General features: G+C 44.4%; 3 protein-coding genes across 3 annotated transcripts; all 3 read right to left on the reverse strand.

The window, feature by feature from the left end:
- Positions 1 to 30,229: 30,229 nt before the first annotated feature.
- Positions 30,230 to 48,369, reverse strand: LOC148522879 (glutathione S-transferase P 1-like). Its single transcript, XM_088473473.1, has 7 exons — positions 48,289 to 48,369; positions 43,046 to 43,081; positions 40,464 to 40,570; positions 31,870 to 31,957; positions 31,517 to 31,620; positions 31,322 to 31,429; positions 30,230 to 30,599 (listed from the first exon to the last, which is right to left on the reverse strand). Coding segments are annotated over exons 1-7 (633 nt in total). The 5' UTR covers positions 48,290 to 48,369; the 3' UTR covers positions 30,230 to 30,410.
- A 56,833-nt stretch (positions 48,370 to 105,202) lies between these two features.
- Positions 105,203 to 135,729, reverse strand: LOC148522880 (glutathione S-transferase P 1-like). Its single transcript, XM_088473547.1, has 7 exons — positions 135,652 to 135,729; positions 120,711 to 120,746; positions 118,404 to 118,513; positions 107,134 to 107,221; positions 106,782 to 106,885; positions 106,588 to 106,695; positions 105,203 to 105,566 (listed from the first exon to the last, which is right to left on the reverse strand). Coding segments are annotated over exons 1-7 (636 nt in total). The 5' UTR covers positions 135,653 to 135,729; the 3' UTR covers positions 105,203 to 105,377.
- A 12,213-nt stretch (positions 135,730 to 147,942) lies between these two features.
- LOC148522881 (glutathione S-transferase P 1-like) lies at positions 147,943 to 220,109 on the reverse strand. The gene is made up of 8 exons (XM_088473537.1): positions 219,967 to 220,109; positions 217,419 to 217,562; positions 210,114 to 210,166; positions 168,809 to 168,915; positions 168,173 to 168,260; positions 167,090 to 167,193; positions 166,904 to 167,011; positions 147,943 to 148,832 (listed from the first exon to the last, which is right to left on the reverse strand). Exons 1-8 carry the CDS (start codon positions 220,107 to 220,109, stop codon positions 148,644 to 148,646), a joined length of 936 nt encoding a protein of 311 aa, XP_088329663.1. The 3' UTR covers positions 147,943 to 148,643.
- Between the last annotated feature and the right edge of the window lie 28,207 nt (positions 220,110 to 248,316).

The raw sequence follows: 248,316 nt of genomic DNA on the forward strand, positions 1-248,316 counted from the left end.
GCATATTGCCCCCCCCCCCTGTTCCACCACTCCCATGGGAGGTGGTTACACCCCCTCGCCTTTTGGGGGCATTTGGCATGCAGCACATAATGCCTGCCTCGCACTATATGTGCATTGCGGTGCATCCCGGTTGGTCCCCTTAATTCTCTGCCACCGGGCCCCTGCACACACCCCTGATACAATTCCCCCCCTCCCTTATCCTGCACCCCCCACCAGCACCACCAGCCACCATCCACCCCCCTCTGGTCCATTATGTCCCCCACGCCACACCCAGGGGCCCTGATCCCCCCTTTGCCAGGGGTTCGCGGCTTGCTAGCAGGCACAGAGGCTGCCTCTGCCGCATGCCCCCGCAGCCACATATTCCAAATCTTTCCACATGATACAAACCCCACTCCCCCGCCTGCCCCATCATCCCCTTCCCTCGTACCCCTGCCGCCCGCAGCATCCCCATCCCCCCCTCCTGTGGCAGGTGTTGCTGTTTCGTTGGTCTCACCGGTTATTGTCTCGAGCCCCCAGGTCACAGTTTCGGAGCGTTCCAGGCTCATTGTCATTCCCTGCGGTTGAAGGGTACGGTGATTGACGTTGACTCAAGTTGTGGGCGCACCACGCAACGAGGGACTGTTGGCAAACACACAGGAGGATGTGGCTGGTCCTTCAGCGTCAGGATCCGGTGAGCATGGTATTACTCCATCTCACACAGCGCGCGTCACACATACACTGTTTCTATCAATTCTTCCAACTCATCCAAAGGTCCGCGGCAACTAAGGTGCCAGGTGCAGCGCTAGGTATGGTTTACTGCGCGATTACGGCTATCCTTAAGGGCTTAAGATCTAAAGTTAGAGAGGATCAGGAAGGGTAAAATTGTGGATATGTTGGCAATTTATGCCGATGCTAATAGGGTTTTGATCAGGCTAGGTCAGCTGGGTTAGTTGCGGCTGTTTAATTTGTTCCCAAATTAAATGGCAGGTAGGTACGTATTGCGGAGCACTACCTTGAGTCCAGGCCAGGCAGTGGTTCAATTAGGTATCAAGGACTTCGAGGTTTGACTTGCAGTCGATCATCTGCCTACGCCGCCTGTGGATTCCCCGGCTGGTCTGAAGCAGCCCTTTCGGACCCGCCCTGGACCTGCGGGCATCGGTCACGGGTAGTGATATGCGTGTAATAACATGCAGTGTCATATGAGGCAGGCTGTGGATACAGGCATATCTGCATGCTCTGCGGGAACGGTCACCCAGCCAAGGCATGCAGGCAGCACGGAGGTGTTCAGTGAAGTGCCGTTGCTAAGTAATTTGTTTTTTTTTTGAGGAGCTGGTTGGGTCGTTATCCCCTTTGGGGGGAAGCAGCCTTTTTTGTGGCAAGGTTTTGGCGTAGGTTTGCATTTACCTTCTACACGGGCGATATCCGGGGTTCTAGGAGGGTTCTGAAATTGGCGAGTGACCATCCAGAGGCCTTTAAGTGTGAAGTGGAGGCGGAAGACAAGTTGGGGCACATGTGCGGCCCCCTTTTGCCCCCCCCCCCTTTTGAGAAGGTCTAGTTGGACACCTACGCATTATATCCATCGGATTGTCGTGTCATTTACCAATCTGTCATACATGCCCTGGAGATAGTACAAGGTTTCAGGGGGATGGATTGACTAGATAAGGCGGATATCAAATTCGCTTTCCGGCTGCTGCCCATTTGCCCCAAGTCCGTTAGATATGTGGGATTTCAAATAGCAGGGCTCTATTACCGGGACAGATGTCTGCCGATGAGCTGTTTCAATTCAGGTACTTTTTTGGCCTGCTTTTAGTTACTTTTTGTAGTGGTGTATCAAAGCAGGTATGGGACATATTGGTGTGTCCCACTACCTGGATGATTTTCTGTTAGTGGGGCAAATAGATGTCTGAGTTTGCGAAGATTTACTTTTTTCCTTCCAGGCCTTGTTCATCGTTATGAGTGCCCTGGAGGTTCGTGACAAGACATAGGGTCTAGTTATGTGCATATCCTACTTGGGTATAGAAATCGATATCTTGTTTGAGTCATGCCGCTTGCCTATGGAGAAGGCGTGGCATTTGGGAGGGAGTGGCTAGCAGCATTAGTTTCGGCAAAGAGGGTTTTTGCTATTACAGTTGCAATCGCTTGGGGGTCGCCTAGGTTTCACGTTTAGAGCATACATAAGGGTTGGTTTTGTAGTAGATGGTTTGGGAGAGCCACAATTGGGGTTAGGAAGCCTCTTCGCCTCGTTCTGCATCTCTTTGGAGCTGAGTTAGGTTCTGCGCGTTTGGCGGGTTTTTTATGCCCGAATTCAATGGCGTACAGATATGGCCTTCGGCACCTGTAGCCAATTCCAACTTCAACTGTTACAGATTTGTACGGTCCCTTGAGTTTTGGTCCAATTTGTAAGGGCGTGGTGCACGGAGCCAGGGCCGGATACTTGTCGGGTTCAGGGCCTAACCAAGATCATCCTTCTTTTAGGTATTTTCCCAATTGGAGGGGCGGTTGAGCTGTGGGATAGCAAGATTTGCAATAGGTGAATCCTGTTTTGGTGATACCTTAGGAGTGGTATAGGCCGGCACTAATCAGGGATGGAATTAGATCCGGCCCCAGGGTTATTGAGCCATTTGGCATTGCTATGTTGGTAAGCAATATTTAAGTTTAGGGCTAGGCAGGTTTCGGGCATCGCAAACGAGATAGTGGATGCCTTGCAGCATTTGCAGTGTGTCAGGTTTCGTTCACTCACGCGCACCTCCCGCTAGTACATGGTTTAACCTTCTCCTTCCTTGCCTGGCGGACCATAGCACCGGCACCAACGGTCTCACACTGAAGTCAGTGGCACATATTACCTTAAAGAACTGCACGGCGGTTTTGTACGATTGGCAGGGTTCTTAGCTTCCAAGAGCTGGTAAGGTAGAACGGTTTGAGGATTTTATGGCAGAGTTTTGTTTGGAGCTGCCATGAAGGGGGTCATTCCAGGACGGCTTGTTTTCAGCATTATCAGATATCTCTAATTTTTCCAAGTCACGTGTTTGGTTGGATCAAGCCAAATAATTCGTACTAACCAAGGCGTTAACAGGGTGGGCAAATGAGCATCATAATGCAGGCATTACGTGGAGCCCCATCAACTCTGCTTTATTACAGGATTTGATTGGGAGAGTAAATGGGGTTGCTTAGGGCAAGTATTAACTGCCCCCCCCCTTTTTAGTTTAGCCTTTTCCTTAGCTTACATTAGGGCCGTTATAAATGGCAAACTAGTTGCTGCTAATAAGATTTCTGCGTTATCAGATTTAATGTTAAATAATGTACTTATTATGCCGGTCTTGATCTTATGCTAACTACAAAGGTTTAAGTCAGATTAACTGGCCAGGGGGGCGAGGGATTTCTATTTAGGCGCATGCAGATCCCGTGATTTATACAGGTGCTCATGCAAGGGGCTTTAATAATGTTTGCCCTCCAGGTGGCGGGCAGTGGTTTATACATGCTAATCTACCCCTTTTGTCCAGGTAGCAGTTTAGGAGGGTGTTTCACAATTGTCTTATTTGCTTTAGGTTACTTACAGAGCTTGGTGGAACTCGTTAATTTAGGATAAGGGTAGCAGCTGGCACAGCGGTTGCAGGTGTTTTCAGTCGACTTATTAAAAACAGAAGTTGTATTTAAAGGGGAATCAGTTGCATAGGTAGCTGCGCTCCTTGCGAGTTTGTTGGGGAACCCAAGGGCCTTATGCCTACTGCCGCTATGGAGTTTGAAGGGCTTTTCAGATTTGCCCTCAAAGAGGTTTGCTGTTTTTCACCTTCAGATGGGTCACCCAACTATTTGTTTCCCTTCCCTTGGTGGATTGTTGTTATATGCCAAATTCTGTCTATATAAATGCCAATGTCTTTCTATATAAATGCCAATTTCTGTCTAGGTGAACTTTTGGACAGGGTTGTCCGGGAGTGCTATCGGGTGTGGTTTAAGGGGTATTCCTATATTTACTGGTCTAGCCAGCACCCCTTGGCGTTACAGGCCTAATAATTACGGTGAGCAAGTAATTTACGTTGGTTGGGATTCGTTAAATGCGCTGAAAGCGCCTGAGAGATGCCCTATGGGCGGCAGAGGAGTAGTTGGGGCCCCTGACTGGGTGGTCGTTTACTGGGGAGGCAATGATTTAGGCACGTGAATGGGTATTGAGCTGATATTGGCCATTGCACATTTGTCAGTAGCATTGGCTGGACGTGTCATACAACACCCGATTTTTTCGTTATGGGCAGAGAGTTTTTGGGAGCCCAATGGGTTACACCTCACGGGCGCGTGGATAGAGCTGTTCATTAGCGACCTCTGCAGTTTCCTTTATTTTCAGGAGGGTCACAGTTTGGTGGCGGGCCTGGTTCTGCGAACCGGGCTTTGGCGGGAAGCAGTGCTCCTCGGTGGCCTATTATTAGCGCAGGAGTGCCTGTGGTAGCATCTTTCCTTTGAGAGCGGCAAGTTTGGTCACCGCCTAAAGGGGGGACCTGGTCTCCGTTTCAAGGGAGGGGCAAAGGCTGTGCCAATTAAGGGAGGATGGTACTGCCCCAGGTCAGGCTGCGCAGGGCGGGAATCCGCCCCTATTATTTACTATTTAGTATCCATCGGGCTGTGGCCTCGGAGCACTGCTTTCTTCTTGCCACCTATTCTAGAATTTCAATTTGATCAATAAATTCTGGCTGTGTCCTCTTTTAATTCCATATACATGTGTCAGTGTGTTTATTTCTAGGTTTAGAATTAAGTTAAGTTAACAAAAGGGAATAATAAAACAAATGGGTGACTTATTTGCAGTGCAGTGACCCCCCTGGTATTTGTTAAATTTTTTGTATCATTGTTAGCAGTGTAAATTTATATTATAATAAAAGGAAAATATAAAAACATTATTTAGAAATAGACTGGGCTTCTTTGTGGGATTTTAACAGAAAATGAACAATAAATATATATAGGCATCTCAATCTCTCCATGTGGATATAGATACTCATCACTTATTTGTGAAACATTGCAATTCTTTTGCACCTTCATCATCCTTTATAATATGCAGATGATAGAGAAATTACAACCTAATACTTGCCAAACTTGTCTTTCTATGGGTGGTTTTAACATTCTTTCTTTCTCCTGGGACAATAACATCTGCTAGTAATTCTCTGTGTTTACTCTTGACTCTAGCTAACTCATTGTGAGCTTAGCATAAATACAAATTTACACGAGCTCAAATAACAAAAAAATATGGTAGTTACTCAAATCAGCTAATTGCATAACACAGGTGCTTGTAAAGGGCGGGGTTTACTCTGAACACAGAAAAAAAAGAGATTTGCCCCCCAGCACACTGCAGCAAAAACAATACTTAAATCCTACATGATAATAGCGATTCAGAGGTATTAGTTACATACATTTGCAAATATATGAATACGCGCCAGACCAATCGTCAAGGCTCCTCTATACTGGCGTCCCTAACATTAAGGGGTTCATGTCCGAGAAGCAAGGCACACCAAAAAAATTCCAGCCAATGGCCAGCCCCAGGGCATCACACGAAAAAAGGAAAAAGGTGATAGTGAAGTGTAAAGAAAAGATGTGTAAGGATAAATCAATAAGTGTTAAAATGGCATAAATAATATACAAATAAACAAACACCTTTCAGCATCTATGGCTATTATTTACTATTGTGTACCAAGTGGTGCGACGCCCGACGGACCGACAGATCGAGCAGCAGGTACACATTACATGCTCCAGTGCCCAACAGCTCCATATGTTGGGCCCCAGCTCCATTAACCTGTCTGGTGTTGGCAGCTGGGTCTTTCCTTTGGCCCTACATGCAGGCCAATGGAACAACCCCGATGGACGACTTGCGGGAGTGCCCATGGTCGTCAATAGTGGTACACGTTTGCTGATGTGGATGATATGTTGGCTTGATCCGCAGTATTGGACGACATCTCGTCTAATGTGTACCCAGTATTATACAGGAGAGATCACAGATATCTTCTTTAAAAGGCTAACAAAGGTGGCACCAAAATGTTGGCTCCTCAGTAACCTCCTCAGGAGCTGGGCGGCGCACTATGATGTTAGTGTGCATGGCCCAGCTCCTAATCACAGAGGAGCTGGTAGTGTGGGGAAGTCTCTGGGGGCAGCCAGGCATCTACGGGAGTGCTGGGATGCTCCCAGAGTTCTGAAAATGGTTGTGTGCAGTAAGGTCATGCCCCCCCTCCTAGAACCACACCCCCTTTTTGTATAGGGGTGCTGGGTGTCGCCTACCCCAGTGACAGAATCTCTTGGCATTGTAGGGTAACGCCATTTTGAGATCATCTTCTTATGATTCCTCCCCAGCAGCCTCCATTATCTTCCTTTGTTTTATGGTTAAAACACATAGCCATATATTTTAGTAACCCTCATAGGTACCTATGGGGTCTGCTTTTGCTATATAAACTGGTGGAAAAATACATACAGCCAGGAGACGCTTAATATTTGCTGATAGACCTTGAAACTGGTGTTTTAAGGGGATAGCTCGCAAACATTTTATGATAAATACTGTGTGACCAACTAGCTGAAGTACCAGGTGTTGACATCTACAAGTTATTAAGTTAGGCATTGCAGACCAATTGACACCCCTCTGTGAAGTTTTCATCCAAATCCATCCAGTGGAAGGCCTGGAACACGCTCCCCAGGTCAAAGTTCTGCCCAGCGTACACCAATGGGAGGTCCGATAGGGACCCTAACCCCACTTAAAACCTGGCCAGGATCCAACTGGACCACCTGGCGTTGGTTTCATCCCAATCGGTGCATGGGTACCCGAATGCATAATCGGACAAAGAAACCGACCAATGAATTTTATATATAAGATGACGCCAATATGAATGTATTCAAGCATCTGTGTAACTATAACAATGCAATGCTATATACAAGCGCCTTGTGTATCCAACATGTAATGTCAAGGGGGTAAACCGGACGGATAAGCAGGTACTGTTATATATGCCAATTCTGTGCTCTTCAACTTCTGCCCATGGGAAATAGCTTCCCTGCCCCATCCTTAGATTCACAGCCCCCACAGTCTCAAAATATATCCAGAATCTCACTCTGTATACTGAATACTGTACCTCTTTACCCAGGAGTGTGTTTTACTACCAACCCACCTTGGATAACCTCCTCACTGAGGACAACACTTTCCTTTCAAGGCGAAAAACTGTAACTTGAGAGAGTGGAGGGGAGCTGCTGCTACTGCTGATGAGCCAGGAGACCTCTATCAGTTATTGCAACAAAGGGGGAAATTTACTAACAGGAAGTTTTTGCTACACTACAGGATTTACTAAATGTAACATTGCCGGCAATACACACTGATGAACCATTTTTTTAACTAATAAAAAATACAAACTGAGAGATTTATAAAAAAAAACCCTGCTGAACAAAAGAACCTCAATCGTTAGAACCTCAAGATGGCTTCAACTACTGCCAGTACTTCTCTTGTTAAATATAGATACATAAATATTAGCTGAAAATAAAAAAATAAAAAAACAAGAGCTCCAATTATCTTGGGAATTCTTATGGCCCCCATGCATAAAAAAAACAAACACATTTCCTTTCACATTATTTAAGTACATAATGTGCCCCCTTCATTTTTAAATATCTTTTTGGTATTCATATCTCCCCCCCCCCCCCCACACACACACATTTTTTGTAGTGCAGAGGATACCTACAGTATATACTATTCCTTTTATTCTACCTTGATGCAATATAATCCATTATAGTTGTCACCCCTGTTACTGTTATGGAAAGGGCTGCCATCAGAAAATGTGGGGCCCAGGACTGAAAAAACAGACAAGGCCCAATCCCCTCCCTTTTTCTATCTTCTTTGTTCACATATTGATTTGGAGAAAGTAGGTATAAATAATGTTTGTATAAGAACATTAAATATTTCATCCGGTGATCCATCTGATGTTGAAATACCTTGTGATGCTGCCTGATATACTGTACAACTACCTCTAGTAAGGGAAAACCCATAGAGAAGGGATTCCTTTTCCCTTGCATTTTACCTATCTTGAGTGGCTTGTGGGGTCTAAGAAATGCTTGTCTTCAGCACAAGACTATTGTCAGCTATACTATACAACTGTATATGTTTCTATTGTTATGTTTTTTTTCATCTATAATATCTATCGGGATGAGCGCCCAAAAGTGAATACTCATTATTATAATCTTATAGTGTATCCTCAATCTAGTGCACATAGGCTCCTCCATAAATTTTTAATCACCTCAAAGCACCCCCCCCTGTCCCCATCAACGCGGAGTCAATTCGGGGCCGGCAACAGAAATCTTGGGGCCTTGTACACCCCCCTCCTCCCACATAGGTACAGAACGGTCAACATGAGACTTTTCTTACCTACATCGCGGTTTATCAGCAATAGGGAGCCTCTGAAGAGATTGATGTTACCTGTGCACATGGTAACTTCAGTTAGTATTCACTATTCATGTAGGTGATCACAAGGTCCGGAAGACATCTGTTTGCATAGGAATATAACCAATGTTATCATCATACAACAGAGATAATATCGATTTTTATAAAACTGGGGGCCTATTCATCAACACTAAAATAACGTTTTTAAGGACCTTTTCCTTAATTACTGTTTTTGTAGTATTCATGAAGACACTTAACACAGGCGATATCACTCCTGGTTAAGTCCCCCTGCGTTAATTTCCACACTCCCCATACATTTGTCTGGGTATATGGAAATTAGGCTATTCATCAAATTATGAAAATTATGTATTTTCGGATTTTGATGGAGTTACTTACGACACTCTCAGGTGGCGCATTGCAGGTTACACTTACCTGCTTTCAGCTGGACAGGTCCCCGGGCGTCTTCCTCCGGCGCTTTGGTCCCTCCTCTGGCTCCGGAGGCTGCTGGTTTTATGGATGTAACAGTGCATGTGCAGCACAGATTCCAGCTGCGGTAAGTTAGTGTAGAGAGGGAAAACTATATATTTCCCGAAAAGCTGTCATCGCAAAAATGACAGCTTTTTGAAATAGATAGTTATGGAGAGTAGGAATGATGAATTCCTCCGGTAATTAGGTAGAACTCCATGCAAGTTCTAAACGTAATTACCTCCAGAGAAATTTAAGTTATGATGAATAGGCCCCCTGGTGTCTTAATGAAGATTATTGTGCTCTAGCCTTTTGCTGCTAATCTTAAAACTCTCCATGGCCCCAGCTCCCACCCTGTGGGCCTGATTCAGACCCGGCCGCAAGCGCTGAGCGCTCACAACTGTGTCGATGGTCGAGTGGAGAGATTCTGGCTCTGTTAGAGCTGAAATCTCTCTGGGGCTTGCGGCCACGAGACCCTACCACAAGGGTCTCGTCGCAAGCCCAATGGCCGCGATGGTCTTGACCATCGCGACCATCAACCTGGCCGCTCGCTATAGCTGTGGGTGGTCACCCACAACTATGCGAGCGGCCAGGGGGCCGCACATAAAAAAGAAAAAAAATGCTCTGATTCAGAGCGAGCGCTCTGTCAGAGCGTCCGGTTCTGAATCAGGGCCTGTGTCTCTCCATGGATTCCCTTAGCTCCTACCCTGTGTCTTTACATTGCCTCCCTCAGCTCCCCCCACCCCGATGGTTCTCCAAAGCCTCTCCCTGTGTAGCTCCATGGTCTCAGCTACCCCCACCCCCTGTGTGTCTCCATAGTCCCAGCTCCTCTTCCCCTGTGTGTCTCCATGGTCCCAGCTCCTCTCCCCCTGTGTGTCTCCATGGTCCCAGCTCCCTTCCCCCTGTGTGTCTCCATGGTCCCAGCTCCTCTCCCCCTGTGTGTCTCCATGGTCCCAGCTCCTCTCCCCCTGTGTGTCTCCATAGTCCCAGCTCCCTTCCCCCTGTGTGTCTCCATGGTCCCAGCTCCTCTCCCCCTGTGTGTCTCCATGGTCCCAGCTCCTCTCCCCCAGTGTGTCTCCATGGTCCCAGCTCCTCTCCCCCAGTGTGTCTCCATGGTCCCAGCTCCTCTCCGCCCATGTGTCTCCATGGTCCCAGATCCTCTCCTCCTGTTTGTCTCCATGGTCTTCAGCTTACATCTGTAGTCCACCCACCCCCCTCTCTGTGTGTCTCCATGATTTTAAGCTCCCATATTTTGTCTCCCTCCCTGTGTGTCGCCATGGTCTGCAGCTCTCATATTTTGTCTACCACCTCACGGCTTCCCTCGGCTCCTTCCCCTTCTCTCCAGCAGCCACTTACCTCTCCTTTCCTGGCCTGGTCTCTGTTGAGCTCCTCATCGCGGCAGCTCCTCTGTTCTTCTGTGGCAGCGCGTGTACGTCATGACATCACGCGCGCTGACTCAACAATGAAACAATAAAAAATGTAATGCGCTGAGACATGTCCCGGCTACCCTGCCGCAAGTTGATGACATCCTGCACCTGCTGATCACTAAGTTCAGCATCGCAGGCAAAGGGGGGAAACAAACCAGCAGGGCCCAAAAAGAAGCATCTATTCCTCTGCCTCCCGCAGCTGTGTCATGTACAATCAGAGGGCAGCTGCAGGCGGACCCGAAACACCACAAATGTACCAGCCCGGGGGACAGAGGGCACCCTGCCCCCCGGCTCAGTCCACCCCTGTCATAAAACTGTATTACACAGGGGTAGTAGGACTTCTAGAATACCAGCAAACTGTGGGTTGTATACAACTGAAGGGGAGCCCACGAGCCAGAGGCGGGAGGGATCTGGGGCACTATTCTGGACAATATAAATATCAGCCCTGCTCTCCTTTTGGAGTGTTTGAAAAAGCAGGAGGTCTACTTGAAGCATTACTTCAAAGAGAGGGAAGATCTATGGGGACTGGGGTTCAAGGGACAGTGAAAGACCCCCTCCCCATTATTTGCCCCATCACTTTGGACAGCTCAGCACCTCCTTCTGATACTGCCTACCACCTGTCAAGCTAAGTGGTCTGGGTTCCTTTCAGTCAGCCCTGCTGCTAGGCATCAGACAGCTCAGCCTATAATTCAACAAGCTGTCTATCAGTGAGGATTGTCTGGTCCCATCAGCTCCATCTGCCTCTAAAAGCCGCAGGGGCCCCTCATCCAGCTGGATGCCTGTCACCATACCCTCCTGAGATCAGCACTGACAGAGGGGTTCAGAGAAGTAGGATGGAACACTGAACACTGGGGGCGATTCATACCCGGACACAATGCAGCGAACGTACGCTATGGCCGATTGTTGCCCCCTCTGCATATGCATCAATGTGCGCATGCGCGAGCCAGTCTTTGCGATCAGGAAGCGATCGTCCGGAGTACACAGACGGCCGCTACATTGAGTGACAGAATGTGCATTTTGTGAGTGGTGACAGGGGAAGGTGCTTGTAAACGGGGGAGTGGTGCTGCATAATTAAAGTGGAGCATCATTGTACACCTCACCTGCATCTTTTTTTTACTGCAGCACTCGCAGTCTACCTCAAGCACTGCGTATGGTACTGATGGTTTAATATACTTCCTGCAGATGACGTGTGCTGCGAAGGTAAAGGGGGAGGCATTAGACCAGCTTGTTATCGCTTTGCCACCACACGCTAAGACATTGAGGGCGTCCTTAAGTGAGGCCGTGCGAACACGGAATTTGCAAATCCGCCCCCTGACGGCTGCGAGAGAGCGCAGCATAGCGAGTGGGTCTGAATGAGCTCCACTGCTCACTGAGGGATGCTGTTGGGAAGGTACAGTGCATCCGGAAAGTATTCACAACGCGTCACTTTTTCCACATTTTGTTATGTTACAGCCTTATTACAAAATGGAATAAATTAATTTTTCTCCTCAAAATTCTACTCACAATATCCCATAATGACAACATGTAAAAAGTTTTTTGGAGATTTTTGCAAATTTAATAAAGATAAAAAAATAAGAAATCACATGTACGTATTCACAGCCTTTGCTATGAAGCTCAAAATTGAGCTCAGGTGCATCCTGTTTCCACTTATCATTCTTGAGATGTTCCTACAGCTTAATTGGAGTCTACCTGTGGTAAATTCAGTTGATTGGACATGATATTGAAAGCAATACACCTGTCTATATAAGGTCCCACACTTGACAGTGCATGTCAGAGCACAAACCAAGCAAGAAGTCCAAGGAATTGTCTGTAGACCTCCGAGACAGGATTGTCTCGAGGCACAAATCTGGGGAAGGGTACAGAAAAATATCTGCTCCTTTGAAGGTCCCAATGAGCACAGTGGCCTCCATCATCCGTAAATCAAAAAAGTTCGGAATCACCAGGACTCTTCCTAGAGTTGGCTGGCCGTCTAAACTGAGTGATCGGGGGAGAAAGGCACTAGTCAGGGAGGGGACCAAGAACCCAATGGTCACTCTGTCAGGGCTACAGCATTCCTCTGTGGAGAGAGGAGAACCTTCCAGAAGGACAACCATCTCTGCAGCAATCCACCAATCAGGCCTGTAGTGGCCAGACGGAAGCCACGTTTTAGTAAAAACCAATGGCAGCCCGCCTGGAGTTTGCCAAAATGCTCCTGACAAAATTCTCTGGTCTGATGAGACAAAGATTGAACTCTTTGGCATGAATGCCAGGCGTTATGTTTTGAGGAAACTAGGCACCGCTCATCACCAGGCCAATACCATCCCTACAGTGAAGCATGGTGGTGGCAGCATCATGCTGTGGGGATGTTTTTCAGTGGCAGGAACTGGAAGATTAGTCAGGATAGAGGGAAAGATGAATGCAGCAATGACTTTAATCCGATTGAACATCTCTGGAGAGATCTGAAAATACCTGTGCACCGACGCTTCCCATCCAACCTAATGGAATTGAGAGGTGGTGCAATGAGGAATGGGCGAAACTGCCCAAAGATAGGTGTGCCAAGCTTGTGGCATCATATTCAAAAATACTTGAGGCTGTAATTGCTGCCAAAGGTGCAACAACAAAGTTTTGAACAACGGTTGTGAATACTTATGTACACGTGATTTCTTAGTTTTTTTTTTTAATTACATTAGCAAAAATCTCTAAAAAAAACTTTTTACATGTTGTCATTATGGGGTATTGTGTGTAGAATTTTGAAGAGAAAAATTAATTTATTCCATTTTGGAATAAGGCTGTAACATAACAAAATGTGAAAAAAGTGATGCGCTGTGAATACTTTCTGGATGCACTGTATACTGAGCCGGCCAACCAGTATTGGAGAAAGCCTAGGTGACTCAGTAATCATTAATATACCTCACATTCACAGCAGTGAACAATAAATAATAGGGTGGCAGTTGCTCAATCTTACAAGTGTAATTGCCAGGACTCAAAAAAAAAAAAAAAAAAAAAAGTCTTCAGGATATATTCACACAGCTATCACAAGTGTATGAAGCATCACACTTTTCTACACAATACTTCTCTGCAGAGGCATAATATAATAGTTATAGGAGACCATGTATAGTTACGGTCCTGCTAGAAATTCTAATACAGAGAACTGACAGCATTTCTGCAGGATGAACTAGCACAGGAGTAAGCTCCGAACTCTTCAGGTTCTCAGAATAAAGAGACAAGGCAAAGTAGAAGCACACTGCACTTTAGTGATGAAACATACCCTCCAGCTGGAATTAAACTGGCAAGAATATATTCAGAGTTAATGCTCGTCAGTGAGACGAATCCTAGGATATAAATTAATTATTTTGGCAGCATGCCCAGACAAGGAGACATTTTTGTAATATAAGATATGGGCTGTAACCACAGATAAGTAGAGGCAGCAATAGTTTTTATGAGACGTCTCAAAATACTAAATTTGCAACTGTAACAAATAAGCAAAACCTAAGGGAAACATTGTCAATGAAGTGCACCACCGCATTGGCCACAATGTTGCAATTCTAAAAGACTCATATGAGAGACTGTAAAAAAAAAAAAAAAAAGGCAGTGTTGGCATTTAGAGTATAAGGGATACAGCTGATTCAGCTTAGATCACTAGTCTGCTAATGTGCACACATCGCAGTTGCTAATATCAGCGGTGATATGCAAATGTTTGTATTCACATTGCGATCGCAGCCTTACATAAGGTCGCCCACTTCCCCTTACTCGCATCTGTATACTTTAGCAAAATAGCGAAACCATCGGTACAATCGAGTAGCATCGGACCCATACACACACTTGCACAAGCCCTGACCTCACTCAGAAAGTGAGACCTTAGGCTACGTATGCTGTAGCAGTAGATAATATATGCATGTCCCTGCAATGCCGTTGAAATGCTCTGGCACGCCTGCGTTCGCCCGACCACCGCCCTGTCACCACCAACAAATGGCACTTCCTGTCAATCACTCTGCGATGGGTTTGCGTAGCCACTGCAATCGCAGTCCCGATTGCAATAGCTAGTTCACACACTTCGATGCATATGCATGCCCAGAACGCAACAATCGCCCTATTGCGTGCGTATTAACAACTGCGATCCAAGCTGAAGTAGGTCAATATTTACTAAAGTGCGGGTTTTTCAGAAGTGGAGATGTTGCCCATAGCAACCAGATCTTCTAGAAGGTGCTAGATGAATGTTAAGTAGAATCTGATTGGTTGCTATTGGCAACATGTCTACTTCTAAAAACACGCACTTTAGTAAATATACCCATACAGATCTAAATAGTGTTTTCTTCAGGGTCCCTAGGCTCCACAAAGAGACCTTGGGGTGTAGGAACTGAACCCAGGCACCATCCAGTTAAAGCTTTCAGCTCCCAGGATGCACTTGGTCCACTCTCAATATATACCCCGCCCCCGAGCCAGAGGCACCTCAGTTTCGTTGGTGCCCGGCCACAGTCGGTCAACATTATGTAGGGGGCTGCTTAAGTTTTTTATTTTTATGATTTATTTAAGTTTTACCAACTTAGAGCGTGCAGCAGCAGACTGTTCGTGGGAAGTCTGCACTGCCACGATGCCAGTACTGATCTGGGGATCTCGTCGGGCATTCCGGTGTCAGCACTAGCCAAGGCCCCCGCAGAGCACCCAGACTGCAGCCGTACATAAGGGGACAGGTAAGGCAGGTCACCACTCGCCGGTCTCAGGGGACAGACCGGAGGTCGCTGGGTGTGGACGCAGGCTCTAGCCACCACGATCCACTAGACCACCAGGGGACATTAGGTTCGGGAATCAGCATCGCAGGAGTTAATAATCAGCCAGGGGAGACAGCTTCCCCGTTTTAATGGCTTCTCCCGTCAGCTCAGGGCACCATTCCACTGAGGTCTGGCTTCCCTGAGCTGTTCTCCTTCTCAGCCACACCCCCTCTGAGGTCTCCATTTTCTTCATTGGTGCAGTCGCAGCTCACTCAGGATAGTGCAAGGTCCGGTCCCCCTACATACCTCTCCCCGGAGTAAGCGTATGTAGTGCTATAGCCTACCACTGAGTCTGTGTAATTGAGTATAGTGCCAAATATGCAGCAGTATCTATGCATTGTGTGTGACTTGTGCTAGCGCGCTAGCGCTGCCTGCCTGTATCTATTTTTACTGTCAGCATATATCTGTACCCCTTTTTTCACTCTACCCTAACATACAGGTGTAGTCAGGATGTTTCTTGTACCTCATATCTATAAGACTTCATATTTATTAGGTTGGTCACATACAGTTGTGCTCTGCACATATCTGGCTGTGTGTTCCTGCAGCTTGCAACAAGCATCAGACAGGGTCACTATATTGCATTTCTACAGGTATCTTACATACTCAGTGGTTGCATTATACCCAGTACCAGTTTGTGTATCACATTGCCCTGTAGTTATGGCTGGCAGAGGCAAGGATGATGAGCAAACTTCTGCCATAACATACAGGTGTATTCAAGGGTTTTCCTGTACCTCACATATATAGAACTAAGGCCCTCATTCAGAGCCGCTCGTAAGCGGCCGCTCGCTCGTTCTGATCGATGTTCGCACGTCTGCGCATGCGTACGGATTTTAATACGCATGCGCGAGCCAGTCAGTGCGGCCGAAAATCGTTTGTTCGCTATATAGCGAATGCCTGCTATTTTGAGTGACAGAGGGGGGCGTATGTGGGTGGTAACAGGGGAAGGTGCTTGAAAATGGGGGTGTGGAATTAGATCGCAGGCGTGCTTAAAGGTCAAAACAGGCGTTTTAAGGGAGTGCATAATTAATACAGCAGCGTCATTGACCACGTCACTTGGTTTTTCTTTACTCCGAACTGCTCGCAAAATAGCGGTTGAAAAAACCAGCCACAAGAATAGCGAGCAGTTCATACGCTGTTCGATGTGCTCGATTAATCTAATAAATAGCGGACATGACGTAGGATGCGAGCGGCCAGGGGGCGTATTTCTCAAAATTACAACCGCAAGTTTTGCGCGCTCGTTCAGACTTAGAGGCGTGAACAGACCGCAATTAGCGATCGGTTCATTTGAATAGCCACCCCTTGTTTTAGAACGAACGACCGCAAATAGCGAGCGGCTCTGAATCAGGCCCTAAGTATTTGTGAGGTCTGTCACATACAGTTGGTTGTTGCACTATGCCATATTTGGGCTGTGTGCTCCTGCAGCTTACACAAGCATAAGACAGGACCAGTATATTGCATTCCTACTAGTATCCTACATACACGGTAGTTGCATTATACCGGTACAATATTGTGTGCCATATTACTCTGCAGCTATGTCTAGCAAAGGCAAGAGTAACAACAGGCATCTGAACTCATACTGATATCATGCAGATTATGTGCTACAGGCTTAAGCCAGTATTGCGGACCACCTGGCGGGTCCAGCTGTCATTCCCCTTATGGGGTTATCACAGCAGACCAAAGTTCACCCTTTGGTGTTGCCACAACATGTTCAGGCGATACATGTAAATCCTGTGCCCCCACCATGGGTAGACGTATTCTATAACTCTGTACAGAGTCTAATGGCCACATCTAATGCCTTTCAAATCATGTTGCAAGGTGAGAAGCCCTTACCCAGTAAGCCCTCCTAGTGTACTGTGTGGTCGTCACTGTCCATGCATCTCTCAGATTCTGAATAAGCATCTGAGGAGGCAGTAGTTGCTGCTCTCTCTTACCCTAACTCCCCTCTGGAGGAGGATGAGAGTAAGTCAAATATAATATTCCTGTCTTGGTACGAGCTGTCAGATCCATATTATAAATAGAAGAGGACGAGCCAGCCCCTAAATCCAAGCACCATCTGTTTAAATAACAGAAAGTGGCTTCAGCCAGAATTCCCTCTTTCGGATCATCTAGCTGAATGTATGGCTGAAGCCTGGCAATCGCCTGGTAAGAGGTTTCATACAGACCTCATGTTACTCTTTCCTGTGGCTCATTGTGCAAAATGGGAAAAAACCCCTGCGGTGGATTCACGTGTTACCCATTTAAAGCGCTACGTTGCCTATTTCTACAGTTACTTCCTTGAAGGTTCCTACGGATAGGAAAGTAGAAGCTTGCCTGAAAACGATATACTCTCTTTCAGGGGCCATTGCCCGTCCAACCATGGGTGGCTAAAGCTAAGAGAGCTGGGCTGACGCACTTGAAGACTCTTTTCCCTCAGAGGCTTCTAGGGATCAGATGTATTTTGTTGCTCACATTCCTATTTTGGAGCAGAGATGCCAGTCTCCTAACCTCCAAAGTTTTGGACGCGACTATGTCTGCCCACTGTACCCCGTGGCTACTCTCATGGAAGGCTGATGCGAATTCCAAGAAAGGATTAGAATGGTTACCCTACAATGAGGAAATCTTGTTTACTACAGACCTTGACTAGATTGTAACTACTTCTATTAAGCCTCGAAAAGCCTAAAAGTCAGTCCTTTCCTAGGCAGTCGGTTTCCACTAGGGGTGCAAAACCCAGGAACAAACAGACCTGGAACACCAGACGCCCTGCTTCAAGACCCAAGGATAAACCCTCAGCCTGACCAGATGGGACTCCGTCTGGGATTTCCCAGAGTGGGAGGCCGACTTCTTCAGTTCGTCCAGTGCTGGTGTCAAACAACCACGGATGCTTGGGTAAGAGGACTGGTCTCTCACGGGTACGCCCTCTAATTTCTCAGACGGCCTCCCCACCAGTTTTTCTATACAGGCCCTCCTTCAGACCTGAACAAGGCCTTACAAATCCAGAAAGCCATACAGTCCTTGCTGCAAGCAGGGGAAACTGAGCCAGTTCCACTATCTCAGCGAGGGACTGGTTATTATTCTACTCAGAAGCCGAATGGGTCTCACTGGCCTATCCTCAACCTCAAATCCTTGAACAAACTCCTCAGGGTACCCAGGTTCAGGATGGAAACCCTACTAGCTATGGAGCCTGGGGACTTCATGGTATCTCTGGATATTCAGGACGCTTACCTACAGGTACCTATAGCACCCTCACATCAGCGATATCTCCGGTTTGCTATACTACAGCAACACTTCCAATTTCAGGCTCTGCCCTTTGGACTATCCACAGCTCCACGGGTGTTTACCAAATTATGGCTGTCATGGCGACTCACCTACGTATTCAGGGTGGCCGACTGTTACCATATCTGAACGGCCTCCTGCTCCTAGCAGGATTCCCAGAAGTGATTCACCACCATCTGCATGGCTTTCCTGCACAAGCACGGATGGTTAATCAACGGGAAAAAGTCCTCAATTAATCCCTCACAGAGAATGATCCATCTGGGAGCCCTGCTGGATTCTCAGGATCACAGAATCTTGCTGACATCAGATAAGATCTCCACACTTCAACTATGAGTGCGCAGATGTCTCCACTAAATCGCTGAGTATCGATCCACTCAGCAACGCAGGTTCTGGGATCCATGGTGTCCACCTTAGACATGTTGGAATATGCTCAATTACATTCCAGGTTTTTGCAAAGGCTGATCCTCTCCAGGTGAAACGGGTTACCCCATCTGATCAAAACTCAGATGATGGAGCTCTCTCCAGAGGTGCGTCTGTCTCTATCTTTCTTAGCTACAGACATCTCATCTAACCAAGGGTCGCCTCTTTTGGATCCCAGACTGGGTAATCTTAACAATGGATGCCAGTCTCCGGGGCTGGGGCACAGTGACTGGTCCGCACTCCTTTCAGGACCGTTGGACATCGGTCGTATCAACCCTGTCAATCAATATATTGGAACTTCGAGTTGTCTACAGGGCCCTCAACCTGGCCCAGCACATACTTCACGGAAAACCTGTACAGGTTCAGTCCGATAATGCCACAGAAGTGGCTTACATCAACCATCAAGGAGGTACTCGAAGTCAGGTAGCAATGACAGAAGTGTCCTGCATTCTGATATGGGCCAGGGTCACATCCCGGCCATTTTGGCAGTATTCATTCCGGGAGTTCTCAATTTGGAAGCAGACTTCCTCAGCCATGATGATTTGCATCCCGGGGAATGGTCGCTTCACCAAAGGGTGTTTCAACTCCTAGTTACAGATTGTTCCTCCCAGAGGTGGACCTCATGGCCTACTGACACAATTTCAAACTGTTTGTGTACGGGTCCAGAACAAGAGATGATGCATTGTCAGTGAAGTGGACCTTGCCGTTTGCGTACCTCTTCTGTCCAGTCTCCCTTCTTCCTCAAGTTCTTTGGAAGTTCAAACAAGACAGAGGCACTGTCCTGCTGGTGGTTCCAGCTTGGCCCAGACATTATTGGTGCTCAGATCTTTGGAGTTTCTCCATCGATACACTGTTCTGGCTACCTCAACAACTGGACCTGTTGTCTCAGGGTCCTTGCCTTAACCCGGATTTGGGTCATCTGTCTTTGACGGCGTGGCTCTTGAGACATCCTTCCTCTAGCGCTGTAGTCAAAACTATGCTTAGAGCGCGTAAGCCAGCCTCTGCTCGGATATACCACAGAGTATGGCATACATATGGTGTCGTACTAGAGATTACGACCCTCAGGTGTTTCGGATTTCCAGAGTCCTAACATTCCTTCAAGCTGGATTGGACCGCAGCCTTACACATGAAGGGATGGCCTGCCAACAAACAAAAATTGGCTAGATGACTTTGTATGACTGTCTCAGAAGCTTACACGCAGGCAGACCTGCATGCTACAACGTCTGTTAATGCTCATTCTACTCGGTCTGTGGGTCCCTCGTGGCCAGCTCGCCTTGGAGCCTTGGCTGTTCTGTTGTGTAAGGCGGCCAGGTGGCCTCTGTCCAGACCTTTCAAAGGTTCTATGCCTTTGATACCTTCGCCTCTCAGGATGCTTCCTTCGGGCGCCAGATTCTCCTCTCAGCGCAGGAGTGTCCCCACCCTTAAAAGGACTGCTATGGGACATCCCCAAGGTCTCCCTGTAAACCTATGGACCCTGAAGAAGAAAATGAGAGTTATGGTAAGAACTTACCTTTGTTAACGCTCTTTCTTCAAAGTCCATAGGGTCCACAGGGCACCCACCCTGATGCACTTGGCTTCATGTGGGCTATATTGCTGGTCATTGGTTTTCCATCTCCTTCTGTGTGAAAATGTGATTCTTGAGTGCACCAGTCTTCCTTCTCTCTTATCCTCCTCCGGCCTTCGGCTTATTACGAACTGAGGTGCCTCTGGCTTGGGGGCGGGGTATAGGGAGAGTGCACCCAGTGCATCCTGGGAGCTGAAAACTTTAACTGCGTGGTGCCCGGATTCAGTTCCATCACCTACATCTCAAGGTCTCCCTGTGGATCCTATGGACTTCGAAGAAAGAGAGTTAACAAAGGTAAGTTCTTACCATAACTCTAATTTTTCCTTCACTAATATATGAATACACGTTTGCCATAGAATAGCTATTTACGTTAGCAGAGGTGATAAGAGTTATCTACACTACCTGACCAGCCTTATCTATGTAAAAGGCCTTAAATTAGCATTTGTAAAAATTAGCATAATCTTAAAACGTTTTAGAAGGAGGAAAGGTTAGATTCAGGAAGTAAATTTTTAACGCAAATCTAAAATTTCATCAAAACAGAAATCTGTAATAGAGCGTTAAAGTAGTTATAGGTGTTAATATTTTGATTATCCCATTACGTCACTTTTGTTCTCCTCTAAAAAGATTCCAGGATTAAGAATAAATCAATCATTTTATACTTACCAAGTGTCCCATTTGTGCATGACTAAACCAACTTAAATATTAATTTACCTCAGAGGATTGACACAACCTTCACCTGGGAACACTAGCACAGAGGCTTGGGTGGAGGGACCAAATAAATACATAATTTTAGCACCCAAAGGAGGGTTACATGCTGTTTACAATTAAACAGTAAACCATACACACAATGACCATACAGACTAAGCCTCTTGGCTTCCCGATGAAGTGTGCATTTATGGCCAGGTGCCTGACCATGTCTTACATTGCCTGTCAATCAGGAACAATGTCTGATGGATGCAGCTACTGTGGGTCAAAGCCACCAGCGATGGGTTCAAAACACTACCTTTAGTAAATTTCTCCCAAAGTGTTAAACTTGTTGGCGGTAGCCATTCCTTCACCTTCACAGGAATAAGACTCCTGACCTGAGGAAAGCATGTCATGTTGATGTAGTTGGAGACGGGACTGACTGGAGATAACAGTTCCTGCTGGATGCATTCCAGTGAATGATACTGAGAAATTGCAGATCTTTGGAATGTATAAAGCAGTATGACTGCCAATTATCTCTGCTGGTGTTCCCTGTGGTGCAACCACTGAGCTAGACTACTGCACATTGGAAAGATCCAGAGCACCTCCACAGCTTTTAGTCACCACAAAATTCATGCCATTTAATATGGTCCCGTGGAAAAATGTGGATATTTGCCAGTATAGGATGTTCTACCTCATCCTATACTGGCAAATATACAAATGTTTCCATGTATGGTTTATTGTTGCAATATTGACTTATTTATTTATTAACGGTTTCTTATATAGTGCAGTGTATCCCGTTGCACTTTAGTGACGGACATACATAAAGGTAAGAGGGCCCTGCTCGCAACTCTGCATCAAATTTACATTGTTCTAATGTAACTAATTGTATAATGAACTATTGTTGGCTACAATCGGTGGTCAGTGATATGGAACCCATGTGTGCACGGTGCTGCAATAGAGCCTGAAGGGCAGAGTTATAGTCCATAGGCTCAGTTAGCACTCTGTGAGGGACACCTAATTGTGGATGGCATGGAGTGAATGGTAGAGTGGTGGCTTCACATAAATGAATGTTAGATGTCTTGAATTCTCTGGCTCTGAAATTTGTGCATGGCGGCTATCCCAATGCCATGAATGATTAACATCCAGGGTTAATACAGCCCTGTGATGACAGACCAACCTGTCACTATTGTAGGGAGCTAAGGTGGGACAACACATGTTGCTGGTTTATTATTATTTATTACCAGTTATTTATATAGCACACACATATTATGCAGCACCTTACAGGGAATATTTGGCCATTCACATCAGTCCCTGTCCCAGATGCGCTTACAATCTATAGTCCCTACCACATGCTCACAGACACTAGGGTTAATTTTGTTGGGAGCCAATTAAACTACCAGTATATGTTTGGAGTGTGGAAGGAAACCGGATTCAGCCAAAGCAGTGTAGCTAGGTTGTAAAATGGTTTACAATCTAGTGCAAGTAGTAGCTTTTTTCGTCGGGAGGATTGCCACCTAGCAACAGCTGGTGGGTGGATGAGCAAGCCTCTCGAATACCGCTGGAACACAGTAAAGTGAAAAGATCTCACTTACTTAGCTTGTCCCTACACAGGAGGGCGGGGTTGAGCGACTGCTCTCTGACCTAATGGTCTTGTGACCGCTTCAGCCCGCCCTCAGATTTTTCAAAAGCGCAGACATGGGAGGAAGCTAGGTAAGGATGACCATTGGTGGGGTGTCCATCAATAGGCCCATCAGTTTTACCTCGTTGGCACATGCCATTGTAGGGTGGCAAACCAACGATGGTTCGCCACCCTACAATGGCCACAGCTGCTGGGAGATTCCGGGCCACAGGCTAATCATAAATGCGGACTGGGCTAAGCTCCGTCCTGTAAAAAAACAAAATAAAATCGGCTCCCAGTAATCCATCGATGGCAGAGAACCATTATTGATGTTTTGAAAACATCAATGGTCGATGGCCATATCTAAAGCTGGGTCTGTTTCTCTGACAGAATACTTACAGCAGCCCCAATTGCCTTGCCATAATGTGACAGGACAGCCACTAAACAGTGCTTACAGAGATTATTTATCTTTTAAACTGCTATTTAAAGTCAGGTCAGTGTAATGTTTGGTTATTTTTGGAGTCTAAGGCAGTGGTTCCCAAACTTTTTTGAATCACGGCGCCCTATAGTATCAGCATTGCTTTCATGGCACCTCTAAGTTTAAGTTTGCTATTGAGAGGTTCAGAAAAAAATGTAGTAGAGTAGTAAAGTGAAGTAAATTGTGCTTACCTGTCATCCTTAGGTTCAGTTATGTGGTGGTGGTGGACAGGTTTGCGCTTCTGTTTGTCCACATATTTACATTAAATTGTCCTTAAATAATTTGATTTGGTGCTGGACCACCAACTTGAAGCACCCCTGCAAGTGTCCCGAGGCACCCCAGGGTGCCACGGTGCACAGTTTGGGAACCACTGGTCTAAGGTAAAGTCACTGTCAAAATTAAACCTCTCTCCTCTGTAGAAGAAGAGAAGAAAAATGAAGTAGCCTATTCCTGCTAGCAGTGATTCTTTCTCATTTATTAAACTGTTAATTAGGATGAAAAAGTATATTTTTCTGTCAGGTGGAATAAATGTATTTTTTTCTGCCTCAGAATCTGAAGTACAAATCACTGCCAGATAACACCTCTCCCTCCAGAGTCTACTCAGGGATGCCTGTTAAGTTGGAAACGTAGCAGCCCCTGACAATGCCCAAAGGTGGCAAAGCATGAGGTGCAAAAGTGAATTTGGAGGTAAATTCACACAGGGATGCCTGTTCAGGCACAAATGGATCCTTCCCTGAAATTGCCCGGAGGTGGCAAAGCACCAGTGTCCGCACAAGACATTTCTCCTTCCTATAGCTGGCACAGTACCTCTGCCTGAAGCTGGCACCATTAGGACACCCATTTAAGACAAAGGGGTCCCAACCCAATGTCCAACTATTAAACTCTCTTCAGTATGTATGTCCACCATGTCCCTCTTCTGTGGACCATGAGTCAGAAGAGGTGACTAGGTCCTCAGCCTCTTCAAAGAGGCAAGTATATGGACATACAGATGGCCAGCATTACACATGCAGCAAGGGTGTATCTAAGGGTCAGATCGCCCCTGGCAAAATAAGGGACTGGCGCCCCCCCCCTCACAGCCCGGTCCCCTCACGCAGCTTTTACTACTTTTAATATTAAAAACACACATTGGCTTCCACAGGAAAAAAATACAGCCAGCCCCGCTTCTAAGACCCCACTCCCCAGCCAGCCCATGGTAAGCTTATTATTCTGAACAAGACCAACCAGATATTGTAAAGGAGAGCAGGTGGGAGAAATTCCCAGAAAGTTTTTTTTATAAATTATTACAGGTTGAGTCTCCCATATCCAAATATTCCGAAATACGGAATAAATTTGGCATGACTAAAATAATGAAACCTTTGATTTTTAATGGTTCAATGTACACAAACTTTGTCTAAGGTACAAATTATTAAAAATATTTTATAAAATCACCTTCAGGCTGTGTGTATAAGGTGTATATGAAATATAAATGAATTTCTTTTCTGTACACAAACTTTGCTGGAGCCACAACATTATTTCAAATATTGTATAAAATTACCTACAGACTCTGTGTATAAGATGTATAAAACACATAAATGCATTCTGTGTGTATATTGTAGTCCCATTCCCAAGATATTTCATTATGATATGCAAATATTCCAAAATACAGAATATTCCGTTATCCAAAATACCCCTGTTCCCAAGCATTTTGGATATGGGAGACTCAACCTGTATTTATATTATTAACCAACATAATTATATATAAAATATACCAGTAGGTGGGAGAAATTCCCAGACATTTTTTTTTATTTTTTATAAATTACTATTAGTAGGTGGGAGAAGTTCCCAGAAAGTTTTTTTATAATTTATTATTTATATTATTACTATTATTATTTACCTCAAGAAAAGAGAGCAAAACTTGAGGACGCATTATGAAGATAATTATCTATTTAAATGATAAATGTCCTTACAATCAGCAGTTAGTAAACAGTTCTCATATTAATCAACCAGCATCAGAGCCGTAACTAGACAGTTTGGTGCCCTGTGCCAGTGAGAGCATTGGCGCACCCCCCCCTCCCAATTTTTATTTTATTTTATATTTACAGTCAATTTAGACCACCTCACAGCTTATAATATTGTTTTCACCATTATTGGCCAAAAGCTGCAGTGAGCTGGTTGGTTACTAAGCGACAGAGCAGCTGCACAGACACCGCAGTTTAAAGCACATCTATGAATCATTGCCACACAGCAGTGGCAGCAATGAAAGGTAGTGCAAGATGGAATTGTCCTTGGGCCCTCTCACCCACCCAGTGGGGTATGGCCAGCAGAGTCACAGTGCTTGTATACACAGAGGAGTATGGCTAGCAGAGTCACAGTACTTGTATACACAATGGGCTACAGCCCAAGGAGTCACAGTGCTTGTATACACAGTGGGGTATAACCAGCAGAGTCACAGTACTTGTATACACAAGAGGGCTACAGCCCAAGGAGTCACAGTGCTTGTATACACAGAGGGCTACTGCCCAAGGAGTCATGGTGATTTTATTTTTCTACAGAGGATTACTGCCCAAGGAGTCACAGTGCTTGTATACAGAGGGCTACGACCCAAGGAGTCACATTGCTTATATACAGTGGGGTATGGCCAGCAGAGTCACAGTACTTGTTTACACAGTAAGCTACAGCCCAAGGAGTCACACTGCTTGTATACACAAGAGGGCTACGGCCCAAGGAGTCACAGTACTTGTATACACAAGAGGGCTACGGCCCAAGGAGTCACAGTGCTTGTATACACAGTGGGGTATGGCCAGCAGAGTCACAGTACTTGTTTACACAGTAGGCTACTGCCCAAGGAGTCACACTGCTTGTATACACAGAGGTCTACGGCCCAAGGAGTCACAGTGCTTGTATACACAAGAGGGCTACGGCCCAAGGAGTCACAGTGCTTGTATACACAGTGGGGTATGGCCAGCAGTCACAGTACTTGTTTACACAGCAGGCTACTGCCCAAGGAGTCACACTGCATGTATAGAATTTGGGGTACAGCACCAAAAAATAAGTAATTTTTTTAATTTATTTTTACTTTTTAAACATTTAACTTTCTTTAACTTATTCAGCTGAGTATAGTGCAGCAAACATCAGCATGCAGTGTTCTCCCTATACACAGTCACTTTACCAGCACAGCCACTTTCAGCAGAGTCCATTATATATATGATTAATATGACCCAGTCACCAAGGTCTAACAGATATTCTACCCTAAAATCTGTTCTGAATCCATCCCACAGGAAATATCCCTTCTTTTTCTCTGGTATTTCTTCCAGAAAAGTGGTCAGAATTAAGTTTTAATGAAAGTTCAAAGTCAGAATATACATTGAAAGGACTTCGACAAAGCTATTAGAAAAATGAGGGCCTTACACCTGAATCTTTTCCATGTTCCCGCACACTGCAAACAATCGCAAAACCTATTGAGATTTGCATGTCTTATGGTGCATACACACAACGATTTTTTTAACAATTATCGTTAATGACACCATTTATCATTCAAAATTCTGAGTTATAACGATGAATGATTATCGTTCATGCGCGTTCCAGTTTGTAGTTAATTCTGGCTGACCAACTGAACGATTTTCAAAAAATCGTTCATTACACTTTACAAAATCGTTCAGAAAATCGTTGTGTGTGTATGCAGCTTTACAGTTAGGAGAATTCACTCAGAACCAGGCAGTGAGAGGCAAATGGTCCACAATGGAGCAGTAGGCTTATATCAATCAGCTCAAGTTAAGGCCAGCTATGTAAAGGTTCGCACACTCTAAACGACAGTGGAACTGCACAATTACAACATTGTAATTGTGCAATTGTTCTTCATCTTATGCAGTGGTTAATGTGTCATTCAGTGCAGACACCCTCTCATCCCCGAACATGCCCAACCTGACGTTATCGGCAGGTTGGCCTGCATGTTCAGGCGATGATAGATGTCAAAAACTACCAGCAAGAGCACACATCGCTGTCGTTTGACATATTATTGATGATTTATGAGCGATTGATAATGTCATAATCGCTCATTTTAATAGTCTAGTGTGTATCATCTGATTTTGGGCAATGCTGCCTTTAATTAATATTTCAAACCTCCAGGGGTTCCTTGAATAGATTGCAACTCTTTTCTAAAGCGCAGGCTCCCAACTTTGTGTCCAAAGTGTGGAAACAGATCATTCAAGGGATCTTTCCCATGGTCAGACCTTATTCTCCCATATGTTTTCCTACCACCTGCTTTTTACTGCACAAAATGAGAGCAGACCGGGTATCCTATTTAATACAGGTTTATCCTCTCTGGCCATCCAGGGTATTGCTTCCTCTAATCACTTAGTTGATCAAAGGGCCCAAAATTCCTCTGGAACTCTCCAAAGACTGCTTCCAAGGTACTTCAGATTTCTGGGACAGGTTGCCACCTTGTATGGGCTACTAACTCTAGATTGCCATCTTCTACAGTAACTTATTGCCTCACTAAGGCCATTCAAGGAACAGATATTCTACCATGATTAGAGATTTTAATGTATGGCATAGTACTGCTAATACAGCTTCTCGCCTTCCTGGACTTGTGGCTGCCAAATATGATGAAGGCCTTGCATCAGTCACCATCTGCTATTATGGTTCAGTTCTTGCCTTTTTATCACCAAGGCTAACTGAAGAAAGTTTACCATTGCTTACTCAGAGGCGTTTTCCTACCCAGTGCTTTTAATCCACAGTATTCTAGTACTTGGAATATTAAATCTGTTCTAACCCTATAAACTGCCCTGGACACAAGTTGTTATTTTATTGAGAATTTGTATTACAGATTTGCTCTCAGTCTCCCATACCCAAATATTCCAAAATTAAAAAAAAAAAAAAAATTTAGCATGACAGATAGTGAAACCTTTGCTTTTTGACAATTCAAAGTAAACTTTATTTAAGGTACAAAATAAAATATATTTTAAGATACACAAAGCCTGAAGGTTATCTAAAACACAATTTAGATTTGGGTCCCTTTCCCAAGATATTTGATAATGGTATGCAAATACTCCAAAACTACAGAAATATTCTGAAATCCAAAATACCCCTGGTCATAAGCATTTTGGATATGGGAGACTCAACCTTAGGGGCCAGGCTAACCTTAATTTATATTACTGTTCCAAAACACCCTCCTTTGAAAATCAATGAGTTTGATAAAATCAAAAGATGGGACAAATCCAATTTTTAGTAATTGAAACTTACTGCTCCACTAAAAAGGTGAAGCTTTGAGGTTATCACTTGCAGTTTACCCCTTACACGGACACTCCATCTGGGGTACTGCACCCTCTAATGCAGTAAAAAAAAGTTATGTTCCTACATTCCATAATGCACGCCACTCTTTGGTACATTTGCCAAGCATTAATGGAGACCAAATGATCTTCCAAGCAGCCACCAGGTATGTGTTAGTCTGCCCACCATCTATTGCTAGGTGGCAATCCTGTTCCCTAGATCAAAGAAAGTTTGCAGATCAGTTTCCTGTAAACTTCTTTGCAGGTCTGTGACTTTGTAGTCCCATGATTTTAGCAATACCTGGTCCTTCTTGTGCCAAATTGGACGTTCTTTGGGGGTAAACGCCTTTGAAGTTGTGCTCTATTTATAAAGAGATTATTAATGAGTATTTTAAATTGAGCACCACTTCAATACAGAAACTTGTCAGTTAGAGCAGAGGTTCTCAACCCTGACCTTCAAGTACTACTAAACAGGTCATGTTTTGTGAATGTCTTTAACCATGCCCAGACTGTCATCTGTTGCTGGGTCAGTAATTATCCCACTTGCTTCCACAGACGGGTCATGTTTTGAGGATCTTAGTGGTACTTGAGGGTAGAAGCTGAGAACTCCTGATTTAGGTATATCTTTACTGAAGTGTAGGTTTTTAGAAGTGGAGTTGTTGCCCCTAGCAATAAAGCAGATTCTACTAAACATTTATCCAACAACTTCTAGATAACAGCTAGAATCCAATTGGTTGCTAGGGGCAACAGCTCCACTTCTAAAAACCTGCACTTTAGTAAATAAACCTTTTAGGAGTTAATGGTGCTTCTAAGTAGTGAGTTATAGGGCGGGATGTACTAAGCCCCGTTCCCAGAGTTTTATTGCATTTTCCGTATGCATCATCACCTGACCGCTGGGTCTCCGATGCGGAGGGTAACGCCAGCTTTTGCTGGCATTACCCTATAGAAGGTTATGGACTTCTACTGCATTGCGCTGCTATGAGGGATCGGAGACCTCCCATCATGCCCCACGGCTACCGCATCACTCTGCTCATGCACAGATGGACTCCCGGGTTATAAACCAGGAAGTCCGCGGCACAGCGCACATCACAAAAAAGACTGCTTATCGGAAGAGCTGTCCTTTGCGCTACCGATCGCATATGTTAGTACATCCCGCCCTAAGTGATTTATCTTATTTAGAAATTTTTAACTAAGACTTCTGCATTTTATTTAAAATCATACTGGTTATTCTACAGTTTACGGCAGTGTGTTCAGGGAATGTTTTTACTCACCCTAAGGTACATAAGATGTGTGCTCAGTTACTATACTTGGGCTATACTAGCACTTCCAGTGTTCACCTCTTTGCACATATAGTTATAACAAGATAGGCCTGACTAATACACAGCTGCACTCAGGTCGATTAGCTTGCATCCAACTTTGCACTACCTTCTGTTAAAGGCTGACGAAAACAGAAACCAGCCCATGCATAATAACTACTTCCACCATAAGTGACTATGGACTTCCCAGGTTTACTATTTACTAAGCAGTGTTAGGAGAGAGTGAAAAGTGATAAGGAAGTGATTGGCTGGCACCTAATCAGCTCCCAACTGTCATTTTTCAAACACAGCCTGTGAGATGGCAGTTGGGAGCTGATTGGCTGGTACCTTATCACTTTTCACTGTCTCCTAACACTGCTTAGTAAATAGACCCCTATATCATGACTCCCACTGTCCTTAGTCTCCAACAGCAGTCAGATTGTACAGATCTGTCCCTCAGTAAAATGCATGGCATTTACCACAAATTTCATAACCAATTCCTATTTCGATGTATCTAGGTTTCGGTTTATATTGTGCAAAATACTCAGTCATTAACCACAACATTGTGATAGAGCACTGCGGTATGCTTTGACTTCATCAAGCATGAGGCCCTTAGATGCAGTTCTCCAGCAGCAAACATCCCTGGAAATGGTAACAAAAATATTATAAATATGCTTGCAACATGACTTCAAACTTTATTAAATCATATCCAGTAACGACTCCATCTGTAGTAACATCAATACACAGAATTCACATTGTGTTTAAAGGGACGGTTATAGATTACAATGGCTGCCCACACATCTAGATACTAGGCATCACAGAATCTGCTCATTTCTACACTTTGCCTTCTTCTACTGCTTGCCATTGCCATTGATTGGTCTTCTCTTGTGGGCATCACTGGAGAGAAAGGCTGCAAGTTTAGGACGGCTGCTGACGCGGGTGACATAGGCAGAGAGCAATGGAAAGCCCGAAAGACAGTCTGGAACCAGTACAAGATGGTTGCGCAGATTATCCACCAAGTTATAGTCTGCAAAGGAAATCTGAAAAGATAGTATGTTATAACACAGTAAGTTGTGAATAATACCCATAGCAATTAATCGCCTACTTGTATCTTCATAAGGATTATATTTTCTTTTGCAAGACATCTTGTGTCCTTTGCTCAGGACAGACAAATAAAGTGTAAAACTGAGCTGACAGGGCAAAAATTACTTAAGTGTTTCAGTCACAATATAAAAACTGGTTTAATGCATTGGCACAAAAACATTATTCAAATTACATATAAAATGTGTAGACAACAGGGAAAAATAAAGTCTTCAGGAACCACCATCTTAAGTTTTGTGCAATTTAGTATATGGAACATGTAAGCAACCTGGCTTGCTGAATGGCCAGCAGAGGGGGCTGTAGAGAGTGGGAAGTACATAGAACAGGTGAGGTCTACTGGCTATAGACACTAATTGCAGATGCATGTTGTCACCCTCTTAGTGGCCAACTGCTTGAATTACATACAATGGTCTATTTCCTGGAGAAAAGCTCAGGCATACAGCATAATCACTGTACAGTATTCTGCCTAGCTAAAACACTTAACCATGTACATTTCGGTAAATACATCAGGTAATATCTAAAATATAGATTTATTCACCAGTTGTCAAATAAAAAGGAGCAGCATGGACACCGAATCCTGTACTGTGAGCAGCCTACTGCAGTTAATAGGTTTATTTTGTCATCTGCTATACAACTATACACTGTCCCAACCAGTTCTCACCTCATCGCCTACGGTAAAGCCTTTCCCACCATTGTTTTTACAAAGGATTTTTTCAAAGTGACCAAGATCGTTAGGCAGAGCCTTAATGTAATCCTCTTTTCCAGCTTCCTAAAGAGGGCAACAAGAATAAAATCGGGAGTAAGTAGTGTGGAGGACCATCAATGACCCAGGTATTACCAACATGGCCATACTCACATAGTTCTGATATATCAGACGGAGGTATTTCACCCTGAGATCTTCCACCCCGTCGTTTACCATGTCTATGAGTGTCGCCTCATCTGAATTTTTGCCATAGAGACCTACAAGACAATAAAATTGGTGGGCACAAGCACAGTAATGTAAAGAGATCTAGGGGTATCCAACCTTCGAGAGAGATAAAGTGGAGAAGTCACAAATAGCATCCAATTAGCGTCTAAATTATTATGTTGACTACTAGATCAATAGCTAGAAGCCGCTTGTTATGGGTAACTTCTCCACTTTATAAGTCTCAAAGGTTTGAAACATCATCCCCAGTGTGCATCAAGTAGCCCATTTAGAAAGGCACATACCATGATTCCTGCCAAGATACCGCAAGATTGCGTTTGACTGGTACAGCGTGAAATCACCATTTTTGAATCCTGGAAGTTGACCAAACACCTGGTAAGAATAAAAAAAAAAAAAAATGATAGCATGAAAACCAAACTATCAGAGGTCATAAGAAATCTAAAAAAAAAAAAAAAAAGTCAAACATTTAGGGCTCCATTTATCAGCGTACGTTGTTACCAGCGGCATATTTTGTTTAGTATTGCAGTGATACTAACAAATATATTACCAGTATTCAGCATTACTTTCCTCTCCAGCAGCATCTTCTGCCCTGTTGCTGGCAGAGGTGGGTTGCCGTATCATGCGCATGACACTTTCACCCAGGGAGTGCACAGCAAAACCTAGCTTGCGTCACTGAAGCCGGAAAGGCTGCTCCCGGGTCCCTATTGCCGGCAATGGGGACTATCGCTTTCACCAGCTATAGATGGTGTAAGCGATACAGGGGCCCATTTATCAAGGAGTTTTATCTTACACAATGAGAGTTGAAACTCGTTGCATATGAGAATGGTACTCCAGCCAATCAATCAGTTTGAAATATGGCAGTTGGGATTAGATTAGCTGGAAACCATCCATCATACTCAAGTTTCATTACTCGTTGTGTATGATAAAACTCATTACTAAATGAAGCCCACAGTGACAATGGCAGTAATATTAGATTACCGCTGTTTGTTAAATATTGAAAGGAGGACATAACCCTTTTATACTCTGCTACAAAAACCCGGGATATTGTCGGGTCTACCCGTGTCACAACTTAGTGTAAAAATGGTCCCTGAAAAATAACCCTGGTCAACTGACCTAGGAATCCAACCCAGGTAGTTATAAGGGATGGATCTGGGTAATGGTGCAGTGTAAATGGCGCAACCCAGGTTATCCAACCTGGGTCATGCCTAAAATTAGCTGAATGGTGGTTGTGGAGCAGTCACCTCCCACTTTATTACTTCAAGTTTAGCAGGGCAGACTTGGGTTCAGTGTGAACAGGGCTGACCTGGGAGTAACCCAGATCGAAGGTGCAGTGCAAACGGGGTTTGACCTGGGTTGGAATGACTTCCAAAATCCCAGGTCAGACCCAGGTTTTTTGGTGGAAAAGAGGTGCTAAAGGGGTTATGCATAGCTGACTATTAGGGCCCTCAGTTTCCCTGTGGAACATTTTTGAAGACCTCAAACAAGGGATTACCACACTCCAACTTCGTGTTGGTGGTGAACACACATTTCTGAGAACATACATCCATACATAATAGACTGTACTTGATAAATGCCATCTAAAAGCTGTCTGGTTGCTAGGGGCTACACAGGCAGGTGTAGGAAACCTAAGGCTAACATTTATCTACTCTTAGACAAAACCTTTGTTAAGGGTCACATACATGGGGCAGTACCCCATTTTGCAGAGGATTATGTATAAATCTCTGCAATGTATGGGGCTCACAAATTGCCTATCGTGACCAAAAAAAAATTTAATTGGAATCTGTAAATAAAGTTATCCAGCATGCTGGATTTCACCGACCAATCGGGGCTACAGATTGCTAGTGTAATGTAAAAGTAAGCCGATTTGCCGACTGTTACTAGTAAAATGATGAGACTCACAATTGGCAGATCTGTTTTTAGCTGAAAATGATCTGCAAATCACTGGGAAGTATCTGAAAAGTATGGGTGCATATTGGTGGATTGGAGAATCGTGAAGTCAGGGAGAAAAGAAAAAAAATAGTTTTTGTATTACCAATTACACACATGGCCAGCTACAGAAAAGAATCATAAAATTAGGTAGTTTTCTAGTCTTAGCGATATTTGTTGCCCAAGTTAACAGTTTTGACGTTTTCAACCCACAATCCAATTTCCAACCATGACCACTGAAAACGATAGTGTTTATAATTAAACACAAACTACAACAGACCATTTGGGATGAGTTTTGCATGTTGTATTCGAGATGGTATAAATATATGGGGCAGGATGCACGATTCATCGTATTCAGGGTGCGATGTATCCCACCACTCTTCACATGTCGGTGTTAATTACAGTGGTATGCATGAAGAAAATCACTAAATACAGCTCTCTCAGTAAGAGCGGTCCTTTGCGAGTGAGGGACTTCTGGGTCTATAATCCAGAAGTCCTCCTGAGAATGCGCAGAATGATGTGCCGCAGCGGTTGCGGTTGCTGGGAGGGATCAGATTGGATCCCTTCCAGGGCGGAAGTAGTGCATAAAAGCCCATAGGCTTCTATCGGACAACTCCAACTGAAGATGGCATTGCCCACCGCATCCAAGCCCCAACATGTAGCACATTACGAGGCTTGGTGCATATGAGAAATGCAGTCAAACCCCCGCATTTTCAGGGGCTTGACCGCATTTGCGACTTTGCTGCATCCTGCCCATGTGTTCTCTTTAGATAAAGATGTGGCGATAGGTCAATTAGGAAATGGAAAATAACTTTGAATAATCAACATAGCATTAGCCATATGTTTATACTTTCCCACAGTGCAAAAGACTATGTGGCTGTGCTAATATGTTAAAGGATTAAGGTTTATCGTTAAATACTGAAAAGGAAATGCTAGTTAACATGTAATTAAACTGATAAATTGTTTTATTCTGCGGTAACAGTCTGGATTGCATAAAGGGGCCCATATACCTGCTATCACAAAAGCAGGATTCACAGATCCGGTGATTTCTTTCCCCCAATCTACATCCATACATTAAAGACAGAGCTGCCAATCTTGAAAGGCTCATTTTACTAGTAACAGTCTGCAAATTAGATGAACGTTACAATACACCATACATGCCTACCCTCCCTGTTTTCTGGTAACCCCCACCCGCACCCCTGGAAGGGTAGGCACCTCTCCCGCATTCTGCCCACTTCCTAGTGAAGTGGGCAGAATTTCTGCAGCAATTGTGGGTCCCTGTGTAGGGGACGGGGCTTAATGATGCAATTCAGTGAATTGCATCATTTAGCCCCACCCCCTATTTAAATTTAAGCCAATCGCAACAATCTGCCACAAAGGGGCGGAGCTTAATTATGCAAACTGTCAGGCTCCACCCCCGTCACAGCCCACCTGTTTCTCCTACCAAGGCTTCTCCCTGGGAGGAGAAGCCAAAAGGTAGGCAACTATGCAATACACTAGCAATCTACCACCCTGATTGGCCTTAAACACAACATGGACAACCTCATTTACAGATTCTGATCACTTTGGTCGGAATAGTCAATTGGTTTACCCCATAAATGACCCCATTTATGCAGATTGGGGAAAAATGGCTATTGTCCAAGTCTATCACAAATGTACGGGAGTCTTTAGTTTATTCAGTGGAACCAATATATCTGTAATCGGCTCCACTGAAATATAAACTTGTAAACGTTTTCCGAATTGATCTGGCTATAGTTCAAACATAAGAATGGACTCTAAAGTAAGATATCTGCCATCGCATGCTTGTAAAATTTAAATTGATGAATGGGGATTGTAATATATAGCATAATTGAAATATATGTGACCTGAGTTACTGCATTTGTGGTTGTTGGAACATATTGATACTAAAATATACATGAAAAATTAATAGCATAGAATGGAGAGCTGGCTAGGGAAAAAAAAAAAAGAAAAAAAAAAAAAAGAAGGACTGTCCCACACTGCAAAAAAACTCAAAAAGAAAAAAAAAAATTATATATATATATATATATATAATATAGAAACAAATGTAATATATATATATATATATATATATAATATAGCAGTGGTTCTCAAGCTGTCCCCAGGACCCCACACAGTTCACCCAACAGGTGTATTCATTACTCACTGATACATTTTGAAAGATCCACAGGTGGAGCAGAGTAATTCTGTAAGACCTGGAAAACATGCACGTTTGGAGTCCAGAGGACAGAGTTTGAGAACCAGTGATATCTGTTTTTCTGGCACAAGACTTTATAAAGCATGATATTTAAACATGCTTCCATTCCCAGTACATGCCAACACACCCCCACATTAATTGGCATCTACTCAATTTAAGCGATATACACCGATCAGTCATACCATTAAAATAATCTGCCTAATATTATGCATGTCCCCTCATGCCACCAATACAGCGCTGACCAGTCGAGGTATGGACTTCACAAGACCTCTAATGGGGTCCTGTGGTATCTGGCACCAAGACATTAGCAGTATTTCCTTTAAGTTACGAGTTAGAGCCTCCATGACTGACTTACCAGCTCATCCCACAAATGCTCAGACTGAGATCTGAGGAATTTAGAGGCCAAGTCAACACCTTGCAATCTTTGTTATGTTCTTCAAACCATTCCTAAACAATTTTTGCAGTGTGGCAGGGAGCATTATCCTGCTGAAAGAGGTCTGCAACAAGGTTTAGGTAGGTGGTCCATGTCAAAGTAACATCCACATGAATGGCATGACCTGAAGCTAGGTACACACTAGGAATGACGGATCGGCTGTCCAGCTGCTCCGCTGTCCTATCTGACTATTGGTCTAAGTGCATACATACTTGCCAATTGTCAGCCTGATGTGTTGCTCCTGAGGTCACAACTGGGTGGGCATATACACGTGCCTGCCTAGTTGTGATGTCAGTCACCAGCGGCCTCTGCAGCGAGTGTACAGGCAGTTGGCTGACCACCCTTATACAAGCAGGTTGGGTACAGGATACCGGTGGTCAAAATTCTAATGCCGGCATTCCATCAGGGTTAGGATACAGACACCCGTCAGTAAGTATCCCAACCCCTCTCCTACCTAGACCTAACTGCCCCCCCCCCCACACAGCCTAAACCTATCCTCCCCCCCACAACCTAACCCTTATCCTCCCCTTAGTGCCCAACTCTCCCCCCAACCCCACTTACCTTCAAGATTCCGGGGCCGGGATTCTGACAGGTGTTGAGATTGCGGCGCTGGTATTCTAAATGCCAGCATCCCATTTACCAGGATTATGACCACATCCTATACACAGCACTATGTGCAGATATGTCAGCTATCTGCTGTGCTACACAGCCAATGCGATCTAAACAGTGTTCAGACATATCGCAGGTACACACCTGCTTACGCGCCTGCGATATATCGACCAGTGTGTACCCAGCATTAGGTTTCCTAGAGAATCACAATGTCTCAGCCAGCTTGCCTTCTCAGGTAAGCAAAGCACCCCGCCGTCCACAGGATGTAAAAGAAAATGCGATTCATCAGACCAGGCCAACTTCTTCCATTGCTCCATGGTCCTGTTTAGACTAACATGCCCATTGTAAGTGCTTTGGGCAGTGCTCAGCATGGGTACTCTGACCAGTCTGCGGCTATGCAGCAACAATGCAGAGCAAGCTGCAATGCACTGAGTGGGATGCATGACAATGCATCCTACCACCCTTTGTATACATGGCGGCGTTCGCAACGCTAGTATGCATTAAGGACGCCGCAAAGGACAGCTCTCTCGGCAAGAGCTGTCCTTTGCTAATGAGGGACTTTTGGGTCTATGACCCAGAAGCCCCTCTTACGTCCTTCTGTGCATGTGCAGAAGGATGCACGCACCGTGGAGGTGCTGGGAGGGATCAGATTTGATCCCTCACAGCATTCCCGATAGAAGCCCATAGGCTTCTATAGGGCAACACCATCAGGTGATAGCGTTATCCACTGCAACCAAGCCCCAGAGTGCATCGCATTCCGTGGATTGGTGCATATGGATTGTGGGCAGCACAGATTGTGTAATGGTTAGCATTACTGCCTCACAGCACTGAGGTCATGGGTTCGATTCCCACTACGGCCCTAACTGTGTGGAGAATGTATATTATCCCTTTGCTTGCGTGGATTTTCTCCGGGTACTCCGGCTTCCTCCCAAACTCCAAAAATATACTTGTAGGTTAATTGGGTCCCCACAAAATTGACTATAGTGTGTAAGTTTGTGAGCATGTGGTAGGGAATATAGAGTGTAAGCTCCACTGGGGCAGGGACAGATGTGAATGGTAAGATATTCTCTGTGAAGTGCTACGGAATATGTGTGTGCTATATAAATAACTGGTAATAAATAAATATGAGAAATGCAGTCAAACACACATTTTCTGGGTCTGACGGCATTTCTTCCTTTGCTGCATCCCGCCCTGTGTGTTTTGACACTTTTCCATCATAGCCAGCATTAACTTTCAGCAATCTGTGCTACAGCAGCTCTTCTGTGAGCTAGGACCAGACATCTAGCTTTCACTGGACCCACGTGCATCAATGAGCCTTGGGCATCCATGACCCTGTTGCCAGATCACCCGTTGTCCTTCCTTGAGCCACTTTTGGTAGGTACTAGCTACTGCACATCAGAAACACCCCACAAGACCTGCCATTTTGGAGATGCTCTTAGCCAGTCATCTAGCCACCACAATTTCCTTGTTAAAGTCACTCTGAACCTTACACTGGCCAATTTTTCCTGCTTCCAACACATCAACTTCAAGAGCTGCCTGTTCACTTGCTGCCCAATATACCCCACTCCTTGACAGATGCCATAGTAACAAGACAGGTTAACTTCTTGTGTCAGCTGTTTTAATGGTATGGCTGATCAGTGTATATATGCAGTTATATCTTTAAGTTGTTACTTGTGGCCCCATATGATTACAAGTGTTTGAACAGTTTAATATTCCCTTTCTTCAATGGCAGGCCTGGACAACCTGCAGCTCTTCAGCTGATGTGAAACTACAAGTCCCAGCATGGTCTACCAGCTGATTGGTGGGAGGGTATGCTAGAACTTGCAGTTTTGCAACAATAGGAGAGCCACAGGCTAACCAGGCCTGTTTTATGGGGTATAAGAGTAGACAGCAAGTTTGGGTCTCATTACTGACCCCACAGCACAAGGCTCTGTGCATCACCAGGGCTCATGAACACCACCACTGGATGAAAGATGACTGCTAATGTGTAGCATTGCCTGAAGAATTGAAGTTACAACTGTTTTGGGCAGATGGACGATTGCACATGTGGAAAAACCCCACCATGCAATGGACCCCACATACCAACAAGGTACAGTCCAGGGCAGCAGTCGCTCTGTTATATAGTGTGCAGTGTTTTCAGCTGGCATACGTTAGGACATCCGATACATCTGCAGACATTACTGACCAGCAGATGCTACACAACCATCCTTGTGGATCATTTGTCCGAACATTTTATGCATTCACTCAGACGAAAGCAGGCTTTTTTAGCATAACAATTCATGTACACAGGTCCATAGCCACCTGATTACAGCTGGAGAAGCATTCCCCTGAGTTTGGCATAATGATATAGCCCCCTTGTTTGCCAGATTTGAACACAATAGAGCACGTGGGTTGCAGTTCAAGGTGCCATCAATGGCAGGGTTCCACTACACCAGAATTAAGGAATTGCGGGCCATTAGTCAGGAGGTATGGTGTACACTATCTACAATGTACTTTAGTTAACTGAAAAGAAGACCTAAGCATTACTAGATAGACACCACAGATTTCCTGGCACAAGTCTATTATATGTAAAAATTTTAATATGGATTCTTAAAATATACACTCTAAAAATTACATCTTGCGTGCAATCTGTAGATTTTAACATAACTGTCCTTCTGGTACTGTATCTAAACAGATATTGCAAATCAGTTATCAATTGTTCTAATTTTAGTTACTAGCTGGGATACCAGACGTTGCCCTGGTTGAAGAATGGACCCCGACTTGCCCTCACCTATACCCTGGATAACTATGCAAATTAGGAGTAAAGGGAGGTGTATTCTCATAGTTTGGAATGGGGTATATCAGGAGTTGCAGAACACAAATACAGCAAGTATAGCTTCCAAGACCACTTAATTTTCAGAAAATCACTGCAGAACAGAGGGGGTGATTCAGCTGCGGGCGGATATGCTATCGCAGCTGCTAACATGTTAGTCCAAGGACGTAGCATCGGACAACCTGCAATCCCTTCGGCCAGCTGAGTGACCATGGGGTCATGCAAGCCAGCTGCAGCAGACTGCCAGCTCCTCAGCCAGAAACTGCAGCAGACTGTCATGCTATTGGATGGCTGCCATCTTGGGGGGGAAGAGAATGTCCACAGTGACACTATGGCTGCAGTCATCCTGCCCTGCGGTTTGTAATCTCTGTATGCTAAACTTTGCCAGGAACAAAGATTGTGGATTGATTATGCAGTCTGCCAGTCTGAATGTATAGAGCACTGAGCTGCTCATAAGCCTGCCAGGTACGGTCACATTGTGTGCATGAAGCAAGCCCCAGAACATGTGTAATTTAACAGTCTCATTTTTATGAGATTTTGAGAGTGTGGCCCTGATGAAGTTCAAACATAGGCAAAATCCTTATCCTGGTCAAACTACACCACCATGCCAAATTCGGTGGAGCAAGGTACAAAACTCAGACAGACAGACTTTGCTTATTATAGAGATGAACTATTATATGATTAGTCATTAAATGGTTAAAATTGCATATTTGCTACAAGGTTATCATTTTAATACAGTAACTAAAGCCCCATGATTTCACAGCATCCTAACCCATGTCTAAAGGGGAAAGAGTAAAAAAAAAAAAAAAAAAAAAGTCTAGTAGTCACTGCTACATATGCCAGTGGTCATTATGCGACTGTACTTTGTTCCTTGTAACCTTACCGCTTCTTTTTTCATGTCCCCTCCCATCCAGGTATCAAATGACACCACCTCCTCCTTCCAGTCTACGCCCTGGTCAGCCATAAGCATCCGCATGGCTTCACAACGACCTGGAAAAGAGCAATAACCATAAAGTAGTATAATGGGTTTGGCCATGACTGGATATGTGGAGTTAAATTTCGAATTTTAAATTGAACCTATGGTAGAACTTTCATTTGCACCCTCTGCACTTCTCATCCATGTCCACATTCCAGCATGTCATGTAAAACAGCCATATTCTTTCAACCACTACTTATGACAGTGAACAGAGCATAACAAATGTAAGAGGATAAATCCCGGGAGGTGGAGACATTTACATGCTGGGTGCAGAAAGCACAGGTCTGACACCACCTGGTAACTGGGAAAATGTGGCAAAACATCCAAAAATGCAGTTTTTGGGGGGTTTTACCGCATTTCCCATATGTACAATTTTACAAAGCACCAGAACGCTTCGTCCCAATAGAGGCCTATGGGTTTATCGGGACACTCCTTTGGGAGGGATCCGATCGGATCCATCACCCCCCCGTGTCCTTCTGCGCATGCATAGAAGGATGCCAGAGGGACTTCTCTGTGTTATACCCGGAAGTCCCTGTCTGGAGCCATTGCAAAGGACAGCCAATATCGGGAGAGCTGTCCTTTGTAATATTCTAGGTACATACTGCGGTGCGGTAATGAACACTTCATACATCCCGCCCTAATGGTGCGTACACCATTCAGTCAGCGATAACTATCGCCGATTGATCGTCCTGCACCTTCCTGGTGTGCTGGATGATAGTCATCGTTCATCCAGCACACCAATGAAGAGCCAGCTACCCACGATCAACGATTGCGGGTCCCTATGTAACCTGGTCGATATCAACCAGGTTGGCCTGCATGCATGGGTGATGGTCAATCTAGTTATCATCCATACATGCCCGCGCATCGCTGGTCGTGGGGCACCAAGAAATTAAAGATAACGATATGGTCGATATTGTGCATTTTTATCGTACAGTGTGTACGCACCATAAGTCAGCACTGCAGATCAGTAAAGTGCACATGTGAAGTCATGCTATACCCCATTCTTCTGGCTATTTAATGAGTGGGCCCAACAGCGTAGAGTGCCTGATACTGTAAAAGGTGGCAGCAACACCCGTTAGCTATAGGCATGAATTAATAGACTGGGACAAGCAAATTTGGAACAGAAGATGAATTTAGAAATAGGTCCATATCCCCAGTCTAGTATATACACCATGTAGACAAAAGTGATTGGACACCCTGCAGAAATGAAATACATACCATTCCACAGAAGTTCCAAATGGCCACTAATGAGGTGGTTTTGACAACACTTGGTAGGGAGGCCCATGCACTTGCAGTTCTACAGAAAAATGTTTTTATCAGGAAAATGCCACCCGTCTTGTTTCCAGGTCAACGCTGGACTGGTATACAGAAAATTTGGTAAGCCGGATGGACTGGCCAGCTCAGAGTCCAGATCTTAACCCCATTGAGAACCTCTGAGACAATTTGGAGTGATGGGTGAGATCTAGGCAGACTACTTGCAGTGTCACTTGGTTACTGTACTTAAAGGTGAAATGACAAAGTCCAGGAACTTTTGGACAATTTGCCAAGAAGGGTGTCTGCAGTAATCACTGCAAGTGGTAGATCTACAAAGTACTGACTTCAATAAAATGTCATTGATCTATTTGCGGTCAGTGTCCAATCACTTTGTCTACATAGTGTATACAGGAATCTGCATCATCAGGGACATAGCAATGCTACATCTCTATAAAAGGTGGGTACATTACATGATCCATTGCACAATAAATTATTCCAAGGCAGATCGGAATAATACATTGTACAGAAAGCATATTGTGTATGCCTAATCACGCTTGCCCGTGGGTCATTAATCGCATCCTCTCATCTGCTGTGCTACATGGAACTACACATCGCACCATCCACTGCATTGTGTGGTGTGTACAGAGGGTGCAATTTATCATGTTATCGCTGGGTACACACATCATTTAGTGTGTACCCAGCTTAAAAGATTAGCCACCTTTAAAGATGACCTAGAGACAAGCTACCGCCCTCCTCTTGTTGTCCCCCCGACTACCATTTTATAGGAAATGAAATGCTTAAGATTCTACTTCCAAAACCTGCAGATACATAACCATAGAGTCATTACCAGCAGCTTTTCATTGCTTTGTAGCTATCAGGGCATGGCTCCGCAGAGTAGGGTCACATGTTTGTCCTTGAGGTGGGCTTGGCATAGCATCACATTTCCTCACCTGTATATAGGTACAGGCAGCATTTCCATTATACACAATCACCCATCATTTTCAAAGTTCCAGACATTTGATACTTAGACAAGCACAGAACAGGAACACATGCACTTATGCTCCTTAACGGTTTTGTATGGTTTTAACAGCACAGGGGATATTGAATTGCTAACATGTTCCCAATCGATGGACCAGACTTAAGAGCCAACTTTTAAAGTCATGGGGGGGTATGCTCTCACCACATTAACATTAAAGTGAGACAAGCAAGTAACATAGGTGGACCTTTGTACTTACCATTGACATCGAAATAGAGGATTGTGTAGTCATGCACTGAAAAAGAACAAAGTGTAAGCAATAGAATTCACTTAATAAGAGATCCTGGTGCTACACATGTATATATCAAGATATATCATAGGGGTTTGCAAGTTAGTGCTGGGGTCATTAATGCATCTGTTTAGCTCTATCAATATACATTCAACTTGGCTTTATTCTCATTTTCATGAGAATATATGCAGCCATACTTGAGAAAATACAAAGAAGCTGTTGCATAACACAATATTCATGAGTGTGGGAAGTATAGTGTGCAGCCAGAAAGTTTAAATGCTGACATTTTACATTTGGAGACCATTTGCTTATTAACAATGAAGTTGCAAAACAATAAAAAAAAAAAAAAACAGAGACTGATAGTTTAGAGCTGTCACCTAGAGGTTAAATGTTGTAATGCAGGACCTGTACATGGACAACGGCAGACATTTTCTCATTTACCTCAAGGCTATTGTAATGATCATTCTCCTGTCCTTTTAAACTGTGCACTCCCTTTTATATGTCCTTGAGAGACTGTTAATACATTACTATATTATTCTGTCATTTCTGTGCACAGCAGAAAAAAAAAAAAAGAAGGTTAACCCTCTACTATATCCATACGGTGAGCCAATACTACCGCCTTGTGCAAACCAAAAAGGCGCCAGTTCTGAAACTGCTAAATAACGTGTGAACAAAATTGTGTGAAACCAAGCAGTTGATTTTGAAAACCCTTGATATCTGCAGTGAAAAAAAAAAAAAAAGTAGTGTCAAAGCAGGCTTGTATTGCATTAGATACTATGGTTAATATTGCCCTTTTAAAAAAAAAGCAGGCAAAAAGCACGTTTTTTTTTTTGTTTTGTTTGTTTTTTTAAAATCCACACTTTTGTAAATACACCCCTAAAACTATAAAATATTGGCCTTAGGGGGGTATCCAATTAGCGGCGAATAGGGAGTGTCCCCTTAGGCTGGTATCCAATTATCCCCAAACATTGTTCGGGCGCTAATGGATTCCCCGGGACTAGCCACGAAGTCCCCCCCCCCCCCCAAAAAAAAAAAAAAAAAACACGAAAAGTGGTCTTTTTGTCCTGAAATGGTGACATCATCATGGATCCCATGTGTTTTCACCCAAAATATCCTATTCAGCCACTCAAAAGGGCCTTTAAAATAAATCTTATGGAAAATACATTTTGGCCCAGGACATTACGTCAGAGGTTCAGGAACAGAGTACCTGCTAAAAAAATAGCACTGCACTTAGAGACAAAACTGCTGACCAGCTGTCGTGCCAACACTCAATGTGTGGGATGACCTTACAACTGAGCGGGCATTTAAATTTGCCCACAAAGTTGTGAGGTCAGTGGTGTCTGCAGTCAATGTACAGGTGGGTCGCCCGTACATAGCCAGGCGTACAGATAACAGGATCTTGGTACTCACCGCTAAATCTGATTCCACAGGTGACACTGGAGCCAAGACTGTGGGGTATAGAGTGGAGCTGGCACTTTAAGAAATGTAACTGGCTCCTACCCCTCTTTGCTTTTGGCTCAGTTTCTATAACTAAGTGAAGGGCAGACGTTGAGGGAAAAAAAACAAACAAAAAAAAACCTCTAGATAAGGAGGAAGACCAGAACAAACAGGAACAGCAAGACAACAAACTGCAATTACAGGCAGTCACACCGCAACATGAAGCAGAGTGTAGCGCAGGGTAGACATCCAGTGTCCCCTCAGGAATCAGATTTAACAGCGTGTACCAAAATCATGTTCTTTCATCCACAGGGGACACTGGAGTCAAGACTGGGGAGGTTCCAAAGCTACACCCTACAGGAGTGCTGCGACACCTGCAAACCCAAGCAGCCAAACAGAATCAGATGCCACAAAAGGTGTCAAACCTGTAGAAACGAACAAAGGTGCGAGTCCCCAATCAAGTGGCCGTGCGTCAGCTGGGAAACAGAATCCCCTGCCCCCCTCCCGGAAGCTAACCAGGATGAGCCAACAGAGCGCGTAGAAATATATACTGGTGGAGGCCGGGACGCAGCCTAATAGGCCTGACGTATTGACAGACATATCCAACGCATCAGAATGTTTGAAAGGAGGCCACCAGTGCTTAACCGCATCGTAAAGAATGAACAAGGAATCCGACTTGCACAATGGAGCAGTCCGATACAGATTTGCAAGACACGAACCACAGCCAAGGAATGGGAGGAGGGCTGGTCCCCCACCAAAACTTAAAACTACAACTTAAAACTACAATAGGAGCTTTCAGGTGAACAAAATGAGGTTGAAGACTGAACCACCTGCAAAAACATCTGTACGTCAGAAGCAAGGTCTACTTGTGTCGGAAGAAAATGGACAGGGCAGAGACCTGGACCTTCAAAGATCCCAAGCAAAGAAGGGCATCCAAGCCTGACTGAAGAAACACAAGAGATGGTACAGGGCCGTATTCAATTAGCAGCGAAAAGCAGCTTTCGGCAAAAAAGTTTCGCCGATGTCGTCATTTCACTAGTGGCGAATTTTCGCCGGTGCAAAACCACAATGCAATGTACCCGGTGGAAAAGTTTCGCCTATGAATAGCTGTCGGAAAAAAGTGCAGAATTGCGGATTTGGGGTGCAAAAGCCACCCTGCACCCTTAGGACAGGTCCCAAAGTAAGGTAAACTAAAAAAAAAAAAAGGCCACCCCAAAAAAAAGACTTTGGAAAAGGGAGCAAAAAAGTACAAAGTTGGGGTACAAACTTAAAAACTATCAAAATAGACTTTGGGGGGTCTGCAAGTATGGGGGGGTGTATTTTTGATTGCAGGTGCTTGCTGAAGGTGTGTTTTTAACGCTTTTTAAGACCTCACTTTTGCAATTTTTAACCATGCTTGCACCCATTTTCTTGTACCCCAAGTTTGCTGGGCATAATTTCCACCCAAAAAAAAATCTGCTAAATGCTATTCTTCACCACTTGTGCAAAGACTAAATTAGCAGCTGATGAAAGCATTAAGTACCCCAAATAGCTTCAGCAGGGCTATTCAGGGGTATCTACCATGATCCCCAATGTTAGTGCTTCTTTTGGAGAGTGTCAGGCTGATTTTGTCAGCACTTTGCCAGTTTGAGTTTCATCGAGACACGTTTTCGCATCCTTTGGAATTGAATACAGGGATAAGCACGATACTTTTCCGCATTCAAAACCAGCGATGACGGCGAAAAGTCCGGGACTTTTCGCACCTAATTGAATAAGGACCTATGTATGAAAACTCTGCCTTTCACACCATGCCACATAAGCCTTGCTGAAGGAGGCCCAGCCGGAGGCAGTGGACAAGGATAGTCTGCGAGGAGTATATGCAGGTCTGAGTACCAGGCCCTGCGCAGCCAGTTCGGGGCACCAGAATGACAGTGACCCTTTCCAAAATCTCTCATTCCGTCTATATGCAGAACTTCTGCAGCAGAAGCACTTGTTTGATAGCGTCTCCCTAAAGTCTGCACCTTGAATGGATTGGGACAGGGAATATTTTGTGCTTATGTCAGATGCTGTATGTTAGAGGTATATGCAGCTTCCCTTCAGGTTCACAGTGCACAAAGCTTCGTTCTTTGCTCTCAACTGAATGTCCAGAAAATAAATGTCAAAGCTTCGATGCAGCTTATATACGAGCTGCCAGATTTGTACCTAGAGCTAAGACTTGGGAACACTGGAAGCAATGTGTAAATTAACACAAATGCTTGTCAGCAAGCAACTAACATTAAAAGCCATTTAATAAGCTGAAAATCACTTACCGAATGAGTTATTAATACTGATTTTTACAAAACCATTAGGGGCCTTTTGATACAAGTGCAAATAGTATACTAAATCCATAGTCACAAATGCATTAACCCTTTATCAGTTTACTAATATTTCCTCTTCAGTTACTAAGAGAAGATGCATCTTTGTACACTAAAACAAGATGGGTACAGACAGGGCCATAACTAGGGTAGTGTGACCAGTGCCATGGCACAGTTCCCTGCAGGGGAGGGGGCACTGTTTGGGCCTATCCATTTTCTGTTTATCATTTTTATCCCCAGCACTTCCTGGCCTCACCCATCTCTTCCCTGGCCCTTCCCCAGGAGGCCATGGTCCTTTTTCAGGTGCACTATCTTATGCACCTATTTAAAAAAATGAGGTGGGGGGCACCAATGCTCTTTCTGGTACAGAGCACCAAGAAGTCTAGCTACGGCTCAGGGTACACAATCCTGACAGTCAGAATAAGGATTTCAGTTCGTATTTTAACCCAAACCTTAACCAAACCCACCCCACCCACAGCCTAACCCTAACCATCACAATCCTGACTACATCCTCTCTGCAACAGGGCAGCCTGATTGCCTGGTCTATACCATGCTGAAGGCACATACATATACTAACAAATATTACCCACACAGGCTATTGTAATCTGATGTGGCAGAGCCATCTATACTTATTTCATGCCACAGTAATCTATCATCACTTTATAAAGGAGATACCATGCAATTGCAGCCAGTGGTTCCCAAACTCAGTCCTCACAGCACCCCGACAGGCCAGATTTTAAAGAATAAACATGCTTTAGCACAGGTAACTTAATTAGCACCTCAGTCAGTTTCATGATACCATCTGTGCACAAGCATGGACATCCTTAAAAATCTGGACTGTTAAGAATAAAGTTTGGGAACTGCTTTGCTATTGAATTTTAAGGACCAAAAGCAGAAACTAACCTGCCCTATTGCCTCACAAGGGACCATACCATACTTTACCAGGAAGCATTATATGGAAATATCCTGCAGTACAGTCACTCATTTTAAAATATAATACAATTAAAAACAAGTTTTCAGATCTTACCAGCATATTTAGGAGTAACATGTGTACTAAGTTTAATGTTCTGCAAACTCATTAAGTTACTGAAATGAGCATAAATATCAGACAAATATATGGCCAGAATTATCATGCATTAGCCTTCCTAAAGGATTCGGGGGTCATTTAAGACACTTCCTATAGAAACTATTAGAAGTTTGTCAAACAATAAATGTGACCAGAGGGTGCAACACAGGAGTAACTGGAAGACAATCTACAGATTAGCACATTGATGGTCTGCAGCAGATCAGAAAGATCACTGACACCGAGCAGTCTCTAGCACAACATAGATATATACAATCTATAGGAAACCACTAGACAAACACACATCGTGCAGAAGAGAAAGAACACATTACAAGCAAGCAGCGAGATCCTGACTATGGCATGAAACAGTTATGGCTTACTTTTGCTGGTGTGGTGGTGACAGACGCGGCAGCACAGTCAGATCAGATGCTACAGACTGGACTGGGGGCCGAGTCCAGGGCCAAACCTTCTCTCTTTATAGGCAGTGTGGCGTGATAGGATTAGCCCTTAGACGCCACTCCCACGGACTGTGCACATTCACAGGGGGATAAGGGGGCGTGAGATGTCATGTGACAGCTGCTATGTTATTTCCTCAGGCTGACTGACTTGTACTGTAATGGCTGAAGTGTAGCATGGACACTGTCAGACAATGCTGCCTTTTATACTAATTATTAAACAAAAACTCATCATCACAAGATCACACAGTGAATAGACAATATTCTCTAGTGACCCATTCAGGACTATAGTCAGTGGTGGGCCCTCTAGAGTTGCAATCTGGGCTTCTATGCAAAACAGAAAGCTGGTGCAGAACTGTAAGGTTTAGGTTACTTACAGACTGGCGTTGAAATTTGCATGTAAGAGATGTTTTTTAACAAAACAGTAAGAACATGTAAATGTACATGAATATAGAAATTGAGCCAAATAAATCTGTACTAGTCTGCAATGTCATTTGTGTTGCTCCACAATGGTTAGTTTGTTTTTTAAATGCTTTTTGTAATATGTCGGCACAATTGAAAATTTGCATTCACCTCAATGGGAGGGCATTGCAAATAAATCTCTGCACATTTTGAATCACCACCGCCAAGAGCCGTAACTAGACTTTTTGGTGCCCTGTGCCAGAAAGAGCAATGGCGCTCCCTCATTTTTCAAAGGGACATAATGCACCCAAAAAAGGGCCATTGCCGCGTGGGGAAGGGCCAGGGAAGAGATAGGGGAGGCCAGGAGATGCTGGGGATGAAATAAGAGGAAGCTACAAGTGAGAATGATAATAAACAGAAATTTGACAGGCCCAAACAGCGCCCCCTGACCTGTGGTGCCCTGTGCCATGGCCCCGGCCACACTACCCTAGCTACGGCCCTGCCACCGCCTGCAGTGCAACATGGTTTTACCTTTTTGTTTTTGCTCTAAGGCTTTTGCGATGTGTGCCCAGTGCCGATGTCTTTTGCGGGGGGGCCCGGCAGGGTGCCGGCATCGGCAAGTGCATACACACTCGCCGATGCCAGGAGCGACAGCGGGGGCCATGCTGCATTTTGTATGCACCCGCTCCATGTCTGCATCGTATCACCATACTTTTTTGTCGAAGTGTGTTGCTCCTGCATGAAAAGGACAGGGAACTTGGCTGTCCTCGAGCCGGGTCCCGTCCTACGCGGTTGCCCTGCTGCTTTTTTAAACCCATCAGCCACTGCTGCCACAATCAGTCAGAAGCTGCCGTCATATGCGCAGAAAATAGATCAAAACAGTGCAGACGAATAATAGGGAAAAAAACCCTAATAACTCACTGAAATAAAAGCAAAGACCGCAGAAAAAAACAAATACTGCATCACTACACAAAACAAGTGAGAGTATATGAATCGCTACTTATAACGAATAATGGCCCTCATTCAGAGCCGCTCGTTAGCGGCAGTACGCTCGTTCCGAGCGATGTTTGCACATCTGCGCATGCGTACGCTTTTTAGTACGCATGCGCGAACCAGTCAGTGCGGCCGAAAATCCTTTGTACGCTATATAGCGAGTGCCTGCTATTTTGAGTGACAGAATGAGGCGTATGTGGGTGGTAACAGGGGAAGGTGCTTGAAAATGGGGAGTGGAGATCCGAACGCAGGCGTGCTTAAAGGTCAAAACGGGCGTTTTATGGGTGTGTATATTTAAAACAGCAGCGTCATTGACCACGTTACTGGGTTATTTTATAGCCAGAACTGCACGCAAATTTGTGGTAGCAAACACCAACCACAAGAATAGCGAGCAGTTCATACGCTGGTCGATGTACTCGATTAATCTAATAAATAGCGGACATGACGTAGGATGCGTGCGGCCAGGGGGCGTTTTTAACAAATAAACGAGCGTATGTTTTGCTCGTTCGTTCAGACTTAGAGGTGTGAACACACTGCAATGTGCGTACGGATCATTTAAATAGCCACCCCTTGATTTTAAACGAACGACCGCAAATAGCGTGCGGCTCTGAATGAGGGCCAATGTTTGCAAGCAAAACAAATGCTTAAAAACTAGGGATGATAACTCTGAGAACCGAACCCACCCGAATTTCGGGGATCCGGGGCCTCCCTGCCTGCCCGGATCCCTCTCCTGAGGCAAAACCTCGTCATCTACTGTCGATCTCGAGCGGCCATTTTTAAAAATCCCTCTGCCTTCAATGTCTGTCACAGCTCTCAGCCAATCAGCGTTAAGCCCATTGAATGCAGGGAAAAAACAACTAAAAGAAGATGGCGCTGGTTCCAGTTGCCGGCACCCCCCACTACCGACACACCTGCTGCCAGCACCCCAGCTGCCGACACACCAGCTGTCGGCACCACCACTGCTGACACCGCCGGCAGCCCCACTGCTGACACCACTGGCTCCCCCATGCTGCCAATACCGCCGGCACCATGCATTGAGAACACCCCTGCACTGTCGACACAGTCAGCAAACCTGCACTGAGGACACCGCTGGCCCACCCGCTTTGCCGAAACCACCAGTACCCTGCGCTGAGGACACTGCCATCACTCCCACACTGCCATTCCATGTACTGAGGACACCGTCAGCAACCCCCGCAGTGCCAACACAGTCAGCAAACCTGCACTGAGGACACCGCTGGCACCCCCGCTCTGCCAACACCACTGGAACCCTGCACTGAGGACACTGCCAGCACTCCCACACTGCAATTCCATGTACTGAGGACACTGTCAGCAACACCTGCACTGCCGACACAGCCAGCAAACCTGCACTGAAGACACCGCTGTCACCCCCCACTGCCGACACCGCCAGTACCCTTCACTGAGGACACTGCCAGCACCGCCATTCCATGTACTGAGGACACCGTCAGCAACCCCCGCACTGCCGACACAGCCAGCAAACCTGCACTGAAGACACCGCTGGCACTGTCGACATCACCCGCACTGCCGACACAGCCAGAAAACCTGCACTGAAGACACCGCTGGCACCGCCGCTCTGCTGACACCCCCGGTACCCTGCACTGAGGACACTGCCAGCACCGCAGCACTGCCATTCCATGTACTGAGGACACCGCCAGCAACCCTGCTCTGCCGACACTGCTGGCACAGTAAGTGCACTATTGGTGTATCCAACCCACACTGTATAACACACTGTATCCGTGTTGGAAATTGGAAGCTGAACTGCCACATGTTAGCGCCGCCCACTGTGTCACTTAGCTTAGTCAGCCAGCTAGCTGGATGCAACCTTTTGGCCCTAACTAGATGAAAAAAATAATATTGTGAGGTGGTCAAAATTGACTGCAAACGAGTGGAAATAAATGTCATTGAGGTTAATAATACTGTAGGAACAAAAACAGGCCCATTTTATGTGATTTTAGCTGTTTTTATGATATTTTAAGAAAAAATCCAGATCCAAAACCAAAACACCAAGGAAATAAAATCCAAAGCCAGATTTAGATCCATAACCAGGGGAGATCCAGATCCAAAAGCAAAACACGAGGGTCGGCGCACATCTCTATTAAAATGCGAGGAAATATATGTGATGTATGCCTAGTTTAAACCAGCCGCGTGTGCTGCAGATGCAGCCATACAGATCTCAAGACAAGTCCGTCTCATTATGTTGGCGAAAATGCGCTGTCTTTGGTTGGTCTTTTTCTACTTTAAATTATGCAGAGTTTGCCTGGAAAACATGCTCTGTTTGGGTTACTGAGGACCGACTTTGAGAACCACTGATCTAGTATGTATCGGGCTTAGTAGGTATTACCACCGGCCGCAACGCCGGCGGTTCGAATTCCGACAGCGGAAGCCCGGCAGAGGTGAAGATCCCGACTGCTAATTAGGTAAGTATAGCTAACCTAATTCCTTACCCTAAACCTTACCTAACCCTCTTTTAGGGGTGCCTAACCCTAACCTCCCCCCCAAGTCCCTAACCCTAGCCCCCCTTCCCCGCAGCTTAAACCTAAGTCTCCCGGGGGGTGCTTAACCCTAATCTCCCCCCGATGGTGCCTAACCCTAACCCCCTTTTCCCCTAGTCTAAATCTAACCCTCCCGGGGGGTGCCTAAACCCTAAGTTCCCCCGGGAGCCCTAAAACCCAACCCGCGCCGCTGTCCGCGCCCGACTTACCTTCGTTCGGTGTTCGGGCGACGGGCTCCCGGCGCAGGTCTAATGACAGGTGTCGGGATTTCGACGCCTGTCATTAGTACCTTGCCGGGATTAGGCAGTCAGTATTTAGACCATCGGCTTCCTGACTACATCCCTGTGTACTAGCCTGAACTGTACGTTAGCCTCTAAATATCAGGATCTACCTATTTCATTGGGCACCACATTTATTTCTTAGTCCACAAACAAATTTAAAGAAAAAAGTGGTTTTATTCTTGATCTTGTTTTACAGATTGGATTAGAAGTCTCTGACCAGAAGATATGTGATCAGACCCCATTTAGTTCTCCGTCTCAAAACCGCAAAACAAAACCTCTACGATGGAGTTAACTGGGTATAATCCTATGAGGGGGCTTATGCCCCATGTTTTGGAGGCATATCTGAATATCTAAAATAGGTATGTAACCAGGGGCTCCGAGAGGGGGGTACGAATTAATTACCTGGGCCTGGGTTTCTTTTCAATATAAAATTTTCATTAATTTTCACCACAAAAAAAAAAATATAACAATACACGCAATAAAATAAAATAAACAATAGAATAATATAAACTGGATAGGGACAGGGAAAAAATTGGCCCTAGAGCCCGGGTACTTCAACATATATAAACAAAATTATCAATGAAATACTGTAAACATACCAAATAATCTACAAATAAACAATACAAATCATATATCAAACATCATACAGACATAAAATAAAACTCCCATCATTTAGAATCTGATACGGGGCAAAATAAGGCTAGTAATGCCTCGAATGCGCCAGGACTCTGCTCGATATTCATTCCAGCTAGACCATGTCATTAATGGATTATTGGCTGAGGTAGAGTATGGGACTCCCGCTATCTCAAAATCACAATGAGCTTGTATTTTATCCTCTATTGTATCCAATTTTGGGATTACATCTGAACGCCAGTGATATGCAATACGAGACTTAGTGGCAATTAAAATATGCCCTATCACATATTTATCCCCAGAAGACATATCACCATGATATACATGGAATAGTGCTAAAAGAGGATCTGGAGGTATAGCAATCCCAGTCACTTTAGAGATTAACCCAAATACCTGACGCCACAATGTATTCAATTTTGGACATGCCCAAAAAACATGATAAATATCCCCAATATAGCCGCATTTGCGCCAACATTGGTTAGGAAGCGAGGGCCAAATCTTATGGAGCCTGTCGGGCATTAAATACATCCTATGAATAAGTTTATAAAACATTTCCACATGGGAAATACATTTAGATATACGGTAGCATGATTTAAAAATGGAGCCCCATTCATCTTCCATAAGTGATCTAGGAAGACCCGATTCCCATTTCAGGGGAGCTGGAAAAGTTAACGGTTGGAAGCACCTATCTACAAACTATACCACCAAGAAATACTCTTCTTATATCCCCCTGAGGTAAGTCTCTCAAAAATATACTTTGGAGTAGCTTGTAATGGCTGAGAGCTCGAATGGAAACTATTCAACCAGTGGCGTAACTGTAAATATCTATAAAAATCTCTTGATGAAACAGAAAACAATTCTTGAATACTGGAGAAGGGGAGAATTACACCATTAGATATTACCTCATTCAGTGAGATGGCCCCCTGAGCCACCCATTTATCAAATTTCAAATCAGGGATCAAAATTACAGTTTTATGCCATGCAGACACAGTGGCACTTACTGCCATTGAGGAAGAAAGCAACTGGCCACAGTAAATCTGATAAGGAAAAAGGATGAGACATGTCCCGCTCCAAAATTACCCATGACTTAGGGACATCTACCGCAAACCAATCCCCAAGTTGACATAGAATACACGACCACTGGTATAATTCTAGATTTGGAAATGCAAGACCCCCTTCCAACTTAGGTAGGGACATAATACGTCTAGACAATCTGGGTCTTTTTGACTTCCAAACATATTTTGTAAAAACCCCATAAAATGTAGATAACAATGACAAGGGGCGTAGCTTGGGAATGGTGCACAACAAATACATTAACTTGGGTAACAGTACCATTTTTAAAGCAGCAATACGGCCTAACCATGAAACCTCTTGTAACATCCAATCAGCTGTTAAGAGTGAACATTTAGTCAAGAGGGGAAGATAGTTACAAGCCACAATATCAACCCCCCTTTGGGCTTGGGTTTCTTTGAGGGGCCCTGGCTTGGGCCTGGGGCCAGCTCCCCCACTTTCCTTCTTACCTGTTAGTGGCAGCAGCCTCTCTGCCTAGCCCAGAACACACTGCATTATGTGCAGGGTCAAACAATCGCACTGATGGACCCCCTGGATCTGCCCCTGGCTGAGGGACGTACGGTTCCCCCTGTGCAGCGCACGGCACCGTACATACTATTTTGTCATATTTTTTGTAGGTGCGTGGCCAAACTTCCACAATAAAGCTGGCCACACACTAGATCAACTTGCATCCAACCATCTAACTTGTTGATTGGTTGGAATGAAAATCTGGTAACGTATGGGAGTAACTGATGATCAGCAATTTGCTCCTAAATGCCAGAAAACAGATGAAAATGGTCGTCAGACAAGTTTGTTAAATGTTTGATCTAAACAATTTGTTCAAACAACAGTTTTTGTCCATTTTCCGGCGTTTGGGAGCAAATTGCTGATTGTCTTTTGCTTTCATACCTTACCAGATTTTCATTCCAACCAATCAACTAGTTGGATGGTTGGATGAAAGTTGGTCTAGTGTGTGGCCAGCTTTAGGCTACAGTACCAGGCCCCGGCCCCACGTGACGACTGCAATTGATTCTATCACTCCTGTTTATATACGACCCCGCATACCACAGCGCCAAGCTCCTTGGTGTGACAGCAATGTTAGGGGCATATTTATTAACATTTGCGACCAACCCCTGAATATTAAGAATCCTTATCGCCACAATAAGGATTCTTTTTTCGCCGCAATGTACCGATTTGAATCATCGGGACACAGGCTCCAATATGGCAATCAGGAAAAGGAAAACTTATTGCAAGATCACTCTCCAGCAGAACTAGCAGCACTTAATGCATACAGATACAATGTGATACTGCTGTAGATGAAGAAGCCTGACAGGCTCGTGTGCCTGATAGACCTACTTCCCTAGCGTGTATTCCAGCCTGAATATTGGTTTCTGTGTTTAACTGTTAATGCAGTACCAAGATCTCTGTATCATTGCAGACCATTTATCAACTGCAGTTTATGCATAATTTTATGTATTTTAGTTATGTACTAACAGCCTAATGTAGGAGATTTCACAAAAATCTTCCGCAAATGGCTAATTAGCGCTGCAGACAATAGTCCCCATTATTATCAATGGGGACTAGTATCTGAGCCCTATGTACTAAACTCTGAAAAACAAAGCATTTGGTTCATGCCATCCTCAGATGGCGCATATAGCTTCATGTCTATTGAGACATTCTCACAGAAGAGGGATCTTATGTTCCCTCTCCTGCAGCTTCAGAGACTGACACTGTGTGCATACACTATAGACTCTGGGCATGCTCTAGTGCTCAGAGGGCCTGATTCAGAGCCGGATGCTCTGAACGAGCGCCCGCTCTGAATCAGGGCGTTTTTTTTTTGTTGCGGCCTCCATAGCGAGCGGCCAAGAAGTTGGTCTCGATGGTCAAGACCATCGAGCTTGCGACGAGACCCTTGTGGTTGCACTTGTGATGTCAGTGGGGCCGGCTCCAGACTGTAGGCGTTCCCATGGGAACGCCTCCGTCTGGGCAGCCACGCCCCCGCCACGCCCACCAAAGGGGCGTGCTGTCACTCAACATCGACAGCACGCCCCCTTTAATACGAGACCCGGAGCGATGGTTTGCGCACTGGGCCACCATATCGCTCGCGAGCAGGTCTGAATCAGGCCCAGAGTCTATAACTCCGGCCCTGGCCGCACACAGCTCAGTACGCTGCCGGACGCCAGGCGGAGAGAAGGGGGCCCGTGTCGGAGACTGCACACGTGTCCCCTCCTCTCTAGAATCGCCCCTGGCTTACATAAACATGGTGCTTTATAAACATGTAGAGGTTTCTTTAAACACGAATGCCACTCTCCTTATATGTACACCTTAGGATTCAGGGTTATAAATGATGCTCACATAAGGCTTACTTGTAATGAGTAAGAACATTCCTCCATTTAAATGATCAATATAGTATAGAGCTCATACACAAATGGAAACATCTCTCATGGTGTAGATTCCTTTATAAAATGCTTTAATATCACAATATATGAATATAAAAAACAGAAATGGCATCCGTACCAGAAAGATGAAAATATATATCAGCATGGAACAGCACAAAAGATGAAAACCCGGGTATTTTCTATACTTGCAACTGCTCTCAATCCACTGGTAGTGGATAAACCAAAGTCCGTCCACTCACTTAACCGACATGTTTTGATACCAGGGTGTCTTCTTCAATATAATTCCAGAGCATTGGAGCAAGTTCGGGAGTCTGTGGGGGCAGCAGAAGAACCAAGCACTGCCCTGGACATATATGTATATATTGGTCTTTTTATGCACTGGATAGTGTATTATTATATGGTATTATTAATTAACCATATTGATGGTCTATAGCAGTGCACATCTAACAGTGTATGTTTTCCAGATTTCCTTGGTGCGCAGATCTATTAAATATTGACTGACACATATTAAAAGATCCACAGGTGGTGCTAATTATTTCATTTATAATACTGAGAAGAATATGCAGCACTAGTAATATTCTATTATATTACTATTTCTATTGTGGTCATGGTGAGGGTGAGTCAACCGGAAACCCCCCTGTGTTTGCCTATGTGAGAGCCCTGACTTCTATGGCTAGACAAGTCTGGTCAGCATAACAGTTGGCCACTAACTTTATGAGACAAATGTAATAGGGTCCGAGTTTTTTGTGAGGGACAAACTCGGACCTTCTCACACATTTAAAGGTGCGAGTTTTTCCCACAACTCAGTAAATGTAATAGCCTGTGAACTTGTGAGTTCGAGGCTATTACATTGGGCGAGTCCGTACGAGTTGTTTCATATGTAAACTCTCACCTTGTAATGCGACTTTCATTGCAAGGTGCGAGTTATACAGAAGCCTTCACAGATCAGTAGGATCATTGAAGGCTCCTGTGTTAAAAAAAAAATTAGTAAACTGTTAAAACAAAACAAAAAATAGCAACATGGGGTCCCTGAGGTTGTTGCCCTGAGGGTCTTCTAAGAGAGGACCCTCAGGGCAACAACTACCATGGATAGTGTTACTGATGGTAAAGTAGTAGAGAGTCTCAGAGTAGGTCAGGGGCTAGAAGGGTAATCTGAAGTACAGTGAAAGGAAAGTCCACTTGAACCTGCAATAAGCAGGAGAGATCTATTCAATGGGCTTGATAGTAGTCAGGATCACTGTAGGTTGAAGACTTGGCACTTGAAGCACTAGGAAAGTCTATATGACACCCTGGAGACTTCAGATTACTATGCAGGCTGGAATCAAGGACAAGGCACAGGCTTGGACTGCACTTGGGGCCTGATTCACCATGGATCGCAATTGCAACCTCGTGCGCAGATCGGTCGATGGTGCGTACTGCACCATCACAGAGTGAGTGACGGGACATCAGCTTTTGGGGGTGGTGACATGGGAGTAGTTGGAGAAACGCAGGTTTGCCAGTCTGTTTGAATGCCGTTACTTAGGCGTGCATGAATTAGCTACTGTGCTAGCATACGCAGCTTGCCTACACACTGCGTACAACAAGAGTTGTAATTTCTGAAACGGTCAGGGCTGCTGTAATTGTGCATTAGGGGCCGATGTTACTCGATGGTACCAATGTATACGCAGGTCTGCGAGGTCTTACGGATGTCATATAACGGTAGTAGGCGTCTCTATGCTGGCTTTGCAAACATTAGCATATTTTTCGCAGCATTTCTGTGTGCGAAATCGCAGCTGCGATCGCAATAGCGATCCGTAATGAATCAAGCCATTGAAACGGATAGGACCCGAAGGTTGCAGACATAGAACTGGAATGAATCCGGAGACTTCAGCCGGACTGGGACCGGAGGTAATAGCAGCTTAGCTGGAGTGGAACCTGAGGGTAGAACTGGAATGGGACCGGAGAGAACAGCAGCTTAGCCAGAGTGGAACCAAAAGTTTGAACCAGAATGGGAACAAAGAGAAAAGCATCTGAGCCAGAGTGGTACCAGAGGCTTGAGTCGGATTAGGACTGGAGAGAACAGCAGCTGAGCCGGACTGGGACCCGTGCTTGAACACGGGCTGGTAAGGTGCAGGCTGGAAGCAGGACAATGCTGCAGAGTGAATGGAGCAAACTCAGATGAGGCAGCTTGTAGGAGTCAAGTAGACGCCAGCGCAGGTTCACGCAGTGGATCAGAGGTACTACTTGCTCCAGGGGCTGGCTGGCAACTTTTAGCCTGGGGGCCAAATGCATGCAGGTGGCCCTGGCAGAGGTGTAGCGTGTAGCCAGGGTGCCTGGAGCACAGGCCCCCCACCCCTCAAGTGTTCCAGGGAGTAGGCGGGTCCATATGGAATTAATGTAAAGTAAAAATAAAGATATGGGGCTGCCCCCTGTAGTGGTGCCCATATGCAGTGCCCCCTGTGCCCGAGGAGAGGAACTCCCTTATTCAGGCCACCAGTAGTGATCCTTCTATGCAGTGCCCCTTATACAGTGCCCCCAGTAGTGGTTCCCCCTGTGCAGTACCCCTTGTGCCCCCAGTAGTAAGCTTCTTATATAGTGTCCCCAGTAGTGGTCCCCCCTGTGCAGTGACCCTTGTGCCCCCAGTAGTGGTACCCACTATGCAGTGCCCCCAGTAGTAGTCCCTCCCTTGTAGTTCCCCCAGTAGTAGTCCCCCCCCCTTGTAGTGCCCCCAGTAGTAGCCCCCCTTTGTAGTGCCCCCAGTAGTGCTCTCCCCCTTGTAGTGCCCCCAGTAGTAGTCTCCCCCCCTTGTAGTTCCCCCAGTAGCAGCCCCCCCTTGTAGTGCCCCCAGTAGTAGTCTCCCCCCCTTGTAGTTCCCCCAGTAGCAGCCCCCCCTTGTAGTGCCCCCAGTAGTGTTCTCCCCTTTGTAGTGTCCCCAGTAGTAGTCCTCCGCCCTTGTTTGTAGTGCCCCCAGTAGTGCTCCCCCCCTCCCACAGTACACACACACACGTGATAAATAATAAAAAAAAACACCTGAATCCCCGCTCCTGCCGCCGCCATCCGCTCTTCTGTCTGTCCTCCCGGGCCGGGCTGCTCTGCATTATGGGAGAAACGTCATATGACGTCATGACGTCTCTCCCATTACCCACTGCAGGAGCTGGAAGATGGAGCGTCTCCTGCAGTGGGCGCAGCAGCAGTCAGTGAGAGTCTGACAGACTCACATTGGCTGCCACTCAAAACAAACACACAGCTGCCGGAGCCGGCGGCTGTGTGTTTGTAACTGTGTAGCGCTGACCGAACTCCGTACGGTCAGCGATACACGCGCAGTGCAGCTGTGTCACACAGACACAGACTGCCCGCGGCCCGCATGGCGCTGCAGCCCGAGGGCACATGGCACCCTGCCCCCCGACCCAGCCCGCCACTGATTTGCTCAATAGTGAGTGAGATCACAGAGAGGTTCCAACAATGTGCTAATGGCAGGTGCAGGCTTAAATAGGGTGCTCTTCTCAGGGATAAGAGGAGGCGGTCATGTAAGTGCAGCAAATAGGTAGAAACTGGATATTAGCGACCTATCTTAATAAAGCCTTGCCGGACAGGGTAAGCATGACTAAGTCCCGGTATTGTGACAGTTTATCTTTTAAGGTTCACCCGACTCATGTACAAATATTAATGGTAGTCTGTAAGAGATGGATCTACTACGCATGCGTTTGAGCCGCACTGCGCATGTGCCGCGATGGTCTTGCAACACTGTTCGCAGTGTGGATTAAGACGCAGTGTGATTGACAGACAGTGACCCCGTTTAAGGGAGGTAATTAGGGGGTGGAGACAAAAACTTGTGTTGCGACCATTTCGGTGGTGTGTCACAGCCAGCGACTGCGTCTTCAGATGTAATATCACAGCTGGGTGTCACTGGCCCCAGTGGCTTAGTTGCAACAGACATTCTGAGCAACCGTAGGGCTGCTCAGTGGACTGATGGTATGACAGATGTTCGTCTGATGCTTCTTTTGACAGCGCCATCGGATCACAGTAGCCTGCAGTGGGCATCTTTTTACTAAGTTAAGATGCCTCTTGCAGCTTTGCATATCAGGTTTCTATCCGTTTCAAGTACATGCCTTTACCGTCCACCTCTGAATCAGCACCTATATCGGATGAATGCATCTTGCAAGCTTCTGTGGGGTGGTTTTAAAATTGTCAGGAAAGCGCCAATTGATAAATCTCCCCCCTAAGAGTACAATTTACCATTTTCATAAACCAGTCCAGCTCACACAACAACTCTACAGGACCCTCCATGAGTAACACAGCACAGGAAGAATCTGAGAACTCCCCTACCTAACTACTTTAAATAAGTCACATTGCAGAAGGGGACTAACCTATGTGCCTGGTGCCTTGTGAAGTGAACAGGAAAACATGTTGAAGACTTACTGTTATGAATGTCATGAAACTAAAGCTGGGTACACACTGACAGATATGTTGTCGACCAGTATGTACCCGCGATATGTCTGTGAATGATGTCGTTCACAGACATATCGCATTGGCTGTGCTGCACAGCCTATGGACAGATATGTCCGCCCGTAGACACACACACCGGCAGCCGTGGGAAATAGGGTGGGACACGCCCCCGACAACCCCCGGCCACCGGGACCCCTGGGCAGAAATAGATGATGGCCATTCAGTGTGTGTGAACGACCATCATCTGCAGATATATCTGCAGATCACTCAATCTGCAGATATATATGTATAGGGAATGGTACTGAAATACCGGCGGCTGCCTAACCCTAATCTACCCCCCCAAACCTAACTGTAACCCCGCTAGACTCCCTAATCCTAAACCCCCCACCGCGGCTAACGCTAAGGGTGCCCCAGACTTACCTTCGCTCGTGCTGGCGTCCCGGCGTCGGTATTAAGATAGATGTCGGTATTTTGACGCTTATCTTAAATCCCTTGCCGGTATTTTGATGTCGGGATTGCGGCCGCCGGTCTCATAACTACATCCCCTGTATAGTGTGTACACAGCATAAGTTTCATGAATTATATATTTTGAATTCTTCATTGGGTTCCCTGTGAAGAGTCTGCACTTTTCATGCTGATGCCAGAATCTTGCTAAAGGTAAACAAACATGGACTTGGATCCAGTAGTCTAATGGTAGTTGTAAGACCGGTTTAGCAGCTCAAAGTGGAACTGAAGGGATTTTATGAAATGAACACAATCCATGCAGAGTAAAAGTGTAAAGAACCTGGGAATTTGATATGCCCATTACTTACCTTGCTTTTAGAGAGACAAAACATAGTGGGAGCTACTGTGATTCTTGTCCAGAAATTGTGGGCAGTCTTTTCTTTAGCAGCACTATACCATATCTCATATAAAAGAGCAAAATCAGAACATAAATGAGCTCTGCTCATGATGTCAAGGGGTAAATTTACTAACATAAGAGTTTTTAGAAGTGGAGATGTTGCCCATAGCAACCAATCAGATTCTAGCTATTATCTTGTAGAAGGTGGTAGTTAAATGTTAAGTACTGTAAAATCTGATTGGTTGCTATGGGCAACATCTCCACTTCTAAAACCTCTCACTTTAGTAAATATACCCCCAAGTTTGTGTTGGGCTCTAAAAGTCAGAACAGTCATGGTGTGAAATTCCTGTCAGACTTTCCAGCATGTATCAATGCAAATCAGATGAACAATCTAATCTATCATTCACATCTTTTATTATGCTCCAGCTGTAAAGTCGCATACAAATCTGAAGTCGACATACGCATTTTAGAGCAGCGACGAGCGATTCCGGGTCATGCAGATCTCAATTGCTTTTATCTGATGGGTAGTACAGTACAGTAACTGAACATTCGTATATAAGAGAAGCATCCTGTGGGCCTGTGAGTTGTGACTTGGATTGTGCACGCCATTTTCACGTGCATCTTCTGAACCTCGCAAAGGGTAGGTATAAGCAGGGCCATAACTAGTGCTTGCCGTACATGCTACAATTATCGGGGCAATTCGCCCGATATCCACGGATCGCCCTGATAATTGCAGCGTGTGTGCGGGCAACCGATGGTTAAATATCGCTCGGTCGGGCATGCTGGATTGTCCAGCATGCCCGTCTGGTGCGATATATGTGAGTTAAAATGTCGGCCGCATCAGGCAGTGTATGCCCAGCCGCGCCCAACAAACAGACATTTCCTGTGTTCCTACCCATGGAAGGAACAGGGAAATGGCTCCTCCCCCGGGGGCGGAGCGCATATGTCGGGGGTTAATACACTGTGAGAAATCTGCGGGCTGGCAGGCTGCCAGATAAATTGTCTGTCGGTCTGACAGGCATTTTATCTGGACGTGTATGCCCAGCTTAGGTCATGCTTGCCATACTTGATTGTCAGGGAGACTCCCTGGAATAATAGCAATCTCCCTGTCTCCCTGAAGAGTTTAGCAATCTCCCTTATTCCACCTTACCCCGATTATGTAGATGTTATATACATGGGGAAAAAAATGCATTTTCATATAGGGTTTCTCGTGGCCACTTATATGGAACCACTTGTAAAACACAATACAAGTAGATCGTAGTCACTGTTTAGGGGCTCATTTACATATGGTTGTAACTTGTAAGTCAATCGTATGGCACTCCTCTCAGCTGTAGCAGTACACGCAGGGCTGGCCTGAGCCTAATATAGATTTTGGCGCCCCCTGGTGAAATTAACCCTCATATTTCAGTGTGTGAAATATCGGGAGTACATGTAATGATGTAACAATTACAAAAGGGAATCTGATCAAAAGACCTACATATGGTTATAATTAGGGGTGAGCGGGTTCGGATTTCTGAAATCCGAACCCCCCCGAGCCCCCCCGATCCGAGGCAGATCCGAGACAGGCTCGACTTTTCCCGCCTGACTCGGATCTGAAATCGAGGCAAAACGTCATCATCCCACCTTCCGAGTCTCGCGGGTTTTGGATCCTATATAAGGTACCCGCGTCGGCGCCATTTTCTCACTCGGCTGTGGACAGTGAAGAGGGAGGGTGGGAGTTAGGGCTGGCTGGGCTGTGTAGTGTAGTGTAGTGTAGTGTAGTGCAGAGTAGTGTTGTGCTGTGCTGTGCTGCGCTGTGCTGCTGTTGTCCACTACTTCAAAGTCCATAGGGGCTGGCTGTGTTGTGCTGTGCTGCTGTTGTTAATAGGGGCTGTGTCCACTACTTCAAAGTCCATAGGGGCTGGCTGGACTGTGTTGTGCAGTCAGTTCTCCATAGGGGCTGTGTCCACTCCAAAGTCCTATGCAGTGTCCCAGTCCTAAAGGGGTGCTGTAGTGTTGTCCAGGGGGTGCTCTGTCCATCAGGGGTGCTCCCCCCAACTGCTAAAAAAATAATATTTTTTCTGTGTTTGTGAATTGCGTGCGCAGTAGCCGCACGTGCATCAACAAAGTAGTGCCAAGCGTGCGCCTGTGTCATAAGTAAAGGGCCGGCTGGCTTGACCGTTAAAGGGTGCTGTAACCCCCAAAGTACACTCCAAACCCAAAAAAAAATATTTTCTGTGTTTGTGAATTGTGTGCGCAGTAGCCGCACGTGCATCAACAAAGTAGTGCCAAGCGTGCGCCTGTGTCATAAGTAAAGGGCTGGCTGGCTTGACCGTTAAAGGGTGCTGTAACCCCCAAAGTACACTCCAGTCCAACCCCAAAAAAAATTATTTTCTGTGTTTGTGAATTGTGTGCGCAGTAGCCGCACGTGCATCAACAAAGTAGTGCCAAGCGTGCGCCTGTGTCATAAGTAAAGGGCCGGCTGGCTTGAACATTAAAGGGTGCTGTAACCCCCAAAGTACACTCCAGTCCAAACCAAAAAAAAAATATTTTCTGTGTTTGTGAATTGTGTGCGCAGTAGCCGCACGTGCATCAACAAAGTAGTGCCAAGCGTGCGCCTGTGTCATAAGTAAAGGGCCGGCTGGCTTGACCGTTAAAGGGTGCTGTAACCCCCAAAGTACACTCCAAACCCCAAAAAACATATTTTCTGTGTTTGTGAATTGTGTGCGCAGTAGCCGCACGTGCATCAACAAAGTAGTGCCAAGCGTGCGCCTGTGTCATAAGTAAAGGGCTGGCTGGCTTGACCGTTAAAGGGTGCTGTAACCCCCAAAGTACACTCCAGTCCAACCCCAAAAAAAAATTATTTTCTGTGTTTGTGAATTGTGTGCGCAGTAGCCGCACGTGCATCAACAAAGTAGTGCCAAGCGTGCGCCTGTGTCATAAGTAAAGGGCCGGCTGGCTTGAACATTAAAGGGTGCTGTAACCCCCAAAGTACACTCCAGTCCAAACCAAAAAAAAAATATTTTCTGTGTTTGTGAATTGTGTGCGCAGTAGCCGCACGTGCATCAACAAAGTAGTGCCAAGCGTGCGCCTGTGTCATAAGTAAAGGGCCGGCTGGCTTGACCGTTAAAGGGTGCTGTAGCCCCCAAAGTACACTCCAAACCAAAAAAAAAATATTTTCTGTGTTTGTGAATTGTGTGCGCAGTAGCCGTACGTGCATCAACAAAGTAGTGCCAAGCGTGTGCCTGTGTCATAAGTAAAGGGCCGACTAGCTTGACCGTTAAAGGGTGCTGTAACCCCCAAAGTACACTCCAAACCCAAAAAAAATATTTTCTGTGTTTGTGAATTGTGTGCGCAGTAGCCGCACGTGCATCAACAAAGTAGTGCTAAGCGTGCGCCTGTGTCATAAGTAAAGGGCCGGCTGGCTTGACCGTTAAAGGGTGCTCTAACCCCCAAAGTACACTCCAGTCCAAACCAAAAAAAAAATTATTTTCTGTGTTTGTGAATTGTGTGCGCAGTAGCCGCACGTGCATCAACAAAGGAGCAGCGCCAAGCGTGCGCCTGTGTCCCATAAGTAAAGAGCCGACTGGCTCATTTCTTAAAGGCTGGTGTAACCCACAAAGTGCACTACTCTCCAGCAAAAATAAAAAAATATTTTCTGTGTTTAGCCGCGCGTATATATCAAATCGATATAACATAAATGGAGGACCAAACTTTCTCCGATAAAAATAAAATAGAGAAAGATCAAGAACCACTTCCTCCTAGTGCTGAAGCTGCTGCCACTAGTCATGACATAGACGATAACATGCCATCAACGTCGTCTGCCAAGGCCGATGCCCAATGTCATAATAGAGGGCACATACAATCCCAAATGACAAAGTTCAGGAAAATGACCTTGAAAAAAACATTTAAATCAGCTGAAGAGAAACGTAAACTTGCCAATATGCCATTTACGACACGGAGTGGCAAGGAACGGCTAAGGTCGATCCCTAGTATGTTCATGACTAGTGGTTCAGCTTCACATGACGATGGAAGCCCTCCTCCCACTAAAAAAATCAAAAGAGTTAAGCTGGCAAAAGCACAGCGAAGAACTGTGCTTTCTAAGAAGATATCACAAATCCCCAAGGAGAGTCCAAGTGTGGTGGTGGTTGCGATGCCTGACCTTCCCAGCACTGGACGGGAAGAGGTGGCTCTTTCCACCATTTGCACGCCCCCTGCAAGTGCTGAAAGGAGCACCCACAGTCCACTTGCTGATATGCAAATTGAAGATGTCACTGTTGAAGTACAACAGGATGAGGATACTGGTGTAGCTGGCGCTGAGGAGGAAGTTGGTGAGAAGGATTCTGATGGTGATGTGGTTTGTTTAAATCAGGCTCCGGGGGAGACAGTTGTTGTCCGTGGGATGAAAAAGCCCATCACGGTCATGCCTGGGCAGAAGACCAAACATTCCACCTCTTTGGTCTGGCAATATTTCTATCCAAATCCGGACAACAACTGTCTTGCCATATGTACCTTATGTAAAGGTGGAATAAGTAGGGGTAGGGACGTTAACCACCTAGGAACATCCTCCCTTATACGGCACCTGCAGCGCGTTCATAATAAGTTACTGTCAAGTTCAGAAACTTTGGCTAAGACCGTAAGCAGTCCAGGGACACCTAAATCCCGTTGTCCTGTTGTATCCAAGCGCCTGCAAACCACACCGTCAACTCCCTCCTCGTCAATTTCCTCCTTAGTCAGGATCGGAAGTAGTCCTGCAGGCCATGTCACTGGCATGACTGACTCTCCTATCGGGGATTCCTCCGGAGGATCCTGCATTGCTACGCCCCCTGCTGCCGCTGCTGCTGTTGCTGCTGCTGGGAGTCGTTCATCATCCCAGAGAGGAAGTAGGAACACCACTACTTTTACTAAACAATTGACCCTCCAACAGTCCTTAGCGAGGAGGATGAAGTACGACAGCAGTCATCCTGAAGCAAAACGTATAACTGAGGCCTTGACTGCTATGTTGGTGTTAGACGTGCGTCCGGTATCCGCCATTAGTGCAGTGGGATTTAGACAATTGATGGAGGTAGTGTGTCCCCGGTTCCAAATCCCGTCTAGATACCACTTCACTAGGCAGGCGATACCGAGACTGTACAGAAACGTCAGAAAAAGTGTCCTCAGTGTCCTGAAAAATGCCATTGTACCCAATGTCCACTTAACCACGGACATGTGGACAAGTGGAACAGGGCAGACTAAGGACTATATGACTGTGACAGCCCACTGGGTAGATGTATCACCTTACGCAGCAACAGCAGCGTCACCAGTCGCAGCATCTCAGAAACGCCAGCTCGTTCCAAGGCAGGCTACGCTGTGTATCACCGGTTTCAGTAAGAGGCACACCGCCGACAACCTCTTAGAGAAACTGAGGGAAATCATCGCCCAGTGGCTTACCCCACTTAGACTCTCCTGGGGATTTGTGATATCTGACAACGCTACCAATATTTTGCGGGCATTACATCTGGACAAATTCCAGCACGTCCCATGTTTTGCTCACACAATAAACTTGGTGGTGCAGAATTTTCTGAAAAGCGACAGGGGCGTGCAGGAGACGCTTTGGGTGGCCCGAAAAATTTCTGGCCACTTTCGCCATTCAGCGACTGCGTGCCGAAGACTGGAGCGCCAGCAAACACCCTTGAACCTGCCCCGACATCACCTGAAGCAAGAGGTTGTGACGCGGTGGAACTCAACCCTCTATATGCTTCAGAGGATGGAGGAGCAGCAAAAGGCCATTCAAGCCTATACATCCACCTATGACATAGGCAAAGGAGGGGGTATGCACCTGACTCAAGCGCAGTGGAGAATGATTTCCGTGTTGTGCAAGGTTCTCCAGCCCTTCGAACTTGCCACACGTGAAGTCAGTTCAGACACTGCCAGCTTGAGTCAGGTCATTCCCCTCATCAGGCTTTTGCAGAAGCAGCTGGAGAATGTGAAGGAGGAGCTAAGACGGAGCGATTCCGCTCGGCATGTGGGACTTGTGGATGAAGCCCTTCATTCGCTTTGCCAGGATTCCAGGGTGGTCAATCTGTTGAAATCAGACCACTACATTTTGGCCACCGTGCTCGATCCTAGGTTTAAAGCCTATGTGGTGTCTCTCTTTCCGGCCGACACAAGCCTGCAGAGGTGCAAAGACCTGCTGGTGAACACACTGTCAGCTGAAGCGGAACGTGACACGTCAACAGCTCCTTCTTCATTTTCTCCCGCAACTGGGGCTGCCAGGAAAAAACTTAGGTATCCTAAGCAACCCGCTGGCGGTGATGCAGGGCAGGCAGGACCAAGTTTGGACATCTGGTCCGGACTGAAGGACCTGGCAACAATTTCTGACATGTCTACTGTCACTGCATATGATACTGTCACCATTGACAGAATGGTGGAGGATTACATCGGTGACAGCATCCAAGTAGGCATGTCAGACAGTCCATACCTGTACTGGCAGGAAAAAGAGGCAATTTGGAGGCCCCTGTACAAACTGGCTCTATTTTACCTGAGTTGCCCCCCCTCCAGTGTGTACTCCGAAAGAGTGTTTAGTGCAGCCGGGAACCTTGTCAGCGAAAGGCGTAGGAGGTTGCTTCCACAGAATGTAGAGAAGATGATGTTCATCAAAATGAATTATCAGCTCTTCCAGGGAGACCAGCCTCCAGAACGTACAGAGGGACCTGTGGTGGTGGATTCAAGTGGGGACGAGTTAATACTTTGTGAGGATGAGGATGTACACACTGAAGAGGGTGAGGAATCGGTGGATGAGGAGGATGAGGATGACATCTTGCCTCCGTAGAGCCAGTTTGTGCAGGGACAGATTAATTGTCAGCTTGTTTTGTGGGGGCCCAAACGAACCAATCATTTCAGCCACAGTTGTGTGGCAGACCCTGGCACTGAAATGATTGGTTTGTTAAAGTGTGCATGTCCTGTTTATACAACATAAGGGTGGGTGGGAGGGCCCAAGGACAATTCCATCTTGCACCTCTTTTTTTTCTTTGCATTATGTACAGTTTGGGGCCTAGTTTTTCAAACTGCCATCCTGTCTGCCACTGCAGTATCACGCCTAGATGGGTCACGTGTTTGTGCCGCCCACTCGTGTCGCTTAGCATAGTCATCCAGCTACCTCGGTGCAACCTTTTGGACATAAAAACACTATTGTGAGGTGTGAGGTGTTCAGAATAGACTGGAAATGAGTGGAAATTAAGGTTATTGAGGTTAATAATAGCATAGGAGCAGAAAAACCTACAAATTCTGTGATTTTAGCTGTTTTTATGCTTTTTTTAAAAAAAATACAGATCCAAAACACAAAACCCAGAACCCAAAACACGGAAGGGTGGTTTTGGCAAAACCAATCCAGATCCAAAACACGAAGAAAGATCCAGATCCAAAACCAAAACACAAAACACGAAAAGTGGCCGGTGCACACCCCTAGTTATAATTTATTACTATACTCAGTGGTGTTACTAGGGTTGGTGTAACCGAGGGCAGTAACTCATGGTGTCACCCCACATGGACCTTCTTCTGCATCAGACCATACATAATCCTTAGTAATACGGAGATGGTGACAGCAGTGGGTGACAGGGAGAGAATGACACCAGGTAGAGGGTGACAGCACTGCGTGGCAGGGAGAGGGTAACATCAGGAGAGGGTGACAGCAGTGGATGATAGGGAGAGGGTGACAGAGAAAGTGTGACGACAGGTAGAAGTGACAGGGAAAGAATGACATCAATGGGTGACAGGGAGAGGATGACAGCAGGGAGAGGGTGACAGCACTGGGTGGCAGGGAGAGGGTGACACTATGAGAGGGTGACAGCAGTGGGTGATAGGGAGAGGGTGACAGCACGTGGTGACAGGGAGATGGTGACAGCAGTGGGTGAAAGGTTGAGGATAACACCATGTAGAGGGTGACAGCACTGCGTGGCAGGGAGAGGGTGACATCAGGAGAGGGTGACAGCAGTGGGTGATAGGGAGAGGGTGACAGCACTGGGTGATAGGTAGAGGGTGACAGAGAAAGGGTGATGACAGGTAGAAGTGACAGGGAAAGAATGACAGCAGGGAGAGGGTGACAGCACTGCGTGGCAGGGAGAGGGTAACGCCAGGAGAGGGTGACAGCAGTGGATGATAGGGAGAGGGTGACACTAGGAGATGGTGACAGCAGTGGGTGACAGGGTGAGGATAACAGCAGGGAGACGGTGACAGCACTGCATGGCAGGGAAAGGGTAACGCCAGGAGAGGGTGACAGCACTGGGTGGCAGGGAGAGGGTGACACTAGGAGATGGTGGCAGCAGTGGGTGACAGGGTGAGGATAACACCAGGTAGAGGGTGACAGCACTGCATGGCAGGGAGAGGGTAACATCAGGAGAGGGTGACAGCAGTGGGTGATAGGGAGAGGGTGACAGCAGAGGGTGATAGGTAGAGGGTGACAGAGAAAGGGTGACATCAGGTAGAAGTGACAGGGAAAGAATGACAGCAATGGGTGACAGGGAGAGGGTGACGTCAGGAGAGGGTGACAGCAGTGTGTAATAGGGAGAGGGTGACAGCACTGAATGGCAGGGAGAGGGTGACACTAGGAGAGGGTGACAGCAGTGGGTGATAGGGAGAGGGTGACAGTAGAGGGTGACAGGGAGAGGGTGATGTCAGAAGAGGGTGACAGCAGTGGGTGATAGGGAGAGCACTGGGTGGCAGGGAGAGGGTGAATTCTGGAGAGGGTGGCAGCAGTGGGTGATAGGGAGAGCACTGGGTGGCAGGGAGAGGGTGAATTCTGGAGAGGGTGGCAGCAGTGGGTGATAGGGAGAGCACTGGGTGGCAGGAAGAGGGTGAATTCTAGAGAGGGTGGCAGCATCGGGTGATAGGGAGAGAGTGACAGCACTGGGTGGCAGGGAGAGGGTGACAGCCAGTGGATGACTATTACTGTATTTCAATGTTCTTACCTGGGCCCAGAACTTCAGTACAGGACATGGATAGTTGCTCCTCATTGGACGTAACGCCCGAGATGGTCACGAGATGGTGACATCAGATCCCCGGCGCCCAAGCCCAGCCTTTCAGAGAGAGGAGGAAAGTGGGGGATCATAAGGTGGAAAGGGGAGAAGCTGAGGAGAGGAGAAAAGAGAGCGGCCCCTCTTCCCCCTCTAGCCGTGCCTGTACTGTCAATAACAGTGTTCAGGCCTGCAGCACTGGGGGCGGGCACTGCAGCGGGCCAGCGGCATACAGTATAATAAGTCAGTGTGACTTATTGTAATGCCAACTGCTGCGGGGGCTCAGTAGATGACGCCCTTCCAGCTTGGCCCCATCGCGGCTGCGTATCTGTCGTAATGGGCCGGCCGGCCGGCCCTAAGTACACGTCTACTTTACCACCACGCTCATAGGTGTTGCTTTCACAATATCAATTAAATGCTTTTTCAAAAGTGTCAGACTGGGGCAGGAAGGGCCCACCAGGGAATGCAGTGGACGGGGCCCAAGCTTAAGGGGTGTGGCCAAACACAACAGAGGTATTTGGACTTCCATTAGAGACATACTTGCCTAACCTCCCAATTCGGCTGGGAGCCTCCTGAAAATCGGGTGCTGGTCCCTGCCCCCAGAAAGGCAGGCAAGTCAACCGGCAGCTGCCGTCCCCTCTGGACTTCCCCGTGGTTGCAATAGATACCCCCGCAGCGAGGGTGGCCGATGACGGGATTTCACGCTGAATCGCGTCATCATGACCCTGCCCCCTGCTTGACAATGCCGGTATGCCGGTAATCTCAGCATTGTGTAGCAGGGGTAGGGCCAAAATTACACTACCGCGTGGCCATACCCCTGCTTCACCCACAAATGCCAGGTAATATGTCCGGCCAAGCCCCCTATGCTGGTCATGCCCCCTGCTATGCCGACCTGGCTGCTCTCTCCCCATGATTAGAGAGCACGTAGAAAGAACAGGGCACTTTATAAAAGAGGTGACAGGTGTGTGTCAGGACCAACCACTTAGATTGGCAGGAGGTAGGGCTGGAGTGGGACTAAAAATAGATCCTGGCATTTAAATCACATAGGTCCACCTCGGTGTCAGCATCTGGCCAGAGGCGAAGACTCTTGACTCCTCCATCTTCTTAGTCTATGCTCTTACAAATAGAAATAATAACATCATTAATAATTAACAATATACAAGTGTACATCATTCTCTGTATTAAAATACGCACAACAGAGCTCATCCTGCAGGGGATTCAAACATGTGCCATAGTCAGACATTTGGTATTTGGTTGGTTCTGTTAGGTAAAGCTGGCACATCACTGGTGTAGGTCACACACAAAGAAAACGGAAGGCATTTTCCCAATTGATCAAGCCATAGCTTAGCAGTCGTAGAGAAATAGATAGAATTCACTGTAGAAATTTTTTACGACAGGGGTGCCCAACCCAGAGGAGGACACATCTGTGCACACAGTGTAAGAGGTGTGCCTGCTGCCGTGCAGATGTACTTCAGTATCCTACCTTTTCGTCGCACCCTCTCATCTTCAGGCCATATGGGAAACAGACAGTCCTGGAAAATCAAATGAAACAACGCGGTGACCTATGAGGAAGAAGATGCGATGAGGGCCGTCTTCGCTCTATGCCGGACAATACGCCATATCTATTCAAAGACCACACAAAAACGAATTGGAGTTTTAAGTGAAGATCATCACTGGCACTTTTGCCCTCAGATCACGAGTTTTCACCTATAGGTACTCGCGCACTAGGTAAAGACTCGACCTTGCACTGGAATGCAAGACCAACTTAGCGCCCAAAAGGAAGGAAGATAGACAGAGACAAACGGATAGCAATAGTCAGACAAACACAAAGATGCTCACCGGTGAGGCTCCGTCCTGCTCGATCCCGCACACAGGTCCCTGTAGGGAAGAGAACAATACACCGTGCAGGGCTCTAACCTAGTCAAGAAGTGTGTCACCTTTTTATGTACTGCCCCCTACAACACCAGGGCCTAGTGCCAAACTCTTTACCAACAGGCCTAAATGTACCCCTGGGCCTTGTGCCCGACACCTGGTGGTCTAGGGAGGTTATATATAAGTGGCAGTGGCCCAAGGCCGCCTACCCGACCCGTTGGAAGAGGCTGCAGTGGGGTGCTTCGTTAAGCTCTTTTTCACTCCACCACTGCAGTCCTCTCCGTTCCTCAGCTGATGCTCCACCTCCCGCTGACAGCCGCCGCCCTCAAGGCTTAGCTGCCGTCTTCTTATTTGAGCCCGCCGTCTTCTGGCCTCTTCCGCGGCAACTGGAGCTCTTCTGCATCGGTCCTTCTTCTTGCCGTGCCGCCGACTAACTGAACTCTCCTGCCCAGCAGCATCCAATATATGATGCCGCCGGTGGGCAGAGCTATGATGCGGCGAGCCCCGATTGGCTCGCCGCGGCCAATTTCTATTGGCTGCCAATCCGCGAGCCGTGACTGCCGAACCGGCGCTGGAAGCCAACAAGCAGCTCCAGCGCCGGACTCACGCTGCGACCCATACTCCCCTTCCTCAGGTACCCACCGTGTGCGCTCTTCCGGCGCTGCTGGAAGGGGCCGGGCGGCCCCTTCACCAGATACCCGCCGCCTCTGTATTGTCAGCGCTAGGGACAAACTCACTGTCCCAACGCCGGCTACGGATGTGTCCTGCAGAGGACACATCCTCCCTGACCCGTCACATCGTGTCGTTGCTGGGATCAGCCACATGATTCCAGCACGACTTTCCACAACAGTGTCAGCATGGAGGTGGAGCTGAGGACAGCGTTGGGAGGGAGAAGGTGCTGAGGACAGCTTGCATCCTGACTGCCCGCCTCTGTTGCGGTCGTTAGGCTGTGGGCTAACACCCACAGCTCTAACGACCGCTCCGGTGATGGTTGCGATGGTCATAGACCATCGCGACCATTGGGGCTTACGACGAGACCCTAGGGTAGGGTCTCCCTTGTCGTAAGCCCCGGAGAGCTTCTGGCTCTGTCTGAGCCGGAACCTCTCCACTGACATCACTAGTGATATCAGTGGGCCCTCCCCCAAACGGTAGGCGTTCCCATGGGAACGCCTCCGTTTGGGCTGCCACCCCCCTGGCCCGCCTTCCAAACGGGGCGAGCTGTCAATCAACATCGACAGCTCGCCCCCTTTGGATCGAGACCCGCTCCGACCGGCGCTGTCGGTCGTAGCGGGTCTCACGCATGCGCACGACGGCGCCGTCGTGCGCATGCTCTGTGGGGGGCCATCGACCCGGTCCGAGCGCATCGGCGCTAACGACCTGGTCTGAATGACCCCCAGAGTGTACGCACACTGATGCTGATGCGATAGATATTGGCTTGTTGAGAATCACCGGTGATGCAGAGACGCTGACAGTGGGTGTCTGAGTGTCTGCACATTCTGGCTACTACACCAGGGGCAGGCTGAAACTAGCATTTGGACATTATTTCAGAGCGAATGCAGTAACATCCACCTGAATCAGGCCTACCATGTGTGAGGTGAATCTGTGGTTCTAAGACAGGACTTGGTTCATGTACACACATAACCCCCTCCCTCCTTTTACTGTTTTACAATGCACGTACACATTGTTCTTTATATAACTGCTGTTGCTGTCGCTCAGTATGATGTGTTTCGGTATCCAGTAAAAATGAGATTGTAAAGATAAAGCAATTCCAGCTCTCATTAACACACTGCTCATACTTACCTACTTTTTCATTCCCTCTCCAGGAGAAGCCCGGGGAGGGGATGCAGCCGACTATTTCAGGGGACGGGGCTGGGCTCTAATGTCATTAGCCCCACCCCTGTCATGTCAGTGGGGAGGGGCAAAAATGTAGCATTTTTGATTCATTTAGCCCAGCCCCCTCCCACAGACCCATGATTCCAATTTTTATTTCCCCCATTCTACCCACTTCATTAGGAAGTGAACAGGATGTGGGAGATCCAGCCACTTCTCTGGGGGCGCGGGGGGCGCGGGGGGAGGGGGGGGAGAAATTCGGGAGCCTCCCACAGCTTCCGAGAGAGTAGGTAAGTATGCCACTGCTCTATGGGCCTGATTCAGCAGTGATCGCAACTGCGATCACACATGCAATCTAAGTTCTCATGAGCAGGGCCCTTTTCCCTCATGTGCCTTTCCTTTTATATATATATATATATATATATAATTATATATATATATATAAATATATATTGACACACAGTTAAGTTAGGGGGTCCCTCTCCTGGGTAGAGGACTCCTTCCTTACACACACAGCAGCAGGGAAGCAGCACACCAGTCTGGATGCAAGTACAAGCTGGTTGGCGCCAGTCTTTATTGTACAATGTCAGAAACATAAAGAAAACATAAATATAAATCCTAGCCCTGTCGGGGCACTAACTTCACAGGTAGTTCCCTCACTACCAGAACCTGGCAGGGCCTAATACCCTCGCCAGCAACAAAGCACAGCACAACACTCACAGTTAGGTTTCCAAGTGTCTCTGAGCAAACTCCCTGTCTGCTCTCCCAGGTGAGACAATCAGCCCTCAACACACTAGGCTTATATTGGCCACTCTCAGGTGGAAAACTAACAAGCCTGATACCAGGCTGCGAGAACCAAAACCTGGAGTGGCCGTGGGTGGAGCCCTCCCTCTCCTCTCACCCACAACCCCCAGGTCCCAAACCGGCTTTTCAAAAAGCCGAAAATCAAGCCTGCTACACGCAGACTTTCTCCTGGGGATTTTAAACACATAGGACAGGAATCTGGGATAAATGTCCCTGCCACAGACCACTTTACCAGTGATCCTATCACAATATATATATATATATATATATATATATAAAACAATTCAATAGCTGGCACTCCTATGCTGTAAAAAGGGGTATATTGTTCCGGTGCCCTCCTTATATCACCCTGGAACGGGGGATACACATCAATACAAACGCAAGCAGGCGGCACTCACGGCGACTTAAACAGACACCAACACCGTAATTTGAAGAATTAACGTTTCAATGCCTACTGCATTTTCGTCAGGATTCAAATAAGCAATAAAAAACATCTCACCTAAATACATCAGATCACCAGTGAACGGACGCCTCAGATCCCGCCGGACGCGAGTCTCTGCTGACGTCATTACGTGACATCCCACCACCAAAATTAAAATAGTACGGAAGCCTAGAGGATACATAATTATACAAAAATCAAAAGGCAAACAGCAATAAGCAAACTGTGCCTAGCCATATTATAATTCTATTAGCAACGAACAACTAAAAAAAGAAACATATATTGTAAGTCCCAAGAACAACTAACAATAATGAATATTAGAAAAAAATATAATAATGCTAAGTGCATCTGGTCATTATTGTTTAAGCACAAGAAATGCAAACAACACTGTATGGCTTGTCATATATGTGAACAATTGTCACTATAATGTAAAGACACAAAGGTTCAATGTAATTAACCACATTATTAATGAAACAAAATCTGGTGATCTATAGTCAAAGATACAAGACAATTTACACATATTCTAAATGTTTAAAAAAAAAAATGTACATGTTAAAAAAAATTTTTGGGTACAAAAAATCCTTTAATGCAAAAAATTTTTTTGTGTATATGAAGATTGATTTACAGGAAAGATTGTAGACCTAACTGTTCATTTAAGCCTTTAGGGCAGGGTTTCCCAACCTCGGTCCTCAAGGCACACTAACAGTCCAGGTTTTAGTGATATCCATGCTTAAGCACAGATGGTTAAATCAAAAGAACTGAGGTACTAATTAAGACACTTGTGCTCAATTATGGCTATCCTTAAAACCTGGACCGTTAGTGTGCCTTGAGGACCGTGGTTGGGAACCCCTGCTTTAGGGGCTAACGTCTCCAATATGTAGATCCAGCGTGATTCCAACTGTAGTAATCGTCTAGACCTGTCACCTCCTCTGATTTGCAGAGGTACATGATCAATAATGCGATACTTTAAGGTATGTTAATGTTTGGCCATGTTTGGCCTCCAAAATGTGTCTCGCTACAGGTTGTTCAGCATGTCCCTTTTCTAAGGCACCCCTTATAGCGCTCCTATGGAGGGCCATGCGCTCTTTGAACATGCGGTCTGTCTTGCCTATATAGCATTTACTGCAAGGACAGACTATCATGTAAACCACGAATTTTGTGGAGCATGTCAAAAAATGTTTGATATATAGTTTTTTACCTGTCTGGGGATGATGAAAGCTATCCCCACTGATCATGTATCTGCAGGTCATACACCTAGCGCATTTGAAGCAACCAGGCTTTAATGGTCTCAAACGCTGCTTCGATTTATCCTTGTTAAACGACGTTATATCTGATTTAACCAAATGTCTTTGAGGTTCTTGCCCCGTGTATGACAATGTAAAATCGATTGGTTACTTAATGTGGGTAATTCCCCATCTTATGTCACTATTGGCCAATGTCGTTTGCCTTGTTTTTTAATTACATTACTCCCTGTAGAGAACTTGGTAACCCAAGGAATACGTCCCTATTTTTTATCCTTGGTTTGAGAGGATAACCAAGTTGTTCTGGGGAACTGTAATACCTTATGCTTCTGTTGAACTAAATCATCATATTTGTATCCCCCTCTGTACAAAGTTGGAGATCAGTATATCGATCTGTTCGCTGCTATAACTGGATCACTATTAATTCTGCAACATCTGATGAATTGGGAATATGGTAAACTGTTAATCAAACTGGGTGGATGAAAGCTCTATTTATGAAGAAAATTATTGCGGTCGGTGGGTTTGGAATAGTTGTTAGTCTAGTTCCCACTAATTCAATTGATACATCGAAAAAATGAACCAAATGGTCATTAATCTCAAAAGTAAACTTGACCGGATGGTTGGTATTATTGTGGGATTCCAATAGATTAATAATTGCTTAGGGCCCGACCACAAGACAAAGAGATCATCTATATACCGTTTAAAGAAACAAATATATTGTGCTATTTCGTTGTTAGAAAAAAATACATCATTTTCAATCATAAACATAAAACTGTTGGCTAATGAGGGTGCTACAGCAGAACCCATAACACACCCCGTTAGCTGAAGATAAAATTCACCATTGAAATAAAAGTAATTGTTTTTCAATGTTAATTCCAAAAGAGCCCTAAACAGATTGATGTCAGGGCCAACATACGCTGAGTTATTAGTCAAAAGTAAGTGTACTGCTGCAAGACCTGCCTGATGAGGGATGCAGATATAAAGGCTCTTGACATTGATTGTGCACAAGAGAACATTATCAGATAAAGCTGGTAGACCATCCAAAAGTTTCAACAATATGGTAGTATCTTTCAAGTAAGTATGCGCCTTTTGTACACACTGTTGTAAAAAATGGTCTAAAAACATGGATAACGGTTGATAAATCGAAACCCGGGCAGAGATAATCGGTCTGCCTGGTAGTATGACTAGAGCCTTGTGCACTTTTGGCACTGTGTATAGAAGAGGAATTTTCGTGAATTCTGTGATAAGTGCCATTTTAATTTCAGACGTGATTAATCGCTTAGCCACAGCTCCTAGCAATATCAGATCCAGTTCTTTTTTCAATGATGTGGCCGGGTCTCCTTGTAATTTTTTGTTTAAATCAGATAGTTGGTTATCAATATCGTAGATGTAATCCTTTGTATCTTGTATAGTAATGGAACCCCCCTTATCTGAGGGGCGTATTACTATGTCTGTATATTGACTCAAGTTCTTTAAGGCTGTTTTCTCACCTTGCGATAAATTTGAATATTTAATTGGGTTATCTTTTATTCCCAATTGTACCGTGTCTTTTAATATTCTTGAAAAGGTTTGTATTGAATGGTTGGTTGAAGGAGGGTCAAACCTAGAAGGAGTTTGTATGGCTCGTAATTTCTCTGGCATTTGGTGTTTGTTAGGTAACGTGCAAGGGTTTTTATCAAAAAATTATTTTAATCTCAATGATCTATTCAGTTTATAAGGTTCTATGTGCCATTCAAACGGGTCAAAATGAGTTGTTGGAATGAATGACAGGCCACGGTTCAGGATTTTGAGTTCGTCTGGGGACAGTGATCTTTGAGAGAGATTAAAAACCTGTGTAAATAAAATATTTGATGCAGCTTGTTCAGTGTAACTGAATGTTTCTCCTTGTTGCAGTTTCACACTGCTAAAAACTTCTTGTAATTCTTCCATGTTAATAGTTGCAATTCCTGGGTATCGTTAACCCTTAGGCTCCACGAAATTCTCAACCACTGCAGGTGCATCTAGGAATTTCCCTTTAGGAGTTTCCACAAGGGCCCTAACTTCAGGCCAAAGAGAAGGCATATGCGCAGATCGGAGCAGAACCAAAGGCAGAGGCTGCAGACCACCGATCCAGAAGAGAATTTAGTACACATTGCTTAAATAAATACAAACAGAAAACTCAGCACTCACCATTGTTAAATCACTCACAATAATATATAAATAATGGGGTTTTGGTTCATGGATTGATCAATGTATTTAAGCCTGCAGCCCACATCATGGGACCCCATTTCTCTGCAGGTCCTACACTATTTGTCATACTTATGGAAACCTGGTAGCTGCTATCACAGAGTTTAAACTGAAAACATGTCAACTGGTTTAAAGCTTACCTGCCACTTATGGCTTTTAAAGGCAAGACAGTCACCACATAGCTTCTATCATACTACCAAAAAGGCAGCTGACACAGGTTATTATAAATGAGCTTGCACAGGGGTGTATGAGAAAGCTGTGATCACAAAAAGGCTAATTAAAAATTAACCAAATAAACAAAGTCAGAAATCCACTGCAATTGCCACTCCCAGGACTGGGGTGAAAGTGGCTTTATGACCACATTGCTTAAATAAATAAAAACAGCTGCCTTTTTGGTAGTATGATAGAAGCTATGTTTGGTGACTGTCTTGCCTTTAAAAGCCATAAGTTAGTTGGTAGGTAAGCTTTAAACCAGTTAACATGTTTTCAGTTTAAACTCTATGATAGGAGCTACCAGGTTTCCATAAGTATGACAGATAGTGTAGGACCTGCAGAGAAATGGGGTCCCGTGAGGTGGGCTGCAGGCTTAAATGTATTGATCAATCCATGAACCAAAACCTCATTATTTATGTATTATTGTGAGTGGTTTAACAATGGTGAGTGCTGAATTTTCTGTTTTTATATATACAGTATATATATATACCATCATCTGCTCCCCAATGCCAACAATGGCACCACACCTCTGGGTTCAGCTAGCACTGCTTTTGTGAGTATTTGACTGCATGTGCAGCAGTGGTTATATTACAGCTTGTGTCCTATATTGTGCAATGTCATAGTATTGCCCTAAAACCCGAGGGGCCTGGGGAAGCTAAGATGTGATGGCTCCCACCAATAAAATTGCCCCCCCTTCCACACACCTGCCTCCACCATGGCCACCACTACAGCCCTTACTGGCAGCGTCGCAGCATAGTACTTCATGTTCACGACACTGGCAGCAGTGACCACCTGCCCACACATCTGGCACTGGTATACCCCTTACCGGCAGACGTGATATAATACATGTAGTAAGAGCCAGGCCCATGTCTAATCCATCCTGTAGAAAATGAAGACTCTGTTTTTCTCCTTGTTGAATGTTGGATATCATGTACATCATCCCCCCTCCCTACTCCTTACTTTGTCAGAGACTCCCCTTGCATTTTAGCAATGACCATCTAATCTCCAAACCTTTCCAAAGAGAAGACATCCAGTTTTGGAAGAAGAATATGCAATTGGTGCAGAAAATCTGTCTGAGGTGGCCTTGCCTGCCATGTAACATGCAGAAAGGGAAATCAAATTGTTCTCTGCCCATGATTTGTCTGCCAACTCTTTTGACATCATGGTCATGCTTCTCAAGCCATCTTGGCTTTTTATGAAAGTAACTGTAAGTAACTATGTTTGGATCATAAGAGGTTTGTGTCTTAAAAAAAGGGTGAAAGTGCTGGATCATATGCCTTCATCTCCATAATGTTTATATACGGCAGCCTTTCTCTGAATCATGTGCCATGCTTCACTAATGCAAACGGATGAGATCTTCAACTTATCTAAATGGACTCTGTGGTGAGTATAATCCACACCACTATCTTTCAACCATAAATCCTGCCAACAGCTGAAGAATTCTCTGGTGACCTGTGCCTGTCGTGATCTAGAGAAATTGAACTTAAAAGCACCAATCCAGTTGGAATTCCAGCATATACCACCTTGCCCACAGGAGAATGCTTATAGCCAATGTGAACATTCCCAGGAGACTTAGGGGCTCATTTATCAACGAGTTTTATCATACGCAATGAGTTTTAAAACTGATGAATAAAAAAATTGTGTGTGAACACCGTGTCAAAGAAAAAAACAGCGCTGTATCTATTTAATTTGTTTTCAGAGACAAGCTCCCAGCTTCGTAACCTCTATAGTAATCTTTAAAAAACAAATATCTATTTCAAGATAAGGCTTCACAATGCATTAAAAATAGAATCCAAATAGATAGTTCTTCCATATAAAACAATATTTTAATGTACACACTTCACAGATAAAAAGTCAAAAAATAATGTCTCTCCCACAACTCTTTGTAAAAAAGAAAAAATCACAATGTCCTATCAAGCAGAAAAAAACACTTTCTATATCTTTCCACGATGTATGCAAAAAATATGAGGTGGGCTTACCGGACCTGCAGGGACCTCACGGACATGGCACAAAAATTACTCCTTCCCGAAGGTATGTAGGGACAAAGGAAATCCTATGAATCCTGCGTATAAAACCAGGATGGTATTTCCTAATGCGATAGATGAATCCCAAGCTCGGATCTCACCCGAGTCCGTCACCGCTCCCTTAGACACCTTCTCGTGGGTCCTCGTGACTCTCACTCACGGCTGTACGCGGCTCTCACCTGCAGATGTTGGTTAATGTGCACTCGATATAGTGCGGCTCCTGAATGTTCCGGCTGACAGATCTCACCTGCCCGCTTCCACCTCTCTGTTTAAGCATACAAGATGATATACGTGGAATGTACATAAAAGATATGCGCTCTGTTCCAAGTCAGTTTTAAAACTAGTTCTGTATGATAATGGTGCTCCAGCCAATCAGCTCCCAACTGTCATCTGTTTGAAAAATGACAGATGGGACGTGGCCTGGAAGGCAACTGGTGTGGACGTGCCGGAGCAGAGATCCTGCTTGGCGTCCGTTTACCCCATTTTTTGGACTGCTCTAGGCTCCCTGCTGTTGCCTACCTTCCCCGCCTGCCCTACTCACTTTGGGAGACTTGGCTGCAGAGCCAGATGCCATCTCCTACAGCCTTGCGAGTTGCCTGTCTGCCCGGAAGAGATCGGAGCCTAGAGTTCCGCTACCATCGGGAGAGGTCCGTTGCGCTGAGAGCCAAAGTGATCTCCCCCCCGTTCTCTGATCACCACAGGAAACACTGCCTCTGCCCCCATCTGTGTTTGGATGTCAGGACCCCGGAGATCGCGGCTGTTCCTCTATGTGAGACCCTCTGACACTGCTGGCTGCTCCCGGTGTGTTCCTGCCAGCATCTGGGGTGCAGGCTGTGTAGGACGGGCTGCGCTGTTGTCTACTACCTGAGACTTGATAAGCCGCCTTCTGGGACTAACTGAGCGCAGCGCCACACTGATAGACTCTGGGCACTAGAGTGTGCCCAGAGTCTATAGCGCATGCTCAGGTCATCGGGAAAATGGCCATGGGGGCCATTTTCCTTGTATGGCGCATGTGCAAAATGACGGGAAAATGCAGACATATCTCTCCTTCGGCTGTGCAGCACAGCGATATGTCTGTGACCGACGCGGTTCATAGACATATCGCGTTTACACACTGGCCGACAGCCAGCAGATATATTCGCTGATCAATTGATTGCCCAATATATTGGCCTGTGTGTACCTAGTCATAAACAATTTTCCGAGATTCAAACCAAATGGATTATACCACAGTTGGATTTTTGGAAGTCCCTACAATATTAGGCTTTTTTAAAATTCATCTAACAGGATGTGCGTAGCTTCACGAGAACTAAAACCTTTTGAGTAGCTATGTGTTTCCCCCATCCCCCAACACACACAGTATCTACTCTTTACAAATTATTGCTAAATCGCTTATTCACTTCCATCTTGGCATACGCCTCAGCTTGGGAGAAGGACCTGGGCCTATCTTTATCAAAGAAGGAATGGGACAACATTATTCTGAAGACACACTCTAGTTCTATCTGCATACAGGTAAAAAACACACAATACAAGGTCCTGATGCGTTGGTACACACAACCCTCTCTCCTCCATGCTATATTTCCCTCTGTATCTAATAAATGCTGGCACTGTCATTCAGCTGTAGGTACCCTATTCCATACTTGGTGTGATTGTACTCATTTAGCTGATTTCTGGAAAGATGTCATCACCATGTCCCAGAAAAATTGTAAACTCTGCAGTACCCGTAGACCCTGCCTTCTGGTCATATCATGATACCGGTACTAAATACAAAAAGTCCCTACTACACCATCTTCGCAATGCTGCCCGTTCGGCTATTCCAGCTCTGTGGAGATCCTCTGTTCTGCCTACACGTAGGGATTGGCTCTCTAAGCTTGATTATTTCATGGTTATGGAGGATATTTTATTATTTTCCTCGGACAGATCCTCTGAGTTCGTTAGTATGTGGTTTTCCTGGATATACTACAAGTCCTCAGATGCTTACAAAACCTATATGTCGGTTCCCGTTTTATTCATGTGATATAACATATGCCAGCATTTATATTACATACCTAGGAGGTTCCCATCCCCATTCTTCCCCCCTTCCTCTTCTCCTTACTTCTTTGTCATCTCTATTGCTCTTCTTTTTATACTATACTTACTATATAATTGTCAATATTGATTATATGTCTAATACAATTGCTTGGTTTTCACCCTGATTAATAAGAATTGCTCCTTTTTTATTATAAATGGTATCTGTGGGTGTATCATACACTCTAATTGTATGTAAGTTTTTTACGCTTTGACTTTTTCAGTGAAAACAGATTATAGAAAAAAAAGAAAAATGACAGTTGGGAGCTGATTGGCTTGAGCTTGAGCACCATTTACAAAATGCAACGAGTTTCAAAACTCTAACAATAAGAAAGAAGAAGTCTATCTGGCAGTGCACTATGGACCAAGTATATAACATATAGCTTTTAATAATATTTATTAAAATAAAATGTATAACTGTATGAGACAAAAAGGAGCTCCAAATGAAATATTAAAAAACTTTATGCATAATGATATCTATATAAATATAGAAAATAAGTGTGTGAAAATTAAAAACTAATCCGCTGTGTTCCGGTTATAGAAATACTGAGATATTACCAGTGTTTTCCTTATCTTATAATATTTAGTAAATGATCATTCATATCTCCCTGATTATGTACTCCTGAATGTTATGAGTTACGGTGGCGTTGTGTATAGTTGTCTTGTATTAGAAATTAATAATTTTCCACAGTCCAAATGTATCTGTTTTTTTCTACAATTTTGTTTCTATTTCTCAGAATATATGTCACCTTTTTATCAATTATTGACAGCTAGGATATGTTTTCTAGCTGAACTGTTTTCATAAATAGACTGTGGCTAATTGTTATATACCATGTCCAGGATTATTATGCTCATAAGATGTATACTGGTTTACACATAGCCGTTTATTGATATAGATATTCATCAGCATGAAACTTACAGTCTTCATTAATTAAAGTGAGCCTACGGGTATACGCTGTTGACATGTCTTAACTTTATAAAGCAATAACCATTCACTTTCATCACAGATAAGTTTACTTTGCAATTTATATCGATTTAATACGATGGAAGGAAGTTTGTTAGCTCACTAACCTATAATGCCAGTATGTCACACGCCCTGATCATTGTTATATATCCAATGAAGGCAGTCAGCTTCCTATTATTACAAACTATTCAATTCTGCCGCTTTTGAAAAGGCTAGTTATCATAGTAGTGTCAGTGTAATATATTACGGCTATCAGCTCTATTATTTTTGCTGTTCCGCTATGGTCAAATTTAATCATCACAGTTTAAGTACATAATCGTGTGCTTCATGTTATTTATGCATAGCCATAGCCCCCGGCGATCTCAGTCAGCATGAGGTTGTTCATTTACCTACGTGATAGGGATATTTATATAATCCTTTTATCCTAGTGGCTATCACAGTGGCTACTGGCTTTGATTTTAAGTGTGGTATATCGCGGTTGTCAGCTCCGTGATCTTCACAGTTTAGTAGACAGCTGTCAGCTTCATATTGTTCATACACATCTAGCGTTTTCATTCATCTCAGTCAGCATGGTGTAAATATTTTAGATACAAAATGGGAACATGTATGTAATCCTCACGACATAGTGGCCGCTGACCCAGATTTTCAGTGTGGTGTATTGCGGCTAGTCAGCTCCGCTTGCTAGGTTACAATCAGATTTAATCACCACTATCTAATAAAATTAAGCCGTCGGTTTCATATTCATTATGTTAACTGCATCATATCTCACCTCCACATAGGATCATGGTGTACATACTCGTTGTGTATGATAAAACTCGTTGTGAGACAGTCCTGTAACAAAATCAGTTACCGACCCTGAAGCTGGTACTTTAGATGCTGTATGTTGAGGAGCGTTATTATTACAGAGATGGTCCAAATTTGCTCCTTTATTGCCTTAACTTCCCTATCTTGGACGACATACTCTTTCTTACTTTCCAGTCACAATGTTATCCAGATAAAGCCATACTGCAACTCCCTATTCGATGACAACCACTAGCATCTCGGTGAAAGTTCTTAGAGATATGGACAGGACACATGGGAGAAAGCTGATTTAAAGTGATGACCCAGTCAGAAGAATCTGGGGAACTGAAGTTCAACTGTGATAGAAACGTAGTGATCAAGATCCTATAGATAATGTAGTATAATTTTTTTTTTAAAGGCTTTATTGGAGAAGTGAGAATATTATATATTATTTTATGATTTTTTTTTTAAATAATGTATACTGTTCTATGCTATTTTATATGTAAAAGTTATTTTTTTATGTCTTTTTTTGTTTAAAAAAAGTGCTATATTTTAGAGGATTTTTATGTCCATCGTATTGTTTCTTATTTGACCCTTGTGACTGGTATGAAGAAGTTATCACCCCAGTTGGTCCTTATTGTACTATCATTACTTCTCTAAATTTCCTCTTGTTAGATCCCTTAGTGATACAGCTCAGAACTAGTGAGTAAAGCTGGGTGCACACTATACAATATATATTGGCCGATCTTGCAATCCGCGATGGATCGCAACAACCATCATATAGTGTGTACCCCCAAATCCACTGCACATCAGATGGGACGATGTAATGGATGACGCAGTGTAGTTACATTAAGCATGTTACAATATACAGGTTGAGTCTCCCATATCCAAAATGCTTGGAACCACTGGTATTTTGGATAACGGAATATTCCGTATTTTGGAATATTTGCATATCATAATGAAATATCTTGGGAATGGGACCCCAATATACACACAGAATGCATTCATGTGTTATATACACCTTATACACACAGCCTGCAGGTAATTTTATATAATAATTTCAATAATTTTGTTGCTCAAACAAAGTTTGTGTATATGCATAAAATTCATTTATGTTTCATATACACCCTATACACACAGCCTGAAGGTAATTTTATACAATATTTTTAATAATTTGTGCCTTAGACAAAGTTTGTGTACATTAAACCATCAAAAATCCAAGGTTTCGTTATCTCAGTCATGCCAAAAAAAATCCGTATTTCGGAATATTCCATATTTCTGAATATTTGGATATGGGAGACTCAACCTGTATCACATCATCATAGATTGTGCAGTGTGTACAGTGATGTAATACATTGTTACATCACATCACTGCGCCTCTGGTTCAGCACATTGCTGAGGTGTGTACCCAGCTTAAAAGGGTCTATTTCACCTATATGTATATGACACCCTTTCCTATACAGCTCACTAGTGAGTACAAGGGTCCATTTCACCCATAACGATTTATTCCAGATTGTTAGAACTAGAGCCCATATTCAGATAGGGCTTGCCAGGTTCTAACTCCATTGTATGTTTTTTATATTAGTTCTCACCATCCATATAGGCATATATATTAAACAAATTTTGCAGTAAATCTCCATAAAATGGATATCGTCATCCCCTGGATTTGTTAAAGGTGTACAGCAGAAGATATCAGAGGTATCTGCAGTTATCTTTCCGATCGCAATAGCAGTCCCCATAGGTTTCTTTGGGGCAGGGGCATAAATAGAAGTTTTGGCGCCCAGGTCAAGTTGAAAAACTGTACCCACCCATTTATATGACCTGGGCCTATTGCCCAGGGTCACTTCCAGCCTCAGGAGCACGAGCCTAATGCCCGCCTATTATTGCCACAGGCCTAAGGTCTGATTACCCCCAAGGGCCTAGTGCCTGACAACCTGGAGTTCTAGGGAGAGGTTAATGATGGGAAGGCCACATAGAGGGCTTACCAGTCTGGTGGGAGAGGCTGCAGTGGGTGCTTCATTAGCTCTTTTACTTCCCCACCACTGCAGCACTCTCGGGTCCACAGCCACATTCTTTTGCCAGTCCATCCTGGCCAGAGGTGACATCACTGGAGCTTTTCTCTCTTGAGTCTGGCGTCTTCTAGCTCTTCTCACGGCGTCCTTCTCCTTTACCCGCCACTGCCGAACTAGTTCTTCCGCCCTGCGGGAGTCTGACGATTGGCTTGTCATGGCATCTTTCTATTGGAAGCCGTACACGAACCTTGATTGGCTTGCGGCCGGTGCCAAATTCAAACTGCAGCCGCTTTTCAATGGCCGCCGGTCCACGAGCTGCACCCAAGTCATGGCCAGCACCAAATTTCACCCACCGCTGCTCCTCAAACAGCGCTCGGAACAGACACACTGTCCCTGTGCCGGCCACTGATGTGTCCCACTGGGTACACATCTCACTGGAATTCAGGACTTCCATCACTGGAATCAAACACTTGATCCCAGTGCTGGCTGCTACAGTGTGACACTGCTGATCCCAGCCGGCACCCGGCAGGCTGTTTCAGCAGGGCGCCGGCAGGTAGGGCACGGCGCATTTTCCCATTTTAAAATTGAGCAGGGAGCGGCACCCTGCTAAAACAGCCTAGCGCAGTGGTCGGGGAACAGGGGTAAATTGCCCCATTTGGGGTAAAACTGAAATTCCTGGGGGTAATGGACAGACAGCCGGGCATGCATATGAATCATTGCATGCCCGGCTGTCCATCCATTACTCCCAGGAATGGAGGTCACTGGCGCCAGGTGCAGCGGCGCACCCGCTACATCCGGCGTCTGTGACCTCCAGCCCGGCGCCGCAGGGAGGCTCTAAGCCGGACGCCTGCTGTGATGTTATTACCAGCAGGTGCCCGGCTCCTTCCCTGCAGCGCCGCGTTAGCCAGAGGCTGGAGTTCTCTTCTGAACTCCAGCTTCTGGATCTTTTCATGTGTACTATGGGAGAGACGTCATAGTTCCGAGGAGCAGCCGGGCAGACAGGACGGCGCGGATGCAGGAGCGGGGATTAAGGTAAGTGGGTTTTTTTGTTTTTGTACAAGCGGCACTACAGGGGCATAACTATGGGGGCACTGCTACAGGGGCACCGCTACAGGGGCATAACTATGGGGGCACTACTCCAGGGGCATAACTATGGGGGCACTACTACAGGGGCACCGCTACAGGGGCATAACTATGGGGGCACTACTCCAGGGGCATAACTATGGGGGCACTACTACAGGGGCATTATATGGGGGCACTACTATAGTATTTCCTTCCTTTCAAATCAAGGGGGTAACGTCGGCGTATCTAAATATATTTTGGGGTATAAGGTAAAAAAGTTCCCTGACCCCTGGCCTAGCGGGAAGACTAATTACAACAAAAGCAACATAAACTAAGAAAAACAGCAGGACCCACATACATACAAACATCTAATAGCAGGAATATACAGTTAATGTTGTAACATAAGGTCCTACAATGTAACATCTCACATTATAAGTGACCACATATCCATACACATACATCAGTGGGAATATGGAATATATAATAACTAATCGGAGGCATAAATAAGGTGTCACAAGTGAGCGTTTTGCTTAATTTTATTGTATATTCACTTATTTTTAACATTTATTCACTTTATCTTTTATATATTTCACTATATATTTTTTTTAAAGTTGTTTACTCATTTTTATAATGAACAATAAAAGTTACATTTGAATTAGTCAAAAAGGTTCATATTCCTCTCTACTTAAACTGTAAATTCTATATGAAGGATCTATTCATTTACTCAAGTCCTGACGGTATTTACATCACTTTATTACCAAATCCAGCATGCCATTGTCTTGTACAGATGTCAATAAAAGAACTCTTCTTATGTTTTAACCCTGCCACTGAGAATATTCTCCCCACTGGGCTGAGCCTATTTTGTCACTTTTTTGCCTGATAACATTCCAGCACCTAAATCAGTAATTTGTTATGCAGTAACCACATACATTATACCTTGTTATTTTCAGAAGATTGTGCAATAAAAAAACAAAGCAAAGAAAATCTATCAAAAATGGACAAAACAAGTGTTTTTATTGAAAGTGCAAGAATGTGAAGTAAAAGCAAATGTGTGTGCTTTTTTATTCTAAGTACCACTAACAAGTGCTTTGTGGTTCTTGCTTTGGCATCCAACCACTTTTTGAAATCTGCAACAAGCAGTATTCTACACATAGGTTTCCATAATAAAATCTGTATGTGACAATGATAATGTATTTTTTTATTTTGCTCGTTTGCACTATCGTGAATGACATGCACAAAGTGTGTATGGATAATATGGGTTGCCCCACAAAGCAAATCAATGGAGGATACCCCTGGATTAAGTGTGTTTATGGCCAGGTGCCTGACCATGTCTTACACAGCCTGTCAATCAGGAACAGTGTCTGATGGATGCAGTTAGGTCAAGGCCACCAGCAATGGGTTCAAATCACTACCTCTAGTAAATTTCTCCCCAGGTGTTAAACTAGCTGGCAGTCCATTCCTCCACCTTCACAAGATTAAGGGCCATATTCAATGAGGCTGCAAAAAGACGTTTTCTGCGTTTTCGCTGATATCAATTTCGCCAATTCCACTTATCCCCGTGTTCAATTTGTCCGACTTTTTGTCAGTGCAAAAAGTCAATGGCCCATATTCAATTAGGAGTGAAAATTCCGTTGCCAGACTTTTTGCTGACATCGGAGGTCTTGGGTATGAAAAAGCATCGCGCACGCCCACGGTTATCCCCGTATTCAATTCCAAATTGGCAAAAACGGGACCCAACGAAAACAAAATCGTCAAACAGTCCTGTCATTTTTGGGGAAATCAGCCTGTCACCCCCCAAAAGTTGCTTTGACATGGGGTATCGCTATGGGTACCCCCGAATAGCCCTGCTAAAGGTATGTGGGGTCTTTAAACGGTCTCAATAGGTGCTGTTTCACATTTTTAGAAGGTGGTGAAGAATTTTTTAAGAAGGTGGTGAAGAATAGCATTTAGGAAGTTTTTTTTCCAAAATAAGCAGTCCCATCAAATTTGGGGTACTTGAAAATGGGTGCAAGTATATTTTAAAGTTGCTAATATGAAATTTAAAAAAATTTGTAAAATCCACCTGCAGCAACTACTTGCAATAAAAAAAAAACTGGGGCATACTTGGGGACCCCCTCTGAGTGTATTTCGCTAGTTTTAAAGTTTGTCCCCCAACTTTGTTTTTTTCCGCCCCCAAATCGAAATTACTTTTCTGGGGTGCCAAAGGTACTTTTCTAAACAAAAAAATTGACACAGATTACCTTTGGGGTACTGTCCAAGGGGTGCAGGGTGGTATGTAGAAGTTTGTACCCCAAAATCCCAATTCTGCACTTTTTCTCGCCACCTATTCATAGGTGATACTTTTTCGCCAGGTCTGATGCATTAACTTTTCGCACCGTCGAAAAGTTGGACAAATTGAATACGGTGATAAGTGGAATCCGCGAAAATTACGTCATTGGCGAAAAGAGCTTATCGCAGCCTAATTGAATATGGCACCATGCATCAGACCCGGCGAAAAAGACCCGCAGTAGCCTATGGGTTACACCGTGCATAATTAGCCGGTGTAGCCCATAGGAACCCTCCCCGCCAATGTCGGCTGTGCAATGTCAGCATGACTGCACATGCGCAGCAGCCCCGGCAGCTCTTCGGGGACATCGCAGGGATGGGTCCTTTCAGAGCCCTGTGCCTGTATGTCCCGCGTGATACATCCGGGCACTATTATTGCATATTGCAATGCGATTATGGGCGGTAATGTTATGTCCAGATCACATTGCAATAGCGATCACTAATATATGGGGCCTTAGTCACCACAAAACTCTTGCTGTTTAATATGTGTGTCAGTATGCTGTACTTTTATTACATGGTGTTTGCAGTGTACTTATTTTTTATTGGATCTGGTGCAGAGCTGAACACCTGTTTGCAGAGCGTATCTTTTATACAGTACATAGTGTTGTATGCACTTACAACCAAAGCAACATACAGATGGTGCGCCACACACCACGCCATGAGTCGTGCCACACAGAAAGTTTCGGAATGTAGAGTAGCGTAGTCCTGGAAAAAAGTCATAATGTGTAATACAACTTTTTGTCCACCAGGTGTCACTTTTCCTAAACTACACAGTGCATGCGTCTGATTTCCAATGCATGTTCTGTATCACCGCCCCATGATTGGCTGACAGAAGCGGCGATTTGGTACACTATACAGTATTACAGCGTTTTCCACATGGAATCAGGAATGTCTAATAAAGCTGTAGAAGAATGTCTAATAAAGTTTGAAATCATTAAACTCTGTATTACACACTGACTGTGTGGCTGAAATTGCACACTTGCGCCAATGTAAGTACTGTCGGCACTGTCCCAGACTTAGACATTGTAGTGATTTAATTACTTTAGGAACTACTGTAGTAATGGGATGAGGCGTGTGGCCTAGGGGGCTAATGCCTAGTCTCACTGCTTCTCCCATCTTCTTGTACCGTGGGTTCGAGACCTTGAAAATATAGATTTTTTTTTTCAGTATTGAATACATTATCCACAACTTCCCACCACCTGGCATTTCTATGCTACTTTATGCCACTGTGTGCTCAAGAAAGGGGTGTATGGCGCTCCAATTCAGTACCCACGTAGCACAAAGCTAGTCATGCTACAGTATGGCATTTAGAGTCTATTTCTACTGCGCATGCCTAGTGTGTCAGGAGTTAAACACAGCGAAAGTGGGATGTCTGTATTAAAGTACATACTGACTGTTTGTTGAAAGCGCAAAATTGTGTCAATGTCGGCACTGTCCCAGACTTGGACACTGTAGTGATTTCTCATGACCAGTAACTGGTAGTGGGCTTTGTTTGAGAGAGAGGTCTCTGCATTACAAACTGACTGTGCATTTAAAGCGCAAACTTGTGTCAATGTCTGCATGGTTGGCGCTGTGGTGGATGTCAGCCAGCTCTGAGGGGTTACAAATTGGATCTCTGGTGCATGCCCAGTGGAGGGGTTGCAATGGGATTTCTGGCGCATGCCCAGTGGTTTGGGAGTCACACACAGTGCATCAGGTCCCTTCCCCCAAAGCAAACAAGAGACTTTCATTACCATAATAAAGGACACTGTTAGCCATTTACTGTAAGGAGTCAGTTCTGCCCTTGTATCCTGAAAAGGCTACAAATGGTGACCATTTCCAAGGATCCCCCATCTGCTAGGACAACTAGTGTGCCACTATGAATGTGTCTATACTGTATATTAAAAACTGACTGTGTGGTTGAATTTGCACACCTGTGCCACTCTCTGCACTGTCCCAGACTTGGACACTATAGTGATTTCATGACATCAGAAACTGGTAGTGAGTGGGCTCTGTTTGAGAGAGAGCTCTCTGTATTACAAACTGACTGTGCGTTTAAAGTGCAAACTTGGGATGTCTGTATTACAGTACATACTGACTGTGCATTTAAAGCGCAAACTTGCATCAATGTCAGCGCTGTCCCAGGCTAGGACACTATAGTGATTTCTCATGACCAGTAACTGGCTCTGTGGTGGCTGTCAGGCAGCTCTGAGGGGTTACAAATTTGTTCATGCCCAGTGGAGCCGCTCCATAGCTGTGGCGTAAGGAGGCTTATACAGTAGTAATGCGCATGCCCAGTGGGTCGGGAGTCACATACAGTGCATCAGGTCCCTTCCCCCAAAGCAAGCAAGAGCCTCTCATTACCATAATAAAGGACGCTCTGTTAATCCATTTACTGTAAGCAGTCAACTCAAGGTCTGCCCTTACCTGTATGTCGCTGCATTTTGTACAATACAAACAATACAATGTCTAGTGCATTGTGGTTTCATATAAAATACAGCTGGGTGGCATAGAGTAGCATACAGTAGAAATGGCAGATGGTGGGAAGTTGAGGAGAGTCTACTGTCCTGGAGTAAACTTACTTAATAACATTGAACTTCAATTGCTCTATATTTATTCAATGCTGTTTGTGCATTGATACCTGTATGTGTTGGTATAAATGACAGAATTCACACAACACCAAGTGATTTCTGTGTAATCGTGTTGTGAAGATTTAATCAAAAATAAAAATAGTAAAAAACTGACAAATTGTAGCCTTCCAGGCTTCGATCCCGGGATGCCCACACAGCTTTGCGTTCTAACCACAACACCACAGACACCTGCCATAACGCGTGACGCACCTGTGTGTAATGAATGAGCATCGTGCGTCGTACTGTACATGTTTGTTTAAGATGGCGACGAGAAAAGAGAGGAAGTTTTCTCTAGGCGAGCTCTTTCTCTTGGTGAAGTGGAGAGCCCAAGCATTCTCCACAAATCAAAAGACAGAGCTCGCTTATAGGAGAGCGAGAAGGGCCATTTATGAGAAATATGGGCGCCGCCGGACCATCAGGGCCCTCCAAAGGCGGTGGTCCGACTTGCTGCACAGGGATGCGCCTCGGCTCCGTCGCATCAGGAGATCCAATTTGTAACCCCTCAGAGCTGGCTGACAGCCACCACAGCGCCAACCGTGCAGACATTGACGCAAGTTTGTGCTTTAAACACACAGTCAGTTTGTAATGCAGAGACCTCTCTCTCAAACAGAGCCCACTACCAGTTACTGATCATGAGAAATCACTATAGTGTCCTAGTTTGGGACAGCGCCGACATTGACGCAAGTTTGCGCTGTAAAGTATGTACTATAATACAGACATCACACTTTCACTGCGTTTAACTCCTGACTCACTGGACATGCACAGTGCTGTGATCTTCCATACGCCATGGCATACTGTAGCGCTACATGGCGTACTATATGGCTTGACTCCACTGGGCATGCGCCAGAAATCCCATTGCAACCCCTCCACTGGGCATGCGCCAGAGATCCCAATTGTAACCCCTCAGAGCTGGCTGACAGCCACCACAGCGCCAAACGTGCAGACTTTGACGCAAGTTTGCACTTTAAATGCACAGTCAGTTTGTAATACAGAGAGCTCTCTCTCAAACAGAGCCCAGTACCAGTTGCTGAAGTCATGAGAAATCACTATAGTATTATAGTCTGGGACAGCGCAGAGAGTGGAACAAGTGAGCAAATTGAACCGCACAGTTAGTATGTAATATAGACAACTGGCATGCGCAGTGCAATGATCTTCCATACACCATGGCATAGCGCTACATGAGAACCCATTGCAGCCACCACAGCGCAGACATTGACGCAAGTTTGTGCTTTTAAATGCACAATCAGTTTGTAATACAGAGACCTCTCTCTCAAACAGAGCCCACTACCAGTTACTCAAGTCATGAAATCACTATAGTGTACAAGTCTGTATTACATGCCGTAGCGTATCCTTTGTTGAAGAATACCATGGTATGCCACAAGTCCAGCCATCGCGTAACGTTCCATGGTGCGACACAGAGCCCTGAATGGCACGCCATGAACAACAAACTAGCTGGGCACATCTGTACCTAGGTTATATTGATGGGTATTTTCCTGGCGACAAAGTTCAGAGACATTATACAGACCTGGACAGAGCTGAAGATTAACTGTTTGGAAACAGTCTTTGCCCTTAGTATAATGTAAGTGCGCACTGGTGGGGCTAATAGCAAGCCATGCATATACATCTGGCAGTCACAGCTAAAGATAGGTAGAACAGGCAAATATACTTTTTTCCATACAGGTTTTAATTATGCAATATTTACTTCCAACTCCGCATCAGATTTATACTGTTCTAATGTAACTAATTGTGTAATAAACTGGCAGTCTCTGATATGGAACCCATGTGCGCAAGGTGCTGTAATAGAGACTGAAGGGGCTAAAGCAGGGATGGGGAACAACAGGCCATGGGGCTATATAAGGCCCGTGGAATCATTTGGTCTGGCCCTCAGCTTTTTTCTGCTAGCCTCATCTGGCTAGCAGGGTGCCTGGAATGGCACACTGCAGCCAGAATCTATGAAGCAGGGCCGCCTGGAGCGTCCTTGGGACGCTTCAGACTGTTACACCGTTGCCCTTACAGCTCCCTGGAGCATCCTCAGGATGCTCCGGGCATTGCTGTAATCACCTGCGATTGTGGCCCTGCCCTTGTGCGACGTCACACGGAGGGGGTGTGGCCTGCAACAGGCCCGCAAATAATGTTATATATATAAAAATGGCCCTCGGCAGAAAAAAGGTTCTCCACCCCTGGGCTAAAGTCTATAGGCTCTGTTAGCCCTCTAGAACTGTGATAGGAGAGATACTTAACTTGTGGATGGCATGGAGACCGAGTGAATGGTAAAGTGGAGGCTTCACATAGTGATAACTTTATGTTAGATGTCTTGGATTCTCTGGTTATGAATTTGGGGCATGGCTGCTATTCCAATGTCATGAAGGATTAACATCAGCGCACCAGGGATAATACAGCCCTGTGACAACTGGTCAACGTGTCACTATTGCAGCGAGGGAATGTGGGGCAACACATGCTGCTGGTTTCAACCAAAGCAGTGTACCTAGGTTGTAAAATGGTTTACAATGCTTTTGTTTTGCAGAAAAGTTACTTTGTAGGCCCATGATTAGCAATATATGGGTCTTTTTGGCCAAATTGGCTGTTCTTTTGGGTAAACTCCATTGAAGTTGTGCTCTATATAAAAGACAAATTCATTATTAATGTGTATTTTAAATTGAGCACCACTTCAATACAGAAACTTGTCATTTAGAACAGGGGTTCTCAACCCTGACCCTCAAGTACTCCCAAACAGGTCATGTTTTGTGGATGTCTTTAATCATGTACAGGTGAAGTCATTTATGCTGGGTCAGTAATTATCCTACCTGCTTCCACAGACAGAGCTCGTCAAAACATGATCCACTAGTGCAGGGCTCGACAAATTTTTGTAAAATCTAGGAGCCATCTTAAAAGTTTAGGAGCCAGACCATCGTCCATTACCAAAATATATGTAAGCTTGTATAGACCACCACACATGCCCTTTCAGTGCCCCTCAACCTCCCCACATGCCATCAAATTACCACACATGCCTCTTTAATGGTCATCAGATTCTGCAACATGCCCATAACAGCCCCTGTAATAGTGCCCCCAAAAGTAATGCTTCCTGTATTAGTGCCCCCAATAGTAATGTCCCCAATAGTAATGCCCCAGTAAAATTTCCCCCAATAGTAATGCCCCCTGTAAAAGTGCACCCAGTAGTAAGGCCCCTGTAATAGAACCCCCAGTAGTAGTGCCCCTGTAAAATTGCCCCTAGTAGTAAGCCCACTGTAAAAGTGCCCCCAGAAGTAAGCCCCCTGTAAAAGTGACCCCAGTAGCAAGCCCCCTGTAAAATTGCCCCCAGTAGCAAGCCCCCTGTAAAATTGCCCCTTGTAAAAGTGCCCCCAGTAGTAAGCCCCCTGTAAAAGTGCCCCCAATAGTAAGCCCCCTGTAAAAGTGACCCCAGTAGCAATCTCCCTGAAAAATTGCCCCTTGTAAAAGTGCCCCCAGTAGTAAGCCCCCTGTAAAAGGGCCCCCAGTAGTAAGTCCCCTGTAAAAGTGCCCCCAGTAGTAAGCCCCCTGTAAAATTGCCCCTTGTAAAAGTGCCCCCAGCAGTAAGCCCTTTGTAAATGTGCCCCCAGTAATAAGCCCCTTGTAAAATGGCCCCCAGTAGTAAGCCCCCTGTAATAGTGCCCCCAGTAGTAAGTCCCCTGTAATAGTGCCGCGCGAACACACAAAAAACCCCAAAAAACAGAATACTTAGCCTAAGCCCGGATCCTGCGTCCGCTGCTCCTCGTAACTATGGGAGAGATGCCATGACGTCTCTTCGATAGTGCCCGTGGGAGGAGCCAGACGCCGTAGCTCAGAAGTGGGCTCCGGCTGCCGCTGCGGGGAGTCGGGCGCCCGCTGGTAAAATCTCAGCACATGGAGCCTCCCTGCAGCGGCCGAGTGTGGCGGCGGGGGAGACCCTTGGAAAACTTTGTCGCCAGGACTAAAATCTTAGTCGCCATGGCGACCGGGATTTGTCGAGCCCTGCATTAGTGGTACTTGAGGGTAGTAGCTCAGAACTCCTGATTTAGGGATATATTTACTAAAGTGCGGGTTTTTAGAAGTGGTGTTGTTGCCCCATAGCAACCAATCAGATTCTAGAAGAAATTAGCTAGAATCTGATTGGTTGCTATGGGCAACATCTTTAGTATATATACCTCTTGGGGCTCTATTTATTAACATTATTTTTACTAAAATAAAGTGAAAAAGGGTGTTTTCACACCCTTTTCACATTATTTTAGTATCACCTGTAGTTACTATAGGGCAATTGGAGTAGAATTAGTAAAATTCTACTCCAACCCCTAATTATCACTTATTTTTAGTAAAGCAGATCGCATTTCCCATAATTGTAATGGGAAATGTGATCCGACCACAGTTACTAAAAATAAATTGTAAAAAAATACCGGGGGAGGCCCTGTGATAATAACGCCACCTGGAGGTGGCGTTATCCAGGGTCTCCCCCGGTTACCGGGCTCCCACTCTGCTCTAACGGGGAGAGCAGAGCCGGGAGCCGGTAGCAGTAATCAGCTATGTGGTCAAAGCAGACCGCAAGCTGATTGCTGTAAAAAAAAGGAAAAAAAAATAAAACATTTTTTTTTTTACTTACCTGACTCCAGGGACCGGTGATCGGGCCTCCGGTGATGGCTCCTCTCCGGTCAGCTGGTCTCCCATAGTACACTGGGGCCCGGTCATCAGGTGATCGGGCCCCAGTGCAGTATGGGAGATCACCTGATCGGGAAGCCCGGAGAAGATCACCGGAGGCCAGGAGGTGCAGGTAAGTGTAATGAAGGGAGGAGGGGTCGTGGGGGGGGAGGGGGGGTCCGCGAGCACGGGGGGAGGGGCTTAGCATCGGTGGGGGGGTAGTAGCGGTGGTCGGCCGGCGCATGCGCGGGCTCTTAGTATTTTTTCCGAAAATACTGCGACTAGAGTGCGGATGGGATCCGCAGGGACAGAGCTTTATCGCAAGCTCTGTCCCTGCAAGGGATTTATAGTAAATCTCTGTGATATTGCCTGAATTCGCAATGCGAATTCACTCGGTAATATCACACTACAATCCGCATTCAATATGCGGATTGTAGTAAATAGAGCCCTTAGAGTTAATGGTGCTTCTAAGTAGTCAGCCCAAGTGGTTTATCTTATTTGCAAATTTATAACCAAGGCTTCTGCATTTTATTTAAAATCATGTTTGCTATTCTACAGTTTATGGCAGTGTGCTCAGGGAATTTGTTTTTCCTCACCCTGTGGTACATAAGGCGCGTGATGACTTACTAGCACTTCCAGTGTGCCCCTCTTTGCACATGGAGTAGTTAGCACAAGATAGGCCTGACTAATACAGAGCTGCACTCATGTTGATTAACTTACATCCAACTTTTCATGATACACTGTCTTCTGTTAAAGGCAAACAAAAACGTCAACCAGGGGTTGTGGCCTGGACGCTGCTGGGAGCGGCCGTGTCCCTTGGGAGCTCCTGCTACAGGACTTGCCCTCCGGTGTGTGGCTTGCCTGGGCTCACTCTGCCCGTGTCTGAGCAGCTCCTGCAGTCAACGCAGCCCGTGGGTACCATATGCAGGTGTCCCCAACCCTCTGGATACCCGCTTTACGCTTCGGCCTGCTCCGGCACTTGGAGCCGGGGCCTTGATTTGGCCGCGTGACCCGCCGCATCATCCGCCGTGGCTAGTCCCGCCGTAATCGCAGTCCTCCTGCCTCCGCTCTGCTGTCCCCATCCTGCAACTGGGTCTGGGGGACTCCTCCAGGACACAGTTGGTGAGTCCCCATTACATGCCCAACGTAGTCGGGCTCCAGGCAGTAGCCATTTTGGAGTGAGCAGGGCTGCAGCTGTGCTGTGGCTCACTATTCCCTGTGAGCCAGAGTGCTCCTGAAATCCCCAAGGCTGCATTCCCTTCTGCCTTCACCATATAAAGGTTTTGGGGACTATACTTGTTTGTCCCCCTTTTGTTGCTCCTGGATGGTGGATTTATAAGTACAGTGACTGCTGCTCCCTCCATTGTGCTAACCTGGTCACCTGCTATATGTGTGCTCCCGGATAATGAGATGTGAATAACGTCCTCTCGGCTACCCATGCGACATTTTCTATTTTTTTGATGAACCCTCTTTAGCTGCTATCTGCTTTTTTTGACCTTCGTTCTACTGATCTCTGAATGTCAGACTGGCTGTTGTGGCTGACCATGGCTCTTAAAAAACAGCAGAAGCTTTCTTATTTGACTCAATCAATTCACTTTCAGCCACGTGGATCTGCAGCCGCTAACAAATCTTCTCCTACGAGTTCAGCCGACCTTCGCAAATCATCTTCTGCTCCGTCTCCCTCACTTAGCTCGCCTCTTCAGGTTACCCAGCCAGGTTCGATGGATGATGATACTCCTCTGACAGCTCAAATGATGCAACAAATGCTCCAATCCTTTTGGGTGGATCTCATGGCTGATATACAGTCTGCATTACAAGATGTTAAGCGGGAGTTAACTGATTTAGGGGACAGGACTGATCATCTTGAAACAAAAATGGAGGAGCTTGTGACCTCTCATAACGCTCTCCTTACTGCTCATGATTCCACTGTGGCAGAGGTTTCTGCACTGAGAGAGTTGGCGGACTTGGAAGATCGATCCTGCTGCAATAATATTAAAATCCGGGGAATCCCGGAATCAGTGTCAAATTCAGATCTCCAAGACTTTGCTTTGTCTTTATTTCGGAAGCTCATACCATCTTCAGCTGAGCCTGACCTACTCATAGATCGGATCCATTGTCTTCCCAAACCCCGTAACCTGCCTCCTTCTGCGTCTAGAGATACTTTAATGCGTATCCACTTTTATCACGTCAAAAGGCTATCCTCCAAGCAGCTAGGGCTGACTCAGATTCTGGAATCCTTGGAAACCTACAATTGTTCCCTGATTTCTCGGCAGCCACCATTGTCAAGTGCAGCACCTTCTATCCTCTCACCTCAACTCTTCGTGCTAACGTTATTTCATACCGCTGGGGATTCCTGGTCAAACTTCTTATACGACGAGATGGCTCGACTGTTGTGGTGTCCTCTTTAGAAGCGGGACTGAAATTACTAGAGGAATGGAACATTCCATCCCCTTCGTCCTCCTCCAAGTCCAAGCTTACGAATGCCCGAGTGGTCGTTGGTTGGGTAAGACTGTGCAGTATTTGGATATTTGCATTTTTGCTCTGACCCCCCCTCTTTGGACTGAGGGTTTCTGAAAGAGGTCTTCCAAAGCTTCTGATGTTTGTTATATTGTGAGTCTCACAAACAATGTATATGTCCTCCTATTATTGGGTTCTTATATGTTAACTTGAGTTATATTGCTTTTTATAATAATGTCGTATGGGTTGGCCTGCCTCCGGCCTGCCCCAATGTTCTTAGTTTTGCCACATTTAATTCCTTGTGGAAAATGCTTCTGCCTGCTTTTTCCCTGGTGTCCTTCCCCCTTCCTTGTTGTTGTTGTTGTTTGTTTTTTTATTTTTTCCCTTTTTTTCTTTTTGTGATATATTTTTTTGTCTGGAGTTTATTTTTGCTCTGTGGGTTTTGGCTAGTGAATTATATGCCTCATCCTATAAGTTTTATTTATGGTTAATCTTTTTTCATTGAATGTAAAAGGGTCAAACTCCCCTAATAAATGACATTTGGCTTTAAGTACTTTTTATGCCCATAAGGCTGATGTGGTTGCTTTACAAGAAACACATTTCTCTGCCCTCAATCCCCCTATGTTAAAAGATTCTAGATACCCTGTTTGCTACACAGCTAATGGGCCATTTAAAAGAAATTGAGTTGCTATTTTATTTCACGCTAACTCCCACTTCACAATCTCTAACAAAATTGCTGACAAAAATGGGAGGTATCTCATACTAGTGGGAACTCTTCACAATACCCAGGTCACCTTGGTTTCCCTATATGCTCCAAATTCCAGGCATGTCTCTTTTTTGCGAGAGGTCTTTATTGAGATTCAAAGAGTTCAGAAAGGTTCCCTTATGATATGTGAAGATTTTAATATTGCCCCTGATCCTCGTATTGATAGATCTGGTGCTTCTGGATTTGGTGTACGCCCTGGGGATTTGTGTCCGTCAACGGCCTTTAAAAAATTGCTTGCTGAATTAGATATATATGATGTATTGCGGACCGAAAGCCCTGAGGTACGAGATTATACTTTCTTTTCTAATGTTCTTAACACATACTCGCGTATAGACCTTATTCTAGCTGATAAGTGGACCCTCCATTTACTCACACTATAAAAATTCTACCCATTACTTGGTCAGATCATGCCCCCTTATTATGGGTATGGAACCTATCTGCATCTGGCTCCCCAATTTGGCAATGGAGGTTATCTGATCACCTCCTTCAGTCCCCTGAAGTAGTCCAGGCGCTTTTAGCCTCCCTTTCTCAATATACAGACACTAATTCTCCTGAGGACACTTCTGTTTTTACCTACTGGTGTGCCTTAAAAGCTGTGATGCAGGGTATGGTCATTCAACAGGGAGCTTGTTTAAAGAAACAATATCTATGTTTATAGAAAGATTTAGAATCCCAACTTGTTACATTGGAATCTCAAAATCATCGCCATCCCACTAGGGAATTAAAAAAAGCAGCTCGTATTGGTTAGATCAAAGCTGCAGAAACTCTTTATGGATCGTATGCAGGCAGCCCTTACTAAAAGTAGGCATAAATTCTATACAGCAGGTAATAAAGCGGGTAGAATGTTAGCTCGCAGGTTACGTGGCCAATGGGCACGGAATAGAATCCATGCTTGATTGATGGCCAGAACAAGAGACATTTAATCCCCAACATATTTCCAACCTTTATGCACAATATTATGCTGCTCTTTATGATTTACCGTCTGACATTGTAACCCCACAACCCACTAGCTATACTATTTCCTCTTTCTATTCTAGTTTGAAAGTGCCATCTCTGTCTAGGGAAGATTTATCCTCACTAAATGCCCCTTGGACTCTTGAGGAAGTTGAGAATGTTATTAAAAATCTCCCTAAGGGCAAAGCTCCAGGCCGCGATGGTTTTATTAACACCTTTTATACTTCTTTTTCTGCTGTTCTAGCTCCTATCCTAGTAAACCTTTTTAACAAAGCTACTAAACTACACTGTCTCCTTGTTGAACTTTTGGAATCCCAAATAGTTACTACCCCTAAACCGAGTAAAGATCTTTCAGATGTTAAGAACTATAGAGCAATAGCATTATTAACCACTTAACTGACGAATTTTTTCCAAAAACCGCTCCAAAATTGTCGGTTTCTTTTATGATTGAATTAGGTCACGAACATAATTTTAAACTTATCCATCACTATTTTATTTGAAAAAAATATTTTTTTAAAAACACAGTATACCATAAAAATAGCAATTTTTATATTATACTGTAGTGATGGCCATTGATGGCTGTACCATCGATGGTTCAACCATCGTTAGAAGCCATCAATTGTTTTGCGATTGGTCGAGGAGATCTGTACACCACAACTGCCGATGTTTCCTAAACATCGACTGAGGGTTGTCATCGATGGTGCAACATTGATGGCCACCAGCAATGGCAAACCACTTGGTTTCAGTAAGACCATCGATGGTTTGCAGACCATCGATGGTCAGTTGCCATCCCTAATCAGAGGCTCTGCGATATCCATCGATTATATAAATATATATATATATATATATATAATGTTCGATCGATATATATTATATATATATATACATATACACACACACACATATATATATATATATATATACACACACACATATATATATATATATATATATATATATATATATTATAATTGTTCTATTATTTATTGCCCGATCACTGTGGCCAGCAGTGATCGGGCACATGGGGACGGGGAGGCGGAGCTTAGGCCGAGGGAACATGGCAGCAGCCGCGGCTTCCAGAGCCGCTGCTGCTCTTCCTACACAGTGATCACCTAGTGATCATTGTAGAGCCGGAGCCGCAGCGGGAGCGTCTCCCGCTGGCGGCCCGGATACAGAGCAGCGGCGGCGCTGCGCTCCTACACAGTGATCACCTAGTGATCACTGTAGAGCCGGAGCCGCAGCGTCTCCCGCTGGCGGCCCAGATACAGAGCAGCGGCGGCGGCTACCAGAGCAGGGCTGAAGCTCCCCGAACTTTCTTTGTATCAATCAGCTTGCATACTGGCACATTTTCACAACTGGTTCCTGCCCCCTGGGGTCAAGCCCTGGGTCGATCTAGAACGTACTACAATGGCGGGATTCCCTCTAACAGATTTGCTTCAGCTTCCAAAACGGGTCTGCCCCCTCTCTCAGTTTTGCCCACTAGCTATTGTGGATGCTCTAAAGGCATGGGATACTACTGTTATATGTAATGCGGATTGGGGTCTACCTTCTAGAAATGTATCTGTTAAAGCGTTGAGTTTCTTAATCCCCCATCTGTCTCTTACCATATGGATCTCCCATGGGGTATCTACTCTAAATGATGTCCTTCTCAGTGATTCTCTGCCTTTTTCCCAACTCCAAACAACATTTGGAGTCCCCACTACTCCTACCTCCAAATAGCCCATTGGCTTCATGACATGCATAAATTACCCAGAGCATTGTCCCTACCTCCTCCTTTGCTCTTGAGTAAACTATCTTCACAAACCTCTAGGGGGGATATTTCTTATTGGTATGTTTTCATACAGTCTACACTTAACAAGTCTACAACGCAACTCCAATGGGAATCTGATTTGCAGCATACTTTTACCCCACTGCAATGGGAAAGTATGTATACTAACTCATTTCATATGTCTAGGTATACCAATCATATAGAGATGCATTTTAAACCACTCCATAGACTATCTCACTCCAATTAAATTGCACAAAATGTGGTCTTCCTGTTCAAAATTCTGTTGGAGACAATGTTCGCAGGAGGGTACCCTTTTTCATGTTTTCTGAGATTGCCCAATCCTTCGTGGTTTTTGGATTTAGGTACTTGATTTATTGTCTAAAGTTCTTGGTATGATTGTTAATCCGAATCCGGTTCTAGCATTGTTTAACTGGTGTCCCCATTCTATTCCTAAAAGTGAACGTTATTTGACAGGTCAAATTTTTCTGGCTGCTAGAGCTACATTGGCCCAATTGTGGAAATCTCCAAATCCCCCCATTATATCTCGAGTATTTTCAAAAGTTCTGTATAATTTTGAAATGGAGACTTCTGATGCTCCCTACTCTACTTCACCTAATTCTCCTTTGATGAAATGGATGTCTTGGCATCTTTACATTACTGAGGGAGCTGGTGCTCGTCAACAGATCCAAATATCTAATCCCCCTACTCCGGAATTCCAAGCCTTGCCACAGCAAGATACCTGATTCGGATTTTAGTTTGTTTTGTATCTGTTGGTAAGATATTACCCACATGCTGTATATGTGTTTCACTGTTTCTCCGGATGTTTCTATGTGACATTGTTACTTCCCCCTTTTTTTTGTTCTCTTCTTTTTTTTCTATATATACAAAAAGTTGTATTTGAATAATTTGAATATTTTGTATTTGAAACATTTTCTTAATAAACATTATTGATGTTAAAAAAAATAACAGCAACCAGCCCATACAGAATGACCACTGTCCTTAGTTTCCAACAGCAGTCAGACTTTACAGATCTGTCCCTTAGTACAATTTATGGTATTTACCACAAAATTTCGTCATCAATTCCTATTTTGTTGGGTCTAGATTTATGTTTATGTTGTGCAAAAAAAAAAAATAAAGTTAGGAATATTAATTAAACATAACAATTGTAATAAGGCACTGAGGTATGCTTTGACTGGTTCAAGCATGAGGCCCTTAGATGCACTTTTCCAGCAGCTCACATTCCTTGGAAATGGTTAAAAAAAAAGTTTGCAACTTGATGATTTACAAAACTTTATTAACCATGTCCAGTAACAACTCCATCTTTAGTACCAACATCGATACACAGAATTCACATTGTGTTTAAAGGGACGGTTATAGATTACAATGGCTACCTCACGCAGCTAGATACCAGGCATTGCAGAATCTGCTCATTTCTACACTTTGCTTTCTTCTATCAGTTACTGCTTGCCATTGCCATTGATTGGTCTTTTCTTGTGGGCATCACTGGAGAGATAAGCTGCAAGTTTAGGACGGCTGCTGACGCGGGTGACATAGGCAGAGAGCAATGGAAAGCCCGAAAGACAGTCTGGAGCCAGTACAAGATGGTTGCGCAGAACATCCACCAAGTTATAGTCTGCAAAGGAAATCTGAAAAGATAGTATGTTATAACACAGTAAGTTGCGAATCATACCCATAGCAATTGATGGCCTACTTACATCTCCATAATGATTATAACTTATTTTGTAAGGACATCTTACGTGCTTCGCTCAGGACAGTTGAGTCACATTATAAAAACTGGTTTAATGCATTGGCACAAAAACATTTTATACAAATTACATATAAAATGTGTAGACAACAGGGACAAATAAAGTCTTCAGGAACCACAATCTTACGTTTTGTGCAATTTAGTATATGGAACATGTAAGGGACCTGGCTTTTGGCTAGTGCGAACATAAAGTAACAATAAGAGATGCAGGATGGCCAGCAGAGGGGGCTGTAGAGAGTGGGAAGTACATAGAACAGGTGAGGTCTACTGGCTATAGACACTGTGAGCCAATTGCAGATGCATGTTGTCACCAGGGCCGTTGAGAGCATGTCCGTACCCGGGTAATGAAGGGGGCATGGCCTAATCGCGGGAGGCGTGGCCATGCCCCCTAGAAAAAAAATTAAATAGTCAGTTTTTCAGCGTCGCGTAGCGGAGCTGCGTGCCGGGGAGGGGGGTGCTGTAAGCCCCCCAGCCCGGTGCTAAGCAGGGGGGGGTCGCTCCCCCCCACAACCATAGGAGACTGCTCTGGCTGCTGCAGCAGCTGCGAGCAGTCTCACACAGCAGCCCAGCACAAGTTGTGTGCTGAGCTGCTGTGGAGGAGGGGGGTGCGACGCCGGATCCGGGCCCCCGCTGGGTCCCTCTGGCGAGACTGGGCCAACTGTACCCACTCCCCCGCCCCTCTCGGTGCCCATGGTTGTCACCCTCTTACTGACCAACTGCTTGAATTCCATACAATGGTCTGTTCCCTGGAGAAAACCTAAGATATATAGATTTATTCACCAGTGCCAAATAATAAAGAGCAGCATGGACACTGAATCCTGTACTGTGAGAAGCCTACTGCAGTTAATAGGTTTATTTTGTCTTCTGCTATACAACTATACACTGTCCCAAACAGTTCTCACCTCATCGCCTACGGTAAAGCCTTTCCCACCATTGTTTTTACAAAGTATTCTTTCAAAATGACCGAGATAGTTAGGCAGAGCCTTAATGTAATCCTCTTTTCCAGCTTCCTAAAGAGGGCAGAGACAGTAAATCAGGAGTAAGTAGTGTGTAGGACCATCCATGACCCAGGTATTACCACCATTGTCATACTCACATAGTTATCATAAATCATATCAATGTATTTCGTCCTGAGATCTTCCACTCCATCGTTTACCATGTCTATGAGTGTTGCCTTGTCTGAATTTTTGCCATAGAGACCTACAAGGCAATAAAATTGGTGGGCACAAGTGCAGCAATGTAAAGAGATCTGGGGGGTATCAAACCTTTGAGAGATTAAGTAGAGAAGTCACCTATAGCATCCAAATAGTTTCTAAATCATTTTGTAGATCTATAATAGCTAGAAGCTGATTGGTTGTTATGTTTAACTTCTACACTTTATAACTCTCAAAAGATTTGATACACACTGGGGGAGATATACCAAGTAACCCATGGAGAAAGACACATACCATGATTCCTGCCTAGATACCGCAATATAGCGTTTGACTGGTACAGCGTGAAATCACCATTTTTGAATCCTGGAAGTTGACCAAACACCTGGGAAGAAAAAAAAAATTATAATTAGCAAAGAAAACCAAACTATCAGAGGTAATAAAAAGAAATTAAAAAAAGAGTCACTGTACATTTAGCGCTCTATTTATCAACATACCTTATTACCATTACCAGCGGCATATTTTGTTTAGTAATGCAGCGATACTAACGAAAATGCCACCGGTATTCAGCATTACTTACCTCTCCAGCGAGGTCAAGTGACGATCTCCCTCAGCAGCATCTTCTGCTCTGTTGCTGGCAGCCTGTCGCTGGCAGCGGTGGGTTGCGGTGTCATGCGTATGACACTGTCACCTGGCGAGTGCACAGCTAAGCCTAGATTGCTTTACTGAAGCTGGAAAGGCTGCTGCCGGGCCAGCATTGCAGGCAATCGGGACCATAAGTCTCTCGCCATCTATAGACGGCGTAAGCAATTCAGTGACATACAGCAGTAATCTTAGCTTACCACCGTTTGTAAAATATTGAAAGGAGGACATTACCCCTTCAGCGAGTGCTAAAGGGGTTATGTATAGTTGATAAATGGAGCCCTTAGGTTTCCCCGTGGAACATTTTTGAAGACATCAAACAAGTGACCACCACCAAGATAAAATAGCCAGTTGGAGTGTGGTACACACGTTAGACAGAGAACATACATACATAATAGACTATACTTGATAAATGCCATCAAGAAACTGACTGACTGCTAGGAGCCACACAGACAGCTGTGGGAAACCTTAGGCTGGCATCTCTCTAGTCTTATGGCGACAGAACCTTTATTAAGGGGCACATACATCCACTGGGGCAGTGCCCTGTTTTGCAGATGATTATAACGAAAACTTAACGCCGGAGAAGTGTTTGCACTATTCGCCAGTTTTATCACATTTTTGCGTCTTTTAGCAATGCACTCTCCAGTGTTTCGCCCTATCCAATTACAAAAGACACGAAAATGCATATATGTGATAATAGCGCATGGCAAAACTAGCGAAAAATACAGCACATTTTGGGGAATCAGTCTGTACCCCATAAAAAGCCTAACTGACATAGGAAACTGACATAGGAAATCCACATACAAGAGTATTAATGGCCGTAATAAAAGTATTTTGGGTTCTTAAATTGTGTGAATTGGTTATTATAATGATATTTGCACAAGTGTGGAAAAATTATAAAAAGCAATATTTTTTTTTTTTTTATTATTTCTGTACTTAAATTGCGATGACTCCAAGAATCGGTTTGCACGCTACGCAATTAGGTGCGAAAATAGAAAATCACACATGTGAAAACTTATTGCGAAATCGTGGCTTAATATTTAAGTTAATATTGTTTTGGCGTTTTCAATAGTCACTGATTAGAAATTGGATTGTGGGTTGAAAGTGATCGTGTTAGATAGATCATTTGGGGTTTAGTTTTGCATGTTGTATTTAAGATAGTATAGATATATGCTGTTCTCTTTAGATAAAGATCTGGCTATAGGTTGATTAGTCTATGGAAAATGGTTTGGGAAAAAAAATAGCGTAAGCCAGATGTTTAGACTTTCCACAGTGCAATAGGCTATCTGGCTGTGCTAATATATGTTATTAAGGATTCATGTTTATAGAGAACTAGCATTTCCTTTTCAGTATTTAACATGTAATTGTGATAGGTTGATAAAATTTGCAAATAGTTTTATTCTGTGGTACTAGGTCTGGATTGCATAAAGGGGCCCATACATCAGCAATCACAAGAACAATTCACAGGTCCTATGTTTTTTTTTTCCCCAATCCACCAATCTGCGCTCACAGATAAAGATAGTGATTTGCAGAAGTTTTTTAGGAAAGAGAGCTGCCAATCTTGAAAGGCCCATCATTTTACTAGTAACAGTCAGCAAATCGGCTGATTATTACCGTACACTAGCAATCTACAGCCCCGATTGGTCTGTGAAATCCAACATAGGGCCGTATTCAATTTGGAGCGAAAAGCTGTTTTCTGCGAAACTTTTCCACCGATGACGTCATTTTCGCCGATTCCATTTATCCCCGTATGCAATTTGCCGGACTTTGCCAGTGCGAAAAGTTTGCACATTGTAACCAACGGAAAAATTTCGCCAATGGATACCTGGCGGAAAATAGTGCAGAATCTGGGTTTTGGGGTGCAAAATTGCGGCAACCCCTAAACCTTTTTACACCCCCTTGACGCTAATTGTTTAAAAAAACGCCAAAACAAAAAACACAAAGGACACCCCAAAAAAGCACTTTGAAAAAAAGTGGGGATACAAATTAAAAAACTAGCAAAATAGCTTTTGGGGGTGTCTGGAAGTATGGGGGAGGTGTTTTTTGGATTGCAGGTGTTTGCTGAAGGTGCGTTCTTGGCGCTATTTAATGCTTGACTTTAGCAACTTTAAAATATGCTTGAACCCATTTTCATGTACCCCAAAGTTGATGGGACTACTTATTTTCCCCCCAAAAAGTTTAAAAATGCTATTCTTCACCACTTGCTCAAAGACACTAGATAGCACATATTGAGACCATTTAAAAACCCCAAATACCTTTAACAGGGCTAATCGTGGGTACCCATAATGAACCCCCACGTCAGAGCATCTTTAGGGGGGCGTCAGGCTGATTTCCCAAAAAATGACAGGACTTTTCCTGATTTCCATTTTGCCAGGTCCCGTTTTCGCACATTTGCAATTGAATATGGAGATACGCGGGGACGCGCGCAATACTTTTTCGGTAGCAAAACCTCCAATGACCGCGAAAAGTCCGTCCTCGGACTTTTCGCACCAAATTGAATATGGGCCATAATGTTTAAGGAATTAATCTTGTTATAGCAGAGGTTCCCAAACTTGGTGCTCTAACAGTCCAGGTTTTAAGGATATCCATGCTTGACCACAGGTGACTTAATTAGTACCGCAGTCAAATTGATTTAATCACCTGTGCTCAACCATGGATATCTCTAAAACCTAAACTGTTGGGGTGAGTTGAGGACTGTATTTGGGAACCTCTGGGCTATTGTTCAAATATAAAGAAAATTGACTCTAAATTAAGATATCTGCCATCGCATGCTTGTAAGATTGATGAAATTTAGGTCTATGGGGATTGCAGTATAGCATGATAAAAATATATGTGACCTGTGTATTACTGCATTTTTTGTTATTGGAACATATGGATACTAAAATATACATGAAAATATTAAATAGCATAGAATAAAGAGCTGGTTAAGCAAAAAAAAAAAAAAGTGGCCTACATATTTCCCACCCCAATTGGGCTCTTCTATTCTGCAAAAACACCAGATATATATATCAAAAACATATGTAATTATAATGTTTAAATATCATGCTTTATAAACTCCTGTGCCATAAAAACAGACGCTTCCATTCCAAGTACATGCCACCGCACCCCCACATTAAATGGTATCTTCCGCAATTTAAGTTCTATACACCGATAAGTCATGACATTAAAAGCAACTTGCCTAATATTGTGTAGGTCCCCTCGTGCTACTAATACAGCTCTGACTCGTCAAGGCACGGACTCCACAAGAATGAAATATCACATGCAAAAGATGTGACGCTACTGTAGCTGGAATCCTGTCCGGATGTTTAATCAGCTATATAACTTATTAGACTGGAGCAATATAAAAAAGACTGCTACACTTCCGCAGCCGTATTCAGGAAGCAGGTTGCTTTTACTCCCAAAAGAAATATATAACCAGAAGCAGAAAATAGAATAACAGTGCTGGAGGGGAATAGTTATCTCTAGGTACATTCAGGGCTTCTGACTCCTAACAATGGAGGGTGCAGGGGGTGCGGTTGCTATGGGGGCCCACCAGCCCAGCGAACGCACCCCCTGCACCCTCCAGTTGCCAGGCGCCTGCTGATGTGTTACCAGCGGGCACACGGCTCCTTCTCTCCACTCCCCGGGGCCAGCACTCCTGAGCTCAGGCGTCCGCAGTGCACTACGGGAGTGACGTCATGACGTCACTCCCATAGTTCCAAGGAGCGGGCGCCGGGGAAAGACAGTATCAGGCACTGGAGCGAGGTTTAAGGTAAGTATTTTTTTGTGTGTGTATGTGTGTGCGCAGGGGGGGGCTTACTACAGGGAGTACTACAGGGGTGGTGTGTGCGGGGGGCCTTACTACTGGGGGCACTACAGGGACCCTTACTACTGGGGGCACTACAAGGGCATTACTACTGGGGGCACTGCAGGGAGCATTACTACTGGGGGCACTACAAGGGCATTACTACTGGGGGCACTGCAGGGAGCATTACTACTGGGGGCACTGCAGGGAGCATTACTATTGGGGGCACTACAAGGGCATTACTACTGGGGGCACTACATGGAGCATTACTACTGGGGGCACTACAAGGGCATTACAACTGGGGGCACTACAAGGGCCCTTACTACTGGGGGCACTGCAGGGGGAATCATCCCTTTAAATATAAATATATGTATCTTCCCATTGGATGTTATCAATTTTTTGTAAAATACTCAAGGTATCTTTCAGAAATCTCTTTTGTTTTTCTACAAGACTTTGTAAGAAAAAGTCCAGATATCTTGACAGGTTAGATGTTAGCAAACTGATTCCTGAAATTATGGGTCTTCCAGGTGGATTGTTTCTGTTTTTGTGAATTTTCGGTAAGTGGTACATGGTGGGGATTCTTGGATGTTCCTCATGAATTATTCCCATTTGTAAACCCTCTTCCAACTGTTGGATCAGTATTCTCTGGAATTCTTGAATTGGATCTTTAGTGTTTATATATAAATCAAATTTGTTGATGTTTGAATGGGGTGCAAATTTTAGACCTTTTTCCAATACGTCAATTTCTGTTTTTGGCAAATTCTTACTGCTCAAATTGAATATGGTTTCTTTGTTCTTAATGGTTTCTATATCTTGTGTGGGTTTCTGTGTTGATTTTTTCTGCCTTTTTCCTCCTCTTGTTCCTCTGTTTCATTTATGATGCTTCGTTTTTTTCTTCACTGATGATTTGTAGTGACCTGGTGGTCTTTCGTGTTTCCAAACCATTTCTAAAAAATCTTGTTAGTCTTCTTCCTCACTTTCTGATTCTTCTTGAGAATTCCTTTTTTGCTGTTTTTTTCGGGGTTCTGATTTATCATCTCTTTTCTCTATTCTATTTAATAGTGTCTGGTAATTCTGATTGGTTTCCTCTTCTGCTTTTCTTGTACCTTGTTGAAATGATTGTCTAATTAATTTATATGGATTGTTTTCTTGGTATGAAAAATTCCACCAGTTGTACGGTTTATAGTCTCTTTTTGTTCCTAATGTTTGTGGATGTTTCCGATTCTGAAAATTATTTTTTCTTTTATAGTTTGTCTTTTTTCGTTAATTTTGGTGTCAAACTCTATTTTTTCATTTTGATCGCTTATAAATTTTTTCTGCTTTTGTCTAATACTGTCTTCTTCCAATTTTGCTATTTTCTTATTTGTCATGTCCATTAAATTTTGGTAGTCTTCCATGTGTTCCAAAGGATTAAATTTCTTCTTCAATTTCTCTATTGACTCATTGATTGTTCTTAATGACATTATTCTGTCTTCAATGATTATTGCGATAAGATCTCTTGAGTACTTGTCTAGAGCTTCATTCCACTTTTTGTTAAAATTTATTCCAATTGGTTCAAATGTCGGGTTCTTTATTATTCTAAGTCCTCTAGGGATTAGACCTTGTTCTAAATATTTGGTTAGGGTAGTGATCTCCCACCATTGTCTAGTTTCCTGGTTGTAAAATTTTTCAAGCTTTAGGAATTGACTACAAAGTCGTTCTCCCTCTACCTCTGGTTCAGAGATAGGTATTGATGTTGAGAATATATCTGCCACATTTTCCCTTAATGGTAAGGCACAATATAAACATATTTCGTTAATCAACTCAAAGGGGAATCATATATATATAACCAGTAGTTGAGATGACCACCCTTAAACGATCTTTCTTACTCAGGTAAAGGTCATCATTTCCTTCCTTGGAACGAATATTCCTGTCTCCACAGTGTGCACACAAGCATTGAGGGCCTGATTCAGAGCCGGACGCTCTGACCAGAGCGCTCGCTCTGAATCAGTGCCCTCCTCCCTAAAAATGTAGCGGCCTCTTGGACGCTCGCATAGCTGTGGGTTGAATGGGTATGGGGCGGAGCCTAATGATGTGACCCACATCACTCAGAAGCGCTGCCTGCCTGTCTGATCTCTGATCCTACAACAGGTCCCTCGCTCTCTATCTCACTTTGTCACTCATGACTTCTGTTTCTGGGGGGTATTCAATTAGCCGTGGCCTCTCTCCCCTTCCCTCACGCCCCCTCTGTCTCTCTCTCTCTTCCTCCATCTTGCTCTCCCTTCCCCCTCCCCCTCCCTCCCTCTTTCCCTCCTCTTTCTCTGTCTCTTCCTTTCTATCCCCCTCCCTCCTCCCCCAATTCTCTCTCTCTCACTCCCCACTCAAAATACTGTGTTTGCCCCTGGCAGTATACTAGATCATGGGGGCCATTTTATACGTTATGGCATTTGCAATACGATCTGGGCATGACATTCCCGCCCATGATTGCACAGCAAGATGCAATCATACCAGTAGAATGTATCAACAGGCACACGCACGATCAGGGGCTCCATCCCTGCAATGTGCCCGGAGTTCTGCCGGAGCCTCTGCACATGTGCAGTACTGCTGACTACACATGTGCAGCCACCATTGCCAGGGACGGTTCAGAGGAAACCCTTTCCAGGCTAATTATGCGATGTGTAGCACATAGGCTACAGCGGCTAATGCCATCTTGAAATGGCGTTAGCCAATCTCCAGAATGCATCGCATTCCGGAAGTTAGTAAATTTGGTAGCATCACATCCCCCATAGAAACCTATAGGAGATGCGGCTGCCAGCGGGAATGGAGGGATCACAGCAGGTATCAGAGATATCTGCTGTGGTCCCTATGTCATACTTCTTCGGGAAACTTAATATTTGCGGATAACCCCCCAAAATGGGTGTTTTCGGGGATTAATCTGCAAATATATAATGAGAAATGGGCCCCTATGTCCACTGTGCTGCCGGGAGTCTGTTCCTAGCAGTGTTGTGGACAGTAGTATGCTGCGAGTGGAGTTTCTGGAGACAAGGTGAAGGGCCATAGTAGTCACTGCGTGGAACCATGGCAATTATATTGATGGGGCCCCCACAATTTAGTTGCCAAGGGGTCCCCACAACTGACCGTAGATAGTAACATTTTATTACAAGCTCAACACACTCACACATACTTACCTTCTCCCCTGTGATCAGTCCCCTTCTCCAGTAGAAATCCCAGGGTTTCCCTAAAAAGAAATACAATTAATACCCACCTACCTCCTGGCGCAGGTTGGTCCTCTTCTCCAGTAGAGTCCCGGCCTTGTTGAGCTGATCATGAGCCTGCCAGGCACTATGACAGTGTGTGTATGAAGCCAACCCCTCAGCCCCAGAACCTGTGTAATTTAAGAGTGTCTCAGTTTTATAAGCTTGTGTGACAGTGTGTAGCCTTGACGAATTTCATACCTAGGCAAAAACCTGATCCTGGTCAAACTACATGTAGCTATAGGTTTAATAAGTTAATTTCTACATGACTCAAGCAGCAAATGTACCATGTAGTATTTGTTTATATTTATATTTAGAGAATGGGCAACTGTTAGGTCAAAAAGGACATTAAAAGACCTAGGTTCAATGAGCTCATTTGAAACAATTGGCAATAGAAGTACCTTATGTAGGGCCCCATTTACTAATGAGTTTTATCACCAAAACAAGTGATACATTTCACTGTGTATGATAAATGTTGCTCCAGCCAATCAGCTCCCAACTGTCAAATGACAGTTGGGAGCTGATTGCCTGGAGCACCATTTATCATACACAGTGAAATGTATCACTTGTTTTGGTGATAAAACTCATTAGTAAATGGGGCCATAGTGTGAGCAAACCACATGCCAAGAATGGTCAGTGTGAGATAGACACAGAAGAGTGTGGTCAGCGAGAGAGAGAGTATATGAGGGAGAGGGAAGTTGTCTGAAAGGAGATGGAAGGAAGATAATCCATCATAAGGAATAATGGGGGATTCCTGTGTGGTACCCCCATAGTTATGGGGTTACCCATTTATCTAGTTAGGGGATATAGTTACCCTGCTAGTCCCTGTCAGTTTTTATATTTACAAGTTCATACAGCACCAGTGGCCCCATAGGATTATACAGTGAACTTTTGCTGACCCTACTCCCTCGGACCATACTGAGCATGTGCAAAAAGGGAGGTAGAAAGTGCCCTTTGATCAGCGACCCATTTTTGGAGGGAAAATCTTGCCCCATTGATTGGTAGCCTGGGTGTCCAGGCAGAGATCCCTGTAGGCGGCCTGTTGCTAGGTCCCCCCTGTGAACTCATAGATGCCGGACTGACAGGGAGGAGAGTATGTAAGAGCTTATAAATACCCTCCCCAGGGCTGTCAGTGCTGAGTCAGGGAGGATTTGTCTGTGGAGTGCCCAGAGTCTGGTCATACAATAGGGGAGAGTAATCCCCTATGTTACCCTGGATTACAAATATTGCACCTGGTGTGCTGTCTGTAAGGAGTTGCTGTGAAGTGCCCTTGGATCTGTAAAAATAGGGGTGCAGTATCCCCTATGTTTGCCCTGGATTACAATTACCAGACTTCACATTAACCCGGAAGGCTACCTATTCAACCTGCCCGGAGGTGCTCTGATGCTGGAGGCGAGTCCCTGGAGGAAGCTTGCCTCGGGACTTGAATAGAGGACCCTGCTTTGGAAGAAGCCCCCTGAATACGGGACTGCCTTCCTAAGTGCCTGTTACCGGAGGCGCCGCATGTGGAAGTCTGCGCATGCTGGGAGAGAAAAGGAGCTGCCTGGGAAGGAGGTCTCATCGCTCCATCGTCGCGGATGAAGCCCCAGCTTAGGAAAAGGTCCCGCCAGTGATGAAAACCCTGCTGGCACCCGCACGGCCAGAAGAAAAGACAGCCCCGGAGGAAGAGTGCTTCAGGACCCCTCCTGCTGCTGTGTTTGTTTGTCTACTGGACAGAGCCCCTGTGGAAAGAGATTTTGCACCTGTTGCCCCTTGTAAAATACCTGCCGGAGGTCTGCAGCTGGGAGCTCCGGTGCGGTGCCTAGCATCCCGGAGTTTCCCTGGACATCGTGCGGGGCTGAACAGCCACAGCTAGGGGTAAGAACACCAGACCTCCCTCTGCTTAGCTCTTGTCTCCTCTTTTCCCCTGAGTGCAGCTTTTGCCTTTTATAGTATCACCCAGCCGGGACACCCCCTCACCCTCTTCCCTTAGTGCCGTCTAGTGGTTCCATTAATCTTTCCCTGAGCACAGGTTATCTAATAGGGTTTTCCCCTTTGTAGTTGTGAGCTGCCTCCAAGCAGCTGTAGAAAGGGGCTCCCAGTTAGTTAGGGGTTCTGTCACTTTATTAGGAGAGAGTTGAGATAACTCAGTAGCTTATTTGTGAACATAGGGGGGAAGTAAGAGATAGGTCGCTCCCTCTCTCTCTGTACAAATCTGTGGCTGATTTGGGGTGCTGTTATTCTTCCTGTGAACCTCCAGTTCATACTGGGAGGGGACCTGACTTGTTTTACTGCATCTGCTCATGTTTGATGCAGTTCTGGGTGATGTACAATATGTCCTATGTTTATCTTTAAACTAAATGTAATGCCATTGATATGTATTTTCCTCTGTTTACTGTTGGCCATTGGTGTTAATTAAATGATTAATAGTGGCCCGCCGGGGCACTTCGTCTGTTATATTGTTCTGTAATGCAATGTACAGTATAGAGATGTAATGTATTTTTCATCTATGCAGTATTCTCTGAAAATATTGTATCCATGTGCTTAAATGCTTTTTCTGCCTAATGTAGTATTGAAATGTAATTTGCTGGTAAACTCTTAACCCTGTGTGTCCTCAGTTGGCAAAAACTTCCTTGATAAGTGAATTGTGTATGTTTGTGCATAACCCTGCTTGGAGCTAATTATTCTGCATAAACTGTTAGCCGTTACAGCTGGAGAACTACAAGTACCAGCCTAACCTGCATGTGCAATATTGTGCTTGGGCCATTTACTCTGCATAGACTGTTAGCCATTACAGCTGGAGAACTACAAGTACCAGCCTTACCTGCATGTGCATTACTGTGTTCGGGCATTTACTTTGCATAAACTGTTAGCCGTTACAGCTGGAGAACTAAAAGTACCAGCCTAACCTACATGTGCATTACTGTGTTTGGGCCATTTACTCTGCATAAACTGTTAGCCATTACAGCTGGAGAACTACAAGTACCAGCCTAACCTGCATGTGCATTAGTGATAAGTACAGGTGTTCCAAAGTAGCCTTAGATCACCGGTAGAGGACAGGTAAGTGTTGAGTAATCAGCTTGTTATTGAATTCTGCAAGATTTAATTCTGTCTTTTGTATACATTTCCTATTAATTGTAATTCATTTATTTGCAATAATAAAATTGCGTTGCACCTTCCTTTCTGACTGGTCACTGTGTCTGCAAAAGGGGAATACAGGCTTGCCTCTCTGTCACGGTGTGTCCTATCTTAGCTACGGGGAAATCGGCCACCGAAGCATTCCGAACACACCTGAACCTGGTGCTAGTGGTGCAGCACTGTACAAACTTTCAGAGCACAACACCTGTAAGGCAGTGGAATGACATGCACCTGTGCTTAGACGTCTGCAAATGTGACCATCCATTATCGATATGAAGCAAAACTCCCATGAATGAAGATATGAAGGACATAATTGACCATATATAAGCTGAGTATTGCTGCACCAATAGACTGTATTCCTACCTTTGCTATGTTCTTTGATAATAAACAGCTGTTTGTTTATATAACCTTATGAATCTGGTTATGCTTTCCTTTAGTCAATTACGTGATAATTCTTCACCGATAACTGTTTGTTATAAACATCCCACTGGGAACACTACACCACCCTGCTAAATTCGGTGGAGCTAGGTATAAAACTCTGGCCGTGCATAAAAGACAAACAGACAGACTTTCTCACTTATTATATCCATTATCTATTAATCTATGATCAATTATGGTTAAAATTGCATATTTGCTTCAAGGTAGTCATTTTAATATAGCAACTAAAGCCCCATGCTTTCACAGCATCCAAACCCATGTATAAAGGAGAAAGTTAGAAATAGTCTGTAAAAGTCACTGATACATATGCCAGTAGTCATTATGTGACTGTACTTTGTTCCATGTAACCTTACCGATTTTTTTTTCAGGTCTCCTTCCATCCAGGTAGTATCATATGCCACCACCTCCTCCTTCCAGTATATGCCCTGGTCAGCCATAAGCATCCGCATGGCTTCACAACGACCTGGAAAAGAGCAATACCCATAAAGTAGTACAATGGGTTTGGCCATGACTGGATATGTGAAATTAAATTTGGAATTTGAAATTGAACCTATAGTATAACTCTCTCATTTGCACCCTCTGCACCTTTCATCCAGGAAAATGTCCACATTCCAGCATGTCATGTAAAACAGCCCTATTCATCCAACCACCACTTATGACAGTGAACAGAGCATAACAAATGGAGGATAAATCCTGGGAGGTGGAGGGGGATGTAGTCTGGGACCCGACGGTCTAAATGCCGACCGCCGGCTTCCAGACTGCTTTATCCCGACTAGGGACGAATGACAGGCGTCTAAATGTAGACACCTGTAATTTGCCCGACGTCGGGAGACCGGCGCCCGGCATCCCGATCGAGCGGACGCCGGGCGCCGCAGCGTACAGACGCGGGGGGAGGGTTAGGTTTAGGACTCCCGGGGGGGACTTAGGGTTAGGCACCCCCCCGGGAGGTTAGGGTTAGGCTAGGGGGAGGGAGGGTTAGCATTAGGCACTTAGAGGGGGGGTTAGGGTTAGGCACCCCTAAGGAGGGTTAGGTTAGTAAATACTTACCTTTAGGACGATCGGGATTTCCTCCTTTGTCGGGCAGCCGCTGTCGGGAATTGAATACATATCACACCCGGTGGAGGCATTTACATGCTGGGTGCAGAAAGCACAGGTCTGACACCACCTGAAGTCAGCACTGCAGTCCAGTAAGGTGCACATGTGAAGTGACGCTATACCCCATTCTTCTGAGTTATATAATGAGTGGGCCCAACAGCATAGAGTACCTGGTACTTTAGAAGGGAAGCAGTCGGGCAGCCGATGGTCGCAATGTCGACCGCTGGCTTCCCGACTGTCTAATCCTAGCAAGGTACAAATGACAGGTGTCGAAATCTTGATGCCTGTAATTAGACCTATGACGGGAGCCCGACACCCGGCTTAACCGATCGACGGTAAGCTGGGCGCAGACAGCCGCGCGGGGGGGGGTTAGGGGCTCCTGGGGGGGACTTAGGGTTAGGCTAGGGGAAGGGGAGGTTAGGGTTACGCACCCCCGGGGGGAGGTTAGGGTTAGGCACCCCCCCGGGAGATTTAGGGTTAGGCTGTAGGGAAGGGGGGGTTAGGGTAAGGCACTTAGAGGGGGTTAGGGTTAGGCACTTGGGGGGAGGTTAGGGTTAGGCAGGGGGTAGAATAGGGTTAGTTTATACTTACCTAAAGACGTTCGGGATCTTCACCCCTGCCGGGCTTCCACTGCCGGGTAAATCATACTGATTCCCTTTAGAAGGAGGCAGCAAAGCTCTGTTAACTATAGGTAAGAATTAAAAAATTGGGACCAGCAAATTTGGAACGAAGATGGTCGAAGATGAATTTAGAAATAGTGCAGATCACATAGTGTGTACACCCAATTGGGCATGCATGGGGGTCATTCATCGCATTTTCTCATCTGCAGTGCAGTACAGGGGATGGGATGATGCATGCTGTATGGAACTACACATAATGTAGTGTGTACTCAATTTAAGAGATTTGCCACCTTTAAATATGAACTATAGAAATGCCACTGCCCACCTCTCTTTGTCCCCCTGACCACCATTTCGTAGGAATACTGAAATACTTTCGATCAGGGGTGGGCAATAAGTGGCTCTCCAGCTGTTGAACACCACATCCCAGCATGCCTTGCAACAGTTTTAGCATGGCCAAATAGCAAAACTGGCAGGGCATGCTGGGATGTGTAGTTCTAAAACAGCTGGGGGGCCGCTTATTGCCCACCCCTACTTTAGATTCTACTATGAAAACCTGCAGATACATAACCATAGAGTCTCTTTACCAGCAGCTTTTCATTGCTTTGTAGCTATCAGGGCATGGCTCCGCAGAGTAGGGTCACATGATGAGATGGGCTTGGCATAGCAGCACAACATTTCCTCACCTGTATATAGGTATGAAAACCAGCTGCAGGTACAGGTATGGTCAGACCCTCTGCATTTCCATTAAACATGATCACCCATTATTGAAAGCTCGCAACATTAGATCCTTAAACGGCCCATACACTGTGCAATATTTTGCACAATGTGCACGATGTCCAATCTATGGACCAGACATAGCAGCCAACGTTTAAAACATTATGGGGGAACAGGGGATGCTCTTATCACATTAACATTAAAGTAATATGGGTGGACCTTTGTACTTACCTCTGACATCAAAATAGATGATTGTGTAGTCATGCACTGAAAAAGGAGGAACAAAAAGTGTGAGCTGGAGAAAGCAAAACAATTCATCAAACTATGTCATAGGGGTTGAAAACCTTAGTGCTGGGGTCATTAATGCATTTGTTTCCTTTTACCAATACACATTATTTAATTTGGCTTTATTCTCATTTTCATATCCATATATGTATAGCACCAGCAATATACATGGAGAGAAAATAAAAAAGCTGTTGCATAACACGTGAATGTGGGAAGTATATTGTGTAGCCAGGAAGTTTAATGCTGACATTATACTTGTGGAGGCCATTTGGATATAAACACTGAAATTGCACAAAAAAAAAATAGATTTTACTAGACTGAGGGGTAAATTTACTAAGATTCGATTTGTTCCCGAATTGTCCTGTTTTTCAACTCGGATAGTATCGATCAAAAACAGAAGTTTTTTCAGTTAAAAAAAAAAAGCTCCCGGGTTTTGACAGGATTGTTTTGATTGAGGGTGTATTTGGTCGATCCTGTCCGTTTTGAAGTCCCGATTTCACCGCCCGAATCTGTCTCCCGAACAAGCAGGCTGCACATATCAGTGAAATATGTGCAGACTGCTTGTTTTAAAAAAAAATATATATATTTTAACGGTTACATTCTAAAAGAAAAATTACATAGGGTCCCTCCCCCCCAAAAAGGCTAACCAGCCCCGGACTTGTCAGCCTGTCCTGGTACCTAAAATTACGGGGAACAAATTGAGTAGGGTTCCATCGTAATTTAGGTATCAGCACCAGGCTGCAGGGCAAGTCCTGGTTTTAAATATATTGGAAAAAAGTTGCGTAGTGGTCCACCTATATTTAAAACCAGCATCAGACCCAAAACGACTGGGGTGTAAACTGGGGTTTATGGGGTCCCTGAGATACCCGGCTAGGTCTGAGCGACTTGGGGTGAGAATGCTTTGGCCCTGGAGACCCGGTAATAGGGACTCCGGGCTGTGGCATTACACCCCAGTCGTTTTGGGTCCGGTGCTGGTTTTAAATATAGGGGGATCCCTACGCATTCCCCCCCCCTATATTTAAAACCAGGACTGGCCCTGCAGCCTGGTGCTGGTTCTTAAATTACGGTGGAACCCTACTCATTTTGTTCCCTGTAATTTTAGGAACCAGGACTGGCTGGCAAGTCTGGGGCTGGTTATGGCTTTTGGGGGAGGGGGGGACCGTACGTCATTTTTTTAACAAAACTTAACCCTTACAACACACTTTCCATTCATAAACCTACACAAATCACACTGATTTGTGTATGTTGGATTGCAACTCGCAGCTCTGGAGGTGGTGCATTTAAACTTCTATTGAGTCCCCTATTTGAGTGCAAAATGGCCGAATTTAGAAAAATTAATAATGGTAAATTCCCGATTAGGCAGAAATGAATGAGAAGTACTTCCGAATTGAGCAGATGGTGATATCATTTCTATTGCAAAAACTGCCAAATTTGCGGCACAAAATCACCCCATTTCAACCCCCAAAAAATGAACAAATCACCCGACTTTAATGATAGTAAATTCCAGATAAGCAAAAAAGTGATATTATCACCCGAGAATGCAAATCGGGACCAATTTGATTCTTAGTAAATTTAGCCTTTTTCTCATTTACCTCAAGACTATTGTATTAATCATTCTCCTGTATTTTATAAATACTGGTTGTCAGGGAGACTCCCTGAAATAACAGCAATCTCCCTGAAAAGTCAAGCAATCTCCCTGATTGCACCTTACCCCATAAAGTAGCTGTTAAATAAAACAAAAAACAGATATATGTGGAAAGCCATGCTGGGATCAAGTGGCTGATCCCAGTGCCGGCACAACTGCAGGTGTAAGTAGAGTTGTGTCCCCTGCGGGACACATCGGCGGCCGGCGCTGGGACACTTTCTGCTCCCAGCACCAGGTGAGCGGAGGTGTCAGGAAGCCGGTGCTCGGACAGAGTATCTGTTCCCTGAGCCAGTCAAGCAGCGGGCCCGTCGGGTGTTTGGCTCTGGCCCTGAGCCAATTACAGCTCGCAGTCCAGCAGCCAATAGTAGACGTCCGCGACGAGCCCCGTCCACCTCACGGCATCTTATATTAGACGCCGCTGAGCGGGAGAGCTCAGTTCGGCGGCGTAGAGGGAGGAGAGAAGACCTCCCAAAGAAAGGAAGAGGAACGCTGCTGCAAAAGCTCCGGCCACTGCAGAAGAGGCCAGAAGATGCCACGATCAAGAGAAGATCGGCGGCTCCGGCTGGAGGAAGAAAAGAAATGGTTGTGCCGCTGGCCATCGCCAGATGAATGAGGCTGACTGGAGAGGACTGCATGGGTGGAATGAAAAAGAGCTAATGAATCTCCCCCCCGCAGCCTCTTCCACCATACAGGTAGGCCCTCTGTGAGACCTATCATTAACCCCTCCCTAGACCACTAAGCCTGTAGGGGTAAAGTCAGGTCTTAGGCCTGTGCCATTGTTAGGCGAGCATTAAGCCCATGCCCATAATATAGTGTTCTGGGCATTAGGCCCAGGGCAATGTGTGCCATTGTTAGGTGGGCACTAGGCCCGTGGCCATCAGCCAAGCCCAATTGATAAAAATAGGCCCCTCCGGAGCCCCACAGTTAGGCAGGCCCAAGAGCTTGAGCCCATTGTGGGTGGCTCTGGGGATTAGGCCCAGACCACTGGTATAAGGTAGGCACTGAGCCCTTGAGAGTGACTGGGCAGTAGGCCCAGGTCACAATTTTAGTGACTGGGCAGTAGGCCCAGGTCACTAAACTTATTATTGGATAGGTGGGCCACAGGTGTGTCGTCAGCTCTGCGGCTCCCACCCTCTGGCTGTATATCTTGTTTGGAGGAGTGGCTCAGTTCCCTGCACCTGTAGGAAACTGGTACCACGTGGAGAGCTGTCAGACTCCCACTAAAATAATGCGTGTTTCCCAGTCAGCTAGAAAAGGAGCTGGCCAGCTCTAATAGGCAGTGTTAAAGGGGCAGCACTGAGGTTATTGGTCTGTGGTCATCTTGGAAATGTATATCTGTCCTTAATGTGTATATCGGATTGTTGTGCCGTGCAGAGTATATCGATTTAGCCCTATTACCAATTGTTGGATTTTGTAGATTGTGTTACACCACACAGATTGTTAGGCTGGTGAGTTAGAGCCATTATTAATGTAGATAGGTGTATTAGTGTGACACACCGTTAGAGCAGGGTAGGGCCCTGCACGGCATTATTGTTGTCTTCCTACAGGGACATGTGAGGGATTGAGCGGGATGAAGTTACAAGAGTGCCACTGGTGAGAACCTCTGTGTCTGTCTGTTTTTCTTTCCATCTACCTTCCTTCAGGGCGAACAGTGGACCTTGCACTCTGGTGCAAGGTCGAGTCTGGTGCAAGGTCGAGTCTTCACCTGGTGTGTGAGTACCTATAGGTGAAACTCGGGATCTGAGGCCAAAAGTGCCAGTGATAATCTTCACTTAAAACCTGAATCCCTGTTTCATATGGTCCTTGGTCCGGCAGGACGTATTGGTCGGCATTGAGGAAGGACAGCTCTCACATCTCCTTCCTCCTAGGTCATCCTGTCCATGTCCAGCTTGGCATTCAGGACCGTCTGTTCACCATATGTCCTGAAGGTGAGAGGGTGCGACACCAGGTAGGTCACGAGTGCACTTTTTTGATGACCGTCAGGTAACCAGGCCGCCGAGGCAAAACGCGCGTCCTTTCCTTCCGGGTTTGCCCCTGACAGCAACCCACCTGACACGCCACCACAGCCTAATACTAAGAATCCCACTAACCAGAGGTATCTTTTCTTCTCTTTACCCTCCTAAACGCTCTCTCATTCCAGCGCGACTGCCGCTCTCCCCTGCAATGCCACGAGGTAACAGGGGACAGAAACAGTCCTAAGCAGAGACAGCAGAAGCGTTCGATCTGTTGTTTCCCTGGGGTTAAGTGGGGACCGCTCTCTCATCCCTGGTTCGATTCTTTAGACCAGGGAAAGCAGAAGTGGTGTCACACGACTCCTTCCCCGGCCTTTTTCTATAATTTTCTACATAACAGACATCAGTGATCACATTTCCAGATGATTTATGCTATTATAGAACTTATGACCACTAAGATTGATGGCAATGAGAGAATATATCACTGTGACTATTAAGTTTGATGACAATGATAGAACATGCCACTGTTATACATCGATTACAGTTTGAATTTTTTACAGGATGTTACCATCTCGGATGATATAATTATCAGCAGCATAACCAGCTAGATCATTGCTATGTCATGTATCTTTTATTGTTTAATTTTTCTTCAGTGTGCACATTTTCATAATCGGGTGTAATTTTATATCAGCACCTAATCTCTGATATACATCTAAAACCATATGTTGCTCTGTTTACTTTATGTGCATATGAATGATTTGTCTTATAGTCATTGATTTACTTTACCTCTCTAAATATTATTTTATCTTATATAATACTTTGTGGAGATTCCTAGGCTGTATATAACTAATGCTATTTTCTAACATATCCATTACAGAGATTTACATGTGATATTGTATATAATATTAGTTGTCTGATTTCGGTGGCTGTCAAACCCTCCTTTGTTGTTTTTCCCTTTTTCCTTATTTATTTATTTATTAATTAAGGATTATTTTGATTTATTTGGGAACTCTATTATCATTGATATTTTCGCCGTATTCGTATTGGTTTACTCACTAATTGTGTGATTCTATTTTTGTTTCGATTTTACAAGAGTGTCCTCTTACTTTATGTATGGATCACATTAAAAGTTAAGTTTTAATTTAATAATTTTTCATTTTCATAAATAGTTAAGAGTGCCCCAGAAAGACTTGTTTGTCCTTTTGCCTCTCGACAGAAATATTTGTTTCAGGTCACGAGTGCAGACCTACATGGCAGCAGGCACAGCACAGTACTCCTCTTTCCCTTCATTGGTTATAAGGCACTGAGGGCCTGATTCAGAGCCGCTCGTAATCGGCCGCTCGTTCGCTCTGAGCGATGTTCGCACAACTGCGCATGCGTATGGGTCGTAATGCGCATACCAGTCATTGCAGTCGTGCGCTCGTAAAACAGCGAGGGGCTGCTAATTTGATTGACAGAATGTACCGTTTGTGGGTGGTAACGGGAAGGTGCTTGAAAACGGGGGAGTGGACATCCGAACGCAGGCATACCTAACGGGCAAAACGGCGTTTAATGGGAGTGCATAATTAGTAAAGGAGCGTCATCGACCACATCACTTGGTTGTCTTTTAGCCTGAACTGCTCGCATTGATAGCGGGAAGTAAATCCTACCACAAGCACTGCGAGCAGTTCAGACGCCTTTCGATGTACCCAATTAATCTAATAAATACCGGAGATGACGTATGATGCAAACGGTAAAGGGGCGTCTTTACAAAATAGCGTCAACACACCGCAAAGAGCGAGCACTCAATTTAAATAGCCGACCCATTTTTAAGAACGAGCGTCCGCAAATAGCGTCCGGGTCTGAATCAGGCCCTGAGATCCCTATGGCGGGAATGGGTATGAAGTTCCGGCGACTGAATAGCCGCCGGTTCATATCCCGACACTGGCAGCCCAAAGGGAGAAGATCCCGACAGGGCAGGTAAGTACCCTATCCCTACCCCTCTCCCCCCCTAACCCTCCCTTAGTGGTGCCTTACCCTAACCTCCCCCCTAGTGCCTAACCCCAAGCCCCCCCTTACCACACCCTAAACCTAACCCTCCCGGGGGGGTGCCTAACCCCCTCCGGGGGTGCCTAACCCTCTCTCCTAGGGGTGCCTAATCCTAACCTCCACCCCCAAATCCTAACCCCACTACGCTACCTAAAGCTAACCTTCCTCGTTTGGTCTAGCGTCCTTCGGTGTTGGGATTCAGATAGGAGTCAATATTTCGACACCTATCTTAAATCCCTTCTCGGAATTCGAATGTCGGTATTGAGATCAGCAGCCTTGCGGCCGCCGGTCTCATAACTACATCCCCCCCTATGGCTACATGCTTTTTCTGAAACTTATCAGTGTGTTTTCCTCAACAAGTAGATCTTATTAACTGCTTTGGGACTCATTTACATTTTGATGTAATGACATGGCTATCACTTTACCGCCACGCTCATAGTTGTTGCTGTCACACTCTCCCTGAAATGCTTTTTCAAAACTAGGCAAGTATGCTTTTATATGTCCTTGAGAGACTGTTAATACATTACTATATTATTCTGTAATTTCTGTGCACAGCAGAGAACAGGTTAGCCCTCTACTATATACACACACGGTGACCCCATACTACCTCCTTGTACAAACCAAAAAGGCGCCAGTTTGGAAACTGCCAAATAACTCTAAAACATGTGAGGGGTATATTTACTCAGGAGTGGGTTTTGATAACCCTTGATTTCTGCAGATTTTGCCTGCCAGATTTAAAAGAGTAAATACAAAATCAGGCTTGTTTTGCATTAGATATTATAGGATGTGTCTCCCATATCCAAAATGCTTGGGGATAGAAGTATTTTGGACATCAGATTTTTCTGCGTTTTGGAATATTTGCATACCATAATGAGATATCTTGGGAATGGGACCCAATCTAAACACAGAATGCATTTATGTTTCATATACACTTGATCATTTTCCTACCCTCCAACATAACAGCACTTCCCACCATTTCTTCATCAATTGATGGCACAACTATCTCCTCTAGCCCCAAAGTGTGCCGTCTTGGAGTTATCCTGGTCTCCTCCCTCTCCTTCAAACCACATATCCAGAATTTCTCGAAGTCCTGTCATTTCCAAGATTAGACCCTTTCTCAGCCAGGATGCCACTAAAACCCTCATCCACTCACTGGTCATCTCCAGATTGGACTACTGTGACCTCATCCGATCTGGCCTTCCCAACGCCCTTCTCTCTCCTCTCCAGTTTGTCCTCAATGCTGCTGCTCAGCTCATCTTCCTCTCTAAACGCTCTACATCTGCCTCCCCTCTCCTACAAGCCCACCACTGGCTCCCCTTCCCTTTCAGAACCCAATTCAAGATTCTCACACTCACTTAGAAAGCCTTCACCCATTCCTCTGCCATTTACATCTCTGGCCTCATCTCCCCACTCTCCTGTCCGCCCTCTTTGTTCAACAAATGCACGCCACCTCTCATGCCAATTGATTACTTTCTCCCACTCCCGCCTCCAAGATTTTGCCCGCGATGCTCCCCACCGTTGGAACTCTCTCCCTCTTCCCATCAGACTCTCCACCTCTCTACAATCCTTCAAATGGGCTCTCAAGACCCACTACTTCATCACAGCCTTCCAGCTCTCATCTTAACTTGCTGCTACATGCTCCTTCCTACCTGTCTACCCCATCTGTGTCACACTTGTTTGTCTGCCCCTTCCCTTTAGAATGTAAGCAGGGCCCTCTACCCTCTTCTGCTTCTCCTTACTTTACTTTCATCTACTTCTTACTCCCCACTAGGGCACCTAACACTTGGTTGCTTTGCTCTGTTGCTTATCTAGGTGTTATGGTAGCTAATGTAGCAGTGTATATTTTCCTTGTCCTGTAAGTCACTGGTCAACCTGTTTGTTTATGTACTTTGTAAGGCGCTGCGGAACACTTGTGGCGCCATATAAATATACAACAACACACAGCCTGTAGATAATTTTATACAATACTTTTAATAATTTTGTGCATCAAACAATGTTTGTGTGCATACACAGAATGCATTTATATTACATATACACACAGCCTGAAGGTAATTTTAAAAACTATTTTTCATAATTTTGTGCAGTAAAAGTTTGTGTACATTGACCCATCAGAAACCTAAGGTGTCACTATCTCAGTCGTACTAAAATAAAAATGTATGTATTTCGGAATATTCTGTATATCGGAATAATTGGATATGGGAGACCTGTATTGCCCTTTTAAAGATGGCAGGCAAAATCTGCAAAAATCATGGTTTTTTTTTTGTTTTGTTTTTGTTGTTTTTTTTAAAACCCACAGTTTTGTAAATACACCACTAAAGCTATAAAATATTGGCCTTAATGTACAATAAAATCTATACACAAAATAGATAACAAGCCTTTTTCATATAAAACTAATAAAAATAAGCAGTCCATTAAAAAAATGGTATACGTCTTATTGAGACAAGATTAAATCCAGACACATGGGTATTTTTCCTATTCAATGGATTTTCAAAAACCCATGACTTATGCAGATTTTGCCTGCCATATTTAATAGGGCAATAGTAAATGCAACATCAGGCTTGTTTTGCATTAAATCTGGCTGCGTCACTCTGCAAAAACAGAGGGTTTCGAAAATCCACAGCTTAGTAAACATACCCTAAAATCATCTATAAAAAGGTAGCCGATGAGGTCAAGTACTTTGTTGAACATTTACAGATTTACAGATAGTTATAACAGCAAAGGATTAGCGCATACTTGCCTACCCTCCCGATTTGGTCGGGAGCCTCCCGAAAATCGGGTGCCGCTCCCTACCTCCCGGGAAGGCAGGCAAGTCTCCCAGCAGCTGCCGACCCCTCCTGCCCCCCACCGCAATGACAGGAAAATCCTCGGCAGCGGGGGGCCTGTGACGCGATTCATGTCGAATCGCGTAATTTTTGGCCAAAATGACGCGATCGCGTGGCTCCGCCCCCGCTCCACCCACAAACTCTTCTAGTCTGGCCGGCCCCGCCCCCGTTTGCTGGCCACGCCCCCCAGTCAAGCCGATCTGGCTGCTCGCTCCCGGAAGGGGCAGCCAGATAGTCGGCAAGCATGGATTAGCGCTGCTCATATATCAGTTTAACTTCCTTTACTCACTTATGCTGGGTACACACTAAAGACGAAACGGCTGACCAGCCATCGTGCCAACCAAGTGGCCTATTTGGTAAGCCACTCTATATGTCTGGGATGACATCACAACTTAGCAGGCATTTATATTTGCCTACCCAGTTGTGATGTCAGAGGTCCCTGCAACAAGTGTACGGGCAGGCGGTGGGTTGCCCGTACACAGACAGACGTATGGATATATCTGCAAGATATATAGGCTGTGCTGCAGGGCCAACCTGATATGTCAGAACGACATTGTTCAGACATAGGGTGTACACACCTGCTGGTCTGCGAGTGTGCACATCTGAATAGGGTTACAAAACTGACTGCATAAAGATAGTAGGCAAGCTCCTCCTTATGCAGTTTGGTTCCCAAACTCCACCATCACAGTCCAGGTTTTAAGAATATCTATGCTTGAGCCTAGATGGTTAAATCAATTGACTGAGGTGCTAATTAACTTGCCTGTGTTCAACCATGCATATCCTTAAAACATGGACTGTAATGGCAGAGTTTGGGAACCCCTGGTATAACCCAAAATGCACAATTGACATCAACTGCTTAATAATTCATACTTGCCGACATTCAGCTCCCTCCTTCCAGGGAGGGAGCTGAATGTCTGTATACAGCAGGGGGCGTGGCTGGGTAATGGTGTATTGGCATTGCGAAGCAGGGGGTGGGGCTGCAATGACGTGATTCAGCGGAAATCGTGTCACCGGGTTGCAGGGGGGTGACGGCGGCGGGCAGATGTGCCTACTTTTCCGGGAGGCTGGGAGCGCCACACTGTATTTGGGAGACACCTGGCCATGCCGGGAGAGTAGGCATGCATGTAATAATTTAATGTATTCTTTGGTTCTGACTTGTATGTTAGTCATACTCGGTGGGCAAGGAGGGCCCAGGATTACCCTTATGTGTTGATTTGACAAATGGAGGCGCTTATGGACCCACTCAGGTTTAAACAGACTAATACATGTACAAGTGAGGGTGCATGAGGTACTACTTTCACTTGTTAGTAAAGCAGAACATGTGTGTTTACAGAGATCCGAACCCACCCGAACTTTGGGGATCCGAGTCAGATACGAGTCAGCTCGGGTTTTCCCGCCTGACTCTGAAAACGAGGCAAAATGTCATAATCCCACTGTAGGATTCTCGCGGGTTTTGGATTCTATAAAAAGTTCTGCGATCGCCGCCATTTTTTATTCCGGCTGTGGAGATTGAAGAGGGAGCTGGGAGCTGTGCTGTTCTGCTGTGCATAGGGGCTGGTTATTGTTGTGTCAGGGGCTGGCTGATTATTATGTCCATATGTGCATAGGGGCTGGCTAGGCTACTGTTGTGTAAGGGGCTGGCTGCTTATGTCCATAGGGGGCAGGGCTGGCTGTTGTCTATATACTGGGGCTGGCTTGCTGTTGTCCTGTCCACTCCATAGGGGCTGGCTGTTGTCCATATTATCCAATACATATATAATTATATATTGGGACTGGCTTGAGTTGTCCTGTCCACTCCATAGGGGCAGGCTGTTGTCCATAATATCCATATATAGTTATATACTGGGGCTGTCTGGCTGTTGTCCTGTCCACTCCATAGGGGCTGGCTGTTGTCTATAGGGGCTGGCTGTGCTGCTGTGTTGTCCAGGGGGTGCTCTGTCCATCAGTGCTATTAACTCCCAGTGTGAAAAAAATAAAGTATAAAGTATTTTAATTTTATTTCTGTGTGTGTGCGCCTGTTAGCCACACTTATAAGCAACGTAGGTGCGCAGGGGTGCTGTGCTGCCTGTGTCTCATTTTTCAAGGGGCTGCTGCCTCGTTCAGGGGTGCTCTTCACCCCCAGTGTGAAAAAAATTAAATCAGTTTTTTGTGTGTGCATGTTAGCCTGCCACACCACCAGTGTTCAAATAATAACAATTTTTTTGTGTGTGGTTGGTTGTGTGAGTTAGCCGCAACTTAGCTGCACTGTAATTGCTTGGTGACACTGCTGTAAGACCGCAGTGAGTATAGAGGACAGTCACATGACAGGAGAGCAGGATCCACATGCCAGTGTTGCAGCTGCCGGCAGCAGTCATGATGACGATGCAAGGCCATCAACGTCATGTATGAAGGCCGATGTAGCAGGGCTTAAGTCAGGCCAAAAAGTCAGGGTAAAAAAAAGAATCAACCTTTACCAAGTCAAAGAAGAAAAAAATTGGCAATATGCCATTCACTATATGAAGTGACAAGGAAAGGATATTTATGACTGGTGTTTCTAGTGATGTTTAAGCCCCCCCCCCCCCCCCCCATTGTAGAAGAGGTACAAAAAAATAAAAAAATGTAAGGCGAGTAAGACACCGGAACCAACTCTGTGCTCCAAAAAATCACAAATCCCCGAGGAGAGTCTAAGCGTGTCCGCGGTTGCCATGTGTGAGCCTGACCTTTCTAATACTGTACTTGAAGAGGATCCTCCTTTTACCATTTGCGTGCCTTCTGCAAATGTGGGGATGAGCAGCACAAGTCAACATGCTGACCTAGAAATCGAGGATGCTTCTGTGGAATTGCACGAGGAGGATATTTATGTAGTTGGCGATAACAACAAGGATGATGAGGATGTTGATGGCGAGGATGTTTGTGAAAAAACTGTAAATCAGGCAACAGTTGTTGCCCATGGTGGGAAAAATCCCATTGTTGCCATGCCTAGGCAAAGGACCAAAATATCCACTTCCATTGTGTGGAATTATTTCCACCCAAATCCGGACAACCTTTGCCAAGCCATTTGTAACCATTGCCAAGTAACAGTGAGTAGAGGTAAGGACCTTAACCATCTTGGAACCTCCTCCCTGTTATGTCACTTACAGCACATTCATCAAATTGGAGAGGGTATTTCAAATTCTAAGACTTTGGGGACAAAAAACCTAACAACAATCAGTAAAGTGTCACTTAGCTGCTCCCTTCTATCTGGATCCAAGCGCCTGCATATCCCACATAAGAGTGGGTAGAAGGGACAATTCCATCTTGTACCTCTTTTCTTTACATTTTGCAAAATTTGGGGCATTGCCGTCTGACATTATTATAGTTTATTAAACTGCCATCCTGTCTGCCACTGCTGTGTGGCAATGTTTCATAGATGTCTGATATTTTTTTAAACTGCCGTGCGTTTGTGCCACTGTTCTGTTGCTTACTTTAGCCGGCCAGCTCACTGCAGCCTTTGGCCTATATTGGTGAAAAATAGTGAAATCAATATTGTGAGCTGTGAGGTGGTTAAAAATGCATGGAAATGCCTGAAAATTATTGTTATTAAGGTTAATAATACTGTAGGAACAAAAATAGGCTCAAGTTATGTGGTTTTAGCTGTTTATATAATTTTTTGGAAAAAACACAGATCCAAAAACAAAACACCAAGGAAAAAGATCCAAAACCAAATCCAGATCCAAAACCAAAACACAGGGGTCGGCGCACATCTCTAGTTATTTATAGTTAAGGCTGTATACAATACCAGAGTTCAGTATCCCAAATCTTAACCCTTACCCAAATCCACCCCTCCCGCAGCCTAACCCTTCACCTAGTGCCTAACCCTAACTGTCGGAATCTTTCGAATTTGTGATTGTTAGGATGCTACTGTCAGTATTGTGGCCGACGCCATCCTGAGTAACGCCATCCTGACTACATCCCCTCTGCAACAGGGCAGCCTGATTTCCTGCTCTATAACATGCTGAAGCCACATACGTATACTAACAAGTGTTACCCACACAGGATATTGCAAACTGATTCGGCAAAGCAATCTGTACTTTGTTCCATACCACAGTAATTTAATCAGCACTTTATAAATAAGAGATAACATGCTTTTGCAGTGGCTCTCAAACTCTGACCTCACAGCACCCTACCCTGGGTACACACTGACTAGACGATAGGTTGCCCGATCCGTGGGATTGGGCTGACATATCATCCACATTAACAAGTGTGTACCCACTATGAGCGACCATATGGGCTCCCATGGGGTCGTTCATCGCATCGACAGATCAAGCCTACAGGCTGCTCAATCTGCCAATTCGATGAACGACCCCATGCTTGTGCATGCAGCTGGTGAACTACATATCGTGCGGTCGTTCACCTCATCGGGTGCTGTCAAAAAAACGCAGGATGTCATTCATCGCATTATGTGTCGGCCAGGTACACACTTCATGTAGTGTGTACCTGGCAAAACAGTCCAGATTTTAAAGGATAACCATGCTTAATGCTGGGCATACACTATACAATTTTCTGTCAGATATCTGTCCAATCTGGCTGGTTGGAATGAAAATCTGGTAATGTTTTCCAGTGTTTAAGACCATGGGGGGTATTCAATTAGGCTGCAAAAAGCCGTTATTTTCGCCTGTTTCAATTATACCCGTATTCAATTTCAAAGACTTTTCACCGATGCAAAAAGTCTTTGTTAAAAAATGGGGATAAGTTTTCACCATGTAATACATGGTGAAAGAAAGTGCAGAACTGAGGTTTAGGGGTGCAGGCTTTAAAAACAAAAAAATAGCCTGCAGCCCTGGCAGTGTCCTATAAAAGTAATCTGTGTAAAAAAAAAAAAAAAATCCTCTGGACACCCCAAAAAATGTACATTTTGTTGGTGAAAAAAAAAATATTTGGGAACAAAGTTTTAAACTAGCGAAATTGATTTGGGGGGGGGGTTCCCAAGTATGCAGCAGGTGTTCTCTAGAATGCGGGTGGTAGCGGCAGGTGCATTTTTGAAGAATTTTTAAAAATAACTTTAGGGACTAAAAAATGTGCTTGCACCCATTTTCATGTACCCCAAATTTGATGGGACAAGTTATTTTTTCCCAAAAAAAACCTAAGTGCTATTCTTCACCCCTTCTTCTAAAGACGCATTTATGCACCTGCCGCGGCTATTAAAAATCCTGACTACCTTCAGCAGCCCAAATTTGGGGTACCCATAGTGATCCCCCATGTTAGGACATCTTTAGGGGGGGGGTGACAGGAGGATTTCCCAAAAATGGAATGGACTTTGATACTTACCTTTCCACCTGATCCCGTTTTCGCCGGATCCTAATTGAATACTGGGATAAGCGGGCACGCGCCCAATGCGTTATCCCAGTAAAAAAACAGCAATGTGGGCGAAAAGTCCGACCTCTGACTTTTTGCCCCATATTGAATATGGCCCTAAATGATCGACTGTCATTTCCTCCCATACATTACCAGGATTTTATTCCAACCAGCCAGATTGGACAGATAATTGTATAGTGTATGCCCAGCATAAGCACAGGTAACTTAATTAGTACCTCAGTCTGTTTGATGATACCATCTGTGCACAAGCATGGACATACTTAAAATCTGGACTGTCATGGTGCCTTAAGAACCAAGTTTGGGAGCCACTGTGCTAGATTATAACCTGCCCTATTGCACTTTACCAGGAAGCATTATAAAAAAAACAAAAAACTTCAGATCATATCTTGCCAGCATATTTAGGAGTAACATGTACAAAGATTAATGTTCTGCAAATTTATTAAGTTACTGAAATGTGCAGAAATATCCCTCAGACCAAATTATGGCCAGTATAGGGTCCTTTTAAGCTGGCCACACACACTAGACCAACTTTCATCCAACCATCCAACTAGTTGATTGGTTGGAATGAAAATCTGGTAAGGAATAGAAGTAAATGATGATCAGTAATTTGCTCCTAAATGCCAGAAAACAGAAGAAAATGGTCGTTCAGACAAGTTTGTTAAATGTTTTATCTAAACAATGTTCAAACAAGTTTTTGTCCATTTTCCGGCATTTGGGAGCAAATTGTTGATTGTCATTTGCTTTCATCCCTTACCAGATTTTCATTCCAACCAATCAACTAGTTGGATGTAAGTTGGTCTAGTGTATGGCCAGCTTAAGGCAACACTCGCCACAGAAACTATTAGGTTTTCAAACTATTACAACCATAAACAATAAAAGTGTCCAGGCGTTGCAAAACAATCTACTGTACAGAGTAGCACATTGATGTGCTGCACCAGACAGGTAAAAGATCACTGACACTGAGCAGTCTCTTGCACAATATACTGTAGATATATACAATCTATAGGAAACCACTACACAAACTCACATCATGTAGCTACGAAAGAACACATGACTAGCAAGCAACAAGAATCCCTGCCTGTCATAGGGGAAAATGGGCATCTTACTTTTGCTGGTGTGGTGGTGACACGGAGTAAGATCAGATGCAGACTGGAGTGGGAGCAGACCTGGGCCAAGGTACCTTCTCTCTTTATAGGCAGTATAGTGTGATAGGATTAGCTATGAGATGCCACTCCCACGGACCGTGGGCGTGCACATCCACAAGGGGATCAAGGGGAGGGCAGTGCAACATGGTTTTACTTTTTTGTTTTTGCTCTTACTTTAAACTCTGAATAAGACGTACAGTAACTCTGAACAAGACCCTTAGGGGTCCATTTATCAATAATCTCATATGTAATGCATTCCTGGTGCAATATTAGCAGTAGCACCCATCATGATAGCATTGCATGATCGCATTGCATTGTAGTATGTGATCATCGTTCCGGCATGAATAATAGAGCACCCACAGGCACAGGGTCTCCTAAAGGAGCCCGTCCCTGCAATGTGCTCGGAGTGGAGAGACCATCTCTTCACTCCTGTGCTGGACTCCTATGCATGCATGGTCATCATACTCTGAACTTTATTCATTCAACTTATTTAAATGTATGTGATATCTTAAAATGTTGCAATAGTCATTATCTATTTTTTTGATGTTGTTAGTGAAGCATAGTTTATGTTGGCATACTGGGCTGTTGTTTACATAGTCAAACACAAGGCAATTTAACACCTTAGGTCCGCTGGACATGTCTCAGATGTAGCCTGTGATAAGGCCCCCATACATCAGCAATTGATTGCAGCAATCGTGCAATTTGCAATCGATTGTGTCTAAAAATTTCCCTTTTTCAATCGATTGCAGATTGCAGAATTGTCACAATCGATTCAAAAATGGAAATATTTTTATACACAATCGATTGCAAATTGCACGATTGCTGCAATCAATTGCTGATGTATGGGGGCCTTTAATCAGCAACAGTATATCTTAAGGTGACCATACATAAGAGACAGGATTTTGAGATCCGGCGATGCGATGGGAAGTGCCGACGTTTCCGGGTGGAAACGCCGACCTCCCACCATCGATGTTCTGCGATCCGTTGCCGGATCACAGACATTTTCCATGTTAAATGTCAGCGATTTGACGATCGTGATCATTTTTTGATCGCAATAGTCAAATCGGGAAAATCCAACATGTTGGATTTCTGCGATCCCGGGATCGCGGCAATCCATCGCTGATGGATGGACCCCATTACTAGTCACATCTAAGAGAGCTGAGCTCGACTGAGATGGGCATCCCATGCACGAAGTATCCAAAATGAACAGTTAAAAAACAGTTGAACAAACATTGAACAACATCAAAAAGCAGGTAATTTCTAAATGCAAACTATAAGTATTTGTATTTTAAGGATTTTCTCTTTTTATACTAAATCATCATGTACCAAATATTATTCGTTCTTATCTCACTCCATGGCATGTTCTCTAAGGCTATTGCATCCTTTACTCTCCCTGCAGCTCACCCCTCTGTACACATTGCAGCCTCAATAATCTGCTCCCCTCTTGTGAACACACATGAGCTATTTACTTATCTTTCTAAATTGACCATAACATCCACAACCTGTCGCCATAAAAAACTTTTATACAAAACCCAGAACTATATTTATATCTCTTTCCTTCTACTTCTATTAGCTGGTGAAATATCACCAAATCCAGGCCCTACACACATGCCCTACTCACAACGGAATATAAATCCAGCAAACCTCAGACACATCACATGCCTCCCATCACCAAAACACTGAAATGTGCCTTATGGAATGCACGCTATGGGGCTGATTCAGACCCGCTCGCGAGCGCAGGACGCTCGCAAGCGGGTCTATGGTGCCCGCATGCGCACAATGGAGGGAGCTCCGTCGTGCGCATGCGCGAGACCCAGCGAGCGACAAGGAAGCCATCGCTCGGGGTCTCGCACCAAAGGGGGCGTGCTGTCGATGGTGAGTGACAGCACGCCCCCTTTGGTGGGCATGCCAGGGGCGTGGCTGCCAGATGGAGGCTTTCCCATGGGAACGCCTACCGTCTGGGTCCGGCCCCACTGACATCAGTAGTGATGTCAGTGGGAGTGATTTTGGCTCTGAGAGCCAAAATCACTCCAGGGCTTGCGGCAGCGAGACCCTACCGCAGGGTCTCGACGCAAGCCCGATGGTCGCGATGGTCTTGACCATCGCGACCATCATCATGGACGTTCGCTATAGCTGTGGGTGGTAACCCACAGCTATGCGAGCGTCCAAGAGGCCGCTCCATTTTTAGGTAGGAGGGCACTGATTCAGAGCGAGCGCTCTGGTCAGAGCGTCCGGCTCTGAATCAGGCCCTCTGTCTGCAACAAACGAACATCCGTCCATGACCTCTTTATTTCAAATAACTTCAATCTTCTGGCATTAACAGAAACATGGCTCACACAAACAGACACTTCCTCCCCTGCAGCGCTCTCACATGGTGGTCTACACTTCACACACACCTCCAGGCCTGGTAATAGTAAAAGAGGTGGAGTAGGAATACTACTGTCCCAATCTTTTACATACACAGTTATTCCACAGGTACCACCCCTTACATTTACATCATTTGAAGTACATTCTATTAGGACTTTCACTCCTTTCTCTCTACGCATTGCTGCTATCTATCGTCCACCTGAACCATCCAATCAATTTCTGGAACATTTTTCTGCCTGGCTCCCTCACTTCCTATCCACTGACATCTCCACCATTATTATGGGTGATTTCAATATCCCCATTGACAGTCCACAATCCCCTCATGCCTCCAAACTTCTCTCCTTAACATCCTCTCTTGGCCTCTCCCAATGGACTGACTCCTCTACTCATCAAGATGGCCACTGCCTTGATCTTGTATTTTCCTGACTATGGCCCTCATTCAGAGCCGTACGCTCTGAGCAGAGCGCACGCTCTGAATGAGGGCCGGCCTCCATGAAAATGGAGCGTCCTCCTGGACGCTCGTATAGCTGTGGGTCACCACCCACAGGCTATACGAGCGTGCATTTTGATGGCCGCGATGGTCTTGACCATCGCGACCATCGAAACTGCGAGCCGGAGCCTGCGGTTGAGGTTTTCAACCGCAAGCTCTGGAGTGATTTTGGCTCTATCAGAGCCAAAATCACTCCCACTGACATCACTAGTGATGTCAGTGGGCCGGCTTCTGACGGGAGGCGTTCCCGTGGGAACGCCCCCATCAAGGAGGCACGCCCCTGGCACGCCTACCAAAGGGGGCGTGCTGTCAATCAACATCGACAGCACGCCCCCTTTGATCAGACACAACGAGCGAAGGACTTTCCTTTGCTCGTCGCATCTGGCGCATGCGCACGACAGAACTCCCTCCGTCGTGCGCATGCTCAGTCCAGAACATCGACCCACTTGCGAGCGGACAGCCGCTCGCGACTGGGTCTGAATCAGGCCCTATGTTCAGTCTCTGATTTCACTAATTCTCCTTTCCCTCTCTAAGATCATAACCTGCACACTCTCCTCCATTACGTCAACCTCAATGCCAAGCAAATCAACCAAACCTCCTCAAACCCGCAGAGATATTTCCCTCTCTCAGATTATAACCTTATCACCTGCACACTCTCCTCCATTACGTCAACCTCAATGCCAAGCAAATCAACCAAACCTCCTCAAACCCGCAGAGATATTAATGCTATTAATTTTGAACAACTATCCACCTCTCTGCAACAATCACTCTTACCTATTTCTAATTTCACTTCTCCTTAGACTGCTGTATAACATTTGAACCAGACCCTAGAACTAGCCCTTGATGAAGTAGCTCCAGCTGCCCATCACATTCTGCGTAGACTTAGACATCAACCGTGGCATTCCAAATTTCACAAGACACCTACAAAAACTCTCGTAAAGTAGAACGTCAGTGGTGAAAGTCTCATACTCCAAGTGACTTCCTCACATATAAGACGATCTACCACTCTTATCGTAATGCACTGGATAATGCCAAACAGACATATCTCCAATCTATTATCTCTGCCCAAGCCTCTAAAACCAAGTGACTTTTTAATACATTTAAATCACTTCTTACCCCGCCGTCACCCAACCCACCTGCTACTATCAGTGCACAAGATCTTGCTTCCTATTTCAAGAACAAGATTGATAATATCCTAAATGAAATGCACTTCCTCAGCCAGTGGCACGTTCTCGTCATTTGACCCCACTAATGAAGATGAAGCATCTACACTCTTCTCATCCTCCTACTCTACCACCTCTCCTCTTGATCCTATACCCTCACAAATCAGTAAAGCTCTGTCTCCTGTGCTCATTCCACACTTAACTAAAATCTGTAATCTCTCTTTCTCTACTGGTATCTTTCCATCACTGTTCAAGCATGCAGTGATCACTCCCATTTTGAAAAAACTAAATTCTGACCCTAGCTCTCTCTCAAATTATCGTCCTGTCTCCCAGCTACCTTGCCCCTCCAAGCTACTGGAAAGACTTGCCGACACTCGCCTCACACACTTTCTTAACACCCACAACTTATTGGACCCAGTCAGCTTCAGTCAGGCTTTCATTCCCAACACTGCACTGAGACAGCACTGACTAAGGTAGTAAGTGATCTGGTCACTGCCAGGGCTAAATGCCATTATTCACTTCTAATTCTTCTAGATCTCTCTGCTGCCTTTGCCACTGTTGACCACTCTCTTCTCATACAAACACTACAATCCCTAGGTCTTCAAGACACAGCCCTTTCTTGATTCTCATCCTACCTATCTAATCGATCTTCCACTGTCCGCTTTTCTGATTCTACCTCCACTTCGCTACCTCTATCAGTTGGAGTACCACAAGGCTCAGTATTAGGTCCTCTGCTTTTCTCAATATATACCACCTCTCTTGGCAAACTAATCAGCTCTTTTGGTTTTCAGTATCATCGGTATGCAGACGATACTCAAATTTACCTATCCTCCCCAGATTTGTAACCATCTGTGCTGGTCCGTGTCACTGAATGTCTCTTTGCCATTTCATCTTGGATGTCATCTCGCCACCTCAAACTTAATATATCCAAAACAGAATTAATTATATTTCCACCGGCCAATAGTAGTTACCAACCTGATATCTCTATTACTGTTGACAACTCGACAATCAACCCCACAAGCTCGCTGCCTAGGTGTCATCCTTGACTCTGAACTGTCTTTTGTTCCCCACATTCAATCTGTCTCTAAATCCTGTTACATACATCTAAAAAACATAGCCAAAATTCGACCATATCTTACGCAAGACACGGCAAAAACTCTAATACACGCAGTCATTATTTCCTGCATTGACTATTGCAATAGTCTCCTTATTGGTCTTCCCAAAAACAGGCTCTCCCTACTACAATCCATTTTGAATGCAGCTGCGAGGTTGATCTTTCTCACCAAATATTCAGTGTCTGCTGATCCACTCTGTCAGTCCCTTCATTGGCTGCCGGTCTTCTACCGTATTCAATTTAAAATACTTAGACTCACACATAAAGCTATTAATCAAACCACACCAACACACATCTCTTCACTTATCTCAAAATATCTTCCAACCCGACATCTCCGCTCTGCACAAGATCTGTGTCTCTCATCCCCGTGCATTACTTGTTCCCATGCATGGTTATAGGACTTTTTTCGGGCTGCGCCCACCCTGTGGAATGCCCTCCCACGCACAATAAGACTTTCCACTAGTTTCCAAACATTCAAGCGTTCCCTGAAAACTCACCTCTTCAGACAAGCTTATCAGATTCCAGTACCACCCACCTAACCTTTTAAAGCTTCCCTATCTAACTCCCTTCTTATAGTAAACACCTATCACATCTTCTCTTTCTTCAATTTAACATCCTCCTAACCCTAGGCCAACTTTCCAGTGTGATTGGATTATACAGCCTACCAAGAACATCTGCAATTGGGCCGGACCAATTTGCAATATGTAGCACCTATCCTTGTGTATCAAAACCTATTTCCCTATAGATTGTAAGCTTGCGAGCAGGGCCCTCTTAACCTTATGTATGTCTTTTATGTATGTATGTATGTATGTCTTTTACAACCCAGTATAATGTTAATTCAAATTGTAAAGCGCAATGGAATTTGCTGCGCTATATAAGAAACTGTTAATAAATAATAATAAATAATGGTCTACAGACCGCGCATTCGGGGCGACCATTGCTGGGGGTGGGGAGACAGTTAGAAGCTGATTGGTTGCTTTGTTCAATTTCTCCACTTTATCTCTCTCCAAGGCATGGTACATCTCCCCCACTGTGAAAAGGCATAAGCGTGGCATTTGTGATATTAAAATATTTTTACATGTCATGTAAACCACAGTACATTCTCAATTACAACTAGGCTGGAAGGCTCAGAACGTGCTCCCTGGTTTAAAGTTCTGCCCAGCGTATACCAACAGGAGGTCCGATGGGACCCTACCCCTCTAAAACTTGGCCAGGATCCAACTGGACCACCTCGTCTTGGTTTCATCCCAATCGGTGCAGGGGTGTCCGAATGAATAACCGAACATCCAAACAGACCTATGAATTTTATATATGACATAGATAGATAGATAGATAGATAGATAGATAGATAGATATGTATGTATATATACATTTATCTCATGGCTTTGATGGCTATCTGCCACTTATTTGGATTTTCTTGTGCTTCCGATTTTTGAGCCTTGAAAATATAATGAACTTCCACATGCTCCACAAGCACAGGTTGAAGTTTACTTTCCACAGAGGTCTTTATTTTCCAATTCAGTTTAGCTGGACATTTTGCTTCAAGCTTTGTAATTTGAGACCATTTCACTTCCTCACAGATAAATTCAGCTGTATTACAATTTTTATCCTGGTTGCATGATGGCATTACTTCATATACATGAGAATTACTCTTCACAAGACTGTTACCATTAACTGCCTGTAAGGCTCTGTTTTCCACTGCAAAAATGCATGACTTGGGCACATTCACATCACTGTGATCATATAGCGACATCAGAGACTCATCTTTGGAAGCCATCAACATATCTGTAGACTTCTGTACATCCTGTACCTTTGCTTCACAGGTCATGCAATCACCATCTGTACAAGTCAGTTCTTTATTATCAACTTCGGACACAGTTTTGCAATCTGGACCTGTGCCCCTTTTGGAGGACTTCATACCCTCAGCTATCATTGTAAGCTGAAAGTCACTGCAAAGAATCTCATCTACTTTTACAATACTGTTCGTTAGGGAATTTCCCAACTTTGATACTTCTGTCTTTTCTTGTACACTGGTACTGTTAATGAGGACATATCTATGGTCCCACTGCTCATCACACAAGACATTATGTACTGGTAGCATATAACTCTGCGTGCCAGCCTTTTCAGGGTCAACCTGTAACGATTGCTGCTTGTGTTTATGTACTTCTGCCACACTGGGTTCAGCAAAGACATCGGACATCATTTTAGGTCCAGAATCCAATTTCAGAATGTTATTTAACTTATTCTGGAACGTTTTCTGAGACGCAGACAGCTGCTCTTCCAGATGGGCAGTTTTTGCCATGGCGCTTTCCAACTTGCTCTCGGATTGCAGTAGATTGCGCTCCATGACTTCAAATTCAGCAACTCTCAACTTTCGTACAATTATTTCAGACTCTGCCATGTTTATTTCACATTGCAATTCCATTTCTTTGGTATTCCTCTCCACTTGGAATCTTTGCAACTGTTCCTGTGTACTTAGCAGACACTTCTCAAGGTTCTCATTCTGTTCTTGCAACTTCCAAGCCCTGCATTGGCAAGGTTAAGCTCTCTCTCCAAATATTCACTTTGCTTGGCGGCTTTATGCAGACTTTCCTCCAGAAATACATTTCTTTCCGTCAGACATTCTGAAACTGCTCTAGCTACAGCTAAATTGGAGTGGAGAGCTTGTACTTGCTCCTTACAGCTAACTTTAAGACAGTCCATCTCCGTCTCTTTTCCTTCATGGTCAGTTTCCCACTGAGCGCGAGTCTGCAGCATCTGGAGATATTTCTCTTTCACTTCACAAAACTTTTCAGCCAGAGAATTTTTCTCCAATTCACAATCTTTAAGCTTTACTTGAGTGGACACAATTAAAGAGTCTCTCTCTATTAACACCAGAGTTAGATCCACAACTTTCACTTGTGTGCGCTCTGCATTACTCTGATATCTCTGGACACCTTCTTTCAATTCTTCTACTTCCTGCTGAAGTACCACACACTTTTGCTGCATACTTTGTAACACATTGAAACATTTTAGCCTCCTCAAGGTTTTCAGACATAACCACTAATTTGAGGATTATCTCTTTAAGAACTTCACATTTTTTATTTCTTCCTGCTCAAATGCCATTTTCAAAGAGGTCAATTCACTCCGTAATTTCTTTTCAGCTTGCTCATGAAAATTTCTCTCATCAGCCAATTGTTCCATTAAGTCATCAGCCTTCCCAGCATAATAATACATATTACTTTCATTCAAAACTTTACGCATACTGTCAAATTCTTCCAGACTGATATAGTCCTTTCTGGACGGACCTTGCACCATACACTGACCACACACACTGACATCTTTATTCTGCTTTGTAAATGTCTCTTTCAATGTAATAACACTGTTTACCCCATCAATTTAAAAGGATTCACCACAGAGGATTTCAAACAACACTTCACAACAAACTTATCTTCACTCACCACCTTGATGAGCATTCCACTTTTTTTTCAACAGAGCTGTCTTGTGTAGACCTTTATGCGTAGAATCTTCTTGCCCGCATTCTCAACCATATGTGATATCTGGGGGTAATTAGCTCGGCAGAGGGTGGATTGGTGCAGTGTAAATGAGATGGTGCTTTACTTCCAGCAGGGAAAAACAGGTTCAACACAAAGGAACAGAAAATAATAAACAACCTAGCCCCTGTTTAGGGAGTCTTCTCTATTTGGTGCAGCTAGTCTGCCAACAAAGTCTCTGCCTGCTTCTTGTAGGTCTATTGCCAGCTCCAGCCTGGCTTGGCTTGGCCAGATTTAGGCCCTGGCTTCCTCAGCCTGCAGCTTCACTGCTTTCTTGTCACACAGTCTGAGAGTTTATGGTCTCCCCTTGCATCCTGCAAGGTTCAGACAAAAGCTCCTGGCCCCCAATGGCTCGCTTAGCTTCACTGGGCTTTCTGGCTGCCACAGTCTCACATAGACTGTTTCCCACAGCAGCCTGACTGGTCTGCCTTCTCATCAGCCCACACCTGAGCTCTCTATCCACAAGGCAGCAATTAGGCATCTTCCCACAATGCTTTTCTAGTCTGTGTGGGTGGATCTCCCCTGCCCCACACAAAATCTGCTGCTCACCAGTGCCACCTCTGGTGATACCACCACAATATATATATATATATATATATACACAGTACTGTGCAAAAGTTTGAGGCAGGTGTGGACAAATTGCTGTACAGTAAGAATGCTTTCAGAAATAGAAGTGTTAATAGTTTATTTTTATTGTTTAACATAATGAAAGGGGATGAACAGAAGAGATGTCTAAATGAAATCAATATTTAGTGCGACGACCCTTGTCCTTCAAAACAGCATCAGTTCTTCAATTCTTCTAGGTACACTTGCACACAGGTTTTGAAGGAACTCGGCAGGGAGGTTGCTCCAAACATCTTGGAGAACTAACCACAGTTCTTCTGTGGATGTAGGCTTGCTCAAATCCTTCTGTCTCTACATGTAATCCCAGACAGACTTGATGATGTTGACACACAAAATTACCGCAGCTGTAGGCAGTGCTGCACATGCGCTGGTTTTACGAATGTAACAGCACATGCGCAGCGCAGATTTCAGCTGCAGTAAGTTAGTGTAGAGAGGGAAAAGCTATCATCGCAAAGATGACAGCTTTTCAAAATAGATAGTTATGGAGAGGAGGAATTATGAATTTCTCTGGTAATTAGGTAGAACTCCATGCGAGTTCTAAACCTAATTACCTCCTTCGAATTTTAAGTTATGCTGAATAGGCCCCTAAGTCAGCTCAGCATGTATGTTTGAGGGTTGCTGAACTGAATGCTGTGAGGGGGCTCAAGGCACGTTCCATCTGTGTGGCAACAAAAGGGCACAAGGGCCATAAGGTGGCCAGTGCAGCTGTGCAGTACAGAATCCACCAGCTGCCGCAACCTGTTTGGCTCCAGAAGAATCCCACCTTCCACTATAAGTATTGGAATGAGCTCAGGGGGAAGGAAGGGGCAGAGGTGGAGTCCAGTGGCGACATTGCAGCACAGGACACACTACCGTCCTGATATGACGCAGGGTGTTGAGAAACCTAGCACTGGCTGCTATGTGTGCTTGCTGGGTGATGGGTGATATGTGTTGCTGGCTCAGCTGTTGCTGTGATCTGTGCTGCTGGTTGAGGGGTTCTGTGTTGGGAGAGGGGTGCTGTGCTGGGAGAGGGGTGCTGTGCTGGGAGAGGAGTGCAGGGGGTGCTGAAATGCTGTGCTGGGAGATGGGTACTCTGCTGAAACAGGGGTACTGACATGTTGTGCTGAGAGAAGGGTGCTGACCTGCTGTGCTGGATGAGGGGTGCTATACTGGTAGATGGGTGCTAAGTATGCGGTGCTGACATGCTGTGCTAGGGGAGGGGTGCTGGGTGAGCGGTGCTGACATGTTGTGTCCTGGGAGATGAGTGCTGACATGCCTTGCTGGGTGAGGGGTTCTGGGTGCTGTACTAGGTGAGGGCAGGACTGCAACTAGGGAGGGGCAGGACTGCAACTAGGGAGGGGCTGGAGGTGCGTGTGAACCGGGTGCAGGATCAGGGGCCCATAGCCCCTGCATCCGACAGCGCCACTGCACCTGGTTCCACAGGGAGGCTCCATTTGCCGGACGCCTGCTGGGATTTTACTACTAGTGGGTGCCCAGCTCCTTCCCTGCAACGCAGCGGTAGCCGGAGGCTGGAGTTCTCTGGTGACGTCTCTCCCATAGTTCCGAGGAGCAGCCGGGCAGACCGGACGGCTGTGGACGGAAAAGAGCAGGGTTTAAGGTAAGTATTATTTGTTTGTTTTTCCCTGTGTAAGCTGCACTACAAGGAGCATTACTATGGGGGTATTACCTCAGGGGTCATTACTATAGGGGCACTGCTGCAGGGGATATTACTATCGGGTATTACTGTAGGGGCACTGCTGCAGGCTGGCATTATGTGTAAATGGCATTACAATATGTGGCTGGCATTATGTGTAAAGGGAATTACAATATGTGGCATTATGTGTAAAGGGAATTACAATATGTGGCATTATGTGTAAAGGGAATTACAATATGTGGCATTATGTATAAAAGGCATTACAATATGTGGCATTATGTGTAAAGGGCATTACAATATGTGGCTGGCATTATGTGTAAAGGGCATTACAATATGTGGCATTATGTGTAAAAGGCATTACTATATGTGGCATTATGTTTAATATGTTTGTTCTGTTGATATTTGTAATTTTAATAAAATAATTTGGTCATTTGAAGTTGTTTATGCCAACAGTAAAGCATCCTGAGAACATTCATGTGTGGGGTTGCTTCTCAGCCAAGGGATTGGGCTCACTCACAATTTTGCCTAAGAACACAGCCATGAATAAAGAATGCTACCAAAACATCCTCCAAGAGCTCCCAACCATCCAAGAACAGTTTGGTGATGAACAATGCCTTTTCCAGCATGATGGAGCACCTTGTCATAAGGCAAAAGCGATAATAAGTGGCTCAGGGAACAAAACATCAAAGTTTTCGGTCTATGGCCATGAAACTCCCCAGACCTTAATCCCATTGAGAACTTGTGGTGAATACTAAAGAGGCGGGTGGACAAACAATAAACCACAATTTCTGACAAACTCCAAGCAATGATTAGGTAAGAATGTGCGGCCATCAGTCAGTATGTGGCCCAGAAGTTGATTGACAGCATGCCAGGGTGAATTGCAGAGGTCTTGAAAAAGAAGGGTCAACACTGTAAATATTGACTCTTTGCATAAACTTAATGTAATTGTCAATAAAAGCCTTTGACAATTGTGAAATGCTTGTAACTTTACTTCAATATACCATAGTAACATCTGACAAAAAGGTCTAAAAACACTGAAGCAGCAGACTTTGATTCTCTAATCTTTTGGCCATGGCTGGACTCGATTCTCTGTATAGATGTGAATAGAAGAACTCTCCTTACGTTTAACACTTCGTCACTGAGGATCTTCTTCCAACATCAATATCAGTAATTTGTTACACAGTAACCACACAAATTATACCTTTTTATTTTCAGAACATTGTGAAAGGAAAACAAAAATACCATTAGCTTGCTCCTGAAACAGCAAAGAAAATCTATCAATAATGGACAAAATAAGTGTTTTTTTATTGAAAGTGCAAGAAAGTGAATTAAAAGCAAATGTGTTTATTTTTTATTCCAAACACAACTAATAAGTACTTTGTGGTTCTTGCTTTGCCATCCAACCATCTTTTAAAATCAGCAACAAGCACATAGGACCTGATTCATAGATGGATGAACGCACCTCTCCGATGTTTAGGGGCCTGCGCCTGCACAAGACCTGTTCTGAGCATGTGCAGAACAGGTCCTGTGATCTCCTTTGCAGACCCCTCCAAGCATGCTGCCGCGTTTGAGGGATGGAGCAGTGACGTGCCTAGTTGCTGTTCCCAGAAACGGCTTGTGTGTGGCTGTGTTAATCCGTTCATCTTTGAATCAGGCCCAAAGTGTTTATGATTAATATGGGTAGCCCAACTTTGTGTAGTGGGCAGAGCAACCTGTCAAGCTCAGTGATGTAATTGTGCACCAGTAAGATACGGCCATCAATCCCCACCTTTTCTCATAGATCTCACCATCAGGAAATATGAGCAAGTATAATCTTTAATACTTTGATGCTCATGTGTGCAAGGGACGAGTGGGACACATCCTTAGCACTTTAGCTGTATATCTTTAGGATTGGAAGGGTTGAAGAGATTAATAGATTACAATGGCTGCCCATGCAGCTAGACATCACTTTTCATGGAATCTCTACATTTCTGCAATCTTGGGCCACTCACACATAAATTCTGTAATTTTACAATCTGCCTTCTATCGATTACTGCTTGCTCTTGCCAATGATTGCTCTGTTCTTGTGGGCATCACTCGACAGATATGTCTCCAGTTTAGGACGGCTCCTGACGCGGGTGACATAGGCAGAGAGCAATGGAAAGCCTGAAAGACAGTCTGGAGCCAATACAAGATGCTTGCTTAGAAGTTCCAACAAGTTATAGTCCACAAAGGAAATCTGCAAGATAGCATTATGTTACCATAATACATTTAGTTTAGCAAAACCTGAGCATACAGTATGTTATTAGACTAATTATATTCTCTTACCAAAGAGGCCTGCACATAGGATTACCATGGTACACTACAAAGCTCATGTACTGTACACATGGCTGTTGGTTATAATGCAAACTATAGTGAAACAGCTCCAGTCAACAAGCAACCAAGAAAACAATGAAGTTGATATGATACAAAGACATCCTATAGTATAAGCCTGCCAGATATATAAGCAAATCATTTTTATATCTGTTAATTTATTTTTGTTGAAGACCTCCATGGCAGCCCTGACCAACCTTGCTAAGATAGAACGGAAAGAAAACTTCATGCCCCCGGAAAGTCTATGTCAGGACTACTCCTTACCTTCTATGCCTCAAGTGACTTCTCAAGCTGGTTCTAAAAACAATAAACACATATAGTACAAGGGAGTGATATATTGGGCTGCCGTGGAGTTCTTCAAAGAAAAAAAATGACGAGGTAAGAACATAATTTTTTGAAAAGATTCCATGGCAGCCCTACTAATGGGATGCACCTAAGCAAGGTTCTTCTCTTAGTACCTCCAGCGCCAAGATGATATTCCCACAGTGCTAACTAAAGGACTTCATACATGGAGTAACTCTTTTAGCAAACAGAAAAAACTTGTGATTAATATAAAATTAATATGGATATAACAGTGTTATGATACAAATATGAAACTGTAATAGGATAAATGTAATAAATATTTTCTTGCTTTAATTTTCTGAAATCCAGTTTCATTCCTACAGTAAGTAGGAACCACTTAGGTTTGGAACTTACCAAAAATCAGAGATACCAGAGCCATAAATGTGTCCTCTTGTTGTGGTCTGAGACCTTAGGGATCCTACTTAAGAATAAATTGTGTTTAAGAAGAATTAAGCAACACAATATTGTATTTACAGTTGAAGCTGAAGTTAGCAGACTCCTAAGTGCAGAATCACAAATGCAAAATAGATTTTAGGGAAAATTTCAGCATTACATCGGCATGTTATATCCTCAGCTGATATTGATTGAATTGACCCTTCCTATCTTTGTCTCACAACAGGTAATCAGCAATTATTATCTCAAGTCTGCTGCAGTCTTATAATATTTTATTGTATATAAATTGTCATAAGTACTATCACCAGTCTATAGATTGTGTGTAGGCATGATTGATCTTAAGTTCTAAATGTTTGGTATATGCTACATGTTTGTTTAAGCCAGTTTATTGCTGGGTCTGTATTGGCTGGCTAGTGGGGGGTTGTCATTAATTAGGATGCACACTTGGCTACATCTCTACTTAAATATCATTCACTAGGCTGTTTAGCTTTGGCTGAAGTTAGCAGACTCCTAAGTGCAGAATCACAAGTGCAAAATAGATTTTAGGGAAAATGTCAGCGTTACACCGGCATTAAACCAAAGGAAAACAGGAGGACATTTAATCAAACACAACTAAACTGCTATCAATACTGCATATGGACACCTATGAAGCATCAAGTGTGAGTCCATTACCTCTTCACAACAAACACCTGCTGCCTGCATAACCAGGACATGCAACACTGAACTCCTTGTTTGATCATTGCAAAGACATTATCTCACTTGCTACTATTTGTGCTGCCTCTTTTTTCACAAAAAACTAAATTCTTATTTGTACCAATGCAAAGTAACCTCTAAACCTTGTATATATGGTCTGATTTACCATTGCTTTTGCCTAGCCTCACAACTTTGAACTTCTTTTTTTATTACTCATTTTCAAAACACTTTTAAATCACATGTATTCCCCTCAATAAAACAAAAAAACCACTACTTTGTTGCCTAGCATACGCATTCACCAACAGTGTTCTTTCACCAGCATTTTTGAAAAACCTTCAACACTGTCGTTCTCACACATACACTATTCTTACCTCATCCACACCGTGACCATGTTTTCTTCAAATTCTCACTTTACTCACTGCCTACCTAATCCTCTATCCTTCCCCCCTAGTCTCCTCCTCTTCTTTCTCCCCTTCTCTCCCCCCCTCTGTCTGTATGCCTCCCCTCTGCTTCCCTCCTTCTCCTCTCCCGTTACTCCACTCTCATTCTTTTCTCTGCCACAATGGTCCTACTACCCAACCACTAAGCTGAGCACCCACCCTCCTCACACTATCACTTTACCACACCTCCATCTACATCACACTAATCTCCCTCCCTTTCCTACAAATGCATCCCACCTCTCTTGCCTATTGATCACTTCCTGCCACTCCTGCCTCCAAGATCTTGCCTGTACTGCTCCCTACCTCTGGAACTCTCTCCTTCTCCCTATCAGACTCTCCACCTCTCAATAAATCTTCAAACGAGCTCTCAGGACTCACTACTTCCAAGTCTTCGAGCTCTCATTCTAACCTGCTGCTTACATGCTTCTTCTTCACTGTCTACCCTATCTGTGTCACCCCTGTCTGTCTCCCCCCCTATAGAATGTAAGCTCTCACGAGCAGGGCCCTCTTCCCTTATGTGCTTTTCCTTCCCTCACTGATACAATCATGTACTCAAAACTCTCCACAAGGGTACCTAACACTTGGTAGCTGACGCCCTGCTGCTTTTTTGAGTGTTATGATCGCTGCAGCAATGTTTATAAACCATGTTCTTATTCTGCATTGTCTTGAACTGTAAGTCGCTGTTTTACGAGTTTGCTCATTTTGTGAGGCACTGCAGAACCCTTGTGACACCATATAAATAAAGGATAATAATAATAATTTACAGTTGGACTTTTTATTAGTTTTATCATATTACAGGCTACGTTTTCATCATAACTTTGTTATATCCATATTATTTGTTTAAGGATTTGGGATTTTTTGCAGTGTGCTGGAGGGAATACCCTTTTCTTCTGTTGTACTTGATCTTCCAAAGGTACTTGTTTGGAACCACAGAAAATGCTGCCTTGGAGGGAATCTTTGTGACATCTCCACAAATCCTGAGGTCTTACAGTATAATCCACTTGTTTGCAAACTTCATGATTCTGCCACCTCTAGGAACTGTAGTAAGATGCAACCGGAGTCATTGGGGCAGATGTATGAAGCTCTGGAAAGTGAAAAAGTGGAGAGTGATAAACGACCAGCCACTCAGCTCCCAACTGTCATGTTACAGGCTGTGTTTGAAAAATGACAGTTGGGAGCTGATTGGTTGGTTGTTATCACTCTCCACTTTATCACTTCCAGAGCTCCATACAACTGCCCCAATGTGTTCCTGGTCTGTCTTCCTTCCTCTGAAAGCAATGAAATGGTCTATTTGAATACTATATACCAGGGGCATTTCTAGAGAGGAGGGGGTCCGTGTGCAGTCTCCGACACGGGCCCCCTTCTCTCCCTCCAGCAGCGCAGTGAGTTGTGCGCGGCCAGCACCGCACTTATAGACTCTGGGACTAGAGTGTGCCCGGAGTCTATAGCACATGCGCAAGTCACCGGGAAAATGGGTCCGGCGGCCATTTTCCCTGTACTGCGCAAATGATGGAAAATGGCCGTGATGGACATTTTCCAGCTATTTTTACAGCGCCGTGCTGCACCCACTGCACCGACTTGGGACTCCAGGGAGGGGTAAGTATACTATGGGTGCAGGGTGTGCATTGTGGGGGCCCCCTGGAACCAGGGGTCTGTATGCCCCACACACCCTGCACCCATTATAGATATGCCCCTGCTATATACCAGGACAGTATGTTCTAATTCTTTAAATTGTTGCTTTGAAGAAGGAGGAAAGACAGGTAACCTGTTGGCATCGCAAGTTGGTGTAATAAGTTTTCTATACTTCTTTGGACCATTTCATTCAACTTTTTCTCAAAGACAGAACCACTCTCAAAATGAAGTGATGTCAATGTATTCTTGGGTTTGCTGTACATGAACATAACCACAAAGCTGTCCTGGCTACAACAGTGGTAGATATTCCCTTGGCTGCCAGCATCATCATATATTTAGATGCTTGACACATATAGGGGTAGATGTACGGAATCGGTATGATTTACCGCCAGGTATGGGTCAGCGGCATCCCGGCAGAGGAGGAACTCCCAATCGTCCAAGGTAAGTATTGTCTAACCTAATTCTACCCACTAACCCTCCCTTAGGGGTGCCTAACCCTATCCTTCCCCCCAAGTGCCTAACACTAATCCCCCCTCTAAGTGCCTAAACCTAACCCCCCTTCCCCGCTGCCTAAACCTAAGTTCACCGGGGGGGGTGCCTAACCCCCCTTCCCCTAATACCATGTGTACTGTGTCTATTTAACTATTTTACAGTGGGGGTACGGGTGCCGGCTGCCTGCTGGCACTTGTAGTTCCACAAGTGCCAAAGGGCAGGCATGCTGGCACCTTTAGGTCCACTGTAAAATACAATAGTTTTTAACTATTTCCCACATTATTACCCCTGTAACCACCGCTCCAGGGGTGCGGGGAAGAGCCCCGGGCTTCAGCCTAAGCCTGGGGTTTTGGAAAAGGGGGGCCTCCTTCTTGGTGGGGTCCCCACCTCCCCTGAGATTCCCGGCTTGGGCTGACCAGCTTGGGGTGTTAATGCTTTGGCCCTGGACACCTGGTGATAGGGAGTCCTGGCTGTGGCATTACACCCCGGTTGGTTTGGGTCCGGTGCTGGTTTTAAATATAGGGGGCCCCCTACGCAATTTTTTCCCCCTATATTTAAAACCAGGACTGGCCCTGCAGTGCTGGTTCCTATACTATGGGAGAACCCTACATGTTTTTATCCCCATAATTTTAGGAACCAGGACAGGCTGAGCTATTTATGATTTTAAGGGCGGGACCCTATGTTATTTTTTTTTTTATAAAAACACTTTAAATTAGGTATACATGCAGAAACATATACACAGATCAGTGTGTTTCTGCAAAACTCGCAGCTCAGGAGGTGGAGTGTTTGAAACTTCAATTTCTCTGCGAGTTTGCTACAATCTCACTCGAGATTGTAATCTCGATTCTTGTAATCGACTCACTTGCGAGCATGGCGCTTGCAAGTGGGTCGATGGCCGGGCAGTGCACATGCGCGGCATGCGTACTGCGCGTGCGCGAACCCCGGAGCGAGCGAGAAATAACTCGCTCCGGGGCTCGCAGCAAAAAGGGGCTGCAATCACTGTTGATCGACATCTTGCCCCGTTTTGCAGGCTGGAAGGTGGGGTGGCTGGCCAAATGGAGGCGTTCCTGAAGGAAAGCCTGCCGTTTGAGGGCTGCCCTACTGACATCACCAGTGATGTCAGTAGTGAGATTCCGGCAGCGAGCAGGTCTGAATCAGGGCCAAAGTACCAACCAATCAGCTTGTAACAGTCATTTTTCAAATGTAAAGTGACAGGTAGGAGCTGACTGGATGGTACTTTATATCTCTCCACTTTATCTCTCTCCAAGGCTTAGTACATCATCCCCCAAGTCTACACTCCTGTCTGCTCACTTTCTGTTGTGTATCTGAACACAATTTATTTATCCAGATCTTGGTATCTCTGGAAAATAAGACACACCCTTGCTACACCAGCCTTAGTACTCGATCCCACCAATATATGCAACTGTGTGAAACATTTTTTCATAGAGTCTCAATTTCTCCATCCTCCAATGATATAAGGGTCTTGATGATATAAGGGTCTTGGAAAATAACCAGGGTACTAATGGATTAACCATAGGAATCAGGGCCTGATTCAGACATGGACACTAAGGCGATTTTTATGTAGACCGAGCAATTGTTTGCCATTGCACGTGTATATAAGCCGCACTGTGCATGCGCTGCAATTGTCTTGCAATACCGCATGCACAGAGGATCCATTCACAAAGTAACAGGTAGTCAGCATTTGGGGGAGGTAACGGGGGGTGTCAGGCGAGCTGCCGAGTTCGCGGGTGGTCAGACCTTCCACAAGGGCAAGATGGCTTGATGTTACCTATAATTACGCAGGTAAGCAACGTCGTACGCATATGAGCAGTGTAGGACTGGGACAGGAAGGGCCACCAGGGGAATACAATGTAAGAGGTCTGCTGAAAAACTGCCAACCTGCTGCAGAACACATTTTATTGTCCCCTCAAAGGGACCTCTGAGTACCAGATGCATGAGCCAGGGACTGGAAATGTAGTTATTACAGTCACAACAGGCAGACATATTATATGGATCACAGACAGAACAGGCAGACATATTATATGGATCACAGACAGAACAGGCAGACATATTATATGGATCACAGACAGAACAGGCAGACATATTATATGGATCACAGACAGAACAGGCAGACATATTATATGGATCACAGACAGAACAGGCAGACATATTATATGGATCACAGACAGAACAGGCAGACATATTATATGGATCACAGACAGAACAGGCAGACATATTATATGGATCACAGACAGAACAGGCAGACATATTATATGGATCACAGACAGAACAGGCAGACATATTATATGGATCACAGACAGAAAAGACAGACATATTATATGGATCACAGACAGAACAGGCAGACATATTATATGGATCACAGACAGAACAGGCAGACATAGGATATGGATCACAGACAGAACAGGCAGACATAGGATATGGAACACAAACAGGAGATATAGACGTAGAATAAGGAACACAGACGGGCAGGGGCATCTTAAGAGAGGAGGGGGCCCGTGTGCACTCCCTGTGCGTGGCCCCCTCCTCTCTCCCCGGTGGCTGGCAGCCGACTGACGCGGCTAGCCAGCTGCCGGAGCCTTAGTAGACTCCGGGCACTAGAGTGTGCCCGGAGTCTACTGCGTGACGGCCATTTTGTCGGCGTTCTGTACATGCGCAGTAGAGTCCGGGCACACTCTAGTGCCCCGAGTCTACTGCGCATGCGCAGAACACCAGAAAAATGGGCGCGGCGGCGATTTTCCGGTGTTCTGAGCAGCGCAGACACCCGACGTGGGACCACGGACAAGTAAGTCTAAAATAATATGGGTGCGGTGTGGGGCCCCCTAGACCCGGGGGGCCCGTGTGCCCCGCACACACTGCACCCACAGCTATAGCGAGCAGCCATGATGATGGTCGCAAGCCCCAGAGAGCTTTCGGCTCTAACAGAGCCGGAAGCTCTCCACTGACATCACCTGTGATGTCAGTGGGGCCGCCCCCAAACGGCAGGCGTTCTCATGGGAACGCCTCCTTTTGGGCAGCAACCCCCCTGGCCTGCCCACCAAAGGGAGCGAGCTGTCTCTCAACATCGACAGCTCGCCCCCTTTGGTGCGAGACCCGGAGCGACGGATTGCCCGTCGCTAGCCGAGTCTCGTGCATGCGCACGATGGAGCCGGCTCCGTCATGCGCATGCGCTGTGGGCCACCATCGACCCGGTTGCCAGCGCTCAGCGCTTGTGACCGGGTCTGAATCAGGCCCATAGACAGGACAGGCATACGCAGGATATAAAACACAGACAGGACAGTCAATGCTACATCAAAGTGGGCTAAAGGACTTCTGATGTCACAACCATGTAACACACAACAGCAGGAAGAGGGGCACGTATGGTGGGCTAGCAGTTTTACTACAGTATCCATGTGGACTTTTATTGGGAAGAGAAATCTGTGGCTAGCAAAGCAGGACGAGGGTACACACTGGGTCCCATGCTCTGAATTTGATCCGACCTTGCTCCTCCCCATGCTGTCGCAGGTCACATGGTTGTGACATCAGAGGTCCTTTAACCTACTTGAATTTAGACTCAACCAAAAGGGAATGCTTTCAGGGAACAATGCAAACATTAGGAGAAGGGGGAGAGAGACTCTAGTCCAGTGTTGGCTAACCTTGACACTCCAGCTGTTATGGAATTACATAACCCAGCATGCACTGCTACAGTTTTGCTATTAGGGCATGCTAAAACTGTGGCAGGGCATGCTGGGATATATAGTTCCACAACAGCTGGAGTGTCAAGGTTAGCCAACACTGCTCTAGTCTAACGTATTCCCACAGGGACAAACTGCATGTGAGGGGTGGGGTTATGGGGAGTAATTAACCAATCTAGTGTAATCATATCTAATCACCACAGAAAAACACTTGTCCAACACAGCAGTACTATAAAACCTGGTGCTAATGTTGCAGTTCAATTATTGGTAAGGGGACCTGTAGCGCACCAGCTGTTGTAGAACTATTAGCCACAGGAATCATATCAGCTTGGAAGTTTCAGAACAGCTGGGGTGCACCATCCTGTCTGCTTTTTTACAATTCCTATACAATAGACCAACATGCCTATCCAAATCATTTAAGGGCCTATTCATCATCACAAAATGCACATTTCACCTGTAATTGTAAAAATGAAGTTATCGGCCTAGTCAACAAGAAGGTGATATCTCCAACTTACCTTCCTCTTGCGGAATGGCCTGCTGTCATCAAGCCCTTTGAGGGGCCTGCTGTCATGAATTCATCAAGCTCCGAAAATACAATATTTTCGGAGCTTGATTGCAGTAGCATTCGCCATCTTCAGATACCGGCTCTTTCTCTATGGGACGTCGGGGCTCCTCTGTGCAGGCGTGACCTGTAGGTTACGCATGCGCACTAGTGTCACTGCTCTGAAAGGAGCAGTGAAAAGATTCAATGCTCCGAAAGGAGCAGTGAAGCCGCTCGCGGGGACAGCTGATTTCCACATCAGCTGTCTCAGTGCCGGAGCAATGATGAATTGCTCTGGCATCCGCGGCGAGTTAGAATGTTTATAATCGGGGTCGGACCCTGATAATTAACATCATACATAGGCCCCATAGTGGACATCTAGGATTTTTTTGTACAGTATACCTTACACCTAGGGTGGGGAACCTTTTTTCTGCCGAGGGCCATTTTGATATATATTTGCGTTCTCATTGCAGGCCACGCCCCCTCCATGTGACATCACAGCAATGCCTGGAGCATCCTGAGGATGCCCCGGGGAGCTGTAAGGGCAGCATTGTTACCACCCAGGCGGCACTGCTGCATAGATTCTGGCTGCAGGGTGCCCTCCTAGGCACCCTACTAGCCAGATGAGGCTAGCAGAAAAAAGCTCAGAGAGCCAGACCAAATGGCCTGAGGTTCCCCATCCCTGCCTTACACTCATGCAGAATTTGCCAGTCTCGCTACCAACATGAAAAGAGGCGAGCAGGGAATAGGGCAAAGTGACAATGTATTATTTACCAGATTAATCATTTATTCTACAGTTACAAAGTCCACTGTCATCTCAGGTAAATGCTCAAAGACAACATTGACAAACTAACTACTTGGTAAATTAACTACATGATAATACTAAACTATACATGCTACTACTGTATATAGCATAACCAACACGGAGTATAATCACTGCACTCAACACAGGTATAGCTGCCTATATAAAGTAGGGGTGTGCACCGGCCACTTTTCGTGTTTTGGTTTTGGATCTGGATCTTTCTTCGTGTTTTGGATCTGGATTTGTTTTGCCAAAACCACCCTTCCGTGTTTTGGGTTCTGGGTTTTGTGTTTTGGATCTGTATTTTTTTTTTTTTAAAAAGCTTAAAAACAGTTAAAATCACAGAATTTGTGGGTTTTTCTGCTCCTATGCTATTATTAACCTCAATAACCTTAATTTCCACTCATTTCCAGTCTATTCTGAACACCTCACAATAGTGTTTTTATGTCCAAAAGGTTGCACCGAGGTAGCTGGATGACTATGCTAAGCGACACGAGTGGGCGGCACAAACACATGGTCCATCTAGGAGTGACACTGCAGTGGCAGACAGGATGGCAGTTTGAAAAACTAGGCCCCAAACAGTACATAATGCAAAGAAAAAAAAAGAGGTGCAAGATGGAATTGTCCTTGGGCCCTCCCACCCACCCTTATGTTGTATAAACAGGACATGCACACTTTAACAAACCAATCATTTGAGCGCCAGGGTCTGCCACACGACTGTGAATGATTGGTTCGTTTGGGCCCCCACAAAACAAGCTGGCAATTAATCTGTCCCTGCACAAACTGGCTCTACGGAGGCAAGATGTCGTCCTCATCCTCCTCATCCACCGATTCCTCACCCTCTTCAGTGTTGTGTACATCCTCATCCTCAGAGTATTAATTCGTCCCCGCTGGAATCCACAACCACAGGTCCCTCTGTACGTTCTGGAGGCTGGTCTCCCTGGAAGGGTTGATAATTCATTTTATGAACATCATCTTCTCCACATTTTGTGGAAGCAACCTTCTACGCCTTTCGCTGACAAGGTTCCCGGGCTGCACTAAACACTCTTTTGGAGTACACACTGGAGGGGGGGCAACTCAGGTAAAATAGAGCTAGTTTGTACAGGGGCCTCCAAATTGCCTCTTTTTCCTGCCAGTACAGGTACGGACTGTCTGACATGCCTACTTGGATGCTGTCACCGATGTAATCCTTTAACAGACAGATGCACGCTTGTCGCTGCTGCTTTGAGGATGCAGGTGCGGCTACAGCCCACACAATTCACAAAGACAGAAAAAAAAAAGAATTTTTTATTTTTTGTGGAGCGCACTTTGAGGGTTACACCACCCTTTAACAGACAGACGCATGCTTGTTGCTGCTGCTTTGAGGATGCAGGTGCGGCTACTGCGCATACATTTCACACACAAACACAGAAAAAAAGAAGATTATTTAATTTTGTTGGAGCGCACTTTGGGGGTAACACCACCCTTTAACAGACAGATGCACGCTTGTCACTGCTGCTTTGAGGACAGTATCATATGCAGTGACAGTAGACTTGTCAGAAATTGTTGGCACGTCCTTCAGTCCGGACCAGATGTCCAAACTGGCCCTTGACTTATGACACAGGCGCACGCTTGGCGCTGCTACTTTGTTGATGCACATGCGGCTACATCGCACACAAGTCACAAACACAGAAAAAAAATAGTTTTTTATTTTTTGGACCACTTTGGGGGTTACACCAATTTTTAACAGACTTATGGGACACAGGAGCATGCTTGGCGCTGCTCCTTTCTTGATGCACGTGCAGCTACAGTGCACACAATTCACAAAGACAGAAAAAAAAGAATTTTTTATTTTTTGTGGCGCGCACTTTGAGGGTTACACCACCCTTTAACAGACAGATGCAAGCTTGTCGCTGCTGCTTTGAGGATGCAGGTGTGGCTACAGCCCACACAATTCACAAAGACAGAAAAAAAAGAAGAATATTTTTATTGTTTGTGGAGCGCACTTTGAGGGTTACACCACCCTTTAACAGACAGATACACGCTTGTCGCTGCTGCTTTGAGGACGCAGGTGTGGCTACAGCCCACACAATTCACAAAGACAGAAAAAAAAGAAGAATTTTTTTATTGTTTGTGGAGCGCACTTTGAGTGTTACACCACCCTTTAACAGACAGATGCACGCTTGTAGCTGCTGCTTTGAGGATGCAGGTGGAATCTAGACGGGATTTGGAACCGGGGACACACTACCTTCATCAATTGTCTAAATCCCACTGCACTAATGGCGGATACTGGACGCACGTCTAACACCAACATAGCAGTCAAGGCCTCAGTTATACGTTTTGCTTCAGGATGACTGCTGTCGTACTTCATCCTCCTCGCTAAGGACTGTTGGAGGGTCAATTGTTTAGTAAAAGTAGTGGTGTTCCTACTTCCTCTCTGGGATGATGAACAACTCCCAGCAGCAGCAACAGCACTAGGAGGAAGTGGTTCTTGATCTTTCCCTATTTTATTTTTATCGGAGAAAGTTTGGTCCTCCATTTATGTTATATTGATATATACATGCAGCTAAGGCGCACACAAACACAGAAAATAATTTTTTATTTTTGTTGGAGACTAGTGCACTTTGTGGGTTACACCACCCTTTAAGAAATGAGCCAGCCGGCCCTTTACTTATGGGACACAGGCGCACGCTTGGCGCTGCTCCTTTGTTGATGCACGTGCAGCCACAGTGCACACAATTCACAAACACAGAAAATATTTTTTTTATTTTGTTTGGAGTGCACTTTGGGGGTTACAGCACCCTTTAACGGTCAAGCCAGCCGGCCTTTTACCTATGACACAGGCACACACTTGGCGCTACTTTGTTGATGCACGTGCGGCTACTGCGCACACAATTCACAAACACAAAAATATATATTTTTATTTTTTTTGGAGTGCACTTTGGGGGTTACAGCACCCTTTAACGGACAAGCCAGCTGGCCTTTTACTTATGGGACACAGGGGCACGCTTGGCGCTGCTCCTTCGTTGATGCACGTGCAGCCACAGTGCATACAATTCACAAACACAGAAAATATTTTTTTATTTTGTTTGGAGTGCCCTTTGAGGGTTACAGCACCCTTTAATGGACAAGCCAGCCGGCCCTTTACTTATGGGACACAGGCGCACACTTGGCGCTGATCCTTTGTTGATGCACGTGCAGCCACAGTGCACACAATTCACAAACACAGAAAATATTTTTTTATTTGGTTTGGAGAGCACTTTGGGGGTTACAGCACCCTTTAACGGTCAAGCCAGCCGGCCCTTTACTTATGACACAGGCGCACGCTTGGCGCTACTTTCTTGATGCACATGCGGCTACTGCGCACACAATTCACAAACACAAAAAAATATATTTTTTTTGCACTTGGGGGGAGCACCCCTGATGGACAGAGCATCCCCTGGACAACACTACAGCACCCCTTTAGGACTGGGACACTGCACAGGACTTGGAGTGGACACAGCCCCTATGGACAACTGACTGCACAACACAGTCCAGCCAGCCCCTATGGACTTTGGAGGAGTGGACACAGCCCTATGGACAACAGCAGCACAGCACAACACAGCCAGCCCCTATGGACTTTGGAGGAGTGGACACTGCCCCTAGGGACAACAGCAGCACAGCGCAGCACAGCACAACACAACACTACACTGCACTAGACTGCACTACACTACACAGCCCAGCCAGCCCTAACTCCCACCCTCCCTCTTCACTGTCCACAGCCGAGTGAGAAAATGGCGCCGACGCGGGTACTTTATATAGAATCCAAAACCCGCGAGACCTGGAAGGCGGGATGACGACGTTTTGCCTCGATTTCAGATCCGAGTCAGGCGGGAAAAGTCGAGCCTGACACGGATCGGCCTCGGATCGGGGGGGCTCGGGGGGGTTCGGATTTCAGAAATCCGAACCCACTCACCCCTAATATAAACGTATGGAACCTGTTGCAGCAACAGTCTGGCCCACCGAGCATCACAGAGGGGACATGATACATGATACCATGCACTCATGAAAGGAAGGCTGTGCATTGATGTAATAGATCCCCTTCAGTGAATGTACCTAATGTGACATGGAGTGAGGGCAGAAGTATGGTTCCATGCCCTTAAAGGCCACCTACAGAACAAATCTGTACCCTTGAGGGCTCACAATGCTTCGGGTATAGGTTATTATTCCCAGTCGATGTCCACGTGGATAGTAACTGATGTCAGGGTACATCCACTGTAAGTGATATATCCGCAATCCTGTAACATGTGGCTGCTGCAGAACCACATGTAAGACCAAGCTGTCAATCATCACTCATCAATGTCTCTGAATGGCATCCAAAGAGGTTCTGCATCAGCCCTGGTTATTATTATCAGTTGCCTTCCAGTACAATGCATCTGCAGGACCTCTGTACAAACAACAAATCACAGCACAAATAAGAATGATGAAAGTTGTTGGTGAGAGGAGAATTGCAATGAACTTACAGTCTGTGAACATCCAGGTACAGCTGCCAGTGCATGGCTAGCGAGAAGCCAAATAAACTCCTTCCTAGGTCACATGACAAATGGCTGGGAGGGGAGGCATATATGCTGGGCAGCAAGCCGTCCGGCGATCTCGGCCCGCTAAACCCCGCCCCCTCTCAGAAAGGGCGTGGCCTGAAATATGAGTGGCCCACTAGGGAATGACCCAGCTCGCCGGCGCCACAGTCCGAACCTGCATATGAGAAGGCAGCGGTGGGTGTTCTTTTGCTTGGGTAGGCTATTAGCATATTTTAGCAGCTGTGTTCCATGCAAAATCGCAACTGCGATCGCATTAGCGTCCATCTCTGAAACAGACCCATAGTCCCAAAAACCCTTGCCATTATCTATAAAGAGTTACATGATGTCTTATTTTCTGGAAATAGATTGACTTTTGTCTAAGTGACTCTAAATAGATCTATAACATAACTTTATAACATAAGTTTATAAAGAAAGTCTTTGTGGCCTTTCTCCAAAGTAATCTGCCTGAGCATTATATGGGGCATATTTACTAAAATGAGAATTTTTAGAAGTGGAGATGTTGCCCAGAACTCCACATCACCTGACACTGATGGACCCGAAAGACAATGCTGCACTGCCAGAGCTGGCCGGAGGTAGCTGATCACCGCATCACTGAGACACACTGTTGTGTCGACATTCTGAGCATGTCAACATTTCATCAGTGTTGACATGCTGAACGTCAACATGGTTAATGTCAAAGTGCAAAATATGTCGACATTATGAACATGTAGACATGCTGTGTCAACTTGGTGAATGACGACATTATGAATGTCGATAAAACATATTAAAAGCCCATGCCAATCTACTGAGAATACAGAAAAACGAAGACAGGGAAGGTAAGGAGGAGCCCAAAGATACATATTCCAGGGGTGTGTGACCTTTATCTCCTGTCAATCTCAGCAAGGGAAGATTTAAGCCATGTATTAATTAGCGATGTGCAGTTCAGTTTTGCTGAAAACCAAACACACCCGAACTTTGGGTTCCGAGTTGAACCAAGTCCTGGCTTGGATGACTTTTGGGTTCCGAGTAGAACGGAGTACAAATTACATTACTTTAGCTGTTTTTATAAATTTTAAAGAAAACCAAAACACTTTAGGGGATCCAGATAGACAGATCGATTAATGATTTCTCAATAATTATGAAATGTACATGTGTTACAGAGCAGGATGGCCAGCTGTGGGGGCTACATAGGGTCTGTGAAAGATGGAACACATGTAGTCTGTTGCCCTTTGGCTGAGGCCAGTGACATCAGTAAACTGCTTGAATTCTGTAGTATGTGAGAATCTTCCGAAGGTGTATAATATTTCATAAATATATTTGAAACCACCCATCTGTTGACCAAAAGATCAGAGTCACTATGTTACAAACCAAGACAATAATGGAATCCAACAGATGACCGTGTCAGAACTCACAAGTTGCTGAATAAATATGAGCAGCACGTACAATGACAACTATACTGTGAATAATTTACTGCGGTTGATAGGCCTAATTCTGAGTCGGACGCAAACCGAACACAATGCTGATGGCGCATGTGTTAACCTGAGTGTACGCACAAAGGTGCTAATGTAATCGACTCCGATGGTCCGATGGTATCAGAAATTAAGCATCAAAGTGATGGGTGTTCCTGTGCAGGGACTAGGAGGTGGCTCGAAGTGAGCGCAGAAAAGCCCATCTCCTGGGTGTGTGTAGTGAGAGTGTCGCAGGCATGTCAGTGAAATCGGCTACGAATTGAACCTGCCATAGGGCTGGTGGAAGCCTCCTCCTTTGAATCAGGCCCAATATGTTTATTTTGTTAATACACACATAAGGGTAAGGAGGAATGGAAGAAAAGTTGCTCCAAGGACTGATATTCAAAACATCACAAATTCTCAAATAACCCTTAAATTCCTATTGCTATTATAAATTAATGATCAGGTAAGGGGTGCTACTCACCGACATTATACATTATTTCAAAAAAGGAGAGAAGGGAAGAATCCCTATATGAGTGCACTATTACTTATAATCAAAAATAAAATATAACCTTTATTATAATTCTTAAAATACACCCTTGGGTGAACAAACACAGCAAAATACAAAACATACAATATTACATATAACAGACCATATTAAAATATGTGTGCTCAGTCCTATATATTTGTTACATATACACTTGATAGTGTCCTTTTGTGTACCTTTTCAATTTATAATGCTCCTAAATTCAAGGACAGTTTGAGATGTTCTCAAATAATTGGCTGCTTAATAGAGAGTATCAGCAATTAATTTAGCCCATGTGTGTACGTCTCATTTGAGAAGATCCAGTTATAATCATGTGTGCTTACAAATCTAATAGATCAACCAAATGAATCCCCTTACTAGGGTGTTATATTATGATGTACCACATTATAGACCATTTCTCTGTTTGTAATTGTGTTTCCACAATACCACATTGACTCCAGAACAGCAACACTATATCAATCTCAAGAGTCTGGTTTAATAGTGGATAACAAACAGATTATTACAGAGTATCCAACCTGCCAGTAATTCCTCTAATTTATTTTAATTTACAGGTGCTTGTTCCCATTCATCACTAATTAATAGCTTGGTTCATACACACAGGGTTATAGTATAATATAAGGCGGCACTGCTGACTCTGGCCGTATATCTCTCTCTCATTTATCTGAGTTATCACATAAGGCAGTGCTGCATATCTTTCTCAGCTGGCTCACTTAATATACACAGCAGTGCTTTGAGTCTGGCCACGTGTCTCCTCTCAGCTAGCCTGGTATATCTCCTGCTCTGAGAGTATAAGCTGCACTATTTGCACTGGCTCTGCAGCACCATGCAAAAGCTACAGCTAGAATTACTATCAATTCAGTGGAGCTTCAATTTCTATCATAACTTTCAAATTATAGGTACAACAGGTATTAACATTTAGGACTGGCACAGAGAACACCTAGACACGTGTTTCACTTTTGCTTTCTCAAAAGGCTGACCAGAGCACCTGTCAAACCTGGCCTTAAATACCAGTATCCACCTATCATCTTATCTCAGTCATGATTGACACATAAATTACCCAATGGGAAACAAATATATCCTTATTAGCTATTTTAGTGTATATTATCAAATTCTAAAATATTACAAATTGAACCATATATTATAACCCTCCATATATCACAGTTTCATAATGATCTGTAATATAGTAATTGATAATATACACTGAAATAGCTAATATGGGTATATTTGTTTCCCATTGGCTAATTTATGTGTCAATCATGACTGGTATTTAAGGCCAGGTTTGTCAGGTTCTCTGGTCAGCCTTTTGAGAAAGCACAAGTGAAACACGTGTCTAGGTGTTCTCTGTGCCAGTCCTAAATGTTAATACCTGTTGTACCTATAATTTGAATATTATGATAGAAATTGAAGCTCCACTGAATTGATAGTAATTCTAGCTGTAGCTTTTGCATGGTGCTGCAGAGCCAGTGCAAATCATGCAGCTTATACTCTCAGAGCAGGAGATATACCAGGCTAGCTGAGAGGAGACACGTGGCCAGACTCAAAGCACTGCTGTGTATATTAAGTGAGCCAGCTGAGAAAGATATGCAGGCACTGTAAGCAGCGCTGCCTTATGTGATAACTCAGATAAATGAGAGAGAGATATGGCCAGAATCAGCAGTGCCGCCTTATATTATACTATTACCCCGTGTGTATGAACCAAGCTATTAATTAGTGATGAATGGGAACAAGCACCTATAAATTTAAATAAATTAGAGGAATTACTGGCAGGTTGGATACTCTGTAATGATCTGTTTGTTATCCACTATTAAAGCAGACTCTTGAGATTGATACAGTGTTGCTGTTCTGGAATCAATGTGGTGTTGTGGAAACACAATTACAAACAGAGAAATGGTCTATAATGTGTTACATCATAATATAACACCCTAGTAAGGGGATTCATTTGGTTGATATATTAGATCTGTAAGCACACATGATTATAACTGGATCTTCTCAAATGAGACGTACACACGTGGGTTAAACTAATTGCAGATACTCTCTATTAAGCAGCCAATTATTTGAGAACATCTCAAACTGTCATTGAATTTAGGAGCATAATAAATTTAATAGGTACACAAAGGGACACTATCAAGTGTATATGTGACAAATATATAGGACTGAGCACACATTTTAATATGCTCTGCTATATGTAATATTGTATGTTTTGTATTTTGCTGTGTTTGTTCACCCAAGGGTATATTTTAAGAATTATATTATAGTAAAAAATAAAATATAACCTTTAATAGTGCACTCATATATTGATTCTTCCCTTCTCTCCTTTTTTGAAATAATGTTTATTTTGTAATTTCCTCTGCAAATATACAATATCCTAATCATTTCTCACCTCATCTCCTACGATAAATCCTTTTCCCTCATTATTTGAATGAAGGAGTCTTTCAAAATGACCAAGCTCATAGGTCAGAGCCTTAATGTAATCGTCTTTTCCATTTTCCTAAAGAGGATAACAAGAGCCAGAGTAAAATACATAGCACATACATTGTGCGAGTACTACCAACCTGGCCATACTCACATAGTTCTGATAGATCAGACGTCCGTATTTCACCCTGAGATCTTCCACTCCATCGTTTACCATGTCTATGAGTGCTGCTTCATGTGGATTTTTCCCATAGAGACCTACAAGATAGTCAGATTTTAAAAGTGGTGGACAACAAATAGAGATCCAGGACCTCATTCAGAGTCGGACGTAAACGCAAGTTGTAGCCGTTTTAGGTTGCAACTTCTTTTTTTATTGCACTTACACATATTTTTCCAGGTACTTGGCAACTCCCTACAACAAGGGGACTGGGTTGGTAGTTTAGAAAGCATGTACAGTAGACATGGCTAAAGTATAGTAAAGGGATGCTGACGTCAAGTTGATTGTGACCAAGATGGCCACCTAAAGGATGCATATGCACCTGTTTGAAGGGAGATGCGTTTGGCATCCCAGTGGTCGTGATGCCGATGCTTACATTACCAGAAATCCGGACACCGGTCAGAATCCCAGGGATGGGATGCCGAAGGCAATTAGCAGGGTTGAGGGGGGGGGGGTAGGTTTTGGGGTTAGGCACTTGTGGGAGGGTTAGGCACTAAGGGGGAGGGTTAGGTTTAGAGTGTGGGGAGCGGGAAGTTAGGTTCAGGCACTGGGGGGGGGGTTAGGGTTAGGCACCAAAGAGGGAGGTTATTGTTATGGTTAGGGAGAGGGGGAGGGTTAGCATACCGACCAACAAGTGTTGGTATGTTAACACTGTCGGGATTCTGACCGCCGGAATCCCATACCCAACCCGTTTGAGGGGATAGGAGTACTGAAATGCAGGCTACCCATATTTTACCCATACCATAGACTTGCATATTTTTATTAAATACACTTTCCTCCTATTTACTGTATTATGTGTATGAGATGTTTACTGAGTGTTAGAGCATTTTTGTGCTCACAGTGAAGCCACACCTGTCATATTCTTGGCGTATCTGCTCCTGTTATGTGCAGGACTGAGTTGCATCTTGCATCTGCGGTAAAATATGACTGTTTTTATCTGCTTGAATTTTACGTTCACATCCAACTGTGAGTGAGGTCCCCAGTAAGTACTAAGTAGCCCATGGGGAAAGACCATCATACCATGATTCCTGCCAAGATAGCGCAAGATTGCATTTGACTGATACAGCGTGAAATCGCCATTTTTAAATCCTGGAAGTTGACCAAACACCTGTGAAATGGAATTAATAATATTAATAATCATAATAATAGAATTAATAATAAGAGTAAAAACAAAAATACCAGGCAGGAAATTAAGGGAGCAATGGAATTCTGAGGGAGATGAATAGCGCCGGGAGGGAGCACCCGGAGCAATTCAATTCACTGCGATGTGAAGTCTGCCGGGAATCACTTAAATCAGAGAATGCCAGTTCTTGCGTGTGTTTAGTTGTGAGAACCGCCATTCTCCGACCAAAAGTCGTGGCCACCTAGCCGGAAAACAGACGGATTTCTCTTCGCATCCTCCTGAGAAATCTTTAGTTGGAATAAACAGCGCATTGAATTGAACGGCTCTGGGAGCTCCCTCTGGTGCTATTTAAGTCACGCTGAATTGAATCGCCCCCATAGAAACATGTTTACACAGTTAGAAGGCAAAAAAGAAAATGCACTTTATAGTATATAGCTATTATATATATCAAGTTTTGCACCCAAATACTTATATGATACATATACTGTACAAGTGATTGTTGAAGGACTGAGTTGAATCTGTTGTAACCTTACCGCTTCTTTTTTCAGGTCCCCTTTCTTCCAGGTATCAAAGGTCACCACCTCCTCCTTCCATTCTAAGCCTTGATCAGCCATGAGCAATCGCATGGCTTCAGCACGACCTGGGAAAGAGCAATAACCATCAAGCAGCACGTGAAAGCCAAGAAGAAGAAAAAAAAATAATAGAGATGTGCACCGACCCCCGTGTTTTGGTTTTGGATCTGGATCTCCCCTGGTTTTGGATCTGGATTGGTTTTGCCAAAACCTGACCTCTGTGTTTTTTGTTCGGGTTTTGGATCTGAATTTTTTCTTAAAAAATAAAAAAAACAGCTAAAATCACATAAAATTGGTCTTTTTTTGTTCCTACACTATTAATAACTTCAATAACATTAATTTCCACTTGTTTCAAGTCTATTCTGAACACATCACACCTCACAATATTGTTTTTAGGCCAGAAGGTTGCACCGAGGTAGCTGGATGACTATGCTAAGCGACACAAGTGGGCGGCACAAATACGTGGGCCATCTAGGAGTGCCACTGCAGTGGCAGACAGGAAGCCAATCAGCATTATGGTGCCCATTTGCATGTAGCATGGACCCGGGAGATCCGTGCTACATGCATCTGTGTGATTGACAGAGACCTCGGATTGTCAGTGAGACCCGTCCGTGCTGCTGTGTATTTCAATTACACAGATGCATGCACGGACCAGGAGATCCATGCTACTTGCATCTGTGTCATTGACACAGAGCACTAACGGGTCCGTGAGTCCGGTCTGTGCTGTCGCTGTAAAAAAAAAAAAAAACTGTGAGAAACAAGAAAAAAATGGTGTGCCTTCTCCCAAAAGAAGAGCAGACAGCTCCGGGCATTAGTGACCCAGTGCTGGGTGTACTTAAATACAGGGGACGAACGATGTAGGGATCCCCCGTACTTACGCAGAACCAGCCCTGGTTGCCAAAATACGGGGGACAAACGACGTAGGGGTCTCCCATATTCAGCACAACCAGCACTGGGCTCTGATCCGGTCCTGCTTCTGGAAATACAGGGGAACAAATGAACCAGCACCAAACTTTTTCTAGTGGGGGGGCTGATGCCACAGCCAGGGGATCCCTGAAGAGCTAGGGACCCCCCAATAAAGGGGTCCTCCTCTCCAGGGCACCCCAGGCCCAGGCTGATAGCCCAGGGCTATTCCCGCCACCCCTGGTGGCGGTGGGTGGCGGGTTGATTGTGTGGTGTGGTGTAAATAAAGAATAGCAAACATTGTCTTTACAAGTAGAACTGCAGGTCCCAGCAAGCCTACCCCGCATGCTGGTACTTGGAGAACCACAAGTACCAGCATGCAGGGCATTAAGAGCCCACTAGTACCTATAGTTCACCTATAAAAAAAAGTTTAAAAAAAAACACGACACACACACCGTGACAGTATATGTTTATTAAATATACATGCACTCACACATGTACACATACTCACCTATGTTTCCCTGTAGCTATCGGTCCACTTCCCCGGTAAGGTGTCCATAGGGGACCTGTGAAAAAAAACTATACTCACCATCTCCTATGCGAGGTTCTGTCCTCTTCGTTCCAAAGTAGGCTGTGGCATCAGCCCCCCGCTAGAAACAGTTTGGTGCTGGTTCTGGAAGATACAGGGGAACCCTACTAATTTTATCCCCTGTATTTCCAGAACCAGGACCGGATCAGAGCCCAGTGCTGGTTGCTCAGAATACGGGGGACCCCTACATCCTTTGTCCCTCATATTTTGGTAACCAGGGCTGGTTCTGACTAGCCCGGTGCTGGTTGTGCTTAAGTACGGGGGACCGCTACATCCGTGCGTGTATCTGTGTCATTGAAATACACAGCAGCACAGATGGGTCTCACTGACCCATCTGTGCTCTGTGTCAATCATGTAGCACGGATCTCCTGAGTCCATGATACATGCAAATGAGCACCATAACGCTGATTGGCTGAGAGCTGTGACAGACGGCTCTGTCAGTCAATCAGCGCTTTACCCATAGAGGGCAAAGGCATTTTTAAAAATGGCCGCTTGAGGCAAAACCTCGAGATCCGAAATAGTGGAGGTTTTGCCTCGATTAGGGAGTCGGGGCAGGAGGAGAGATCCGAGGGGCGCCTCAGATCGCCCCGGATCCCCGAAGTTCGGGTGGGTTCGGTTCTCAGGGAAATGGACCCGCTCATCCCTTATATATATAGAGTTGTGGAAGCCAGCACTCCCTAGCTGTATCAGAAAAACAGCCGTGTCCTGTGCCCTCCTCGTGGTTTACCTGAACAGGTACCAACATCAATCTCAATGTTTAAGAGGCGGCACTCAGACGACTTCATAAAAAATCCACACGGAGCCTGTGTTGTATCAACGTTTCAGAACTTCTATATACAGTCAGGTGCATAAATATTGGGACATTGACAGAATTTTCATATTTTGGCCTCTATTCACCACCACAATGGCTTTGAAATTAAACAAACAAGATGTGCATTAACTGCAGACTTGCAGATTTAATTTGAGGGTAATTACATCCAAATCAGGTGAACGATGTAGGCATTACAACGGTTTCTATATGTGCCTCCCACTTTTTAAGGGGCCAAAAGTAATGGGACTATCAACTCAAAAGCTATTTCATGGACAGGTGTGGGCTATTCCCTTATTATTTCATTATCAATTAAGCAGGTAAAAGGTCTGGAGTTGATTCTCAGTGTGACATTTGCATTTGGAATCAGTTGCTCACAATATGAGATCCAAAGAGCTGTCGCTATCAGTGAAGCAAGCCGTCATTAGGCTGAAAAATCAAAACAAACCCATCAGAGAGATAGCAAAAACATTAGGTGTGGCCGAATCAACTGTTTGGAACATTCTTAAAAAGAAAGAACGCACCGGAGATCTCAGCAACACCAAAAGACCCGGAAGCCCACGGAAAACAACTGTGGTGGATGACAGAAGAATTATTTCCCTGGTGAAGAAAAACCCCTTCACAACAGTTGGTCAAATCAAGAACACTCTCCAGGAGGTAGGTGTATATGTGTCAAAGTCAACAATCAAGAGAAGACTTCACAAGAGTGAATATAGAGGGTTCACCACAAGATGTAAACCATTGGTGAGCCTCAAAAACAGGAAGACCAGATTAGAGTTTGTCAAACAACATCTAAAAAAGTCATTACAGTTCTGGAACAACATCCTATGGACAGATGAGACAAAGATCAACTTGTACCAGAGTGATGGGAAGAGAAGAGTATGGAGAAGGAAAGGAACTGCTCATGCTCCAAAACATACCACCTCATCAGTGAAGCATGGTGGTGGTAGAGTCATGGTGTGGGCATGTATGGCTGCCAATGGAACTTGTTCCATTGTATTTATTGATGATGTGACTGCTGACAAAAGCAGCAGAATTAATTCTGAAGTGTTTCGGGCAATATTATATGCTCATATTCAGTCAAATGCTTCAGAAATCATTGGACGGCACTTCACAGTGCAGATGGACAATGACCCGAAGCATACTGCAAAAGCAACCAAAGAGTTTTTTAAGGCTAAAAAGTGGAATGTTATGCAATGGCCAAGTCAATCCCCTGACCTGAATCCGATTGAGCATACATTTCACTTGATGAAGACAAAACTGAAGAGAAAATGCCCCAAGAACAAGCAGGAACTGAAGACATTTGCAGTAGAGGCCTGGCAGAGCATCACTAGGGATGAAACCCAGCGTCTGGTGATGTCTATGGATTCCAGACTTCAGGCTGTAATTGCCTGCAAAGGATTAGCAACAAAGTATTAAAAAGTGAAAATTAGATTTAGGATTGTTTAGTTTGTCCCATTACTTTTGGCCCCTTAAAAAGTGGGAGGCACATATAGAAACCGTTGTAATTCCTACACCGTTCATCTGATTTGGATGTAATTACCCTCAAATTAAATCTGAAAGTCTGCAATTAAATCACATCTTGTTTGTTTCATTTCAAAGCCATTGTGGTGGTGAATAGAGGCCAAAATATAAAAATTCTGTCAATGTCCCAATATTTATGCACCTGACTGTATGTTCTTTCGTCAGGATAAATAAGATACAAATAATATCCAGTTTAAATACACAGCACCAAGTGTGACATTGCCAGAAGTCTGTGAACAGCACAGCTTGTCGGCTTAATTAGAAAGTTAAAAAAAACAACACTAAACACAGTTGTAGGTAATCGTAAACAGATGAATTAGCAACAGTAACTAATATAAACAACATTATCACTGACATGCACATCAAATCTTATACAAAACAGAATCAATAACCTGTGTTAACCAGTCACAGCATGTTTGATTAAAAAGATACCAGGAGATTAAGGACCTGATTCAGACCCGCTCGCAAGCGGGTCGATGGTCGGCCAGTGCGCATGCCCAGCGTGCGCGAGCCCCGGAGCGAGTGAGAACTTCACTCACTCCAGGGCTCGCTACAAAACGGGACGGCTGTCAATGTTGATCGACAGCTCGCCCCGTTTTGTAGGCGGGGAGGGGGGGTGGCTGGACAGACGAAGGCGTTCCCGAAGGAACGCCTGTCATTTGTAGGTGGCCCTAATGACATCATTCGTGATGTCTGTAGTGAACTTCCTGCTCTATTAGCAAGTGTCTCGTCGCAAGCCCGATGGTCGCGATAATTGTGACCATCGCCAGGCCGCTCGCAAAAGCTATGCGAACGGCCTGGTGGCGGATTTTTTTTTTTTTAAATCCGTCCTGATTCAGAGCGAGAGCTCGCACATAGCGAGCACCTCTGAATCAGGCCCTAAGTTACATGTATTGAATGAAAAAAATGGCATATACAATATCATAAATGTATCCAAAATAGTAACATAGATGAAACACATCACATAACGATTAAAAAATTTGCACCAAAGAGTTATAATGTAATGTTATCAAAAAGCATGTAATCCCAATGTTTTATTGAGACCAATTGGTGACAAAGTATTTAAACGAAAAATCCAATTGCAATAACCTCCGCGATCTATCTCCTGCTCTTACCCATATAGGAACATGATCGATAATACGATATCTTTAAGAGGCCAAACTATGGTTGGCCTCCAAAAAGTGCCTAGCCACCGGCTGGTCACTATGTCACTATGCTGTTTAGATAAAGCCAACCTTATGGCACTGCGATGTAATGGAGCCCGTTCTTTAAACATACGTTCAGATTTTCAAATATCATTTCTACTACACGGACAGGTGATCATATAGATGACAAACTTTGAACTACAGGTCAGAAAAAACTTTATGGGTATTTGTTTCCCTGTGAGAGGATGTCTAAATGCGCTGCCACTTGTATATACAGTACTGTGCAAAAGTTCTCCAAGATGTTTGGAACAACCTCCTTGCTGAGTTCCTTCAAGTACTGTGAGTAAGCGTACCTAGAAGCATTGATGCTGTTTTGAAGGCAAAGAGTGGTCACACCAAATAATGATTTGATTTAGATTTCTCCTCTGATCATTCACTTTGCATTTTGTTAATTGATGAAAATAAACTATTAGCACTTCTAATTTTTAAAGCATTCTTACTTTGTAGCTTTTATTCCACACCTGCCTAAAACTTTGCACAGTACTGTATGTTATAAACCACAAAGACAGACGGCATTTAGGACACAGAGTTCACCGCTTAACACAAACCATTTCACAGGACTGTATGCTCTATCGTCACATTCAGGACACAGAGTTCATTGCTCTCTCGTCAGGACATTATTCTGAGTGCCATCCGTTCTTCTGACACCAATCTATGGACCAGACAGACAACTGTCAGCTGTTTGAAAGTTGTGTTGTAATGCCAGGTGACCTTGGTTTGTGTTTATAAAGACTACCACTTACAGAGTCACAAGATGAATTATTTATGAATAAGAATAACACACTGTCGCAATACGTGGACGATAAACTGCGGTCTGGCCGGCAGTGTCGCCAAACAATAATAGCGCAGCTAAGTTGCTAACGCACACACACACAATTTATTTTCTTTTTTTTGTGGGTTGATATTGATATCAGAGCCGTAACTAGACTTTTTGGTGTCCTGTGCCAGAGAGAGCATTGGTGCCCCCCCCTCCCTCATTTTTTAAATAGGGATATAAGATAGTGCACCTGAAAAAGGGCCATGGCCTCATGGGGAAGAGCCAGGGAAGAGATAGGGGGGCCAAGAGGTGCTGGGGATAAAATAAGAGGAAGCTACAAGTGAGAATGATAATAAATAGGAAAATTGACAGGCCCAAACAGCACTCCCTGCCCCACAGGTCGCACTACCCTAGTTACAGCCCTGTTTGATATCATTAATTTAATTTTACTTTAATATTTTTCACACTGGGGAAGAGCACCCCTGAATGAGGCAGCAGCCCCTTGATGAACAATACAGACAGTGGTTCTCGAACTTCCAGATACGAGGTGAGAACCGAACTAAGCTCTGCTTTACCTGCGTGACTCTGATCTCAGGGAGGGGGGGGGTTGCTCTGTCAATCAGGGGTGCTCTTCCCCAGTGTAAAAAAAAATAAAGTGCTTTTTTTGCGCATTAGCAATTTAGCTGCGATATTATTGTTTGGGGAAACTGCCGGCCAGACTGCAGATTATCGTCCACATATTTGTGACTCTGCAGGTGGTCTATCCACACTCAGCTGGGGTGCTTTGTTCTTACCCCAGGAACAGTAATTATTTGTATTTTAAGAAAGGATAATATTGCAAGCAAGGATATTAAGTTTGTCTGTTTGTGGTCAGTATGTTGGTCACCAATGATCCATGGATAGATTATTACTTTTATATTACTATAACTGAGTTACCTGGTAGCCAGGAGTTTATACATCATATATGTGCTTTTGTCCACAGATATCTGCAAAGAGTGTGGGTACTAGATAGTCACCTTATGTCACTCTATGCATTATCCTTTATTTATAGCACAGTGTGGGGCAATTATACTTATATGTTACATGAGACACCTCTATCTGTATCATGGTCGACCCTCAGGACCCCATAACCTGCCCTTACACTGTGTCAATTAGGAAGGAATGTGCTGCAGCTTTCAAATAATGTGGCAGTTGGTGATGACGGAACCTGGGCACCAACTGTCACAGACTGGCCAGTAACACTCCTGGTGAGTATGTGCTCTGCCAGTTGCTCCCCAATGAGGGGGGTCAGGCGGTCTCTTGTTACCTAGGGGAGGATATGTAAGGGAGCGCTAAGCCCTATGGTGTGTGTGATAGGTGTAGTAAATATGCACCGGCTAGATGATCTGGTAAATGTGATATGTTAGGGGGTCCTGAGGGCTGAGTGTGGGAAACGCTGCTCTATGTACATGACATTACATTTTCTAACCTAATCCCACCCAATTTGCTTATCCCTATTCTATCCTTTATTTGGTTCTGAAATATTGGGCTCTATGCAGATTACTTTCAAACTGTAATGTGCATCCCTTATATGTAGTGCACTTGGCAAGATACAACCTCCATGTTGGGGCATTTACTGGTGGCTTCCTCCATGATTGTGTACAAGGGATTGAGTATAAATACTGTAGTAAATGTAATATTTACCTATTATCTCTATTTTCAATAGGTACAAACTGCCAACTATGTTATGTATGTGATTGGTGGGATCATGTTATTTGCTGGGGGTCTCATCTCCATTGTCACCTATAAGTCCTACCAGAACGACTGCAGTGAGGTACTGAAGATCTTCGGGCCAACACTCGCTGCCCTGGGCCTGTGCACTGTCCTGCTGGTGAGCCTATGTGCAGCGCAATAGCAATGAACCACAAAGGGACGCAATTGCTGCAGACCCGCTACCACCAACTGACCGTCCTTACACCATTACTGTGGGTGAGTATTTACTAATGTTATTTTATAGTGCATCCAACATCATGGCATAGCTTTCTCCTCTGCAGGATTTTACTTTCCTTGTAACAGGCTGATGGGATGATGTGTAACGTAACCAATAGTAATACGTCAGAGCAACAAGTGGAATTATAGTATAAAAGTATGTTTCTAGTAATAAATAGGTGGATGATTGTTGACACACCCAGAGAAGGCAGCAACTATGTGAGATAAGCCAATCCAGGTACATACGATCACATAATGTCACACAACAAGTGGTGCACAAGGTGGAAAAGGGTGGGGTCTTGCCCTTTAGGGTACCATGAGAATAGCACCTGTACCGCTACCTGGACTTTGCACTCTGGGCAGCGGCATTGATCATACACCATTTGTTACAGTCTTGGGCTAAGCAAATATTTAGTTAGTATATCAATTTGTAGCACTGGCAAGGTGATGTACTCCACAGCTGGTTACTCTCTTTGGTGCAGATGTCTATTCTTAGTGATATAATGGGGGTTATCAGAGCAATAATACATTGGGATTATTCTTATTAATGTGATTTTTTTGCTGCTGCAGCTAATGAAACCATCAGCCTCCCAGCACCTCCATCATCTTATTTCGAAGTCCCAGCAGAAGGTGGCCCCTGTGTGAGAGTTGAAAGAGACAATTGATCCACCACCATCGTATGAGAGTCTCTTCAGCAGAGGGTAGGACAAAGCAAATGTCACTTTACATGTCATAGCTATAAATTACTGGGGTCTTTAGTAATAATGAAACATGCCCAATCTTATCAAGCCACAGCCCAGTGCTGTAGCATTGGAAGACCATAAGCCCCACTGCACCTGTCAGCAGGGAATGTAGTTAACAGTCTGGCATATGGGGTGCCGCTGGTCTAAAGCCAGACGGTGCATGCCCGACATGGGACTTAAGATAGGCATCAAACTACCGACGCCTATTTTAATCCCGACGCCGGAATACAGACAGATGCCATCCCGAACAAGGTAAGCCGGGGGCATCTTAGCTGTTAGCTGCGGGGGAGTGTTAGGTTTAGGTAACATAGCGGGTTTATGGTTAGGTTTGAGGGGAGGTTAGGGTAAGGCACCACTGGTGGGGTTAGGGCTAGGCACTAAGGGGGGAGGGTTAGGTTTAGGCACGAAAGGGGGAGACTTAGGTTTAGGGACTAAAAGGGAGGGTTAGGGTGATTTAGAGTTAGGCTACAAGAAGGGAGGGTTAGTATACTTACCCAACCCCTGTCGGGATACTGACCATCGGGATGCCGCTGTCGGTATTTTGACAGGAGGTATCTGACTGCTGGTATTACATACCCACTCCGTCAGCAGATGCTTGGGATGCTATAACTATAATTTAACCATAATAATGTATTGTATAAAATAACAATGGATATATAAATATATATGGAGTATAAGTAATATTCTCCAGGCAGCTGCGAGATAGCATGTGCCAGGGAGCAAAGTTGCGTTGTTTTGCATTCTAAGGCCTGGTACAGGGTTGCGCATAGAACCTATCTACCTCTGGGAAGGTAGATCTAACCTTGTGCAGATGCAGGACAGATGGCTTCTGTGTGTGCTTCCAGCACTGGAATCTGGCTGACAATTATGACTTTGGCTTCAAGCAGAGCTGGAACTAGGGGTGCACCCGGTGCAGGCCATGCCCCGTCAGTGTGATGTCATACAGAGGGACAGGGCTACAATCACTGGGAATTACAGCAATACCCGGAGCATCCTCAGGAACCAAGCAGTCTCTGAAAGCTGGAGACCCCATTGCTCTCGCCAATGAAGAGAGAGAAGAAATTACAAACAGCTGTAATCTTATGGTGCGTACATACGGAGTGATAAAACTGAATGATATGAATGATAACGATATTGATCATATCGTTATCATTCATATTATTCACTTTTTGGCCTCTCCCAACCCCAAAACGACCAGCGATGCGCGGGCATATGTGGACGATAACGATATCATTCATCGGCGATGAATGCAGGCCAACCTGGGTGATTTAATCCAGGTTACATGCGCCGGCCCGTCATTGGTGGGGTGGTGGTGTGCTGGATTATCGATCATCCAGCATACAGAGAGATCAGTCAGCGATATCGTTATTGCTGACTGATCGCTCCATGTGTACACTCCATGTGTACGCACCATCAGACTACCACTGTTTGTTGAATAAAGAAAGGATGACACAATCCGTTTAGCGAGTGCTAAAGGGGTTATGCATAATTGATAAATGGGGCCCTCAGTCTGTCTATGTGCTGGAAACCAATGACCTCATTGCAGCATCTTACGGTAGTGTTGTTTCCTGCCCATAGTAAAAGCATAGACTGCAATTTCCTACTACAAACCTGCTGCTTACACTATGAAGGCCAGGAGTACCCTGGAAATATCATTATGAATTAAAAGTATGACACCTATATTTGTGTCTTTTTAGATACGTAGAAAGAACTAAGCCTAAATATGAAGATGTATTTCCCGTGTAGGCAAGAAATCTACCTGTGGGTATGGACTGGACACCAAAGATGATGTATGTGTTCTGAGCGCTCTATTCTAGCTTAATGGTCATCTCTATTCAACATCGATTTCCTGCCCTTAACATCGGTGACCAATATCTCATCTCTCCTTCTGCCTGCGGACTACCTATTGAGCTCTCCATCATAGCTCTGGGTGCGTTCCTTCCATCAGGGATAGCTTCCTGCACTCTGCACAGATGACCAATATACCATCTCTCCTTCTGGCTGTGGGCTACCTATTGAGCTCTCCATCATAGCTCTAGGTGATATCCTTTATTCATTTATATAAATAAAAATCATAGAATCATTAGTTTGTAGTTAGCAAATTTTTTATGAAATACATATAGAAGGACTGTTATAATAGAAAAGTAACATGTAAAATGATTCTTTATACTTGGGGGAAGGTAGACAGAGGTTAAACTTGATTCAGTACTACTTCATCAATATTTTATTATTAATTACTTTATTAAGACAATTATTACTTAGCAGGTTAGTTAGTATGACATAGATCAGATTTTTAAAGAAGTTTTAAGATATCTCAAATTATTAGTTGGGGTTATTTTAGTTCTTAGTTTTTGGTTATAGGGCTAAGTATAGTAATAGGCACATATAATAATAAGAACAGAATGTATGTATTTGGTTATCTCCGTAACATTCAGTTAGATGTTAGATTGTTTGTTTTTAGTTCAGGGTAACATAAGGCTGGGTTTGCCAGGCATGGGGTAAAGCACAAGGCTGGGGGCTGTCTTGTGTGGGGGTCATTTGTTATATAGACAGTTAGCTCTGTAGGGAGTAGTTTAATACAGAGCCAGACTACAAGCAATTCATCAGTGTTGAGTCTTGTGTTGTTTTGATGTTTTTTATGTGGTCTGTCTTTGTTTTGTTTTCCCCTGTCTTTCCTACTCGGGCTTTTGATACTCGCCACTTTCAACAGTGGGGTATTGAGGGATTTTTCTTTTTGCCTGACTTGACGGACATAATTTGGACATAATTCGGCTATAATAAAATAACAATAATGATTCGTCCCTCAGCAGGTTTTGGGGGGGGGGTTTTACCTCTCGTCGAGTTATCATGTGTTTCCCTTGCCTTCTCCTTACCCCCACCCACCTCGTTCCCTTCAGTCCTTCGTGTTTCATTTGTTTTGTTCTCATTCTTTAAAATTATACATTTTTCTTGCCATTATTAATGTCAATATTTATTCATCTCCCACCCCTGTAGGTGTCGGCTTTGTTTCCTGCGATGTCTGGATTATAGGCCATTCGTTTGTTACTTGGGAACCAATGGTAACTGGTAGGACTGTATTTCTGGGTCTAGTAGGATTGGTGACTCATTCATTGTGGCTTTCATTTGTCTTTACTTGTTAGATGCTGTGGCGTGTTGGCCTGATGTCATATTTGGTTATCCATTTGGGTGATAGTCACCTAGGGGTTTAAACACCTATGGATTTAAAGCTTGCCATTGTTCCTAGCCATCCTTTTTAGGTTTTCCATCTTGAGTTTCATCAATAAATAGCTGATCTTTTTAATGCCAACCTATGTCTCTGTGTCATTATTTTAGTGTTAAGTTACTGTAATTATTATATACAATCATTACATCTTAATTGAGTTGGGACCCAGCTATAAATAGAAACAGGCCCTAAGGAGGCATAAAATGTCAGATAAAGTCTGACCATGAGTGGAAGACCACCTTTAACACATAAGATGGGCGTTATGAGTACTTAGTAAAAACCACTGGTCTGTGTAATACCCCAGCAGTTATCAAAGCTTCAGTTATGACATTTGTAGAGACCTTCTATATAAATGTGTGATTCTATATGGTGGTGATATTCATATCTTTTCCCTGTCAGTCAGCTTATCACCATCAGATTTGTCAAGCTTTAACTTTTCACCAAGATAATCCACTCAGTGTTTTTTAAGCTTTAGCAATTATTAATACTAATATATTAACAGAACTCATCTTTGGTGGCCCCATCAATGTTCTAGTCCGCAAGTCTGCTGATCATGAACATTGGCTTCATGAAGCAGTTCAAGTTTTTATCCAACTGAGGAAAGTGTTCCTCTCTGTCTCACTTCTTAGTCAACTCAACACTTCAAAAACCTTCTTCATTGAAGTTGATGCCTCCTCCTCCGGTGTCAGTGCCATTCTATCTCAGCTCAAGAAAACTGTACTGAAAAGCTTCATCTTGTGGGTTTTTCCACCAGCAGAGCAAAATTATAGGATACAGGCAGGTTTGTGCCCTCTATAGAATGTAGTTTAAGTCATGTGATTTAGTGGTGCCAAATTCAAACCTACTAGGATATAATTTGCTGTAATTTGTGTACAGATATAGTAATATTACCAATACGAAAGTGGTCACAGTGCAAAACTCATAGCTACATAGTTTAATCATTGTACAGGCTAAACCAGCTTGGTTTAGCCTTCACAATGATTGCCACTTTAAAATTATGGGGAGACTCACATAAATCCACGCAGCATCGTAGGTTCGTAAGATATTACATTTTGCCCCTTGTGTTTTGGTAACACAATAAAAGCACCAATGTTTACATTGTGCGGCTGTTTGAGTGTGTTTATCATATACAAAGCTGAGCAGAAGGATTTCCTGTGTTGACACAAACAGCCAACTACAAGCAAGAGAAAATAGACAGAAAATGGGAAAAAAACCTGACTGCACAAAGTCCTCTCAGAAAAGATTAAACGTCTCAAATATTCTGTCAATTACACATAACATTTATTATACACAAAATACTAAAACATGTCATACAATCGCATAAGATATAATAAATCTAAATAGGTAGCAATGTGAATACAGTAACCATTGCACAGGTTCTTACAACTGGCATCTGTTGCTCCTAACTCCAGTTACGGATTAACAAGGCTCTGCTGTTGCTGGGCAGCCGCCAGATCCACCTTGCATCCTGCGCTGCCTTCAGCTCTGGTCAGTTTGTCCACCAGGAGCGTACTGTCTGTGGTGCAGGCTGCTACAGTGCTACCCTGCCGACTGCCCCTCAGTTCACCCCAAGTATCAGAACTAAGGGTTTCTGGGCCTGATTCAGACCCGCTGAGCGCTCGCAAGCGGGTCGATGTTGCCCAAGTGTGCATGCGCACGACGGAGGCGGCTCCGTCATGCACATGCGCGTGACCCGAATAACGACGGCCAAGCCATCGTTATGGGTCTCGCACCAAAGGGGGCGTGCTGTCGATGGTGATTGACAGCACGCCCCCTTTGGTGGGCGTGCCAGGGGCGTGGCTGCCCGGACGGAGGCGTTCCCATGGGAACGCCTACCGTTTGGGGCCAGCCCCACTGACATCACTAGTGATGTCAGTGGGAGTGCTTTTGGCTCTGATAGAGCCAAAAGCACTCCAGGGCTTGCGGCAGCGAGACCCTACCTTAGGGTCTCGTCGCAAGCCTGATGGTCGCGATGGTCTTGACCATCGCGACCATCATTTTGGCCGCTCGCTATAGCTGTGGGTGGTCACCCACAGCTATGTGAGCGGCCAGGAGGCCGCTCCAAAAAGGAGAAGGGACGGCCCTGATTCAGAGCGAGCGCTCTGTCAGAGCGTCCGGCTCTGAATCAGGGCCTCTGTGTCCTTAATCTCAGCAGCCTGGTAATGCCAGCATCAGTATGGTATCATGGAGATGTATGAAGGAAGATAGTACTTTTAGGCTAATTCAACAGCTGCTGGGTCTGAGCAATCATCCAATCAAATGTATTTACACATCGCACTGAATTGTATTTCCATGTAACATACTACAGGGACATGTTCTTTTAAAGCACACAGTCATATTTATTCACATGTTTCAAAGTCTCAGAAATAATTTATTTTTAAGTGCTTTTCCAAAAATTGTAGGAAGTTAATTTCAATAAGAGATTTTTAACTTGTGTTGATATACAATAAAGCTTATTTGTTTCCTCATGTTTGATTGGCTGATTCCTGTCTGAAACAGATGATCCTTCTCATACAGTAGGTATACTTTCTCTCACCTGATTGTATCTTCTGATTTACTCTTTTAGACACTATTTATTAGGGGTGTGCACCGGCCACTTTTCGTGTTTTGTGTTTTGGATCTGGATCTTTCTTCGTGTTTTGGATCTGGATTGGTTTTGCCAAAACCACCCTTCCGTGTTTTGGGTTCTGGGTTTTGTGTTTTGGATCTGTATTTTTTTGAAAAAAAGCATAAAAACAGCTAAAATCACAGAATTTGTAGGTTTTTCTGCTCCTATGCTATTATTAACCTTAATAACCTTAATTTCCACTCATTTCCAGTCTATTCTGAATACCTCACACCTCACAATAGTGTTTTTATGTCCAAAAGGTTGCACCGAGGTAGCTGGATGACTATGCTAAGCGACACGAGTGGGCGGCACAAACACGTGACCCATCTAGGCGTGAAACTGCAGTGGCAGACAGGATGGCATTGAAAAACTAGGCCCCAAACTGTACATAATGCAAAGAAAAAAAAGAGGTGCAAGATGGAATTGTCCTTGGGCCCTCCCACCCACCCTTATGTTGTATAAACAGGACATGCACACTTTAACAAACCAATCATTTCAGCGCCAGGGTCTGCCACACAACTGTGGCTGAAATGATTGGTTCGTTTGGGCCCCCACAAAACAAGCTGGCAATTAATCTGTCCCTGCACAAACTGGCTCTACGGAGGCAAGATGTCATCCTCATCCTCCTCATCCACCGATTCCTCACCCTCTTCAGTGTGTACATCCTCATCCTCACAGAGTATTAATTCGTCCCTGCTGGAACCACAGGTCCCTCTGTACGTTCTGGAGGCTGGTCTCCCTGGAAGAGTTGATAATTCATTTTATGAACATCATCTTCTCCACATATTGTGGAAGCAACCTCCTACGCCTTTCGCTGACAAGGTTCCCGGCTGCACTAAACACTCTTTCGGAGTACACACTGGAGGGGGGGCAACTCAGGTAAAATAGAGCCAGTTTGTACAGGGACCTCCAAATTGCTTCTTTTTCCTGCCAGTACAGGTACGGACTGTCTGACATGCCTACTTGGATGCTGTCACCGATGTAATCCTTTAACAGACAGACGCACGCTTGTCGCTGCTGCTTTGAGGATTCAAGTGCGGCTACAGCCCACAAAATTCACAAAGACAGAAAAAAAAAAAGAATATTTTTATTGTTTGTGGAGCACACTTTGAGGGTTACACCACCCTTTAACAGACAGACGCACGCTTGTCGCTGCTGCTTTAAGGATGCAGGTGCGGCTACAGCCCACACAATTCACAAAGACAGAAAAAAGAAGAAAATTTTTATTGTTTGTGTAGCACACTTTGAGGGTGTCACCACCCTTTAACAGACAGACCCACGCTTGTCGCTGCTGCTTTGAGGATGCAAGTGTGGCTACATCGCACACAAGTCACAAACACATTAAAAAAATGTTTTTGATTTTTTGGAGCACTTTGAGAGTTACAACACCCTTTAACAGACAGACGCACGCTTGTCGCTGCTGCTTTGAGGATGCAAGTGCGGCTACAGCCCACACAATTCACAAAGACAGAAAAAAAAAGAAGAATATTTTAATTGTTTGTGTAGCACACTTTGAGGGTGTCACCACCCTTTAACAGACAGACGCACGCTTGTCGCTGCTGCTTTAAGGATGCAGGTGCGGCTACAGCCCACACATTTCACAAAGACAGAAAAAAAAAGAACAATATTTTAATTGTTTGTGTAGCACACTTTGAGGGTGTCACCACCCTTTAACAGACAGACGCACGCTTGTCGCTGCTGCTTTGAGGATGCAGGTGGAATCTAGACGGGATTTGGAACCGAGGACACACTACCTCCATCAATTGTCTAAATCCCACTGCACTAATGTCGGATACCGGACGCACGTCTAACACCAACATAGCAGTCAAGGCCTCAGTTATACGTTTTGCTTCAGGATGACTGCTGTCATACTTCATCCTCATCGCTAGGGACTGTTGGAGGGTCAATTGTTTAGTAAAAGTAGTGATGTTCCTACTTCCTCTCTGGGATGATGAACAACTCCCAGCAACAGCACTAGAAGGAAGTGGTTCTTGATCTTTCCCTATTTTATTTTTATCGGAGAAAGTTTGGTCCTCCATTTATGTTATATTGATATATATACGTGCGGCTAAAGCGCACACAAACACAGAAAATATTTTTTTATTTTTGCTGGAGAGTAGTGCACTTTGTGGGTTACACCACCCTTTAAGAAATGAGCCAGCCGGCTCTTTACTTATGGGACACAGGCGCATGCTTGGCGCTGCTCCTTTGTTGATGCACGTGCAGCCACAGTGCACACAAGTCACAAACACAGAAAATATATATTTTTTTGGACTGGAGTGTACTTTCGGGGGTTACAGCACCCTTTAACGGTCTAGCCAGCCGGCCCTTTACTTATGACACAGGCGCACGCTTGGCACTACTTTGTTGATGCACGTGCGGCTACTGCGCACACAATTCACAAACACAGAAAATAATTTTTTTGTTGGTTTGGACTGGAGTGTACTTTCGGGGGTTACAGCACCCTTAACGGTCAAGCCAGCCGGCCCTTTACTTATGACACAGGCGCACGCTTGGCACTACTTTGTTGATGCACGTGCGGCTACTGCGCACACAATTCACAAACACAGAAAATATATTATTTTTTTAGCACTTGGGGGGAGCACCCCTGATGGACAGAGCACCCCCTGGACAACACTACAGCACCCCTTTAGGACTGGGACACTGCACAGGACTTTGGAGTGGACACAGCCCCTATGGAGAACTGACTGCACAACACAGTCCAGCCAGCCCCTATGGACTTTGAAGTAGTGGACACAGCCCCTATTAACAACAGCAGCACAGCACAACACAGCCAGCCCCTATGGACTTTGAAGTAGTGGACAACAGCAGCACTACACTACACTACACAGCCCCAACTCCCACCCTCCCTCTTCACTGTCCACAGCCGAGTGAGAAAATGGCGCCGACGCGGGTACCTTATATAGGATCCAAAACCCGCGAGACTCGGAAGGCGGGATGATGACGTTTTGCCTCGATTTCAGATCCGAGTCAGGCGGGAAAAGTCGAGCCTGATTCGGATCGGACTCGGATCGGGGGGGCTCGGGGGGGTTCGGATTTCAGAAATCCGAACCCGCTCACCCCTACTATTTATATAACAGAAAATAAAGTATATGCTATGGGGCTAATGCAAGTCTCTTTTGCAGACATATCTGGTGTATGTCCTCTCTGTGCATGCTCCAAAGCCAATCACACACATCACTAGGCAGTGTCGTAGCTATAGAGGATGCAAGGTGCGCAATTGCTAAGGGGCCCAGCGGTTTAGGGGGCCCGCCGGCCCAGCAAGCAACCCCCTGCACCCATAGGCGAAACTACAGTGGTAGTCCAGGTGCGCACCGGACTACAAGCCCCGTGTACTCCCTAGTGCTTGGTGTTGCCTGGCAACAGGACGCAGAGACTGCAGGTGGATGACGGGAATGGAGTGACGTCATCAGTGTCTGTGGTCTGGTTTTGGTGTCTACATGGATGTGTTGTACTTTTCATATTTAAGGAGGGGTAAGTTGCTTTTTTAGTTGCTTTAGGACACAGGTTCTCAAACTCGGTTCTCGGAACCCCAAACAGTGCATGTTTTCCAGGTCTCCTCACAGTATTATAAGTGAAATAATTATCTCCACCTGTGGATCTTTTAAAATGTGTCAGTGAGTAATGAATACACCTGTGCACAGCTCTCAGCCATCAGCGTTAAGCCCACAGGAAGTTAGGATTTAGGAAGATGCCGTCCTTGCTTGACACCGCCGGCACCCCCCGCTGCTGACACTGCCGACACCCCCTGCTGCTGACCCCCACTGGCAGCATCCCCCGCTGCCGACACTGCTGGTACCCTGCATTGAGGACACCACCGGCACCCATGCACTGCCAACACCATCAGGACTCCCACACTGAGGACACCGCTGGCACCCCCGCTCTGCCAACACCCTGCACTGAGGACACTGCCAGCAGCCCTACATTGCTGCCCCACGTACTGAGGACACCATCGGTGATCCCACACTGCCGACACTGCAGGCACTCCCACAGTGAGAACACCACCGTCACCCCTGCACTGCCGACACTGTCAGCACACAAAACAAGAGGAAATACAGATCCAAAACCAGTGCACGGGGGTCGGCGCACATCTCTAATAACTCAATAACTGTCACACCTCACCAATCTTGTGGTGTGTGACTTCATCATGAACATGATGTGATGATGGCAGTTGTATCTGGAGCTGAGGGGTCTTGATAATGGTCATATCTGTAACCAAAAACGTCGACCACACCGGACCAGATTATAGTGACATTTATGGATTAGATAAGTACCGCACATGACCAGTACTATGGTTCTTTGATATTAAATCAATGGTGATTTATTTTTCTGAGTGCTCTTTCTTCTACATTTATAAATAAATAAATATATATATGTAAACACTCTGGTTGAGATCTGAGTTGGGGGGCCCTCTTTTTTTTTTTGCTATGGGGCCCATAAAGTTCTAGTTACACCCCTGGCTACAGGTGATGCTGAGTTCTACAAACTCAGGAGTCTATTTACTAAGCAGTGTTAGGTGACAGAGTGAAAAGTGATAAGTAAGTGATAAGGTGCCAGCCAATCAGCTCCCAACTGTCATTTTTCAAACACAGCCTGTGAGATGACAGTTGGGAGCTGATTGGCTGGTACCTTATCACTTTCTTATCACTTTTCACTCTGTCTCCTAACACTGCTAAGTACTGCTCAGTCTTATCTCCACTTGCAGCTGAAGGGGCTTAACTGGGTGGTAATGGGGCATTTGCACCTCAGTGAAGTTTAGTGAGGGTATGTCATTGGAATTATGGACTATGCAGTGTTCTAGGTATGCACAAATAGGCTTGTATACAGAGAGAGCTCTTACACTAGGGATAGGCCGGAATGGGTATGTAATGCCGGCTGTCGGGATGCCTCCTGTAAATACCAACAGCGGCATCCCGATGGTTGGTATCCTGACAGGTGTCAGGTATATATACTTACCCTCCCCCCTTCTCCCCCTAACCCTCCCTTCTTGTAGCCTAGCCCTAACCCTTCCCACCCCGCACCTTAACCCTCCCCGTTAGTGCCTAAAAACTAAGTTTCCCCCCTTTATGCATAACCCTAACCCTCCAGCCTTAGTGCCTAACCCTACCCCCCCCAGTGGTGCCTAACCCTAACCCTCCCCCCTTAGTGCCTAACCATAACCCTCCCCCAGTGGTGCCTGACCCTAACCCTCCTAGGTGAACCTATCCCTAACCTCCCTCCCCAAAATCTAACGCTCACCCCGCTAACTTACCTAAACCTAATGAACCCACACCCGCGGCTAACATTAGGGGCGCCACGGGACGCGTCCTCCTGGATTCCGGAATCGGGATTAAGATAGGCGTCAGTATTTCAACGCCTATCTTATATCCCTTGTCGGGATTCCAGTGTCGGCGGCCACATCCCGAATTGGACTGGTGCACATGCACACTGACAACGCTATAAAACCAAGCATATGGATAGGGACAAAGCGTTCACTGAGATGTGTATAACTCAGTATAAAGGCAAATATCTGCATTTTCCTCTGTCATTACAGTCGATCTACAGTCAATACTACATTGGCCCCTATCTCCGCACATACAATGTTACATCCCTATTACTTGACACATGCATCGCACATTGGGCACGATTCAGACCTGTTCGCTAGGCTGCGTTCGCTCGATGGTTAGAAACTGTGCATGCGTATAAGCCGCAGTGCGCGTACCACTCACTGCATTCGGGAGACGATCACTCTCTGCATACTTCCAGAGCGCTAGTTTGAGTGACAGAACGGGGCATCTATGGGTGGAGGCGGGGGCTGGTCTGTGTAAACGGGGTGTGCTTGCACTAGCAAAGGCGTGGCTCGGCGTTCTTACACCAATTTTAGGGCGTGCATAATTAACTTGCAGCGTCTGCATACATGTCACTGAGCTGTTTCACACACAATGGTAATCGCAGTGCTTGCGGTAGCCTAGGGTCTACCTCAAGCACTGCGTGCCGGTTCGTTGTCGCTCGATGGTACCAAAGTTTTCATACACTTGGCAGAGATAACGTCTGAAAGTGGGCGTCTTTACTCCAGGCTAGTGGTTGTCTAACTTCACCCGGCGATTGCACGTTAATACATAGGAGGAGTCATCATGCCTTAGCGTGCGATCGCATCATTTGCATATTTTCTTTCCTTAAAAGCTGCGTGCGAGCGCAGCCTAGCGAACGGGTCTGAATTGAGCCCATTATTCTAGCCCTCTACAAAAATATTTTTGTGGTGTTTTAACAATGATTTAAAAATATAATTCTCAATCTCTCAGATAAGGTATTTAGGGCCTGATTCAGCAAGCAACGCTAGTGAGAGAACGCATGCACTCAGCCAATGTTTTCACCCTGCGCATGCATCGCACTGCGCGTGCGCGAGATAGCCGGTGTGATCGGGTAAGCGTACGCAGAGTACACGCAGCATGCATGCAGATCCCTTCCGATAATGACTGACAGGAAGTGCCGTTTGGTCGGGCGAACGCAGGTGTGCCAGTGCGTTGGGTCGCCGTTTTAGGTGCATCCATAATTAAGCCAGTGCAGCGACGGACGCAGTGACGAGACTCCGTGCACACAGCAAGTTGCCAAGATCCTACGCTAGGTCTGGTCAATCACTATTATGCAAATGTGTGTGATGGTTCTCGATGTTACCGATGCTTACGCTATCTTGCGTACTCATCAGGCTGTGGGTAGAGGGAGATGGGCGGCTTAATATAGGGCTGGGCGTTTACATGTTGTGCTGCGGTCTCCGTGCGTATGCATTGATTAGCATATTCTTGCAGCGGCTGGGTGCGTGCGTCTGCTAGCGTGCGTTCCTTGCTGAATCAGGCCCTTAGTCAGCAAGTGAGTCATATATCATGAGAGCGGAATGTCCCTATCTCTGTTCACAAAACATAGGAGAGGACATACCTATGGATATATAATTGGTACACAAAGCCAAACAAACACTGTAATGGAGATTTGAGGGTCTATTGGATATAGAGATATATAAAAACAGTCTCTATATAATGTTTAAGTCTCTAAGTCTAACTTCACAGGCATAGCACCGAGAGATAAGTATTCTTCACATGCACATTAGACAAAAACAGTTGTGTTTTGTATTATACATCCAAAATACTTATTCATCGTCATACCAAATATTCTGCAGAATGTCACTGGAATATCCATATCTACTGTAATTGCTGTTTTCTTTCATGACTTTGCTATTGAGGGGATGAACCCTGAAGCACACAACTCTGTATACGCAGGATTGCCATCAGAAAGTGAGGGGCCCAGTACAGATGTAACAGACAGGGCCCCCCTTATCCTCCCCCAGCCTATGACCTGTTGGACGTAGAGGTCCAATGAGCTCTGGCACCTAGCGCAAGCACATGCTATGTTGCCCATTCCCACATTACATGTTATATATAATATATATATATATATATATATATATATACACACTGTATATATATAACACTGAAGTGCCAGAACTCCTGGGTTATATGTCTAGTATTGTGTAGGACCCCCTCTAGCCTGACGAAGTGCAGAAACTCAACGTGGCATTGATTCCACAAGTGGACGTAAGAAGTCTTAATAGATTACCCATGCCATCTGGACAGCTTCTTACAGCTCCCTGATATTTGTAGGTGCAAGATGTGAATGGACCTCTCTACCACATCCTGTAAATGTTTGAATGGGTTTATGTCAGGTGAACGTAGTGACCACACCATTTCTCAGAACTCTCCAGAATGGTCCTCAAACCTATGCTGGACAACTTGGGAACAATGACACTGTGCATTATCCTGCTGGAATATTCCATCATTGTAGGGGTACATGAAGTTCAAGAAGGGCTGCAAATTGTCTTCAAGCAATACAATGTAGTGGTTACCAGTCTATTATGTGTTCAGACAGACCAGCAGACCCAACTCTTGCCACGTGAACACATCCCACAACTGTCACGCTTGTGCTTGTTTGTTTGTGGGGCCGGATTTGAGTCTTGGGCTGGAATGGAGTCTGAGGCTATTGACGTAAGCTGTATTGTCTTAAGTAGTTTATACTCATGGACTTGAATGTGAAGTGTATGAGATGCACTTGTGTGTTTGACTGGTAAGCATGATGTGGCTGCTGGCAAATGAAGGCACTGGTGGTACAGCCTGAGTCTTGATGGAACCAGATGATGGATGCTTAAGGCACATAGGTACAGTTAGATAGGATTGAGAGCTTTGGTATGTTAACCAGTCTAGAAACACAAGGACACTGGATCACATGGAACCTGGAGTAGCCTTGGACAGCTGGAATAAAACCAGATTGCTGGAACACCAGAATGGGACCAGATTAATGGAACACCAGAATGGGACCAAATTGCTTGCATCACCAAAATGGTACCAGAATATTAGAGCCCCCAGAATGGAACTGGAATACTGACCCTTGATCTTTATCCCTTTTTTTTGACCACATACAGTATTACAAGTCGCAGTCACAACTTGAATCCTTCTAACAGGTTGCCCAGACAGGACGGGGTTACTTCAGTTTGTTCCTGTTGCTAGGCGATCAGCACGTCTCAGGAAGTGATATATTCCACAAGTGTAAACCTGATTGGGACTTCAGCCTATTTATACTCACTGGACTATTACAGCTGTGCCGACTATAAAGTATCTGTGAGTTCCCTCTGCTTGGCTGCACAGTCAGTTTGTTCCTGTTTTTTCTTCATGATACTTCTTCCATACAGCTTCCCAGCCACACCAAGCAGCCCCCGTGCTGCCATCTGTTCATCAAACTTCCATACGGCTTCCCAGCCGCACCAAGCAGCCCCCGTGCTGCCATCTGTTCATCAAACCTCCATATGGCTTCCCAGTATTCTAACGGCTATTGCCGCACCATCAGCACAATTGCCGCACCATCGGCATAATTGCCGCGTCTTCGGCTCCCAAACCAAACTGAATACTAACGGCCATTGCAGCACCATCGGCACTATTGCCGCACCATCAGCTTCCAAGCCATTGACAAAACTAAACTGTATACTAATGGCTATTGTCGCACCATCGGCTCACAAGCCATTGTTTAAACCTATATGGTTTACTAACGGCTATTGCCACACCATCGGCACTATAACCACAACATTGATATTCTTATCCTCATCATCATCGGTATCAATTCTAAGTGAACATTTTATCTATTGAATTCCCTTGTACTTCCATGTGAGCCGCTACTACCCCGAGCATAAATCCAGGCGGCCGCCTAAGCACCGTTGAACGTTTCACAGTTCTAAGTGAACAGCAGGTGGCTGTTCATGGTGAAGATCTCACTAGCTGGGTTCTAGTGGTCACATGGAGTAGGCATCGGGATTTGTAACATTATAATCTTCCCAAACACAGAAACACTTGGAATTAGATACAGGAAGAGTTGTTTCGGACTTATAGCTTCTGCTATCATGGAGCAGGGACAGAATCTCGCCCAGGTGCTTGCAGCCCAGATCCAAACTCTCACCCAGTAGGTCCAGGAACTCACTATTCGAGTTGAAGAGAACCGTTCTCCTGTGCATGCAGCTCATCATTTTGAACCAAAAATGAATTTACCATATCGGTTTTCTGGGGATCGCTGGCAGTTTTTAAACTTTCATGAAAGTTGCAAGCTCTAATTCTGACTTCGTTCGGTCTCTTCGTGGACAAAGTTGCAACAAGTGGGACTGGTAATTTCTCTCCTCCAGGGGGATCCACAGACTTGGGCCTTCAGACTGCCTTCAACCCATGCAGCATTACAGACCATTGAGGCTTTTTTTACGGCCTTGGGCCTATTGTATGACGAATCGGACCGTGCTGCTTTGGCTGAGTCCAAATTGCGTACCCTCAAACAGGGTCAGAAGGTAGCAGAGGATTACTAATCAGAGTTCCGCAGATGTGAAACTGACTCTGGTTGGAACGATCTAGCTTTATATACACAATATCATCTGGGTCTTTCTGAAGCTATCAAGGATATCCTTGTTCAATATTCACCTTCTGAGTCCTTGGATGATCTTATGCAACAAGCCATTAGGATTGACCAGTGGCTTCGGGAACATAAACGTGAACAAAACCTTCCCATCAAATCACCTCATTCTCTGGCTTGGGTTTCATCTTCGGTCACAGAGGAACCAATGCATATTAGTGCCTTTCGCCTGTCATTGGAAGAGAGAAAAAGAAGACGGTCTCTTAAAATCTGCATGTATTGCGATGACAAGGGGCACACTGTGAGTAACTGTCCGCTCAGACCGGTAAAAGACAAGGCCTAAAGCTGGCCACACACTAGACCAACTTTCATCCAACCATCCAACTTGTTGATTGGTTGGAATGAAAATCTGGTAAGGAATGAAAGCAAATGACAATCAGCAATTTGCTCCCAAATGCCGGAAAATGGACAAAAACTGTTGTTTGAACAAATTTAGATCAAACATTTAACAAACTTGTCTGAATGACCATTTTCAACTGTTTTCTGGCATTTTGGAGCAAATTACTGATCATCATTTACTCCCATACGTTACCAGATTTTCATTCCAACCAATCAACAAATTGGATGGTTGGATGCAAGTTGGTCTAGTGTGTGGCCAGTTTAAGTGTTTGGGAGGATTTACAATTAGGCCTGGCATCCATTTCCTCCAAGAATTCTAATTTAGTCCCAGCAGTCATCCAACTCGCTAATTACACTGTCTACTTCAGCCTTCCTTGATAGCGGGGCGGCAGGCAATTTTATGGATTTTCTTTTCTTTTCTTTTGTACTCTGGGAGTACCAGCTGTCCCTTTGGAACAAGAAATTTCTATCTGTGGTCTGGACGGAGGTTTGACTTCATCAAGTCATGTGAAGTTTAAGACGCCTCCTCTCTGTTTTTTGGTAGGTTTTTACACTCGGAGACTCTGGGCCTGATTCAGACCCGCTCGCGAGCACTGAGCACTCGCAAGCGGGTCGATGTTGGGCCAGTGCGCATGCGCAGGTCAGACCTGGCTCCGTCGTGCGCATGCGCGGGACCCGGATAGCGACGGTCAAGCCGTCGCTATGGGTCTCGCTACAAAGGGGGCGTGCTGTCGATGGTGAGTGACAGCACGCCCCCTTTGGTGGGCATGCCGGGGGCGTGGCTGGCCAGACGGAGGCGTTCCCATGGCAACGCCTACCATCTGGGGCCGGCCCCACTGACATCACAAGTGATGTCAGTGGGAGTGCTTTTGGCTCTGATAGAGCCAAAAGCACTCCAGGGCTTGCGGCAGATAAGACCCTACCACAAGGGTCTCATCGCAAGCCCAATGGTCATGATGGTCTTGACCATCGCGACCATCTTTTTGGCCGCTCGCTATAGCTGTGCGTGGTCACCCACAGCTATGCGAGCGGCCAGGGGGCCGCTATAAAATCAGGAAGGATGGCCCTGATTCAGAGCGAGCGCTCTGTCAGAGCGTCCGGCTTTGAATCAGGGCCTCTGTCTTTTTATCTGCTTCATTGTCCCTTGGCCCCAGTCGTTCTTGGTCTTCCATGGCTTAGGGATCACAATCCCGTGATTAATTGGCAAACTGGTGAGATAATCAAATGGAGTCAGACCTGTCAGAATCATTGCTTGACCATGCCTATTCGGTCCGTACTTCCTACGTTTGCTGAGACATCTCCAGCCATTCCACTTTAGTACCGGGATTATGCTGATGTTTTCTCCAAAAAACTTGCGGATGTTCTTCCTCCACATAGGTCTTACGACTCTGCTATCAATTTGATTCCAGACACCAAATTACCCAAAGGCCGATTGTATTCCCTTTTCAGTACCGGAGGAAAAAGCTATGAGAGAGTACATCGAGGATGCCTTGGCTAAAGGATTTATCCGTCCCTCAAAATCACCACTGGGAGCTGTTTTTTTCTTTGAAGGAAAGAAGGATGGGTTTCTTCATCTCTGTATTGATTACAGAGGACTCAACATTACATAAAAAAATTCATACCGTTACCTCTCATTCTGGTACTGTTTGACCAGCTGCGTCAAGCTAATGTCTTCTCCAAGGTTGATCTCCGAGGGGCATACAACCTGATTCGAATCAGGAGTGGGGACGAGTGGAAAATGGCATTCAGTACTCACTCTGGACATTATGAGTATGTGGTCATGCCTTTTGGCTTCTCTAATGTCCCAGCTGTTTTTCAGGACCTGATTAATGACATACTTTCTGAGTTTTGGGGGGTTTTCATGGTCATGTATCTGGACGACATTCTAATCTTTTCCCAATCGCTGGATCAACATCACCAGCACGTACGTCACGTTCTTCAAAAATTGCAGGAGAACCATCTGTATGCCAAGTTGGAAAATGAGACTTTGACGTCACTCAAGTTTCTCTTCTGGGATATGCCATCTCGCCCCAGGAATTTTCAATGGATCAGGGAAAAGTTAAGGCGATACTTAAGTGGGAACAACCAAATTCTTTTAAAGCCATTCAGTGGTTCCTCAGCTTTTCAAATTATTATCGCCGATTCATTAAATCCTTTTCCAGCATTGTGGCACCCATTGTAAATCTGACCAAAAAAGGAGCGGAAACTTTAAATTGGCCAATCGAGGCGATCCAGTCTTTTAAAACTCTCAAAGTCGCTTTCACTCAAGCACCTGGCCTTCGACATCCTGATCCTGACCTCCCTTTTACCCTAGAGGTAGATGCCTCTGAAGTAGAAGCTGGAGCCATTTTGTCACAGAAAGACCCGGCAGATAGTAAGTTGCACCTATGTAATTTCTTGGAAATTCTCCTCCGATGAATGCAATTATGATGTGGGAAATCGAGAATTAATAGCTATTAAATGGGCTTTCAAGGACTGGAGACACTGGCTGGAAGGGGCCAAACACCTAATATTGGTTCTTACTGACCACAAGAACCTGTCCTACATTCAGTCTGCAAAAAGGTTGAATTCCCATCAAGCACATTGGGCATTATTTTTTACCCGATTCAACTTCCTCATCTCCTTCCATCCTAGTTCCAAGAACATAAAGGCTGACACCCTATCCAGGAGTTTTGGACCAATTCAACAGACATCTAGGTCAGAGGAAGCTATCATTCCTGACTCTTTTCTCCATTGTGCCCTCACCCGAAATCTGGCATATCTTATTCAGGCATGTCAATCAGAATCACCTCCGGAGAAGCCTTCTGGTCGATTGTTTGTTCCAGAGAAGTATAGAAGAGCAGTTCTTCTGGATTTTCACGCTTGTCAAGTTTCTGGTCATCCAGGCATCAGTAAGACCTTAGAATTACTCTCTGTTTGGTAGCCATCTTTGACCAAAAATGTGAGTGAATTTGTCTTGGCATGTGAGGTATGTGCCCATAATAAGACACCTCGGACAGCTCCTTCTGATCTGTTACTTCCACTTTCCATACCTAGGAGACCCAGGACCCACATTGCCATGGATTTCATCGTTGACCCCCAATATCTGCTTGATGTTCCGTTATCTGGACAGTGGTGGATCGGTTTAGTAAAATGGCACACTTCATACCATTACAAAAAACTTCCTTTTGCTAAGGAACTTTCCAGTCTGTTTCTTCAACACCTTTTTTGGGTACATGGCTTACCGATCGAGGATCACAATTTGTGGCACAGTTCTGGAGAGTGTTCTGTTTTTCTCTAGGCATTGACCTTAGTCTCTCTTCAGGTTATCATCCGCAGTCCAATGGACAAACAGAGCGTGTTAATCAGTGTCTTCAACAATATCTATGCTGTTATGTTTTCAAGTGTCATAATCACTGGGTAACTCATCTGCCGCTTGCTTAGTTCTCCTTAATAAATCATGCCATTCTGCATCTTCAGTATCCCCATTCTTCTGTGTTACAGGGCAACATCCGAAGTCTAATGCCTTCAACTCTGGATCATCAGCCTCTTCTTGTCTCTCGGCACCGACATATTTGGAGTAAGGTTCATCAAAGCCTCCAGAAGGTATCTCTCTCCGCTCAAAAAGGTCTGTTGACAAACAGAGATCGTGTGGTTTTAAGAAGGGTGATTTGGTTTGGCTCTCCACCAAAAACATCAAGCTCCGTCAACCCACGCAGAAGTTGGGTCCCAGGTTTATTGGGCCATTCCGAATTATTTTACAGGTGAATCCGGTAGCCTTCAGACTTCAATTACCCAACTATCTCCATATCAATAATACCTTCCATTGTGCCTTGCTCAAACCGGTTTTCTCTTCAGTCAAGTTCAAACTCAGGTTTTCATCCAGGCTTGCTTCAGTTATGGTCCACGGTCATCACCAGTTCATAGTGGAGAGAATCTTAGACTCTTGAATTTCCAGCGGTCGTCTGCAGTTCTTCGTCTACTGGAAGGGCTATGGTCTGGAGGAACGTTCCTGATTTTGCATTACATGCCCCAAGGTTGAGAAGATGTTTCTTTTGGAATTTTCCAGACAAACCAGGTTCTGGAGGTTCTTCAACCCTGTGTCAAGTGGGGGTACTGTTACAAGTCGCGGTCACAACTTGAATCATTCTAACAGGTTGCCCAGACAGGACGGGGTTACTTCAGTTTGTTCCTGTTGCTAGGCAATTGGCACGCCTCAGGAAGTGATGTATTCCACAAGTGCAAGCCTGATTGGGAATTCAGCCTATTTATACTCACTGGACTATTGCAGCTGTGCCGACTATAGAGTATCTGTGAGTTCTTGGCTTGGCTGCATAGTCAGGTTGTTCCTGTTTTTTCTTCATGATACTTCTTCCATATGGCTTCCCAGCCGCACCAAGCAGCCCCCGTGCTGCCATCTGTTCATTAAACCTCCATACGGTTTCCCACATGCACCAAGCAGCCCCTGTGTTGCCATCTGTTCATCAAACCTCCACACGGCTTCCCAGCCGCACCAAGCAGCCCCCATGCTGCCATCTGTTCATCAAACCTCCATATGGCTTCCCAGCCACACCAAGTAGCCCCCGTGCTGCCATCTGTTCATCAAGCCTCCATATGGCTTCTCAGCCGCACCAAGCAGCTCCCGTGCTGCCATCAGTTCACCATCTGCACTATTGCCACACCACTGGCATAATTGATGCACCATCGGCTCCCAAACCGTTGTCAAAACCAAACAGTATTCTAACGGCTATTGCCGCATCATTGGCACAATTTCTGCACCATCGGCACAATTGCCGCGCCAACGGCTCCCAAACCGTTGTAAAAATCAAACAGTATTCTAATGGCTATTGCAGCACCATCAGCACAATTGCCGCACCATTGGCTGCCAAACCATTGTCAAAACTAAACTGTATACTAACAGCTCACATATACAAAGAAGAAAAGTAAGTAGCTTTAATGGGTGCACTGGGACGCACGTTGGTAATTTAAAGTGTAATATTTTTAATAGGTATGCATTAAAATCTCACTATATTAAATTTGCTAAGATGGTGAAATATAAAAAAGATAGAATTGTGCAAAAGAGATGAAAATTAATGTGTACAATAAAATATGCAAAACAAAATCGTTGTCAATTTGTCATTGTTTCAATATGATCAGTGTTTAGTAGTACAGTGGTTCATTACTTATTATAGTTTATTCTATTATTTATGTTGCAAATAATTATTTCTTAAGGTTAAATGCCTTCATCAGCTCCTAGAAGGAAGTAGCAAATTGTATCAAACAATGCAGTGACTAATATTGTGTATAGTCAGTTTTCCAAACTGATACAATGGGCCTGATTCAGAGCCGTTCGCAATTTGCGGACGTTCATTCAGGAAAAGGGGGTGGCTATTCAAATGAACCGTTCACTCTTTGCGGTCTGTTGACGCCTCCATGTATGAACGAGCGAACAAAACCTGCGGCCGCTATTTTGTAAAAAACGACCCCTGGCCGCTCGCATCATACGTCATGTCCGCTATTTAATAGATTAATTGAGTACATCGAACAGCGTATGAACTGCTCGCTATTCTTGCGAGCAGTTCTGGCTCTAAAATAACCAAGTGACGTGGTCGATGACGCTGCTGTTTAAATTATGCACACCCATAAAACGCCCGTTTTGACCTTTAAGCACGCCTGCGTTCGGATCTCCACTCCCCATTTTCAAGCACCTTCCCCTGTTACCACCCACTAACGCCTCATCCTGTCACTCAAAATAGCAGGCACTCGCTATATAGCGAACAAATGATTTCTGGCCGCACTGACTGGTTCGCGCATGCGTATTACAATCCGTACGCATGCGCAGATGTGAAAACATCGCTCCAAACGAGCGAACGGCCGCTTACGAGTGGCTCGGAATCAGACCCAATGTCTTCTCTTCCTATACTTAGACGCCTTATCCTTATGTATTGCCATGCAATGCTTATAGTGAATATTTGTTAGCTATGCAGTATACACAAATATATGTTGTAGTTCTGAGTCTCTTAGCTTTAAGGTTAAATCCCACACAGCGGAAATATATTAGTATATAATTGGTCAACACACCTTGTAATAATGGGTCTCCACTACATGTGATATATAATCATAGTAGTTCCCATTATATAATGTGTGTGTGAATCACATACCATAAAAAAAGAATTTTATAGGTAAAATTTGCAGCTCTGGGTATTCATGTATACAATAGTGCAGCTGAACCTTTAGGCAATGGCAATCATTCCCAGCACTGCGTATAGTACATGAATCATTTTATATATCAGTAAGTGGAGCATAGGCCTCATATATTTAGCATAGCTTTCACTAATTGTAGGCAATAGCAATTAGTCTCAGCACTATGCATAGTGCATGTATCACTTTACTTTGACATCAATGCCTGGGGTTTATATCCATTTAGCAACATATTTCACATTGAATTTTAGTTATATGACATTGACAATCGGTTACAGATAGCCTACGGCCGTTTCGCCAGTCAGGCTTTCTCAAGGCATCACCTGTCATGTCATTTCCTTTTCCTTAAATCCCCTTCCCAAAATTCTGATTGGTTGTCAGCAAATCAATCATGTTTAACATTATTAGAATGGTAGTATAGTCTTAATAGTAATCCATCAACATCCACTTCTTAAAACATTTATATGAAAAATTTATTTCATTATATTAAGTATAATGTTAAAACACATCCTCTGATGTTTTTATTTATGATTTCTCAGACAAATATCCTATATAAAATTTGATTTTGAGTTTATCCATTATAAACATATAAATTATTCATTTATGTCAGATCTTCTATATCTTTCCATTTGATGTCCAATTTAATCAGACATTATTTCTATATTTATACATATCTCTCATAGGAGTGATGATATTTCTATCATGATGAAAAGAAGTATACATAGGGACAGTGACATATAAGACACATATACCAATATATATCCAAGGTATATCACAATCCATCTCCATCCATCTAGCATTATCATGGTGCATTTTATAACAATGTTCAATCATTCATTGTGTTCGACTTTTAGATCACTTCATTTCAGTATTATTATCTTATAGGTAGTGATCACATTATTAGAATGGTGGTATAGTCTTAATAGCAATCCACTAACATCTACTTCCTAAAACATAAATATAGTAAATTTACTTCATAATATTGGAAGTAACATTAAAACACATCCTTTGATGTTTTTATTTGTTGCTTAACAGCCCGATGTCCTCTATAAAATTTGTTTTTAATTATCCATTATATCTATATGAATTAATGCTTTTTACTAGATCTTCTATATCTTTTCCATTTGATGTCTAATATAATATCCAATCATGTATCTTTTATTAATTAATATCACAGGGAGTGGTGATATATCTTATGAGAAAAAGTAATGGCATATGTGACATACATTTCACATATGTATAAGGTGTATCACAATCCATCTTCATCCATCTAATGTTACCAATTATCATAGTAGATATAGTAACAGTAATTTAGATTTTTTATAATCGAATTTTAGATCGCTTCATTTCAGTATTATTACCATTTCAGGTGATGTGATCATCTTAATCATGTTTAACATGGTTTGAATGGTTGTATAGTCCTAACTAATTCAAAATGGTTATAATAAAGTTTTCTAATTAAGGGGGGATCTTAGCCTCAGTAATTTTGTGCTCATATAAAAGAATTAAACAATGTGCTTAAACTACCAAATGAACCATACTATTGATAAAAGTGATAGTGATAACTTCTATTAAATACCGTGCACTGCAAATGTGTTACTATCGCAAAAAATGCTAATTCAACGTGTTTGTGCAGTTCTAATACACATATGTACTAAAATATATAATAAGTATATTAATGTGAATATTTGATAACTCTCTCTTCTCTTCTAAAAGTGAAGTGATTGAGTGAATACAGTTGTCACTTTCATAATCTCCTATAAGTATTTAAGTAAGTGATCATATTGTGAATTTTTCTTGAGGCTAACCTATAATATGAGGTACTGTAATATCTGGTAAGTACAAGGTGTGACAGATGATGTATTGTCTATATCACTATCGTCCTCTATCCCCTAATAATATCCTATCTTAGATATAATAATGGTCTTTATTGATGTGTTGTTTCCCCCTTGTTATTAGGGGATTTGTATAGTCTCCATACTCTCCAGTTATTTGATATCAGTTTTACACAGACTCTGTCCTCGAGTTGGTACCGTTGAGTGGATAATCCATTTATTTAAAGGGATCAGAGAAAGGCAGCAAATTGGTTATTTTCATTCATTCCCTTTGGTTCAATACTGTCCATCAGGAAGATCCATCTTGCCTCCTTCTGGAGAAGTTCTTGCATCATATTCCCTCCTCTGATTCCCAGACATATTTTTTCCATTCCAAATGCTATCAACAACTCAGGATTTCCATTATGTGCTTTCAATAAGTGTCTGGCCACACTAGTCAGAGTTTTGAATCTTTCACGGGCCAGCTTGACATTTTTAATGCTCCTCAAATGTTCCATCACCCTAATTCTCATGGCTCCGCTGGTCATGCCTATGTACAATTTCCCACAAGGGCATGAGAGACAGTATATTACTCCAATGGATCTACAATTAATGTAATTTTTAATTACATGGTTCTTACCAAATAAGTCCTGAAATTGTTGCATAGGTGTTGTATACTTGTATGTATTGCAGTATCCACATTTGTGGCATCCAACAAGTCTCTATTTTTTGTTAATATTTAATGAGAAATGGCTATGCACCAAGATGTTCCTAAGGTTGGGTGATTTTCTCCAGCTTGTATATATATGAGTCCCCAGTACCTCTTTTAGATCTTTATCTGTTGTTAAGATGTTCCAGTGTTTTTGGAGAATGTTCTGTATGTCCCTCCATTCTGTGCAAAAGGTGCCTATAAACCTTATTTTTTATTGTTTATGTTCTATAATTTTCTTTTCAGCAATTTCCACTTCATTTTTGTATTTGAGGTATGTTTTCTGGAATAGAACTATACTTTCAAATTGTTTCAGACTTTCCCCTATCTTCGAGATCTTAGCTGTATACATTTTTAACTTAATCTTGTCATGTCTGATTAGAATATTCATGAGATTTTTAGAGCAGGTGAGTAGTGTATCTTCCCACTCCTTTCTCAAACCTTCCTCTAACTCAAATGTTGGGAAGATTTTGGACCGCAAACCTCTGGGCATCAGATTATTCTTCTGGTAGCTGTCAAACATGGTTTTGTTCCAGAATGTTTTTGTTTGTTTTAATAATACATTTTTCAAATCCAATAAACCACTCGACCAGTTAGCGCCCAATTTTCCACTCTCTTCCATCAATACCTCTCCAAAACTGGTTGCAATGTTGGTCTACCATTTTTCTTGTCTACTATTAAGCTCCTGACTTAGATTGAATGATGCCATGTTTAATCAAAAACAGTAGTATTCAGATAAGTATTTATAAGGGTGATTTAAATAAGTATTTCAGTTAAATGGGAATGTCAGTATTCAGGTGAATATTAGTTTATAATAATATCAAGTGAGTCCTTACTTATAGGATGCTTAATTTGTGCTGTGCAAGGATTTTTAAGAATGACTGGTAAAGTACCAGTCTTTTCATCCAACAGTAGTTACAAATAGAGCACCAATCCTGCACCAGCCATCTATTTTGTAAGTAATAATTAAAGTATAGGAAGAGAAGACATTGTATAAGTTTGGAAAACTGACTATACACAATATTAGTTACTGCATTGTTTGATACAATTTGCTATTTCCTTCTAGGAGCTGATGAAGGCATTTAACCTTAAGAAATGATTATTTGCAACATAAATAACAGAATAAACTATAGTAAGTAATGAACCACTGTGCTACTAACCACTGATCATATTGAAACAATGACAAATTGACAACGATTTTAGTTTTGCATATTTTACTGTACACATTCATTTTCATCTCTTTTGCACAATTCTATCTTTTATATTTCACCATCTTAGCAAATTTAATATAGTTAGATTTTAATGCATACCTATTAAAAATATTACATTTTAAATTGCCAACGTGGGTCCCAGTGCACCCATTAAAGCTACTTACTTTTCTTCTTTGCTGGGTAGCACCTCAGCAAGCTTTATATTTATTCTGTCGATACAGATGAATTGATTAACAGCTAATTGGAGAGAGGACAAACAAAACTGTAAACTATTAATTACAAAATAGATGGCTGGTGCAGGATTGGTGCTCTATTTGTAACTACTGTTGGATCAAAATACTGGTACTTTACCAGTTATTCTTAAAAATCCTTGCAGAGCACACATTAAGCATCCTATAAGTGAGGACTCACTTGATATTATTATAAACTAATATCCAGATAAAGTGGTGATCATGCGCTCCTGGATGTTACAATAAGCAGCTTTCTTATAAGTGGTCAGACACCTGGCCAAGTAAGGGTTAAGTTATGTGAAAGAAGCGCTATAGATAAAAAAATGTGTTTGAAATGTACCAGCGGAGGTGAAACAGGCAAACAACACTCAAAACATGTAACATGCCCCGCACGGAGGGACATAGGGAAAGGTAGGGTCAGTGTACACACCCTGTCTTCACCGCCGCGCCAGTCACAGGTTTTCACTGATTTTCAGGACATTTAACTTTTCACAGAAAGAGCTTTAAACATCTATTGTTGCATGTTACATGTATTGAGTGTTGTTTGTCTGTTTCACCTCCACTGGTACATTTTAAACACATTTTTTTTTATCTATAGCACTTCTTTCACATAACTTATAAACTAATATTCACCTGAATATTGACATTCCCTTTTAACTGAAATACTTATTGAAATCACCCTTATAAATACTTATCTGAATACTACTGTTTTTGATTAAACATGGCATCATTCAATCTAAGTCAGGATCTTAATAGTAGACAAGAAAAATGGCAGACCAACATTGCAACCACTTTTGGAGAGGTATTGATAGAAGAGAGTGGAAAATTGAGCACTAACTGGTCAAGTGGTTTATTGGATTTGAAAAATGTATTATTAAAACAAACAAAAACATTCTGGAACAAAACCATGTTTGACAGCTACCAGAAGAATAATCTGATGCCCAGAGGTTTGCGGCCCAAAATCTTCCCAACATTTGAGTTGGAGGAAGGTTTGAGAAAGGAGTGGGAAGATACACTACTCACCTGCTCTAAAAATCTCATGAATATTCTAATCAGACATGACGAGATTAAGTTAAAAATGTATACAGATGACATCTCGAAGATAGGGGAAAGTTGAAACAATTTGAAAGTATAGAACTATTCCAGAAAACATACCTCAAATACAAAAATGAAGTGGAAATTGCTGAAAAGAAAATTATACAACATGAACAACAAAAATTCATTAGGGATAAAAATAATTTTCAAGGAAATGTGTTCAAGTGGAATATTAAAAGACAATACAAGACAGATAGAAGAAGGGAACAAAAATATTCAACATCTGAATTTGAAACCTCAGAAAGTGAGATGTCTGATCAGCCAACAGGAGGCAACCAAAGTAAGGATAGTAGACAACATTTTTTAGGGTTAGGCCCAGCCACACAAGGAGACCCAGGATCTTTAAGAGAACCAGGAGGGGACGAAATTATAAGAAACAGAAGGAAAAGGGAAAGTGGAGATTGGAGAATGAACCCACAAAAGAAATACAACAGCTTCAGGAGATGATACCAGATGACAACCTGACAATTGTCAATCTCACTGACAGGGTTCTAAATGAACATCAATGTAGTATATTAGCTAAAGGATTATCATTTTCCCCTACAAGACCGATGGATAGGTTTTTCATTGAGAAAGACCTCAACCTGTTTGTAAGGAAAATCCTGCTAAAAAAGTTTTATACTAACCAAGTAAATCAGGATTTCCTGATTTCAGAGGGCCCTACTCTGGATAACATGGATGAAGAAGCTATCAATACTTTAGAATAACTACTCACAGAGAATGTGGAATCAGCCCCAAGTAAAAACCTTTACAATAGAGATAAGATATTGAAAAAAAAGTCTACCTTCATTCCCAGTTTCCAGATATGTCCTCAAGCGAAAATATACCTCGATCTAGTTTAAAAGATCTTGATGTCCTTTTCATGCAAAGGAGACATAAACACTATAACCTTACTACAGAAGAGTATAAAGCCTTACGAGAGATAGAAACACGGGAGGATATTGAAGTGAAACCATCCGACAAAGGCAGCAATGTGGTCCTTTGGAAGAAAGAACTGTATTTGCAGGAAGTGATGAGACAGCTAAATAATAAAGAATGCTATCAACAATTAATATTTAACCCTACGGCTAACTTTCTGAAAAAATATCAAAATATGATTGAAGAAAACTTCAAAAACAATGTTATCACAAAAAGAGAGAGGGATTACCTATGAGAAGAACATCCGAAAATACCCACATTGTACATATTACCCAAGATACATAAAAATAAGGAAAAACCTTCATGAAGACCCATTGCATCAGGAATTGGAGGACTTACAGAAAAGGCAAGTACCTTTGTAGACAAACAACTTAGAGAACTTGTCCTCCAATTACCCTCATACACAAGGGATATTCTGGATATCTTGGGGAAATTGGAAATTCTTACACTGACCTCCACTACATGGCTCTGCACCTGCGATATTGAGTCGCTTTATACAAGTATTGACCACACCTAAGGAAAGATAGCCATGGAGTACTTACTCAAAATGAAAGGAATGGAGACATTTGACAACTTTATCCTCCAACTTCTGGACTTTGTACTCATTAAAAATTATTTTGCATTTAATGAGCGGTTCTACCTACAGACCCAAGGTACAGCGATGGGCAGTACGTGCACGCCCATGTATGCCAATCTGTACCTTGGGTGGTGGGAAAAAAAACTGGTCTTCTCAGAAGACAATGAGTACTATACCAATCACATCATAAGTTGGTACAGGTACATTGATGACGTACTGATAATATAGCAAGGAGAACAGAAGATACTACAATACTTCCTTAACATCCTAAATATGAATTCATTGAAACAGACTGACTTCAGAGATGAGCCAGACATCGGTGAAATTTTTCAGACCTGACGACTGAAGTTGAGAAAGATGGAAGAGTCACTACAGATCTCTTTAGAAAACCAACAGCAACTAACAGTATTCTGCACTCTGGAAGTGCACATCTTCCCACCACCATAAAAGGAGTTCCAAAAGGAGAATTCCTCCGGATACGACGGAACTGCTCAACTGAAGAAAAATTTGATCACAGAGCCAGGGAACTGAGTCTTAGATTAGAGCAGAGAGGATATAGTAGAAAGATCATTAAGAAGGGATACAGAGTGGCTAAGAACAGTAAAAGAGAGACCCTGATAAGTAAAAAGAAAACACATGACAAAATGGAAGAAAAAATAAGGTTTATAGTCACCTTTTGCACAGAATGGAGGGACATACAGAACATTCTCCAAAAACACTGGAACATCTTAACAACAGATAAAGATCTAAAAGAGGTACTGGGGAATCATATATATATATAAGCTGGAGAAAATCACCCAACCTTAGGAACATCTTGGTGCATAGTCATTTCTCATTAAATATTAACAAAAAATAGAGACTTGTTGGATGCCACAAATGTGGATACTGCAATACATACAAGTATATAACACCTATGCAACAATTTCAGGACTGATTTGGTAAGAACCATGTAATTAAAAAGAGAATTAGGGTGATGGAACATTTGAGGAGCATTAAAAATGCCAAGCTGGATGATGAAAGATTCAAAACCCTGACTAGTGTGGCCAGGCACTTTTTGGAAGCACATAATGGAAATCCTGAGTTGTTGATAGCATTTGGAATGGAAAAAATATATCTGGGAATCAGAAGAGGGAATATGATGCAAGAACTTCTCCGGAAGGAGGCAAGATTGATCTTCCTGATGGACAGTATTGAACCAAAGGGAATGAATGAAAATAACCAATTTGCTGCCTTTCTCTGAACTCTTTAAATAAATGGATTATCCCCACAACGATACAAACTCGAGGACAGAGTCCGTGTAAAACTGATATCAAATAACTGGAGAGTATGGAGACTATACAAATCCCCTAATAACAAGGGGGAAACAACACATCAATAAAGACCATTATTATATCTAAGATAGGATATTATTAGGGGATAGAGGACGATAGTGATATAGACAATACATCATCTGTCACACCTTGTACTTACAGATATTACAGTAACTCATATTATAGGTTAGCCTCAAGAAAAATTCACAATATGATCACTTACTTAAATACTTATAGGAGATTATGAAAGTGACAACTGTATTCACTCAATCACTTCACTTTTAGAAGAGCACAGAGAATATACTTATTTTATATTTTAGTACATATGTGTATTAGAACTGCACAAACATGTTGAATTGCCATTTTTAGAGATAGTAACACATTTGCAGTGCACGGTATTTAATAGAAATTATCACGATCACTTTTATCGATAGTAGGGTTCATTTGGTAGTTTAAGCACATTGTTTAATCCTTTTATATGAGCACAAAATTACTGAGGCTAAGATCCCCCCCTAATTAGAAAACTTTATTATAACCATTTTGAATTAGTTAGGACTATACAACCATTCAAACCATGTAAAACATGATAATTGGTAACATTAGATGGATGAAGATGGATTGTGATACACCTTATACATATGTGAAATGTATGTCACATATGCTATTACTTTTTCTCATAAGATATATCACCACTCCCTGTGATATTAATTAATAAAAGATACATGATTGGATATTATATTAAACATCGAATGGAAAAGATATAGAAGATCTGGTAAAAAGCATTAATTCATATAGATATAACGGATAACTTAAAAACAAATTTTATAAAGGACATTGGGCCCTTAAACAACAAATAAAAACATCAAAGGATGTGTTTTAATGTTACTTCCAATATTATGAAGTAAATTTACTATATTTATGTTTTAGGAAGTAGATGTTAGTGGATTGCTATTAAGACTATACCACCATTCTAATAATGTGATCACTACCTAAAAGATAATAATACTGAAATTAAGTGATCTAAAAGTCAAACACATTGTTATAAAATGCACCATGATAATGCTAGATGGATGGAGATGGATTGTGATATACCTTGGATATATATTGGTATATGTGTCTCATATGTCACTGTCCCTATGTATACTTCTTTTCATCATGATAGAAATATCATCACCTCTATGAGAGATATGTATACATATAAAAATAATGTCTGATTAAATTGGACATCAAATGGAAAGATATAGAAGATCTGACATAAAGGAATAATTTATATGTTTATAATGGATAAACTCAAAATCAAATTTTATATAGGATATTTGTCTGAGAAATCACAAATAAAAACATCAGAGGATGTGTTTTAACATTATACTTAATATAATGAAATAAATTGTTCATATTTATGTTTTAAGAAGTGGATGTTGGTGGATTACTATTAAGACTATACTACCATGCTAATAATGTTAAACATGATTGATTTGCTGACAACCAATCAGAACTTAGGGAAGGGGATTTAAGGAAAAGGAAATGACATGACAGGTGATGCCTTGAGAAAGCCTGAGTGGTGAAACGGCCGTAGGCTATCTGTAATTGATTGTCAATGTCATATAACTAAAATTCAAGTTAAATATGTTGCTAAATGGATATAAATCCCAGCCATTGATGTCAAAGTAAAATGATGTATGCACTATACATAGTGCTGAGACTAATTGCTATTATATATTATATGAGGCCTATGCTCCAGCTACTGATGTATAATATGATACATGTACTATACGCAGTGCTGGGAATGATTTCAATTGCCTAAAGGTTCAGCTGCACTATTGTATACATGACTACCCAGAGCTGCAAATTTCACCTATAAAATCCTTTTTTTTTTATGGTATGTGATTCACACAAACATGATATAATGGGAACTACTATTATTCTATATTACTTCTGTTCAATTCTACATTTTGCAAACAGATATAGACACTCAACTCTCACAATGGGATACGTTCAGTATCCTGAAACAGGGGATGCCGGCTATTAGAATACCAGCGCCGAAATCTGATACCTGTCAGAATCCTGGTGCCAGCATTCCGACCGCCAGCACCCAAAGGTAAGTAGCGGGGTTGGGGGGGAGGGTTAGGGGTTAGGCACTAGGGAGGAGGGTTACGTTTAGGAAAGGTTAGGGTAAGGAGAGGGGGAGGTTTAGGATACCTACCGACAGGTATTGGTATCCTAACCCTGTCGGGATGCTGGCATCGGATTTTGACCGCCAGGATCCCGAGCATTGGCATCCCGTACCCATCCCCTCAAATCTCACATTTTCTATTGAAAACATTCAGTGAGATGGCGCTGGGACAGCCTTCTTTTAGTGAGCGCTCAGAGATGTATTATATTTCCTTCAGCTTGTGTCCTTCTACTCCTTAATTGGATTCCAATAGTGGGGGAACAAATACTCTATACATAATGCATTTACAATCTACAGTCAAGATAAACTCATCTTGCAATTCTAACTTATTAGTTCTTGCCTTTTAGTTAAAAAGCCATAAGCAAGTGACAGTAGTGGAACTCTCTACTTACCTCTCACATTGAAATAGATGATAGTGTAGTTATGCACTAAAAAAGAAGGAACACTGAGTAATTGTTTGCAAATAAAATTAAACAGTTTTAAGCATATTCGAATACAAATAAGACTAGCATCATAAGAGAAAAAGGGTAAAGATGCAGATTGACAGCCCCAGCCAGCGCATTTACCTGTACCAATTACTTAAGCATGTATAAAGCAGCATGCTGTAACTACCTCGCTAGCACTGGAAGAAATTCCCCAAGAATTGTGTGAATTTAGAGTGGATCTGGCTTATTTATAGATTTAGCTTACATCCTATTTGTCAAAATTTTGGTGGGACAGTCCCGCTTTTTGGACACTGTCCAGCTGTCCCACCCATTGCCGCAGTGTCCCGCAATGGGGGGAGGGGAAGGTTGGGAGGCATATGCTTAGCAGAGCATCAATGAACAGACAGGGTCGGCGCTTCAATTAGGCAGCTTTAGGCAGCTGCCTATAGCACTGGGACCCAAGAGGGCAGCCTGCAGAGGCTGCCTGGGAGAAAAGCAGACATCCCTCTTTTCTAGACCAGGGGTTGGAAACCTATGGGGGGGGGCAGCAGGGCCCCTGGATGCTGAGGGGGATTGCAATGTAATATGAGCAGCATCTTGGGGAACCCCAGAGGCGGAGGCTGATCACTGATAGCTACCACCTAACAGGCGCTGACAGCTCCGCATGTGCTGCCTACTAAGGAAGGACTGCACCACTGCCTACCTTTCAGAGCCTCCAGCAAACACGGCTCCATCAACTGAACTCTGTACTGACGCGCCGTGCACAGGGGGGTGCAGCTCCCCTACCCTCTGTGATGCTGGTAGAGGGTGCCCGCTGCCAGCTGAGAGCCAGCCAGGTGTCCAGTTGGTGGTGCTGGATGAGGTGGAGGAAGCTTAAGGAGAGCCCAGACCATTAGAAACACCCTGGCTAGCCTGTCTGAGAGTCCCAGTGTCTGCTTCCTCCTCCTGGGTGAGTGCTGGCTGAAACTTTCCAGCAGCTCCCTCTCCCTCTCTCTGTTCCCAGCCCCATATACATCTATGGGCCATATTCAATTGGGAGCGAAAAGCCATTCTCGGCTAAACTTTTTAGCCGATTTCATTTATCACGGTGTTCAATCGTAGCATCTTTTCGCCGGTGTGATAACGCAATGCAATGTAATAGGCAAAAAAGTTTTCCCTATGAACACCTGGCGGAAAAAAGTGCAGAATTGCAGTTTTGGTGTGCAGAGGTGTGGAAACCACTCTGCACCATTTGGACACCCCCCTTGACGCAAACTGCGTCAACCAAATCTTCAAAAAACAGGACACCCCCAAAAAGTTCAAAGTGGGGGTACAAATTCCAAAACTAGCAAAATAGCCTTTGGGGGGGGTCTGTAAGTATGGGGGAGGTGTTTTTTTGATTGCTGGTGCTTGCTGAATGTGCGTTTTTTTACACTTTTTAATACTTAACTTTAGCGAGTTTTAAATATGCTTGCACCCATTTTCATGTACCCCAACTTTGATGGAACTACTTATTTTCCCCCAAAAAAACAGAGGTAAATGCTATTCTTCACCACTTTCTCAAAGATGCTAAAAGGCAGCTATTGAGACCATTTAAAGACTCCAAATACCTTTAGCAGGGCTATTCAAGGGTATCCATAGTGAACCCCCATATCAGAGCATCTTTAGGGGGGTGTCAGGCTGATTTCCCCAAAAATGATAGGACTTTTCGCCGATTTCGTTTTCGCCGGGTCCCGTTTTCACAGATTTGGAATTGAATACGGGGATAAGCGGGGACGAGCATGAAACCGGCTACTGACTTTTCGCTCCAAATTTGAATATGCCCCTATATATCTCTTGATATATATTGTGGCAGTATCACCAGAGATTCTGTGTGGGATTGGAAAGATCCTCCCACACAGGGTAGAGATACTGAGTTGTGACACACCTTTATGCTGCCTTGTGGAGAGAGCTCAGGTGTGGGCTGATGAGAAGGCAGACCAATCAGGCTGCCATTGGAGACAGTCTAAGTGGGACTGTGGCAGCCATAGATCCCAGTGAAGCTAAGCCAAGCCATTGGGGGACAGGAGACCTGAGTCCGGACCTGCAGGAGGCAGTGGGGACCACAAACCTCTCAAACTGTGTGACATTGAAGCAGCTGGACTGCAGGCTGGGGAAGCCAGAGCCTATACCTGGAGGAGACAGGGAAGGCCACCAAGATTGACTGTGTTTTATATAGCCATGGCAGCCAAGCCAAGCCAGATCCGGCGAAAGACCTGCAGAGAAGCAGGCAGAGACTTTATTGGCAGACTAGCTGCACCATGATTGTCAGGGGCCAAGAAGTGAGTTAGACGACTTAAATAGGGGCTAGGTTATTATTTTCTGTTTCTGTTTCCTGGTTTCCATGCTGGAAAGTAAAGCACCATTCCATTTATTTACATGGAAGCTGTGCATGTGGACCCTCATTAAAGCACCTAAACACTGCACCAAACCACCCTCTACCAAGCTAATTACCCCAAGTTATCACAATATATATATACTTTTCCAATGGAGCCCGCACTCACAGCAGCAATCTCATCCAGCTGGGGTGCAACCTCAATGTAACCATCAGAGAATTTTGTGGTCTATTTATGTATGAAAAAAATCTAAATCAGGAGGGCACTCACCATTGCAGCAATAGAGAAGTCATTTATTTGTTACATACCACCAGTGTCATAAAACAGGCTAGATCCAACGTTTTGGTCGCCACAAAACGTTCAAGCCATCAGATAACGTGCAACAGAACCACACAAACATCAGGGATTAAATGGCAACTTTCAGCCTTCAGGGCAGACACAAATAAATGGCACGGCTTTTGTACCAGTGCGTGCAACAGAGAAATGGGTGTAATAAAAAATGTTGTGGGTGCGGTTTAAATAGCTATTGCAATTTGTGACAAGCTGTTATGTAAAAGAGCTATGGATACATCACCTACCAGCCCCATCTGACCAATGCTGAGACTCTCTAGTGACCGATAAACAATACAAGAACCATTCAGTGGCGTATCTATAATGTGCACATGGGCCCCCAGGTCCAAGGGTCCCCGCACCGCACTCCCTGCACCCAGATTATTTAAAACTTACCTCTCTGAGGACCTGCGTTGGGTCCCTCAGCGCTGCTCAAAACGCCAGAATATTGGCGCCGCGGCCATTTTACCAGCGTTTTGCGCATGCACTATAAGGAAATTGACGGCATAATGGCGGCAGCACCATTTCCACGGCGATCTACGCATGCGCAGTAGACTCTGGGCACACTCTAGAGCCCAGAGTCTACTGATTCTGCAGTGGCCGGCCAGCTACATCAGTCGGCTGCCGGCCGCCGGGCTGTGAGGAGGGGGCCCATGATGGGGGACGCATACGGGCCCCCTCCGCTCTAAAGCATACTTGCCTACTCTCCCGGGACTGTCGGGAGCCTCCCGAAAATCGGGTGCCACTCCCGACACCCCGCAAGACTAGGCAAGTCCCCCGAAAAGCCCCGCTAACCCCCGCACCAGCTGCAAAATTGGGCGGTGCGGGGGTGTGATGACACGATTCGCGCTGGATCGCATCATCGTAGCCCCACCCCCTGCCTTATAATGCCAGTAATATTGGTATTATAAGGTGGGGGGCGGGGCCACTATGACGCGATCGCGTCGGCACGCCCCCGCTCCACCCCCGCCTCCATCCTCCCTGCTGGACGGACTTGCCAGCCCCCTCCCGGATTCCCCTGCCGAAATGTCGGCAAGTATGCTCTAAAGACGCCCCTGGAACCATTCTAATGACTGATATACAATACAGAGGCCATTCCATTCCATTCCATATGCAAAAAAATTATATTACTGACTTGACATGAACTTTCATTTTCCCCTATATGCATTATACAATGTCGCAGCCGCAGGAGTTTGTACTGAGACGCCCACTAGCGGCACCTGAAAACCGCTGCTTGTATACAAACAAGCACCATCAGTCATACCATCCATCTTCTGAGCAACCCTATGGTCGTTCAGAATGTCTGTCGTAAGTAAGCACACACCGGAGCCTTCACTGTGTACACACTGATACGCCCACCAAAATGGCCTAGACACACCTGCTTTTGCCTCTTCCTCCCCATGTTACCTCCAACAACCGATCCATCCATCACACTGCATCCAAGTCCTCACTGCGACCGTCTTTGGTAATCTTACTGTGGGCCTGATTCAGGGCCGCTCGTTCGCTCTGAGCGATGTTCACACAACTGCGCATGCGTATGGGTCGTAATGTGCATGCGCAAACCAGTCATTGCGGTCGGAAATTGTGCGCTCGCAAAACAGCGAGGGGCTGCTAATGTGATTGACAGAAAGTACCGTTTGTGGGTCGTAACAGGGGAAGGTGCTTGAAAACGGGGGAGTGGAGATCCGAACGCAGGCGTGCCAAACGGTCAAAACGGCATTTAATGGGAGTGCATAATTAGTAAAGGAGCGTCATCGATCACGTCACTTGGTTGTCTTTTAGCCTGAACTGCTCGCAGTGATTGCGGTAGGAAAAACCTACCACAAGCACTGCGAGCAGTTCAGATGCCTTTCTATGTACCCGATTATTTAATAAATAGCGGAGATGACGTGTGTTGCGAACGGCAAAGGGGCATCTTTACAAAATAGTGAGCGCATTTTTCGTTCGCTCACTCGCTCAGACATAGAGGCGTCAACAAACCGCAAAGAGCGAGCACTCAATTTAAATAGCCGGCCCCTTTTTTGGAACGACCATCCGCAAATAGTGTCTGGCTCTGAATCAGGCCCTGTGTGCATGTGCAGTGTGACTCATGTGCTGTATAACAGGAATTGCACAATCAGGCCCTATGTAGCATATTATGCCAAATACTTTACCCTGATTTCATTACGATGGTATCAATGCCTCAATATATACCCTAGCACAAAGAGTAACGCTAGTGACATTATTTCTAAAATCAGAGGTAACATTTATCTGATAGAATATGTGGCCTACAGTATAAAGGTAAGTAACATTACAAGTCATAGAGAAGGGAGCAGGAGAGGAGAGGCCAGACTGTAAAGGAGCTCAGGTAATTGGTGGCTGGTTCCAAGGGAGGGGCCAGCCACTGTAAAGCATGGACAGCAGCAGCAGTAGCTTCGCGCTAGTGTAGAACTGTAGGGGCAGGCAGAGATCTGCTGTATGTGACTCGGACCTAGATAGCTCCGCCCCCAAAACGCTGTATCTCTATGGAAGCAGATAGATCCCCTTTCCTTAGATGTACAATGACGTCATCTCTCAGTGTCCAACGTCATTCCCTACCATCTAGGTGGGCATAGAGGGGGAATATATTCATGTGGCGAGCGAAGCGAGCTCGCAAGGGGCCAACTTTCTTATTTTTGTAGAAAGTGTGGGCAGAAACCTCTACTTCTCTATGACCACACACTCGGAGCGGCCGGGAGTGTACTATACATGTCTCCCAGCTGCAGTCTCTGCACAAGCTCAGGTATGTAACAAATAAATTACTTCTCTATTGCTGCAATGGTGAGTGCCCACCCGATTTCGATTTTTTATATATATATATATATATATATATATATATATATATTATATATATTTTGCTTGTGTCCCACCTTACACTACAAACTTCCTGGGGGTCGCCATAAATGTCGTGCATAGTGATTTTTTACATATTTGTTTTGGGAGGGGGGGTTTCTCTGTTTAACAGTGGCAGCTATGGGACGTCACTTTAGGATGCCACCTCCACACTTTCACCTAAGGGGCTGGAAAGTGGGTCTGGGGGGAACGGGGGCTTTAGGCAGAAAGTTTGTCTAGGGTGCCAAGAAACCTTGCACCGGCCCTGTGCACAGATGCTGTGTACCGGGGGCATGCCCAGTGGCTCCCAAAGTGCTGGGCATGCTCCCAGCATGAAAAAAACATTATGTTGGTATTTATTGGGGTGGAACAAATTTTAGTTTATGTTTAGTGTGAATCCGGCTTTTTGTGTTGATCCGGCCTTTGGTGTGGCTTTAGTGTGTCAAAACACTGCTATCCGCAAGTGTTAGATTATAAATAACATTCTATGGTATGCTGCATGGAAGCTTTGATAACTCTTTTTAATAATACAGGAAAGAAGGAGAGCAAAAGTACAAGTACATGTTTTTTAACATTATTTATTCCAGCCAATCCCTGCTCATTACACTGCATTCTTTAGTTTATACTGCATATAGAGGGAGTGAAAGATTAGGAAGTTTCAGTGCTTCCCGAGTTCACAAAACGAGGCTCCCGAAATAATCCTGGCAGCAATGTAGTCATATGACATCAACACTGTATCCACAGAAACGAATCTACTTCTGTTTATGTGGGCAGTCGTTCCCCCTGTAGGGGGGATTTAGGGGGTGTACAGGGTGCCCAGCATCTCTGGTCAGGATTTGCTTCCAAATGATTGCATGATCTTTGCCTCTGCATTACAGTAACACCATACATACTGCAGCCATTACAGTACATACACCTTCATGGAATAGGAGTAACGTCTAATAATATAAAATAATCAAACAACACAGAACTTGATCGGTGGGTCCCACAGTAAATCCTGATCATGCAGTTTGACAGGCATGCAATCTAATACAAAATAGAAATTAGGAAAAAAAACAAGTAGATAAAGCAAAATTAGATCAATGACCAAACATGACTGGTTAATGGAAAAGAAATACACTCAAAACAAATAAGATTCTATGCCCTGCAGATGGTTAATGCGCCCATTACTGTCAGGTTAATTCCACTCCTCAAGGAAATCTCTAGACGCAGCCAGAGGGCCTGATCCCGAGCACATTTTCTGAATGACCGCAGCAGGCTGCTTATTAGTTTATGGTAATTTGAGAATCCGCCTTTGTATTAATCTGTATGACTGCATGAGGAAGCCTGTTCTGCCCACTGTCCTCACGTCCGCACACTACGACTAAGCAAGGAAGTCTGCTTATACACCCATGACACTCGCAGTAGACAGAAGAGATTACATGGTCACCACCCAGTTACCACTCCAAAATACCCAAATAATGGAAAGTGATATCCATTGATAAATGGAGCAATTCGTATGCACAAGCGATCTCCATTCGTCTGTGGATACCTGATGCAGCCGATGTACAGAAGCCATCATCTTTGGAACATACGGAGCATCCATAAGATCCGTGCGCATTGTGACTTGTGTGTAATTCAAAATTAGCCCCAGAGTGTGTAGCATGTATAAGGAGCGATTAGAATGAAATACTAGCAATAACCCCTGATCCTGTGCAAACACTGACTAGCCTGCCATAGATAACAATAGGTCTCTTACTTTTGCTGTGTTGGTGATAGGAGCAGGAATAAGAGGTAAATGAGCAGCAGTACAGTATTTAACTCTCTCTGGTCTGAAGTGTAACGTCCCTTTATAGACCCTCTCCCTTTATAGACATGTGATAGGATTAGTCGCTCCCACAGCCTGTGAGCACACAAGTTCACAGGAGGGGGGTATATAAAGGGGGAGTGGGATTTTATAATGAGAGTCGCTGACTGTGTATTTGACTTCCACACTGTAGCAGCATAAGACTTGAATAGGCTCAGACATTACTTCTTTTACCATTAAAATGTCATCATTACAAGCTCACCCCACGAATAAGCAATGCTTTCAGGGACCCTCTCAGGACTATAGTCAGCATTGTGTCTTCTATGGTTGAACAAAGTAGACATTTAAAACCGGAATAATATACAGTACATGTATAATTTATCGCAAAACAGGTGCATGATCCCTAGGTTATTTATTCATTAGGGTTAAAATCCTGCTTTTAAGATGCACCTTAAGCACTTGGAGATAGATGCGAAAGTAAAAAACATTATTGTTCCAAACGCGATGGTTCATGTTTTTGTTTTCATGTGTGTTTTTATTTTGTGTCTGTTGCAGTGTATTTTTTGGGGGCTTATCATACCATGGGGGAGGTGTATCAAACCTTGGAGAGAGACAAGTTGTGAGAGATAAAGTACCAACGAATCATCGTCTAACTGTCATTTTTCAAACTGGGGGCAGGATGTACTAAGGGAGAAAATGCAGTGAAACCCTGAAAATTGTGTTTTTCAGGGGATTTACCGCATTCCCCATAAGTACAAAGCACCAATGGACCGCAGTATGTACCTGAAGACAGTACATCTGCACATCTCGCTTAGTGCTTAGTACATCTCGTCCACAACCCTTTAAAATGACAGATGGGGTATACATGATTAGGCAATATATTGGATGATTTGGCTTTTTGATCCCTCCATTGCTGCTGGCAGCCGCATGCACATATATGCAGTCTCTGACACGGGCCCCCTCCTCTCCGCCCGGCGCCGGCAGCTGACTGAGCTGTGCGCGGCCAGCGCCGGAGTTATAGACTCTGGGCACTAGAGTGTGCCCAGAGTCTAGAGTGTATGCACAGGTCACTGGGAAAATGGCTGCAGCGGGCATTTTCCCCGTACTGCGCATGTGCAAACAACAGGAAAATGGCTGGCGTGGCCATTTTCCAGTCATTTTACAGTGACGGACCCCTGCGCCGACGTGGGACTTCGGAGAGGTAAGTAGTATTATGGGTGCAGGGTGTGCGGTGCAGTGCGGGGCCCCCCTGGACCCAAGGACCCGTGTTCCCCGCACCCATTATAGATACGCCCCTGGGCCACACCATAGTATTGGGCAGCACTGGCACACCATAGTATTGGCCTCTATAGATAGAAAAATCTCTGGGGATTCAATCCTCCCTTACTGAGTGCTATGGCAGCACACTCCTGCAATAATTAATGTTGGTGGATATGGGCTACATGAAGTTTAGAAAAATTAATTAATATTAGCCATAATAAATCGAAATTAAGCCCATATTATCCACCTAGGTTAATTAATATGAATATTGCACTTAGCCCATTAGACTGCAATATATATGTGAAAACCTGCGTGCTGTCTTAATACCCAGGGTATCTCAACAATTCATTTCTTAATAATCAAATAATTTATTGCACTTGGCCCAATACATATGTAATGAAATCATAAAACCTGGAACTGGTGCAAAAAAAGGGGGGAAATACATTAACAATAATCAGATAAATGATGGACCCATCAGTTAATATGTAATGATTGCACTTCGCCCAGATACAGTTGTCATTAGATTATATACACCTGTCGTGCAGATCTCATGTCAAAGTGTGCATAGACAGGATAAATCCTGAAAACATGAGACTGGTACCTCACAATTAATTAAATACTATAGGCATCCAACAACTTATAAATGAAACTAAATAATTGCACTTAGTCCCAATACATATTCCATACACGTGCTATGTGAGATTTCATATCAGAATATACATAAACAGGGTAAATCCTGAAAGCATGGTGCTAGGGCCTAGAAGAGCCACATATATCTGCTTAAATTGCACCTTGTCCGGTATAAAGATAGCAAAAGCAGGTTAAACAGGGCAAATCCTGAAAACTTGCAATTAATGCAAAAAATAAAGAACAATTTCATTCTCTTTAGATAAATTATTGCACTTTGCCCAAATATCACAAACAAACAAACATCACAGGCTGCACATATATGGTACAATTCCCATCACTTATCTATGTAGAAATGTGTCAGCTTAGAATCAGAAGAAAATTGTAAATAGGGCAAAGTACAGCACTAATGCCCCGATCACCTTCTACTGTCTGAAGTCTTCCCTGAGGGGACCTCAAATGAGAGAGGGATCCCGGACAGTGCCGATAGAGAAAGAGAAAGGCAAGTGGGAGGACACTATCTCATGTGCGGTGTTAGGCTGTCCTTGTTGCCTAGGCAGTGCAAGGACAGGATTCGCCACCGAGAAAGTCACTGCCCACCGGAGAAAAATACCTGAGTAAAGAAGATGTCAGACCAAGTAGCAGGAGTGGGCTGCCACGTGTTGCTCCGATGTGACGGGGAGTGAGTGCCAGACGCGCGTTTCGCCCTGCGGGTTTGTTCACCATGAGCCTGACGTGGCCTCCGGATGCTGTCATCTTAACATCATATGCAGCCAATCATTGTGGCTTTTACATTACAGACAGATCCACCAGCCAATGATATTGCCAGTTTCTATTTCACCTCTTTATTCTGATAGTGCATAATACACTAATGGGTTATTTTAACCTGGTATCATATTGTCTTAGAACTCCAGTGTTATCAGGAGATAATTCATCTTGCCATATATCATATATTTTTAAAGAAATTATATATATAAAAAATTAAATAGAAATAAACATAATTATAAATATAAATATAAAAATAAAGATGTAAAAATAAAAAAATGTGTTCATATAAAAATATATATTTGTATAATACTCCTAAGATAAAAATAGAAGTAGTAAGATATTAATAATCAAGTGAAAATAAAGATATATCAATAATTAACATGTGTCAGAAAATGGTTATAAAACATAACTTATAAAAATAAATAAATAAAATGAAAAATAAAATAAAGAAAAGGGGACCTTTAAAGAAAAAAGAAGTGCATTATAAGTGTATCATTAATGGTCAAATCCTTTAGGTGTTTTAAAATTCCTCTTGAGAATTGTCTCTACCAAGAGAAATATGTGATATATGTTAGCCCTATGGTCAAAATTGCCATAAAGACTAAAATTATGCTGGTGATAAGATTGTGTGTCAGAGTGTTAATATGAATGAAATAAAAATAACAATAAATAAAAAGTGTCATCAAATCATGATCTATATAGGATAAGTATCTAGTGAGCAATAAATATAACCATGATAAGAAAACATGTGTGAGTGTACAGTGTGAAAAAACATGACTAAGGAATAAAACTAAAAATATCGATATTATCAATCAGATTACTTAAATTGCTACAGAAGATCAAAATTCATATAAAGGAGGGTCAAATAGATAAAAAGAAAGGAGATTCTATAGGTATCTCCATCAGAACTTATCTTTTCAAAAAAACTGAGTAATTTATAAACTCATTGAGGCTTTTCGGAGCCAAAGCTCCCATTCTAAAGGTCCATTCACTTTCTTTCTTGAGTAATTCACGCATGGTATCTCCCCCTCTAATACCCATCTTGGCTTTATCCAAGCCAAATACCTTGAATTCATGTTTGCTATCATGTCGGAGGGAGTGAAAATGTTTGGCCACTGTAGTGATTTGTTTCAGATTGGCCATATCTCTAGAAGCATTTCTTATATTCCCTAGATGTTCGAGAATACGTTGCTTCAACATCCTGGTAGTGATTCCCACGTAAAATTTGTTGCAGGGACAAGTTATGCAATAGACCATATTGGTGGTTCTACAATTAAAAAATTCCTTTATTTTGATAATGGCCCCAAATTTACCTTTGACCTCTGTTCTATTCTGGATATGTTTGCATGCTTTGCATGTACCGCATGCATATGTCCCATTGATTGTTGGTGTCTTCCGCTTGTTTCTACTGAAATGGCTCTTAACCAAGTGATCACGTAGGTTAGGGGATCTTCTCCAACTCATTGATACTTTAGGTTGTAGATTGTCAGCAAGGTCCGGATCTGTTAGTAGGATGGGCCAGTTCTTCTGTATTATTCTGGTTATTTCCCTCCATTCCCTGCAATAATCTCCAACAAAGCGTACAATCTTAGTATCTGACTCTGGTTTCTTCTCTTGATAAATCAGTTTGTCCCCATTCAAAGAGATTACTGATGCTTTCGCTTTTTTCACAGATCGATGGCTGTACCCCCTTTCCCTTAATCGTTCTATCAATTCTGGGCATTTTTTGTTAAATGTTTCCACATCTGAGCAGCTCCATTTCAGTCTCAGGAATTCGCCCTTCGGTATGTTGCTTATTGTTGGAGGGAAATGCGAGCTTGTTCTATGGAGAATGCTATTTGTTTTCAGTAGATTTCTGTAGCCAACATATTTTCTTCATTTTTGTAGATTTTCAAATCCAGGAATGATATACTGGTCCTGCTGAACTCATATGTAAATCTGAGATTCAGCTCATTCTTACTAAGATGCTCCATAATAATTCAATCAATTGTTCTTCTGTACCTTCCCATATAATAAGGAGGTCATCAATGTAGCGCATCCATGAAACAATATGCTGCGTGTGTGATTAATTGATTTCACTAAATACACACTCCCTCTCCCACCATCCCAGGAAGAGGTTAGCATATGTGGGGGCACAAGCTGCCCCCATTGCCGTACCTCTTACCTGGAGATAGTGGCGATCATCGAAAATAAAATAGTTCCGAGTCAAGATAAATTTGAGGAGTCTCAAAATGAATCTCTGGAAATCACCCATGCCTTCCATCCTTAGAAAGAATTCCACTGCTCTAAGTCCCAAGTCATGTTTTATACAGGTGTACAGAGACTCCACATCCATACTTACCAATATTTGTTTTGCCTCCAGTTTAACATCATCAATTTTCTTGAGTACATCCGTTGTGTCTTTTACATAAGAAGATAGTTCCACAACGAATGGTCTTAGATGAGTGTTCACAAATACACTGGCTTTTTCAGATAGACTACCAATCCCTGACACTATTGGCCTCGCTGGGGGATTGGTTAAGTTCTTATGTACTTTAGGGAGCATGTAAAATGTGGGTGTTTTTGGATTCTCCACCTTAAGGAATTGATGTTGTATGTATTTCCCCCCTTTTTTTGCAACAGTTCCAGGTTTTATGATTTCATTACATATGTATTGGGCCAAGTGCAATAAATTATTTGATTATTAAGAAATGAATTGTTGAGATACCCTGGGTATTAAGACTGCATGTAGGTTTTCACATATATATTGCAGTCTAATGGGCTAAGTGCAATATTCATATTAATTAACCTAGGTGGATAATATGGGCTTAATTTCGATTTATTATGGCTAATATTAATAAATTTTTCTAAACTTCATGTAGCCCATATCCACCAACATTAATTATTGCAGGAGTGTGCTGCCATAGCACTCAGTAAGGGAGGATTGAATCCCCAGAGATTTTTCTATCTATAGAGTGCTACTTATAAGAATATATATTTTTTCACCTGATTAAGCATAATTATTGAATGTTACATTTAATTAGGGGAGACTGATACATATGGTCAATAATTTAAGTCTCTAATATACCCTATAGATTTTATTTATATAACTATTTTAAAGGTTAAGTTTTAATTATATTACCATTTCATTATTCATGTTTTATAAGTGTGCCAAGTAGGGAATTTCTTGTTTAGCCTCAATCTAGAGGTTTTCTATGTACTTAAGTATGATTTATACTTTTCCCTGGGAGCACCACCAGCATAATGGATTTTTCTATTTTTGATTGATTATATGTCAATTGTTGGTTTGTGAATTGTCTATTGCATACTGGTGCAGGATCTATTTGTTCATTTTCCATAAACATTGGGCAGCACTGGCACACCATAGTAATGTGCAGCACTGAGCACACCATAGTACTGGCAGCACTGGGCACATCATAGTACTGCGCAGCCCTGAGCACCCCACCATCCCCCGGCTTTGGTAGGCTGTTACTCCTAGCGGCAATGTACTAAGTTACAGACATATCCACCTATGAGGCATGCCCTATGGACCATTATCTAGGCTACTTTCCCAAATGCCACAATCACAGTAACTTATGCCGGGTACACACTACGCCAACAGCCCAATTAAGTGACAAACCCACTGACCGAGCGGACAATTTTGGTAAGCGTCCACACTTACCAATGGTTACTCAATCTGTCTGGCAGACATCACAGCTGGGTGTGCATTTAAATTTACCCGCACAGTTGTGATGTCAGTGTCGGCGTTTCCTGCCGGCCAGTGTATGTGTTGATCGGTGGATGTGGACAATGTATCTGCAAGATATAGTGCATCTGTCATTCTGCACAGCAGACACGATATATCTTGTGTGTACACTCGAGAAAACAAACTTAATATATAGTTTGTCGGCTGTACTATCAATATATTGCATAGTGTGTACCCAGCATTACTGTAGTTCTGCCTTTGTGCGAGTAATCGGGGACGGGGCAGTATGTGATGATTTGAGGTGGACCTTGGAGAGGTTGTCAGGTAGTTAGTGTACGTACTGTATATTGCCTCCTATATTTGATATCGGTCACTAGAATAGTCTGTCAATCAGGGCTGGTAGGTGTTGTATTTGACTATAATTCTTAAGCACACATCCACTAGACCAGAGGTTCCCAAAGTCCGCTGTTACAGTCCAGGTATTAAGGATATCCATGCTTGAGTCCAGATGGTTAAATCAAATTGACTGAGGTACTAATTAAGTCACCTGTGCTCAAGCATGAATATCCTTAAAATGTGGACTGTAATGGCGGACTTTGGGAACCTCTGCACTAGACGATTTATCTGAACGATAACGATCTCGTTGTCATTCATAAATCGTTTGTAAATCGCTTGAAAAAATGTCTTAAACGACCAGCGATGCGCGCTCCCGCTGGTCATTTAGACATCTATAATCGGGCAAACATGCTGAACAACATAACGATAACATCAGGTTCAGCATGTTAGCAGATGATTGAAGAGCCTACACGGAACTACTGCTCAGTGGATGTGTGCCCTTAGACAAAATTATTTTTCATATATTTCAACTATTTTGCAAATGCAGTGTGCTAGTAGAAAAGCTGGGGCCACTGGATTGCATTTGCCCCCCAGGCTAAAAGTTTCCAGCCAGCCCCTGCTGCAGGTCCTGAATGATACATCCGGGCGCTATGATCGCATATTGCAATGCAATCATGGGTGGTAATGTCATGCCCAGATCGCATTGCAATTGTGATCATTAATAAATGGGGGCCTATATCTCACTCACTTCCTACCTCTCTCTCTCCCTCCTTCTCTCTTTCTCTCCCTCCCTCCTTCTCTCTCTCTCTCTCAAACGCCCCATGTGTGTATATGTACTTTTTGGGTTGGCTTTTTACATTTTCTATTTGTTGAATTGATTTTTTATATGTACTGTATGTATATCTGTGTATTAACATAAGCACTCCTGCTGTGAGCCCTGTATAGTTGTCTTTTTGACGTCTAAGAGAATATCACAGTTGCAATACTATACTGTTCCATGATATTGCCACTTTTGTTACAAATGTTGCCTAGAGATACCTATACTGTTTTTCTATTGGTGATTAGAATGAACTCCCGTTATGTGATTGGCTTAATTTTATGTCAAACACGCATGATGTGTTATTGCCTGTCTATGGAATGGGGTGCTGCGGCTGCATGCCATTTTATGCTGTGACAGCTGTGCCTTGTATTGTGGACAGATGCACTAGTGTTGTTTGGCTGCATGGTATAAGTGCAGCTATCATTGATGATGAGATTTCACTATGAATTGTGTTGTATGGTGATGTAGTGGGTGTCTGCCCCATGTGATCTTACAACATATGACTGTCCTCCTTACTGATTTGTTGCCTGATAGTGAGGCTTGGTTGTTTTCCTCCTAGGTGGGTTGGGCCAATGGGGCCTGCGTTCCAGCATGGTGTGTGCACTAGGCATTATATATATATATATATATATGTGTGTGTGTGTTTGTGTATATGATTGTGTGTATATATATATATATATATATGAGGAAGTATACATAAATGTATGTATGTGTGTGTGTATATATATATATATATATATATATATATATGTGTGTGTGTATACATACTGTATGTAGATAGATATATAATATAGATACATAATTATAGATAGCAGCCACAGCCCTCTTTCTTTTTTTCTTTTTTTTTATTGTGGGAACATCTGCTGCTCCTCCATATGTAGTACATATGTAGTACCCGATGACTCTGGACTTAAGTCCAGACCCCAAACTTAAGCCCCACCTCTTGTTACTGCCTGACATAAGCCCCGCCTCCCTATTGATGTCCACCGTCAGTCCGGCGAATGCAGGGAGGGGCTGGATAGGTGGAGAGGCAGTGATGTGGACTAGCCGCATCACTGCAAGGGGGCGTGGCTTCGCAGCGGGTGCGATCGTGTCCTGTCCATGGATGTAGCGTAATCCGTCTTTAAAGACTCAGGTTTCCGATGTCCAATTAGTGGTGCCAGGAGAAGGATACAATGGGCCTGATTCAGACCCGCTCGCAAGCGGGTCGATGTTTGGCCACTGCGCATGCCGGAGCCGCACGAGACCCGGCTAGCAACAGGCGCTCCGACGCTCCAGGTCTCGCACCAAAGGGGGGCAGCTGTCGATTTTGATCGACAACTTGCACCATCGTTTTGGAGGCGGGCAGGAGGGGTGGCTGGCCAAATGCAGGCGTTCCCGACAGAATGTCTGCCATTTGGGGGCGGCCCCACTGACATCACGAGTGATGTCAGTGGTGAGCTTCCGGCTCTATTAAGAGCCAGAAGCTCACTGGGGATTGCGGGAACGAGACCCTACCGCAAGGGTCTCGTCGCAAGCCCTGATGGTCGCGATGGTCGAGACCATCACCTGGCCGCTCGCAATAGCTGTGGGTAGTCACCCACAGCTATGCGAGCGGCCCGGAGGCCGTACCAAAAAAAAAAACACGCCCTGATTCAGAGCTAGCGCTCTTTCAGAGCGTCCATGTGCCCGGCGTCCATTCACCGGCTGTGACCGCTGCGCCGCCGTTTTGATCAGCCGCGGCACACAGCCTCCACCCGCAGGCTGTCTCAGCGGGCCATCGCGCTGGAGGGCAGGGCGCGTTCTGCACTTCAGAAATCGGGCAGGTCGCGTTCTGCACTTCAGAAATCGGGCAGGTCGCGTTCTGCACTTCAGAAATCGGGCAGGGCGCGGTGCCTCGCTAAAACAGCATAGAGGGAACACTACTTACTGTAGGTTCAGATTTCCCAACGTTTTCCATCTGTGGTAACCTGGGCTGAAGTCAAATGATGTTTTCCCATCAATCAATACCAATATTTTATAGATGAAAAATAAGCTTGACAAAGGATCGCCGACAGACCATTGTGATATTGGAAATTGAGTTAGGACGGCAGGTGTTACAGTGGTATGCGATTAGGATCCCGACAAGCGGGATGCCATCTGCTGGAACCCCGGCATTGGAATCCTGATTGCCGAGACAACTCCGGCGCCGAAATCCCGACATGACTCGGGATGCCGACGTCAGGATCCCAGCAAATGGCATCCCGATCGTAAGGACACCGGGGAAAGGAAAGTATCAGCTGCAAGGGGGACGACGACTACCCGGGGGTAGTTAGCGTTAGGCTGCGGGAGGGGAAAGGTTAGGGTTAGGCTCAGGCTCCGGGCAGAGGGGGTTAAGTTCAGGCACGACTGGGGGGGTTAGGTTGCGGGATAGGGAGGGTTAGTATAAGGCTTCAAGAAAGGAGGGTTAGGGGGTAAATAGGTCAGGGGAACATTACTTACCATTCCCTTGTCTGGATTTTAACCATTGGGATGCTGTTGTCAGTGTACTGACAGCCGGCATATGTCCATTGGTATTTCATACCGATTCCATTACAGTCAGACAGTTTCCAGGGACAACGTTATTGGTCAATGGGTCTCAGGATGCTGAGCTTGAGACTGTCTTTATTTTGAACAATTGACAACTAAAATTATGTGTAGACTTTTATTGTACTCATCCAATTTAACATATATATGGATATATACTGTGTGTGTACATGTGTATATATATATATATATATATATATATATGCTGTGTGATATATATAACTTAGGGCCTGATTCAGAGCCGCTCGTAAGCGGCCGCTCGTTCGTTCTGACCGATGTTCGCACATCTGCGCATGCGTACGGATTTTAATACGCATGCTCGAACCAGTCAGTGCGGCCGAAAATCGTTTGTTCGCTATATAGTGAATGCCTGATATTTTGAGTGACAGAAGGAGGAGTATGTGGGTGGTAACAGGGGAAGGTTCTTGAAAACGGGGGTGTGGAATTAGATCGCAGGCGTGCTTAAAGGTCAAAACGGGCGTTTTAAGGGAGTGCATAATTAATACAGCAACGTCATTGACCACGTCACTTGCTTTTTTTTTACTCAGAACTGCTCGCAAAATAGCGGTTGAAAAAACCAGCCACAAGAATAGCGAGCAGTTCATACGCTGTTCGATGTGCTCGATTAATCTAATAAATAGCGGACATGACGTAAGATGCGAGCGGCCAGGGGGCGTATTTTTCAAAATTACAACCGCAAGTTTTGCTCGCTCGTTCAGACTTAGAGGCGTGAACAGACCGCAATTAGCGAACGGTTCATTTGAATAGCCACCCCTTGTTTTACAACGAACGACCGCAAATAGCGAGCGGCTCTGAATCAGGCCCTTAATCAGGAAAAATATATCTTACATCAATATTCAATGGGGTACTGCTACTTCTTGCGATAGTACAGAGCCAGCATGAACTAAACAAACTTCTGAGAAGTAAACAAATTCCCATCTAGGGACTTTTTGGACATTCTCATATCCAACCTTCAGTGCCAGAGTTCCATAGACTGAAGGTCAGATGTCATCATCGCATAACACTGTTGTGTGTGAAGGACATCTAATTGCTGGCACTGGGTATTTGTAGTTATCACAGGCCCTGATTCAGCAAGAAACGCAATTGCAAAGCTGCATGAAGGCACATCATCTAAACTGGCACCAGCAATAAGGCAGGTGCAGTTTCTCTGACCGAGAATGGCCTCCTATGTGAGCGGTTCAACGTACGCAACCACTTTCACCGCATCCCTGCGGCAGTGCAATACCATGCATATCTGAAACAGGCCCTTCACTGGTGAATCTTACCTCTATGAGGGTTATTCTGGGCTCTCCCATAGTTCTGAGGAGCGGTCGGACCACACGGCAGCGGATGCTGGAGCTAAGTATTGTGTTTGTATTTTTAATTGTATTTTTTTGTGTAAGGGGCACAACTACTGAGGGCACTACCACTGGGGCGCTACTAATGTGGACATTACTACTGGGGGCACTACTACTTGAGGCATTACTGCAGGGGACACTACTACTGGGGGCACTACCACTGGGGGTACTACTAATAGGGGTATTACCACTGGGGGCACTACTACTGGGTGCACTACTACTGGGTGAACTACCACTGGGGGTATTTCTACTGAGGGCACTACTACTGGGGGCATTACTACAGGGGCATTACTACTAGGGGCTCTACTAGTGGGGCATTGCATAGGAGGCACTGCATAAGGGAAGGGGTACCACTACAGGAGACATTGCATAAGGGACACTACTGCTGTGGGCATTATGTGTAAGGGGCAGTACTGCTGTGGGCATTGTATAAGGGACACTACTACTGTGGGCATTATGTGTATTAGGGGCACTAATACACATAATGGTGGTGGGGGCAGTTGGCAGCTTGGGCAATAATCACATAAAATTGTCTAAATTAGATAAATCCACAAATATTAACCAGCAATATAAAATCATGTGGATTAATAATAATAGTGTAGAAATCCCAATAAATATAAAACACAATAATTGCAGCTATGTAATGCACTACTGTGCTGATGTCTACGTGGGTTAGTAAGCTCAATCAAGCTGTTTCCAACTCCTAAATAATCACTCAGCACTTAAGGGCCTGATTCAGAGATGTATGCAATGCTAATTTACCGCAGATGAAGCAATTTTTTGCTATTGTGCATGCGTATAAGCCGCATTGTTCACGTGCAGTGATTGTCTTGCCATTCCGCAAAGTGAGTGACAGGTAGTCAGCTTTTTGGGGGAGCTTTTGACTGTTTAAACTTGGTTACATGGGTGTGCATAAATTAGCCATTGCTATCTCCTACGTAGCATGAGAGGCCTCTGTCTGTCTGGAAAGACACTGTATTTGAGACAGGTCAGACCTTCCACAAGGGCTGCATGGCTGGTCGATGCTACTGATATTTACGCTGGCAAACAACGTTGGACGCAGATGAGAAGGCAGCAGTGGGCATCCCTATATTGCATATTTTAGTAGCTTCGCTGCGCATAGCAACCAATCAGATTCTAGCTATTATCTTCTAGAAGCTGTTAGTTAAATGTTCAGTAGAATCTGATTGGTTGCTATGGACAACATCTCCGACTCCAGACTCACAGGTCAGCTGTCCTAGTGCTACTCCCAGCTGTTTAACCCTTCAGTGCCCAGAATCAATGCAGGGCAGGCTTTGTTCCATCCTCGGTAGATAAGGCTGGCAGCAGCGTGTGGTGTGATTAAGTGGTGACCCTGCCACAGTAAATTAGGAGAATTGATCTGTTGTCCAGAGCCGCTGGAGAGGTGATGGGTGGGTGAATCCCACAATATCACCGGAGATGCTGTGTGCTGACTAGCCATGCTGTGTGCACGCTGACAGCCTGGTGCCTCTCAGCTAGAACAAAATGAAATGATTTATTCAGACATATAATAATCAATTTAATGCATGGGTCCCAGCATAATAAAAACATAGACAATATACTCATGTATTAGTCATCTCAAACATCAATATATATAAAAAATAAAGATATAAATGAATGACCTTTCCTAAAGGCAAAGACAATTGCTGAAAAGCTAAAAAGTCTAAATGACAGAAATGAGTGGTCCAAAAAATCCTCTATTGTGGAATATGTTGTGACATTGGCCCTCATTCAGAGCCACTCGCTAGCGGCAGTACGCTCGTTCCGAGCGATGTTCGCACATCTGCGCATGCGTACGGATCGTTATACGCATGCGCGAACCAGTGCGGCCGAAATTCATGTGCTTGCAATATAGCGAATGCCTGCTATTTTGAGTGACAGAATGAGGCGTATCTGGGTGGCAACAGGGGAAGGTGCTTGAAAATGGGGAGTGGAGATCCGAACGCAGGCGTGCTTAAAGGTCAAAACGGGCGTTTTATGGGTGTGCATAATTAATACAGCAGCGTCATTGACCACGTCACTGGGTTATTTTATAGCCAGAACTGCTCGCAAGATTGTGGTAGCAAAAACCAACCACAAGAATAGCGAGCAGTTCATACGCTGGTCGATGTACTCGATTAATCTAATAAATAGCGGACATGACGTATGGTGCGAGCGGCCAGGGGGCCTTTTTAACAAATAAACGAGCGTATGTTTTGCTCGCTCGTTCAGACTTAGAGGTGTGAACAGACTGCAGTTTGCGAATGGATCATTTGAATAGCCACCCCTTGTTTTTGAGCGAACGACCGCAAATAGCGAACGGCTCTGAATCAGGCCCATAGTTCCGATTTTGTTGCAAAGAGATGATACTGTCTGTAAATAATTTTTTTTCAGTGTTTTAATACAAGTTTGTAAAAAGTTGGGAAAATACTTTGTAGTTCCCATCTGCAAGCCCTACAACCTCTCTCCTGTCAATACAACACCTCCATATACCTGCCCCCATCCTCTACACCTCCACATACCTGCCCCCATCCTCTACACCTCCACATACCTGTCCCACATAGTTTCCACCTCCACATACCTGTCCTACATCATTTACACCTCCACATACCTGTCCTACATCATTTACACCTCCACATACCTGTCCCACATACCTGTCTTACATCATTTACACCTCCACATAGCTGCCCCCATCCTCTACACCTCCACATACCTGTCCCACATAATTTACACTACCACAAACCTGTCCCACATTATTTACACCTCCACATACCTGTCCCACATCATTTACACCTCCACGTACCTGTCCCACATCATTTACACCTCCACGTACCCGTCCCACATAATTTACACCTCCACGTACCCGCCCCACATCATTTACACCTCCACGTACCTGTCCCACATCATTTACACCTCCACGTACCCGTCCCACATAATTTACACCTCCACGTACCCGCCCCACATCATTTACACCTCCACGTACCTGTCCCACATCATTTACACCTCCACGTACCTGTCCCACATCATTTACACCTCCACGTACCCGTCCCACGTCATTTACACCTCCATGTACCCGTCCCACATTATTTACACCTCCACACGCCTGTCCCACATCATTTACACCATCATTGAGCTTTTTGGAGATTTCAATAGAAAACTGACATGTCTTTATTGGCCAAATGATGCTATTAAACCCTTGCAAGTGCATGATTGACTGTGTCCTGACATCCATAAGATAAAGACTTTCCCTACCATTGCATCTGCTCAGGGGGGTGCGCACACAAAAACACAAATTTCCTCCGAAAGACTAATGCGAGTTTGGGATTGAATTGCATATTAAATTCAAGTTGCAAGTCTGCCATGAGCACAGCTCACAGGACCCAACTCGCACCTAATTAAATCGACCCCCAGGTATCAAACAAACAAAAAAGTATCCAACTAAAGTTGCTTCTTTTTTACTGAATTTACCAGCCGGAGATATAAGATCAGTTTCAATAGACAGTAGTCACATCATCTCTCATCATCGTAGTAGAACATGGCAGGAGCAGAAAAGTGTTATTCATTGTACAAAATATGTTGCAGCTTTCTGATGTCTGTACTTAGATTGTTTTTTTTAAATGATTTTAATAATTCTCCATAGAATAGAATGTATAGCAATATGATGCAACCAGATCACATACCAAATCAACAGTCAGTACGACTGCGTGACATAGCCCAAGCATTGACTGTGTACATCAGCTCATCATATAGGTACAGAGGCGTCTATTGGGACTGTTGTGCCAGGAATATAAAGCCTGGGAGACCAGATCTTACCAGAGTTAAGGATAGCAATAGCATCCTATGACCTACAGATGATGCTACCAAAGTCTCTTGTTACAAAACAGTTAACCCTTAGTGCTGCAAATAAGAGGCTTAAATTTTACATTTCAAAAAATAAGACAGCAGTAGTTTCTGATTAACTACAATGTTTGTTATCCATTGGAGAATGTGAATTTAAACAACCTGCCCATTTACCAGCTGTGCCCATACGTAGTCTTATATAGTGTTCTGCATGCACATGATCACAGCACACTGGCAGTGCTTCATAGGCTTCACAGGGTTCTGTAATGGTAACTTTTATATTGTACTGTAGTCAAATGATATTATTATAAATTCTGGAGTTTGGTTTCTTCTTTACAGGTGTCCTATTGCTTCTTAGAACATACATTGATTGACAAAGGGAGTAGTAACAATAGGTACCCAGGTGTGGTAAGGTGTACGGCTTCATGTTATTATGTGCTGCTTAACCCCTTCAGGGCTGAGGGTGGTTTATATATTTGTAATCAAATAGGTTTAAGTGTGTTCGCGCTACACATGATTCACAGCCAAGCACATGTCTGGGCATTTAAGGATTCTCAGAATCTTAGGGGTATATTTTCTAAAGGTCGATAAAAAATCGATTCAAATCGATGTTGGGTTTCTGGGGCTTAATCAAACATTTACTAACAGACAATTTTTGATTTCGTTTATTAAGTAGTAGTAAATGTGTGATTTAGCTTCAGAAACACAACATCGATGTTAATCGATTTTTAAAATCGATTAAAATCAACCTTTAGTAAATATACCCCTTATATCCAGCTTTGGCTGAAATGGCATAAGTATGTATGTGGTAACGGAATGTTTGCATGTAGGCTAAGCTGAGTGAGGACAGGTTGAGGGTATGTTTACCTCTCTGCTTGCTATGTAGAGATGAGTGCATGTGATGAGACAGATCTCCTGCAGCAAGTATAGGGCTGGGGATAATGATGACGGCTATGGATAGGGGCGGCACTGTTACATAGATAAAATTCGTTCAAATATACCTGCAATTTTATCCATACATTCAATGCACTTCTAATTAATGCTGACTTCCATTCAGCTCTTCAGTCCCATGGTATTTATTGGAGGTTCATGTTTGCTGTTGTTTTGTGTTATTTGAAGACGATTATGGAGAAGTTATGGTTTTGGGGATTTTAGAATATGTTTTTAACTTTTATTATGTTATGCTTAAGTAGCGTGATACTGACATCTGCTGTCTTCCCTATGGGTATAAAATACACGCCCAAACAGGAGTTGTATGAAATCTCTAGAGTGCACTGTATATGTGCCTGTATATGTGCCATTGTAACCTTAAACACTGACAAGACATACATTTTCTGGGCACTGCAGGGATGCTGGTATATTGCACTGGTTCTAGATGCATGTACCTGCTGTAGAAACCTGTAAATAATATTAAACAAGCATCACGTCTCTTTCAATGTGTTGGGTATGGGAACTCGGCGATCGGGATGCCACTGGTCAGAATACCAACAGCGGCATCCTGACAGTCAGAATACCTGCACCATCAGGTAAGCACGCTAACCCTTACCCCTAACCCTCCCTCCCCGGGACCAGAACCTAACCTCCCCCTCCTAGTACCTAAACCTAACCTCCCCCTCCTAGTACCTAAACCTAACCTCCCCGTCTCTGCACCGTAAACCTTACCCTCCCCCCTTTGTGCCTAACCCTAACCCTTCCCCTAGCGCCTAACCCCCTAACCCTAAACGAATCCACCGCTAACTCCAGATACTTACCTTTGGGATGCTGGAGCCGGAATGCTGACGCTGTCGGGATCCTGGTGCCAGTATTTTGACCATCGGCAATCTGCATCCCGGGATGCTGACTACCTCCCCTTCCAACATATTATACTTCTGTGTCAACACTGTACAGTCAAACACGAGTTAAGTGAAAATTAGCACACCTTGTCATACATCCCAACCCTACTGATATTGGCAGGACAGTACCTATTAGGGCTCTTTCCCGCTGTTACAATCGGACCTGCATTATCTGCTTTTTCCCTTACTAACATTCCCCTACCCAATACAGACTGCACTGTATACAAAAGCTTGCTTGATCTTGATTTACAGTATGAATATTTGGCCTTATTCAGAGATGTACGCAAAGCTGATGGTTTGCGTAATTCTCTGATATTTCAGGGTCTGCGCAAGTGCAGAACAGGTCCTGCGATCTCACTCATAGACCCCAAAAGCCAAAGCATGACTGACATGCTGCAGCATTTGGGGGGTGGAGTATGGGTGCGGCTGGCCAGCGTTCCTGGAAACATGTGCGTGTCGCCCCTAGGAACTGACCAGGCTGAGGAAGTCTCAGCTTACGCAGCCTGGCCGAAGGAGCAACTATCACGACCATCGATGGTGATCCGAGGGAGCGTCTACGAATGCTGCAATCGGATCACAGATGCAGCAAGACGAGACGTCTATTTCCTACAGACACATCCAGTTGCATTTGCATATTAGTTGGACGGTATTGTACAATCGCTTCCTTGCGGCTATGCAATACTGTCCATCTCAGGCCCAGAAACACAAGGCTGGTCTACTCTCTCTCTCTAACGTATGCCGAGTACTGTAAGGTCATATTCGCACAATTGCAAATACATGCAGATCAGGAAAAAGATGCATTTAGGCCTGACAAAGTCGTATATTTTGCAGGTAGCCAGAGAAAGGTGAAAATAGATGATGATGACGACACAAACACTGGCAAACCGCTTCTGTTACTGCTGTTTGCAATTTACTGTAACCATTGAGGTTGATTGGTTATTTCTTTGTCGCTTGGGCATTTATCTATATGTTTTTGTCTGTGTGTTTAAAAAACAATTTTTTTTCTACATAAGATGAGGAGTTTGTGCTGTATTTGCAGAGAATAATTGGTGTATTAGATAACTAATGTATTTGTTGCACCCTAAATATATTATTTAAAACATGGGCACAATGGAGTTGTAACAGAATATGACGATTGCCCAGTGTAAACCAGGTGCATATGCTACTGTCGCCGACCAGAATGCATCTTAATATAGTGCTTATAGTTATGTTTATGGCTTTTTAGTGAATCAGGCCTAATGTATTCATCTGCTATACTAATGGGCCATGGGCGTTTTAAGAGAGGAGGGGGCCCATGTGCAGCCTCCGTTTGGGCCCCCTCCTCTCTGTCAGTGGCTCAGCGCGGCACTGAGCGCTGTAGATTCTGGCTTCATGCCAGAATCTACTGCGCATGTGTGGGTCTCCGGGAAAATGGCGCCCTCGCCTACTTTCCCGCGGACATCTATTCTGTGCATGCGCAGATCACTGGGAAAATGGCCGCGGCCATTTTCCCAGTGAGTGTTTGCTGGTCTGCAGTGCTGACCCGGCGCTGTGGAGCAGCACTTCGGGAATCGGCAGAGAGGTAAGTATAATTACCTATGGGTGCAGGGTTTGCACAGGCCCCTGGGTCCAGGGGGGCCCACACCGCACACCTGGCACCCATTATAAAGACGCCTATGTAAGGGGCCCATTTATCAACGAGTTTTATTATACGCAACTCTTTGGCTGGAGCACCATTTATCATGCACAATCAGCTCCTAACCGTCCTTTTTCAAACATATGACAGTTAGGAGCTGATTGGCTGGAGCACCATTATCATGATAAAACTCAATGAGAAATTGGCCCCTATGTCTTTTTTAGACTAAGGGTCCCATTTAGCAACGACGCCTTACCCCTTTAGCACTTGCTAAAGGGATTATGTCATCCTTTCAGTATTCAACAAACAGCGAAAACCTAAGATGTCACTACATCGCTCTCGCCATCTTTAAATGCTGAGAGCGCAGCAGCCTTTCCGGCTTCAGCCAAGACTTCCAGGCACTGTCGGGTACACACTGGTTAATCAGTCATACACATGCACAAGACTGACTGTCGCACTTGCGCATGACAGAGTAATCCATCGCTGGCAGTGATAGGCTGCCAACAGCTGAGCGGAGGACCCCGCCAAAGAGGAGGACATTGCTGGTCCGCACCATAGGGGTAAGTAATAGTGAATACCAGTGGCATATTTGTTGGTATCAGTGGCGTCCCTCCCTGTGGTTGTAGTGTGTCAGAATAAAAGGTGGCGTGGCATCACGAACAGGGAGCATGGCCTCGCGGCCCGAATCCCCATTTTAGTCTCTTCGGTGCTGGCTCCCTCACTGTGTCAGGAACCAAGTGCTGCACGTATTGCTACAGTGCAGCACCCAGCTCCAGTCACTGAGTCAGCACTTTGGTGTCACCCCTTAGCGGGTCACACCCGGGTCGCACCCCCTTTGTGATGCCACTGCTTTGCATCACTGCGATACAAAATGAAATATGCCGCTGGTATTTAGGTTTGTTGTTAAATTAGGCCCTCATTTTATTTTTGCTGTAGAGAACTGAAGAAGATTTATCCCCTGGAGATTCTTAGCTACTTGTCAGTTATACTCCCTGTACACATGGGCAGCTATACTCCCTGCACACATGGGCAGCTATACTGCCTGTACACATGGGCAGCTATACTCCCTATACACATGGGCAGCTATACTCCCTCTACACATGGGCAGCTATACTCCCTGTACACATGGGCAGCTATACTCCCTGTACACATGGGCAGCTATACTCCCTGTACACATGGGCAGCTATACTCCCTGTACACATGGGCAGCTATACTCCCTGCACACATGGGCAGTTATACTCCCTGCACACATGGGCAGCTATACTCCCTGCACACATGGGCAGCTATACTCCCTGCACACATGGGCAGCTATACTCCCTGCACACATGGGCAGCTATACTCCCTCTACACATGGGCAGCTATACTCCCTGTACACATGGGCAGCTATACTCCCTGTACACATGGGCAGCTATACTCCCTCTACACATGGGCAGTTATACTCCCTGTACACATGGGCAGCTATACTCCCTGTACACATGGGCAGCTATACTCCCTGTACACATGGGCAGCTATACTCTCTGCACACATGGGCAGCTATACTCCCTGTACACATGGGCAGCTCTACTCCCTGTACACATGGGCAGCTCTACTCCCTGCACACATGGGCAGCTCTACTCCCTGTACACATGGGCAGCTCTACTCCCTGTACACATGGGCAGCTCTACTCCCTGTACACATGGGCAGCTCTACTCCCTGTACACATGGGCAGCTCTACTCCCTGTATACTCCCTGTACACATGGGCAGCTATACTCCCTGTACACATGGGCAGCTATACTCCCTGTACACATGGGCAGCTATACTGCCTGTACACATGGGCAGCTATACTGCCTGTACACATGGGCAGTTATACTCCCTGTACACATGGGCAGCTATACTCCCTGTACACATGGGCAGCTATACTGCCTGTACACATGGGCAGCTATACTCTCTGCACACATGGGCAGCTATACTCCCTGTACACATGGGCAGCTCTACTCCCTGTACACATGGGCAGCTATACTCCCTGCACACATGGGCAGCTCTACTCCCTGTACACATGGGCAGCTCTATTCCCTGTACACATGGGCAGCTCTACTCCCTGTACACATGGGCAGTTCTACTCCCTGTACACATGGGCAGCTCTACTCCCTGTATACTCCCTGTACACATGGGCAGCTCTACTCCCTGTATACTCCCTGTACACATGGGCAGCTATACTCCCTGTACACATGGGCAGCTATACTGCCTGTACACATGGGCAGTTATACTCCCTGTACACATGGGCAGCTATACTCCCTGTACACATGGGCAGCTATACTGCCTGTACACATGGGCAGCTATACTCTCTGCACACATGGGCAGCTCTACTCCCTGTACACATGGGCAGCTCTACTCCCTGTACACATGGGCAGCTATACTCCCTGCACACATGGGCAGCTCTACTCCCTGTACACATGGGCAGCTCTACTCCCTGTACACATGGGCAGCTCTACTCCCTGTACACATGGGCAGTTCTACTCCCTGTACACATGGGCAGCTCTACTCCCTGTATACTCCCTGTACACATGGGCAGCTCTACTCCCTGTATACTCCCTGTACACATGGGCAGCTATACTCCCTGTACACATGGGCAGCTATACTCCCTGTACACATGGGCAGCTATACTGCCTGTACACATGGGCAGTTATACTCCCTGTACACATGGGCAGCTATACTCCCTGTACACATGGGCAGTTATACTCCCATGGCTGTTGTTAATGTGGCTGTGAACATCTTTCGTTATCTTATCTGCATATCGTATTCCAGTCTTTTAATTATACAACTGCAATATATTTGTAGATTTCCTTACAATCTCTGTGGAGCACAATGCAGCTGTCATGGCCTTTTACAGCTAACATCTATTTACTTTAATGGAAAGTGATTACAGTTAATTGGTGTAGTCTTGATCTGATTATTTGTAAATGACATTTGAGTAAACAAATACAGTATGCATTGTTAATACAGCAGTACAGAGCTACCATGCTGTAGTAAAGTTTATTTAGATCACTAGAATTTGCCAAACAAACACTATCAGGGGTATTAAATTTGGAGCGATAAGTCCGTGCTGGACTTTTCGCTCCACATCGCTGATTTCCCTGGGATAAAGTATCAGGTGCGCACCCGCTTTATCCCCGTATTCAATTAAAAGGCTACGAAAACAGGAGCCGGCGAAATAGGATCGGCGAGAAAAAAAACGGGATTTACCTGGAATAAATTGTAGGACCCCCCTAAAGCTGTCAAAACATGGGGGATCACTATGGGTACCCCCGTTTTACCCTGCAAATGAAAGTCGGGGTTTTAAATGGCCGCGGCAGGTGTTTTTTTTCCCGACATTGAAGAAGTGATGCAGAAAAGCACTTAGGGTTTTTTTTTCATTTTTTTAAGTGGTCCCATCAAATTTGGGGTACATGAAAATGGGTACTAGCATATTTTTATGTCCCTAAAGTAATTTTTAAAAAAATCTGCAAAAATGCACCTGCCGCTAATAATCTATTCTAGAATACACCTGCCGCTTACTTACAGAATAGCCCTGAACCTATTTCCCTATTTTTAAACCCTTTTTTCCCTTTTTTTTTTTTTTCACCCCAATTTTAAAATAATTTTTTTGGGGTGTCCCTAATTTTTTTAAAACTTTTTTGACACAGTTTATTTTTAAATGACATTCCCAGGGCTGCAGGCTATTTTTTTTAAGCCTGCACCCCTAAATCCCAATTCTGCACTTTTTTTCGCCGCCTATTATGTGGTGAAAAGTTATCCCCGTTTTTTTTCAAAGACTTTTCTAACCTGCGAAAAGTCTTTGAAATTGAATACGGGGATAATTGAAATCACCGAAAATGACGTCATCAGCGATGGAAGGATTGCCTGTGATCGCTGTGCTGATAGGGGCTGGCTACTGTTGACAGTGAAGAGGAAGGAGCAGGTGATTGCTGTGCTGATAGGGGCAGGCTACTGTTGACAGTGAAGAGGAAAGAGGGGGCTGTGATCGCTGTGCTGATAGAGGCTGGGTTCTGCTGTCACTTGTGTCAGGGGCTGGCTGCTTAATGTCCATAGGGGCTGGCTGTTGTCCATAGGGGCTGGCTGGCTGTGCTGTTGTGTTGTCTAGGTGGTGCTCAATGCTCTGTCCATCAGGGGTGCTCTTCATCTTCACCCCCAGTGTGAAAAACAGAAAAATAAATTTCTGTGTGTGTGTGCACGTTAGCCACACTCAAGGGTGCTCTCCCCCCCCCCCCAAAGTGCCCCAAAAATTAATCAATCAATCAAAGTGTTTTTTTTCCTGTGTGTGCGCGCATTAGCCACACTTATCACCAGCAACATAGCTGCACAGGGGTGCTGCCTGTGTAATTTATCAAGGGGCTGCTGCCTTGGTCAGGGGTGCTCTCCCCCCCAAGTGCCAAAAAAAAAATTAATCAATCAGTAAAAGTGCTTTTTTTTTCTGTGTGTGCGTTAGCCGCACTTATCACCAGCAACTTAGCTGTGCAGGGGTGCTGCCTGTGTTGTTTATCAAGAGGCTGCTGCCTCATTCAGGGGTGCTCTTCCCCCCCAGTGTAAAAAAAACAAACAAATGAATTAGTGTTTTATTTTTCTGTGTGTGCACATTAGCCACACTTACCAGCAACGTAGCTGTTCAGGGGTGCTGCCTGAATCGTTTATCAAGGGGCTGCTCTCCCCCCCCCCAAGCGCCAAAAAAAAAATCAGTCAATCAATCAAAGTGTTTTTTTTCTGTGTGTGTGTGTGCGCGTTAGCCACACTTATCACCAGCAACGTAGCTGCACAGGGGTGCTGCCTGTGTCATTTATCAAGGGGCTGCTGCCTCGGTCAGGGGTGCTCTTCACCAGTTTTAAAAATATATATTTTTTGTGTGGTTGTGTGTGTTAGCTGCAACTTAGCTGTGCTTTAATTGATTGGTGACACTGCTGCAAGACCGCAGTGAGTATGGAGGACAGTCACATGACAGGAGAGCAGGATCCACATACCAGTCTCGTAGCTGCCGGCAGCAGTAATGATGACGTTGCAAGGCCGTCAACGTCATCTATGAAGGCCGATGCACCAGGGCTTAAGTCAGGCCATGTAAAATCAACTTTTACCTTGTTAAAGAAAAAAAAATCTAAAGCTAAGTTAGCTTTAGAGAAACAAAAAATTGGCAATATGTCATTCACTACACGAAGTGGCAAGGAAAGGATAAGGCCTTGGCCTTTATTTATGACTGGTGGATCTAGTTGTGATGATTTAAGCCCTTCTGCTTGTAGCAGAGGTACAAAAAAAAATTAAATTGTTACGACGAGTAAGACACCGGAACCAACTTGTGTGCTCCCAAAAGTCACAGATCCCCGAGGAGAGTCCAAGTGTGTCCGCGGTTGCCATGTGTGAGCATGACCTTTCTAATACTGTACTTGAAGAGGATCCTCCATCCACCATTTGTGTGCCCTCTGCAAATGTGGGGATGAGCAGCACAAGTCAACATGCTGACGTAGAAATCGAGGATGCTTCTTCTGTTGAATTGCACCAGAAGGATGAGGAGGATATTTACGTAGTTGGCGATAACAATAAGGATGATGAGGATGTTGATGATGAGCATGTTGATGGTGAGGATGTTTATTTAAAAAATGTAAATCAGGCAACAGTTGTTGCCCATGTAGAGAAAAATCCAATTGTTGCCATGCCTGGGCAAAGGACCAAAAATTCCACTTCTCATGTGTGGAATTATTTCCACCCAAATCCAGACATCCTTTGCCAAGCTATTTGTAACCATTGCCATGTAACAGTGAGTAGAGGTAAGGACTACATGTTATGTCACTTGCCGTACATTCATCTTTGGGGACAAAGAAATTAACAACAATCAGTCAGGTGTCACCTAGCTGCTCCCTTCTATCTGGATCCAAGCGCCTGCAATCTCCACCACCAACACCTGCATCATCATCAACATCCTCAATCGTGATTGGAAGTAGTCCTGTATCCAATTTCATAAGCATGACTGACTCCTCTCCTATCCGTGATTCCTCAGAAGGATCCTTGAATGCTACATCAGTTGCTGCTGCTGGGGGTGGATCTTCAGCCTAGAAAGGGACCAAGAAGACTACTACTAGTAGTACAGGTTGAGTCTGCCATATCCAAATATTCCGAAATACTGAATATTCCGAAATATGGAATTGTTTTGGCATGACTCAGATAAATAAACCTTTGATTTTTGATGGTTCAATGTACACAAACTTTGTCTAAGGCACAAATTATTAAAAATATTGTATAAAATTACCTGCAGGCTGTGTGTATAAGGTGTTTATGAAACATAAATGAATTTCATTTCTGTACACAAACTTTGTTTGAGCCACAAAATTATTGAAAATATTGTATAAAATGACCTGCAGGCTGTGTGTATAAGGTGTATATAGAACATAAATGCATTCTGTGTGTATATTAGGGTCCCATTCCCAAGATATTTCCTTATGGTATGCAATTATTCCAAAATACGGAATATTTCCTTATCCAAAATACCCCTGGTCCCAAGCATTTTGGATATGGGAGACTCAACCTGTACTAGTTGTAGTAGTGTTAACACTGCAATACATGTTCCAGTCTGGTAGGATATATGTGAGGTTCAAAATACTTTTATCTTGAATTCTTATATTGCTTGCTTATTAAATTATTAGCAACGCGTGTGAAGTGTACACAACAGGGCTGCCATCAGAAATTGTGGGGCCCGGTACTAACAAAATAGGCAGGGCCCTCCCTCCCCCACCTGGGGATGGGGCAGAGGTGGGCGGAGCTACATCCACCCACACCCCCCGGAAGCACATAGAACATCAAAACAGCAGGATCCACTTAAAAAGGGAAGGCTGGGTGGCTGGACTGGGGGTAGGGCAGAGAAGGTTGTCTGGACTAGGGTGGAGGGCAGGGAAGGCTTGCTGAACTTGTGGGGGAGACAGGGTAGGGAAGACTGGCTGGAAAAGGGGGGGACAGTGCAGGGAAGGCTGGCTGGAACAAGGGGTGAAAAGGGCAGGGAGGGCTGGCTGGAACGGGGGGAAGGGCAGGTAAGGCTGGTTGGACTGAGGGGGGAGCACAGGGCAAGGTCAGGGACTATGTAGTGCCTCTTTTAGTTGTTTTCTTCAGCTGGCTGCACTGACGCAGGTGCAGCCAGCCAGGTAGAAACAGCGCTGACAGCTGCTAACAAGAGGAAGGATCTGTGACCGTCGCAGGTCACGTGGTTTCCTCTTGCCCAGTTCACTTTAGGCAGCGCCAACAGCAATTCCTGTATGCTTGCTTAACCATTCCAAATATGGCACAGACCGCGAGCCAATCACAGCTCACGGACCGGCAGCCAATCAGGAGCAGCCGCTCCTGATTGGCTGCCGTTCCACGAGCTCTAGATGGCTCGCGGTCGGCGCCGTATGTGTGCAATGCCGCTGGCGTCATATCAATAGCAACTTTTCACCCTGCGCTCCTGCTCGGGCCCCCTTCTCTCTCCACTTTCTCTGGGCCCGGGACTCGAGGCCCAGCAGTCCCCCCCTGATGGCGGCCCTGGTACACAATGATGTTTTGCTTTATCTGCTTTCAAAGGATTAACAAAGTGTTTATAAAGTGAATAGTACATGTAACTCTTACAGCCCAGTGTGGCCCCCAAGGCAGTGGAAGGGATAACAGTGGGTGAAGGAAACAGTCTGGGGTAATGGGTGTGCACGCTGTGCTGCATGTGCTTAAAGAATAGCGGGTAAATTTACTAACGTGAGATTGGTTGCTATCGGCAATATCTCCATTTCTAAAAACCCTCACTTTGGTAAATATACTCCTAGGAGTCTGCAAGAGATTCAAGAAGAGTTGTGTTCCTGAAGAAAACACTTTTACGATATACTCAGAAGGCACTTGATCCCCATAAACTACATTAGCACTGACTCAACTAGATTACTGATCTTTGGACCCATGCCAATCCTGTTGCGCTTATGCTAAATAAACCAGTAGAATCTCTCAGTAAACCGATCTATAAGCTAATAACACAGGGCTTGACAAATTTTTCTAAAATCTAGGAGCCAGGATGAAATTGTAGGAGCCAGACCACCGCCCCCCCAAAAAAATTACAGGAGTGAGTAAGAAGCACAGCTCTGTGTGTTATACACAAAATACTAGTCCTCAAAATGGTCACAGTTGAATGTATACAGTAAAATGGAGGCTCCCTCACTGCTCTGCACAGCACCCCTGCTCCACCCTCCAGTAATAACGGACCACATTTCACATAAAACAATGGTGCCAGAAAGTACAACAAAACCCCCCTCCCTTTGTGGTCACACCACTATCCCTCTGAAGCTGCTCCGCAATCCCTGGCCACACATAGACCCTACTACCACAGAACTCTATGCAGCTGAAGGTAGGAGAGAGAAACAGTTGGGACGTACAGGAGGATCAGCATAGACTGGGACAGACAACAGGGATCAGAGCAGGCCAGGATGGAGAGGAGTCGTCAGCGCAGGTTGGGACGGACACAGGCACAGCAGTCACCGCAGGTGACACTCAACACATGCACTCCTGTGCATTACATGAACACCGCAATACTATAGGCACGAATCTCCCCCAGAGCTGATCAGGATCTGCTTCCTCCCTCACTGCAAAATCTGGTAGCCAGGCAGCAAAATCTGGTAGCTATGGCGACCTGGCCCCCGGGATTTGTCGAGCCCTGTAATAACACATATGTGTAATACAGCCAAATTCTTCATGGTACATGACAGAAAGAAAATCCAAACCCCTCTTCCTCTTCGTAGGCTTTTGTAAGTCAGATATGGTTATACATTTTGAGAGTAATAAACAACATCCTTGCTAAGTTCCAAAAGGTCTAGATACCAGTTCACCAAATCTGGACACAATTTAGGTTTTAACTTTCCCTTTGAGACTATGATAACCTGACTAATGTGGGACATACATCTATGGCCCAATTCTGTCGATGCTCATCTGTGATCAAAAACGCTGCTCAGCGGACATAGACAATCGGCGACAAATCGGGAAATTTGGAAATTCAAAATGTTAAAAATCCTTGATTGTCCAACATGTGGGATTTCTCTGATTCCATTGGTGTCGGCAGTACGGGAAATTGCCCTGATAGGCTAGATGTATGGGCCCCATAAACCCTCTGAAGTCAAACAGAAACCACTAGCCCCCCCGCTACACACACACTCACTCTCCCATCATCAAAAAAATCAAAACATACTTCCACTATACTATACCTGTTTCAAACTTTACCGGTTAAAGTTCCAGAGGCAATTTTAGCTCAATTACACACATGGTTTCTCCGCTTTGTATGGAGGAGCAAGGTACCCAGAACGGGATTTTTGACTTTACAGAGACGTGTAATGGAGGGAGGGAGGAGTTTCCTGGACATCCATTTATAGTACTACGCCTCTCATTTGAGTCAAGCTGTTGCATGGTTCGCCCCTTTATTCATATCTGGTGGACTTATCCCCAAATATTGCATTATTGGGACATGATTGCAAATGTATTAAGTAAGGTAATTAATACTCCCATAATCAAAGGCCCTTTTCTCTTGGGCTTGCCAATAGCAACGTTAGATACAACCTCCAGTAAGTTGGTGGTTCAAATATTGAACGCAGCCAGATGCCTCGTTTCACTATTTTGGAAACGTTTAGACACTCCTCCTCTCCGCCTGGTTACTGATAGAATTTGGCACTTGGCGAGTATCTTAACAATAGATCCTATAATTTCGTACAGATTTGGAACCCTTGGTATAATTATCAAAACCCCTCACATAGTTCCCACTTGCTGGGTGGCCTTTCGGCCCTTCTGTTCTGATCAACTGCTTTTATCTGTTCACTTACCTTCCCTCTTTTTACTTTATAGGTGTTTCCTACAGACTCTTTTGATTCTATCTTAGTACCGTCTGCTCATACTATGATTGTGTTTGCGATATTATACCAGCGAGGCCTCCCCCTCCCCCTTCTCCGTCTTTTTTTCCTCTCCCTCCCTCATTCTCTACTCTTTTTTTCTCATTTCTTTCCTTTTCTCTTGTGTCTTTTTTTCTTCACCTACCTTTGTTTTTGCAGCTAATGTTGTACAAATGTTTATAATATCTTGTTATACCATATACTATTTTCTATGATCAATATATCCTTCGGATGTCTATATGACTCACAGGGCTCTATTTACTACAATCCGCATATTGAATGCAGATTGTAGTGTGATACTACCAACTGAATTCGCATTGCGAATTCCGCCAATATCACAGGGATTTACTACAAATCCCTTGCAGGGACAGAGCTTGCGATAAAGCTCTGTCCCTGCGAATCCCCTTCGGAGCCTTATCACGGTATTTTTGCAAAAAATACTGTGACTAAGTGACCGCGCATGCGCCGACCGGTTGCCCCTGCTACCCCCCCCCGGTGCTAAGCCCTGCCCTCGGCGCTAAGCCCCGCCCCCAAGATTGCGGACCCCCCGCTACGCCCCTCTCCCTTAATTACACTTACCTGCATGATCCGGGCCTCCGGTGATGTTCTCCATGCCTCTGGTCAGGTGATCTCCCATACTGCACTGGGATCCGATCACCTGATGACCGGGCAGCAGTGCACTATGGGAGACCAGCTGACCAGAGGGGAGTCATCACCGGAGGCCCGATCACCGGTCCCTGGAGTCAGGTAAGTACTTTTTTTTTTTTACTATTTTTTTTTTCTTTTTTTTTTTTTTACAGTAATCAGCTTGCGGTCTGTTTAGACCACACAGCTGATTATTTCTCCCCATTAGAGCAGGGCAGGAGGCCGGTAACCAGGGGAGACCCTGGATAACGCCACCTCCAGGTGGCGTTATTATCAGAGGGCTTTCCCCAATATTTTTTCATATTTTATTTTTAGTAACTTTACATTTATGGGAAATGCGATCTGCTTTACTAAAAATAAGTGATACTTAGGGGTTGGAGTAGAATTTTACAAATTCTACTCCAATTGCCCTGTAATAACTATAGGTGATACTAAAATAATGTGAAAAGGGTGTGAAAACACCCTTTTTCACTTTATTTTAGTCAAAATAATGTTAATAAATAGAGCCCTTAGCGTGTACATACGGGACGATTTTTTTAACAATTTGTCGTTCAGTTTCCGAGGTAAAACGATGAACGAAAACTACAAATGCACGCTCCCGTTTGTAGTTTTCGTTCATCGTCCAAACTTCCTGTCCAACCTGACGATATTGTCAGGTTGGACATGTTCGGGGATGAGGGATTTCATTCAGTGTTGTGCTCAGTGTTGTTAACAACACTGAGCACACTCCTGCCGGGGACACACAGGACGATTTTCATTCTGGGAGAAAATCGTCCTGTGTGTACGCACCTTTGTATATTCTAATTAAAAAGAAACTATTAAAAAAAAAACAGGGTGCTTCACTTGGTTTGATTGCATAACATGTTTTTTACCAACTAAAACACACATGCAATAGACAAATAGATTTAAATTGTACTATATGCAAAGGTTTTTTCTGGCCTAAATATTACGTCACTGATACTTTTGATTGTGAAATGTTTCATTTGTTTATTTATATGTGCTGCTTCCACAAGTTTTTCCCCCACATACCATCCAATCTAATACTTCAACCCTAGGAGAAAAAACTTAGGCCGGGTACACAGAATGATGCCAATATAACGTGATCGTCGTTCCAATTTCCCTTCATTTTGGAACAAACTAAATTGAGCGTACACACTGTGCAAATTTTAAATCCCAAGAGACTAAACGATTTAACATGTTGTTTGATAGTATTTGATTTATCGTTACTCCTGTACACACTAGAAAAAACGCATTTTAAGAGGCGATGTCTTCAGAGGCCAAACCGGAATGGCAAATGGCCTGGTCGTCCTGTTGGACGCAGACACTACACAACGTGTGCACCACACCGTTCACCATATCTTCTGATTGACCGCGCAGCAAGAGCAACCAGAAGATGTTGCATTCGACTAATGGGAGCGCACAACTGAGTGTACACACTGTGCGACCCAAACGATATGCCGTTCCAATTTGCCTCAAAACCACATATTGTGCCGATATCACTCTCGTGTGTTCCTGGCCTGAGATGTATTTATAAATTCATATACATACAGAAAATTCCCCATTCATGAAGGTTTCATGGCTACATTTTCTATTAAAATAACATAATGGTATGTACATATTAGA

The sequence above is a fragment of the Taudactylus pleione genome, unplaced genomic scaffold, assembly GCF_031769625.1.
Source record: "Taudactylus pleione unplaced genomic scaffold, aTauple2 ptg000136l, whole genome shotgun sequence".
Taxonomy (NCBI): domain Eukaryota; kingdom Metazoa; phylum Chordata; class Amphibia; order Anura; family Myobatrachidae; genus Taudactylus; species Taudactylus pleione.

Coding starts and splice junctions, on each gene's coding strand:
- LOC148522879 (XM_088473473.1), bottom strand. Junction 40,571..43,045: donor CCTCTATTTCGATGTCAATG/GTAAGTACAAAG, acceptor GCTCTTTTCCAG/GTCGTTGTGAAGCCATGCGG. Junction 30,600..31,321: donor GCTTTACCGTAGGCGATGAG/GTGAGAACTGGT, acceptor CTATCTTTTCAG/ATTTCCTTTGCAGACTATAA.
- LOC148522880 (XM_088473547.1), bottom strand. Junction 107,222..118,403: donor GAGACCTGAAAAAAAAATCG/GTAAGGTTACAT, acceptor TTTTCTTCCCAG/GTGTTTGGTCAACTTCCAGG. Junction 106,696..106,781: donor ATATGATTTATGATAACTAT/GTGAGTATGACA, acceptor TGCCCTCTTTAG/GAAGCTGGAAAAGAGGATTA.
- LOC148522881 (XM_088473537.1), bottom strand. CDS start 220,109: ATGACAGCATCCGGAGGCCACGTCAGGCTCATGGTGAACAAACCCGCA. Junction 210,167..217,418: donor CTATCACCAACACAGCAAAA/GTAAGAGACCTA, acceptor ACAATTACTCAG/TGTTCCTTCTTTTTTAGTGC. Junction 167,012..167,089: donor GTCTGATCTATCAGAACTAT/GTGAGTATGGCC, acceptor TATCCTCTTTAG/GAAAATGGAAAAGACGATTA.